At 42.6% G+C, this 284,953-nt stretch overlaps 2 protein-coding genes across 4 annotated transcripts; one reads left to right on the forward strand and one right to left on the reverse strand.

Moving 5' to 3' along the window:
• The first annotated feature begins 3,910 nt into the window (after window positions 1-3,910).
• SMYD2 (SET and MYND domain containing 2) lies at window positions 3,911-53,431 on the forward strand. The gene is made up of 12 exons (XM_060091120.1): window positions 3,911-4,224; window positions 23,107-23,170; window positions 32,994-33,104; window positions 35,494-35,554; window positions 36,250-36,374; window positions 41,640-41,707; window positions 44,292-44,394; window positions 46,651-46,761; window positions 47,449-47,569; window positions 48,722-48,896; window positions 50,927-51,035; window positions 53,011-53,431. Exons 1-12 carry the CDS (start codon window positions 4,052-4,054, stop codon window positions 53,089-53,091), a joined length of 1,302 nt encoding a protein of 433 aa, XP_059947103.1. The 5' UTR covers window positions 3,911-4,051; the 3' UTR covers window positions 53,092-53,431.
• An 11,485-nt stretch (window positions 53,432-64,916) lies between these two features.
• On the reverse strand, window positions 64,917-240,725 carry PTPN14 (protein tyrosine phosphatase non-receptor type 14). Of its 3 annotated transcripts, XM_060091121.1 has the most exons (19): window positions 240,159-240,725; window positions 173,254-173,581; window positions 158,741-158,910; window positions 121,393-121,490; window positions 119,020-119,087; window positions 112,081-112,151; window positions 111,071-111,158; window positions 107,012-107,100; window positions 103,938-104,025; window positions 102,996-103,078; window positions 100,659-100,716; window positions 97,250-97,328; window positions 93,564-95,041; window positions 89,076-89,219; window positions 87,703-87,921; window positions 84,396-84,524; window positions 81,741-81,975; window positions 77,861-78,024; window positions 64,917-73,179 (listed from the first exon to the last, which is right to left on the reverse strand). In XM_060091121.1, exons 2-19 carry the CDS (start codon window positions 173,425-173,427, stop codon window positions 73,051-73,053), a joined length of 3,564 nt encoding a protein of 1,187 aa, XP_059947104.1. In that variant the 5' UTR covers window positions 173,428-173,581; window positions 240,159-240,725; the 3' UTR covers window positions 64,917-73,050. The 3 variants fall into 3 exon arrangements, with proteins under 3 accessions (XP_059947104.1, XP_059947105.1, XP_059947106.1); XM_060091122.1 differs by lacking the exons at window positions 173,254-173,581; window positions 240,159-240,725 and adding an exon at window positions 172,479-172,518; XM_060091123.1 differs by lacking the exons at window positions 121,393-121,490; window positions 158,741-158,910; window positions 173,254-173,581; window positions 240,159-240,725 and adding an exon at window positions 120,503-120,597.
• Window positions 240,726-284,953: the final 44,228 nt, after the last annotated feature.

Consider the following 284,953-nt stretch of genomic DNA (forward strand, 5'->3'; position numbering starts at 1 on the left):
AGTGTTCTTAAAATCATAGCCACCTTCACGATAAAAATAAGTCTGTTCCAGCCACCACTCACTTGGAAAGACAACTCAGCCATTAAATGATTGTTTTGCTCAGCTGTTGGAAATCTTTTTCAGTGAAAGAGGAAAAAATGACTTGCAATAAAGTAAACAAGCAGATTACTTTGCACAAGTAATCCTTGAAACAGTCAATTGTTTACTGCATTATAATTGTTGTTTACTTCTATGTCGGTCTTTTCATCTTTGTGCTGGTTAGAGCCGCCAGGAATCAGAAAGTTAAAAAACTATAGAGTCCCCAAATTGATCTAAGATTTGCCTAGGGAGGTGTGTATTTGGAAACTTCTGAGGCTTGAGAAAATTCTTTCATTAACATACAACATCCATCTGTAATAAAACACAATTGTCAAAATCGATTTAGGTGATGGCGACTGGCATAAAGCTCATCTAACGTAGTCTGGCATCTGCCAGAGGTTTTTTTGATCAGAGAGGACTCCTTGCAGGTTGTCCAACAGGACCTACTTACCTCCTAAGAACATCTAGAACAACATTCTCCCTCTAGTCCTGCTCTAGTCACCCTTTCATGGCGGTCATACTTCTTGCAGTCAATGAAACTTCGGACATGTGTTACTAAACCAAACTTGGATCTGCTCGCCCATGCACCGTAAAGCCAATCTACTGACACTGGGTTGGGTGAAGGAAAGTGCAGCATTTATTGCAGGGTGCCAATCAAGGAGTCTGGGTAGCTAGTGCTCAAAAGGCCTGAACTCCCCAGTGACTTTCAGGGAAAGGTTTTTAAAGATGGGGGCGTTGGGCTTGTGGGGATGCATGCTAGTGGACATTCTTCTGATTGGTTGGTGGTGAGGTAATCGGGAGTCAACATCATCAACTTCCTGGTTCCAACCAGTCTGGAGTCCACGTGCTTGTGGTGAGCATGAAGTTAATTAACTTCTACCTGGTAGGGATTTCTGTATCTGCAAAGCAGCCCAGAGGATATGGCAGAATATTATCTATGTTCCTTGAGAAAGAACTAAGGATCCTTGACTTTGTTTAATGGCTAAACTATTATTATTTTGTCTTGCTTGACTGTTTTCCTTTCTTTCTGCATTTTCTCACTTCTCTGATTAAATTTACTGGGGGAAGGCCTAGGAGGCTGAAGTTTTTCTACAGCCAAGAGGCAGGCGGGGGACCCTGTGGGGGTGGGGTCTGTTCTGAGAAGGCTCCATAGGGTCCTGCTCGATTACACACGCTGCTCCCTCTGCTTAGAATGCTTGTCCCTCCTCCTCTTCTCTTAAATTCTATTCATCCTTCAGATCTTAGTTCAGTCATTACTCTCTCAGAAAAGCATTCCTAGATTAGGTCATATCCTCTAAGCACTGCCCTAGCACTTGAGACCGCTGACAGTTTGTATTTGTTTATATGATTGTCTGATTAATGTCTGCTTCCTCTGCCAGACTGTACAAAGCTCTGTGAGGACAGGGAATAAGTCAGGTTTTTTTTTGTTGTTGTTACCGTTATATCGCCAGCCTTTATCACTGTTGCTGGAACACAGTAAGCATATCATAAATATTTAAATGGTGAACGAATATGTCATGGAATCTCACACTAGCTCTGCCACTGGGTTATTAGGCAAGTTATTTAACTTCACAGGGTCTCACTTTCCTCATTAGTAAGAAAGTGCCTCTTACATTCCCCAAACTCTAGGATATTTATGGTTCCTGTTTTAAGCCTCCAAGATTTACTAGGCTAGAAAGCCAGCACTGTTATCTGCCTGCTGTGGAGAAGCCATATGCCAAGCTAGAAATTAGAGTTACCCTCGACACCTTTGCCTTTTGCCCTCATGCCACCGCCTTGATTCCAGCTTTCCTCTACTCTCATTTAAAATACTGCAACTGCTCTCTTTACTGGTGGTCCTGTGTTTGGTCCTCTCCTCTTCCAGTCTATCTGCAAAGCTGCCAGCAGAACTGTCTGTAACACTGGACTGATCGTGGCGCCCCTCTGCTAAAACACTTTCAGTGACTTCCACACCACCTGGGACAAAACTCGCCTCTTGAGAAGATGCCCTTCCACTGCTCCTGCTTCACCTCCTGCCCTCTCCTTGAGAACTCATGCTCCACTCAGAACTCCTCAGGGGGCTGCAACTAGACACCTGTTTCCCATGCAATTCTCTCAGCCCAGAAAACTCTCCTCCTCTCTTGCACTTACAAAGTCCCATCTATCTTTTAGACTCAGCTCAAACGTTACTGGAATGTGGCCCCCGCCTTGACCAAACCCTCATTCTCCAGGCAGTTTGTCACTCCCTGCCTGTATTCCCACAGAACACTTTGTACAATCCACCATAATAACACTTAGAGAGCTGTCTTTGTTTGCAGAGGGACATTTGGTTTAAGTGCATGGGCCTCAAATTCAGACTGACTGGAGGTTGAAACCAAATTCTGCAACCTAGTTGTGTGGCCTTGGCAATTATTCTGAGTTTTAGTGTCCTAGTTTTGGGAATGGGAGATATATAACACCTAACTTACTGGGCACTGGGAATTACAGATTAAATGAGATAATGTGTTTAAGGCACTTAGCACAATGCCTGGCCCATAATGTTCATTAACTAAGGGTAATTGTTGTTGGATTGTGAACATGTCAAAAGCAAAGAACCAGGCCTACATTTTGCCCATCTTTGTATCCCAGTGACTGGCTATAGTGGATGCTCACTGAATGCTTCTTGAAGTGCCTAAATGGGAAAGTATCCATTATTTTTTTTTTTTCAGGTAGGCCAAAGGCTTATTCATTTTAGGAATTTTATTGACATGTCAAAAATTCTCCTAACCTTATGACATACTCCAAATCACATTTATCTTTCCCTTTGCTAAACCAGTCCTTAACTTACACATGCAACATAATGCGATCAAACTTGAGTTTTAAGTATTAGTGTTTTTTGCTAAATTGTCTCTTCATACATTGAGTCCTTACTGCATGCACATCTATTTCAGCCTTTACACATTCCTCGGTGAAACAGATTATGTCCGTCTTTCTCATATCGCATGCAAGTGTATAGGACTTACGTGCTCAGCCCTGTTCTATGAGCTTTGCGTGTCTTAAATCCTCTATTGAGACTTATAACCTGATTGACTTTTCTAAAATGACAGTGCGTGGTCAAACCGATTAGAACCACCGCAGATTCTAGCCGTGTACTCTGGCCACAGCATGGCATCGCCCCCAACAAGTCTAAGTCCCTTGACTGCAAGGTTATCTCCTTCCTTCTCCGCATCGCTCCCTGGATGCAGAGCCTGAGTGAGCAAGCCTGACCAGTGCATTTCCTTTTCCGTCTACGTAAGTAACTTCCACCAGAGGGGCAGAGGCAGAGTAGGTTCACAATGAATACTTAAGAGACTCTCTGGAAGGTTTGAAGTTTCACAGGGTTTAAACATCTTTAACCTTGGGGAAGCACCCTTTAACCCTCCGCACATCAAACTTTGCTACTGCGGTTTCTCTTCGGTGTCCCCCGAGGACTCCTTCTAGGGTCCTTGACAAGGACAGTGGAACTGAACTTAAGGTTGAGAAGCATCTTGGGCCCCCCGCCCTTCAATTAACCAAGCGCGGGTCACACTACGGGCTTCTCCCGGAGGCATTGGATACCTGACCCCGAGCGACCCCATCCCGCCCACCGGAAAGCCGGCAGCGTCCAGCGCTCTCCGTGGAGACGCCGCGGAGGCGCAGACGCCTCCCGCCCTCCTTCTAGGAGCCGCCTGGGATGCAGATACTGGCAGCTGCCACACCGGAAGCGGCCCCGGGCGCGTGCGGGGCGGCAGCCGAGGGTCCCGCACGCGGGGCGGGGCCGCCGGGCAGGTCCCCCGCCTCCCGGGGGCGCGCGAGGACCGGGCGGGGCCGCCGTCCCTTCCGGGGAGCGGTGGCTGCCGCCGCGTCCGCCGGGCAGCTTTCCACCCCGGCCCCCCCCGCGGCTCTGGGTGACGCTTCTCCAATAACAGCTCGCGGGGAGCCGTAGCTGGGGGCTCCACCGGCGCCGGGGACCCTCCGCGCCAGCCCGGCCGCCGGCATGAGGGCCGAGGGCGACGGCGGTCTGGAGCGCTTCTGCAGCCCCGGCAAGGGCCGGGGGCTGCGGGCCCTGCAGCCCTTCCAGGTGGGGGACTTGCTCTTCTCCTGCCCGGCCTACGCCTACGTGCTCACGGTCAACGAGCGGGGAAACCACTGCGAGTTTTGCTTCGCCAGGTAGGGCGGTGCGGGCCGGCGGCGGCAGCGGGCGGGAGCCTGGGGCGCCGCACGAACGGGCGGGCGGACTGCGGCGGGAGGAAGTGCGTGCGGCCCGCGGGGTCCTAGCGCCGGCGGCTCGCGGGGGAGGGGGCGGGCTGCGCCCTTGAACCCCGGACCGGCTGTGCCACGTGCGTTAGGAAAGACCAGCCAAGTTCTCGCCTCGCGTCCTGTTTTCCGACTCGCTCCCGCGGGATGTGCAAACTGGCGAGGTGCAGGGTCCTGCCCTCACACGTGGGCTTGGAGCCAGGCTTGCTCCCAGCGCTGGCACGCACTGCCCACTCGGTGCGTTGCCAGAGGGGCCCCAGCTTCGCGCAGCCACAGCCTGTCACCTTTAACTTGTGCTTCCTGCGATGTGTTCTGTGCCCCACAGTCTCTTCTGCCGCAGACTTGCCGTGTTTCCTCCAAGGAACTTAATGACACTTAATATTTCATGTAAAGTACATGGCCCCTCTTCTTTCCTGTCACCCTCAGCACTTGGTATTTGAAGAGAAGCCAGAGGAGTACTGACCACACACCCGTGGTTCAGAGGGGCTGCACTGGTGGGACGTATCTAGCCCTGGTTTGGGATTGGAAAAACATGGCTGCCGGGGGGATGAGGCAAAACGTATGTCTGGAATTGGTATTTAATTGTAGCATATCATGTATGTGTGTTTATGTGTATATCTTCACATACACCAACACATAATTATATCTTCAAGCCTTATGATAGTTTCAGACCTGAAAGTCACGTTAGAAATCATGAATGCAACACTCCATTTTACAGGGGAGAAAACTAATGCCCAGAGAGGAAGTGTCACTGTGTATGTGTAGTCACACCCATAGTTAAGAAAATGAAGTCTGGTGTCTTTAGTTCTGCCCATTTCCTACCTAGTTAAGTGCTCAATAAAATTACTGAGGCAGGAAGCATGGCATTGGAGTTAAGTTTGCACAGGGCCTTCCAGGACCCTGCTTTACTTTCTTTGAACCTCAGTTTCTTCATCTTTGAAGTGGAGATGCCTGGGCTAGATTAAGCCCACCTGAGCTCCTGTGGGTACTTTTGGAATACAGGTCTCAAGTCCAACACACGCTGAAGTACTCAATCTCCGAGACGTGTTCCAATCATTCCACGGTAAGACAGAGCAAAAGAAGGGACAAAAGCTAAATACTGTAGTAGTCTTGTCCAGACTCCCTGCCAGAGCTGTCTTCCGCTTGGGGGGACCTGGAAAGGAACTAGACACAGAATCATGCCGTGGGCAGCTTAAGGGCTGTATGTGATGTGGCTCTTTGAATTGGTGAGCCAAGAGCTAAAGGGTCATGGCACCACTTTGCGACGTTTGAGTGAAGTGAGCATTGGGTTTTCCCAAAGTTAAAAAGGCTGCTGTGTCTGGTCCCTTGATCTTCTGAGCCTTGCTGTGGCTCAGAGTCTGAAGCAGTGTGGGTGTCTGGAGTGGCAGGAGCAAAGCAAGGTCACCCAGCACAGAAGGGGCCTCCCTCCATCAGGGATCCTGGTGATTCCTGGGGTCCAGCGTGGGAGAGAAGACTGCGGTACCAGGCACATAGTAGGTGCTCAGATGGTAGTTGCCTGACCACTCCTCCAGTGAATTAAAGATCAAATCCAGCTGGGTTCTCACTGGAGAAGCAGAGCTGAGAGATTCTTCTCTTTTGCTGTGAGCCTCCAAACTCTATCTACTACACACACCCCCGACCTTAGAACAGGAAGGTACAGTCAGGTGCAACTTGGCAAATCACCCTGCCATATGGGACAGTGTTCGCCTTTGTTTTCCCTTTTTCTGAATGACATTCATCAGTGTCACTGTTGCCTTAGATCCCTCACCAGGGCTACCCCCTCCCTGCATTGGGGTGGGACTGCTGCACCTCCCCCCCCCCGCTTTTCTCTGGCTTAGGTGAACTTCTGTCAACAACCACAGCTCCTTTCCTCTCTTTGCCCAAGGACTCATTTGAAATCAACTAAAATAACACACAAGAAATGATGACATCATGATACCTGTGAAATTAGAGATATATTTGTACTCCACTCTGGTTTCCATTAAATGCGATCAGTTTGGAATTAGTGGCTAGGTCATTCTCATAGATTTAGCACCATTTCCTCTGTCAACTGTCTGTATAGACCAAGGACAGATTATTCTGTCCAGCTGTACTAGAGGAAAGCATATATGTCCCCACGATTCCCCCAGGGGGTAGGAGCAGAATTCTCAAATACTGAAGCATACAGGGCAAAATCCACGGCTTCCCCTCCCCTCCCATAAAAAGAAAACTACACCTTATCGTTTCTTGTGCCAGAAGTTGAAGGTAAATAACGTTGCTTAAGACAAATGAGCCACTACAGATCTTCCCTATCGTATTAATTGTATCAGGGTTTGACTTATTTTGAAGGAAAATAAGTGATTTTTTTCAGGAATAAGTATGTTCTATAAGTTGAAAAATAATGGGAATTCTCTTAAGTCACAGTGGGGTGGGATTCTTACTGTCAGGGCAATGCAGACAAAAGTTTGTATGTGTATCACATTTACTCAGGGTGACACTTGGGAAGTTGTGTATCTTGCCTCAGGTGCTAGAAGGCAGCCCCTAAAAATATAAATGTCTTCCAGTTGGGAGCTGTGCTCATCAGACCTCTCAGATGTGTTTTATGTACACATACACACACACACACACACACACACACGTTGGCCTGGCCAACATTTTGTGGCACATTTTTTACATTATATTTCACTTGGTATTTGACATCTTTTAACACTTGTTAGTATTTGTCTCAGAAAGGAAAAAATCTGTAACCCTGGGTTCCATCTGAATATTCATTGTGTGTGCAGTTCCTCGGGAGGGCGGATGTACCCCTCTTGATCTTTCATTCTCTTGGCTCATGGGTCATTTAAAGGCAGGAATATTGTCTTTTTTGTCTGTTTGTTCAGTGTATCGGGGCAAAGTAGGAAGGCCCACTTCACCTCCTTGGACTAGAGCTGTTGGAACCTGGTTTCAGGAAATTTATATTCTGTCTGGCTCAGTCAGAGCGGTTGACTTAAATATTAAAATGTTTGCACAATCAAAATACTCTGATTGAGATGGCCTATTTCAGCAGTTATACCGGTATAATGTCCCCCCAATTTTTTTTCTGTAGCAGCATTCATCTCTTCTCCACTGTTTTACCAAACTGAAGTCATCTTTAGTTGATCTTAATCAGTATTAAGAGATATGAACCCTTGATCCTGTTCTTAAGGTTCTCTGAAAGAGCCCTGGGCCTGAAGCTGCTCTCAGAAGGGGGCGTCACCCCCAGGGCTGCTGTGATTCTGCTTATGCCGAGAACATTCTGTGAGACTTGGAGAGTCTCTGAGGAGAGAAATGGCTTCAGATTGTTCTCAAATGATCTTGTTCTCTGAATGAAAAAGTGTTCACACATGCTCCAAGAAAGGATTCCCTCCATCTTTTTACATGTATTTTTAAGAAATGGGTAGGAAGATTAAAATACACAGACAACAGATTTCCTCTAAAAAGTTACATGAAAGAATATGAAGTTAAGCCATCTGTATAGTAGGTAATGAGGTATTGGGTTGCCATTTTCAACATTTCAGTATTTCAAGTTTTTCGTTTATTTAGAGACTACAAAGGAGGGACTTTGGGGCCAGATTGACTGGGTTTGAATTCTGGCTTCATCCCTTCCCGATGGTTTGTCTTGAGGCAAATTATTTAACCTCTCTGAACTCTCGGGTTCCTTTATCTGTAAACTGTGCACATTAACACCCACCTACTGAGCTGGCCCTGAGACAGTGAAGTCAAGTGCCTAGCACGGCCCGGACACTTTGGGAGCTGTCAGAACTGGCCCCGTGTCTTGCTTGCACGGACGTGTTTGATAAGCTCTCTTGGCTAAATGTTAAGTAGTGTGATAACATAGTCTTACTTCAGGGACATTTTTTTATGGTGGGGAAAACTGGGAAGGAGGTACTGTACCTTGTTGGCCAGTGGAGTCATCATTCAGATGGCATGTTGACCCAGAGTTAAAAGTGGCAGTTCTCAACCTCGGGTCCCCCAGCATAATAATGGGTGTCTGGAATCAATTTTCAGTATTTTTCGAAACCTGACAGAACTGATATGATTAGCCTACACAGATAAAGCTTTTTGAAAAAAATGAGGCTCGTGTAGCTCCATAGTGCTTAGATACTTTAATACTCCTTTACCGTGGGATTAAACAAATGTTTGAAAAGAGAAATGGAGGAAACCAGAATTTTCCACCTAGCAAGGATACCATGGCTCCTCTCTGCTCTTTGCTTCCAGCATGATTCTTTCAGCTGTGGCAAGGAGCTGTCCTGCAAGACTTCAGACGTGCCGAGTGCCAGAACACACACATTTTTCATACGCGGGGAGCATAATTTCTGTTATAGCTTATCAGGGCTCAGTGACCAAGCTGCACATTTGGAAGCGATTTGAGATGAAAGAGACAGAACGGCAGCAGGATATCCTGAAGTGAAATTCAAACCCTGGTGAGTTAAAACCACCATCTAACACCTTTCCCTCCCAAAAGCAATTGCACAAAATCCTCTCACAAAAATCTGAAGATCCCATATAAAATGACGTTCCTTTAAGTCGTGTTGCTCTTTGCAGCTCATAAAGCATTTCCAGATACATTCTTATTTTGATCCTCCCAAGGATGGCTTGTGTAGAAAAGACCTTATCCCATTTTATGTAGGAAGTAAGTGAGGGCTGGAAAGGTTGTTTCCTTGAACTTCACATTTTTGGGGTCAGATATTTATTGAGCGCGTCCTAGGGCCAGCCTCTGTGTCCTTCATGGAGGGAACCGTGTCTTCCTGTTCTGAGTGTTGTTTTCCTTCCCTGCCCCTTTTGACCTGAATCTACCGTGTGGTTCACACCTGGACACCAGGACTTAATTCACTTCTGATTTCTCCTCAAGTGAATGCAATTTTTATCACCTCTTTTCTTTTGCTTCCCCTTCCCCCAAGAGATAATTCAACAGATGAATGCATTGTTTCTAAAAGTTCAACAGAGAAGTTGATTCAGCTGTCTTGTATCTTGTGCTGCTTTGGGTTCAGAGATTTTTTATTCCAATACTTTGGAATTTGCATAAGAGCTACATATATTCTTCTGTATTATCCACTATTACCTGATAAAATGTAAAAAGAAATACAAGACTTTGGTCCTTTTGTGGGTTTGGGACATTTTTCAATATGCTCGAGTTATTTAAGACGAGTTTACCATCTTAGTCTTTATAGCTATGTGTAAAGAGTTTGTTTCTGTGCCCTCTGGTAGGGCAGCATGAGAGTATAACGCCCCCGTCCTTTTTTTTCCTTAAACATACCCAGTCTTCAGAACTCTACTCTGTGCAAGGTTAAATGGGCATGGTTTGGAAACAGAATTCATGGTGCAGCTGTGCTAAGAGGCCCCAGGATGGTATTCCTGTAGGACAAGCATATGGCACACTATCTGTCAGAAGATTCTTTAAAAGATCCTCAGAAATATCTTAAAGTTCTTTGGGAAGATCCAGGACTCAGGGCTGTAGTTTGGCAGCAACTGGTCTTCAGGAGAACTCAGAACGGGTGAGAACCTGGGACAGTGAAGTTGTCTCTTATAGAACTTGAAATAGAAAAATGCAAAGAAAGTTTCTACTTGATTTTGGTGTTTGAAACGTACCTCTTTTGCCTGAGGTTATTATCCCCTTTCTTTTTCTTGTCAATATAAAGAAAATATGAAATAATTACAATTTTAAGCCACTTTATTTCTGCTTCCCAAGGAGGCAATCAGTAATTACCAATATCCCTTATGTAACTGGAGTCATCAGTAATAACTGAGGTCACTCCCACCACACACACACCTTGTTTTCTGAACGTCAGATGTGGAGTAATCACATTTCTCAGTTCAAGGCATGCTTTCATCTGATCTGCGTAAGGACAATTTGACTGAAATGAATTTCTCCTCTGTTATTGATTCTGCATTCCCATTTCCTGTTCTCTCACAGACAGCCCCTCTCTGGGTTTGCCTACTTGTCTTTGCACCTGTGAGTATATATGTCCTGATCACCTCCAGGGAACTAGACAGACATGGAACAGGCCACCCTGATTGTACTTGACCAGATGCAGACTTTGCGCCATCCTTTGGTCAGCCTGGCGGCTAGGTGGTTTCTGGAGCAGTCCTCTTGCCCTGGAGAGGGGCCAGCTCTAGCACTAGAGGTCTCTCTGTCCCCTCTCAAGGGATTCGCAATATCAGCCTCTGTACACCACCATCACTCTCCCACTTACATCCCCAACCCTTGCATCTCTGGATTTCTAGCAAATCTGTGGTAGTTTAGGGGTGCAGCCCTCCAGCGGGGAATTGACTGAAGTAACTGCCTTTTCAGGGGCTGAACCCATGACCTTGGCCTCATTAGCACAGGCGCTCTAACCAGCCACAAAGCCACACACCTCACTTTGTGTAACTTCTGCTGACTCTGTTCCTACCACCCTCGGAGGCCTCCTTTTCAATTGCAAAGGCGTTCACACCAACACAATAGAACAGAAGGAAACCAGATCTCTTCTAGACTTCTCTGAAGGCCAGAAATATGCAATTTAGCAGGAAAATAATACCGAAACGTCTTGAGGGTTCAGGAAACAACTTATCTTTCTAGTCCGTGCACTTTCTGAGAATCCAGCTGTGTGTCTCAGATTTTTCTTCAATCAAAAATTTAAAAATACTATGGAACTTCCTGTGCCAATTTATTAACATAAAATCTAGGGACAAAGTGGAAGGTTTCAGATGACTGAGTGGAAATATGGCATGTACGTTATTAACATGGATTGGGTTTGCTTTTTAAAGAAGGAGAATCCGTAAGTGCTTATCTTTGGCAAGTTTATAGTCCCTAGAAACCAAAATAAACGCTGGCTGTGATAGCTGAGCCACCGGCGTGTATCAGCAAGTGCACCATGACGAACAAGGCGTCTCAGAGCCCAGGGAATCTGCAGTCACCATGGGGGAGAGGAAAAATAAGGGCGACTCCCTTACCAAGAAGCGAATTTCACACTGAGGCCTGAAGACATAGGCATATCCTGGGGGGAGAGGTGGAAAGAAACTGGCTGACCAACAAGATGCAGTTTTTCATCTGAGTCAAGTAAAATCTCAAGGATTTTATATCCAGGCACTTGAAAGGAGTTACGTTGCCATCTGTGGCAAAATGAAAAGATCTTGGACAGGAGGAGCTTTTTCTCTTCAGTCTGTGAGGACCAGGAAAGGCTCTTCAAGGGATATGGGCCCTGGGCTCACATCTTGCTGATTTTCCTCACCACAGCAATGTTTGTATAGGAAACACCCTTGTGCGATCCGACAAATCTCTTATCTGTCAGTTGCACAAATCTGTAGCAGAGTGATGATTGCTGTTCACAGTGATAGCTTCACATGTTCTTAAAACCTGAACAGTAAGAGACATTTAATTATGAGCAGATGGTAAACTCCCTGAGAGCAGGGATTCTGTTTTTAATGTATTCAGCAAATATTTATATTTATGGAGCCCTCGCTGAGTTCTGAATCCCTAGGAAACAACTGTGCAGAAAAGGAACACCCTCCCTCCACAGAGCTTATATTCCAGTAGGTTTTATTCACCTTTATAAACCCGTTGTCGACTGAAGAAAAGCACAACATGAGAGTTGTGAGTTGTTTTATTTGGGGAAAAATGAGGACTGTAGCCCGGGAGACGGCCTCTCAGAGAGCTCTGAGGAACTGCTCTTAGCAGGTGGGGTGTGACAAGGTCAGTGTATGTGAGATTTTGGTGAAGGGGCGTATTACATGCAGTCAAGCACACATTTTGGCAGAAGGTTCCCGCCAGTCTCAGGAAGGTGGCTGCTAGTCACGACGAGCAGATGTCTCTGTTAATCATTTCAGTGCTTTTCTGGATATGCGAAGGTGTCAGAAATTGGGCTCATAAAATCTTCTGAAAATTTCTAAGTATCTGAAGGCCTGTTCTGCCAGTTCTTTCCAGAGCACAGAGTGCCTCGTTCCTGATCTCCCCCCTGAGCTCCTTTCGGGGGTGTCGAAGGTCAACGACTGCAGTGGCTAGTGACTTCATCCTTGTAGAGGCAGATGGCAATGACAGTTTTTAGTTGACACTGTAGTGCATTGAACTTTGTCATTTTAGCAGATTTTTTGTTAAAGGCAGTAAGGTTTTGGGTTGAGTGTTTTTCTTTTATGGAACACTGATAAAGTATGTCATAAAGAAAACTCTTAACAGAGAAGTTTCACCACACACGCTGGTTCATGACTTATGCAAACTAAGGAAGGGCTTTGATCAGATAATAGTTTGGTCTAATAAAATTGTGGCATCCCTGCAGTGTGTTAAAATAGCAGCACTTTGGGTAGACATTTTTTAGAAGTTGATGAAATTTAGTCTACTCATACACCTGAATAAATATTTCTAAATACTACTTAAAAAAAAACCTTCAGGGTTTCTTCACCTTAAAAACTTTCAGGCTCCCAAAGTAGTAGAGATTTAGAAACAGTCTACTTATTTCACTCAATATTTAATTGATTTCGGCACGTGTTCAGGCCTTTCAAGACACCTAGCTGCTAAATATTTTCTAGGCACAGAGGGGGAAAGCAGCCCACGGCCACCTTCTCTTTCTGTGCGTCTTCAGAGAGTGGCCCTGGTAGAATTCCACTGTAGGGTCAGTGCTTCCTGCTGGCACGCTCCCAGGGCTGGGCATCTGGGGTGATGTTTGGGTCCAGCTTGCTCTGCAGTGTTAGTTTCATTCCAGCCGCGCCAAACTGCTTATAGTGGTACATAGACACACACACACACACACACACACACACTCGCGTGTCTTTGCACCCATAGCACCCTGTGCATACTTCCTTCATCACACTCGCTCCTTGACTGCAGGAACCAGGTCTTACTCAACTTTGTAGCCTGGCACTTAGCCTGAGGCCTGGCACCCCATAACCTCAGTAAATATTTATTAAATGAATAGTCTCATTTCTGCAACTTATTTTACTAGCGGTTCTTTGGACAGGCCTCATCACCTATCTATATATGTACATCATGTACCAATATATATACAGCTCTGCTTGTTCTTGGAAATGAATCCTTATAAGTAACCACAGAACCCTTCATTGATCCCTGTTTTCTTCAGGACAAAATCTTGACTGCTCAAGTCCTCCGTATTCAGTGCTCTTCCCACCCTGTCTAGCGTTATCCCTCGCTACTTTTTCATTTAAACCCTAAACAAAATCTGAGTGGTCTTTCCAGTACCCCACAAAGGTGCTGTGTCATTCCTCATTCTTCCCAGTGTCCCCTTGAACCAGGAATGCTCCTCTGTGCATTATTCCCCTACTTACCCTCTGACTTCTTCCCTAGTAGGGCCTTCTCCTCTAAGTCTGTTCATCCTGAACAGAGACCCAGCTCAAATTGCATCTCTTTTTTTTTTTTTTTTTTTTTTCTTTTTCTGGCTGCACCATGAGGCTTGCAGGATCTTAGTTCCCTGACCAGGGATTGAACCTGGGCCACAGCAGTGAAAACGCCAGGTCGTAACCACTGGACCACAGGGAACTCCCCACATTGCATCTCTTTTTATGAAGCTTCCTCTTCAGTACTTCAGCCCACAATCTCTTCATTTTATTTAGTTAGTACTGTATGTTTATTTGACAGTTTACTATTTACTATTTATTTGTATCTGTTCAAACCATATATAATCTTGAGTTATCAAGGTACAGTCCAAATTTGGGTTAATTCACCTAAGTAAATTGACAATTCGATTTTTTATTGTTTGACTGTAGGAAAAAGAAATGAAGAGGATGAGAGTGTCACCTCTTAAAATTCTTCTGTAACCCATTAAGGTGCACTTTCTTGCAAGATTTAGAGCAGGTCACATGTTTCTTGGGCCAGGAGTTAATACTCATATTTAGCTGCCGACGGCCTGACCATATTCTGGAACTTAGGTTTATCATTAGATTATAAAGGTATTTTTACATGGTCTGTTTCTACTCTGTGGCCAGAATGTTGAAGTGAGTGGTATTGTTAGGAACATTTTAAGCTTTTAAATAGTTACATTTGTATGACTTTGATTTTGTCCTTTTCCTTGATATTTAATCACCTCGGTGTTGTAGAACTTAGGGCAACAGCAGTTATAGGAGAATCTAGTATTGTGTTCGTTACAAAGCACTGTTGATAACATCTGTCATTTATTGTACCATTGGAAGAAATGGTGGCTGTTGCGTATTGTCAGTTCCTATATGAGAGAACTCATTGGTTGTTTCTTTCCTTTTTTTTTTTCTTCTTTAAATTGCGTATTTATTTTTTCAGCTTTAAAAATGTGGTAAAATATACATAAAACTTAAGCATTTTTAATGCTTTACAATCAGTGGTATTAAGTAAATTTGTGTAACCATCACCACTATCCATGTCCAGAATGTTTTCATCACCCCAGACAGAAATTTCCTATCCTCTAAACATAACTTCCCATCACCCCAGCCCGAGGGGCCACTCTGAGAAGGGTCGCTCTGGAGGGAGGCCCCTTCTCAGGGCCCTGCCTTTCCCCAGGACCCGGTGCCCCACTCGGCTGGCACCTGCCAGACACAACACCAAAATGCAGCCCCCAGCGGCAGCCTCCTCCCTAGCATTTTCTCAGACTTAAAGCCGAGAACAAGTTAAGCAATTATGTGCTGCTTTAACCTCCTCTCTCAGTACTGCACCTTCAGAATGAAAAAGTGAGGTGGACAGTTACATGTGATGTAGCATCCTTGATGGGATCCTGACACAGAAGAAACACATGGGGGAAAAACTAAGAAACTCTGAACAAACTATGTACTCTGGTTAATAATGTATCAATATCATTTCATCAATTTAGCAAATGTACAACTAATGTAAGATGTTAACAATAAAGGAAATTGTGTGTGTATATGTGGGGGGCTGTAATGAGGGCACTCAGTACTCTTAACTTTTCAGTAAATCTAAAACTGATTGATTGCTTGCCACGTTGCAGGAAGTGCGGGATCTTTGTACCCGACCAGGGATCAAACCCGTGCCCCCTGCAGTGGAAGCTCGGAGTCTTAATCACTGGACTGCTGGGGAGGTCCCTAAAACTGTGTTTTTGTTTTTTTTCTTAATAGAGTCTATTAACAAAGGAAGTGAGGCAGGTCTGTTGTGATGATCTCATGACTGGCACACACACGATGTATTAGGTTGTTTATACATAGAGGTTGTAGAGTGATTACTAAGATCAAGATAATCAGCACATCCATCACCTCACCTTGGTAACTTCCTTTTGTGTGGCAAGAATGCTTAAGCTCAACTCTTAGCAACTTTCAAGCATACAGTACTCTATTATTAACTGTAGTGACTGCGCCGTACAGTAGATCCTCAGACCTTATTCTTCCTACAACTGAAACTATACCCTTTGACCTGCGTCACCCCGTTTCCCCCAGGGTCATCATTTTATAACAAGGTCAACCATTCAGTGCTGACCACCAAGCCCAGCTTTCTCCGTGTAAATCACAGCTCCTATTCCAATATTGGGGAAAACCTATTAGTTGCTGCCTTACTGCCCTAAATATTTCCCGCCTCCCCAGAGGCCCTGGGCTCTAACTTTTAACAAGCCTCAGAACAAAGCCTGATGCCCAGGGGAAGGTTCAGCCCTGCTCTGGGAAGACGCTCCCACAGCAAGTGGTCCCATTTTCACCGTTACATTGTGGATTAAAGTGCTATGTGGAGCATCTTTCACTGTTACACAAAAACCAGTACCCTGAATATTATCCTTGTCCCCTGACCAGGGTTATAATAGGGTTCTGCCACAATTTCTCCAATTTTTATTTCTCTCAAATAGAAATTTGCTAGTGTAACCACCCTGTCTGGGTGGGAGGCTAACTTTGTTTCTGATTGTCTTATTTCAACCCGTGGAGAAGTTACATTGCGCCACTGGGGCTTTTTTCCTTTTCTCTTTTTCATTTGGCTGGGACTGCCTCTGTTCAACAGAGCCTACTTGTCATTTCTTCTGTCACCGTTAGTTAAAAGTAATTGTTATTGCAAACCCACTCCATGCCAGTATCATTCTCTTTCATGGGGAAAACCCACGAAGCATTCATTTCAGTAGCAGAAAGGAGGGAGCTTGCAGGATCAAATCCTTTTGATCTCCACCAGCAGCGCCTGTGGCAACGCATTTAACTAGCAGGAGTTGTTAATTACAACCCTAACTTGTTGATCTTCGTGGCTTCCAAATTTTAAAAGCAAGAAAATTAATCACGGCGTGTGTCTCCTCCAGTAGAAAATGACAGGAGCGTGTCTTCTAAGTTCTGTCCCAGTCACTAATAATCAGATACTTGCGTTTTCCTATAACATTTCTTTCCTCCCTTTGTGGATAGAACCATTTCTTAAGTTCAAAGAGCCCGTCCATTCACAGCAGGATAGATGTTTGCCTGTAAAACAAAGGCTTTAGAAGCATAAATCCTCTAACTATGAGTCTTATGAGTGACATTGTACTGAATATATTTCAGGAGTTGACATCACTTAAAAAAAACACACACAAAAGAATGAAGGCTAATTAAAAGTCTAGTAGTCGTAGGCTTCACGGGTTATTTTCTCATTTAATTTGCATAACAAACCTATGAGGTAGAAACTGTATCTTTACAGTGGAGGAGACAGGTTCAGAAAGCATTCATAATTTGCCCAAGATCACACAGCACCTCAAGCACCAGAAAGAAAAAGGGACTTGAGTTAGGGAAGTAGGGAAAGTAACTCATCATTTCCATCCTACATTGTGAAGCGGGAATCAGGAGGAGGCGGAAAGAAAGCTGAGCCTTTCTTTTTTAAAATTTGCACCTGGCTTCTAGAATATTTGCTTGTCAGAGTTAGAAAATACGGGGTCTGCCACTTTATTCTGACCATCATCAAGGTAGCTAAACAACCTAATACATCCTGTGTGTGCCAGTCATTCTTAAGAAGAGTTACATTGTAAAGTCTGCATTGCAGAGAAGAATGCTTCAGCACTCTTCTTAGGTGAATTCAGCACTCAGAAACACTCAACCCAAATGGATGACCACAGGCCTAGGCCAGTGGTTCTGCATTCTGGAAGCACGTTAGATCCGGGTAGTTCTCTAAAACTCCCAACACAAATCAGTCTGCTGAGAACTGCTAGACACAACCCCACCCCCAGACGGGCACATGCAGCCGAGGTTGAGAGGTTATGAGTGTGATTCACCAGTAACTTTCCTTTAGTTCCCTTCCTTTTCAGTTATTTCGCTTCATTCCTCCAAATGACCTTTATTAATCTTTTCTTTGAGGGCAGTTTTCTTTTCTTGGTTTTTGCAGTCTTTCCCCAAACCTCCTGGACAATTCAGATCAGGTTACATTGCAAATGAAAGATTTACAGCTGTGTCTTCTGCAGGAACGGAGTTTATTCTAAAAGCCTATATATTCCTACAGTGAAAATGGATCTCCCATATGAAGTTTCTCTCTGGCTAAACTTTGCAGTCAGCAATACTCAAACTCTCACAGGAGCTCTCTCTTTCTCTCTCAAACACATACACAGTGCACGTTCCAGCTCAGCAAATTTTAGTTTGGGTTTCAACCATTAGACTTAAGAAACGTGTACACCTCTCCCTATGAAAAACTATGGGAAACTACCCCATTTCATCGAGAACTGCTATTACCAAATAGATCAAAGTGGATTCTTATGCCATTCACTCTCCGTAACTGGCTTAGCTTCTCTCCTTTTCTACTGTGAAGGCAGTTTGGCTCAGGAGAATCTTTGCTAAGAAAATTTACATGTAGCCAGGTAGATGACTCCATAAGCATATATACAGTAAAATCTGCCTCTGAGCCAGGCAAGGCTTTTCTGTTGTTTGTGAGAGCTGCAGTGTTCTATCACCCAGGTCCCAGAGGACACAGTCCTGCTTGGACTGGCCCAGTGTCTGAGAAACACCTGGACTTAGCACACTGAATGAGACAGAGGGACCTTCTTTGCACAGACTGAATACAAAATTAATCCTTATTTTATTCCAGTCTGCTTCAGGTGATATTGATTCCTCTGGAATAGTTGATTGAGAGACCCTCTATGGGGATGCTCCCTCCCCAGATCTCATTTTCAGAAATGATCCTGGATTCTCCCCATTGCATCTTTGAAGCCAGGTAGCATTAATGGGATACCATTGGAGCTGGGACATTATGCAGACCAGAGTAAAGAATGCCTCTATTTATACTTTGTTATTACTGTTATCCAGACACATAGATTATTTTTGTTTCATGTCACAGTACTCAAGGAAGGATATTTTTTCACGATGGAGACATAGTATGTACCTTGATGTGTGAATTCTGATTCTACTACCTTCTGAATAACCATGTTGGGTTAGATATTTCACCTCTAGGATCCTCAATATCTTCATTTGAAAAGCGGGAATAATAACTTCTTCACAGCTGATGGAATTATTGCAAGAGATCAGCTTTCAAACTTTTTGGTCTTTTTTTTATTGGAGTATAGTTGCTTCACAATATTCTGTTAGCTTGTACTGTACAGCAAAGTGAATCAGCTATACGTATACATATATCCCCTCTTTTTTGGATTTCCTTCTCATTTAGGCCACCACAGAGCACTGAGTAGAGATCCCTGTGCTATACAGTAGGTTCTCATTAGTTATCTATTTTATACGTAGTCTCAATAGTGTATGTATGTCAATCCCAGTCTCCCAATTCATCCCACCCCCGCCCTTCCCCCTTGGTATCCATATGTTTGTTCTCTAAGTCTGTGTCTCTATTTCTGCTTTGTAAATAAGGTCATCTGTACCAATTTCAGATTCCACATATATGCGTTAATATACGCTATTTGTTTTTCTCTTTCTGACTTACTTCACTCTGTGTGATAGTCTCTATGTCCATCCATGTCTCTACAAATGACCCAATTTCATTCCTTTTTATGGCTGAGTAATATTCCACTGTATATATGTATAACGAAGGTCTTAAGAGCCCTCGCTACCCTTAGAAATTGAGAACTCCAAAGAGCTTTTTTAATTTACCTTGGTATTTATCAATACCATATTTGTATTAATAATTTAAAATAAAGAATATTATAAAGCGTTTATTTATTTTAAAATGACAGCAACCATTACTGTTAATGTTACTTTTTTTTTTATGAGGACTGTTTTCCAGAACAAAAGAATTAATGAGAATAGTGGTGGTTTACAGTTTTGCAAATCTCTTTAATGTCTGGATTTCCAGAAAACAAGTGGATTCTCAGATATGCTTCTGAATTCAGTCTGGAGAATTATGTACTTTTGGTTGAAGTATGTGAAGGAAATCTGGCCTCAAATAAATATGTAATTGGAAGGGAAGGAGTATTTTAATAGCCTTTTCAGTTAATTGCAGATATTCTTTGATTCAACACTAGAACTCAGTAAGTGAGTTTGTCTTAAAGACTAGTTGTAATGTGCAATCTGAAGCCATCTGTGAATTTTATGTACTCTGATACGTAAAATCCCTTAGTCCGTCTTGTACTTTGAATGACTCTTTTACCCATGCGTAATTTTTAAAACATCGTACACTGGTCATTTGGAAAACATTGGTTCACTAAATTATGTAGACCTTCTAAAACTTTATTTCATCAAACCACATCAAAAAGTCATAATTATGAAAACCACCACCAGTCTCATCAGACGAGAGACTGTCAAGCCTAGGGCAACAGATGTATGTTTCCAAAATTTTAATTTTTGCTCAAAAGCCCAAATTTTATCATTGGCAACAAATATTGCTAGTTATTTTGCTTGATGTGATGGGCTCACTTCATTCATTTCCATAATATAGCTGCCAGATACACAAGTCTGAATAACCAGTTTGTCTAAAGTTGTTCTTTCAGGTAAAAGTGGTATTTCAGGAAAACAGTGGCTAGTTCAGTTTATGGCTCCAGGGATGGCCAAGAGCTCTTCCTTGAGACAGCTCTCATCCTTCAGTAGGAGCAGAAATGCTTCCTGCCTTCCTCCCATTTCATCTCAGGATGTCAAAGAAAACACATACCAAAGAGTTGAGGTTTAGTGACATTAATATTTGTTACTGCTTCATTAGGGATAATCTTTTTTTAAAATTTATTCAAGTATAGTTGTTTACAGTGTTGTGTTAATTTCTGCTGTATAACAGTAATTCTGAGATATATATATATATATCTATATACATTCTTTTTCATATTCTTTTCCGTTGTGGTTTATCACAGGATATTGAATATAGTTCTCTGTGCTATACAGTAGGACCTTGTTGTTTATCCATCCTATATATAATAATTTGCATCTGCTAATCCCAACCTCCCAATCCATTTCTCTCCCACCCCTCCGCCCCTGTTGGCAACCACAAGTCTGTTTTCTATGTCTGTGAGTCTGTTTCGTAAGTAAGTTCATTTGTGTCATATTTTAGATTTCATTAGGGACATTTTTAAGTGATGCTGGCTTTTCCCCCCCTTGCTGTAGTGTGTGGAAGTGAGGAATACAGTGACCACTCGGACAGTTTGGTGCCACTGCTTTGATTTGTACTAAAGCATTGCAGGTTTCACCCTCCAGGCACCTTACACCTTCTAGAGTGCAGATGTCAAGACATAAAAGGCAGTAGTAGTATTCTGGAAATAGTTTTCACCTCACGGGCTCCCTGAAAGGGTCTCCGGGCCCCCAGTAGTCTACAGACCACATCTTGGGAACCACTGGGGTGGACAGTAGGAATTATGTAACCTCTCGCCAATCCTGACAAGTTAGCTCTTTCTCCCTGATCTTCGTTGTTTGTGGCCGTGGACTTGGTGACTGGCTGGGCTGAATGAAACCCGGCCTTTGGGAGATTTATCATGTTGATGAAATCCCACTAGAGTTCTTCCCGAGCTCACCAGAGCCCATTTGCTTTTTTTCTCTCTGGGATGTTACCTTGAAACTGAAAACAAACCTTGGTTTCATATGAGCTTTACTGCTGGCATTTGTGCAGGAAGATCTCTGTATATAATCCTTGTTTTTTTGTATGGTGTAGAGCTAATAAAGACATTATAATTTCCTAATCTTTTATATCAAGGGGTCTTAACTCTAGTTTCAGAGCTAGTCCATGTATAGACTTCAGGTGACTCGTGAGCCTTTGAAATTTCACAAAATTTTCTGTTGTTTTTTGGGGGGTTGGGGAGAAGGTGGGTTGTTGGGGAGAGTTAATAGCTTCAGATTCTCAGAGAGGTTTTGTGATCTCCCCCCATGCAAAACCAGACCTTAACTAGTGGTTGTTTCAGATGGACGTTGTTATGGGTAGCACCTACCCATCCATTGCCCATTTCCAAACGCACTTCTTTTTGGAAAGAATTTTCAAAGTTCCCTCCTTGGTTTTGCCCGTCTCTACATGCCATCCCTTTGGCATTCCTTCACGGTCCATGTCACTTAGCACTTGCTCACAGCTCACTTCATGGCTGTCTTCACGCACATCTGTCCTTTTCCTCTTGGCATAAAATGCAGGAGAGCAGGGACTGTTCATCTCGTCCAGATGTATCTCCTCGGAGGGTATTTCAGGCTGGAGAATATGCTCAGCCAAACCAGTGGGTTCCTTTTTGAACCACTGAGATGTGCCAACTTGGAACATTTATTTATACCTCAACCACAAGATGCGTTTTTCTCCCACACATTCTTCAGTCTGCTTCTTGGAACCCAAGCGCTGTCATGAAAACTGCAAGGCAGTCTGTTTCGTTCCAACAGTAGCACTTTTGGAACACTTTCCTGATTCCGTGGGAGTAGTGTGGTGACTACCACTTGCTGACGAGACGCAGAGGAGGACTCTGCAGCGTGATTATATGTATATCATGAAATATCAGCTCTCCGGGGAAGCTGCAGAAGGGATGGGTGTGAGGGGGCTCCGCTGCAGGGCAGGGGGCACCCCTGAGAGTAGCAAGAGTGCTCTTCGCAGCATCAGCATTTCTGTAAGTCAGAAAGCTGGCTTCAGTGTGGTGGGTGAGAATCAGACAGCGAGCTTTACAGATAGTGCTCTGATGTAACCATGTGGTGGTTCCCCGCCTCAAAAAAATTTTTAGGAGTTCTATCGTATGTGGTTTAACTTAGAGGCTTCACAGTTTTTGAAAAAACTGTGGCTTGTCTAACGCAGCAAACATACCAGCACCTAACAGTTGGGAAACAGCAATATCCCTGTCCTCTGTGGGAAGCAGGAAGGTAAATAATATGGTAATGAACAGGGAGGACTGACCTAATTCTGACGAGGCAGAAGAATTGCTCAATAGGATACCGACAACGTGGATGTGTGTACCAGTCAGACCTGGGAATATTTTATTCAGGAATATGTTCCCACTTGCTGGGTTGCATGGTTTTTAAACTTAGCTTCCCGGACAACATTTGAGTTCCTGACATCCTCCATCCTATCTTCTGCATCACTTGCGTCTCTAAATACTAAAAGTTGCCACTCACAGTGCATTTTCACCAGTGTGGGTGGACCCCAATCCTCCATCTGTACAGACGCAAACTTCCAAGATGGCTTTGTTTATTTCGGTCCCTGTCTAACAGGTGAGAAAATCAGGATGTAAGAGCCTTTGACTTGCCCCGAACTATTGAATGATAGTGCAGGTGATGTAAACAGCTGTGGTGTCCCAGGCCAGGCTCATGAGTCAAAGAGCGTGTCATTCATCTCTTTGGAAAGTGCCTTTCATGCTGCTGGGGTCGGTAAATGTCGGTGCGTGTCCTCTTTGACTAACTCACTCCTACTCAAGGGCTGAATCTGGTCAAACTCTCCTTTGGGAAAATGCCACCTATCCGTGGGAGAGCAAGGTAAGGTGACTCTTGGCTCTGCTTTCGGACCAGATGGCTGTTGCTACTGCATGATAAAATGTGCAGCTTCACGTTTCCCTGCCTCTCGACACTACAGTGCCCTTTCTGTTTTTTAAGGAAAGAAGGATTGTCCAAATGTGGAAGATGCAAGCAGGCATTTTACTGCAATGTGGAGTGTCAGGTAGGTGTTGGGCCAGCTGGCAGGGAGGGCCTTGTTTCCTCGGAAGATCGGGACCCAACATCCTTCTCGTCCTTGTCACGGCATCCCAGAGCCCTCCTGCAGCCAGAGCTACAAAGCCTCCTTGTGGCATAGGAAGTGGCTGGGTCCCCCTGTGTGCTGCCAGTGATGACGGGCAGCCAGCAGTAGCATTTTGGGGCCACACACAAGATCAGAAATAGGGGAGCCATGTTGGATACAGGCATGTGTATCACTAAGGTTGACAGTCTGCCCCCCAAGACTACCAGCAACAGACGGAACATGCAAAGATGACCGATGAAAAATGTTAAAATACTATCTTTAAAATTGTTTAATCTTTACTATCACAGGTCTGTATTTGTATATGTCCCTCTAGCAGGCCACACGTTGCACTTGGGCTGGTCTAACCCAGCCTGATTCCAGCTAGACTTAGGTGAGCCCCTGGCACAGCCTTTGTACAGCCAGAGGCGAGCTGCTCTGAACTTGGACCTGGAGACCTGGGGATGGTGCCTCGGCAGCCATCAGTGCTGAGTGGGTTCTGGAGGCAGGTTGCATGTAGACCATGGGCCATCTGGCTTGATGGATACGTCTCAAGGGAGTCTCGGAACACGGGACTGGGAAGCTCAAGGGGGAGTTTGGAGGAGCTCTTGGTAGATTCTTTGAGGGACGAGGAGTGGTGTTTTCCAAACTTTTCTACTTGATACTATATAGTTATACAAAATGTTCATAGATATTTTACAGAAAAAGTGTTCCATGTTCCAGCAATTTGAATTTGGGGAGAATATGATCTTTGATTTCAGAATACCCTTCCCAATCTATTTTTTTTTTTTTTTTTTTTTGCGGTATGCGGGCCTCTCACTGTTGTGGCCTCTCCCGTTGCGGAGCACAGGCTCCGGACGCGCAGGCTCAGCGGCCATGGCTCACGGGCCCAGCTGCTCCGCGGCATGTGGGATCTTCCCGGACCGGGGCACGAACCCATGTCCCCTGCATCGGCAGGCAGACTCTCAACCACTGTGCCACCAGGGAAGCCCCCCCAATCTATTTTTTTAATGGAAACCTGCTGATACTCCTTGGGAAATGCTGATGCCATTAAACAATGGCTCTGTATGACAGGGAGGATTTTCAACATATCTGTACCTCTTTTTGTTGTTTTTCTTCCCATACTTGGTGTCATTCCCATCTGTCCCCTCCCCCCTCCCTGGTCTGCCTCATTACCCACGATTTCATTTTTTTCTCTCTCTCTTCTCCCTATGCAGCTGGTCTCTGAAAGTCTCCAAAGAGTGTTATTTGCCAGTGGGAGAGGTTGCTAAGCTCCAATGTCTAGCATGTCAGTGTCATCTAACCGTAGAGCTCCTGTCGCAGGGGCCCTGGCGAGAATGAAACACAGGCTGAGTCACTGGCTTGGGAAGGTCAGCCTTAGTTCTGAAGGCCACGTACACAGTCCCTCTCCCTGTGGGCTTCCAGAGGCTGTCAGCCTGTGGGGCAGTGAGAATATAGATGGGTTTGTCGTTGAGTGTTTAGGGAGTGTGGCTTCTTTTGAAGAGGAGAGATCATACTTTGCCCCTACTGGTCATACACAGAGAATTCTGTGGTTAGATTGCTGCGACATTGGAGAGATCAGTGAGCCCTGGAATGACATGATTTGGTTCCAGGCCTGATAAGTTAGCTGTTTCTGTATTTAAGTTAAACACTTAGAGAAGAAATAACTCATGACGTTCTGGTTCTTTAAAGAAGCAAGCTAGTAACTTACAGACAGTTCAGACTTTTGAAACACAGAAGACTAGGAGGACATGGTCCCAGCTCTGAAAATGACTGGCTCTAGGAACTTCATAGGACATAGGCAATTCAAAGGACATCTCAGAGTCTCCGTTTCTTTAAATGTAAATGAGGACAGTGGCCCCTATCTTGATGAATTTTGTAAGGACCAAATGATTTGACAGATATGAAAGTTCTATGTAAACTGTAATGCTGTGTACAGGCGTGAGGGCTTATAAATAATAATATTACAGTAACTCAGGCTGGACTGAAGCTTAGCTGTATGCAGAGAATAACGTATACAGCGTATGTTAGATTTAAGGGGCTTGTTTTTTTCTTTTTTTTTAACTTTTTATTTTATCTTGGAGTATAGCTGATTAACAGTGTTGTGATAGTTTCAGGTATACAGCAAAGCGACTCAGCCATACATATCCATGTATCCAATCTTCCCCAAACTCCCCTCCAGGCTGCCACATAACGTTGAGCAGAGTTCTCCGTGCTATACAGCAGGTCCTTGTTGGTTATCCATATTTTTTTTTTTTTTTTTCCCGGTACGCGGGCCTCTCACTGTTGTGGTCTCTCCCGTTGCGGAGCACAGGCTCCGGACGCGCAGGCTCAGCGGCCATGGCTCACGGGCCCAGCCGCTCCGCGGCATGCGGGATCTTCCCGGACCGGGGCACGAACCCATGTCCCCTGCATCGGCAGGCGGACTCTCAACCACTGCGCCACCAGGGAAGCCCGGTTATCCATCTTAACTATAGCAGTGTGTACATGTCCATCCCAGAGTCCCTGACTGTCCCTTCCCCCCACCCGAGGGGCTTGTTTTTTTTCACCTAAGAGAATGGATGGTTTCTAAGAACTTGAGATCCCTAATGGCGTACGTTGTATGAGTAATGCTTGTTACAAAACGCTTGTTAACTTCTCTGATGCGCTGTAAACTCTGCATTAATATAAAATACGAGAATCTGTGAGATGCTGAGCTACCTCGGGGTCTCCTGATCGGGCCGCTGAGCTGTCTTCCATTAGGCCTCACCAGGTGGCATTGTTTTGATGAATCATCGTGGTCCAGGTTGGGGTCTTGAGGTGGTCATTGTGGTCCCCCTGGCTTTAGAACCTAGTCTCCCAGATTTGCACACTCACAGTAAGAGGTGCCCTGCCTTGGAAGGTTCACAGTGATCGAGTTCATCAACCCATGTTAACCAGATGCCTCTTTTTTCTTTTCTTCTTCTTTTTTTTTTTAAAGAAGGTTTTCTTTTCTTTTTTTAATTTTTTGGACGTGCAGCGCGGCAGGCGGGATCTTGGTTCCCCCAGCAGGGATCGAACCCGTGACCCCTGCAGTGGAAGCGAGGAGTCTTAACCACTGGACCGCCAGGGAAGCCCCCGAGAATGCCTCTTTATTACTTTACAGTAAGCAGCTTGAAGTCTGTACGTTCTCCTCCTGTAGACAGATTGTACAGGTTAAAGCATAATGCTATTGCTTGTAGCAAGGAATCCCAGGATGGGGGATACAGTGCTGTGACTATAAGTCACGTTGAAGGTCTGGGCCAAGACAGCTTGCTGTGTCCAGCCTCGTGACGTGCAGTCTTCCCCGCGTGTCGCCCAGGTTCGGGGCTAGGACACAGGCAGTCCTCAAGAGCACTTCTGCAATTCAGTTTTCCTGTGCTCTGTGAAGCATCTCTCGTGACAGAAGTAGCCTCCTAGAGGACAAGTGATAACACAGCTCCCAGAGCCACTCGTTTTCTAGAGGTGAGGCTGGATTTGACCTGTAAGTTTCGCTTTTGTTTCATCTCTCTCCTGTTGTGGAAGGAAGAGGCTAATAGTCATTAAGGTGTTCTATCCTACGGTGCTGAAGAACTGAATAAGTGCAGGACACTGTATTACAATGAGATAGAATGGTCGTAAAGGTTTAATCAAAGTAAGTGCCTAGAAATAAACGGCTGTATAAGGGCTTCATCCATAAAACCATTAGGGAGGAATCTGGGGCATTTGCTCCAGAGAAGAATGTATTCAGGGTTCTGCCCAAGGGACTGCTTGGATAGGATCAAAGCGGAGACTCTGCTACAAGTGGCAAAGAACGAGAGCGGCAAGGAAGAAGGTAAATGAGTGACTCTCCGCCTAAGAAAGCATGGCCCTCGGCTGCTAGTCATTCACTGGGCCTTCTTCAAAGGCAGACCCCACCCACCTGGAGTCACCAGGGGGTCGGTACCACACATCAGAGGATGGGGTTGGAAAGGAGGTTATCAGCAGATGAGAAAACTGCGCCCACACTGGTTGGGTGACCCACCCAAGGGGACACAGCAGCAGAACCGAGACCAGACTGTGCAGGCTGCCTGGGGAGGGCTTTCGCTGCTTTCCAACGCTGTGCTTGGGGGTGCTGAGGACCCTCCAGGAGAAGAGGCACTGGGGGAATGCGTCAAAGACTGAGAAGTGGCCTTTCATTGAGGTGAAAGGGAAGACCCCTTCCAGTGGTGTTGTCTTTCCAGAAACCTCTCCAAGAGTGTAAGGCACACATCCTTCCACAAGCGCAGCATCTTAGGAGACCCTCAGCACTGTGTTTACTCTCCCCGGGCCCTCCTCTCTAATTGCAGGGCTTTAGGATCGTGCTTTGTTGTGTACAGTTTGGCTCTGTCTTGTCCCATTTCCTTTCCTCTTCATTCATGTGGCTCAGTGTGATCCTGCCAGAGGAAAGATTTTAACTGACGATGCATGAAAGGGTAATGGGAGGAAATATAAAAGAAATAGGAATTCCTTTTTAGTTAGGCTTGGTTTGTAACCTGTGTGGGGTTTTTTTGTTTTTTTGGTTTTGGGGGCTTTTTTTGGGGGGGTTACGCAGGCCTCTCACTGTTGTGGCCTCTCCCGTTGTGGAGCACAGGCTCCGGACGCGCAGGCTCAGCGGCCATGGCTCATGGGCCCAGCTGCTCCACGGCATGTGGGGTCTTCCCAGACCGGGGCACGAACCCGTGTCCCCTGCATCGGCAGGCGGACTCTCAACCACTGCGTCCCCAGGGAAGCCCCTGTAACCTGTCTGTTTTAATGAACTATATTTATTTTTATAACTATGCCTGGAAAGCTAAGTGTATTATTCACTCGCTTAAGACTTTTTCATTAAATCGTACTATGACACGTTGAAGAGAATAGTTTTAGGAAGTTATTACATAGAGGAATTGTGGAGTAGAACTTTCTAGGGTATTATTTCTTAACATTAACAAATAGAAGAAAATGATTTGTGTTTTGTAAGTAGAGGTGATAGGATTATGAGTGTGCTTTTGAAAGTAGGAAGGGGCATATCCCAATGGAGATTTTAAAAAGCATGTGTGAGGAGCTTGTGATCAAAGATTCGCAAACATTCTTGACTTTTATCATCGATTAGAAAGTAACTGAAGTGTAGAAAGTGTCCAAGAAATGCTCCCATGACCCTGTCGTTGTTTGGGTGATTAGTGAGTGGGGCCAGAGTCATAGGTTTAGTTCTGGTTAATTTCGCTTTGTCTTCTTAACCCAGACACAGGAACCATCTTCAACAGAGCCACTCTTTTTACTAAATGGTTAATATCACCAGTAGGAAAAAACGTGTAGGAATGAATGAGTGCATCCCAATCACTCTTTTATGGGAAGAGAAAACAAAGCAGATGTCCTTGTGATGGGGGCTCAGCAGTGTCTGTCATCTTGGTGTGAGATGGTCACTAAGCCCCTGATTCCCTCTTCATTCTTCCTCTCGCAGAGAATGGTAGGCGAGAGCAGCAAGCCTGATATTTTCTTACTGTTCCACATTTTAAGAAATCACCTACGCGTGCTGCTCCACATTGCAGGAAATCACCTATGTGTGTGTACAAGTAGACATGGTCTAGATTGAAAGCCCCATTAGAACAAGAGAAACACCAAATGCGAGAGTTAGAAAAGGGGACGTCACAATAAAAATCCAGTCTTCTTACGCAGGGAGGCAATATATCGTCTGCTCAGCAGAAAACTGGATGACATAACAATCACTCTTTTCTTCCAGTGTTGGAAGTGCCGGTGTACCATGAAACAGTTTTGCAACTCTCTTTACGCATCTTTAAGCATTTTTGTCCATGCGCAAAAAGGAAAGTCATGCAGAGCTGTTATTACATTGGCTGAAAATGAACTAGAAGTTTAAAAAGTGTACCAAAAAATTCCCTTACTTTTACGATAGATTTAATTGTTCAAATTAATTGCACGAATAACCTGTGCTCAATATAGAAAAATCAGAAAGTAAAGACTGAAAGAAGAACAGAAAGAGTAGCCATACTTCATAATTTTATCCTTCCAGAGAAAATCACTAGTAACACTTTAGCATGTGTCTTTCTGAATCCTTCCTGTGCATTTATTTGTATATTACTTTCCTGGGAAATGGGATCCATTTGAGTTTATATAAAATTTTATAAATATTGCAATCAGGCAAGGAGTAACAGCTTGAATTTTGAAGAAAACTAGTAGAGAAAGTTTTGGAAAAACGAGCAAAAATGTTTTTAAAAGCATAAAGCGTTGCAAAATCATTCTGTGTACAATGAAACTTCCAGTACTAAAAAACAAAACAAAACACAAATAAAGCACTATTAATTGATAAGACGTATTCCTGTCCATCAGGTTAGCTTAATTTTTTGTTTCAATTTTGTCCAATATGATTGTTTATAATTTCTTATGGGGAAAATTGGGGCAGATTATATCAGGATATGCTCAGAACCTAGGGGCAGATTATATCTGGATATGCTCAGAACCTATCTGACATTTCTACCAGATGTTCTCCCCGCTGCTGTTTTTTTTTTTTTTAAGAATTAAAACCGAGTAGTGCCATTGTGGCACATCTCTGTCATTTCCACCTTCTGACAGAAAGTGAAAACTTCTTATCACCTAGTAAATTTCCCTTGATGAAACTTATATGATTCTGCATGTCCTTGAATTTACCCAGCTGTCTGATTTAACTGCTGTGTGTGGGGCTGTATCACATTCTGGGTGCTCTTAATTTTACCTTGTGTTCCGATATAGTCATAAACTACTTGAAGTCAAAGACTCTATCTCCCACCTCTGCCTTTACGGTCAGTCGAGGGCTTATAGGATGAATGAAAGAACCAGCAAATGAACAATTACCAGCGTTTGTTGAGAGCGCAGTGTGTGCCAGGCGCTGGTCTGGATGCTTCTTGTGGGTTAGCTTATTTGCTGGATCCCCACAATGACCCATTGTGGTTGGTTGCATGAATGCCTAATTATCCCATTTGAAGGTCCTATATTTGTTGGTAGTCTTCAAGCTTTTGTGTCTGATTATCACCGTTGGAAAGCGTAAAATCATAGACTCAGAATTCTGGACCTGCTAAATAACTTAGGGATCATGTTATTGACAGCCAAGGATATGGATGCAGAGGGATTAAGAGGCCTGCCTGGTGTCACATAGCTGCTTCGCTGCAGAGCGGGGGTGAGAATGCAGGTCTCCCCGAGCCCCAAACCAGTGTCCTCTTACCTCACAGCACTCTGCTCGCCTCCAGACCGTGCCCTGTAGTTAGGTTCCCTTCCCTTTGAAGACATTAACATCAATAAATGTCTACATTGTATGTTACTTTTTATTCACATTAGTTTGACATTAATTTTATTAATAATATGTAAGTCATATTAAGAAATGTTAGTATTAAACTTATTTCTCCCAGGAGCTCATTGTTAAACACCAAAAGACACCACCTACAATTTGGAAAACTAACATCTTCAAGGCCCTGCAGAGACCTTGTATTAGCGTTCCTGGGGTCATAGTGCACACGTGTGTGTTCATAGTTGTCAGTTATCCATCTGTCCCCAGCTGGTGGTCCTCACTTCCCTTGGATATCCCAAGGCCAGGCTTGAAGCCCTCTTTGACTTTCCCTTTTTGCCTTGCATTTGGGGAGGGAGCTGGTTTGTCGGCTGGGAGCTAGACCCACCTGTTCCTACCACATTGCCTCATCACCGTGCTCTCATTTTAGGCTTTGGCTGAAAACAGATCCCCTTCTCCCTTGTGCATATCTTGTCATTTCTTTCTCCCCCTGTTCTTAGTTATATTTGGCATGGTGTTATTTAACTCTGCAGAACATCTTGGCGCAGAACATCTTGGCACAGAACTTGAGCCAAGGGTCTGTGCCACGGGCTGCCTTAAATCATTGTGACATCGTGTCTTTCCTATATTTTGCATGGGGGAGGGGAGAGAGACATCTTCATTCATTCAACAACTTTATTGAGTGCCTAGTAAATACCAGGCACTGTTCTAGGTTCTGGGGTAACAGGCGTACACAAAACAGACTAATAAGGTCCTTTATTTTAGTGGGAGCGGGAGGGAGACATAGTAAACCCAACAACTAATCAGTGTGTAATATGTCAGGTGGTGAGAAGTACTAAGAAGAAACATAAAAGCAAGGAAAGGGAGAGTGTTGGGGAGAGTGCTGGTTTTGACAGAGTATTCATGGCCGGTACCTTGAAAAGGGGCATCCGAGCAGAGACGTGGAGGAGGGAGGGAGGGAGGGAGGCGGATGTCTAGGGGAAGAGGCATCTAGCCAGGAAATACCGCAAGTGCCAGAGATCTCCTGGCAGGAGCAAGCATGGTCTGTTCAAGGAGCAGCAAGGAGACGTGGTGGCCAGCGTGGAGTGAGGTGAGGGAGCATGGTGGTGGTGATGAGCTCAGAGTAGTGGAAGCGGGGGCGGGGCACGGGTCATCTTTAAGTCTTGGCCTTTCGCTCTGAGGTGAGAAGTCATTAGAAGGTGCTAAGCTGAGAAATGGCAGGATCTGAGTTGTGCTTTGCAGAATCAATTACTCTGGCTGCTCTCTGGAGCAGAGTCGGGTGGGGGCAGAAGCAGGTGTCCAGGCAGAAGGCGAGTAGCCACCAGGGCGAGGTGTCGGGTCTGCACACCAGTAGAAAGGTGTGTGTGTGGGGGGGTGAGGCAAGAAGTAATCAGAGGCTAGGTGTATTCTGCAGGCAGACAGGATGGATTTGCCAGGGAGATGAATGTGGAGTGGGAGGGAGAGAAGAGAGGCAGCCAGGAGGACTCCAGGGTTCTGGCCTGAGCACCTGAACCATCAGACTTGCCATTTTCTGAGGCAGGAAAGGCGGAGGGGAGAACACAACGGTACCCAATTCCGTTGCGACAAAGAGTGTCTGCAGACTCGCACTGAGTCCTCTCCCACAGCCTCTCAGCCCCATCACGCCACCGCGGTGGGCTTTTATTGGAGCCCGTGTGGTCCAGGCAGTTCCCAGTCACCCCACAGTAACCCTGTCACTGGCGCCGGCTTCATTCTTCATGCGCTGTGCTCAGTGCCTTCCTCCACGGCACCCGCGTCCTCCTACCTTCCTCAGCCTTCCCATCTCGAAGGGGGCATCTCCACCCTTCCAGGAGTGAGCACACGCCCTTTACCCCCCCAACCTGGGGCAGAAAGCTTCAAGACAAGGGATAGAAAGGAGTACAGTTCTCCTCTTTTATCAAATGACTCTTCAGGAAGTCTGTGTTCCTAAATATTCCCAAGAGTTGCCCTGGCCAGACTCTTAGAGGGCCCTTGACAAAGCCCTCATTTGTGTTTTGTCTTTATCCCCTGTAAAAGGGTGCTGTGCTGTGTCTGTGTAGACTCACACAGACTAGGTGCTGTGTGTGTCACTTCTTGGTTATTTGCCCTGACGTGAGAACAGAGCCAGAACAGAACCGTAGGTAGCAGAGCCAAAGCAATGGCTAATGCCAAAGTCACTCACCCCTGTGACTTGACAGCGACCAGAGATAATGGAAAGGTGTGTGTGTTGTTTGGAATGATGAGGGGCACGAGATGCTTGATGAAACAACACAAAGCAAATTTTCTCTTGCCAACAACCTTGGCCAGGCCTGAGTCAAGGTTATACAGCCACAACTATCTTAAAGGATGTTTTCATCTCTAGCTTTTGTGAGCATCATCGTGTTTTCCAAAAGGAAACATATTTCACTTGACCTTAGTAGGACTTATTGCATCCTCTCTTCTCGAACTTTATTGCAGTATGTATGTGTGTGTGTGTGTGTGTGTGTGTGTGTGTGTGTGTAATAATTGTTTTTTTCACTTTCCCAGAGAGAAGATTGGCCCATGCACAAGCTGGAATGTTCTCCCATGGTTGTTTTGGGAGAAAACTGGAATCCCTCAGAGACTGTAAGGCTAACTGCACGGATTCTGGCCAAACAGGTGAGGAATTGGGATCACGTTCAAGTGTGTTTTATTTTTATTTTTCTTAAAGGTCAGAAAGATGAGTGAGTGACCCATGTGATCATCTCTCGTTAAGTGTCCTTGGGACCCCATTTCTGGTCACATCCAAATGGATGGGGTTGGGAACAATGCTGCACGTGTGAGCTGGTTTGTTTGACCTGTGCAGCTAGGATGTCACTTACCCCAGGCCAGGAACATAGCCACGGTTACTAAATTCTGAGCTTTTTGTGAGACAGGTTTACATAGAAAAATACGGCCTTTCAGGGCGTGAAAACCTGACTGACCATAATTAGAGTGTCCTAGGGAACCAGACCGGCCTTCGAAGCTTTGCACTGTTCCCATCTTTCCCCAGACACAGAGTGCACACTGCTCCCCACTCCCTCCGCCTCCGTCCTGTGCTGGGTCCTGCGCCTCTCCTTCTCGCTATTCGCCTTGCCCTGGGGTAGAACAACCAGCATGGCGTGTGCAAGGAGAGGAGAAAGGAAAGGAGCAGAAAAGTAGAAATCGAGGCAAGGGGAGGGGGGGAGGGGGGGAATGAAGACAGCCATCAACAGTTTCCTCCAAAGACGAAGCCGGGGCTGGCGGTCCTGACTCCCCCCAGTTTGCTCAGGCCTTATTGATTGCATGATAATGAGACACCTGATCTTGACAGGACCAAACTAAAAGGAGGGGCGGAAAATGCCATAGGACTTGTCCTTGTGACACGATGAAATGGGCCACACGGAGCTTAGAAGGTGTCTGTCCACGGAGCTGCTTGCTAGTGATAAGCAGGGGGCAGGGCCTCGGTACTGTAACTCTTTTAAAGCTGAAATTTCACCTGCCTCTTCTTTCTGTCTTCCCCCGCCCCACCTTCCTCCGTTTAAAACTTTGTTTTTTCCTTCATCGAAACCAAATGTGATCATGACCAGCTCATATCTGTCCCCAGACCAAGTCAGGCTCCTCAGCATCGTAAACAGAAGGACATTTCTGACCTCTGAAGTCATGCTTCTGTTATGTTCAGCCTGGGTCAGGTGCTTGCAGACATGCGCCTTCGCTGGCATCAAGGCTGGCTTGTAGAGTGAGACCGAAAAATCAGAATGCTTTTCTGCTGGAGGAGGTTAACTTTTGAGTCCTTACTAAGTGTCATCTTTAAATATATGCCAAATACTTGGTCGGAAGGAAAGGGTGGGAGAAAATGGTGTGACTGGGTGAGGTGTCAGGGTAAGTAAGCCATCTGATTTGACCCATAAGCATCTTGGGAGGATTGGGTGACCAGTCTGCTGGTTCCCCCCCAGCCCCACCTCCTGACGTTATTGAAAGTGTGGTGGTTAAGAATTCAGAAGGAGCTGGTGCCCTTTCTGAATGAAGAGTTTTCCCAGGCAAAATGACTTCCTAATCTTATAGAAATGGATCCCGTGAATGGGAAGATTTCCGCTCTAAAAAAGAACTATTGAAATGTTTTGGCACCAGGAGGGTAGTCTGAAAGCTGTGATGAGTTTATACCAGTTTCATTCAACTTTTATTATAATTACTACTATGACTAATAGTCTATTAAATGACAAGTTACCTGGCCATCTTTTCATCCCTATAGGACTTGATGATTAAAAAAAACCCAGACCATTTGTATTCTAGTCACTTGCAAAGGATTCGGGGAGACAGGCTACCCAACTACCAAGGGGAAGCGTAGCATGTTAACTAGGAAGGTGAGAGCGCCCGGCTGGACCACCTGTATACCCAAGTTGAATAGCCCGATTACAAAGACACGGCCTTGGGCCAGCTCTTGAGCTCCACGTTTGAACTCTTGTCAACACCAAGTTTATTCATGTTCTCAAAGCCTGGCGGGTTTACTATTGTCAGCTCCTCTTGGGGCGTCTAGAACAAAGCCGGCAACACGTTTCAAGTGAATCTGGGCTCACGGATACAACCCAAAGTGTTCTTTTTAAAACATGGAATTTGAGATCATTTTAGCTTATGCTTAAAGAAAGTGCAAAATGGATGGGGGGTTTGATTTTGTTCCTTTTTAGAAGGAGAAATAATAAATGGGACGGTTCATCTGTAGACTCGGTCCTTTTAAGTCAGGGACCTAAAAAGTTGTTTTCTAGCCGCCGTTCTTTCCCATAACAAGCATTTTTGAGCCTACTGTGTGCATAGCATTATCAGGGTGTTAGGAACGTGGCAGATGCTTTTAAAAAGCTTTTCAAAAGCGTCCTTTGGATTTGGATGTTTAGGCAAAAGCTCTCAGAGCCCAAATGGCAGACTCCTTGGCCAGCTCTCTTTACTTCATTCAGAACTATTGCCTTTTTCTTCATGTTGATGTACAAGTGAAAGCACTGTTTTTTGCACGAGGTGTTGAAATCTGTGTCTGTGTGATTTCTTCCCCAATTACTAGAAAATCCACCCAGAGAGAACACCTTCAGAGAAATTGTTAGCCGTGAAGGAGTTTGAATCACGTAAGTCTCCCTGTGACTGGCTGAGGAGTTATCTTACCTACACATTATCTGTGAATTAGACAGGATTGAGGAAAGGAAGAGATAGCTGGATTCTTAGTGGTGGGGGGGATTTTACAATTACCAGTTTTTATTTTGACTTGTGTGCTGTTTTGAAAAATGAATATAACTTTTTTTTCCTGAGTTGCTAGGACTGCTAGGAAATAATTAAGGGGAAGTAGGAACTTACAGGATGAATTGTTACATCCTACGCTATCTCCTGCTGGCTCTCCTGGCATGCTGAGTAGTTTTTGGATCTTTGCTGAATTGCAGTCCTGTAAACAGCTGACGTCCTTACTGAAAGGCATTAAATCAAGGGCTGTCCCCTTTCTTGATCATGACATAGACTCCAGGGCCACTCGGGGGGCCCTTGACTTGACCAAGCTAGTTATCGGTCATCGCCACTCATTCCTGACCTCGTTGCTAATGGTCAGTTGAAATTCCCTGTCCTGAGTGATTTCCAGTTGTCAGAGGAAGAGAAGAAAGAAATGGCACGCTTTTCTTGCCCTAGCGTTTATCCGTTAGACCAAATGAGGAGGAGGAATATTTCCTGGGGGCTCCACGTATTTTCTTCTCCCGCTTCATGCCATTTACAGTACCAAAAGGATATAGCTAGAAATCCAGAGTTTTCTCCCAGCTGAATGATGGTTTATCCACAGATCTGGATAAATTAGACAATGAGAAGAAAGATTTGATTCAGAGTGACATTGCTGCTCTCCATCACTTTTACTCCAAGCACCTTGAGTTCCCTGACAACCATAGCCTGGTAGTTCTCTTCGCACAGGTAAGAATGTGAGCATCAAGTGACACGTAGCCTAACCTTTCCCCGCCTGAGTCCCTCTCCCCAGCACGTGGTCGGTGAAGATGAACGAAAGTAGAATGATGGCATCTGCCTGGCAACATGGTTCTTGAACTGTCGGGCCCTGTTTTGCATCACCTGGCCAGGTGTCCTTGAGCAGATCAGGGTGGCACCTAGGAAATTGATAGTGGCACATAGGAAATTCACCCTACCTCTGCCTCCTGCTGCAGGAAGGGTTTATGAAAACACAGGAGTTGCCAGTGCCTCAGTACCATGGCATACTGGAAGCTCTTTGAATAGAAAAGACCATTTGAGGTTCCTATATTAAATTTTACTCTTCTCTTAAACCTTCCCTTCTGACATTAGTGGGCTTTTTTTGGTTGGTTGTTTTCGTTTTGTTTTGTTTTGTTCCTCCTACCAACACTGTATGGATAAATAGAGGCAAATGCAGACGGCCCCAGGAAGGACAGTCACCACAGAGAGGGGCCCAAGTGGGTCTACGTACAGGAAGTCTTTCCTGATGGTTGCTAAGAAATCCTATTTAGAGGAGCCTAGGTTTACCAAAATCAGATACGATAAAAAAAAAAAAAGAGTCTTCTAGACAAGAGCAACTGAAAGGTGCTAAGGCTGGTTGCCAAATCAGCCATTTGGAAAGGCTGAGGCTCCGTTGGGCACGGCTAGGACACGAGAAGACAGTGCAGCCGGCACCCTTTGGCTGAACGCAGTCTGGCTGCATCAGTCTTCTGTTACTGTGAGGGTGGCTTTCCCTGGCATGACTTACCAGATCGGATTTCTCTCCCTAACGTACCCTTGCGTTTTCCCCTCCAAGCTGAACGTGTAGTTGAAGGTGACCTTCCCAGAAAGAGAGATACTGGAATACTGCTCTGTGGGCACAAGTAGTTACATTCCCCTGCCAGAGCCTTCAGTGCCTAGATGGATAAAAGAGCTTGGGTAGATACTTACACATTTTCATCTTAGGACAGAGTAAGCATCGCCTATATACCCCTTGACCCACTAATTCCATTTTTAGGGATCTAGCCTAAGGAAGTAATCAGAGATTATGGACAGAAATTGACATGCAAATTGTCTATTGCGTGGTTCTTTTTAAAACCAAAAAAAAAAAAAAAAAAAAAAGAAGTAAAAAAAGAGAAAAAGAAAAGGAAGTACATATTATAAATGGTCAGCCGTAGGAGTTTGGTAAATAAATTTTGGCTTAGCCTTACGATGGAAGGTTACGTAGCCTTTATAAATTACATTTCAAAGAATATCTGAAGATGTGAAAAACATTGATGATAAAACATTAAGTGTAAGAGCAGGGGAATGTGTAATATGAAAATTTACTTATGTAAAAAAAAAGTTGAAATGGAAGTTCACTGTTGGTTATCTCCTGAGTTGTGGAAAATTTTTGCTTTTTTGTTGGATGATTTTTCTGGATTTTCTACAATGAGCATGGATAACTTAAGAAAATACTAAAAAGGAGAAAAGATGAAAAGCACCCATAGTTCTCCCACTTTAAAAATTGCACATATCAAGAAAGAAGTGAGTCATCACCACTTCATTCACCTACTTCAACCCCTCTGCGAGAAACACAGTTTGATGAGTTCCTTGATAGATTTTATGTGGATATATTTCTATTGTGTGACTGTCATAATCAGAAAAAAAATGCTGTTCTCGGTAAAAGAAGAAATGGGTTCAAGTTATGAGTGTTAATAGACATAATGAAAAACCTTCCTGATTTCATTATATGATCCTGGGATTATTACAGCATATTTCCCTAAGCATCCTAAGACAGTGGATTTGGGTGACAGTACAAAGTTGGGGAATTGACTTCCCTTACATTTTTTAAAAAGCTAGATACATGACTTCTTTTCTGGATTAGATGAGGCATGGTTCTGTGAGAAAGCAAGAGAGATGAAATAAATACAGGTATCTTTTCACTGCTAACTGTGGAAAAAATAACTTTTTTCCAACACAGTAATGCATGCTGATGGGACTTCTCAATGTTGACATAGTAGATATGGGACCATAGTTACCAAAAATCAAGGCACTTGGTGTCACAAGCAGAAATATATTTGTGCTGAAAATGACTCAGAGTCCTTGAAATTTGGACTGACTCAGAAAATCCTGGAGATAGATACAGATATATATATATACACACACATGCACACACACACATATATAACTATAGGTAATTAATTCCTTGAAAGACTTTATACTTATCAAATCATAATATCCACTCTGAGATTGTGTGTGTACACATAGGTGCACATACACGCACACATGCATATCTTTTTTCCATATATAAATTTGAAAAGGGACATTCAGTACCCTCAAAGACAACTTTAAAGCAAAACTGAAAAGTGCTGTTCCAGCCCCATACCGCCTTCTGGTCCTGCCTTTCAGCCCTCAGCTGCATGTCTGCTGTTCCAGCCTCTGAGCCCTTTCCTCTCTCTGGTTCGTGGGAGGGTGTTGTGGGTTAACTCGTGGCCCAGCAGCAGCTGGCAGCAGAAGGTGACTGCACTCCTTCGGCAGCGCCGAGGTGCATTTTAATCACCGGGAACATATGCATGGTTGGGAAATGTATTTTTGGTGTGCAGCCTACATCTAGTCTAAATGCTGATTATGAGAATAGCTTCAGTAAGGCACTTAACGCCTGATTTGACTTGAAAAAACGGACGATGGCCTATGCATCTTTCTTTTTTTTTTTTTTGCGGTATGCGGGCCTCTCACTGTTGTGGCCTCCCCCGTTGCGGAGCACAGGCTCCGGACGCGCAGGCTCCGGACGCGCAGGCTCAGCGGCCATGGCTCACGGGCCCAGCCGCTCCGCGGCATATGGGATCCTCCCAGACCGGGGCACGAACCCGTATCCCCTGCATCGGCAGGCGGACTCTCAACCACTTGCGCCACCAGGGAGGCCCTATGCATCTTTCTTAACAGGAAAATTCACTTTTCTTCCCTAGGGATATTTCAGAAGGGAGGGAAAGCTAGCAGGCAAATTGCTATGCAAGTTGGCTTAAACACCATTACCACCTCCCAGAAAGGAACAGTGATGGTACTTGTGCTCACAGGAGCCGTTCTTTGCAATGAAGAAACACACTGTCTCCTCCACAGTGAGAGGAGGGCGGCAGAGGGAATAAAGCCGACCAGTGGTCGTGCACCACTGAAGCCTGAAAGCATTTGGAGTCATAGACAGTCCAGCTGAGAACCTCGAAGAGGAAGAGATTACGAAGCAAAGGGGCAAGTCTCCTTCCCCGACCTCCCAAAGCTAGTCAAGAGCTGTCGGTCCCTAGATCAGTGGTAAAATTGCTAAATTCTCTCATTCATTCTTCCACTTTGCAGACGTCTGTTGTCATCCTGTGGGTACCAGCCACTGCTGAGGCATGTTAGTATCCAGTCTGAGACTGGGTATAGAGCATTCAGTTCCTGGTACGGTGCGGGACGCATAGTTCATGCTCCAGTAAATTTTGTTGAATGAATGAAGGTGCTGATTTCCTCTTAACATAATGTTGGTTGATGGTCACTGATTAATGATACGATAGTTGGTTAATGTCCTGATGACAGAATAGGTTAGAGTACCTGAAGCTGGCACAAAAAATAGTATGCTAAGTCTTCTACATAAAAATGCCCAACACCTCAGCATTTCAAAAACTGTATATTGTTCTCCTAACCTACAGTCATCTCTTTTTATGTTGAAAATTGTAAATACTGATTGTAAATGTGTTGAATTGTAAAAACTGCAAGTCAAACCCATCAGAGCCTTTACTTCTCTATGTGCCAAGATTTCCAAGCCTTTGACACTGGCCCTTCAATTTTAAGTAAAATTGAAACATTAAGAATCAGAGATCAGAACAATTTTAGAAGAAGCATGGTACAGTGAAAAGAAACACTTGTGTTTCTGATGGCTTTGCTATCAGAATGGCTAGTTTGAATTTTGACTCCTGCTCTGCCACTTGCTACTTATATGGCCTTGAACAAGTCACTTAATCATTGACTTCCCTGAACCTCAGTTTCCCCATCTGTAAAATGGGTTATGCCAGAGTAGTAGTATGGATTTATGAGAGGGTAAATATGCAGCACCCAGCCCAGTGCCTAGCCCAGAGTAAGTGCTTGGTGGGTGCTAGTTTTAAAAAGCCCATCCATTGGCCTGAAATGCGCCAGTGTGGTGTGTCTGGTAGGAAGGAGCCTGGCTGCAGCTCACGGGCTGAAATCATTCAGCACGCAGGCTTCACAGACAGCCTCATAGCTGTGGGGGAGGGCAGGGCTCTCAGCCTTTGCCACTGGCTTTGGGTGAGTCACTGCCCCTCACTGACCTTATTTTCATCATCTGAAAAGTAAAGTGACCGAGTCCCCTTCCAGTTGTGAAGTTTTAGATCCAAATGAAAAACACCCACCGAATTAACTGTCTCCCAGGAGCCTGGGTGTTCCTGGAGAGCACGGATTTTGGCCCGTTCTTCCTTCTCTGCACAGTTGCCCAACATATAAGGGTTCCTCAGTGGATGTCTGTGGAAAGAGTGAGTTTATGAAACAGCCTGAAATTGGGGAAGTATCGTCCTTATTTTCAGCCTATGAGCTCTAAATTAGACTTCCAGGATGTTGAGAGCTGCCCTTGGTGATTTTCAATGTAATATTTCTTTTCAAAGATGAACAAGTAGCCAGTAGTTGATGTGGCTGAGGCATGAAGGAACATTCTCAGTCCCAAGTAACTTCAGGGCCTTGGTCCCCCTGCCTCTCAAGGGGATGGACAGCAGTTGGATTCGCTGTGTAAAGGCTATTGGCAACAGCCTCACCTTATGAGCTAGGTACCAGGTTGAGTGACTCCTTTTTTTAATGGAGGAGAACCGAGGGCAGAGGGACACGGTGATGGGCTTAAGATCCCACACCAGGTCTGTGGCATAATTAGGATTAGAGTACAGATGTCCTGACTCCCATGCAGATGTGCAGACTTCAGTCCTTGGAGCCTTAGTGGTTTGTTGTGCTCTTGGGCTACCATGGGCAGGTGGGCAGGTGGGCTAGACTAAGGGTGCTTCAGCCCTGACAGTTCTGCTTATATTTGTTTACACATGAGACTGATCTGTAAGCTGTGTTTGAACATAAGATATCTTGGCCAAAAGAAAGGTTTTCAAATCACTAAATCAAACATCTTCCTAGTTAATTTGTTAAAGGTCAAAATTAAAGAAATGATTTCTATCCAGAGAGAAGCTTTAGCTCTTTTTTTTTTTCTTTCTCTCTCCCCCTCCTTTCTCACTACAGGTTAACTGTAATGGCTTCACAATTGAAGATGAAGAACTTTCTCATTTGGGATCAGCAGTATTTCCTGAGTAGGCTGAGTGTGACTTCATTTTTTTTCTTTTTACTTATTTATCACTAATTTGAAATTTTTTTGATTTTTAAATAACCTCCCTAACTGCATGTGGCAGACATGAAACTCCAAGTGAATTAAGTCCCCTTTTTAATTATGCCAGATTTCAAATATTTCCCCTGCATTTAAGGATCTGAAGGTAGTAGTTAAGACAACAGTTGCTTGGTAAGTCCTGCTAGGTAGAGAGTTGTTATTAAAGAATATTTTAGAGTGTGCATAGAAGGAACAGCCCAGACCCTGCTGAGAAATTTGCTTTTTGCATATCTGTGGTTCTGGGAATCTTTGGGTTTCTTCCACTCAAAGGAAAACATTAATTGCCAAGAATTGGCTGTAGACTTATGTAGAGACTATGTAAGCTTCTTGTCCATCTGTCCTTTTTGAAAAATACCAGTATAGAAACAGCACATTTTGGAGGGAGGATATGCTAAAGTAGTGAACTAGGGAAAAATTTCAAAGAACTGTAGGATTTTTCTTTATGTTAGGAATACTCAAGTAATTCAAGAAAGGCCAGCCAGTTGAGCAATGGAGATCATTATAGCTCTGATTGTAATGGACTGCCAAGCATGGCTTTGCCGTTATCTATTTGATGGACAGTATAGTCTCCTGTCCATAGATGCGTCAGTCCCCTGACATCAAGCCTTGGCTTCACAGATGAAGCAAAGGAGCCCTTCCTGCATCCCCTGTCTTGAGTTCCTCCACCCTGTAGATTAGTTTCATTTAAAGTGATGTTGCTTGATATAAACTACAGGAGCCCCTGCCTCTAGGTTGAAGCAATTGCAGGAAACCCTTAACACCCATGCTTTGGCCATGGATGGCACGTGAGCCCTACATGTCTGTCTGTTGCTGCCCAGCTCTGTGCATCGTACGGGTCTGAAGGACAGAGAAAAATCTGTTCAGGTCCATGTCCCCTGATCAGCTGTCACAGGCTTTCTTGAACCAGAGAAACAAAAAGTTTATTTCCGTAGTATTACTGTTTCTGTGGCCAAAATGGTGTTATCTGCAGTTAGAATTCTGATGGTGAGGAAAGAAGTGGTTTGGGGAAAGGTTCTTTGGGACCTTTGTCCTTGGGAAAAGGAAGGAGAAAAAGAAGAGAAAGGTGATTAGACCCTCCTTAGAAGGCTCATCCTGACATCTTCAGCCCTGAAATGAGCTCTGGAATGTCTGCTCTTGGTATGTGAAAGATCAAAAGCAAGGCTAAGAGTGGTGGTGCTTAAGGTTTCACCCTGTCCAGCAGTTGCCAAGAGAATGGCGGTACCAAGAGCATGAGTTGTGATAGGTGTCCTGCCTTCGGGCAGCTCCCCCGCCTTCATGAGGAAGATCGCCAGGAATCTGTCTTGAAATGAGTTACTTAGTACTTTTGCAAAATGGTTCTAGAAACCTGCTCTTCCACTAAGAACAACTTCTGGTGCCTTTCTTTATCCGATTTCCTAGTGCCTGATTCTCTGTGCATGACTTGCCGGGAAGCAGGGTGGAGGTGACGCTCCCCACAGACAAGACAGGGAAGCCGCCACATGGCCCTGCCCATGGCAGCCACCCCCTTCACCCGGACCTCTAGCAGCCGCTCCCCTGGTACACAACGATCCGGGGGCAACTCCTCTGCATCAGGCTCTCCAACCCGCTTGCTTTTGTGTGTTTGTGGAGCAAACAGGAGAAGGGGTTTTGGTCACTGAGGGTCAGACGAGTCACACCGGCCACCAGAGCCATGATGCACAGGGATGTGAGTGCCCATCTGAGCCCCAGTTTGGATCCAGGCAGTTTTAATTGGAGGGAAAAAATCCCTTTGGCAGAAATCATATCAGCATTGTGATTTCCAAGGCAGCATTTTCAGAGATCAAGCACTTTTCCCCTGTAGTTTAGACATTTCTGTTCTCAGAACTTTGACCTTGATATAATCAGAAAGCTCAAAGCCCTCGCATAGGCGACTCTCTCTGTCCTCACCGTCCCTGCAAAGCAGACCGCAAGCAGCCAGAGCAGCAATGTCCCAATTTTCCAGATGAGGAAATTGAGGTGCAGAGACTCAGACGGGCTCCTCCAGGTCTCTCAGGGAATCACACACCCTCACTCAGGAAGCCGGTATCTCCCGCGGTGGCGATTTCTCAACATCTAAAGACAGCATGTTAGAAGTCATCCTCTGATATAAAAAGCTGCCTGGCAGTGACAGCCCATTTGTCTTGTACAGTGTCCAGTGGAGGAGCTGTTCACTGTAGGTGTTGAGTTTTGAGTCCTGCATTTAACAGGAAGGAATTTGTTGTTGCTGTCTTTATCGTTGTTGGGGGGGGGGGGTTGGGAGTTTGTTTTTGGCTTAGAAATCACCGTTTTGAATTGCAGATCTCACTTTTCAGTATTGTTCAAATTTAAGATGTTAGATATTGTCGTAAATGCATGCACAACAACCTCTTAGACTCTGATGGCCAGCTATTAGATTTTTTTTAATGTCCTACAAAGATCCAGTTTCTGTAACTTAGCAAGTAAGTGGCCAAGGAGTTACCTGAACAGTACGTCTGCCTTCCTGAGAACATTGGGTTTTCTCTTCTGATTGACAGTGTTGCACTGATGAATCATAGTTGTTGCCCCAATGTCATTGTGACCTACAAGGGGACCCTGGCAGAAGTCAGAGCTGTACAGGAAATCCACCCGGGAGAGGAGGTGAGTGCGTGGCTGAGGGCAGCCGTGGTGGTGAGTACCATCCTCAGTCCCTCCAGGGTTCAGGATCAGACCTGTGGCTTGATCCAAACTTTCACCTTCCATTTGGCGCTCGCCATGTCCATCTGTGGCCAAAAAAAGAAACCAGGGAAGAATAGATTTGAGTAAGGTTCCTCACAGAGATTTATAGAAAATTGAGACTGCCAAAATGGCCAAAATGCAATCTTAGAGTCTGTGTATTCCCATTTCCAAATAATTGGGTTTGAGTTTATTTTTGATTCATGAATTTTGGCCTGTTCCCCCCCGGCCCACAAAGAGAAAAGCAACCCAGCAGTAGCTAACAAGTTACAACTCCAAATGACATCAACGGTTCACGTCATATCGGTTCCACATCTGAACTTGGGAGGGTTCACTTTCTAGGAATGGAATGCAGATGGCCAGGTATACACACTGATGGGACAGGTAGAGGCAGTCTGTGGCCAAGGGCCACCATTAGCTTCCCTCCCTAACTTAGGGATATGGAGCGAATCTGGTCAGTGATTCCCTCTCCTTTCCTGTGCTGTGGGTCCATAACTACCATGTCAGGTGCCTTGAGAACACTGGCCAGGCCTTGCCAGATGTATGCTATACTTTATCTTAAAGTAAATCTTAATATCCCTAGCAAGACACATGAATTTTTAGGGCATGTAATCACCCACTTTAGATACATTTCAGTTTAAATAATCTCTAATGCTATTTTTTAAGTCGCATGTCTGGATATTTCGAATTTTTTAAATATCATGATTAGTGTAGGAAATGATATGGGCCTCGGTTTCTCTGGACATTGTTAACTAACCCACAGCTAAACTGGGAGCCCCACGCCCCAGGTACAGATCAGACTTTCCACCCTTTGTGGAGTTTGTCCTGAGGAAGGCATCTTGTTTTGAGTCGGTATCCTGGTTTCCGAGTGTCTTGTGGAGGCTGCCCGGTGCCTCTTTTGTTAAAACAGCCGATTGCAGTCAGTAGAAACCTAAGTCACCAGGACCCATGCCTGGGGCTGCCTGGAGCAGTTTGTCACCTGGACTGGCTGCGTCTGGGCCGCGAGCGGCCTTTGTCGCCATCTTCTGGGCCCTTCTGTCTGTTGCACCATGTGCCCATCAGTCATCTCAAAGAGATGAGGCAGGCTCTGGCCACTGGGGTAGGGCAAGGCTCGCTCCTGTTGTTTTGCCCTCCTGCTGTCATAAGTCAGACATGCAATCTCCTCCTTTTGGGCAAGTCACTGTTTTGGGGGTTACCTGCTCTACCAAGGGGAAAAAGCCACTCCCTGAGGTGTCAGATGAGCCACAGGGTCTCTGTTACTGCCTGTTGCACTGGGGAGAGCTCAGGGCACCTGCAAGCACCTGGCCTGTGTGGGTCCCCCACCCTCGCCTGCCTGCCAGTGCCCGAGGTTACTGGCACAGTGACGGCTTTGGGACCTCCATCTGTTCAGTCAGACGTTTGCCTGATGGTGTGGGACGAGCAGCGAGTGCCATCCCAGTGAGTAGATAATGGACAGTTAAATGCTGGCCTCCTCCATATGCTACAAGTCTGTTATAGAGCCCGTTAGAAAAAAAGCAAGGACAGGAGAACTTGATGAGCCCAAAGGTAGGACTTTTCCAAGTTCTCTGGCCCGGCTGGGTAAGGCAGCAGCTTGCTGGTGGCCTAGGAGCTGCATCCTCCCTGTGCTGGCCTCTCCCGGCCTGCTGAGCCGAGCTTCCTGCTCCATTGCCAGCTGATGGCAGGATAAAGGGAAACATACCATGTGTGTGTCCATGTCCCCCCTGCACCCACCCAGCAGTGCATCTAGGCCGTCCCGGGTTGTGAGATCAAAGAGGCTAAACAAAGACCAGGAAGAGAGGGCAGGGCCAATCCCAAGGATGAGTAGACTCTGCCCATCGTGGCCTTTGCTTCTATACACAAGACAAGGGCATCTACTGCTGGGCCAGATTCACGGCTTGCTCTCTGGGGAGGAAGGAAACGGGATGCTTCCAACCTTCCAAGTTACTGTGTTAGTGATTCCTTGATTCTGTAGGAGATGGGTAGAGAAGCCCTTTCTTTTCACCACAAGGAGGTGAGCTCAATTTAAGGAATTCAGTGTGTTAAGGTAAAAGACTGTATCCTGAGCTCTGGCCCTCCTGTCCCTGCAAGGTCAGCATCAGGAATGTTTGCAGAGCGACAGGCAGGATAAGGCGTGAGTTGGCCTGTAGCAATCTGCAGCATCAACTTTTTGGACCCCCTTAGGTTTTTACCAGCTACATTGACCTCCTGTACCCAACAGAAGATAGGAATGACCGGTTAAGAGATTCTTATTTCTTCACCTGTGAGTGCCAGGAGTGCACCACCAAAGACAAGGTAAACTCCCCGACCCAGCACAAGTGCTGACTGTGCTCTCTCTCTCAGGGCCTCTGTGCCAAACGAGCGCCCCTGTCTGACTTGGGGCGTCTCCTCCTGTCGTATTTTTGAGGCTTTAAACCCGCCTTACTAGCATTAGCCCGGGGGAATCCAGTTAGACCAGATCTTTGTTCAAACCTGATTCTCGCAGCTGATTAAAACATTTCCATCACATTGTTCAGATAAGAGAAGGATTTGCCAAATTGCTATGTCTTGAAAAGAAATGGCTGCTCAAAAGAGAGGGAAGGGAAAAAGCACATGAGAAAGAAACATTTTCAAGCTTTCCCACCTATTCAGCAGAATCTGAAGAATTTTTTCTGGCATTGTGCAAATTATTTTGTCAATGGCACCCCTCCTTATTCTATTCTCTTGATTTCACAGATGTCTGAACACACATATCTGCCCACAGCAAACATATTCTCGGTGTCTTGCCTAGATAAGGAGGGTCTAGAAAATTAATATTTTTGTTTTTTTGTAAGAAAGTAATGAGTATTGAACTTCTCTTAGATCCCCTGCCTGATTCCCTTTCATTCTTTTGTAACTTTAGAATGGGTAAGCCTCTACCTCTTCATGGGAAAACGTGCTATTTGAGAGGTTTCCCCATCAGTATGGTTTCCGTGGGAAGTAACCTGTGGACATTTTCCTCAGGATAAGGCCAAGGTGGAAATCCGGAAGCTCAATGATCCCCCAAAGGCAGAAGCCATCCGTGACATGGTCAGATATGCACGCAATGTCATTGAGGAGTTCCGGCGGGCCAAGCACTACAAATATATCCTTTACAACCAACCCTCCTTTACAGGGGGTGTTGGGGAGTTGGGCACGGGGAACGGGAGAAGAGTGGGTTTCAGATCCTGAATATTGGAGGAAGGATGTGTCCTGGTAAATGTTTAAAGACTTACTGGCCATGCATCACTTGGAGGCAACTACATCAGCATTTCATGATGTTGACCTTATCTGTTTCTCCTCCTTTGACCAGTTTGCTCAGGAGCACATCCTTGTGGAAGACTTTCATTGTCTAAAACTGCAGAACAGTTCCTTGAAGACCCTCACTGACTGGGTATCTTCCTTTGGGCAAAGCACCTCACCAAGGGTTTTGCTGTGTAACAGATGGAAACAGGCTCATAGATAGCAAGTAATTTGCCCAAGGGACACAGTTCACCAGGGCAGAGCCAGGTTTTGCCCCAGGTCTGCTAGCACAATCCATATTCTTAACCGCTATGGTATAGCATTTTCTTGGGTGTTGAAAAGGCATTAGATTCGTACTGAAGAAAGAAATAAAACCAGTGACAGGAAACTGGAAAAGGCACATTTTCTTCTGAGTGTAAAAAAGAACGTTCCCATGGTGGGGACTTTTTCCTTAAGAACTTTAGCGAAAATTCTCAGCTTGGGTGAGGATATAAATTTAACTAGAAAACTGAAGTTTTGTTTTGTTTTGTTTTGTTTTTGCGGTACGCGGGCCTCACTGTTGTAGCCTCTCCCATTGCGGAGCACAGGCTCCGGATGCGCAGGCTCAGCGGCCATGGCTCACGGGCCCAGCTGCTCCGCGGCATGTGGGATCCTCCCGGACCGGGGCACGAACCTGTGTCCCCTGCATTGGCAGGCAGACTCAACCACTGCGCCACCAGGGAGCCCAAAATTGAAGATTTTTGATTCTAATCAACATTGTTTACAGCTGAAAGGAGGCTCTGTTCCCTGTGGCTAAAATTCTTTGTGTTTAACAGCTGAGGTCTCCCGTTTCTCCTAGTTTTTTTCTTCCAGAAAAATATGACTCCTTTCACTTTTGCCCGGCTTTCTGTAATTTACTTTTTCGGAGGGTGAAGCTAGGGATGGAGTGAACAAAATAGTAACTCCTTGCCCCTGGGGCCTTGGGAAGCCTCCTAGCCAATCTGCCAGGCCTGTCCTTTCCTTGACTCCAGAGCACCCCCTAGTGAGCTGCTGGAGATCTGCGAGCTCAGCCAGGAGAAGATGAGCTGTGTGTTCGAGGACAGTAACGTGTACATGCTGCACATGATGTACCAGGCCATGGGCGTCTGCTTGTACATGCAGGACTGGGAGGGAGCCCTGCGGTACGGACAGAAAATCATCCAGCCCTACAGGTGAGTGCAGTGGCGCTTCCCATCATCTTAGCACAGGATGGAAGTGGGTGATTTAGAATGGTCCCTTGGCTGTTCTGTCTTGACGCTGTCATATTGGAGCATGCCAGGAGCAGCTTTCTCTCCTCTGTACACATCTGGAGGTGCAGGCACAGGGTGCTTCTGCTGGGCCCGGCTGCCCTCCACCACCCAGAAGAGGCACCCAGGGAGGCAGGCTGAGGTGACGCAGGGGGTGCTGGGGCAGGATCCCTCCCAGGACCCATCCAGGGTACTCCGTCCACAGTAGTTAATTCAGACCAGTATTAAAAAGCCACCGGTTTGTTTCGTTTCCCTCCCATGCCTTCCAAGTTAAATGGCACTTAGTAATCCATTAGTGGTTTTCTCTCCCCTTCTTTTGCTTTTTTCAGGGTGCAGCATCAGGTTTGCAAATGGGGAAACTCTGGGACTGGTGTGTTGTCTGTGGTTATTTAATATCCTCCCCTAGATTTGAATAAAATAAGTTGGATTTTAACTTGTAGTAATAATGAATGTTAACCGTGGGGAAGTTTCCATATTGAGGGGGTTAGTAAACCTTAAAGTGGGTGACAGAAGGAGGCTCTGAGTAGCCACTTCAGGGCCTGGATGGCCTAGATCAGACCACTGGGGCGTCTGTTAAACACATGTACATTATGCATTTACAGGGTCCTCTCCAAGACCAAGTGGATCAGAATCTCTGGGTATTGGACTTGAAATCTCTGTGTTCCAGAAGCACCCTGAGGGCTTTTGAGAAGCCCTCAGTACTTCTTCAAGTTCTAAGATTGGGGACTGTAAAGTTTATGTCCAGTCTGAATTTCCACTGCCCAGTCGGCCCTCCACTTACTTCACAGTGCCCTGATTAGCCAGCAGGGGGAGCCCGTGGGGGAAGCCAGCTCCTAAAATCTGCTCCTGGAAACAGAATTTGATACTTCAGGGATAACCTCAAAGCCTGTCCTTCTTCCTGAGGTGGGTGAGGAAGTCCTCTAGGCCATGTACACTTCCCTCTGTGGATCTGTAGGGAGAGAGACAGAGAATGAGAGTGAATGTTGGCCTTGTGGTTGCTCTCCCAGCAGGGCTTGCTGTGCTGGACCCTCTGTTAGCTTAGGGAGCTCTTCCGGGGGGCCCAGCCCTGGCCTTCTCTTGGTTGCTGGCTCTAGGGATCCCTCTGGGCAGCGAGTTGCCCACTGCCTAGGAATACAGCTAGAATGTGTCTGTTTTGGATGGACTTTGAGGATAGAGCAGGTAGAACAGACCAGCCTGTAAATAAACATTTTGAACACACACACACACACACACACACACACACACACACACACACACACACACACACACACACACACACACACACACACACACACACACACACACACACCAGCTGCCTCCTGGTCTCTGTTCCTAGGGAGATGGCTCCTTCCTAGGCAGGCCCCATCAGTCAGCCTTCAGTTAAAACCAGAGAGAATACCTGCTGTCTACAAAGCCTTCTCCTGGGCAATAGAGAAGGAATATCTAGAAGAAGTAGGAGGTATGTACCTGACTTCAGAGAGCTTATAATTTTGCCAAAGCAACTGATATCATAGAGTGTGACAGAAAGCCAAGGTCTTGAGACATTGGTATGTTTGTATCTTTAAGTATACTGTCTTTTTAATATGAGGGGATAGGCCTATTGTCCTCATAAAGAGGGAATTTTCCCAGTGCCCTGCGATGCGTGCACCTAAAAGACAAAAATCTGGGGCTGGGACTGAATGTTGTGTTTATACATGTTTTTCCATAGGATCTCCCCTGTAGTTTTTATGTGGTTTTTCAGAAACACACAAACTGCATAAAATGAAGTGCATCCACGATGGGTAGACGGGGTTGAACCATCCATGCCCTCCACCCAGCACCTGCCGGGGTCTGGAGGAGCCTGGCTGCTGTAGAGAGTGTGGCCATCAGCTGGGCGACCACAGCTCACTGCACCCGGCCTGTGGGCTCTCGGCAGCCATTGACAAGGTGGCCTGTTGTCTCTTCTCTCCTTCCAGTAAGCACTATCCTCTGTACTCCCTCAACGTGGCCTCCATGTGGCTGAAGCTGGGAAGATTGTACATGGGCCTGGAGAACAAAGCTGCCGGGGAGAGAGCTCTGAAGAAGGTATGTGTGTGATGTGAGGTTAGGAGGCCCAGTGCCTGACGGACTCCTCACACTTCCCTTCCTGCAGGACTCGGGTGACTGACGGAGTCATGGAGAAAGACTAGCCCTTGGCCGCCCTCCGGCCATAGGAGTGGGAGGGGGGTGGATTCAGCAGGCGACAGGGTAGTAAGTAACTGAGCCTTTGGCATGTTTGCATCCTGACCCTTCTGTTGGGAAAGGGGTGTCCACATTGTGGTTACAGGTTCACGGCTGTGGGGAAGGGGGTACTTGCCCTTTGTCCCCTGGGAAGCCATGGAAGTGCTATAAGTATGTGATCATGGTATGAGGCTGGCATTATTAAAATGTCTTTTCTGGTCCACTATTACTGATAAAAAGAAAGAAAAAATAAAAAAGGGACCATGGATAGGTCAGGAGACCGTAGTGAGGGAATTCTCCAAATTTCTGCCCTTCAGGATTTACAGATTCGTGATGCCTGGTTGTGGTGAAATCAAGGCAGTTGGGTCTGGAGAGGCCCTCAGCATGAGGATTATCCATTTGCAGTTTCTAAAATAGGCTTAATAATCATTGTTAGCGTTCATTGAGTATGGTTATGAGCCAGGACCTGCCAGTGGGCCAGGGGCCAGGCCCTGCCGCTCACAGAAGCACAGCCACCATCCCGAGTATTGGTTCTCATTGCTGTTTATATAGGAATCAACAGTTGATGAAATACAATCTTTGGGACAATTATTATTTATGTAGAAGACAAAAGTTGATAAACTGTAACCTTTGGACAATCTGTTTATACCTGTTAAGAGAATCTTTGTGAAAGTTGGGGCCGTGGACTTAGGCCTGGATGCCTAATTCTCCAGATTCCCCAAGTCTTCCCAATACAGTATACGGGAAGATGGAATAAGGTCCGACGTCCCAAATGGAAGGGCCAGGGCTGACCCAGCCTCGAAGTGGGAGTTAAGGATAAAATTTTCTGTTTTTAAGCTGTGGAATTTGTCTTCTAAGATGACATTTATTGCTTTGGTGAGGTTGGAAAAAAATTAACCAGTTAGGTCTCAACGGCAGAGTGCTGTTAAGTAACGAATTGCTGATCCCTGAAGGATAGAGTAGATCTGAGGAAGGAACACGAGTCCTGACGTGAATGCAGAGGGCAAGGAGAGACATTTAAACCAGGCGATTCCTGAAGGCTTGCACTCCTGTTGGTTTGAGATCTTGGAAGAGAATGGTAGAATAGAAAGGAAGGCCCGTCAGAGTCACAGGCCATCAAAAATTCCCTGTTTGGGGGAGGTGGGAATAATTGAAGTTTTTCGATCTGTGAAGAATACAGTTGAATACAAAAGAGCAAAATAAATTATTATGGATTACATTAGATATGTAATTCCTATATGCCAGGCACTATTCTGAACACTTCATGTGTATCAACAACTCTGAGAGGTATGTGTTATTCCTATTTTACAGATGAGGAAAGTGAGGCACAGAGTAGTTAAGTAAATTGCCCAAGGTCACACAGCTAGAAAGTAATGGAGCCACTGGAAACTCTTGCACTTAAAGAAACCTTATTAAATATGTGCTCTCTGGATTCCTCACATGAAACTTGTGCCTATTTTTAAGTTTTTAAAGAATATGTATAAAGATGTAGGCATGCACTTTTTGAAAGGGAAAAACGGTTTAGTCATGTCTTACACATTAGTAATATGAACTAAAATCAAAAAGGTTTGTCCCTAAATCAATTTCTCTATCCTTTCTTCAGCTACTGAAGAATGTTTTCCTCAGCAGTAGAGACTGGGTGACTGGTTGGATGTGAGAGAATCTTGTCTTCTTTTCTTTTTTTAAAAAAAAGCCAGACTCTGGAGGCTAACACAGGTTCTGAAAGCCAGTTTGCATCCTGTGCCTTCAAGCAGAGAGGTCCAGCCTGAATTAAAGTTAGCCCGGGGGAGGGGCAAGGGGACTGGCTTCAGGCTCTCAACCCCTGTTCTCTCTCTCCTAGGCCATTGCCATCATGGAAGTAGCTCATGGCAAAGACCATCCATACATTTCTGAGATCAAACAGGAAATTGAAAGCCACTGAAACTATGCTGACATTTTAGTTTTTATTTAAATCCAAGTGCAGAAACCTTCGAGGATTTGACCGTTTCACATCATACACGTCATGCCAGCATCTCTGTAAACTCATTGGAATGAAAACACGACTTGCACTTAACCTTACAAATGGCTTACTTGAATGTTGGTCTTAATCTTTAACCTTAATATCAAATTAATTTTTGAATGCTTTTTTTCCCCTAAAAGATAATGGCATGGTTTCATATATTATAATATACATTTTAAAATGCAGTTATTTTCCCTTCATGCCTACTGTAATGTTCTAAACAAACATGAATGATGAAAGAGAATTAAAAAAGGTAACAGTATATGAAGTTTGTGTTTTCCCCTGTCGGTCGGGGCGGGGGGAGGGGATGTCGAAGTGGTGATGGAGCTGGGTCTTGGCATGGATGTTGCACCTGTTCTGCGTCAGGCAGGGAGCTCAGGCATGCTCACCCCCAGGAGTGGGGTCTGCAGCCTCGTTAGCCTGCAGCTGCTTTCCCTATACAGTGCCCATGGAGGACGACAAGACCCAAGACTGAGAAGGTGCAAGAGGGGAAGAAAGGTATCAGTAGCTGAGAGCAGTTGAGTGATATGGGTGCCCCTCCCTGGCAGGAGAACGTGTCAGTTTCAGTTTTTTCTGTCCAGTGTCTGGTATCCCTTCAGTGCATAATGATTCTGTGCTCAGGGTAAGCCTGAGCAGGAGAAACATTTTTTCCTTACCGACTCCATGTTCTTGAGCAAACGCTGATCTCTCCCTGCACGGCCGGCAGGAATCCAGCTTCGCCACAGCCTGGACCACAGCAACCTGCAAGTTTCTCAGCAGCTGCTGCAGAGAGGGGCACAGCCCTGAGCACCGCAGCGTAGGGATGTTTCTTGGATGGGTTTCTTCTGATCCAAAGAGAGGAACCTCCCCATTAGGTAATAATTAAAGCTTGATGGAGTTTACACTCAGCTTTCTTTCAGATTCATGGTCTGCAAACAGCATGGAAACAGCTGTGAATCTGGTCTGTTATCCTTCCTTCCTCATCTACGGACACCCACACACATCTCTCACTTGCAGTTAACTGCACACAGCGGATTCAGCAGGTGGAATGCCTTCTCTTGTTCAGTGAAGTGCATTAAGATGTTTACTGAACACCTACTATATGCAAAACATGCTCCAAGTGCATAGAGATGAAGAAGGCATAGTCCTGGCTCTGGGGAGCTTAGTGTTTTAAGAATGCAAATTTACTCTGTAGCTAGGCCTAAAATAAGCTTAGCCCAACATCTGTGTAGGTTTTATAAAATTGGTAAAGGTAATACTTTCTCAATAATTTTAAATTATATGAAAAAGTGAGCTGTTCCTTCTTTCTCAGCAGTCCTGCCACCCAGAGGTAACCACTGTGATAGTTTGCTTATGTGGCCCCAGTGTTTTCCACGCCCATATAGTATATCTGTATAAATAGATTTAGAAAAACAAAGGCAGAATGGTACTGACATATTTTGTAGTCTGCTTCTCTGACCTAACAATAGGGACCCTTTTCATTTCAGCATTTACAGATTTGCTTCATTCTCTTTAGAGGCAGAACGTTGCATGGAATGTGTATGTCATAATCTGTTCAGCCGTTCTCTTATTTATGGACGTGGGTTTTCCACTTTGCTGCTATTATAAACGACGCCACAGTGAACAGTCTTAGACGTATAACTTTGCTGACATGGGGTACCATTTTTGGAGACAGATTCCTAGAAGTGAAATTTCAGGATCAAATAGTGGAAACTTTTTTTATTTGAATAAGTTCCTTTTTAAAAAACTGTATCAGGTACCAATAGAATATAATATTTTTAGTATTTGTTTTCCTCTACCCTCATAACACTGTATTGTTTAAATTTTTTTGCCAACATAATGTGTGAACTATTTTGTTTATATGCATTTATTAATGAAGTTGGGCACTTTTTCATATACTTAGGAATTATTGTGTTTCTTCTGTGAGTTGATATTCACAGCCATTGCCCATTTTGTTATTTATGCCGTTCATAATAATTTCTAAGATCTCAATGTATATTGGGATATTAGCTCTTTGTCGTGTTGAAAATATTTTCCCCTGGTTGTCCATTAACTTTATTTTTCATGACACTTGTACTAAGGCAGATTTTATTTTCATTTTTAAATGAAGAAAAGAAATACAACTTTGTCTATGATCTATCTGGAATCGTTTTATTTAATACATTGTTTAATGGTTAAGGTATCTAATAGTACTCTAAATTTTTTAATGTTCAAAATTGCTAGCCACTTATGCCAGCATTGTTTATGGAATGATTTCTTTTCCCCTGCTGATTTGAAATGATACCATTATCATTTCCCTAAGACTTAGGTTTATTTCAGCAGTGTTTCATTCCATTGATCCGTCTACTATAGAAGTAAAGTACTTTTAATTATTGTTGCACTGCAGAACTTTTAGTATCTACTAGGGCTAATCCTTTTGCATTCTCTGGAGTTTTTCTGACCATTCTCCCATGTTTAACCCTACAAAGTACTTTAGAATCACTTGGCCAAGTCCTCTCATGGCCTTTCCCTACTCCCCCAGCAAAAGTACTCCTGGAGGGCCTCCCTGGTGGCGCAGTGGTTGAGAGTCCGCCTGCCGATGCAGGGGATACGGGTTCGTGCCCCGGTCTGGGAGGATCCCGCGTGCCGCGGAGCGGCTGGGCCCGTGAGCCATGGCCTCTGGGCCTGCGCGTCCGGAGCCTGTGCTCCGCAACGGGGGAGGCCACAACAGTGAGAGGCCCGCATACCGCAAAAAGAAGAAAAAAAAAAAAAAAAAAAGTACTCCTGGAATATTTATTAGAATTGCATTGAACTCATTGGTACTCAGAGAACTGACCTCTTCATGAGTCTTTCTATCCAAGAATGTGATGAGTTTATCAATTTGTCTACATTTTGCCTCTGAAGTAGTTTAGTTACGTTTATACAGGTCCTGCACATTCTTCTTAATTCCTAGATTTTATGTTCTCTATAGCTATTAGGAAAGAGCTCTTTTCTTCTATATATTTCTTAACTGTTAAGTCTGACAGGTTTTCCCTATTTGTTGTTAAAGATTTAAAAAAAGTAAAATCACATGAAATTGATGTGTTTGATCCTGTTTTTGTCATTTTATTGCATATTTGTGTTTTTCTTATATTTATCTTTTCCCCTTTTGAGTTTTCTTTTCTCTGTTTTTTAATTTGCTTCCTGCTAGTACAGTATTTGGAAGTAAACAGGGCTATCTACTCATGGTTAGTTTTATGTCTAAACTATAGGGTAAGACTACTTTTTCTGTTCATCAACCAAAGAAACTGAGTCCATTTACTCATTCCATGAATGACAAAACAAATTAGTGTATGTACCTATTCTCTTGCCATTCTACTTGACTTCTCTCCACGTTCATTGGTATTTTGTCTAGTATCATATTTTTTTCTGTTAAAGTAGATGCTGTACAATATGATAAAAGTTATAGGTATACAATACAGTGATTCACAGTTTTTAAAGGTTTTACTCAATTTACAGTTATTATAAAATGTTGGCTATATTTCCCCTGTTTTACAATATATGCTTGTAGCTTATTTTATACCTAATAGTTTGTACCTCTTAATCCCCTACCCCTATATTGCCCTCTCCATTCCCTCTCCACACTGGTAACCACTAGTTGGTTCTCTATATCTCTGAGTCTTTTTGTTGTTCTTACATTCATTAGTTTGTTGTGTTTTTTAAATTCCACATATAAGTGATTTCACACAGTATTTGTTTTTGTCTGACTTATTTCACCAAGCTTAATGCCCTCCAAGTCCATCCATGTTACTGAAAATGGCAAAATTTATTCTTTTTTATGGCTGAGTAGTATTCCATTGTATATATGTACCACATATTCTTTATCCATTCATCTGTTGGTGGACACTTAGGTTGCTTCCATATCTTGGCAGTTGTAAATAATGCTGCTATGAATGTTGGGGTGCATGTATCTTTTCGAATTAGGGTTTTTGTTTTCTTCAGATATATACCCAGGAGTGGAATGTAGTTCTATTTTTAGTTTTTTAAGAAACCTCCATACTGTTTTCCACAGTGGATGCAGCAATTTACATTCCTACCAACAGTGCACGAGGGTTCCTTTTTCTCTGCATCCTCGCCAGCATTTGTTATTTGTGTTATTTTTGATAATAGCCATTTCTGACAGGTGTGAGGCGATATCTCAGTGTAGTTTTGATTTGCATTTCCCTGATGATTAGTGATGATGAGCATCTTTTCATGTGCCTGTTGGCCATCTGCATTTCCTTTGGGAAAAAAGCCAGCTCTTCTGCCCATTTTTTAATAGGGTTTTTTTTTTGATGTTGAGTTGTATGAGCTGTTTATATATGTTGGATATTAATCCCTTATTGGTCATAACATTTGCAAATGTTTTATTCCATTCAGTAGGTTGTCATTTTGTTTTATCAGTGGTTGCCTTTACTGTGTAGAAAGCTTCTAAGTTTAATTAGGTCCCATCTGTTTATTTTTGCTTTTATTTCCTTTAGGAGATGATCCAAAAAAATATGCCTGTGATTTATGTAAAAGGGTGTTCTGCCTATGTTTTCCTCTAGGATTTTTATAGTATCTGGCCTTACATTTAGGTCTTTAATCCATTTTGAGTTTATTTTTGTATATGGTGTTAAAGAATGTCCTAGTTTCATCTCTTACATGTAGCTGTCCAGTTTTCCAAGCACCACTTATTGAAGAGACTGTCTTTCTCCATTGCATATTCTTGCCTCTTAATTGACCAAAAGTGTGTGGGTTTATTTCTGGGCTTTCTATCATGTACCATTGATCTCTATATGTTTTTGTGCCGGTACCATACTGTTTTGATTACTGTAGCTTTGTAGTATAGTCTAAAGTCAGGGAGCATGATTCCTTGAGCTCTGTTCTTCTTAAGATTGTTTTGGCAATCTGGGGTCTTTTTTGTTTCTATACAAATTTTAAAATTATTTGTTCTAGTTCTGTGAAAAATGTCATTGGTAATTTGATGGGAATTGCATTGAATCTGTAGATTGCCTTGGGTAGTATGGTCATTTTAACAATATTGATTTTTCCAATCCAAGAACAAGGTATATCTTTCCATCTGTTTCTGTTGTCTTCAGTTTCACTCATCTGCATCTCATACTTTTCAGAGTACAGGTCTTTTGCCTCCTTAAGTAGATTTATTCCTAGGTATTTTATTATTTTTGATGTGATGGTAAATGGGATTGTTTCCTTAATTCTGTTTTTGCTAGTTCATTGTTAGTGTATAGAAATGCAACAGATTTCTGTGTATTAATTTTGTATCCTGCTACTTTCCCAAATTCATTGATGAGCTCTAGTAATTTTCTGGTGGTGTCTTTAGGATTTTCTATGTATAGTATCATGTCATCTGCAGACAGTGACAGTTTTACTTCTTCTTTTCCAATTTGGATTCCTTTTATTTGTTTTCCTTCTCTGATTGCTGTGGCTGGGACTTCAAAACTATGTTGAATAAAAGTGGCGAGAGTGGGCACCTTTGTCTTGTTCTTGATGTTAGAGGAAATGCTTTCAGTTTTTCACCATTGAGTATGATATTAGCTATGGGTTTATCATTTAAAGCCTTTACTATGTTGAGGTAGGTTCCCTCTGTACCCACTTTCTGGAGAGTTTTTATCATAAATGGATGTTGAATTTTATCAAAAGCTTTTTCTGCATCTATTGAGATGATCATATGGTTTTTATTCACTTTGTTAATGTGGTGTATCACATTGATTGACTTATGGATATTGAAAAATCCTTGCATCCCTGAGATATCAATAAATACCACTTGATCATGGTGTACGATCTTTTTAATGTATTGTTGGATTTAGTGTGCTAATATATTGTTGAGGATTTTTGCATCTATGTTCATCAGTGATATTGGCCTGTAATTTTCTTTTTTGTGATGTCTTTGGTTTTGGTATCTGGGTGATGCTGGCCTCCTAGAATGAGTTTGGAAGTATTCCTTCCTCTGCAGTTTTTTGGAATAGTTTCAGAAGGATAGGTGTTAATTCTTCTCTAAATGTTTGGTATAATTCACCTGTGAAGCCATCTGGTCCTGGACTTCTGTTTGTTGGGAGTTTTAAAACTACTGATTCAATTTCATTACTGGTAATTGGTCTGTTCATATTTTCTATTTCTTCCTAGTTCAGTCTTGTGGTGTTGTACCTTTCTAAGAATTTGTCCATTTCTTCTAGGTTGTCCATCTTATTGCCATGTAGTTGCTCATAGTAGTCTCTTATGATCCTTTGTATTTCTGTGGTGTTGATTATAACTTCTCCTTTTTCATTTCTGATTTCATTGATTTGGGCCTTCTTTTTTTTCTTGATGAGTCTGGCTAAAGGTTTATCACTTTCATTTATCTTTTCAAAGAACCAGCTTTTTGTTTCATTGATTTTTTTCTATTTTTTACATCTGTATTTAATTTATTTCTGCTTTGATCTTTATGATTTTTTTTCTTTTACTAATTTTGGGTTTTGCTTGTTCTTCTATCTCTAGTTGCCTTAGGCATCAAGTTAGGTCGTTTGAGATTTTTCTTGTTTCCTGAGGTAAACTTGTATCCCTATAAACTTCCCTTTTGCTTTTTGCTTTTGCTGCGTCCCATAGATTTTGGATCGTCATGTTTTCATTTTCATTTGTCTCTAGGTACTTTTTGTTATCCTTTTTTATTTCTTCAGAGATCCAATAGTTCTTAAGTAGCATATTGTTCAGCCTCCATGTGTTTGTGTTTTTTCAATTTTTTTCTTGTAGTTGATTTCTAGTCTCATAGCATTGGGGTCAGAAAAGGGGCTTGATATGATTTCAGTTTTCTTAAATATACCGAGGCTTGTTTTGTGGCCTAGCATGTGATCTGTCCTGGGGAATGTTCCATGTGCACTTGAAAAGAATGTGTATTCTACTGGTTTTGAATGGAGTGCTCTATACATACCAGTTAATCCATTTTGTCTAATGTGTTATTATTTTTTGTTTTTGTGGTACGCGGGCCTCTCACTATTGTGGCCTCTCCCGTTGCGGAGGGAGCCGTTGCACAGGCTCTGGACACGCAGCCTCAGCAGCCGTGGCTCACGGGCCCAGCTGCTCTGCAGCATGTGGGACCTTCCTGGACTGGGGCACGAACCCATGTCCCCTACATCAGCAGGTGGACTCTCAACCACTGCACCACCAGGGAAGCCCTAATGTGTTATTTAAGGTCTGTGTTTCCTTGTTGATTTTCTGTCTGGATGATCTGTCCATTGATATAAGTGGGGTGTTAAAAATCCCTTCCTATTATTGTGTTACTGTTGATTTCTCATTTTATGTCCATTCATATTTGCCTTCTATATTTTAGGTGCTCCTGTGTTGCGTGCATATATTGGGTTGGCCAAAATGTTCATTTGAGTTTTTCTGTAAGATGTTACAGAAAAACCCAGTGGAACATTTTGGCCAACCCAGTATATTTACAACTATTATATCTAGTTCTTGGATCAATCCCTTGATCATTATGTAGTGTCCTTCTTTGTCTCTTAACAGTTTTTTTTTTTTCGATACGCGGGCCTCTCACTGTTGTGGCCTCTCCTGTTGCGGAGCACAGGCTCCGGACACGCAGGCTCAGCGGCCATGGCTCACGGGCCCAGCTGCTCCGCGGCATGTGGGATCTTCCCGGACCGGGGCACGAACCCATGTCCCCTGCATCGGCAGGTGGACTCTCAACCACTGCGCCACCAGGGAAGCCCAACAGTCTTTATTTTAAAGTCTATTGTGTCTGATAATAAGTTTACTACTCCGGCTCTCTTTTGATTTCTTTCGCATGGAATACCTTTTTCTATCCCCTCACTTTTAGTCTGTGTGTGTCTCTAGATTTGAAGTGAGTCTCTTGTAGGCAGCATATGCTAATATATGGATCTTGTTTTTGTATCCATTCAGCCACTCTGTGTCTTTTGGTTGGAGCATTTAGTCTGTTTACATTTAAGGTAATTATCAATATGTATGTTCTTATTGGCCATTTTGTTAATTGTTTTGAATTTGTTTTTGCAGGTCTTTTTTTTCTTCTTTTGTTCTCGTGATTTGGTGACTATCTTTAGTGTTATGTTTGTCTTCATTTTTGTGTGTATCTATTAAAGAATTTTGGTTTGTGGTTACAATGAGGTTTTTATCTAGCAGTATATATATATATATATATATATATATATATATATATATATATATATATATATATACACACACAAACACACACTCTCCTCCCCTCACAATTACTGTTTTTGATATCATATTTTTTATCTAATTGTTTGTGTATCCCTTAACTGCTTATTGTGGATCTAGGTGATTTTACTACTTTTGTCTTTTAACTTCCCTACTAGCTTTCTGTGTGGGTGATTTCCTACTTTTACTGTATGTTTGCCTTTACCAGTGAGCTTTTTCATTTTGTAATTTCCTTGTTTCTAGTTGTGGCCTTTCCTTTTTAACCTAGAGAAGTTCCTTTAACGTTTGTTGTAAAAGTGATTTAGTGGTGCTGAACTCTCTTAGCTTTTTCTTGTCTATAAAGCTTTTGATCTCTCCATCAGATCTGAAGGAGAGCCTGGCTGCGTATTCTTGGTTGAAGGTTTTTCCCTTTCATCATCTAAAATATCTTGTGCCACTCCCTTCTGGCCTGCAGTTTCTGCTGAAAAATCAGCTGATAGCCTTATGGAGATTCCCTTCTGTGTTATTTGTTATTTCCCTTGCTGCTTTTAATATTCTGTCTTTATCTTTAATTTTTGTCATTTTGATTATAGTGTGTCTTGGTGTGTGTGTTCCTCTTTGGGTTAATCCTGTATGGGACTCGCTGCACTTCCTGGACTTGGGTGGCTGTTTCCTTTACCAGGTTAGGGAAGTTTCCAACTGTTATCTCTTCATATATTTTCTTGGGCCCTTTCTCTCTTCTTCTGGGACACTCCCCTATAATGTAAACATTAGTGTGCTTGATGTTGTCCCAGAAGTCTCTTAAAATGTCATTTCTCTTCATTATTTTTTTTTCTGTTCAGTGGCAATGATGTCCACCATTCTGTCTTCCAACTCACTGATTTGTTCCTCTGTATCGTGTTGTAGTCTATTGATTTCTTCTAGTGTATTTTTCATTTCAGTTATTGTATTCTTCATCTCTGGTTATTCTTCATATTTTCTAATTCTTTGTTAAAAACTTGGAACTGCTTGCTCTGTGCATCCATTCTTCTCCTGAGTTCTTTGATCATCTTTATGATCATTACTCTGACCTCTTTCTCTGGTAGATTGCCTATCTCCATTTCACTTAGTTCTTCTTCTGGCGTTTTTATCTTGTTCTTTTGTCTAGAGCATGTTCCTCTCCCAACTCTTTTTGTCTAAGTTGCTATGTGTATTTTTACGTATGTGGTAGATTAGTTATGTTTCTTGACCTTGGAGAAGTGGCCCTCTGTAGCAGATGTCCTATGTGTCCCAGCAACACACTCCCCTCTTGTCACCCAAGCTATATACTCTAGGGTTTCCCCCTAAGAGGGCTGTGTGGGTCCTTCTGTTGGGGCAGGCTGGCTATGTGGATGGTCTGGTAGGCTTGGTTGGTCCCTATCCCGATTGGTTGCCAAGCCCTGCCTTGTGTGGATGCTGCTGGCTGCTGGTTAGCAGGGCTTGCTTGCGAGGCAGCTGGCTGCAGAACCTTAGGCAGCCCAGGCTAGTGCTGGTACCCTGATGGGCAGAGTCAGGGTCTTGCCTGCCCACTGGTGGGTGAAGCCATGTCCTGGATTCAGTGCTGAACTACTGGCAGGCAGGGCTGGTCCTGGAGTTTGGCTGCAGGGCCCAGGGATCCTAGAGCTGGTGTCAGATTGCTGTTTGGGGTGGGTGGGGCAGAGGTGGAGACCAGTTACTGACACAGTTAGGTATGGGGTCTGGGGTGTCCCAAAGCTTGTGTTGCCCTGCTAGTGGGCAGTGCCAGGGCCCAGCTGGTCCCAGGGTAGGGTCTGGCCTCTTTTGGGCAGGCTTGGTCTGCAGGCTGCAGGATTGTGGTTTTCTTATGTCTGGTGTCTGCCCTCTGGTGGGTAAGGCTGGTTTAGAGGTTAGCGCATGGCTGGTCTACAGGCTAGGCAGGGCTGGTGCCTGTCCACTGTTGGGGTGGAAGTGGGTCCTTCCCCTCTGGTGGGCAGGGCCCTGTCTAAAGGCATGTCTAGAGGTAGCTGTGGCCTCAGGAAGCTTTTAGGCAGCCTCTCTACTGATGGATAGGGCTGTGTCCCTGCCCAGTTAGTTGTTTGGCCTGAAGCATCCCAGCACTGGCCCCTACAGGCTGTTGGCTGGGGCCAGGTTTTGGCACTAATGAGCTAGATGTAGGATACCATGATGGTACGAGCCCCAGTGTCCACACAGTAGAATACACCTCGCTATGGCTGCTACCAGTGTCTAGGTCCCAAGCGTGAGTCACAGCCACCCCTGCCTCTCCAGGAGCCTCTCCAGGAGCCTCTCCAAGACCAGCAGGTAGGTTTGGCCCAGGCTCCTATCAAATTACTGCTTTTGTCCTGGGTCCCAATGTGTGAGAGATTTTGTGTGTGCCCTTTAAAAGTGAAGTCACTATTGCCCCCAGCCCTGTGGGCCTCCAGAAATTAAGCCCCACTGGCCTTCAAAGCCAGATGCTCTGGGGGCTCATCTTCCCAATGCAGGACCCCTGGGCTGGGGAGCCTGATGTGGGGCTCACACCCCTCACTCCTGTGGGAGAACCTCTGCAGTATAATTATTCTCCAATTTGTGGGTCACCCCACCCGGGGCGGGTATCGGACTCGATTATATCGCGAGTCTGCCCCTCCTACCCTTCACATTGTGGTTCCTTATTTATGTCTTTAGTTGTAGAAGATCTTTTCTGGTATGTTCTGATCTTATTCATCAATGGTTGTTCTGCAGATACTTGCGGTTTGGGTGTGCTCGTGAGAGGAGGTAAGCTCAGAGTCTTTCTACTCTGCCATCTTGCTGGGCTCTCCTATCATCTTTTTTTCCCCACACTTGATGTAGTTTTTCTTTTAAAAACTATCATTGTTTTATTGCCACAGTCAGCTTAGGTACAGCACGATCTATGTGTTTAGTAAAATTTGCTTGTCATCTCCTTTCACCCAGTGTGGTTTACAGTATCCTCATTTTCATGATGTGAAACAAGCCGGGACCTCTGTAGGCGAATGACTCCTTGTACAGTGACAGGGCTGAAAGTGGGTTCCTCACTTTAGTGGTTATAATGCCCTGCTACTCATCAAAGGGACGTAAAGTATCCACCCTCATCACCCGGGGTTCACCACATGTGTCTGTGGCAATTGAGTGGCTGAAAATATGGGGCAGGGCAGCCACCTTTAAAGCTAGAGATGAGTTGTGCTGTTGATAAAGTTGAAAGACAAAAGCAACGATTTAGGTCTTCTATAGCAGCCTGCTGCTTGGCTCTTCTGGGCCAGCAGTTCGGGCTCTGAATAAATGACAGCTGCGGGGGGACTTGGCATTTAATAAGGGTTGTCACTGCAGCTGTGAGTAAGCTCCACTTCTAGGTTCTTCGCTCCATTTACCTAACAATCACCCCTTTCAGCTTTTTCCTAACTATGATGACTTCTGGAAATTTCAAACTGATTCTTCAGTGTGATCCAATTATACAGGAATGAAAAGTGGGTAGAAATAAATGGGCTTTGAAGAAGTGAAAAGGCAGATCTTCCCAGATACGTTTGCCTATGAAAATAATCCTAAGAGAGAAGATGCTTTCAATGAATGCAAACATACATAGGACAGAAAAGATTCAGCTGTTTTCTCTGGAAAAAAAAAAAGTTTATTGCATTTGGAAGTCAATAGATATCTTTTACAAAAAAGGTTAGAATAAAGATCTCACATTTGTAAAGGCACATATGAAACATTTTAATAACAAGGGCAGTGAGAACATAAACAATACACAACTAGGACCAATAGCTAAAGACTTTATAAAAACAGATAGGAAACAGTGCAAAAATACTGTCAAAAGTCAGTTTCATACACCTCTTAATTGTGTATAAAACTGGCAAGCAAAAGCTTATTTACTGATATAAAAAAGCACATAGAATAGCATGCATAATTTCATTTAAGGCTTTTAATATTATTAAATTGAGAGGGAGTCTATACCAAAGTAAAGTTGACATGTGAATATTAATCAATCACTCCCCAACTTAGGGAACGTCCTATAAATGTCTCACTCCCTCTCTCCCCTTACAATTAGTTTGTAGTGAAGAGACTGGGCCTCCATCTTGCAAGGTAGCAAGTGCCCACCACGGGGAGAAGAATGTGTTATCAGGATCCCAAGCCCCTATCTGGAATGCATTTCTCACAGCAACAATATGATAGGTGGTTAAATGTCCAGGTCAGCCCATGCCAGCCAGATCTGGCTGACACCGCCCTGCTCTTCAGCCGTGTTGTTGGACATCAGAAGGCTTCTGTGGGCTGACCTAAGACCCTTAAGAACAAACTGGTTTCTACATGAGGGACTTGTCTGTACGTTCGAAATGAGACCTATTAAATGTCAGTTGGTTTGAATGATAAAACAATTCACAACATTTTATAAAACACAGACCAAGGAAAGCATCAAAATACTGAATTAAGTCTCACAACAATAGTCCAGTGAAACAAAATAGATCAGCATGTTACTTGATGTAACACAAATTACTTAAGGTTATCTAATAGTCATCTGCATATGTAAACCTTTTTTTCCCCATTTACATGTCCTCAAGCAAGTTAGCTGACTATTGAAGGAACAAAGGACATACACAGGAAAGCATCTCTGGTGAAGAGGAACCTTACTTTTGAAAGGATAAGGTTAATAGATTGTTAAGATTTCAAACTGGCAAGAAAGTTCAGTCAAAGGAAGTTGCAATAACATTTTACGGTATTCCAAGTTGGGGGAAAAAATGGCTCTGAATGACAGCTCTCAGTTCTAAGCTGAAGGTATTTATTAGCTAACACTACACACAGTTCAGGGAGGTGGGAGGCCCCCTGAGAAATGCTGAGAACACCAAGCACCTCTGCTCTGAGAGCCAGCTGAGCTCAATGCAGAGCAGGGTTCCTGAGATGTTAGCAAGCTAGTTCCACCCTAAGGCACAAAAAGACCCCAATCTAATGTTTTCAGCTTTTTCCCAAAACCTGTGTCAGGTGAAGCAGCCTCTGTGTTTCCCTGAAGGAGGAGGTGAGGAATTAAAAATAGGACACATTGCAGACTGGATGAATAGCATGTCCTGCCCCTCCCTAGACAGTGGAGAGCGGATCACAAGGTAACGTATAAATGTCCCTGCGGAGCCCAGAGCTGCACCCATTTCACCAGATTGGCCAGGCTGCGTAGAGGTGACGGTGAAGGGAACAGAGTCAGCTGGAGAAGGCTAGAAACGAATTAATCCGACTACACGTATCATGATGCCAAACGCAGCCGCTGTGGCTCCATGTCAGTGCGCCTTGAAGCCTGAGGGAGTGGTGCAACCTTTGTCCTAAACAGGACGGACCATCGATCCAGCTTGTCTCCCACTCCTAGTACTGACAGTGCCCATCGCCAAGGGGAGATAGGGGTAAAGACAGCTTCCTGGTTGCCGACAGCACCTAGTTATTTTCATTATGGTGATTTCCCTTTGCCAGATTTCATTCCTTGAAACTACATAAATGCCAAAGTTTATTTTTTGAAACTATATAGGCTTTTCAGGATTAAAATTAGATTTTCGAATTACATTATTTGGAGAGATTTAAGAGTGATTACCTATGACTAGATTCAGCTGCTTTGTAGGGGTTGCTAAAAGGGTAGGGAAAGGAAAGAAGAGGTGTGCTGTCGAGAGCTGATCCATAAAGCAAATGAAAAACAAGAAAAGGCCGGCATAGCCCTAAGTGAATGGGGTGCTCTTGGAAGAGGGTGACATCACAAAGCAGTCCCACCTGTGTCATCAAGTGAGACAACGAACTGCCGTTACTACTGATATATTGACGTCTACCTGCTTCTTATGCCCTGATTAGAAACACGATGTGCTGGGAAGGGGGATCCGCTCTGCAGCACCACCGGGCCGGAGGAGAGGCGCATCAAGATGCACAGGAGGGGCTTCCCTGGTGGCGCAGTGGTTGAGAGTCCACCTGCCGATGCAGGGGACACGGGTTCGTGCCCCGGTCCGGGAAGATCCCACATGCTGCGGAGCAGCTGGGCCCGTGAGCCATGGCTGCTGAGCCTGCGCGTCCCGAGCCTGTGCTCCGCAACGGGAGAGGCCACAACAGTGAGAGGCCCGCGTACTGCGAAAAAAAAAAGATGCACAGGAGCTGTGATAGCTAACTCCAGAGCCGTGTGTTTGAGCAAATCTTCTGCTAATAAGGTTGCAAGGAAAGGGAGGGCCACCAGCAAGTGAGGGGAGGTGGTCTTTCTGAGCAGCAAATCTAGGCAGGCATCAGAATCCAGAACATTCGTCAAGCTCCACTGCAACAGTGAGGACACGATTTAAAACTACGAGCGAGGGTACGGACTTCCCTGGTGGCGCCATGGTTGAGAATCCACCTGCCAATGCAGGGGACATGGATTCGAGCCCTGGTCCAAGAAGATCCCATATGCCATGGGGCAACTAAGCCTGTGCACCACAACTACTAAGCCTGCGCTCTAGAGCCCGCGAGCCACAACTACTGAAGCCCGTGCGCCTAGAGCCCGTGCTCTGCAACGAGAAGCCACCGCAATGAGAAACCTGTGCACGCAACTAACAGTAGCCCCAGCTCACCGCAACTAGAGAAAGTCTGCACACAGCAACGAAGACCCAACGCAGCCAAAAAAAAAAAAAAAAAAAAAACTGTGTGAGGGTGAAACAGATCTCCCCACTACAGCGTGGTCTTTCCCAGGATCACCACCTCATCTCCATCCCTCTGGCCTTATAGAAAGGGAGGGAGTAGGAGAGACATCCCCGAGTTCAGAAAATTGTGAATCAAGAACTTTTTGAAAGAAACTCCAAGGCTGGTCTGAAAAGCCTTCCTCTTCCTCTTCCCATTTATAGCTCTTCTCTGGGCAAGCTTATGGCATTTTTCGGAAAGAATGATCTTGATGGCCCAAAGAATGGCAGAAGGAACAGTGACTTTCTAGATAGATGCGTTCTCATGTTCAGGCTGCCCATCAGCTTTTGCCCTCCTGTCTTAAAACGAAAAGTTCCTTGAATTTATTTTTTAAATGAGAAGGCTGATCAAAGCTCCAAACAGTAGGAACTGATGCACATCCTCCTTTCTACTGCACCAAGCAACAATAAATTATGCAGTCCTGTGAAATCGATTAATGCCAGATATTCAGTGCCAGGCTCATGGACATTTAATAGAGAACCTTTTAGTTTGGCCTTGAGGAAGAAGACATAGCTATTTTAAGCTGGAAAAAAAATAAGGTAGTAAGTTGGATAAAAACACTCACGCATCTGAGTTTCTAACAGAAATGCAAAAGCTGAGAGCAGGCAGGATAAACGTTGAGTGTTGGGCAAGCAGGCCATCGAGTTCTTAGGACCCCATGAAGAACAGCAATTTTGGGGGCAACACATATGAGTTGGCAGAATTTGATTGGATATACCTGTCCATTTCTCCCAGGCATGTTGCTGTTACTTTCAATAGATGCATCAGTAAGGTCTTTTGCCCCAAATGTCTTAGAAGCTGAGGCAAAGACAAGAACCACTGTGCTTGCTTGCTCAGAGTTCACGGGAAGTATCAAACATAATTTAACATCCTAGAGATTTCCACCCTATAGGGCCGAGTAGGATTATTTCAACCCTATAGGGCCAACTAATTTGTCACCGTAAAGCTCTAGACCAATGGAAAATTTTTGCAGTCTCCATGAAAACCCCAAATTTCTCCATTTGGAATCATTGCTAAATGAGTTGTTACTTGGCTCACAAAAAGAAATCACTAAGTAAGAGCATGATGAGTGTCTGATAAAATCCATAGGCAATAAAATAAAACAGTTGCAGAAGTATCTTTGGTAAAACAAGAGGACACTGTATTCCCACAAAGAGCCACCTTAAGAGCCCAACAGTAATTACTTGGTGCTTCTGGAAATTTCTTACTCTGGGATCCTGACAGTTACTCCCGACACGAAGGAGGAATGAAGGGTAGATTAACACTAATATGGCTCTGCCTCAATCCCCAACCCTTGAGTCTAAGCTCCCTGGGACACATCTTAGAAGGTCCCTGCATTTGCCCACCCCCTGACCTCAAGTGATTGACAGATCTACCCCCCAAAGAAAATCAATAACTATACCCACTTTCTCCATCCCACGCACCACTGGAAGTGGGGAAGAGAGTTTCAAAAGCACATTCTGCTTTGTGACTCTGGACACCTCGGGCCCACATATTGTGTTCCATAACCACTGGGCCGAGGTCAGCTAATACAGACGGTACATCAAGAAAGGATGGCAGCTGAAAACCCCATAGTCATGTGCCTGATGGCCAACCCTGCCTATGAGAATCCAAAGCACACCCTGCAAAGAGTGACTCCAAGCCCCAGGAGATGGCCCACTCAAGTGAGGCAAGGGTTGCCGTAGCAAGGCAATGAGTTCACAAAAAGAGCCAAGCTGCCCACTGTACATGCTTTCGTGTTCATTAGCACTTGAGAAATGACATGGTGCACTGGGATCCATACTAATCGGGGAGGAGAAACAAACTGTTAGGTTGATCCATGTGAACTTTCTGTTCTTCTAAGTAAAATATGATCCAAATATTGGAAATTTCATAAGGGTCAACCTATATTAAGCTGGAAAAGATAAGAAAGGTAGGCAGTTGGATAAAAGTGCTGATTTACTGTACCCACTGGTGTTTCTAACAGAACTACAGAAGCTGAGTGTAGGCAGGATAAAGGTTAAGTGAGTCCTGGGCAAGCCAGTGGGCAAGGCCCACAGGATGTCACCCAGCGGAGCCCACCAAGACCCTCTCCAGGCCGACGGGGGGAGGGGCCAGAGATGGCCGTGGGACTCGGAGGCAAACAATAACTGACTAATTACAGTCCAAAAATAGTTCTTCTCAATCTAGGACCACAAAAGTTGTAGAAGTAAAATTCTCTCTAGTTAGGGTTCTCGGAAGTTTATTACTCAGAACATACCACGTCTGACATCCCTGCCTAAAGCTGCCAAATCCTCCTTTACTTCCTATCCAGGGAAAGTGGTGTATAAATGTAAATGAGACCAAAAGGTGGTGTCCCCTTAAAGCCCAAGGAAGCCAGTAAAGCACAACAGGATACGGTTCGGCTTTTCAAGCAGGCTCAGCTCAGCTCAAGGATGAAGATGTCAAACTCAGCCCCCCTGGTTCAGGGACCCCAGTAAACAAGGATGAACACTGGGTCAATATATCCAAATGGGAGTGGATGAAAGAAACAAAACATTTCCACTGGAAAAACTTCAAAACCAGAGGCCTGAAAGTGTTGGATGGCTTTGTTGTAAGATGTTATCTTTTTTTTTTCCCCTCCATTTCTGATTTTCTCCCTTCAAGTCGAAACTGCAGCAACAGACCCCGATAGCTCCAGCTTCAGACTTGATACATGGTCAGGAACTCACTCCAAAAGCTCTAACTAGATAACTAATTTAATACACTTTGCTTCAAGGTTTATTCCTTGGCTTGCTTCCCAGATATAAAGCATCTCTGGGCAATTATTATGCAGATGCCACTGACAGGACTTCAAATGGCTGCTGCTAATTTAACAGGAGATAGGTTGGCATTTACTGGAGATGTGAAAAGGAAGGCAAAATGGGCTCAAGGGCCAAAAGCATTTGTTTTTAAATACAAAACATGGGGAATCACTTTTAAATGTTTTCCTTTGAGTTTCAATACAAACTTTGGCTAGGAAATTAGATACTGAACCTACTTCTGTGCATTTTGTGCGTTCATGAATATTCCCAGAGCACCAAGTGGCAACAGTGGATGAGTTGAAAGGAGGGCCGTGAGTGATGAGCTCAGAGACAGCAGATCTACACGCTGCCCACACGAGACATTTTAACACTGCCCACATTGGGGCCTGAGAGACGAAAGAGAAATACCGATGTGGTTCCTCAAACAATAAACCAGTAACGACAGACCAACTGTTAAAACATCCCTAACAGCAGAGTATCCCAAGGATAGATAGTCCCTAAGGAAAAGGAAACAATACCTCTTTGCTTGCTGATGATCCATTTCTGAGTGTCTCCTAGTGAGGGTTACGAGCTCTGATCCACTGAAAATACACATCACACTAGTGGTTTTCTTTTTCAGATCACACAGCAAAATTCCAGAATCTATGGCGCTCAGCTGAAGTTCTACTCCTTGACTGATTCTTTAGACCTTGGAAGAGAAGGTAGGAGGCCCTCCATCGCCAGATACTGAGTCCAAATACAGAGAACCACCACTATAACACCTGGCCAGATGTGAAACCAAGTTGATTCAAACTCCAAAGTAGTTCATCAGGAATCTGCTTCCACACCTGCCTGTTGTGGTGACCGGAAGCCACAAAGACGCACTCTTTCTGGTCGATTGGATGCCATTCTTTCTTTGCATTTGCACCTCAGGAGGAAAAAAAAAAAAAGGGAGCAGTGGAAGAAGGCATCATGGAACACCCGCAAAAGTCAATTTTAAGAACAAAGCCACAATTAAAATTTGCATCAAGAAAAACTAGACAGTAGAGGGAAAAATTCCCCAGAAGTCAGCAAGAGGGAAAATGTGCAGAACATGATTTATTATGTACTAACCTACAAAATTCAGAAGGACAGTGACCAACGAAGGCACAGAAGGAGACGAACTAAGGACTGAGCTTCAAACTGAGGGTAGGGTTAATACCACAACTGACCAGAGTGGGCTGTATGGAGAAAAGGAAAGCAGCACAAATCTTACCATCTTTCAGCAGGTGGGCCAAGATTTGGACTGCAAGGTCCTGGGTGGGCTTAGTTCTGCTCCTGCAGGCCAAAGGCTGGAGATGCTAGCAGCACAGTGGGGATAACACTTGGGGTGGCTCCTGGCAGGGCCCCTGCCACCTGAGTGCCGAAGAGCCCCCATACATCAGCTTTCCCAACCTTTCCCTTTATAACCTTTCCATGCCACCCAGCACCTTGACCTTCAGATCCCCCGTCTCCTCTCTCTTCCACACTGGTCTGTTATCTTCTCTCAATCAGGCAAGAAGCCTAGCTGCACAGACGGTCTGGCCCAGGGCCTCGAAGGCCACCAGACTAGGGTCCACTGAGCCAACAGGGAGAAGCAGCAAATATCAAGGGTGCAGTCTCCAGCAGGGGAACAGGCTCCGGAGCCTAGAATAAGGAGTGGTTGAGAAAGATACAACACAGAGTCCTCATTCTTCCCGGGCAATGGCAATCGCTGCATTGGAAAGGGAGCATTTCCTCTAGCTGTTCCTGTCTTTAACTCAAGCCTGGGAGGAAAAAAGAGACTACTGAGGGAGAGGGCAAAAAAGGGAAAGGGAAGGAACTGCCCATCAAGCCGCAGGAGCCCCCAAATATAAGAAAAGAGTGTTGTTCTTCTCCTTCAGGAAAGGGTCTTAGCCCTTATCTTTATATTTTAGGATGAACTCATTTTCTTGCCATCTTTGATTTGGACGTGAGCAATTAGGCCGACAAATTTCAGGGCTGGTTACAAATCTGGCTGCAACTTCACTAGAGATGTGTTCCCTTATGCCTCTGTCCCCCAAATAATCCACCAGGCAACCCTCCCTACTGACCTATTACAATGCAGATCAGTCAAAATGTGGTTCAGATGAAAAGTACTATATTATTGTGAAAACTGCATTACGATGATTCACAAAAGTTATTCCAAAGGGGGGAAAAATAAATTATCTCATATAAAATAATACATGATGTTTGTGAATGATCTTGGCTCCTGTCTTCAGGGAGCCCGTGACCTGCCTGCTCCGGCCATCCGCACCCTGCTGGGGGAGCAGATGTTGTCTGGAGGTGCTTCCCCATCTGTAAGATGGAGCTGAGTGCCTCTTCCAGGAGCTGAAGCGGGGGGTTAAATGAGTCTGGAGTTTTGGAGGAACTGGATGAGGACCTGGTAGACAAACTTGTACTGAGCGATGGTCTGGATCATGAACATCCTTTGCTCCCTGAGGAGCCTCAGCATCATGGGTACTTCCACCTTCTGCAAGAAAAGAGAAGAAGATCCTGAGATGGGGGGATGGGGATGGGGGCGCTTCCCTTGGCTCCTTTCTCATTCCCTCATCCAGGAAGCATTCACTCGCTGCCCCTGTGCAGGTCCAGGAGAAAGCCAAAGACAGCCCCCTCTAGGTTATCCCAGTGAAAGACCCCAACAGTAACTGGAGAAGCTGGTCGTCATGTACCACTGGTGTGATATTTTAACTACAGACCAGTCCACTAGAGAAAACAGGCTGGAGTTAAACCCGATTGGTACTCTTAACCCTACCATGGCCCAATGGTAGGATTTAAGCCCTTTCTGGGTCTTCGTTTCTTCATCTGTAAAATAAGGATAATGATGCTTTCCTCCAATGGCAGCATGGCCTTGGCCAAGTTAGTGACATTCCCTCGGCAATAACGCAGGGTGATAAACAGTACCCTCCTCAGAGGATCAAATGAAGAAATACATGTAAAGCATTTAACACAGTGTCTGGCACATAGTAGGCTCTTTAATAAAGACTACTCACTGTCTCATTAATATTAATGAAATAAGAACACTCATGCCCATCCTGCTACCCCACAGGATCGCAGGCATAACCAAGTGAGATAATATACGTGTAAACCTTTAAAACATCAAAGCACAACCTCTGGACACCAGTCATGCATGTTTGGCGTAAAAGTCTTTAACTAACGATATCTTGAGTATTAAATGAGATTGCCAATGTGTAAATTCTTTGAAGATCTGCAATGGAAAGGAATTAATACAACAGATCATTAGTGCCGTGGTGTCCCCTCACTTGTGTCACTTTCATCCTCCTGGACCAGCCAAGGCAGAAGCACCATGGAGTCAATGTGCCATCATGGCCTTGGTATACTTCCCCATGCTCTGGGAGCCCTTAATCCAGGCAAACGACCACACCCACGAAGTTACCAAGGACTGAGCAAGCATCAGAAATAAAATAATAAAAACTCAGCTGTATGTCTTTTCTTACTTTACTTTCAAAAGTCATTTCAGCTATTTCCAAACTTTGTGTAGCTACAATACCATACATGCCATCCTGTTTAGTCGCTCTTCTCCAAAACTAGTTAAGTAATACCACAGATTTAAAAGGGACAAGTCCCTGGTAACACACAAAGAGAAAAAGGCATGTGGATCCTTAAACTATTAGTCAAAATAACAGTCTAGACCATAAGCTTCTGATGGTAACTAGTGGGTCTGTGCCTAAACTCTACTCCAAAGTGACTGACATCATGATACACAACACAGAGCACCTAATAATGAACTTAACCTAATGCATGATAAGCATTACCCTGTGTTGGGCACTGAATATAAGGATAGAATAAGGCTGCTCCTACCTCATACCCATCAAAGGCTTTGACAAGAGAGGCAGGGTCACACAGAAGCTAAGGGGTCATCTCCCTGTGCCTCAGTTTCTCTTTGTTAGATGAGGGTATAACAGAACCTCTCTCGTAGGGTCATTGTGAAGGCTACGAGCTGTAAGGCTCTTGAAATAGTGTTGGCACATGGTAAACACTACATACACGTTAGCTGTGGTTATTATAATATTTTCATTCTCGTTATCATCACAACCACCACCACCTCCTCTCCCACCACCATCTCCTTTACCTCTACCATCTCCTCCACTTCCATCTCTGCCACCACCACTATGATCATGGTCATGACCATCTCAATAGCCTGTAAGACTCAGCCCCTCAGGCTGACTCAAGGACAGTATACTAGCTGATATAGGGCAGTTTGGAGACAAGACAAAGTTCCCCCCGGTCCTCAATGAAAGAATCCTTCAGCTTGCCTTGAAGATGCACTTCCACAGGCTCTGCTGCCCACTGTCCCTACCCCAAGGAATCCGGAGGCAGCTGATGCTTGCCCCATCTTGCTTAAAAGACATCCTCCCATCGCCCCCCCCTACTCTATGAAGGAGGGATAACCAATTCAGAAAAGCAGCAAGATCAAGACATCTTGCTCTTTGGCTAGTGAGAACCTGACCTTTTGTAATATAGCTAATCTGGGACAGGTGGCCAAGAGAGAGTATCACAAACCATGAAACTGGTACGTTCTGAAAACAAATGTATGGGCATTAAAATGTTACAGCTAACATTCAGTGACCAAAAACAACAGGGCACAAAGAAGCTTCTCAGGGCAGCCCAGGAGAATCCCCTCGCAGCTACCCGACTTCACGGTTAAGCATCTTTGCTCCAGGAAAAAGAAAAGGCATTTCACTGACAAAATTAAAACTCTATGGATTATAGACTAAAATATAAAGTATCCTAAATCCAGAAGCCATGGAAAGAAGACGGGAAAGTTTAGACAGGAGAAAAATGGGACAACCAACTTTCTATTGATTTAGCAAAATCTTTTGTTTAAAAAACAAAGAAACGGTTCCACTCCTCTTCTAAAATAAGGGTTTGAATTTTACAAGCCAGGTCTGAAGCAGAACAAGTAGAAACCTTTTTTCTCCCTAGCCGTCTACCAATAGCAATTATGGGAAATGGGACAGATAAGGCTGGCTACATGTGCTAGGGGAAGGGAAGTGAAAAATATGAGTCATCTTGCTATCTTTGAATATCAATGGGAACAGAAGTCCTTTTTGGACTGACCACATTCCAGTAAATGTTCTGGCATGCAACTGGGCATTGAGGAAATCTGCTATGTCTGGATACACCATAGAGAATTTAATCACCCTGAGCCCTCACCAAGTCCACTCAAGGCCCTAGTGGCTGAACCCCTTACTCTGTACCACGCTGGCTCTGACATCTGTTATGTTCCACTGGGCCAGTGACATCTGGTGATCGATGAGCCTTCATGTCATCGTGTTACTGAGGCTCAGCCTTTGATGGGTCTCCAAAGGGCTCTCAGAACACGGCAATCCTTCATGTCAGACCAGACTGACAAAACAGCTTCTCAAGTTGAAAAGGAGAAAGGGGGGACAGAGGAAGAGCACATGGGGAATGCAGAAAAGAAGGGGAATGTGGCGAAGAAATTGACATGAGGGAAAGATCTCTAAGTGGGGAGGGGATGATGAGACCCTTCTTCCTCCCCAGGAACCCACTGGCGCTGCCAGTGGAGCTCGGCTATGCTTGAGCCACATGTACCCAGATTCCACTGCATCTTCGTCCATCTTCCCAGCAGTGAGCGGATCTGGGACTTAGTGGCGAGCTATTCACTCTACTAGAAACTCCTAGAGACTTCTAGTAGTGACAGAGAAGCAAACAATCAAGAAATCTCATGTGAGACAAAATGATAAAAACTCATAGATGATGAGATTTCTGTTATGTAGACTCAAGTGATTCCATGATGGGCATTTTGTTCCCCAATAGAATGTTTGTTTGTTTGTTTGTTTGAACAATAGGCCACATGTGATATAACTCCTCTTCTACTTTTTAGCAGCACAAACATTCATATGTACAGACTGAAAGTTTCCAAAATTAACCTTTTATAGGCAGGGAACTTAAAAATCCTTTGAACATATTTAAACTTGGCATTTATTGTTTTCCGAGAAGTTTGAATATAACAAACTCCATGGGGCAATATTTAATCTGATCTTCAAACCATTGAGTAAATACATATATTGTTATATAAATTCCTTCACAGAACATGATTATAACATTTCCTGATTTTAAAACTATCAAACCACTTCAGAAGTTTCCTTTGATTCTCCAAGCTGTACAATTTGTAAATTGAACAAGAATCAAATGACACTTGGCATTTGGAGGCAGAGTGAAGACAGGAAATAACTCAGGGCCAGGAGGTGAAAGACCTCACTTCAAACCTTGGCACCACTGCTTAAGAGCCACCTGGCACTGGACAAGCCACTAGATTGTTTCTGGACCTCAGCATCCTCATCTGTAAAACAGGAACGGGACATGTGCTGCTAGCGGTGATTAAAGAACCTAAGAAAAAGAAAGTGAAAGCCATCTAAAACCCCTAAAGCTCCCTGTGAGAATAGAAGGCAGAAGAATTGTTCTTTAGCCTTTGATTGCTATTTGTCTCATCTCTACAAAATCAAAAGCCCCTCGGTGTAACTCCCTGACCTACAGCAAGAAGGGAATGCCACACACCGTGTGGGCACAAATTCAGCCGCAGCCCGCGTCTATGGGAGAAAAGCTGGGCCTCCAGCCTCAGCGAAGGCAGGCCACGTCTGTGCCCTCGGATTATCTACCTGGCTCTGCTACACACCACTGCCAGTCTAGACAAGAGCAAAGAGCCCCCTCAATAAAACTCCCCACTAAAGAATGAAAAATGTTTTTAAAGTACACATATTTTCATGTAGGAGTTAGGCCAAAACACATCCCAGAAATGCAAGACACATCTATACTATATGCGACCCAATAACCCACTGTGGAAAATTACCCACAATAAAACCAGACCTTCTACGAAACACTGCAGACTTATGGAAGTTGATGCCAGCGAAGATCAGATTTTCTAAATGTTGCCTTTCTCACAGTTTCAACTCTTTTTCTATATTATCTGGGTCTCTACACAGAGCAGTGAAAGGCAAAAGATCAGGAAGGTTGTAAATGTCAGAGTCCAACTAGGAATCATGGGTCTGGAAAACTCTCGTCAGGAGAGAGGAAATTAAACAGTGGAAATAGAAGGACACAAGTGAAGGTTTGGCCGTGGTGTAGATTGGTCCCCAAGGTGGAGGATTCAGAAGCCCAGAATGACTTACTTCATTATGCTCCAGGCAGTAGATCATCAGCTCAGAAAGGATGACCACGCCGGTCCTTCCCACCCCAGCACTGCAGTGGACCACTATCGGGGGGTGCTGGTTCTTGGTGCTTTCCAGCATGCTGTTGGTATGGCGACGGACCGACTGGATCTCCTCCAAGTAGGCTGCAAGACAAAATGCAAATCTTGTCACTGATGTCCTGCATCGCTTTGCATACAAGTGAGGGGAAAAAAAACTGACTGTGAATTTTTTTTTTTAAGTGACAATAATTTAGAGTACTTACAAGACACTAATTATTTGGCTGGTACCCACTCTACAGTCCTGGATCCAGAAAGGACCAGCTGGGAGTCAATTAGTCCATGGGAGAATTTGTTCTTTAAATTAAATAGTTCTTTTTTAAAAATTAAATTCTGCCTTCCCCTCTGCAAATCCCAAAGTCCCCCAAGCAGATGATTCTCGACATTACTTACAGCAATTCCTACTATTAACAGACTGGGATCAGACACCAGCTAGGTCCCCTTGAAATGCCCGCCTGTCAGAGCCAATTTCTGGTGGGAAGAGCGTCCATCTGCCCTTTCTTCCTTCCCCTCACTGAATGAGTGAATGTCAGCTGAGGCTTGACTCCATTTTTAGATTATAAAATAGACTTTGGGGAGCCTGATTTTCAGCTTGGATCCCATGTGGTTATGTGAGTAGCTCAAGATAACCCCCCTTTCCTGGAGGCAACATGTGGGTGGGGTGTGTGCCACGTGCCCCGTCCACATCTGCTTAGCCCCACAGGGCTGTGCAGGAGACTGTTTACTACTCCAACTGGGCACAAACAGAAAATTGCTCAACCCAAGCCTTAAAGACTATTTTTTTTAATGGTCATGAAAAAAGGAAAAGTATATAAATGTAATCCTCAAACAATCCAAGAACCGGAAAAAGTCAATTAGTAACTGAGATTTTATAGTAGCTAGTTCAGGGGAGAAGCAGATTTGAAGGTTCCTAATACTCAGAAAATCTCATCCCAGTGCAGCAGTGTAAAACCAAATGAGGAGAAAAACTCAAACTGCTGAAGAGAAAACAGCATCCAAACCATTCTCATAATTTTTTAAAATTTATTTATTTATTTATTTATTTATTTATTTATGTTTGGCTGCATTGGGTCTTCGTTGGTGTGCGCGGGCTTTCTCTAGTTGCCGCGAGAGGGGGCTACTCTTTGTTGCGGTGCACCGGCTTCTCACCGCAGTGGCTTCTCTTCCTTGCGGTGCACGGGCTCTAGGCGTGCGGGCTCAGTAGTTGCGGCTCGCGGGCTCTAGAGCGCAAGCTCAGTAGTTGTGGCTCATGGGCTTAGTTGCTCTGAGGCATGTGGGATCTTCCCCAACCAGGGCTCGAACCAAGGTCCCCTACATTGACAGGCGGATTCTTAAACACTGCACCACCAGGGAAGTCCCCATTCTCGTAATTTAAAAGCACCTGTTTACACCCAATGACTAAGAACTCCAATTTCCTTTATAACCTTATTTAATTAGTAATCTGAAATAGTTTACCCAAATAAACGTCTACTACCATCACCATCACCACCACTAATAATGTAAAATGAGATAGAACAAAACAAAAGAGGGAAGGCAATCTGAGGTGACTAGATAAGGTAGTTGCTATTGGTACCAACATGAGCTAAATACTGAGCATGGAATTCCTTTCACAATTTTTTTTTCCAAAGGGGAAAAGATACTAGGCAATAACATTTTCTGACGGCAGGCAACGTTCACATACAAGAGACAAGGCTTTTCTTGTGCTAAATTTAAGAAGAGAAGTAAAGGAATATTGATCAATAAAGCTGATGCCACCATCAAGGGGAATTTCATGAAACACAGAGAAATTAGATTTAAGCAGATTCTTTCTCCAGCAATCATATTAATAAAGTTCCTTAAGGTGTAACTCAGTGAAGACCTCTGGAAGACAGTTTGACCCAGTTCCTCTGCATCCAAGTAATCTCATTTAAACACAAACAAAAATCTCCTAAAATTCTTAAAAACCTAAAGAGCCAACATTTCTTAAGACCCTGCTCAGCACACTTGTCCTGAGTTTCTTAGAAAGGTACATTAATAAATACTGTTTAAAAATATTCTCTGTATTTTTCTGTAATTTAGACTGGCTGTCCTTAAATTGGTTCTGATTTAAAAGATTTGATTATAATTTTAACCATCTTATAAAACCTTTTATCAGATCTGTTAGCCAGTCATCAAACGGATCTACTTTTATTGTTTCCATTTTCTGAGTCTTGCTTCTAATAAAGCAATTAGCAAAACAGTACCAGAAAGGAATAAAAAGAACACTGTTATGAGGAAAGAAAGCTCTGCAAAGGCCACTGTGCTCATTAATATTTTGAGCTGCAGGTAACTGTTTGACCTCAGGCCAACCACCAACCTGCTCTAGATCTCATTCTAGATCCTTTGATTCCAATCATCTTTCTTAACTCTCAGTGTCCGACTCCTTAAGAACCATCATCACTTTAATGAAAAATGAAATAGCTGCATTGACAAATAAGTGTGCATCAGAATCTTTCTGTTGGAACTTGTGAAATGGTACTTTTAGGTACTTGAAAACCTATTCTCTCTTCTCTCCCCCACCCCTCCTACTCTAAGTGAATATCAAAATAAAAATCAAGGTTTTGACATTCTCCAACCTCCTTTTGTCGTGGCCACAGGTCTTCTGCCAGCTGGTGAGTCAACAACACAGCAGGTGTAGTAAACTGCAGGGCACCCTCAGGCCTCCTTCCTAGCTGGGTGAGGAAGGAACGGGGTTTCCCGCAAGTGGAGGATGTTTAGGCAAGTCTGTGGAAGGGAAGGAGGCTGCTGCAGCCATCACCAAAAGCATCAGATCTCACCTCTGGACTGTGATCACCGGCCTGTCTTCGTCATGAGACCGCAAGAGCCTTTAAAACAAAGACTGCTTCATTTCTGCGTTCTAAGAGCCCAATTCAGTGCCTGGCACATGGTGGACACACACCCAGCTTTTGGCCTTACAAATAAAGTACTGCATACAATCTGGATGAATTAGTTTCTAAGATAACCATAGCTTGAAAAATACACATAAATTAATGAATCCAAAAATGATAGTTCCAAATACTACAAGTTGATTTCAATAATTCTTAGTATGTTTAATCGTAGGTATGAGAAACTACTAATTGGGATTTACTGCTGTAGGAAATACAGGGCTTCCGAGATATAAATTTTCATGAGAAATTTTTAAGGTTGTTTTTTCTTTATTATTGCTTTGTGTTTCTTTTTTTTTTTTGGTTGTGGTAAAATATACATAACATAAAAATTTACCATTTTAATCATTTTAGTGTACATTACATTAAGTGTACAGTGGCATTAAGTATATTCACAATGATGTGCAAGCATCACCACTATCCACTTCTAGAAATTTTTCATGGTCCCAAACAGAAACTTTCTATCCATCAAACAGTAACTTCCTATTCCCCTTCCCCCTTGCCCCTGGTAACCTCTATTATACTTTCTATCTCTATGAAGTTGCCTATTTTGGATAACTCATGTAAGTGGAATCACATATTTGTCCTTTTGTGTCTGGTTTATTTTATTTAGCTTTTCAAGGTTCAGACACGTGACATGTTATCAGAATACAAAAGGTCTAAATCAAGGTAGAACCAATTAGTTTACCACATTGGCTCATCTGCATAAATGGTAAAGAGAATATGATAAATGCCATGTATTAGTCTTCTCTGTTCTACACATACTACTGAAGTATTATATACTGAATGTTGTAATACTTTTGCCACTTAAGAGAAAGTAGACTCTCTTTCCATTTCACCTCCAACTGATAAGACCATTATCACCGTTGGTAAAACCCCGACAGGGAAGAAAAGACTTACACAAAAATCCTTGGACATCCTCTGGGCAGCCGTGATCTGGCCAATCAGTATATTGCAAATGCCACACTGTCCTTTCCTGCCCGGACAAAAGGTGCTTGACCTTTAAGCCTGTGGTTGCATAGCAACCAGAATCTGTTCGGAACTTTGTGGTGACCTTGAACTTGCCATAGGTGGCTGAGCTGTGCTTGGAACCCAGTTTGGGCCAGTATCGGTGGCTCTTGGTTCGTCCGCCTTCCTGAGTCAGACACAGAAGCAAAATTGGACATGAGTCAGGGGAAGCTCTTATCCTCTTAATCTTAAAATCTAAGGACAGCGGAAAACTTGAATGGCTTCTAAGTCACTGACTCAGTAGCATCATGCAGTGTCTATTCCAGAGTAGATTCCCATACGTTTTAGCTAACACCAATAATAAGATTTACCATGCAGTTATATCAATGGAAAAATCTAAAGATTCACAACTGGGCTGCAGTTGAATGTTAGAGAGAAGAGCCAGGGTGAAGACCAGAGGTGGGAACAAGCTAGGTGTGTTCAAGAAACAGAAAGGTCTTCAGTGTGGATGGCAGAGAGGAGGTTAGAAGGCCTCCTGGTCCACGGTAGGGAGTTTGGATTTCACCCCACCGTCAGTGGGAAGCCATCCAAAGGTGATGAAGTGACCTTAAGCAGAGGAGTGACAGATCCCAGTAATCGTTCTAGGTCATGCTTCTCATGTCGGATGCTCGGCCCTGGGCTCTCTCTGTTACACCCACCAGCCACTGACACTGTCTTTATCATCTAGTGTCAATCTCACGGTTTTTTTCAGCCTGACCCATTTGTTTTAGTTCCATTGACAACTGAAGCAGAGGAAAACTGGCTTTACCCCTCTTTTCTCTCCCTTAATTTTATAATCTTTTCTGGGGGTATGCATTCTCAACCATTTACAAAATGGGGTCTATTTTAAAGTTTTGCACTGTTTTGATATCATAGGAGTGGGAGCGGGGGTGGAAGAGATGGCAGCTTAGAAGGGGACCCAGCGGAAGGGGGTGGTGCGAGAGGAGAAATGCCCAGCGCACGAAGCTGGGGGAATGAGTGGCAAGTGAAGGCTGGCCTGCTCACAAAGCAATACAGCTTTGGGTGACACAAGTCATCTTGCCCTGATTCTTTTGGTTGAATTGAGTCTTCTTAAATTTGAAGCACACCTGCCTCTTTTATTTAAGCATCCTGTGAAAGTAGGTTTATCTGAGGCCTTTAATTTATAGAACTGCTGAATACCTACATCAATTACAGATTTCAAAAGACTGTTAAGTCTCTGGCTGCCTCACAGATCACTGGATTTTGTTCCTAAGACTGGTCCCTTCTTGTCACTCAGGTTTCAGCTCAAATGCAACCTCCTCAGAGGCCCCTGGGCTGCAGTCTAATCTAAAGTAGTCCCACAGTCACCCTCCATTCCACTACTGGTTTCATTTTTTTCCATGTCACTTACCACTACCCGAGCTGACTTTGTTCACTTTTTACTGTAAATCCCACCGGGATGTAAGCTCCCTGGGGACAAGGATCATGCCTGTTGTGTTTACCCTGGGGTCAGCACAGATGGTAAGTACACTGTTTTAAGTTGAATGAATCCCTTCCAAGGATGTACTTCGATAAAGTGATAAAACTAGAGATTTTCAGGAACATTTACTCTTTGTGGGAAGGTGGGACAAAAGGTCAGCCTAGAGAAGTACAACTGGCCCGAAAGAGCCCAAAGTCTTTCATCACTACCTTCTAATGGGCTGTTCTGGAAAGCATCTGCTCAGAAGAGTTACCGAAGGGAACATGACTTTTTTTGTTTCCAGTTCTTTCTGTTCCCCATCCTTTTAAAGTTGTTAGGAAAGGGGTATGCAATACCATACATATGGTAAACAAACAAACAAACAAACAGAAAACCCTTTTTCCTTAAACGACTTCGAAACATAAGTTAAAATTTAATGAAAGGAACAAAAGGAAGTGGTTAAAATAAAATTTAAAAAAAATCGAGACTGTGACAAGAGAAGAAACCCAAAACGTCTTCCCCCCAAGACAGCAAGCTCCAAGCGAACTGCTAGACGGAATGGGGGTATATGCCAGTTTTTGGAACACCACGTAGACTTCTCTAGTTACAAGGGAAAAACTATGTTTGACTTGGCAAAGGAAGAAAAAGAATTTTTTTTTCTCTCCCCAAAGAAAGAGGCCTCTACAGGAACAACAGCTCTGGTCTCTTTTCAGCTGATAAGCAGGAGGGCATGGGAGCTGGCCACGCCCGGGGTTGGGAATATACGCCGATTTACCCAGAGCAGCCCCAAAGTTCTCAAACTCCAGTGGAAAGATCATTGCTTTGTTTGGCACACGGAAGTGAGCTGGCTGAACTGAAGTTTGGTTCTTTTTTGTTTGCTTGTTTGTTTAATTTTAGTTCATGGTGATCCAAGGAAAAGAGTTAAGAGCTGGATAAAAACGGGATATAACAATAAATTATCTTTGGAAAAGAAAACAAACCTATATGCAAGTAAGGAGAGAAAAGAGATGCACGTCAGAGAGAAAAGGATTTGCAGAGAAATGGTGCTGCCGGAAGGAGGATGAGGCAGCAAAGTCATCGACACAAAGCCCATCTTCTGCCCCCCCGCCCCCGCCGGGACAGATGGCTGTACGGCCATTCCCCCTTACCTCCTCTGCGGTGACCATGGCGATCACATTCGCTCCCTGCTCCCACACCATCTGCCAGAAGTCATGGCATGTGTGCGGCAGAGGCCCCTGAGTGGCGATATAGTGCCATTCTGCCCCACCAACCACCACCTGGAAACCAAGGCAAGCATTAGTGAATAAACCCCAAGTCCAGGATAGAATTACATGCTGACCACGGGTCGTTTTGTAGCCACCTGAAAACCTTGAGTAATGTTTTTAGGCCAGATGTGTTAGTGCTATCATCAAAAGCCCTGACACCATGGATGGCTAGTGACACATGCTCACATGAAAATACTTTTTGCCACTCAAGCTTATTAAAATATACCTCATCATTTTTTGGTCTACAACCCACAGTAATTATGTACAAACCAGTGCATATTAAACATATATATAAAACATATATATATATATATATACCCACATATATAATATTACATGAATATACGTATAGAACCTAACAATTTGTTACAGAAATAATAGTTATGTTTCCAATGTGCAATGTACTGATAACTGCCATTCTTTTCTCCTTTTTCTAGTCTATTCCATTAAAAAAACAAAAGAAAACAACAACAAAAAAACCCCAACTGCTCTCGACTACTAAATTGATTTCATATACCACTACCATATTGTGGTCCACAGTCTGAGAAACAGTACTCCATGACATCCTTTTAAATAACAGAAAAGTCTACCATGGAATAACACTCCTTTGGGAGCAATGTCTTTCTACCACTGCCCTGGTATGAAGTGTGTCCTAAACCTCTGTTGTACCCGCTACTCTGTACCACATACAGTAGAGGTATTATGAACGTACTTAAGCCAACAGTACATGATATTTTATCATCACCTTCCCCTCGTACAATACCACAGCATCCAACTGAACTTTGGAGTCATTAGATGATTTTGGATAATAAAATCATTACCCCACACAGCTCAGGGTGATCTTGGGAGGATAATTCTGCAGCTATAAATATTAGCAGCAGAGACGCATCAATAAAAAGTCATGCCTCAAGTGTGAAAGCTCATGCTATCAGGGTGAAATGGTGGCCTCCGGAGGGATTCTTTCTGGGTTTGCCTCCATTCCTGTGCCTTGATACTGCCAAGTCAGGCTCCCTTACACATTCACCAGTGGGGATCTCAAGATGGTGCTAGGGGCAATGAAGTGATCACTTTTTGAAACTTTTTCTCTCATTTATTTTATGAAACTATATACTAACTTGATTCAAACAAAAACAATGTCAGTTATTGTCTCATTACACAAGGCATGTTTAGGTCAAAGCTGGCAAGCAAAATCCATTTTCCCAGTACTGGTGGGAGATAACACTCATACATTTGCTGGCTGGCTGGCTAGGAGTTTGGCTTATCTGCGGAATTGTGATTTTAAACATTAGCCTCTCTGGCACCCAACATATAGGAGCCATAAATACTTCCAGAGTATGCTGCTGCCTGGGGCCTTTCAGCATATTCCCAAGTATTGACAGGAGGGTATTAAAAACTGCATTAAAAACACAACCACCAAAGCTACTGAGGTAGATTTCACAGATGTGATTCCTCGTCTGGAGCAGATAAATCTCTGTTCTGTGTTAACGGCTGCTTGGAACCCAGGGAGAAAACATTGGCAAGACATACAACTCTCTTCCAAAAACACAAGGACAAGTCCTTGCAAGCTCTCTGGGTCTATTAAACACACCCATGTCTAACCCGGATCCACGAGATGAAATGTGGGCCTCAGAGAATGTGGAGGAAGGGATGGAAGGGATGTTTACAACACCCACTGGGCACAGCGCATGCAGACTGACAGCTTTTTCCACAGAGCAGATGGAAAATGGGGGAGGCGATCTGGCCAAAAGAAGAAGATAGTATATTACAGCTGTGGAAGATTTTCTCAGACAGTCTAGCAAGATGCAGCTGTGTGATCTGCATCTTTGCATGCATTATTTTGGTCATTGTTTCGTTATCTAAACTAAGCCCATGAAATTCACCACCGTCAGTTTCCTTCAGAGTTTCCTGGGGCTCAGTTTTTACTGTTTCATTGTTTTGAGAGTTCTCACTCTGAAAAATAAGAGTAGAATACACAATATGATCCATGAGAGTTACGCCATCCTATTTCTTTAGACAGGACTTGCTGACACTTAAAAAATATATGTGGTTATCTATGCTGGGTGAACAAAAACACTACACCCAACCATGGTACACTTCCCATATTCTGTATCAAAACCGTTAGAACTGATACATGGGCCAGACATCTGGCTGTATTTTAAAGGCTCAAAGGAACCTACCTATAATTTGGCTACAGTTGAAAAGTCCAATGAAGAAAGGAAATAAGGCCAGATACAGGTTTTCTAAGGTTACTGATCACAGCAGACTACGAATCTGAACCTTGTATTGTTGAAAAGCATCCTGTAACAACTGTAACAATTATACTAATACAATTCACATTAGTACACAGATAATTCCCCTACTTCAGAGGTCAGAGCAAATGGTGACATTCTAAACAAATATGTTCTGTCATTACGAGCCCTGAGGAAGGTAAGCTATTTAGGAGACACTTCACTGTATGCACACATGTATCCATAACTCTAAATTCTAACTGACGTAAAGCTAAGCTGACCAACTTTAAAGTCTATGAAATACTGAGATATGAAGATTTGGAGTATTTGAAATAGTAACAAAAATTTAATGACCCAAATGCATTGAATAATGTGGCAGATCTTGCAAGATTCATTATCAACCACACCATTATGGCTTATGTTTAAATTAGCGCACTTTTCTAAATATCATGCAAATTTGGGACTTCAGCTCTGGGACTTGAGCTCTAAAATGCCTAACCAGTAGTGTTACAAGGGAGAAACAGTAAGTTTCTGTGGCTCTTGAACATCATAACTCCAGTGACAGAAATATAATGCCTGTGATTTCCAAATTCTCCATCATCTGCAAATTACGAACTGAAAGGGCTAATCCTCAGCTTTACCTGTGAGTTTTCGGGAGAGTTACAACGCACAGAGAGAAGAAAAAGTTAAACCCTCTGTAATGAGCAAGCTTCAGAAATAGCTGACCTGAGGTTTTTTTCCCTGAGGCCGCTGGGCTTCCTTCTCTCTGTGCAGTGATAGGCATGGCCTTGCAGTTGACTAAGAAAAGCACAGGAGTTCAAAAACACTCCCTTGGGGTTTGGGGACAAGCCAAGATGCACAGTGGCAGCCCGTATGTTTTCTCCTCCCTGCCTTTTTAACGTTAACCCAGCAATCTTCAACCAGCCTTCCCAACACGCCCCTCTCCACCTCCCACTTCTTACCTTGATGTGGGAGGCGTTAATGTAGCCTGTGTTATTTTCTTTGGTCGGTATGAGCTCTACGCGGTTCTCCTCATAGGGGACAACCTCCCGGATACGGCTGCGCTCAGCATTTTCTGGCAGAGCTGCTGTGCTGAAAACGCCATTTGCCTTTTTCTTTGGAATCTGCTCATATTCTGTGAACACCATTCCCTCTTCGAGCTTCTTCTTCAGGGTTCTGAACTGCAACAGAAATTGATCTCCAGCTCTCTGAATTATCTTATCCAAACACTCCAACCAAGCCACCAGATTTCTTAAAAATATTTACAGTGACAATGCTAATAAGTAGTTTCAAGATGGACAACTAAGGTTTGATTATTCGGTCTCATTACTGACCATATTGCTAGTGTCTCTTGTCCAATAACCAATTTCCGTCTCACTCATACCTTAAACAGAACAAATCTGCCAGACCAGGCAAGAGTTGAAATTCAAAATTAGTATTTTTGTTATTATCACCTCTGTTTAAAGTTCTAGTGATAAGGAGATTGTTCATCTTAATTACCCAAACGTCCGTCCCTCCACTTACACAGCTGTTCTTAGCTAAATTTTATGATGATACTGGTCCACAGTCCTCTAGTCGTGAGGATTAGACGCCCCACCTTTTATTTTTCCCACGGTCAAGCTACTAATAACAAAACATGGTATTAATTAAATGATCCCTCTAAAGACCCTTCTGGCTCTAAGAACATGCTAATACTTCATACATGCTGGCAAAACCTAAAACCCTAATCTTATTGTAATGCACTCTATGACATTCACATGACCTGTTTCTTAACCTGACAGCAATTTCAGGAACTAAAAGAACATGTTTCTTCACCTCTGAAACACTACCACGCAACTTCTGGTTACTTTTCAAAACCAAAGTTCCTACAGTGCATTACCCTAACAATTATAAATCAGCCATATGTTATAGCCAAACAAGGGGCCAGCGTATTAAAGAATTCTATAAATGCGTGGGTAAAAGAATCACTCCCTAATAAAGGGTATTTGTTCACAAAAATCACAGAAATTGAGAGCTACAGCAACTGCTTAACTTCTCCACTTTGCAAAAAAAAATAAAGACACAGGCCCAGAGAAATTGAATGACTTGACCAAGGCCACACAGCTAGGTAAGGGCTGGTGTCTTTAGGGGTCGTCATGGCACCAACCTGACAAAGAAACATGAGATGTTGAAAAGGATCAATTTAATACAGCACAGACCAGGTCTTGCTAAGCTTCAAATTGAAGAATGAATTCGTCAAACACGCCTTCGTGCTGGCATGTCTGGGCGAGGAGAGAGCGTTGGAATCCTAAGACCACAGAGAATGAGTCACATGTTTGACAAGCCCAGCGCTTACCCTCTCATCCATGGGAACTCGGGTGGCATCAACGCGACTTTCTTCCCGCCCCGAGCCCCGAGCAACCGAGAGTCCGTTCAAGGCTGCCAACATCAGTGGCCTCTTCTGTGCCTCCAGGCCTGCCATCTTCTGCTTCTCTAGATTCTTGCGGCAAGAAAAGGCATGTTCTCATTGTTTGTAATACCAGGAGAATGCTGGAATGTGTTTTAATCTCCCCAAATCTGTAACTCCCCAGCCAAGGAATGCAGACAATCACCATTAGCAGGGCAAATTCAAACACAGTCTTCCCATTATTCCCACTGTGCCGGAGGAAGCCGGTTCCTCCAGGCCTCCTGAGCTTTTATTTAAAATGAACGAACAAACAAACAAACAAGAGCAAAGACTCCACACAAATACACCCTGCCACGGGGCTCACAAGAAAACAGTGTACATGAGACACTTTAGGAAGATAAGGGCTGAAGGAAAACAGGACAAGGAAAAGAGAAACAGAGATTCATGAATAATCAAACTTAATCCCACTGATGGACCTTTTATACAGATTAAACAGTAAAAACCTTATAAAAACTGTTTGCTGCATTCTTAAGAGGTTGGATACATACATAAATAGACAAAAACCTTCCCAAGTTTCCATTCAGAGGGGCTAAGACTGAGGGTGTTAATCCTGTATTGACTCTCTCTGGTCCCCGGGATATCATCCCCAAAATGAGAGCTGCTGTGGTTTAGCAAAGTCACTAATACCACAGCCTGGGGCCACCTGAGATGCCCTACCCAGCAGCACCCTTCATGCTTCATCCAGAAGACCCACAGGAATGGACACCATGGCCCCCAGTGACCATGGTGGAGCACCACTGGATGTGACTAAGCCATGGGAGAATATGGATCTAGGGGCCAAGCAGAGGACTTAGGGGAAGGTTTGGTTGTTAACACCTGGCCCTTGTTTGTGGCTTTTCAACTCCTCTCTATCTCACCTGCACAGACACTCTGAAACTGGATCCGTCGGGGCTCCTGTTATTTGGTCTATGGCTGTGCTTCCTCACGCCCTCTAAACTGATTGAGGTACCAACAAACCTCCATTTACTCATTTCAGGCAAGGCAATGGGAGCATTTTCCACCAAATAATTTTGTCTTAGAAGACAAAAGAACAGAGAGACTTCATAAAGCATAGAAACAGATGAGTTTTACAGAGTTTATGATTTTGATCCACACGAAAGTGAAACCAATTTGCAGGTTCCTTTGGTTGCCACAGATGAAGGAGTCATCTTATTCCTGTTTTCTTTTTTCAAACCTTTAGGTATTTTTTTTCTTAGTCTGTCATTTAGACATCTACTCCCCAGAGAAGTATCTTGATGGAGCCACGGTGCAGATTATTCTAATTGTGGGTGTAGGGGATGGCATTACACCCCTACATGCATCCCCTCAAGGCCACCTACAGTCAGAATGGAGCCTTGGGAACTATATCCAATATCCTGGGATAAACCATAATGAAAAAGAATATATATGTATATAAATATATCCGAGTCACTTTGCTGTACAGCAGAAATTAAGCACAACATTGTAAATCAACTATACTTCAATAAAGTTAAAAAAAAAAAAAAAAAAAGAATGGAGCCCTGGCCTTTATGAGTGATTCTGTCAATAAGATGCTTGGTCCAGTGACAGGGCTGACCCATCAGACAAACAAAAGGAGCATCTCAGAGGAAGATTAACTGTGAGAAAGTGAGAAAGGTCCCAAAGGTATAATATTCTTAAGAATGGCCCTGGTTTCTCAACCCCAGACAGATTTTGAAATTTTTGGATTTAAATGTGGTGGGGTGTGTTGGCAGGGGGGAGGTGTTAGTTTACTTGTTTATTAGTTCGTTTTTGTGAGGGAGAATTTTCCCCCCATTATCTCTTTTAGTTGAGAATGTTTTACTCCTCTGCAAAGTTGTAAGAGAGCAAATTTTTTTTTTATAAATGGTCCTGAGGTCCTCCCAACAGTCTTTCTGCGTCCTTCCCACCTGCACCATAAGGTAACCCCAACTGGGCCCAAAGCCCAGAGAAACCTATTTGTCTTTCTTGGGAAAGGATTACTACTTTACCGAATGAAAACTGAAACCCCAGTGATAACCTATTTCTCTTAGTTCCTCCTCACTTATCCTATCAGCTTATTACCAGAGATCAAAAATAATTAATTCAAAGATCTGATTTGGTCTTTTCTCTTCCCAGTACCTGATTTTGGGTTAGGTGACTAAAGACAGTGAAATGTCTTCCAGGCAGCAGCTGGAGCCAGGGGAAGCTAAGACAACAGGCCTGAACTATCCATCAAATGGACAAGCAGCTCCAGAACTGGGGGGAGAGACTTGCCTGCAGGGCAAATTCTCACCATAGCTGTCTGCCTCCAGTTCCTATTTGGTTACATTTTCTCATTTTCTTATCCTAGGGAGGCCCTGACAGCCTTCTCTTCTTAGCCATGCCTAACAAGCCAGGCAAGGGCTACCCATGGTGGGGGTTGGGGGGGACAGACAGCCATCTGAGATGTGGGGAGGTCACTGGGGTGAGTTTCTTCATAAAGACAATAGAGACCCACCCCAAGAGTCAGTGCCAGTGGTGGTCACCACCTTGCCTGGCTCACTGAAGACCCTCCAAGTCCTACTCTGAGGTTGGGACACCAGCCAAGGGCGGCAGCCCTTGAGCTCACAAGTGGGTAGGATCTGGGAAAAAATCAGAGAAGGGACTTCCCTGGCGGTCCAGTGGTTAAGACTCCATGCTTCCAATGCATGGGACCAGGATCTTAGCTGCTGGTCGAGGAACTAAGAACCCACATGCTACGAGGCATAGCCAAGAAATAAACATTTCTTAAAATTAAAAAAAAGAAAGAAGAAGGTACACATTAAAAAAAAATCAGGAAAAATTACATAGGTCTGGGGTAATGATGTTCCCGAACTAGTTAAGGGGTAAAATTGGCTATTCGCTCTTACCCAATGGATGGGACGCGAGGACACGTGGAAACGGTGGAAAAGGCCCTTGCTCCTTTGGGATAATGCCTGAAGCACTATGTAGGGAACCAGTGCCATGAATTTGGCTACAGGCTTTTAATACAGGTAACAAGAGAAGAGAATGAATACGACCTAAGTGAGGCTAGGGGACCATGTAGGCAGCAGCTGAATGCTTAGCTTAGACTGATGGGTTCTTGATACCGAGTTGTGTTAAAGGGGTGTGAGGCCAAGAAGTGCTGAAAATCCCTTTCTACCAGTGATTACTTTTCCCAAACTCAGAAAGCTCTGCCCCCAGGCACCCAGCCCGCATCTCATTCCAGCATCTCATTCCATCCCCAGGAAAAAGCTCCCCCGTAAGGCACCTAGCCCCGCATCTCAGCCCCAATGGTCTTATTTCCCACAGGCACAGCACAACTTTCACAATTTCCCTCTAGGTGGAAAAAGTTACGCCTGTACCAAATTCTTAGCAATACTCCACGGATGGCCAAAACCGAGAGGCTAAGAATGTTCTTAAGGTTTGTCTAAACTGGGAACGTTGCTATGGACTAGATTCCTAAACCGAGGGACTTGGCGTCCTTAAAATGTTGGCTCTTTACTCTTCTTTACAGGATGATTCCCTCTGGAGAACTGGGAGACTTATAAATGAAGAAAGTCTAATGAACTCCATCAAAGCCCATTTTAAGTTACAACTGCTCTGGAGTTCCTAAAATAAGCCCTGGCTACCTTATAGTTCAGCTGTGGTACATGCAGAGGAGAAGTCAGTCTAGGTTTGAATGGTTATATTGAGAGGATTTTTTAATTTTTTAAGGGAGTGAATACTTGCAGGACAAGTGTGGTGTGTGTATAAATATGCATGTGTGAATTCTTGATAGAATAAGTGGTTAATGGAAGCTCAACGGTAAACTTCTGGGTTTATTGTAATTCTCTTGGATTTGTGTCAAACATCTCTCGAAAGAAGCTTTGAAAATAAAGCTGGATACATCATGGACAATATTGATGAACGATCCTGACATCTAGATCTACACAGAAAGCTGTGCTCTGAAGGGATGTTGCTCTTTTAATATCTAACTGGGGGAGGAAAAATGCTTTCCCCTGGAAAAACCAAAGCACCAGGAGATGGAGGAAGGTGAGCTCCTGGCAGCTCATGCAATGGGAAGTCTGACCCTGAATAAACAGCAAATGCTGGCCCAGACACCAATCTCAACACCACCAACCTGTAAGATCCTGACTCTCTCACAGCACTTTGCACCAAGCACACCTATGAGAAGCCATGAATGAGAATGGAAGGTTTATGTGAAAACAAAGTTTTGTGAAATGAAACACTACCTGTTTATATGCCAAGTGATGTTTAAATCCCTACCACATTCCCTGAATAAGCCTTGTGCTTTCTTCAGTGCCCAGAGGATGTATGTGTAAATCATGGAAAAGGAGCAGAGGGGGGCTGCGGGCGAGGGTGGAAATCAGCCCGTTCAACTGTCCCTCGAAAGATGCCCTGGGAGAGGAAGCCACTTACCCGGATCATCATCTCTCTTTCTATAATGCTGTCCTCCAGGGAGAACATTTCAGACACAGGTCTCTCCTTCACAGGCTCTTTCTTGACCCGCTCCTTCACACTTGTCAGGTCGGGCTCTGAGATGGATGGACCAAGAGAGGACCCGTTGATGGCCATCTGGTCAGCCCGGGAGATACTGATGGCCTTGGCTGGCCCCTGCCTCAGGACCCTGGCCCTGGCGATGGCGGGAGGAAGGCACACCTGGTCTTGCCCCAGTGCCCCGTTGCTCACACTTTTCCTGGGTCCGGGGTACTCCGGGGGGGGCTTGTTTGGAATGCGGGCTAAGGCGGCTTGTAGCTGGGCGCTGTACTCCATCTTCTCGCGGAGCGCGGGGACCTGGGGCACTGGGTCCGGGGCCTCCTCCTCTTCCTCCTCGCTCTCACTGCTGTGGATCAGCATCGTGGCATCTGAGAAAGTCTTCCTGTGGTGATACTCGGGAAGCTGGGGGACCTCGTGGCTCCCCGGCACCTCCTCAGGCGGCCCCGGCTCTCGTAGAGTGTTGCGGCGGGCCATGGGGATGTTGAGTGACTTCAAGGTCATGGCTTCCATGCCCCGCACCATGCTGCTCATCACCTCCAGGCTGTGGCGCTTGTGCACCGTGCCGTGGTGCTTGGTGGCTGTGAGGGGCTCGCTCACCTCCTGGAGAGACTGATGCACCACCGGGGAGCTGTCCTCCTGGAAGGTCTTCACGGACAGCTGCACTTTGCGAGTCACCAAGTCGGGGCTACTGCCGCTGACGTACTTGTGGCGGTGGCTGGCGAGGTCCGGGGTGCTGGTGGCAGGGCGGGGCCGTGGGTACGGGGGTGGTGGCCGGAAGAGATAGTTTTTGAGCATGTGGGCCGTGTTGTAGTTATAGGTGCCCTGGAGCTGCATGTTGGCCAACTCCGGGGTGCTCACCGTGTGTGAGATGGCGCTTGCCCCGGGCTTGCTTGGCACCGTGGTATTCTTTGGGTTGATCTGGTCCGATGGACTGACCAGTTTGTTACCGTAGCCCCCCTGGGGCCCATAAGGGACAGTGTAGGGGTGCCTCTCCCGCATCTCGGGCTGGCTGTACACCAGATCCTCTGGCTGGTTGTAGGCGTGGGTGTTGATGATGTTGAGGTTTCGCAGGGACTGGCTCTGGCTGTCCGTGTGAACGACCCCCCTCTTCATCTGCCGCATGACTGTCTCATAATCGGGGGTCGGCCGGTAGGACGGCACGATGATGGCGCTGTGCCGGTGGCTCGGGATGTAGTCAGCCCGCATGATGTCACTCCCAGGGATGCTGAGGTTGGAGGACACGGGAGAAGCCTGGATGAAGCTTTGGGAGCAACTGAGGGAGTTGACGCTGTGAATGCTACACACACTGCCATTGGTGACGGTGCCATTTATATAACTTAAGTCCAGGCTGTTGTGCGAGTTGCAATACAAGGCTTCTTCATTCCCATGGAAGATGCTGTCTGCAAGAAGTCACACAGAGGCACATGAATGTCCACACCATCCTGCTTCAATCAAGTTCATCCTCACACTTTCAGAAGTCATAAAAAGGGAAATCCCATGGTCTCCACCCACATATTCCATGGAAAAACTGGTAATTTCTTGGGCAAGATGCCAACATATGGAAGGAACATTTTAAAGCACACTAAAAAGAAAAAGTGACTCTAAACAAAGAAACCTATGCACATACGGAACCGTTATCACCTGGGTTAAGTTCTTGATTTGGCCAAGAGCTTTTAAATCAGGCACCAACAATGGCCCTCACGTTGGGAGACCTGTCCTCTTGTTCAGGGCTCAGTGACAGAACTGGATGTTTGGGCCAGGAAGTCAAGAACTTTAATAGGGCAATAGATTTGAAATTATTGAGTACTGGGAGCTGATCTTCCTGACTGCAACGGGAAAACTCCCTATATCTGAGGGACTGCCGAGCCTCCGTCAAGGCACAAGGCAAATAACAGTCAGGATGTCAGCATGCGTGGCTGCTTCATTCTGATCAGCAACCAACGGAGAGCAAAACAAGAATCAGGAGGTTTTTTTAGCCACTGTCTAAAACCCTCCTCTAGAGTTGGTTTCATCACTGATGTCAGTTTCACATGAAAATTAATAATACTTTAAAGTGGTACCTAAAGAGATAAAAAGCAGATTTCTAAAGTAAGGCCCATTCTGGGTGTCCAGTGTTCCTTTAACACACACACACACAGACACCCCTAGGCAGGCAACCTCTTGCCAACACACTTTTCTGTGGGCAAAGTATATTCATTTTTTACACTATAGATTTAAGCATGAGCAGAGTAGAAGGCAGAAAAGATTAAAAAGCAGAAAAGGTGACAAAACACTTGGCTGCCTGAAGAGGAGGGGTGGGAACACAGACCAGATGAGATGATATAGGCAAGAAAAACTAGGAGAACATGTTGCATTTATCCACCTTAATGGAGTTTGGTGCCTTCCCATAGAAGCAGGGTAACTTTGCTAGTCTGCTTATAAAAAGTTGTGTTTTACTAAATTACATCATCTTGATTATCTTAGTCTCCATGGTCACATTTAGACAGTGCAGAAAGATTCAAAACAGCTAGCATATGATAACCCAGAAACAAATTATCCATTTACCATACTGTCAACATCCAATGTTTAATCCCATTCCTTTTTTGAGATACAGTTAGTGTAATGATTACAGAGCCTGTCTCAAGAGTCAAGACACCAATATTTGTATCCAAGCTCCCCAGTACCCTTTCTGTACCCCAGTTTTGTATCTGTCAAATGGAAATAATAACAGTACGTATCTCCTAGGTTTATTTTGAGGATTAAATGAGACAATACAGTGCAAGTGCTCAGAACAAGTGCTTAAGGAGAGGAATTGCTCTATAAATGCTCATTCTCAGAATAATTATGATTGGAATGGGTTTTTTTACACACTTTGCATGGGAGTGTTTAGGGAGAAAAAGAGGAATAAAACAGTTTAACAAGTGCACTGAGAAAGGGGCCAGTGGGAGAGATCGGAAAGGAGAGTTAAAATGAGGGGCTGAGGTGAGGGGCTGAGTGCTTCCCTGGTGGCGCAGTGGTTGAGAGTCCGCCTGCTGATGCAGGGGACACGGGTTCGTGCCCTGGTCCAGGAAGATCCCACATGCCGCAGAGCGGCTGGGCCAGTGAGCCGTGGCCGCTGAGCCTGCGCGTCCGGAGCCTGTGCTCTGCAACGGGAGGGGCCCCAACAGTGAGAGGCCCACGTACCGCAAAAAAAAAAAAAAAAGAAAAAAATGAGGGGCTGAGATTTTGTGTGTATTTCTTTCAGTTATTCTGGATGCCTGTGTTCTCTGTCACCTTGAAAACCTGCTTGACTGTTACAAGCTCTCTGACACTGACAAGGAAGGTGAAGAGTATTCTGTGGGGCTTAGCTGTCACTCTCCTCTCTATCCCACTTACAAGAAGGAAGAGGAGAAAGGAACTTGCTCACTGCCTTCCCCCAAGTCCCTCTGGAGTCAATTCTGGGGAAATCTTCCTTTCAGGGGTAAATGATATTCTATGCCTTTCACAAATCCAAGCTGTTGCCTGCTGCCATTCAGAGCATGACAAAGTTAAAATGAAAGTATCATGGTCACCCCCCCAAAAAAAGTCTCAGTGCCCATCACCAGTTCTCAACTTTGCGTCTTAAGAAGGGACAGCGGCAAGCCAGTTACCTTGAGAAGTGTGTGTTTCCGAGTAGTGTTCGCCACACTGGACGTGCATGGGAGGCAAGATGTACGGTTGTTGCCGGGGCTGAAACAGAGAACACAGCACAGGTGGGAGGCCTTAGCACAAACGGCCGTAACACGCACGAGCACCAGCGCGAGCACACGATGGCCCCCGTCGCTCACCCCGCCTGCAGGGAGGCACGCTGCAGATGCTCCGCCCTCCACACTCAACCCAACCCTTCCCTAAGCATCTGCACCCCGATCTCATCACCAAGCTTAGGACTGGAGAAACAAGAAGGGGGGAACGGGGAGGCTGATTCAAGGTGAGAAAGAGGCTGTAATCAACATGAAGGCACCTATTTATAACGTATTTTCTAACACACCTGCAAGGCTCCCAATGCCTTTTTTAAAGGAATAACTCAGAAGATGTATTTTATTATGTTCCACCTAAAACATAATGAGAGTAAGGGGGAAGCCTGTTTCCTTCTATTCAAAATTGGGTCCCTCCTGGAGCCACAAGTTCGAACCCATCAGCATAGTTGTACCTAGGACCCTAGTTCACAGGGCCACATCAGCCTCAAATAGGGACAGGGGAGGGTTACGATGGGCCCACTTGCAAATTTATATAAAATCTGAAATGTGATCCCTAACAATGAGCGTGCAGGTCCCTGGAGCACTTATTGACCCTCCCATTGCAGAGGATCCAGCTCAACCATCTAGCTCTTCAGTGAGGACTCTTCGCCATAAGACTCTTAAAGATGGACATTTAGACTCAACCTGAATAACTCCGTGCTGCAGAGGAGGGTGAAACTTTTAGAGAAAACACCAAAATCCTTAGAGAGCTTCACTAACTGGGGAGCTGAGAAAGGAAATATGATTAATGGCTAATACGGTCTAGAGCAAGTCATTTAACCTCAGTAGGTCTCAGCTCCTGTCACTCAAATCAGTCTCCTCCCTCCAACATTATCCATTTTATTCACATATTAGGGTTCCAGGTAAAAATGTGTTTGAAGGAAGAGTTTTGATATTAAAAAGTAAACTTTAAGCTTATAAACCACCAGACAGGATGATCTCTTATATTTCTATTTGATTATTTTAAAATTAATCTTATAGATATTAGTTTAAATGTTACTGCTTTGGGACAGAAGCTGAGATCAAGTCAAAAAAAAAAAAAAAAAACCCACAAAGCCAGCAGGGGTCACACTTTCTCAGTATTCCTCAACAGAAGAAGAACACTACGCAGAGTCCGAGGCTGGGCAAATAACTCATCTACTATTTCCTTTGCTACAAATAATGTTTAATCATCAAAGGGGCAAATAAAGAAGGTAGTGAAGACAAGAAATCCAAAAATTAAAGAGAATCAGGGTAGAAGAAATAAAGAATTGAAATTAATCTAAGAAAGTAGTTCAGAGTATCAGCTCTTCTAAATATTCCCAAATCTCTCTTGGCTGGTTTTTGAGTAGCAATTTAAAAATATTTTTCCTCTTTTTGATAATACGTAATTCAACTCAATTTTTCCATGATTGGACAGCCAGTTTTTAGGTTTAAAAAAACAAAACAGAACAAAACAAAACAGTAGGGAGGGATTCATACAAGGGAACAGAAATACACAGCAAGGCAAAGTTGGCTCACCTCTGCCTTCTCTTGCTCTTATTTAAAAAAAACAAAGAAAAGTCCTGTAAGTAGGTGACTGTTTATGAACTGGCATAAGTCTGTAAGCAATACAAGTGAGAAATAGCAATAGCTGATCCTCCAAACACCATTTCAGGATTATTTATTGTCTCTTTATATATTTCAACATATTATTCTGTTTCTTTCCAGATCTGCTAACACAAAAACAAATTAGATGCCACAATATAGGAGCCAGAAGGGCAAGAGAAAAACAACAATTAGAAGCCCTTGTTATCAGCCAGGAAGCCCAAAGGAGACAATGTTCTCTGGTTTTACTCTCACTCATCCCAAGGAACTCTTGCTGAAATGGTTTAATCCTAAGGGGCAGAGGAAAGGGAGAAGCCAGGAATCTGGCTTCCTGTAGATTATCTTCATCCAAACAAAACAGGAAAGCCTCTGTATCTTCTCTAGGTAATTAGGATGAGATCAAATCACAAGATAGCCCTAAAACACTTTGCTTCCCCTGGTGTTTCATGGACACAAGTGAACATTTATCTCACTAGTAAAGACATGTGGACTTTAAGGAAGGGAAAAGGAAAATAATATCAACAAAGGAGAATAATTAGGAAACCAGTGCCATGAACAAATCTATTGGTACTTCAGGGGAGAAGCCCAAAGCAGCCCTCTACATCTCCAAGGCAAAGACCTCTTGTGAGATGTTGCGCATTAACACAGAGATTAATAATATTCACATGGGTTTGCAGGAATTATCAATATTATGTGATATGATGACCAAACTCTAGAATTCTAAGAGTTCATGTCAAAGCATTTTCCAGAAGAAAAAAAAAATTCCTAAAACAGTTCCTTTTAAAAGACAAGTGAAAGATGTGCTATAGGATATATATTGTGTATAAAGAAAAATTCAATTTTATTCTCCCATCAACTCAAAGGAACTGTTCAACCTACAAACATTTAAAGGTCACATGTTTATTCTGATTTTGTGTAAAATAAATCATAATCTAAAATAAAAGAATTATGACGTAAAACAAGTAGACATTTTAAAGGAAACTCTCCCACGTCTTGCTATATCATCCTTAAGTAATTCCCAAAATAAAACACAGTCTAAGACAGAACACGTGCATTGAAATGAGTTGTGTTTCCTTATTCACATGATTAGTAGAGCAGTTTTTTTAAAAAGGCTAATGGTAGGTAGAAAAGTGGATCAACTCAAATTCTGTTGGCCTTAAAATTAGAAAATTAATTTTAATTTTCTTCCCCACTGAACACTCTACCTAAGACCATCAACTAGACTCCTTCAATTTTTGCTCATTTAAAGTAGACATTTTCTGACTAGTTTATTAAACTCTATGACAATGAATATAAAAGAATTTATGGAGATTATAACTGAAGACATGTCTATATGCAAAAATCAGAAATAGTGGATAAAGATAGATAGATAAAGATAGATAAAGCAAGTGGAAAAAAACACACAGTAGGTTGCGTGCTCAAGGAACATGGTCTCATCAGCCCAGACTAAAATTCATGGGGGTGAACCCTGAGTCACACTTAGAAAAGTGACGGACATGGGTGGGCACAAGAGGGACAAAATGGGTGTGCATCACACCTGCATAGCAGACTGATACCCTTCTGTGTTCTCACCATATCTCGCCTGGTCATGAGGTCATGACCTAGTCATGATGACCTAGTCATGATGCCTTAGTCATCCCTCTCCTCAAGTTAACAACAAAGGGACACTCACACCCCGACAGTCAGAGGACTTGATAACTGAAGATTTCATACATACCAGGGAGGACCGGCTCCAGGTGGGCTGGCGTCTGATAGGGGGTGGAGAATTTGATTGTCTACATGAAAAGTTGGAAAAAAATGAGGATGGTTATGATTATTTACCATGTACAAGAAGACCAGATAGACAAGAGAGGGAGAAGAGGGGAAAGGAGAAAAGATGAGTTAAGAATTACAGCAAAACATAAACATTTTCTATTTCTGGGTGCTGAAGCTAAGAACAATTTCGATTTCTTTTTTGTTCTTTTTTTATTTTCAAAATGTCTGGAACATATGATACTTTTATAATATGTTTTACAAAGTAATATTAGAAGAACGAGGCTTATCTCTAAAGACAAATTATAAGGGAAATAAAAATCAACAACAGTCTTTTAGAGGTTAGAGAGTGGAGACCGCTGGAGAAGGATGCTGTTCAGATGATGCTGATTTCATAAAACTCCAGAGGGCTATCCCAAGCCTTCATGTAGCCCATGCTGAGGCTCTGAAACTATCAATATATACAGAATTTACTGTCTATGTGGGGTAGGGGGTATGCTTTTTAGAGAGTCCCAGTTTTTATCAGATAAGAGGTTAGGAACCTCCCATACATGGTTATGAAGAAGAAAGGAATGATTATTACAGAAGTAGAAAGGAAAACAGAATTTCCTTAATTTTCAGTCTAATATGTGATGCTCACTCATATATGTGATGCTCATTCATGTAAGCAGAAAAGGCCACAAAAGAAATACAAATACTCAGAACATTTTATGTTAAAGCCACTTGCTAAGAAATGATCAAACCAGAAGACTACAGTGAAGACTACACTTCTCAAAATAGTTTTGTTTTTAAATTCACCTGACAGAAGTCAACTATAGAATTCTTGTTAATGTCAAAGACACCCCAACAAATCAAAGGCAACAGCAGAGAACTGCAAAGATGTGACCTATAGGGAATCTGTTCAAAAGAATGGTGTGTGTGTCTATGCGCGCATGCGTGTGTATGCACGTGTGTACCTATAACAGATATGGTGGCTTAAATTGCTGCTCTCTAACTAGTGCTCTTCTGATTTACGTTTGCAAACTTTGCTGGCAGACCTAATACTATATAGTCATCTCTTGGTATCCAAGGATGATTGGTTCTAGGACCCACCTCGGATACCAAAATCCATGTATGCTCAAGTGCTTTACATCATCTGGCATAGCATTTGCATACAGCCCATGCACATCCTCCCACATACTTCAAATCATCTCTAGATTACTTATAATACCTAATACAACGTAAAGAGCTGCAGTTCATAGTGAATTCAAGTTTTGCTTTTTGGAACTTTCTGGAATATTTTAAAATATATTTTGATCCACGGTTGGTTGAATTTGCAGATATGAAACCCACAGATACAGAAGGCCAACGTACTATCAAATATACTTTCAGACTCTGACAGTGGCCAATGGCAAAGACTGGTTTGAAAGAGCCTCCATCACATAGAGAAAAAAGTCTGTCAGGACCTGATGCTCCAGTTCTAAAGCAGCACCTTCTTCAGCAGGAACTGCTCTAGGACAGTATTTTCACACTCTTGCATGTGTCCACTGGGGAAGTGGGAAAGCAGTTCTTCTCCTGCATTTACATCCCGAAGTTCTTTGAAACAAAAGTAAGCACCTTGGGCGTCCCAACTGCTGACGTACTCTGCTGAGGAACGTCTTTTGAAGGCAACCAAAGGAAAGGCTATGATAGTGTGAGCCCGGCACGCTATATCCAAGGTCAGGTCACAGTGAAGTTCCCTCATCAGACTCCCTTTATCATCTTTATTTCCAAATTAAATTGAGAAACACACACATGGACTTGTGACATCTATTAGCGTCTTCCAAGTCTTCCTCTAATTACCCTGGCCTCTCATTTACAGGCGGGTGACATGACCCAGAAGCACACGCAGGGTCAGCCAACTGTGTGAGCAACACAGGACTGAGGATGACAGCAGCTTCCTCTCTTTCAAGTTGGCTCGTCACTCTGCTACCTGCTTCTGAACACACTCCACATCTGACAGAAGGGGCGCCCCGGCAAATTGGGAACCGCTCGGTTCCTCCAAACTCATGGCAGAGGTTGGAAAGGCACTGATGTCGGCCAATCCGTTCAGGAAGTCAAGCATTCACAGTCAATTTGCAAATCATTTTCTCCCTAGGCATACAGACTACATAAGACAGTCTTCATCATTAAAGCTCTTTCCCTCCCACCCGGCTTTAACTTGCCCCTTTAGCTTCTACAAGGAATGAGGAAAAAGAGTCAGTATAAAAAGCGATCTACACCATCCCTAAAGCGCAAGAATTTAAGCTGATCCAGGGAGAGGGTGGACAAGATGTTTACTTACTCAGTGCAGATTTTGTTTTGTTTGTAAAACTTGTGCCGTGTAGCAAACAATCGAGATATATACTTGGCATTTTCGATATCATCCTTGGAAAAGAAGAAACAGGGGAAAAAATAAACGTTTGTTTGATTGTATTGGGCTGGCCAAAAAGTTCGTTCGGGTTTGGCCATACAACCCCAAAGGAAATTTTGGGCCAATCCAAATATATGCATTTCACTAGGATTCCTCTGAGCAGGGACACGTCCCTTCCTCCCTTCATGTCAAGCACAAAATAACCCCCTGAGCCAGAAACCAGTGTGCTGAAATTCAGTGGCGGTCATGCCTATGAAGCCCACCCAAGGATGGCAGACAATACTGTCTGCTAAAGAATCCTTTATGCTCAACGCGCTGGGGTTACACTGATGATCTGGCGTGTCTTTACATAATGCTAAACCAAGTGCTTTAAAAATCAGTAAATGAATCAAGGCAGAGCGTAGCACGAACGCCAAGCATCATTACATGGGAGGCAGGGAGGTGCAGGGAGTGCCCTGGCTCTCAAATAGGCACTCAACAGAAAGGCAAGCACCCAGTTTGCTTCAGATCAGCCTTGGACTATGATGGCAAAGAAAATCCAAACCAGTCAGTAAAAGAAAATACCATGCAATCTCATCAGGGGTGACTAGTCAAGGGCATGCCAGACAAGGGATCCACCACAAATAAGGCTGGTGGAGGAACCCAAACCCTAGAGACAAAACTCAGCTTGAAACCCCAGCATTGTGAGCATGAAGTCCCCACCACCTTCCAGAAATGAGGGCTGACAGCACTAGGCAAGTATTGGAAAGTTATGGGTCCAACAGAACACTTATTCTCTCATGACATGGAGAGCGGGGAAAAGATATTATAAGTTGAGAAGACAAACAGCAAGCTGCCTGTGGGACCCTGCCTTCACCTGTCCATTTTGCTTACCGTGTGAAAGAGGGCAGTCTCCTCTTTGCTGATGAGCTCCACCAGGATAGTTGACTTGTTGTGAGTGATATTCCCCATGTCATTCCACCTGCACAGAAGAAAGCCAACGGCGTTTGCCCAAAGACTTTCTAGGCATTTATGACAGCATAGGAGTGTCACCTGTTATTACTCAGTCTCATTTTACAAATGATGATTTAACCATATTTTTAAAAGCTAAACGTCCCTCCTCTCAAAGCAGAAAAGGAAATAAAATGCAACACGCATCTATTTAAATAGCTAAAAATCCTATGTAAACGACGTCTAGATATTGCTGTTAATAAAGTACACTTTCCTTTACGACCTAAGAGGAAAATATGCCAGAGGCTTCCACTGCCTTGGTTTTCACACTTCCAAATGGACAGAGCATTTCCCGTGATCCCCGTTTTCAATGCTGGAGGGGGATGTCATTTAAAAGTCATGTGTGGAATTCCCTGGTGGTCCAGTGGTTGGGACTCCGTGCTTTCACTGCCAAGGGCCTGGGTTCGATCCCTGGTCGGGGAACTAAGATGCCACAAGCTATGCAGCGCGGCCAAAAAAAAAAAAAAAAAAAAATCATGTGTCTCCAGGAATCTAGGCTGAAGAATGCACAGAGGTTCTGTGTTGCGATGTACACTACAGATTTGATTATGCCACTTGGAAAAAATGTCTAGGGAGTGTTTAATGTGCCTACATTTCTGTGATCTAAACACACACACACATTTCCTTCCCTTTCCTCATGGAGATCTTATCTAAAATGAGATACACAGAAAGAACCACCAGACAAGGGAAGGTAAGCTCCTGCTTCCCATTCTACTTGGAGCCAGTTTCTAATCATCTCTTACACTACCTACCTTTCACTCTGCTCCCCGACCTATAATTCCCTGCCCACCGCCTTCTCCCACCGTCCTGCTTTTGCTCATTACACTTCTGCCTCTGCCGGCATGATTCCTTTAAGACTCAGAAGAAGTCACTTTCTCCAGGAAGCCTTTCCTCAGCCCCAAGCACCCACATGCCAGGAAAGAGCCTAGTGTAGTCCTCTATCAGTCACCACAATGTATCACAACTGTTGATGTCTGTGACCAGATCCCTAACTAAACCAAACTCGATCATAGGCCCTCGTGCCCCGGGCAGAGATTCTGCTTTCTTCACCTCTGTATTCCAAGCACCAAGTACACCTGGCACACAGCATACAATAGATGCTTGCTGAAATAATGAAAAGTAATGAGGTTGCCTCGCATCTGTATAGAGTACAGTTCTTTTATCAACTCTCTTAGGTAGACAAGGCGGCTATTTACGTTCCACCCTGGAGATGAGGCAATTCAGGCCAAAGGGGATGACTTAGCCTCACTCACTCTGCTCATCAGGGACGGATGAGTTCTATACCTTCTAGGTTTTCCTCCGATCAGCTTTCCGTTACACCAGTACCACCTGTTTTTACATACATCTACAGGTGTTCTGCACAGCTGTCTGCTGACTTACGATTCCATTAGATCACATCTATGTGGACTCACAGCTATGTGCTCCTTAGTGAAGGTCTCAAGAAATAAGAGATATGTGGTCTCCTCTAGCTCCATTCCCTCAAATCAACTGCCAAAATTCTGGGTCCACTCCTGACTCCACCATATGACTTCACCTTAGTGGCACAATTAACATGACACTGTAGTAGAAGTAAATTTCCATCTTGTAAGGGTTTCAAGGCAAGGGCTAAAGGAAGCAGTCTAGAAGCAGTTCCTAAGGAAACTGAACAAAACCTGTGAGGTGCTTATGATCAACAAACTTTCAAATTGCTATTTTCTATTTAATCTAGATAGCCAGAATCCAAGATGTGTCTGCTTCTCTTCTCCAGACTCAAGCACTGATTTAGCTACAAAGAACTGTGTGGGACAAAATGCCTGGATAGCTTTACATGGGCATAAAAGTGTATAGTTACAACTCTGCACATATTTATATATTTTGTTTAATTTGTTGTAGGCATATGAGTTGACTGAATATGTCCCAATAGTCAAAAAGCTTATTCTGTAGCTCCAAAGAGCTCTCTCCCCACTCCTGTTTCAATAATGTCTCTATTCAAAGAGCAAGAGAAAATAAATGGACAAAAATAATGGCAGGGTGGGGACCTAGGAAAATAAAAGCCAATTAGGAAGCTTTTAGTGGGAAAACTTTTTCAAAATGACCTGCAGTAACTGCTGATCCAGAAAATACACGGCTGGCCAAGAATTCACTTCCAGAAAGTGGACCGTGCTTTGCCTCTAAGATCTGTCTTTGATCATCTGCCCTGCACGTGCAGCTCTGCCTATCAGATGCACACAAAGGAAAGCTGTCTTTCCGGTAAATAATAGGCCATACTGCCCTCATAAATGAAAGCAAGCATGCAGTTTTTCGGATTGTTGATACTAAGACGGGATCTGTGGGCACCCATACAAGCAAGCTCATTGACATGTAATGCAGGGGACACCCTGCCACTTCCCTATGCTGCTTCTACTCACGTTAAATGGAAAAGAAGGTTGAAGGGTCAAAATAATAAAAAGTACCCAAGTCCTTTCAGTTATGATAACAAATTGATTGCTTTTTCAAAACAGACTTTCACAAATAGACCTCTTTCGTTAACAGAAAAATTAGTTTGCACTTTTCTGGCACATGTGGTTAGGTAGAGAGTTCAGGGCAATGGAAGGAAGCCAGTGTGGATTTAATGACTGGTCATGGGTAATCGAGGCAAAGGTAATCCCAAGGGGGCCTGACTCATGGAAGAGCCCATCTCCAACCAGACTCATAGAGTTTTGTTCCACTCTTTGGCTCAGTGGCGGTTCAGCTACGCATTTCTTGGGGTCAGGTGGAAAGAAAGAACATCCCCCATCCCCAAACCAACCCCCAGGGAAAGTGAGATGAATTTCTCCATAACCACTTAAATCCTGCAGAGGGGGCGGATCTTATCAGAGTTGAGAAAAGCTCAACTCTGATCCATGGTCTGCCTCTTAACTCATCCGTATAACTTTCATACTCCATGGGGTTTGCTAAAGCACCTCGAGGGGAAAAAGGAGAAAGACAAATCAGACTACCTGTATATTACTGCTTGTCTTCCAATTCTGTTTCTCACGAAAATCCCCATAAAGAAAATGCCCAGGTGCACACTGTTTCCATGATTGTCCTGCATAAGATCAACAAAAGATCGTTGTGATGAAACAGATCCCCAGCAGTCTGGCAGCCTACCCATGGGGACCACACCCCGTTTCTCGCCCATACGTGGAATGAATCATAGAACAGAATGGGGTCAGAAAAGCCACTAGGTCCGAAGGGACGCATCGCACTGTACATCCTAATAGACTACATAGATACCTTTTTTTTCTTTTATCTCAGTTTGTCACAATACATTTCCTGTTTAAGAAAGAATTTTAGGATTTTCTCAGATTTGTTGGCAGTTAAGATTTTCTCTTTCATGAATATCTATTAATATCTTTTCTAACCCTAGTTTTTGGTTTTTTAAATCAAAATTATACATGCACATAGTTTGATTATATCTGCATACTGCATATGTGCAATTATTTACGCACACAGTTTGAAGAACTGAGTCCTCTTTAGATCTTATTTAAAAGCAGCCTTGGACCCACCATTTCCTCTCTCTTAAAGGCATCCACTTCCACCACTTAAAGCCCTAGAGTGTGTCTATTTGCATCCACCATGCTTGGCCTTCCAATTTAGAACCTCATGTTCCTCAGTTCTGGGATATTTTCTCAAATTACTACCTTCTGTCTCCCCTTTTCACTCCTTTTAGAACTCCCACTGTTCAGATGTTGGACATCTGGGCTGGCCCTCCAATTTTATCTCCTGCCTTCCACATTCCATTACTTTGGGTTTTTTTGGGTGAGATTTCTCCTAATTTAATCTTCTAACCTATCTATTAAGTTTTCCATTTCTGATATCATATTTTAAATTTTTGAGAGTTCTTTTTTATTTGCCGAATGTTCCCTTTTAAAAGCACTCTATTCCTTCAAGAAGGTAATATATTTTTATTTTTTATCCTTGAGGCTCATAGGATGGTATTTTGGGCAGGGGGCCCTTCACCCTGCAGACTCTCTGCCTCTTTCACACTGCTTCATTCTCATTGGGTTGACCTCTATTGTTCCTATTAGGGCATCATGGGGGTTGATGATGCTCGGCTGTCTATTCACATTCCAGGGTGGGATGCTAAATGCTGGTTGGGACCTTTGTGAGCACAGGAAGGGCATGTGGATGATAGGCTTCACTGTCGGGCAACCTGCTGGGCCCTGTCTGGGGGAACCCAGAGGTCTTCGGTCTGGTCTCTTGGTCCAGTCAGGTGCCTCCAGTCTCCCGCCTGGAAGAGTATAACCCAGCTGCCAGTGTTCTTGAGAGCAGAGTGGGAGCAAGGCTCAGCATCCAGGGAGTAAACTGTCACCCAGCCTCCTGCTTTCACTCGGGGGACAACCTCTTTGTGGAGTAAGTGGAGGGCCATGCCCAACTAGGCCTAAGATGGAAAAGATAAACCCCTACCTCCCTCAGAATACTTGATCCCACTTAAGACACAAAGATGACAGTGCCCCTTCTCAGGGACCTCTTCTCAACCCACCTCCCAAAGCTTCCATTCAAGTAGGCGTCTTCTAACAGAGAGAGAGAAAGGGAAAGACAACTGCTGATGGCAAAAGCTGAGACAGAAAGAACTGGGGAGGAAAAAAGGGCCTTGGGGACTTCCCTGATGGCGCAGTGGTTAAGAATCCACCTGCCAATGCAGCGGACATGGGTTCGAGCCCTGGTCTGGCAAGATCCCACATGCCACGGAGCAACTAAGCCCGTGCGCCACAGCTACTGAGCCTGCGCTCTACAGCCTGCGAGCCGCAACTACTGAGCCTGCACTCTAGAGCCCACGAGCCACAGCTACTGAGCCTGTGCTCTAGAACCCGTGAGCCACAACTACTGAATCCTGTGCAACTAGAGCCCGTGCTCCGCAACAAGAGAAGCCCCAGCTCGTCGCAACTAGAGAAAAGCCCACGCATAGCAACGAGGACCCAACACAGCAAAATAAATAAATAAATAAATAAATAAATATTTTTAAAAGAGGGCCTCGGTAATTATGAGAAGTTCAAAGGTAAGCTGTATTACAGAAAAATCTGTGAGGGAAAAGAAGACAGGTGAAGTAGAGACGGGAAGAAAAAGGAAAATTCTGCAGAAGGACATTTCTGGGCATGTTGCCAGTAGGTGGGTGCAGAGGTCTGGTGGGAGTGGATGGGGACATGGGAGGAGCAGGCCACCAGGGTGGGACAATGGAAAAAACACAGAACGGATACCCGTCAGAACAACTTAGCCAAGGATTGAGGCTCCAGACTCTCCATGACCCATTCCAGAAGCTCCGTCCCTCCATGCCCACGTGCTCTGACAGTACAGGAGGATGCAGGCTGCGGCCAGCCCTGTGTTTGTGGAGGGGGAGGGGCAGACCTGTCAGGAAATGGAAGGGACCCCCGCCCTGAGCCTTGAAAATTTTTGAGAAACCACTCATGGAAAAACCCACACTACACATGAAGGTTCTTCCCTGGGACATATCCATAACACACTTTTTAAACATTACTTGGTCAAGAAGGACCTGTACTAACCCAAAGGGACCCCATCCCCATATGCAGGCTGCCCCTGCATACTTTCCTGGTGGCTTTTTCACTTAGAGCTGACCCCATCACTGCTCACACGGGTACTGCTGCTCCACCCATCATCCTTGGGTCGCCAGGAATCATGTGGTCTGTAGGTGGTCACCTGAGTCATGAACAGATATGTGGCGGAGGAAGAAAAAAAGCAGCAGCCCAGCTGAGTTACACCCACTGGCAGTGAGTCAGCCGTGCCTATCTGCCCACTCGGACTAAGCTCTGGTATCTCCCTTGTACTTTTCCCACTAAAGGACAGACTAGAAAACACATCAGAACCAAGCATGGTGGATTTCAACACTGTCTCCACTGCCTCTATTTCCCACAGTTCAGAATGACTAAAGACAACACAAGCAAATGACCACCATGACAAAACCTCCAACTTCCAGGACCTGAGAAGTCAGTTTTCTAGAAGTGGAGAAAAGTTTACTCTGATTTTCCAAAATGTCATGACTATATATGGGCTGGTGAAATGGAAGTGGGATGCAGATGGCTTCATAAGGTATCACTGCAAGGAAAATGGATTACAACCCTATGAAAGGCAGCCATTAGAGAAGCAAAAGAAAATTAAACAAATCTGAAAAAGAGCCATGTAGCCTTTTTTGCAAGCTGTGGACACCGTGCTCGCTTCTACTTGATACACATGGGCAGTTCTCATTAAGGCAAATTGCAAGCGTGCAACAGAGGGGGAACAGAACACTTATACAACAGCCAGCGGAGCCAGTCTGGAGTGAAATGTTTATGCTGAAATTGCAGGCATCTCCCAAATTGCCAAGATGTGCCAGTTGCTTTAGGTTTCTGATAAAACTCTAACTTTTGTAAAGCGGGTCAGCAGAGAGAGGAAAATGAGTTTGGATGATGGGCTCAGCTCTGTAAATGACCTTGCACCATGACCCCCCAACCACACCCAATTCAGGAGGTGGATTTGTTGCAAAGGATGGGATGTGCTGTAACCGTTTCCTAGGCATAGTTTCCAGACAACACCAAAGGGGCTGGGAACCCACAACAGAGGCTCTGTAGAGCTGGAGAAATAAAGTATGATTGCATACAGGAAATGTTATTCTTCCTCACAAACAGTTATCACTGCATCAGCCCAAAGAAGAGAAAAGAAAAGAAGCACGGGCAAGAAAACTGCTGGGGAGGGTCTGTATTAAGGCACGCGTGATGTTTGCTCCTTGTCCCACTGGAAGGCTGGATGTGGCCTCGATAAATTCTTGGTACCAAATGGGCTGGTGCTTGGTACTCAGAAGGTTGTCTTACAAATGAGATATTCTGCTGAAGACCATGGAAAGCTTCAAACTATCTCTGTTACGAAAAAGGGTTTGCTTTACCTAAAGTAAACTGGACTTGCCAGCTAATGCCACGTAGCAGTAAGAAAGCCAAGCCTTCTGGCTCTCTGCTCTCAATAAACACTGGTTTTTCCAAATGCCTGTGCTGTTCTGAGATGGCTGAAGCAAGGAGAGGGTATGCTACCTTCACAGGGAAGATTTCCTGTCCGAAGCCATCCAAACGTTCCACCTCATTGATGTACATAAGCTCAGCTTCTGCTGGCAGGATTCCACTAAAATCAAAAGAGCATCGAAGGAGGAAATGGTTAAGAGCAATAAAGTCAGTGGAAGATCCTACCCTCCTGGTGGCAAATTCCAGAGCTGTGGTTTTAGTTCTGGGAAAAGCCATTGTCACCCAACCAACTGTGCAGGCATGGTGCATTACTAAGTAATGCATTAACATATTCCTCAGTAGCCTTTTACTCAACAGGGAATAATAAGAGGAAGGTAAAATATTTAATTAAGAGCCACAGCCCTATAAACACTAAATAATTATTCCGGACATCCTGGTGAATAATGCTGCCTGCTTTAAAAAAAAAAAAAACTGTATTTTTCTCCCACCTGGGAAAAAAATCTCCACTGTTAAAAAAGAAAGAAGGAAAAAGGAAGAAAGGCAAAAGTTTCTGAGGATGACATTTTGGGAGCCAAGTAACCAAGATAAGCGTCTAGGACCACTGCACATGTCCCAAAGAGCTCCACGTAGCCCTGATCAAGCTCTCAGGGATGCCTTAAATCTCACTCTTTTCCCTGCTGACCTTGACTTTCCCACCCAAAGCAGCTCTTGAGGTCTGCACTCAGCCCAAGCAGTCCCAGGCTTCCCAGGTCTGGCAACAGTTTTAGGAAGGTCACAGAGAGGAATTCCTCAGGCCAACATGTGGGCCAATTGGTGTTAAAGAAAAAAAGGAAAAAGGAAAAAAAAAAAAAAAAAAGAAAGGGAGGGAGGAGGAAAAAACAAAAGGGAGAGAGAGAAAAAAAGAAAGGGGAATGGTAGCACAAGTTTTCAAATCTACATGCACTCTCAGAACAGAGCTGAATCACTTGCTACAAGAAACGGAACTGTGTTGACTCAAGCCGGGGCTTGCGGGGAGGGGCCAAGTGTCTCCTGCCTCGGACAGGACGGTGGCCACGTGCTGAACCTGGCAGCCCCCGACTTACCTGTGGGCTTTGTGTTCCTGGGCCACCTTCTGTGTCAGCTCCTCCAGAACAGCTTCTTCCAGGGCCAAATCCTATCAAAATGGAAAGCAGTTAAGGTCACTTGCTATTTTGCTTGCAAGCCGTAGAAGCTCTCTTTTTTCTAGAAGTTGTTCCTGATTAGCTTCACTTCCTCAGTCTCCCTTGACTCCTTTGACTTAAAGGTCGTCATTTTTAGGACAGAGGTTCATTTTTACTTTTGTAACAGGGCTCTCCACTATAACAGGCTATTTCAAGGCATATTTGGGGTTGCCATCTAAATTCTGGAGGATCTGGGAATAGCTCTTTTTTCATTTACCTTCTTCCCTATCTGCCTGCCTCTTGGACTTCTATGAAAAATGCTTTGTAAGAAACAGAAACAGGGCCTCCCTGGTGGCGCAAGTGGTTGAGAGTCCGCCTGCCGATGCAGGGGATACGGGTTCGTGCCCCGGTCTGGGAGGATCCCATATGCCGCGGAGCGGCTGGGCCCGTGAGCCATGGCCGCTGAGCCTGCGCGTCCGGAGCCTGTGCTCCGCGACGGGGGAGGCCACAACAGTGAGAGGCCCGCATACCGCAAAAAAAAAAACAACAAACAAAAAAAAGAAACAGAAACAGACTCACAGACTTAGAGAACCAACTTATGGTTACCAGGGGGTAGGGTGGGGGGGAAGGGATAGTTAGGGAGTTTGAGACTGACATGTACCCACTGCTATATTTAAAATGGATAACCAACAAGGACCTACTGTATAGCACAGGGAAACTCTGGTCAATATTATGTAACAGCCTAAATGGGAAAAGAACTTGAAAAAGAATAAATACATGTACATGTATTGAATCGCTTTGTGGTACACCTGAAACTAACACAACACTGGTAATCGACTATACTCCAATATAAAATTAAAAGTTTAAAACAATCCTCTGTAAGTGCTTACACGTTTTTAACAATGAGGATATACAGGCAAATGAGTTTCCAGGTCATCATCCCTTCCAAAGCGGAGCCCAAGAAGGGACTGTGCCTGGCCTTTTTATCCACCAGCACAATCCCAGCAAACTAATTCAGAGCCACCTGAAGTCAGAGCTGGCTCCTTCAGAGACCAACTGATGGGGCCTTGGGAGCAAAAGAGGCCACGACAGCTCAACCGCCGCAGCGGAGCTCCCGAAGGTAACAGGTGGGGAGCTGACCAGCTGGTGTCTTGACCAACTGAATCCCAGGCCCCTGGACCCGTGCTGTGCTGGCTCCCACAGGATTAGAGTCAACTGGACACATTGCTTCCCAACTCCCCTTCAATGACGGCGGGAGTAGTTAAAGGGCTTGTTAAACATTTAGCAGGAAAGTGAGATGGAGTCTGGAGGAATACATCCAAGACGGGGAGACCAATCAGTTCCTGAGACACCAACAGGCATGGAGATTCTATAGCTCATCCCATCCCTTTCGGTGGCTCCGGCCCAGATGCCTCTGCCCTTCCCAGGTGCAACTTCCACGCCCCCCAGGCTGGTGAGCACCAAGGAGGGCACAGATGTGCTCCGTCTTCCTCTGAGCTCCAGAGGGGGCGTTAGAAGGGGCTCCGAGCTGTGTGTCCCGGTGAGCCTTCCAAGGCTCATCAAAGATACTTGAGGTGGGGGGGGGGGACGATTGATGTTTTCACAGAAAACATCCAAAACGCCTCATTCCCTTGGTTCTAAAATATCATTTATATAAAGATTACGTCTGATTTAACAGCCTTTCATGAAACATTACCCCCCAAACTGCAAGAAACATCCCATCTCAAAGGATGCAACTGGAGAAAATCAATATTTCTTAAAGCTGGAACATGCGAGCCTAACTATATATTGGAAATTCTATAGCTCTGCAGATGGTCCTGAGAAACCTTAGAGAAGACGGAGGGAATTGCTGGCAGCTCTCATTTTTCATGTGTTACTGATTAACTTGCTGTTTTCTGTTTAGCCATCCACTGAAACAACTCAAGTCCATGATAGGAAACAAGCTCGATGTTTTCAGTTTTATGCTGTGGAATCACAAAGATGCCACGTGGCTTAGGAATCCAGCTGTGTCTGTGCATCTAGGTACCGAGTATTAGGAATAACTCAACATTAATTTTGAAAAGCTAATAAAAGGCATGTGGCAAGAGAATAAAATAAAGATAACTGAAGATCAAAAAGTGCTCCAATAAACTGCTGTTTCCTACTTTGAAAGAAGAAAAAGTCCGAAGGGACCCCTCTGCTACTGTACTCAACCCCTCCGCCTCCATCTGTGTCTGGGGCCTCCCTGAGGTATGTGGTCCCACCACAGGGCCAGGCGAGAGTGGCTGCGCTCGGATGAAAAATGGCAGAGAGCGAGCCTGCACACAGCTGCACACCTGGGGAGCACCCTGTGTACTTAACTTTGTTCTTTGCTCGGCTGCAGAAATGCCATTTGACAAATTCGGTTACTTTATAAGATCAAACACAGCCATTCATCCCATCTTCCCTCCCCCACCAAAGGAATGCATTCTTCCCTTTGAAAGCTCTAGTGGAACCAAGCAGAAAGTTTGCAACCTTCCATGGCTCCCCACTGCCTACTCAATTAGGTCAACACCTGGGCCTGGCATTCAGACCATTCTTCAGTGTGACTCAGCTGTCCCTTCAGACCTCTTCTCTCAAGGGTTCAAGACCTCAGGCCGACTCTTCCTAACACAAACTGCTTTCACGTCTCACCCCATCTTTCAGGTCCTGATGTACCTACCACTCCCTGGACAGGGCTTCCATATTCTCTCACGTGGGACAGAAGCCTTTCCCCCTCTGGACCCACCTCTTCTGCCCTGTGTGTCTCTCTTAGAGTTCTTACCAAAGTCTACCTATTGTCTTTCTCACATAGTTATTTGGACACTCATCTTACCCTTTATCCTTGTCTCCCTCCCTCTACTAGATGACAGGCACCTAAGGTCAGCAAGCCTCCACACTGCCTCCAGGGCCCATCTCAGGGCTTTGAACAATGCCAGCTTATAAACTCTCAACATACAGTAGATGATCAATAAACACTGACTGAGCTGAGCTGAGCTCAATATGCAACGCGTCAGTTTCATATTGTCAAGCGAGGGTTTTTTTGTTTCTGTTTTGTTTTCATTTTTATTGGTGTATAGTTGATTTACAATGTTGTGTTAGTTTCTGCTGTACAGCAAAGTGAATCAGTTATACATATACACCTATCGACTCTTTTTTAGACTCTTTTCCCACATAGGCCATTACAGGGTATTGAGTGGAGTTCAAGTTACGCGAAGCCGCTGAATGATAATTAATGCACTCTGCTTGTCCTCTGTCTGCTCACATTTCAAAGGGCATAGAGTATTGTTGCCTGGAAAGCACACTCTTCAGCATCCTGTGCTTGCCCAACAGAGACAGAAAAATCATGCTGATGATAATAATAATGTGAGGACAACGATGATTATGATGACAACTAAATAAACACTCACTGAGAATTTACCATGTGCCCGATTAAGTCCTTCACATGCATTCTTCTCCTTTTATCCTCACAGTCAGATTAGGCTTGTATCCTCATTTTTAGATGAGAAAATGGAGGCTTTGGTTAAATAACTCGCCCAAGTTTGTACAGCCAGTAAGTGGCACAGCCAGGATATGGGCACAGAACACTTGACCCCTATACTCTAAACCTCCTGACCACAGGCCACAGTCTATCGAGGCTACAACAGGGGTCAGGGTCGTGGGGCGGAGGAGAGGATACATGACTGATGGCAGAAGCCTAGGAATATTCACGAATCAGATATGCATGCTGACATCAGCTTCTGCCACGTCATCCTGAGGGCTGTCCGACAGGACTTTCTGGAACGATGGAAATGTTCTATACCCAAGCTTTCCAGTACAGTAGCCATGAGCCACATGTGGCTATTGAACAATTTTTTAAATGTAGCTAATGCAACTGAGGAACTAAATTTTTAATTTTATTTAATGCTCATTAATTTCAATTTGAATGTAAATAGCCACCTGTCACTAGCAGCTACTATACCAAAGAGGGAAGTTTTCGATCCAAGGACAACCACATCAATATCTGTCTGGCACAATGAGACTGAATGAGGTGTTTGCTGTTTTAAAAACTGATTTGCTCAGAGCCCAGCGCAGACATGGTCTTACTCTGAAAAATGTACGATACACAAAATAACTCCTTTGCTGCTTTACAGCACTTTAACCTGTCAAAGCATTTTACCACCTACAAACTCATACATCTCATGCTCATAATCACCTTTGAAAATTCTCCTGATCTCTGCCTAAAGGCTATATGATAAAGACCTTTAATGAGAGAAAGGTAAAAAACAAAAAGAAATTGTGAAAAATCATCAACCCAATTCATTGTCTCCGTTTGAGACAAACATACACGTTCTCTAAAATTCTAAGGTATCACTTTCACTTTCCTCCCGCCGAGCACACCAGAAAACATCCTGACTTTTGAGTGAGCTTCTGAGATGTTACAGATATTGACACCAAGTCCTATGAAGAACTTCTCAGCTAAGTAATACGCTAATCTCTTTGAATGGAGGTTGATTTAATCGGTGGAATTAATAAGGCATAAAAAACAGCAGGCCCAGCAGATAATACTGCTATTATCTTGGTGGGAAGAAGAATAAGGAGAGAGCTATTCATAAAAAGTTAGAGATTCTGCGGTATTTCCCTAACCTAGAAGAATAAGGTTAAGTTTTCGACCACTTTAGAGAAAAGGTAACCCTTGTGCACTGTTGGTGGGAATGTAAACTGGTGCAGCCACTGTGGAAAACAATAGAGAGGTTCCTCAAAAACTAAAAATAGAACTACTATATGACTCAGCAATTCCACTCCTGGGTATGTATCTTGAAAAAAAAGAAAACACTAATTCTAAAAGATACATGCACCCCAATGTTCACAGCAGCAATATTTACAACTGACAAGCTATGGAAACAACTTAAGTGTCCATCAGCAGATGAATGGATAAAGAAGATGCGGGGGGGGGGTGTGTGTGTGTGTGCATGCACACACAATGGAATACTACCCAGCCATAAAAAAAGAATGAAATTTTGCCATCTGCAACAACATGGATGGACTTGGAGGGCATTATGCTAAGTGAAATAAGTCAGACAGAGAAAGACAAATACTGTATGATATCGCTTATATGTAGAATCTAAAAAACTACAACAAACTAGTGAATATAGCAAAAAGAAGCAGACTCACAGATATAGAGAACAAACTAGTGGTTACGAGTCGGGGAGGAAGGAATGGGAGGTACAAATTACTGGATATAAGAGAGGCTCAAGGATGTATTGTACAATATGGGGAATACAGCCAACATTTTGTAATAACTGTAAATGGAAAGTAACCTTTAAGAATTGTATAAAAATTTTTTTAAAGTTTTTTTTAAAGTTTTGGACCAATTAGATTCATCTCATCACTGACACAGGAAATAACTGCAACCTTACTTACCCTAGTCTCTCAAAACTTAAAACCTTTGTCGCCAGACCCTCTACTTTCTCCCATATGCCATAGTAGTTTAGATGCCAAGCTCTGCCCACTGTACTTCCAAAATATCTTTTGCATTGTTTTTTCGTCTTTATCTTCACTGCCAACACCTAATTCCTGTGTCTTGCCGAGAACACCACAACAGATTCTTACCTGACGTCCTTCCGCAAACGGTCTCATTACTCTAATCCAGCGGTCCTCAAAGTGTGGGGTCTGGAACCCCTGGACGGAGCCCACGCGTTCTAACTCCTCAGATGGTTCAGGCTTCTCTGCCACCCCTCCCCTCCGCACCCCTGAGCGGCCGTCAGACTGGCCAGCTGACTCCCACCCAGTTACGCAGGCCGCCTCGCCTCTGCTCCTCCACCCTCTGTCTAGAGCATCCCTTGCTCCTTTCCTCTCTGCCTGCTGTAATGCTGCTCATCCTCTAAGATGCAGCTCACACACCAGGAGCCTTTCAACCTACCCTCAGCTCCCAAAACAGGTAACCTCTCCCCACATAGAATCCCTATCATACTTCGTGACACTTGGATTTGCATTAGGATTTTGCAAACTTCCTATTGACTCAGCCACTTTGTCGTCGCCCTGAGAACAAGCACCGTTTCTTATATAACTTTATCCCTCAGGGGAAAAAAAAAGCGGTAAATGCTCGTGATTTCTAAAATCAGAGCCGGAATGTTGGAGTGGGTATAGCCTTTCCCTAAAATGGTTTTTCAAATGTTTTAACTTTCCTTGTGAAAGCTCTTCTCAATTACTCCAAAGCTACCAAAAAACAACCAAAAATACTCCAGGGATAAAACCTAGCCTCATCCCTAATTTAACCCAGGAATAAACATTTTACTTCATGGACGCATTCAACAGACTTTTATGCATGCAAATTATGTGCCAGACAACAGTGGATGAGATAGATAGGGTCCCTGCTTAAGGACCATAGAGCTGACATTCCAGCTGACAATAAAAAGGAAAGAATGAACACGTTCAGATAGTGAAAGAGCTCTGAAGTACACACATAAAAGGGCAGGAAGTGCTGGATGGTTGGAGTGTATAATACAGATGGTCAAGGAAAAGGAAGCCTTCCCTGAGGAGGTGGTATTTGAATCAAGACCTGAATGACAAGTCATAAGAAGACCTGGGGTCGAGCATTCCAGGCAAAGGAGGCACAGTACAAAGGCTCTGGGATGGGACCAAGCTGGGTGTGCTCAGAAAGGAAGATAGAACATAGCAGTGGAGGCTAGTGTGATGGGGCCGGGGGCAGGGAAGTGTCTTGAGGAGGTATGAAGAGGCATCTTTACCTTTCTCAGTGTCTTACAAAACTTGTCCCTACTTTATAAATGCAGGGAGATTCTCCCTAGGGAATATGTGTGTAAATTCCTCTGAGATTTTCAAAGGAAAGAATTAAATATCCAAAGAAGGTAGAAAATTAATTAAGAAAAAGGAAATTACACTTACCATTGGAAATAGCACATATTCTCTGAGGAAATCCTGAGAGTCAAACTGATTATAGTCTCCAAAATCAGCTGAAAAGAAAAGAAGGGGAAGGAGGGTAGTCTTTATTATATGACATTAAAGATGGAATAAAATAGGGTAAATTTATCACCACGTTTACTCTCGCCACTTTATCCTACTTCTGTACTATTATTAAATAAAAACAGTGCCAAGATGGATTTGATGTTACTACCACTTTTACATAGCAATAATGTAAATATCAGCACGTGAGCACTGCTACATAATTTTCTAGAAAGAATGGGGAAATTTGAAAGTGATTCCTAAGCTGTTTAAAAAATTTAAAACAAATCTATATTTATCTTTTTATTAAATATTCACCAACACATATCTTAATAATATCTGCCAAGGGCACTTTTTAACTCAAGGTTAATTTAGAGAACTGAAGAGCCAAACCCATCTGCATCTCCTCTTATATTTGCAGCTGGAAATTCCCACTGTAAATCACCCTTGGCAAGCATCCTTGCAAATTTTTACACCTCCTAAACAACTCCACATGTTATAAGATGCCCAAAGTTCTGTTTTGTCCTATTTTCATCTCACAGTTGTAAGTCTGAGCACATGTAAAATGAATACAGTGAGCCTCTATCATAAATCTATAAATGTCTTGCTTCTAATCCTACTTGCTCTCAAAAAAAAAAAAAAAAACTCAAAGTAGCATGAAATTTTAATTTCATGTAAAATGTTTAGCATCAGGTAGACATGGATTCAGATATCTTTTAGGTAACAAGAACTAGAGAGTGAGGGGATCCACACAGAAGGCCGTTACCAAGAAGGCAAAGATGCATCTACAAACTCAGCACGTAACTAATTAACAAGGTGAGGCACTCAGGATCACCAAAGGTCGTGAGCTCTGCCTAATTCCAAGGTCAGTTATCTGTTGTCATATTTCATCACAACTTTTATCTCTGTTGATGTGGCTTTCTAACTGCCCAATAAGTGTTCTCAGAAAAATTATTTTACAAATATTATAGCTAGAGGAGGTTTCATCAGACTGAACAGTGAGCTTCAAGGACCCAAGGAAAAGGGAACCCAGAGTAAGTTCACCAACTTCCTTCAGCCTGAAAGCTATCACTAGGGTCCTCCAATATCCAGGATGCCTGTAATGAGCCCAATGATTAAAGAGTGAGAGGGGGAAAAAGAGAGTGAGTGAAAAGGAAGCATTTTAAAGGAGAAAGACCCAATATGAAGATGAGGGACCCATTGGATCTTCTCTCTCTTCTCCCCACTAAGGGTGTCTTCTCCACTGTTTTAATGATTTTTCAGTTATAACCACGGATGGTTTCGTTATATCATTCTGGGCATTGCTCCTTCCCCTTCCAGTGTTAGGTGAACAGATGAGATACAACATATTTTGCGCACTTCCAACCCACAGGGGAACAGGAGAAGCTAACTACTAAGAATCATATGTCCAACAAAAATCGCTAACCCGCTAATACCCCCAAAATGAAAGTTATCAAGGAAAGGCTGCCTCTTTAGACATTTCAAACCCAAAAGGTTTAACTTCAGTGCAGTTACAGATGGGAAGTTCAGTTCTCAGCTTCTACAACAACAATCCACACAGCAAGGACTTGGCGGCTGGCAGGCTTGCATTTGGACGGTACCTGATTTTAAAGAAAATCATGACTACAAGGGAAACTTGTCTCTCTTTAAAAATTATACTTTTATCTTGTTTTCAACATGACTAAAGACAATGAAGCTACCCCTCAATAAAGAGTAATGTATAAATATATGTAAAAAATTACATGGTGTGTTACGTAAATATGTGTAACAATTTAGAGAAGATAAAAACATAGGTGTCTGGTCAATCTAAGTAGGACAAGTTGAAAGATAAATGTACTCTAACACACATTTGTTGTTCCACATTACAAGCTTGCATTTTAAATGTCTCTCTTTAACTGTGTCGGAATAAGTTACACTACAATGTTTTAAGCTCTCACACTTGAAACTGATGTGAAAGTCACACAGCCATAGCGTCAAGCCACAAAATATGACCACGTTGGGCAGTGAAAAAATTCTAAGAAAATGTTCCACCAACCCTGCAATGTAGCTTTACTTAGAGGCGGGATGAAAGCTGCTGTTTCTTCAAATAAAACTAAAATTATACAAGCATGAGCAATTTGCAAACAGCCTTGAGAAATCCAACATCCTGCCTCCAAAAATCACTATCTCTGCATTTTTAATGTAAGATACCTTGAAATGAAAAGTGAGAGTTACTAAGGGATCGTTTAAGTAAATTTAACTTTTCCCTCTGAGAGGCCAGCAACACCAGCATCCAACAGAAGACGGACTGTCACACACCGGTCCCCACTCTCTTACCTTGCACAGCTAAGCCCGCCAGCCGGATCACCTGCTCCAGTGTACATCGCAACCGCCCTTCAAGCACGTCTTTTTTGACTTGCAGGTAATACTGATATCTGTTCATGGAAACAGAAGAACAAATAATCTTAAAAACACATACTTGGAATACATTCCCACGACATTGATGCCTCTGGATGTGAAACCTTATGTACACAGCAGGATACACAGGTGATGTAGATAAAGGTCAGGTCTGTAGAAGATGGAAAGTGACCTCTGCCTGTGTTTATCTTTGTTTGATGTGGCAGGTGCCACGTCCCGTTCACTCTGAGTTTGAGAGCGTTCTCATCACATCATTTCACTGTGGACCGGCAGGATGAACTACTGATAAGGACCAGCTCTTCACAACAAGAGACCAAGAACGAAAACGCTCTTCCACACTTCGACAACCACAACAGCACAGCTGCCAAAGCCATATTCAACAGTGTGTGCACTCCTGAAAAACTTCTGGAAACACACCATTTCTTAAACCCCAAGGCTTGGGAGCGTAGAAGACAAATAGGCCAAATCATTGAGAATTCTGCTCATGGACAGGATAAAGCTTTTCAGAGCCAGGCTCACCCTCCACATCTGTGACTCACAAAAAATCTAATCAAATGTGATACAGAGCCTTCCAACCCAAAGTACATCCTCCAAGCAGCAAAGTTCAGACAGACAGAATGTGCCCATGCACAACATCAACCTCAGACTAGACCACTGTTCTAGAAACCAATACAGCGTTATTGTTTCCTCGTCAGTAAAATCGCACTTAGAATTACCTAAGCACTTAGAAATCTCCTCATCCCAAGCCTTTACATCCCAGGACTCCACTTCCTTTGACCATACTCTTAGAACACAGCTACCTCTAGAACAGTCACACTTTTTAGGCATTAATTCTTGGCAAATGCTAACAACCTTTTTGCTCCTGGTAACCATAACTCTGTACTTCTTCAAAATTTTGGCATGTCAGTCAAGGAAACTCAGGAGTGACCCAAAGCCCAGCTCTCTTGGAGAGAGGCAATCAGCCCTGAGAGCTAATTATTACTGCCTCTACCTTGATATCATGGACATCATTACATATCAATCCAACACCTATTTGAGCAGAAGAATCAGGCTCGACAAAATAGTCTCTACTTCTCTCCTCTTGGGTTTACGGGACAGGGTAAAGACAACCAGGTCTGTCTCTGGTGGGAAAACCTACACTCAAATTAGAAGGACCAACACTCGGAGTTATCTGAAGTTTTTTTTAGTCAAACTTAATGTCTTAATAGAAAAACAACCTATTTTTCCTACTACCATTCTATCTTTCACCTAAAATATTCAAAATCATTTTACAGGGTCCAGTATCGAACCAGTAATTTGACTTCTTGTCAATATCAGTTGATTAAATCGATTAATGTACATAACAAGTACCTTCACTGCTTTTCAGAGACAAGTCCCTGGTACCTGTAGAAAACCTTTGTGTCCACTCACCACTCTGAGCTCAGTGGACACTGCCCAGACCTCACCTAGTCATTATATCCTTAGCTGGTTAGAGGCATCATGGATTCTAAATCCTAACAAATAGGAACAGAGGTTTCATATAAGAACTTGGGATTAAAAATCTTTTGTTGGTAATGAAGTGGCAGCTCTGCTGTTTCTGAACGTGCACAATTTGGAGCTAATACTAGAAAGGATACTTTGAAAAATCCTGTGAAGTTGAAGGCACCACCTTTGTGTGTGTGTGTGTGTGTGTGTGTGTGTGTGTGTGTGTGTTTTCTTTGTTGAGGGAGTTTCTGGCAATAATATATGATAGAGGGAAAAGGGGAAGTCATGACCTCTTCATTCTTCATAGGAGAGAATCAGAGTAAATGAAAACACTTTGAAGCAATAATTGTAAACGAATTAAAAGAAACAGCATGAGAATGAATCAAAGTATTGAAGACTAAAGAAACCTGAATTGCTGCAGTTAAAATATGCCATGTTCCCTTCTGGCTTCCTTTCTTCCCCTGTTCACTAAGGTCAAGTCCCCAAGCTCTGGCATATTTTTCAAATGTTTCACACAAGGTGAGTTACCATCACAGAAGGGTGGTCCCATGCATTCCCATGATCCACATGCCTGCTGTGTGCCTGCATGTCTCCCATTTCAAGGGGAAAGAGACAGCCAGCCTGCACATGGCAAGTGCCAAGGGTCGCAGGTTCCATGGTTTCATTCAGCAAACCAAGAGCCCCAACAAAAATACTCTACACTAGCACCTTTGCTTCAAGGAGTGTGCACCCTATCGAGTCCAAGCAAAGCTCAGGGCTTTTATAACCTTACAGATTTATGCCTAAAAACATAATCTAATGATGCACACTATTAGTTCATCTCCTAGGAGAAAGCTCAGTAAAACCTGAACTAAGAGGGAAACACAGACTTCAGAAGCCTTCTTCTCATGCAAAGCTACAGCACATGTTTTCGGTTGCATCCTCCATCTTCCTTCATGGTTTTTCCTCAGCACCCACTGCCATGCTCTTTCCCTGTCCCCAGACTGGTTCTCGGTTTTCCTCTTGTGCCTGTCTTGTGCCTCAGGGCCAGTTCTCCAGGAAACAGTAAAAGGTCCACTCATTCATGTGAGGAAACTTTTCCTTCAAGAGATTTTAGGAATTGCCTGGGAGCCATTCATGGAAGACCTTTTATGTTTATAACCTAGCCAGTTCTCAAAAAGGAGAACACCTTCCTGTAGAAACCGAGGCAAGCAAGGGGGTCCTTAGTCATCAAAGACCTTTTAAGTACCAAGAGTTCACTGTGAAAGCAGATAGGTCTTTGAAGAAGAGCCACTTAGAATCTGAAGACCATACTTTCAAAACTGGGGGAATAAGAAGAAAAGAGGGATGACAAAAAGTGTTGACATCATCCTATGGCCAGAGGAGCCCGCTGTGTCTTTCTTCAGAAAAACTAAAGGATATTTAATTTTTTTTGTTAATAAAAACAAACCAAAAAAAACCCCAAAAAAACTAAAAAAAACCAAAATCTCACAATAGGAAGGAATGTTAGTGTTTATTAAAGGAAGGTACAATGGGAGTCTAAAAACAACAGCAAGAACAACACGCACAAAACGCAAAAACCCAAACAAACCAGAAGACACAATTTCAAGGTGGGAAAGGATGGTAATGTTTGCCTACTCCTCCGTCCTATTCAAACAGTGTTTGAAACTCTTCTACATGCATTCACTGCTTCGTATCTGCAGTTGTTCCGACTCATTTTCTGCTCTCCAAGCCCAGGAGACACACGGATATTAACAAATATTCATTAAGCACTTCCTGTACGTCTAAGTCGGCTAGATTCTGAGGACATCCTGGAGAAGTCTAAGACAGTCTGCCCTGCAGGGATGCTCATCATCTCTCGGGCCACTGCTGTCACGTTTCTCTCTCCAGTGCACTATATAAGGGTTTAATGTTTAAGAACCAACGAGAAAAGCATTTTAAAAGGTGTTATCCTAGCATGATCTGCCATAGCTAGGGCCTTTTACACGTCACCTTGGAGGCAAAAATGATCAGCTGAGACCTTGGGAAATATAATCCACAGCACCCAGCAAAACAATAGTTAAAGTTTTCTTACCCTGCTGATCCCAACTTTCATCCACAATTATCACTTCTATAAAATGTATAAGCAGGTTCTATCTATTATAGATCCATCCCACGCTAGGCAACAGCGAACCCCAATCCACCAGCAAGGAACACCAGGATTGTTCCCGGTCATTTAGGTTAAATGTAGGCTTGTGCTGGTAAGCAAAACCAAGGAGCTGAAGAATGCAATGCCCCTTCCTGCAAGCCATCCAGACTACGAGAGAATCTGAACAGCGTTAATGATATGGTGTGATTGCCATTTGAGACTGTGGATATTACTATATGAGATCACAGAAACAGGAATGGAATCTGAACCACTTTGCTAATTGATTGTTTGCTACGTTTCTGCTCAAAAGGTACTTTTATAAGATATAATAATTCTATCCTATATGAAGACCAAATTAGAGAATATGAGCTGAAATGCTATTTCTAGAATGTTTGGTTTTTGCTTATTTTTGATTAGAGATTCAATTCTCACAGCAGTAAAATATAACACTGAATCCTATTTTGGAAACATGCAATTTCATGGAAGTATACTCCACTCCACCCTGTCATAGCTTTGGGTGGAGGGGAAAAGAAAAAAAAACCAATCCTTGTGCCAGGAAAGTAAGTATTTGCCAACTTTCCAAAGGGATCCTCTTTGAAAACCCAAACCCACAAGGAAAGCTTTTAAATATTTTTTATATTCAAAGACCTGGAAATAGTCCATCTGACTGCTGAGGCCCAATGAATGGTTTTAGGTGAAGATTTTGCTCTCCCCCTAAGAATTGGTGAACATAATTATGCTTATTGAACAAGGGTAACATTTCTATTTTCAGTTTTTTGTTTTGTTTTGAATCTCCAGAGATTAATTTATGGATTGGATGCAAGTTTCTCTGAGTGAAGCAGTAAAGGCTTCCTGATAATTGGTGCTATTTATCAGGAAACTGACAGACACTATAAACCCATCCCTAGAGGTCTCATCTATCTGGAATACTTCTATCCAAACTCAAGAAAGTATGTGACTTCTCCGTGTTCTTTCCTCCCCCTAAGATTTTGAAAAGCAAGTTTAAAAAAAATGCCACACTGAATTAAATCAGTACAGCATGCATTCAGTACTTCTGCCAGCGGTATCAAAGGACTCTTTCAAAATTACTCCCCATAACATTACCCTCAATGTTTACAGATGGACCGCTAAGATCTTTCATCTTTTATTTTAATTTATATATGAAGGCTTTATCTAAGCACTTATGCAAGTATATTTCACAGGCAGGTCTGTTAATACTTCTCAGATTGAGAAATTCCACACGGTATTCTGGAAAGTATGGACTGTACTGCCACAGAACCACAAATAAGGCAAGAGAACCCAGAGGCCGAGTACGTGCTGCTTTTAAAATATTCCTCCCACCCCTCTCACACGTGAAATATTCACTCCAAGTCCAGTTCAGCAGAAATGCCCCAAATAGGGAATAGCCATGAAAATCTGAAAACTTTAAGATGTGATTTTGGTTATGCTTCTACCCAAGGGCTCAACGTAACTCAGCCTAAATCACAGGATGGTGGAGACAGGAGGATGGGAGGCCACTGTCACTGTTCTGAATGCTGCCACTCTACATGGGGCCTCCCCTCCCAGAGCATCACAGCCGTATTAACTCTGCGACTAGCTTTGGGATCAGTGAAATGGAGGAGGGAGTGACACATGCCAATCCCAAGCAGAAGCCTTCCAAGCCCGTGCCTGGTTCTCAGTTCTGCTCCCTCTGCCCTGAGACCTGCAGTGTCCAGGTAGCACTGCTGCCTGGTTAGCCTGAGCACCAGGGGAAGAAGGCAGTGGACACAGCACACATGTAAGGTAGCAAGAAGTGAGCCTTTGGCTCTGAAAGCCACAGAGAGGTGGAGGTCATATACTATTGCAGCATGACTTAGTGTAAGCTACTTAATAAGGGAAGGATCTCAAAATCTCACGCCCAGCTCTTCTGTTTCTAGAGAAGAAAACTCTGTTGAGGAAGGAGAATGACTTGCCCAAGGTAACACTGCTCCTTGAAGGCAGGACACAAACCAGAGCCTGGAGCTCCTTTTCTGCATGGCAACCTCAGAGATGATGAGAGTGGGATGGGATTCCCAGCCATTGAAGGCAAGTCATCAATTTCACTGAAGTCTAAAAATAGAAATGAAAATACAAACACCACTGCTGGGTGATTTTCATGATCCCAGTGCTTCTAAGGAAGGGCTTCAACAACCAAGCTGCCCTCCCCTCCCTCGTCTGTGCCGCAGCATATGAGACCAGCACTGACATAGAAGCTTTTCTGTAAAAACATGTTACATGACATGTTTCATACTTTGGCCCTTGGATTATTCAGATCTGTTTTTTTCTCCCAGCAGCAGCCTCTGGGATATTTCACTTTCCTCCTGAAGGTAGAAGAAAGGGAAAGGAGACTGAGTTATGCATTCTAACGACTCATTGACAGCTTCATAAGATGCACAGAGGGATAAAAGTAAAATCTAGAGATCGGGGTCTCCAATTAATAGGCTTCTACCTAGAAGGAGAGGCTGTACGCAGAAGCCGGTGCAAATTGGGCCCTTAAATGTATATGTTTCCAAAGGCAACAGTTTAAAAAAAGTAAACAGCAGTTCATCATCAGTATCACACACAGTCTTGACTGCCTTGCTTTGAGTAAAGATACTTCTATATTATGGATCATTAAAAGTTACCCAGACTTCACTCTGTTAGTGAAGTTACCCAGACTTCACTCTACTAAGGTATTAATAACACTTGAAGCTGTCTGATTGGCACATACCACCCATGCATTGATCTCTTTTACCCCCACTGCCCAAGGATATCTGAGACAGAAAGAAAACGCTCTTTCGTAGTTAAAAACAGGTCAGTGGACGCACACCGCATGCTCTAACTGTGGACCCGCAGTGTCACTGCTGCTGTCAGACAGCTACATCTGCCTTTCCCTCCTCTACAGTTCAAGGTCAGTCAAACCCTCTTATCTCTTCCCATGTGCATGGTCAGTAGGGATGTGACAATTTAGAGAGAGGGAGCACATCAGTACCATCCTTAAACTCCTCAGTCTGTGAAGCTTTTCCATAAAACTACTGGGGTGGGAGGACCAGAGAGAGAAACCAGATTGTTTTGTCATTGTTATTATTAAGGAAAAGGGTAAGCCTTAAAATGTCCTTTCCTCACTAGAAAACTCCCTTTACAATCAGCAATATCAGAAGAGTCTTGCTAGAATGTACTGGAAACCCAGTTCTCCCAGGACAGTGCAGTAGGTACCAAAACGCTCGCATTGCTTTCTGGTCAGCATTATATTGGGCAAATAAGAAATAAATGTACACGCTTTCTACCATAAAAGACAAACGTGGGAGGTGGGGGGATGTTGGGGACAAGCTGTCCTAGAATTCTGGGACACAGGATGGCCAAGAGCATAATTTTAACTCTTAGATTGACAGAGGTACCAACACAAGAGAAACAGCACATTCCAGCCATTTCAAAGAGTGTTCACAGCTCTAAATCCAGATAATGGACAGGGTGGCCCACCCTGCTCTCCACCTGCCAGGGCCAGATAAACAGTACATACACGGGCATGGAACCAGACAAACGGGAAGGCTTGCCTCCCTCGGCCCCTCTGTCCTCAAAGCCCCCGAGAAGATTTCAGTTTGTGATTATTCAGATATAAAAACGTGTTTGGTTCCTAAGCCACGCACTATCTAAAATCTTTTCTATTTAATGAATGTTCAAGTTGACAGTCAATTAAAACTCTGCATCATCAAGCAGCTGACAAAGTCAACGTTCCTGCAACTATGCAAAACCGAAATAAACCAACAGGGAGGAAGAAAAGAAAGGAAAAGGCTAAAACCATAACTCGACAAAGAGAACCTTAAAAGGAAAAGTTTTTCTTTCTGCCTTATTTACACCACAAGCCAACACACGTGCGTACGTGAAAATACAAACACGTGCACACCCTCAAACACATACAGACAAGATTGTCCTGGCAGAAATTCAGTTCCAGAGGTTTTCAACATTCACTGATCAATATCCTATTTTGCCAGAGACGCTTAACTTCTTACTGAGACTCCTTAAGTTTCCGTGAGTCAAAGGATTGCAATTCTTTCCTAAAAAGGATAATGTTTGTTTAAATGCACACAAACACACACAGGCCTTAATGCTAGTGAAAAAAGGCCAATAATAGCCAGGTGTTGCAAAAGAGAAAAGCACGCCACAACCTGATCCTTGCTTTCTGCTCTTGAACTCCTGCATTAATTACAACAAATTACAGGGAATCCAAGTACAGTTTATATGTACGATAAACTCCCTAATAATAGCTTATAATTTAATCAGGGGTACTCTTTAAAATAGAAAAACTCATTCTCTACAATACATCCTAGAGAGAGAGCATGAATACCCTGACAGCAGTTCTTTCTGTCCCATTCTACGCTATTGGGTACAGATTCCTCTATAGCAATCACACCAATGGAATTTTAAAGAGCCAAATAGGTTTCACTGCTGTGGACTGTGGTGCCTTGAACTAGGAAGACAAGGCAACAGCACTAGAAAATACCCAGGCTCAAAAGAAAACACTGTCCTCAAGTGTGTGATGTTAAAACAGAACCTGAGTCTGTTTTGCTCCAGCTTAAAAACCTCCAATGACTTGGAAGAGTTCAGCAGTTCCTCAAAAGTTAAATATGGAGTTATCATCTGACCCAGCAATTCCACTCCTAGGTATATATACCCAAGATAACTGAGAATATGTGTTTACAAGGAAACTTGTACACGAAGAGCAACATCATTCACAGTAACCAAAAAAGAGGAAACAGTCCAAACGTCCATCAACTTATGAATGGATAAACAAAATGTGGTCTATCCATACAGTGGAATATTATTTAGCCATAAAAAGGAACAAGGTATTGATACATTGCTACAACACGGACGAACTCTGAAAATATTATGCTAAGTGAAGTAACTCAAGACACAAAAGGCCACATAGTGTATGATTCTATTCATATGAAATGTCCAACAACAGGCAAATCCATAGAGACAGAAAGTAGATTAGTGGTTGCCAGAGGCTGGGAGACAAGGGGAGGGGGAAAGACTACTAATGTTATGAAATTAGATAGTGGGAATGGTTGCACAACTTTGCATACATAGTAAAAACAACTGAACTGTATACTTTAACATGGTTAAAATAGTGAATACCATGTTATGTGAATTTTATCTCAACAAAACAAAATATCCAATAACCCTAATCAGGAAAAACTTCAAACTCCTGATACAGAACACCAGATTCTTCATGATCCACTTAGAACTACTTTCTTTTTAATTTCATGTCTCACCACACAGCATATACTTGAGTTGTAATAAGTTTACTGAGACTGGGGACTGGGTCTTACCATTTAATGTCAGTACCTGGTGCCAACTAGACACTCGATAAATGTTTCTGAGTAGATGACATACTGACAGAGAAACAAAGACAGAGGGAGGAAGCGAGACGAGTCACCTCAAAGGAAGATTTTTAGATGTTATTTCTATGGTATGAAAGAGGCACCTGAAAGTTTCAGAAATGTAACCCATCACACATCTGTTTTTAGGCAAAGGGAAACAATATTCCTTCAAAGACCCAGAATAGTCAACACAATGTTAAAGGAGAAGAATCATGCTGGAGGAATGACACTACCGGACTTCAAGACTTACTATAAAATTACAGTAATCGAGACAGTGCAGTATTGGCAAAAGAAAAGACAAATAGATCAGTGGGGCAGGATAAAGGGCCCAGATACAGACCCACATAAATACAGTCAACTAACCTTTGACAAAGGAACAAAGGCAATACTATGGAACAAACATAGCTTCTTCATCAAACGGTGCTGGAACAACTGTGAATCTACATGCACAAAAATGAATCTAGACACAAACCTTACACCTTTCACAAAAATTAACTCAAAATGAATGACGGAACTAAATGCAAAATGCAAAACTATAAAAATCCTAGAAGATAACACAGGAGAAAATCTAGATGACCTCGGGCATGGCAATGGCTTTTTAGATACAACAACAAAGACACAAATTCATGAAAGAAATAATTAATAAACTGGACTTCATTAAATTTAAAAACCTCTGCTCTGTAAAAGACAATATCAAGAGAATTACAAGACAAACCAGAGACTGGAAGAAAATATTTACAAAAGACACATCTGATAGAGGTCTGATCCAAAACATATAAAGAACTCTTAAAACTCAAGAATAAGAAAACAAATAACCCAATTAAAAAACAAGCCAGGATTTCCCGGGTGGCGCAGTGGTTAAGAATCCACCTGCCAATGCAGGGGACATGGGTTCGAGCCCTGGTCCGGGAAGATCCCACATGCCACGGAGCAACTAAGCCCATGCACCACAACTACTGAGCCTGAGCTCTAAAGCCCGTGAGCCACAACTACTGAAGCCCACGTGCCACAAGTACTGAAGCCCATGCTGAACAACAAGAGAAGCCACCGCAAAGAGAAGCCCGCGCACTGCAACCAAGACCCAAAGCAGCCAAAAATAAATAAATAAATTTATTTTAAAAAATAAAAACAGGCCAAAGACCTTAACGGACACTTCATCAAAGCAGATATACAGATGACAAATAAACACATGAAAAGATGTTCCACATCATAAGTCATCAGAGAAATGTAAATTAAAACAACAACAAAGTACTACTGCATTACCTATCAGAATGGCCAAAATCCACAACACTGACAACACCAAATGCTGGCAAGGATGTGGAGCAACAGGCACTCTTCATTCATTGCTGGTGGGAATGCAAAATGGTACAGCCACCTTGGAAGACAGTTTGGCAGTTTCTTACAAAACTAAACATACTCTTACCATACAATCCAGCAATAGTGCTCCTTGGTATCTACCCAAAGGAACTGAAAACTTATGTCCACACAAAAGCCTGCACACAGATGTTTATAGCAGCTTTATTCATAATTTCCAAAATCTGGAAGAAACCAAGATGTCCTTCAGTAGGTGAATGAATAAATAAACTGTGATACACCCAGATACTAGAATATTATTCAGCACTAAAAAGAAATGTGCTATCAAGCCATAAAAACACATGGAGGAAACTTAAATGCGTATCACTAAGTGAAAGAAGCGAATCTGAAAAGGCTATATACTGTACGATCCCAACTATATGACATTCTGGAAAAGGCAAAACGATGGAGACAGTAAAAAGTCAGTGGTTGAAGGGGGAGGATGAATAGGCAAAGCACACAGATTCTTAGGGCAGTGAAAATACTCTACCTGATAATATAATGATAGATACATGTCATTACACATTTGCCCAAACCCATAAAACGCACAACATCAGAAGTGAACCCTAAGGTAAACTATGGATTTGGGGTGAATATGATATGTCAATGTAGGTCTCCTGGGGAAAAATTCTGGTGAGTGATACTGATAATGTGGGAGCCTGTGTGTGTGCTGGGGCTGAGGGTATATGGGAAGCCTCCGTACCTCTCCGTCAGTTTTGTTATAAACCTAAAACTACTAAAGAAAAAAAAAAAGACTTAACAACAACAACAAAAATACTCCTTTAGCAGGTGAACCATTTGTTTACTTGTAAATTACTTACATTGCTTTCCGAGCTGCCACGCAGCAAAGAAGGCGCCTGGGGATAAACTGCAGTCTATGACCAACAACAGCATGAAGCAAACCCTCGTGATGGCAAAAGCAGCACAAGTCAAGGAGGAACAAAGCTCGTTCGAATTAGCACTCTACACGTTCTAACGCCTCCTCTACACTGCCGCTGTAAAATAGGAGTTGTAGCCCCCTTACAACCGGGATAACGTCTTAGCTCATCAGCTTCAACTACTCACCTGCCTGCCCCCAAAATCAGGTGTTCATAACATTACCTACAACTCCAGTGTGGGAAAAAAACACTTAATTACACTTGGAAACTGGGTGAGTCAACTGCCCAAGGTCTGCCTTCCTGGTAAAGAGCCAGGTTTGTGGCTAAAAAGTTTGCATAATATTCTTAAAATTTTGGTGAGCTAGCAGATGAAAGAGCAGTACTGTTGTTGGTGATATGCCTGATCTGGAGAAGAAAATAAATAAAAATCAGTGAATAGGAAGCAAGAGGATCTTCTCTGTGGCTGTCAAGCCATGGAAAGACATGGAGGAACCTTAAATGCCTATCACTCAATGAGAGAAGCCAGTCTGAAAAGGGTACACACTGTATGATCCCAACTATATGACATTCTTAAAAAGGCAAAACTATCGGGCCTTCCCTGGTGGTGCAGCGGTTGAGAGTCCACCTGCCGATGCAGGGGACGCGGGTTTGTGCCCCGGTCCGGGAAGATCCCACATGTCGCAGAGCGGCTGGGCCCGTGAGCCATGGATGCTGAGCCTGCGTGTCCGGAGCCTGTGCTCCGCCACGGGAGAGGCCACAACAGTGAGAGGCCCGCGTACCGCAAACAAACAAACAAACAAAAAAGGTAAAACTATGAAGATGGTAAAAAGGTCAGTGGTTGCAGGAGGGAAAGATAAATAAGATAGAGCTATAATCCCTAATTAAAGGTATCTCCTACATTCCCACAACTCAGCAACTGCCAAACGAAGCCAGTTCTTCTGTCGATGAGGTAATGTCCCAGAAATGAGGAGAAAACACTAAGGGCTTAATAAATGTTTGATGAATGAATGATGGAATGAAAGTAATTAACTAATTATAAATCCAGAGAGACTATGATAAAAATAGAAGTTCCCAGCCTATATTAAGTCACATGGTTAGACCCACAGGGTATCTGATTATTACTGGTGACCAGGAAACTCAGTATGGATAGAGGTGAATGGGGAGACCACTGGGTACTAGAATGCTATCTTCTTCAAGCCATTTTCCTGCTATCAGAGCAGGACAGCACGAAATGGAGGCCTTCTTCAGTTCTTATAAATGAAATGTGCTGGTCTACCCAACTCTCACACACCCACTGGACTCAAGAAACAACTGAAGATTCTATATTGGCCACAAGGCAAATGACAAGCCAAGCCAAGGGAACACCCTCCAGCTGTGGGAAACTTTAGTCTAAAATAAGTGTTGGAAGGGAATAATCTGTCACTGACTGTGGGGTTTTTTTCCATTCACAGTGATGGGCTGAGAATCCTTCCTGCCTTTAGCTGTCTTCCTTCCAGCATCTCTGTCATCGAAATCATGATGAAATCCATTGTGCTAGCTCTTAGTTAGGGACCCAGTTTTGTCCCTAACTAAGACTAGCCAAATCTAATTTTACATTCTGGCTGCTGTTTTTACTTATTGACCAATTACGTTTTAAATATTTTTCATCACTAGGCTTCAGGCTTTAGTGCTTAAACTCTGCAGGTGCCCAGTTACCCCATGCTCTCTTAGTCACTTAATGCACACTTCCTCATATTCACAGCTTAAAAATGCCTGAGACCTAACAGGGTGACCCATATTAAAAGTATATTTTAAAACACTGATAGAAAAAAAAAAACCACATAAGCTAGATGGGTTGTTCATCAGAAATAGCAAAACAGCTGCTATTTCTGCTCAGAGGTCAGAAATATAGGAGATACCTTAAAATCCTGATGGATGATCGAAATTTCCATTGTGTGGGCCTATTATGACCAACCTCACCTCACTTTCTATTTGGCCAATGAGATTCATGTTCAACTTCTCCCCAATCACAGCACTTCAAAATCACAGACTGCATATATTTCGAATGATGACAGGCTCATCATCTCTATCAAGCCATAAGCACTCTGAGGGCAGGAACACACCAGTCTTCGTTCGGTGATTCACAGACCCAACAGGTGATCCCGGACATGATAACTGCACAATAAAACACTATGATCATTTACTGACTCAGAGAAGCCCAGTGGGTAAAACAGAATGCTTTTTCTGGAAGTCAGCCACCCAAATAGTTGGCACAGAAGAATACTAGACTCAGCAGCAAAGCGAAAGCCCCAAATCACCTATTCCCCAGGTAATGCATAATAAAGCCTTTCCCAGCCACCAAACTGGAGTAATTCATTCCATCCTCTGTGTTCCCACAGCATTTGGTAACTCTAACATGCCTCATCAAGGCAATGTGTTTAATTATGGGGATTTCTTTCTGTCACCTGGGCTACTGTATGAGCTTATTTTGTACATCTTTGTATTTCACCTCAACATGTAGCATAAAGTAGGTCTTCACTGTACCTCTACATTAGAACAAGACATCACGCCAATCATACATGATGTGGCCTTACCTAAAAGCCAGTTAATTACAGACTAGCTGAAAGAAACTTTACATTGTTCCTAGGGTTGTCTGAAAGAAATAATACAAACATACCACATGTGCATCAAAACCTATGGAAGACCTGAATTCTCCACGATTGAAATTTTCATCAATTTCTCTAGATGTTAAGAAATCAGAAGATTCAAATAATCTTTAACAATAACAGTGCTTTCCATTTGTAGAGTTGTCTTCCAAGTGTTTTCATGTGTAATACGACACGGCACTTCATATACACAGCCGCCTTTGAAGACAGTCACTACAATTTCCCTTTTACCCGTAAGGAAGGGGAGGCTCACAGGGGCAAGGTGACTTGCCAAGACTTCTGATCTTACAGTCAAGTGCTCTTTCATGACAACATTGCGCCTGCGTAGTAAACTGGCACAGTCTGTAGTTTCTGTAAGTGTGGAGCATAAACCTCAAAGGAAAAATGGGAAGGAAGAAAAAAAGTACAGAAGACTGTAAACACATTACAACATGAATCCACTGACCACTTACTGGATTTTTACTGCTGGAAATGAATACTACTTTTCTTTTGCAGAATCTTCAAAAGCAGCTAAGAAGATCAAATGTGGCAACAACTGCCAAAGATAAAATACCAAACCAGCAAACATCTCACTGCCCAAGAATCTAGCATCTTCCTATGCTGTGCTTTCTGCCAAAATTGTCCTTGATGTTTTCAGGCATGAAAATGTCTCTTTACAATTCTTCCTTTCAAACCCCTTCTGGGGCTCTAGGATCAAAGGACTAGATACTCCATGTGTTGAATGCAATTTTACAATAATTTTAGATGTCCTTCCTTCTGTTAGAGTTTCAGTTTACTAACTGCCCCAGTCTCTACGCAACCCCCAGTACTTAGTAGACTTTAAGGTAGGAACTTTTAATTCCTAGAAAAGAAAATGATGACCCAAAGTGACAATGAACTATACACAGGTGGAAAGAAGCCCTTTGTTTAGGTATGGGGGCAGGGAAAGGGGACTGTCAAGCAGAGGACTGTAATTCCCACATCAAAGAAAATTCCTCATTCCTCATTTCTTCCATTTCATGCAGAAGGGTGCTAGAAACACATTTCTCTTTTTCACTCAGTTTAAGAATTGAAATTTTTCTCATTAGAAACCAGAGTAAAAACACATCAAATGTTTCTTTAGGAACCAAAAACCTAGGTACACAAAACCAAGAAGGTGCCAGTTCTGCAGAGTCAGTAGCTGCACGGGGCCTGAGGCCATGTTCAAAAGACAGGATTCCTACAGAAAAGTACAAACTCCCCCTTAAACAAAAAGCTCAGCGGGCTTCTCCTAAAAAATTATGACTGCGGAAAATATATGGCCTGCTATATTTTGTTCATATGTTCATGAAATCACTGCAAAATCCATTGGTTAGTAATCATAGTAAAAGTGGTCAAATTCTATTACTACAATGATTTCTGAACCTCTTATAACACTTGTATTCAAAAGTAAAGCCAACGTAGACCCAATTTACTGGTAAAATATTAGAAATGTACAAATAAATATATTCAATTATGTATTCATCCATTCAATAAAACTTAACGAGCACCTACTACATGCCAAGAGTGGTTCTCGGCACTTGGGATACAGCAGTAGCTAAAAAGTCCCCATCCCTGCTCTCGTTCATGTAGGTTACATTCTGGTGGGGAACGACAAGCAATAATTAATTAATAAATAAGTTCGCTGAGATAAAATCAGGTAAGAGGTATAGAGAGTAACCAAGTGCAGGTGGTCAAGAAAGATCTCTCTGATAAGATGAACTTTGAGCAGAGATCTGAAAGAAATGAGGAGCTAGCCATTGGCGGGGGCGGGGGGGGCAAGTGTGGAGGATGCTCTCGTTCCAAGCAGATAAACAGCAAATACAAAGGCTTGCAAGAAAATGTGTGGTGATGTGTTCAAGAACGGCAAGGCGGCCAGTGCAGCAAAGAGTGAGCAAGAGGTCAAACGGCAGGAAAAGGCGGATGAAAGACAGGGAGAGATACAGATCGTAAAGGGCTTCTAGCGCAAAAGGTCAGGATTTTGACTATTTTAAGATGGCAAATCAGTCGAAGGAGCTGTGCAAAGAAGCTACATAAACGGACATACGTTTAAAAGGATGGTACTGGCTGCTGTATAGACCTCGGACTGTAAGGGGCGAGGGTGGAAGTAGGGACACCAGTCAGTAGAAATGACCGTGGACTGAGGTAGAGCAACAGCCATGGACATGGGGGAAGTAGTCAGATGCTGGACATATTCTGAAGGTCGGCTACAGGGTGTACGAGAAAGAGAGAATTCAAGGATGACTGCAACAGTTTTGACCTAAGGAACTAAACTAAAATCTTTAGATAAAGGCCTCTCCTTTTTGGACAACTGGTAGACTACTTTTTAACAAATAGATTTGGGGGAAATGGATTTAACTGTTGGTTTAAAAAAAAATTATAACCAGATTATGTTTTACTATTACAAATTCATCAAAATACTTCAAACATTAGATTTAATCTTTTTTTAAGTTTGGAGGGGGGTGTCTTTGATTTAGTAATGGATTCACTCTTTTTCTCATCATTCTTTTTCTTCTTCTTCCTCTCCCTTGTCCCCCCGCCCCCAAATCTTCTGCTTTGTATTTCTGTAAAAGCAGAATGAAGTTCTTAGATATTTCTACCTGTTTTCTATGATCTGAATTTTGAGGCCTGATCAACAACATCAAGAAGGCCAATGTAGCAAACGTGGAGTGAGCAAAAGGACACGTGGTAGGAAACAGGAAATGAAATACTACTCTCATCCAGCATCTGCAAAACCCCTGCGAAGCCCAAATCATGGGCACTTCCCATTTGATCTCCATTATAAAACCGCCATACTTTAAAAACAACATCCTCATCATCAAATTAAAGAATAATAACACTAAAAAAAATCTGCAGTATAACTTGATGAAAAAACATGCACTGAAAAGATTAGGGAGAAAGAAAAACCAGGTGTAATTACTGTGTAATTACTAGTTACTAGTCCATGAATTTTCTGTTACTTAAATTTTACCTTTATGAAAACTTATCTAGAGCCACTATCCTCTTTACACTGGCAACTAAGTCCTGTACACGTTCCACATAGACCTAAGTTCCAAGCATTTCTCCACTTTCTCAAGTTAGTACATTCTGTATAATTTCCATCAATTCTTACATAAAGGAATGACTGATTTATAGACAGACATTTCCTCATCAAAGTCATAACCATAGATTTAAGTCAAATCTAAAGAAGAATTTGACTAAAAACTTATTTAAAGAAGAACAAACATAGTGGACCCTTCTATAGTTTATTATATATATATATATATATATATATATATATATTTATATAAATACCTTCTATATGCTTATCATCTCTATGAAGGGACCTGTAATAATTATTATGTGAAAAGAAACCATTTTGGGGGAACTGCACAACATTGTTTCACAATTTTTTTAGAGAATTTGGTATCCGATTTTAATCATTCAGCTAACTAGGTGCCATATGCTCTTATAATTCCCTGAATTTTATAAAAGGGAAGGAGACATTCATAAACAGCTATAAATATTTCAAAAATGTGACCTGCGTGAGGGAAGGCAGGGACTTTGGCTATTTTGTTCACTGCTGTATCTCCAGTTACTAGAAGATTCCTAGCACACAACAGATGCTCAGGATATACTTATTGAATGTATACACACACACATGAATGAGTGAATGAAAAACCTAAGTGACTAGTATATTGCCCAAAATGGTTGTCTAAGCTAACTCAAATATAAACTATAAAAAATTGTGTTGTTATACTAGTTATTCCATGCTAAGGATAAATATGTGGTATTTAATAATAAAATATTTTGGGGAAGTACTAAAGGTGGATAATTTTTTTTCAAAACATAGGGTTTTATGATGAGAAGGAAAAGTAAAAGTGGTCTCTTTATAACGAAAATACTGAGTACTCTAGACTTAAAGATAGCATTTTTCCTCAATGACTACCAGATTAAAACTCTAAAGAAGAAACAGTATAACTTAGTTCCAGGATATAGAGAGAGATTTCATACCAGGAACCTGTGACCCAATAGTAACAGGAAAATCTTGAACTTCAAAAAATTCTTTTTTCCAAGAAATCAAAAAGCTGATTCAAAAAGATACAATTATTTCTATAAGATAGAAATTTTTAACCTCTCCTGTGGTATAGGAGATAGTATATAACAGATTAAGAAAATAACAAGAGAGACTAACTGGTTTCCCCAAGGTCACACAGCAAGTTAACAGGGGCACCAAAAGCAATGCAGAACTGCTGACTCCTGGTCTTCTCTATTTCTGGCTGAAACCACATTTATTTAATAGGATTCAACAAGTGGATATGTCTTTGTTGGCAGAGAGGAGAAATGAACTTCATCATCTCCATCTTACGGATGTGGAAACTGGCTCTCAGAGGGTAGAGAGCCTTCATGATTTACAAGGAGTAAAGGGGTGAAGCCAAAATACAAATTCAGGGCTCTTTCTGCTACAATGTAACTACTTCCTACCACATTTTAGAACTCCCCTGAGGAATTTACACTGCAATTTTCTTCTCCTCTCATATAATTTCCTAGGAATGTTCTCCCTTCAGACCCTCCACCTTTACCCATCAGTGAGCCCCTGCTACTTACGGGAGTTACCTTACCCTTTAGTTATGTGTGGGAGAAGACAGCCTACCACCTTGTCTTCCCTTCCAACGGTCCTGATTCACCTATCAAAATCCAACATCTTCTTCAAAGTCCAATTCAAAGTCCACTGACACTTCACACTTCGAGTTACCTTTATTGTCAACTTGACTAGGCCATCGTATCCAGATGTGTGGTTAAACACTATTCTACAGGTTTCTGTGAAGCTGATTTTTTGGTAAGATTAACATTTAAGTCAGCAGACTTTGAGTAAAGCAGATTATCCTCCATAATATGGGGAGGGCCTCATCCAACCTGTTGAAAACCTTAAGAAAGAGACTGACTTGGCCCAGGGAAGGGGGAATTCTGCCAGCCACCCACCTTTGGACACAAACTGCAACTCCTCCCTGGGTGTCCATTCTGCAGGCCTACTCTGATGATTTTGGATTTGCCAGCCCCCATAGTCCTGTGAGCCAATTCCTTAAAAGAAATCTCCCTCCATTGCTACAGATCCTGTTAGTTCTGTTTCTCTAGAGAACCCTAATACACTTTCCCAAAGTTTCCTCTTACCATTCCACCCATGAAAGGTACCGCCAGTTGGCATCACGGTATACTAGTGATACCTTCAGATATTTTTATGTGACCATCTAATCTTCCCTAATAGACTGAAAAACCCATAGAGAACAGGTGCGCCATCTCGTGCCACTCTACATTTTAGAGCATCTTACACTTAGGGACTAATAAATGTGCTGAATGAATGTCCAGAGATGAGTCTGGAAGGCAGAGGAGGCTTCCAAAGCAGGAAGGAAAAAGGAAGAGGGAGATACTTCCAGTACTAGCAAAGAACAGAAAGAACTGAGCAGCTTGGGTGTCAAGAAACATTGAATAGACCAGCCAAACAAGTATAAAAGGTGAACGGAAGGAAGTAGAAGGCAGTAAGGAAGATACCGCCTTGCAATGCTTCAAATGCCGGTGTATGTTTATCTTTGAGGCAATGGTAAACCCTCAAATCAAAAAGGTTTATTCTGATAAAAGGAAAACGATGAAAACAACCACCCTTAAAAAAAAGGTTAGAATTGGTGTGTAAGTGGTACGTACCACAAGATGGGTGGGAAAGATACAAGTTAGGAGGCCAAATAATAATTATGATAATAGTGTCAAGTACTATAAAGCATACTTTTCCATTTACTAACCAGATTAATCCTCACGAGATCTGTTTGTGAAGAAACTAAATCATAGAAAGGATAAATAACTCACCCGAGGGCATACAGAAGGCAAGTAGCAGAGCTAGAATTCAACTCCAAGTCTGTCCAACTCAAAAGCCAGTTGTCCTCACCACTTCACTGTATCTCAGGCCAGAGGTAAGAAAACATAAAGCAGGGACAAAGTAAGCTGGAATGGATTTAAATGGAAAGTGGGGTACAATAGGGGTAAACATAGCTTCTGGAGCCCCACTGTGTAGGTTTGAATCACAGCTCTATCACTTATTCATATCTGGGGACAAGTTACTCAACCTCTCTGTGCCTTAGTTGCCTATTCCATAAAATTAGAAAAATAGTAGTACTAACTCTAAGAGTTATTGTAAGGACTAAGTGACTTAATACATATAAAGATCTTAGAACTGTGCCCTGGCACACAGTAAACATTTAACAAATGTTAATAGTCATTATTGTTAATATTAAGAAAGATCAGTAATTGTAATGATCTGCAACTTGCTTTTATGTTTACTAATGTGCCCTAGTGGCCTCAAGCACAGTAGGCACACAATATATATTTATTTTATAAATAATGAACTCAATATAGGGAGCAAAGAGAAAGCAAGATCAAGTAGCTAAGATTTTTCAGCCTTAAAATTTGCTTTTTATTTTCCTGGTAGTAATAAAAATTTTACAGAACTGCTAGATAAAACTACTATATGCATGTTCAGCAGAAATTAGTCCACTTGTCAAAGCCATATGCAAGAATGTCCATAGGATATGTACTAGAATGTCTATAATACACATACTAGAAATGTAAACAGCAGCACAGTTCATAGTAGCTCCAAATTGGAAACAATCCAAATGTCCTCTCAGTAGAATGTGTAAACTGTAGCATATGCATATATTGGAATATTAGGCAGCAATGAAAAGGACCGAGATCTAACTATACATATATTGTTATATGGATGACTCTCACAAAATGGTGATTAAAGAAGTAAGACACCAAAGAGAACATACTGTATTATTCCAGTTAAAAAGTTAAAAAAAAAAAAGTAAAACTAATCTATATTTTTAGAAGTCAGGATAATGGTTACTCTGGGGGGATAGACTGAGAGGGAACATGAGGAAGGATGTGAGGGACTGGTGACGTTCCGATTTTTTTTTCTTTTTTTTGGCTGCGTTGGGTCTTCGTTGCTGCACGCAGGCTTTCTCTAGTTGCGGCAAGCAGGGGCTACTCTTCGTTGCAGTGCACGGGCTTCTCGTTGCGGTGACTTCTCTTGTTGCAGAGCACGGGCTCTAGGCACGCGGGCTTCAGTAGTTGTGATTCACGGGCTCAGTAGTTGTGGCGCACGGGCCTAGTTGCTCCGTGGTATGTGGGATCTTCCCAGACCAGGGCTCGAACCCATGTCCCCTGCACTGGCAGGCGGATTCTTAACCACTGCGCCACCGGGGAAGTCCCGATGTTCCAATTTTTGATCTAAGGACTGGTTACATGGGCGTGTTCACTTTGCAAAGATTCACTGAACTGTACCCTTTGATTTCTGCATTTGCCTGTATGTGTCACCCTTTAACAAAATTTACCTTAAAAATGATTATTGGTAGAGAAAGAAGATGACAATGAGACTCCAAGTGGAAGTAACTACCAGAGCATGGAGGAATGGTCAGGGCCTGGTATAACAAATGACGTAAGGAAAGAGAGCCCTGGATGACCGTAATTGCCAATTTATGACAGGGAAAGAATCACGGAGCTACCTGCAGAAAAATGAGGTATGTAGGGAAGGATTTAAGGTCAGGAGAGGTAGCAGGAGGGTAACAGTTCATCACTGTCTGTCTTTCTGGATCCTACAAGATTTGGTTGCGCAAGAGTGTGCAAAGTGCCCCAGGTAGAGGTGATCAACAAATGGTACTGTCATCATCACCCCAGGGAGCCTGAAGCAAGACTATAACATGCAAGCAGAGGGGCTCCCATGAACGTAGGTTCCTTAAGAAAAAGGCTGTATTTTGCATATACTCCAGTGCCGTGCACACAGTAGATACTCAGTATATTCATGAATGTGTTCTAGACTGTCCTCTGTCAGCAGGAAGTCAAGAATAAGATGTGGGTAAGTGGTACAAAATTAAGACATCTGTCAGAAATTACCTCTAAAGTCTGAAGATGATTAAGCTGTATGGCAGGTCATAGATAAAGAAAAATTTAGAAGGGCAGAGTTCTGGCAAAGCGAGGACCAGATAAGGGAATGGCACCAGGAGCCCAGGAGGGAGGGAATTTCAGGAGTGGACTCGCCATGTCTAGTGTTGACCGGGAGTAAAGAGAATAGGAGTGGAAAAGGCCCCCGGTTCTCAGGTGGGGTGTCCCGTGGTAACCTTCAAGGGGCCCATGTGAGCCAAATCAACGACGTACATAATTTCTCAAGGGTTCAAGAAGGAATGGATGAACAAAAAATAATGGAAGCAGTAAGTAAATAAACAGAATACACGCAGGAACACCAGGCGTCTGAAGGTAAGAGAGATTTTAACTGGTAATTAGGAAGCAAAAAGCTGTGAAATGAATATTTTGGGATTAATTTTTGAAATAGAAAAAAAAAGCCTGGTTGAAAATAGAAGGCAAGGAATCTATGAGAAGCAGATATTAAAGATACTTGAAAATTACCAGAAACTGGACCCAGATTGGGGAAAGCATTGAGAATCAAGAAAAAAGGTTGAAGGGTCAACCTGCTTGCAGACAGCAAACGCCCAGTCCGTGGACCCGGGTGAAGGGTGGAAGTAGAGAAGCAGCAGCTGGAACATATTAAACAAAGATGTGGGCACAGGACAGCACTCCGGAAGCAGACACCTGCCTGGGCTTCTTTGCTCTGGATCTGATCAGACTGGTTTCTTTAAAGAAGAGTCACATTTGATGATTTGTACTGTCCTTTATCATGACAAAATTCTGTGTTTCTTAAATGAAAACCATAAAAGGAGAATCTGTACAATGGCCAAATGAGTCTTCTTCAAAATATTAGCAAACATTACTCTAGACAATTAAATATACATATATAGATGTATATATATATATATATATATACACACACACACACACACACAGTATTTCATTCCTGATGATCAAAAGTTAGATTGATTCTCTCTCATTTACTTTAATGCTTTCTAATCCAATTATTTATATATTGGGTCAAGGGTAAAGAGAGGTAAAATGTTTTAGTCCTGGTGTGTGTGTGCATGTATGTATGTTTTCAGGTATAATGCAAGCATCGCAGAGCAATGAATAAGAATCTCTGTAATTCAACATACTCCTCCTGCAGATGTTCAAAGCTCTAAATGGATTTTCAATCATACTGTAGTTATAATTATACAATGTTACAAATTAGCAAATAATCACATTAAATCAGAAAGGAAAAATGCCTCCTTTAGTGTATAATGGTTATATAATTCATGATACCCTTTTGAAAATGAACCAGATGTAAAGAATACAGTTTTCCTTTATCTGTATTTTCCAACTTCCTGTGGATAAAAACATTTCCAAGCCATATTTTTTTTTAATAAGAGTGGAGTTTTCTTGGGAAAGTGTCAGAAAATTAGCTCTCAGAATAATACTTTCAGTACTCATAACAAAGGGGAGTACTTCAAACATCGTGTGTGTGTGTGTGTGTGTGTGTGTGTATGCAACACAAAGCCTCTCCATGTATATAGTAAGGAGGAGGTCACAGAAGATTCAGAAACTTAAGATAATTCCTATCTAGAACTGAGCATTTCTACCTTTAAATTTTTTATTATTTAAATATACTGTGCTTCTGGTTGGTAGTTGGAATCAAGGACTCCATGAACCAGTCTAAAAAATAATATCCTTTTTAAAAAAACTAATCATGAAAACTTTGATGTTTTTACAACTTTGGAATTTTATTTGGCTGGATGTTTTTATTATCGTTTCTCAGTTCACCTATTGTTTCATCTTACATTTACCTAAATTCAGTAGAAATTGACAAATTAGAATGGCAAGAGAGGGGAATTCCCTGGTGGTCCAGTGGTTAAGAATCTGCCTTCCAACGCAGGGGATGTGGGTTCGATCCCTGGTCGGGAAACTAAGATCTCACATGCCGTGGGGCAACTAAGCCCACGCGCCACAACTAGAGAGCCCGTGTGCCACAACTACAGAGAAACCTACGTGCCACAAATAGAGAGTAGCCCGCGCACTGCAATGAAAGATCCCACATGCCACAACTAAGACCAGACGCAGCCAAAAATAAATAAATAAATATTTTTAAAAAAGAATGGCAAGAGAATTACTGAAATCCATATACAGTATTCTCAGTTTTTAAATATTATTTTTTTAATTAAAATTAAATTTACAATTTCAAAGCCTGAGTAAACATTGGAAAAGGTCTCATACAGAGTTTTAGGGTCCTAGAGTAGTATACACAATTTAGGCCAGTTGTTGTTACCACTTTTATTAAGGATGCACATAATGCTAAATTCTTGTACAATAAATAACATTTAATGACTTATTTAGGGATCTATCATACATTACAGTATGTAAGATCTATTACGCATTATCAAAGTTTAACTAAACGACTAAAATGTTAGACTCTGAAGTATGCGAAATAAAAACTGACCAAAATTGCTGAAGAACCTTGAGTTCTCCATTGTGTTCAGGCCAGGAACCCATGAAGATGCCCACAGTTAGTCTACAAGTAAGACCACACCATCTGTCGTCCAAGTTCCTCAGCCTAAAACAAACACTGAGACTCTTTAATTCCTTCCCAATTCCTCCAATCCATCCTGAGAGTCTCTAACATCTATTTACTAACATAAAACACCAGCTACAGCAGAAAGAACATCAAGATAGAGTTTACTTCCATTTAACCAAAAAAAGCATAAAACTCACCTGTGGCACTAATTAAAAGATTTTGATTCAGGCAGTCAGGAGTGGGGTTCAAGAATATGCATTTTTTTAAAGGTACTGATTTTTTTTTTGAAGTATAGTTGATTTACAATGCTGTGTTAATTTCTCCTGTACAGCAAAGTGACTCAGTTTTATATATATATATATGTGAATATGCATTTTTAAAGAATGCCACAGGTGATTCTGAGCCATGCAGGCTAAGGACCAAACTTAAACATTCAACCAACCCAATTTCTTACTTTTGTTTTGTTTTTTTTAAAATAATCATCACTTACCAAGAGCCTATCATCCCCTTAAATAATCTTTATTTGGAATCTGTTTATCTTCTTCAAACTACACCCTCTTCAAGTTACAAGTACTGCAAGATTAGCATCAGGTCATCCTGGCCCATCCTGCTGTAGCCAACCTGGCTTCATGACCCTGAACAGCTGCTCTGACCATCTGTGAAGCTGCAGGCCAGGCCTGCCTTATCCTGTTTCCTCACACTTGCCTGTAACCTCAGCCCAGAAAGCAGGACCAGCCTGGGCCTTCTGGGCAAGATCTGCTCCCTTGTATGGGACTGGGGCAAGGGTGGGGAATCTACTTAGGATGATAACAATACAGTTTTTGCTTAAATTAGTTTTTGCAACTCTAACTTTAGGAAGTGCCAGAGGAAATAAGGGACAAATTTGAACTTAATTTCAATGACATCAAATACTTTGTCTTTGGAGGGTAATTTTGATTTCTAGCACTCATGTGTCAGTACCAAATTTGTACTCAATAAGAGTTTCTACTAAAGCAGGGTTTATAGCGATTTGGGCTCTGCTAATCATCAATTAGGTACCTAGCCCCTTGGTAGCACTGTAATGTCACAACTTGGCTAGGCTGAACTACACTTCCCAGAATGCTCTTCCCTGTATGTTTCCTGTTACCATGGGCCCGGATTGATTCTTCTACCAGGTGATTGACAACTATCCGCACAGCAATTTCTCCTTACCTTACACTATATCTTTGTTATTTAAAAAACAAACATTATTTGGGGCTTCCCTGGTGGCACAGTGGTTGGGAATCTGCCTGCTAATGCAGGGGACACGGGTTCGAGCCCTGGTCTGGGAGGATCCCACATGCCGCGGAGCAGCTAAGCCTGTGAGCCACAACTACTGAGCCTGTGCGTCTGGAGTCTGTGCTCCGCGGCAAGAGAGGCCGCAATAGTGAGAGGCCCGCGCACTATGATGAAGAGTGGCCTCCACTTGCCACAACTAGAGAAAGCCCTCGCACAGAAATGAAGACCCAACACGGCCCAAAATAAATAAATAAATAAATTTTTTAAAAAATAAATAAATAAAATAAAATAAAAAACAAACATTATTTGAATACCCTCTATGTGCTGAAACCCACTATGTGCTTTCTGAATTAATCGTCACAGTAACTATGCTGGTATCATCTCTGATTGACAATAAACACAAAGGCTGAGTTTGGGGAGGTTTACAGAGCCTGACCAAGAAACAAATACCTGCAAACTAGGTCTTCTGACTACAAATCTGTGCTCCTACTACAGCAGTTTTGTTTTTGAACTATATTTTATTCCCAGCTATTATTTTCCTTGAAGATTAGACCGAATATGAGTTCTTTGCTGATTCCATCAATCATTCAAAATATACACACAATGCAGTCTGGCAGATACATAACTTGCATTCATATTTTCCCACCAGTATCCATCTTTTCACAATTGGTCATTTATTTCAAGGATCCAAATTACTGACCTTTTCGAGTTTTCCTTCGATCTATGGGTTTCTCTCTTTAGCGATCACTGTTCAGGTCTTCTGAAGACCTTCTTCAAAACATTTGTTGTCCTGGTCAAAATCATTTGTTTCTAACATTGCTTCATCTCTCTGATTGTCTGTTAAAGTATCATGCAGTCTGGCTTGCGTGTCAGTGAAACTTACGTAAAATTTGCTGGGCTTTGCTCTGAATAAGGGTAACACCTTTTTATGCTGGCAGGAAACATTTTTACGCTGGCGACACATCTACTCACTCTGGCCAGCTGCAGCACAAGATTGACGTGTTAACCTTGAGAGCTGGGCTGCTGTAAACTGAAACACGTTGCAACGTGCCCCTGCTATGAGGACTCCTCCCCTCCTCTCACAAATTACACCAGAAAGAATAGTATCATCCTTTCACAGTCACACCTGGGAACTTGACACCAGCTGACACCTTTCTACTGTTTATTTCCAATGTCTCAATTTTCCACTCTTCTAAAGGGCTTAGTGTCATCTGAAAGCTTGGCACTTTCACTCTGTGCCCAGGGCAGCAGATCACTGATAAAAATGTTAAATAAAACCAATCTCAGTTCCAATCTTGACATAATGCTCACCCCATTCAAAGAAGTGCCTGTTTTCCCGTACCCTTTGTTTCTGCTGTCTAAACTACTTCCTTCCCTTGGACAAAACACATCTCTTCTAGTACCACAGGGTGTCTTAGCTATTGCAGGGCAAGGGACGGGAGGATGGGCCAAGGCTTTTGGAAGTTTAAATAAATCCTCTCCCTGGGCTCTCCCACGTTTGCATTCTTGGTTCACCTAAAACCATTCCAGTATTGGCTGAAGAGCCCAATTTCTCTGTCTCTAAGCAGCGGTGTGACTATGGGCAAAGCCTCTTTATCTCTCTAGTTCTTACTTCTTTCACCTGTACAATAAAATAACTGGTCTCTGGAATCTGTGGCATTTCACATTTGGATATAAAACTATGATTCTGGTAAATCTGTCTTGATAGATGGCAAACTACTTTCTCAAATAGGCTATGTTTGCTTAAGATTTGGGTGATTTTTTTTTTTTTTTGGCCTACAGGGCATTTGGTACCTTTGTGACACTTGGAATCTTTTATGAGTAGTCAGAGATGAGGCAGATATTGAAACAATAATGGGGAAAACTCTGAAAGACTTAAGCTACATCTCCACTACATAAAGTACAGAACATGTCATCTAGCACCCTGGAGCGATCTGACATAGAAACAAACTTTTCAGATGAGGATGTAAGGAAAATGATACTCCCACATCCAGCTGAACCATCTTCAGTTTCTGGTAGGCGGCTAAAGTGTTAAGACGGCTGGACTCTGAGTGGCATAAACGCGACTGGGCCAATGCGGAGGTATGGGTTGATCCCAGTACTGAGAAGCACTTCAAGTTATATAGAAAGCACAAGTATCAGCAGTCACAACCTAAATGCCTACAGGGCCAGCAGGTCACGTGAAGGAGTCCATGTCGCTGACTGTAACACCACAGGGAGTCGGGGAACTGGGCAAACTAGACAGCCTATACCTATCTGTAAGGCATCCAAATTCAATTCTTAAAAAAATGGTCCAGGGCTTCCCTGGTGGTGCAGTGGTTGAGAGTCCGCCTGCCGATGCAGGGGACACGGGTTCGTGCCCCGGTCTGGGAAGATCCCGGCATGCCACGGAGTGGCTGGGCCCGTGAGCCATGGCCGCTGAGCCTGCGCATCCGGAGCCTGTGCTCCGCAACGGGAGAGCCCGCAGCAGTGAGAGGCCCGCGTACCGCAAAAAAAAAAAAAAAAAAAAGGTCCAGGTAAAACAAAACCCACCAGTAGACCAGAATCAGCTCTCGTGCTGCCAGCGTATGATCTCTGACTTTACGGGTACTTCAGCCCTCTGGATTTCTTTGCTGACACTTCAGTAGGAACTAACGGCCCCACCTCCCATTTCTCTGGTAACGCTGGGGAGTAGAGGGACATGTGGAAAAGAGTATTTCTCTGGCAAAGTAAGGTGAAAGATTCAAGTACTTTGATGGACGAAATCCCCGCTTATTAGTAATAAAACTTCTATTAGGGAAAAAAACCCACAATCCTTTTTCAGAGAATAATAATAGAGCCCCCTTCATAGGGTTGTAGTGAGGACCGAAAAAGGTAATCACTTAAGATACTTAGTGCAGCACCTCGTACATAAATGCTAGCCACTCTCATGATTCTTATTATTAAATTCTATCAGGTGATGGAATACAAACTACATTCTTCCATGGAACCTCAGAGAATGATCATATTCTCAGGCTGGGTAGGTTTGGCCGTCTTGTACTGGGCCAGAAAACAGCTATACCATAAAGCACAAAAAAGGATTCTGTGCTTTCTAGATGCTGCTGCTGCTCTGACAATGTAGGCCTCTTTAACGTGGGAATACAGCACATCTGCCACTTCCCTCCTCCTTCCCCACCCACTCTGCCCCGACTTAAGGTCCCTGCACTGAGATCCCAGAAAAAGTAGAGCAAAGGATTCTAAAACATCTACTACTTCCTGTGCCTCTCCCCGCAAGATTTTTTTTAAAACCCCCGTATTGAAATGAACACACCGTTCCCAACCCCACCCATTATAATGATACCCCTGCAAATCCTAGGAATACTTTCTAAGGAAGTGGATGTCTTTTAAAAATCCATAGAACATAGCCGGCATGCTTTGACATGACAAAACACCTCTTCCCATCGCTTCTGTTTATTTTTCCCCTCCCCACCCCTCAGCTGAAGGTAAACACTGCTGTGTGGGACCATCATGTTCTACCAGCTTTTTAAAAAAAAAAAAAAAAAAAGAATATTCTAAAATTTTAAACCCTGCTCTCTTATAAATCTTTATTGTTTCATGAGTCAAATGTTGGATCTTTCTCAGTCTTCTGCAATGTAACTCTGATAAAGAACCATTTGAAATCAATGAATGAGTGAATACACAAACGAATAAATGTACGTCTGAAAACCAAGGAATACACAAAGAACAGAAGTATTACCCTTGCTTAAGATATCAAGTTATTTTCCAAACAGCTCAAGAGAAGCACATGATTTTTGTTTGCTTTTGAGAATTTTAGAATAGACCATCAAATACTAGTAAATACACGTTAACCGTACGATTGAAAATGAGAATCTTAACACTTTAAAAGCAAAGGGTTTTTTTTTTTTTTTTTTTTGAGGTATACTATTGATACTTCACCTATTTGGCAGAAACTTTGCTTTACTAATGGTTAAAGCATAGAGAAGCATATCTTGCTTTACAAAGGGTGAAAATCAAATGCCAGATGCATTAAAGAAACCTAACATTACATGAAGGCTCCTTTTGAAATATGAATGATGCCACGGACCTATTTCCATTTGAAATTCCGATTTTTCCATTTATTATAGAACACCTACAATAAATAATAATAATGTCAAGTGATATTATTAAAGAACACTGATTTATTTTACCATTTGTTTTCTCTCCCCTAAAGGGAAAGAATATCAAAGAAACACCCAGATTGTGTTTAAGTGTTAACTTCATTTTATTTGTGTAGACCTCACTGTTCTACTGGCAGTGTGTTGCCTCAATAGCTATCTCCCTACATATTTTTGCAAACTATATCTTTTTCCTGGGAGGGGTAAGAGAAGGATAAAAAGTAATTCCATGCATTTGGAAGACTTGGTATGAAGAGGTAGGCACTAAGGTGTGCTTTTGATTTAATTAAGAAAAGTATAAACTTTGTGGAGTCATCTTCTTCAAAGCAAAACATGAGGAAATCCTAGTTGAGGATTGAGATAAGCTAATTGATCAGCTTCCCTAAAGGAAATTCAATTGATTTTATAACAGTTCCCCAAACTCTGCAGGATTTTCCGGTAAGTCAAGTCCAGGAGCAGAAATGGTTACCAGGACCTCAATTTTATTTTCATATTTGCAGAGACAGTGAAAATGTTGTGTTCCCCCATGGTTTTTGTTTGTTTGTTTGTTTTTTTACCTTTTCTCTTTGATCACAACCATAACAGAAGACTCAGATCTACCCAGAGCTAAGAGCAAGTCACAAGGCAACAATAAAACAAGCAGAGATGAATGAACAGGGATGGAGGTAGGAGGCTGTCCTCGGCCGGACTGGCTACAAAATCTGCAGAGTCTAGTGAAAAATGAAAACGCAGCGTTCATTATTCAAAAATTAAGAATTTCAGGGACTTCCCTGGCGGTCCAGTAGTTAAGACTCCGTGCTTCCACTGCAGGGGGCATGGGTTCGATCTCTGGTCGGGGAACTAAGATCCCGCATGCCCCGAGGCGCAGCCAAAAAAAAAAAAATTATTAAGAATTTCAGAAGAACAACAGCAGTGCAAGAAGCCAAAGTGCAGGGCTTTTCTGAGTGTGGGGCTCTATGCAACTAACTGCACAGGTCACAGGTCCATGAAGCTGGTTCTGGTCCTGGAAGACACTTACCAGGCTCCCTGGGTAAGCTTTACAAACAAACTCCAATCTCCAGTAAGTCAAATATGTGGAGATGAAATAAAAGCTGCTTGGAGATACAGCTCTTTTCAGGAGAGAGAGGACGTGTTGAGATCTGTTCATTTTGTACTCCCACTGACTAGCAAAGTGTCTCACAGGGAACAGGTACTTAAAATAAAGGTTGAAATGAAAAATAATGCAAATGGCAACTAACATTTTCATCAACTCATCTCCTTTGGGAAAGCAATTCTCCCCTTCAAGATTGCTCTGCTTGTTGCAGACAGCCATTTTCCTCTCTCATCTCATCGTACATGACATTAGCCCACACAGAATGATGTTTGAGATTAAATCCCAGTATAAACAGCATCTTAAAATATCTCAAATATCTGGCAGAAACAACTCCGTTCTCAGTCATCAGCAGAGAGAGAACAAGTTCTCATTCACCCGCTGGAGCTGGCCAGGAGGAGGGTTTGCCATTCTCAGCAAATTATATTATCCACAGGGAATTCATGCTGAATTTTAAGTCTGATTTGAAGAGAGTCCCTATTTCCCAGCCCACGGGTAAACTTTAAATAGCCATTAAAATGACATTTCAAAATAATAAAAGAATTCACAGAATGGAGGAACAAAATAAATGGTGTTGTAAAAGGAAATGGAAATGTTACCATAATTAGAGCTTTTAAAAGAGACATTTTAATCACTGGTTGAACACTGACTTGTTTACAATAGCACTCAAGGCAGATGGCAAGAGACTCAAAGGAAAACCATAGGTATTTACTAGAAAGGTAAGGTGAAGAAAGCTTTTGTAAGGTCATTGGAACCACTTCTTGAAACCTAGTTTAAAAAAAAAAAATCAAGACACCAGTTTGACCTTTATGGGGATGTAAGGCTTCATCTAATCTGGCTTTGCCATCAATATAATATGCCAGAGGCCCAAACTATGTAATTGGAAGAAAAGGGGGGTTACCATTGCCCCCCACCACGATAGTCTAACAATGTAATAACGTAACTCTCTTGTCACTCACCATCACAACAAAAATGCACTCACGCTCTTTTATGGTACCTAAACAGTGCAGCTTTCAATGTGGGCATTTATTTGCAGTTAGTGGAATGACACGTTGTCCAGTAAGTTCTCCCCAGACAGGAGCTACATTTAACATTGTAGAATGCCCCCTACAAGCCCATACAGAGATTAAGTATTTTTCAAAATCCTTCTGGAAATAACTGCTAGGCAGTTTTACCAAGCAGACTAGAATATAGCCTCATAGTCCAGTACTTTAGAGAACTTGAGACGTGTAAGGAGAATGGTGATTCCAAGAGTAGAGTGACCCACAGAGGCTGAGAAGTGCAGAAAACACAGAGGCAGCACCCTCTAGATGGAGAGAGCTTGGAACAGGTCCCACAGACCTGAAGTTTCCACCAGAATTCCACAATGTGTCAAGACTGTCCTTGGCCGGTAGAGCAACTGTGCTGGCCACAGCAGTGGTTCCACTGCTTTGCATCAAAATGATGCTTACCTCTAGGAAGGCGGATGGCCGCACCTCAACAGCAGGCTACAAATGTGTTCTGGAAAAGTAGGAAAGGTTATCTGCCCTCATTAGGACAATTAGAAGCCCCTTAGCACTATGCAAACAGACCATTCAACAGGAATAATGCAAAGACAAACATGTTCTGATAACAGAAAGATGTCCCAGAATTGAAAATTTTAGAAACCATGTATGCAGTCAGCAACTTCAACCTTGAAGCCAATTCACTCTTCAAAAATTACTTTTTCTCTTAAAAGTGTTCTCTTTAGTATTGAAAAAACTAAAGAGGGACTTCCTCACTGGAGGAAGACTTGGAAAAACCCCAGACCTAAACGAAAAGCAGTGATCTTGGCCAACAGCTTTCTGGTTTCCCCTGGCTATTATTAAGGATCCTTCTGTTTGACTAAGAATTTCTCCACCTCTCACAAACCATCTTTTTTCTTTCTGTGTCCAGAAAAAAATCTGAAAACCATGTGTTTATAATGAGCCTGTTGCTATGCACATCATTAAAACACATTACAAAAATCTTTCCTTTGAGTCAGGAGGAGGACAGGATGGGGGAAGATGAACTCCCAGCCAGAGTCCCTTTGCTGAACAGACAAGCTGGCAAAAAGGGAGATGAGAAACAAAGCAAAATGGAAAAAAATATGGTGGTCCCATCCCTTGAGTCATTTTAACCAAAGGAGGAAAACTAATATTTTTAAAGCCCCAAGGTAATGTATCTTACAGTTTGGAACAGGGCTAACAAACTCTCTTCCTAATCTCTTTAATTCCTATGGTTTCACGACTCATCCTCCATCTGTCTGTCAGTGTATCCTTTTCACCAGCTTTTTCACACTTCTGTAAGACTATCAGGAGTTTTGTTTTGTTTTGTTTTTTCCCCCTTTATGTGTACTTCTGTGTGTATTCTCCTATTGATATCTTTGGTCTTCTATTCAGTTACCACCTAAACGTAGGTCCTGAACTGTCCATGTCGCCCCCTACTCCCCATAGTATCTTGGCCTTTTTCCCTCACTTATGAAGAGATTTGTTCTGCAAAAGTCATATCCTGGGAACGAGATGAGACAAAGCATATCAAAATTAACGTCAAAAAACAAAGATTCTCGATTTTCTAACTTTAAAAACCTGGACTTGATCATCTTAAGTCAATCACCTTCTTAAACAGTTTGCAATCAACATCCTTCTCCAATTTTTGTTGTATTGTTCCAAATACTGTATTAACCTGCAAGTTTTCAAGGGTAAGACGGTCTGAAGATGAGAAATGAAATATACATCTTTTAAATATATCTTTCACCCCTGTGTGTCTTTATATGGGTTCACACACACACAGGCACACACACGTGTGCACACACACACAGAGTATTAATTCTAAGCTCTTTGTCCTTAATCAGAAAAGAAATGGCTGGTCCCGACCAATGCTATAGAACCTGTTTTACTTTCAAAGAGAAGTAGCCAAACCATTGCAAACATGTGTTGGGTGAAAACAACTGTGGTTGGCTCCAGACAAAGGCTTATTTTTTAAGCACAGATGGTTGAATGGTTGCCTCCTCCAAACGGTTGCCCACAATGAAAGACAGATTTCTATTTCTAATCTATGCAAACATCTTACTCTGTGGGGCATCACAAAGACTAACTGTTCTGTGTCAGATGCTGCGGATCCCAGGTGCTCTCAGAGAAGCCAAAGCCCACCTCCACCTGAGATGCCTGGTAACTCAGGTAACAGGGGCTGACTGGGGAGTGAGCCACTAACCAGCTCCTTGTGAATGCTGCTGGGGCCTTCCATCAAACATTCCTCTGGAATCCCGCACCCACCACTGCTTCTCCTTGGCTGCTCTGCCTGGAGGACAGTTTCAATATTCAGTTGAGACCCCAGATGCTTCTAAAACCTCCCAGGAAGGCTCAGATTCCCAAGGGCTGTTAATTGACTATTGGTAGCAGTCTTCACCTTGAATTCAGCTCTTCGGTTCATCTCTAATATCAAACCCAGAAATCTTGAGCACTTAGAACTGTTATTCTGTTCAAACCAGTCTCCTTGACCCTCTAGTCTATATGCCTAAAACCCAGGGTGAGTCTCAGTGGATTGCACCTGGGTCATTGTTGGTGTCTCTCAACCTTCCCAAGTATATGTATTCCTTTCTTCTTTCTTTTTTTTCCAGCCATGCCGTGTGGCTTATAGAATTTTAGTTCCCCAACCAGGGATTGAACCCGGGTCCCCCACAGTAAGAGGGCCGAGTCCTAACCCCTGGACCACCAGGGAATTCCCTCCTTTTTTTCTTTTCATTCTCCCTCTATCAATGTTCCTTTCTTTATTTACAACACTTTTCTCTATTATTTCTCCACCTCCCTTGCTCTGACCGCCCCCCCCCCCGGCACATTCCAGTTTTAGGGCCCCTGGGGACAACAAAAATTCCTGCAATGCTGGGGGTGGGGGGGGAGGACCAAAAAAAACTCCTCGTGCAAACCGGCTCCTAATTTTAAACATCCTTTCCTATAAAGAGAAGGTTATACCTGAAATCTACATAGGTTAGTTCCAGTGTTTAAGTCTAAAAAATGTCCTTCAAAGTTTTGAATTATTTTCTGTTAGTTTTTCTGATCAAACAACAGTAACCGAGTTTGCTTCAAAACCCTGTGTCGAAAAACACTTCTTTCCTTCCTTATCAAACTTCTTAGGGCTTCCCTGGTGGCGCCGTGGTTGAGAGTCTGCCTGCTGATGCAGGGGACACGGGTTCGTGCCCCGGTCCAGGAGGATCCCACATGCCACGGAGCGGCTGGGCCTGTGAGCCATGGCCGCTGAGCCTGTGCTCCGCAACGGGAGAGGCCACAGCAGTGAGAGGCCCGCGTACCACAAAAAAAAAAAAAAAAAAAAAAAAAAAAAACTTCTTAAGTGAACCAACCTAACTGAGCAAAAAGAAATTCCAAAGTTCCTACTCTATACCTCAGTTTTTGAGATTTAAACACTTTTTGTTTCAGCTTATAAATGCAAGTATTGACAATCAAATAATGCAGCATTAAGTTTACTTATCTGGAAAATCTAAAACTGTAAAGAGCTTTAGAGGTTAACTAACTTATTGATTCCCAAGTCTGAATGAACATCAGAACTACCTGAGGAATACTGTTTATTTTAAACAACACATCCTCGTGAACCCCAGTCTGAGACATTCCAGTTCAGACTTCTGGTGCGGCCCTAGAATCCATATTTATAATAAATGCTTGGGGTAGTTATGATCCAGTAGGCCCTGGTCTGTTTGAGAACCACTGATGATTCCAACATTGCTCCCAATATGGAGGTCTCCTCTATAAGACACTACATGGGCTACCACTCTGTGCTACAGCATTTTCAGAGACTGGGGCTCTTGCCCTTTTATAAGTCTGCTTACTCCACTTTTACATGGCTTTATTATTAGAAAGTCTGTTCTTATGTCGAGCCAGATAACCAAAGTCTTTCAACTCCTTGAACTTCATTATTACCAGCCCTAATTTTGTGCCCTGGAGCTGACACAGAATTCCCTCCCCATGAGAGTCCAAAGGCAGCTACTGTACCCTTGCAAGTCTTCATTTTTCTAAGCTTAAACAAGCTTTTTTTCTTTTACTTCATAAAGCACAATTTCTGAGTCCCTCACCATTTCAACTGCTCTTCCTCAACGGACCTTACAGGATAAATCTGTCTAAAGGAACACCACTTCATTTTTTTTTTCCCTACGGGCTGTACTTTTCCCAATATGCATTAATTTATAGTCCATGTTTCATCCTTGGCACTCATTCTCTTGCATTTAATGGTCCAAGAGCCATGAATCAGCAAGTATTTCTTATTACCCTAATGCTGTGTTCCTAACACTGTGTAAAGTACTCAAGGATTCAAAAGCTGGAGGAAATCATCTTGCTTTGATTTGACTTGAGGAGATTTGAGGAGATAATTTCTTGGACAGAAAGGACTTCAATAAATGAAATCCCTTGAAAACACTGCACAATGGTACACAATCAAGTGCTTCAAATGAATGACACCTGAAAGACTGACATAGGTGTCCTGGGTCAGACCGTCGGCTCTCTCGTGGCCTGTGTTTATAGAAATACCACCTAGTTAACAATGATTTGGGTTAAAAAAAGAAGAAGATGGACACTATCACCTTAAAATGTAAATAAAAATTTCAACTCCATCTTTATTTCAGACATTTAAAATCTAAGAAATGACACATGCAATAATCAAGTAGAATACTGTTCCTTCTACCTGGGATGCCACTGGCATTGCTTCCCAAGCACTCTGAATGCCATGATCCAAGTAAAAGGCTTAAAGTAGAGGGCTTATGCGATTCCCTTCATTACCGGAAATAACACAATGATAAGGAGACACCCCCCCACACCTGCATATTTTAACGAACACCAACAAAAACGCACTCGTTTCATTCACAGCATCGCAGACTATCAGAACGGTTGGGACCCATTCAAATCCCTCACTTTACAGGTGAGGGAAAAATAGCACTTCAAAGATGGCACGTGGTTTCTCTCCCAGTTAAAGCAGCCAATGAGCAGGAGGGCGGGGCTAATCTCCAGATCGCTCTGCTGTTGGCTTCCTGCCTCCTTGTATTCAAACTACGAAACCAAAACTCTTACCCTCTCAGAGCTTTCCTCAACTCTATTCCCATCTTCAGTTACCTTCTCAATCCTCAAATCCAGAGTCTGATGATGCATTTTGTTTGGGGACATTTGAGGGAAGGACTGGACCAAACGGTTTTAGGTGGTTAATTTTTTATGAAATCCTAGCATATTGATTTTACCCACAGTCTATGCTGCTAGACACAAAATTCTACGTGCTTCAGGATCACCGCTACCTCACTAGCAGTATAGGGAACCGCTGGGGTTAGCTACACAGATTCAAACAAAAATTCTAAAGCTGCAAAGCAACTGGTAAACAATTCCCAACTATGCCACCCTCTTCCCCACCCCACACACACACACACCCTTAAATCAACCAGCTCATCTATTTCATCTGAAGCCTCACAGTTAATCCACATCCTACGTGGAACATGGAGGAAAAAATGTACCTACCTTGTGGCCTCTTGCTGAAGCCACGACACGTTTGGCACATAAAACATGACTCCAAAGAAAAGCAGAGGCTCATTAGCAAATTTGTCCAGATGTTTCTTCAGAGGTTTCTCCAGCTCCACCCATCGTGCTTGCTGGCTCTTGCTGAGAAACCAAAGGCCAAAGTAGTGTGTCTAGATAAAAGGATAAAACAGCATCAGTTCACGCTTACAAGGGGCATCCTGAGACCACACAGGAAATAAGACTCCAGCACCTTACCTCCCCTTTAGTGCCTCAGCCTGTACACAAGGATCCAGCTTTTACTTTTGAACTTTGGGATACGTGAAAAGAAACCACAGGTACCCAGTACTGTAATCTACCCTGAGTCTCCAGATGCAGTATTCCTACCCATTGCTGCTGTTTGTACATGTGGGTACTGATGCACCTATGCTAGGTAAGCGGGGGTGATGCAGAGTGGGGACAGTGTGGACTTATTCTAAGATCTCAAGGCTGACTTCCCTGTGCTAGTGAAGCACAGGAGCAGAGGCAAACACAGCTTTCTCACCTGCTACAAAGTAACTTACGGTTCAACTCCAAAGATGAAACCTTCTGCCAACGTTAAGCTACAGCAGTGTAGATATTTTCATACAGTACCGGATTGGAACAGAAAATTGATTCACTGTTTAGGCTTTAATGAAGTACTTTTAAAAAACATCGGCCGCGACCACTTCATTATACATGAACTGCAGCGAATCCCTCCCCCCGCATTAAGCAGGGAGAGCGGAAGTAGCCCCTCTTCACAGCTGCCACAGGAGCCCCTGGTGGTTGTTCTTGGCAGATCATGGGGGGATTTGAGAGATGAGAGTGAGATTTTCACCCTTAGACTTGAAGCCTCAACCAGGTTAGTTTTGAACAATGTGCTAAATGATTAAAACAGGTACTTTTATGCATCCAATCCTGTCTTTACATTAATTCATGTTAGGATTTCAGGATTAGCATAAGTCGCTAAAAAATAGATCACTGCTTTTGAAGCGTTCTTTTATATTTCAATTATAGCCTAGAATGGTTTACAGCACACCTGGAAAGCTGCCTTCAAAGGAATCATTTCATTACAATGTTTAATTTCCAAAGGCATTTTGGTGCCGACCTTCCCACTCCAGCTGGCTGCCACCTCAACAATACTATAGATCAATCCCCATCACCACCCCACCAAAATCTGTAATCAAGTTTTGACTCTGACTTTACCAGAAAACCAGACACATCCTTCCGTACATAAAGCTGCAGATCCAAAATACTCTAAAGGATATTTTTAAACGGGTTTTTACTTTCAGATGGGACCATTTCCTCCATGATTTTCCAAAGGGCAAGTCCATACCAGAAATCTATGCATTTCTTGAGCAACAAAATGCCAATGAACAGAGCCGAGGTTATATTTCTATCAACTTAGACCAACTTGCTTGAGTGAATTCTGACCCTATTGTTCATTTCCCAGCTCCAGTGAGCCCATTAGTTGTTCCAATGGGACTGATGACGTAGGGGAAATGAAATGTGGCTGAACAGAAAGAAAATAGGCTTTGAAGTCAGTTCATCTCCAAGCTTTTACACTCTCTGTCTTGATAACTTTATACAAGTGATGGAGCCTCCGAGGGTCTCAGAGCTTCCTAATCTGTAAAATGGGGATGGTGATTACCCCCATCACCCACAGGCTGTTAGGGGTGTAAATGAGATAATGCCTGTCCACATGTGCGTGGCCCACATTAAGTAACTACTTCATAAATGGTGACTTCTGTTGCTGCTCCTATTATCACCATGATCATTGTCCTCAGCAAGTGAAAGCAGGCAAGCCTCAAGAATCTTTGTCATCAGTGCTATTGGCATCTCTATCAACCACAGAATCAGAAAACAGAAGTTAAAAGACACAGACGTAGAGAACAGTCTTGAGGACATGGGGAGGGGGAAGGGTAAGCTGGGACGAACTTAGAGAGTGGCATGGACATATATACACTACCAAATGTAAAATAGATAGCTAGTGGGAAGCAGCCTCATAGCACAGGGAGATCAGCTCGGTGCTTTGTGACCACCTAGAGGGGTGGGATAGGGAGGGTGGGAGGGAGACGCAAGAGGGAGGAGGTATGGGGATATATGTATACATATAGCTGATTCACTTTGTTATACAGCAGAAACTAACAATACACTGTAAAGCAATTATACTCCAATAAAGATGTTAAAAAAAGAAAACAAGTTATCTAAAGATAAAGGAGAAAAAGCAAGCAAAAGCAGAAGCTGGAAGGCCTATAAATAACATAAAAATCTAAAAGGTATAAGAAAAAAAAATCACAAAGCAGTGCCTCCCCAAAGATTTTCTTTAGAGTCTCATTATAGGTGTTTATGGGACACTGGAACATCACTCTGATGCTTTCCTAGGGGATCTATCATGGGGGCTTAGGCTAACCTTAAAATGAGGCAGTCTGGGTACTTAATAAACTGTCTGAAAAGGGTCCAAGGCAGTTCTGCATTATACTGAATTCCTTCATGGAGCACAGCACCATATGAGGGTATTCCACCATACTGTGGATGGCTTGTAGTGAGTTTGCATATGATAAATGAGGTAATATATGTAAACAGTGACAGGCTATGTGATAATTATTTTAGTTGAAAAAGAGCCCTTTTATAAGCATAGGTGGAGAAAGGGAGGGCAAACTCTGCAATTGCTTAACAAGCCAACCATGATTTATTATCTTTCACTAAAAGGAGTCTTCACATTTGGAGGCATTATTTTATGGTCCATACTTCATTCAAATTGTAACATTCACTCAAATTAGTAACATTCAAACTATAAAGGATCCACAATAACTGCATAAACATTCTACAATTGATTTTGAAAAAAAAAAAAAGATTTAACGTTTACTTCTCCTATGCTTTGAAGGCCGGTATTTTAAATTTCCTTTTCTCATTCCCACCCAATCATTAAACCAGACCTGATCTCCCCGCTTCAAAAAAAAAAAAAAAGCGACTTCCCTCATGGCACAGTGGTTAAGAATCTGCGTGCCAATTCAGGGGACACGGGTTCGAGCCCTGGTCCGGGAAGATCCCACGTGCCACGGAGCAACTAAGCCCATGCACCACAACTACTGAGACTGCGCTCTAAAGCCTGCGAGCCACAGCTGCTGAGCCTGCGTGCCACAACTACTGAAGCCCGCACGCCTAGAGCCCGTGCTCCGCAACAAGAGAAGCCACCGGAATGAGAAGCCCACGCACTGCAATGAAGAGAAGGCCCTGCTCCGCAATGAAGAGAAGCCCCCGCTCACCACAACTAGAGAAAGCCCGCGCGCAGCAACGAACACCCAATGCAGACAAAAATAAACTAATTTTTTAAAAAAACCACCCTAAGAATATTCCATGGAGTACACATACACATACATGCATGCACAAAGATACATTCAGGCACACGTGCACACACAGAAAAGGAAGATGATGAGGTACAAAAGAAATCATTGTATGATCATAGTCTTGAGCCATAATTAACAGTACAGAATTCCAAATAACAAGGTAAACCACTTCCAATGCCAAAACCTAATCCATGGCGTAAGATATTTTTGTTGCTGCAATACAGTCTTTTCCAGAGGACACAGGGTACTTCTGGGTGACTCACCATGCATTTATCCAATGAAACAATTATTTAACTATTCAAGAAATGGGGTTCCAATGCAGAAGCAGGTAATCTGGAGGACACAGTTTCTACATACTATGGCCAGAACGACCTAGTTTTAGAAGTGCTGTATTGAGTTATTTAGGAGGAAGGAAAGTTCATTTATGAGATCCCCATCCGCACACTGTTTTGTGAAGCTCTGCCCCAAGTAACCTTCTCCATTCCCACCCCATCCCCCCACCCCGTTCTTCCCCTAGCCACATCCCTGCTCTGGAGTATTCAATGGAGGAGAAAGACCCTGTCTCAAAGTTCTTACCCTGTTCTGTTCAAGTTCACAAGGCAACACATTTATTCAGCCATATCTACAAAATGCATCACAGAAAATGGAATCAGAACCTAACCACTCACTTAAACTAACATGTGCACCAATCAACTTCCTGTGTATCAGCCAAGGGGCCATTACTCCCATCAAGCCCAGCTGAGACCACACCAGGCCTGTTCATACGTGACTTGCCAAGTTCAACTCCAGCTGAATTCTGAAAGCTGAGCTTCGCTGCTAAACACTGCCAGATGGTTGAAGGAAATGTGGTGGATTCCAAATAGAAATGGTAGAAATGGCTACCTCCTCCATGACCAAAAGGATTCCACAGTATTGCCCAAGAAAATGCCTGAGACACTTGTTTGGTTTATCTCCAAAGCACCAAACATAAACCAGGTCCATCTAATCCTCAGGATACCTCTGTGTGGACTCTAAATCCCGTTTTATTTCTCTAGTTTTCTTTAGAAAACAGCTCTGTTGCCATGAATTCTGCAATGAGTTCATTGCAATAAGAAAAGACAGGGCTTCCCTGGTGGTACAGTGGTTAGGAATCCACCTGCCAATGCAGGGGACACGGATTCGAGCCCTGCTCCAGGAAGATCTCACATGCCACAGAGCAACTAAGCCCATGCACCACAACTACTGAGCCTGCGCTCCAGAGCCCGCGAGCCACAACTACTGAAGCCCGTGCTTAGAGCCCATGATCCACAACAGGAGAAGCCCCCGCTTGCTGCAACCAGAGAAAGCCCGCGTGCAGCAACAAAGACCCAACTCAGCCCAAAATAAATAAATAAATAAATTTATTTAAAAAAAGAAAAGAAAAGACAGAAGAACCGGTTCCCAGGGAGAGGAACCACATCTCTGAATCAATTGCTAAAAATGCAAAAATGCATTACTAAAAAAATAATGTAAGAAGAGTCACATAAATTGTCATTTTCATATGAGTAGTTTCCTGGTTTATTTGGTTTGGAGTTTTGCATTTTAACAGGGAAGGATAAATGTATGTGAGCCCTCAAAAACAGGCTAGTTTCTTCAGTGGCAGATTGGCATGTGAATCCTTCAGTGTCATAATAAGAGCCCTCTTTCGGTATCATGAAAAGATTGTAGTAAATAAGGCCTTTAAAAACAGTTTGGGATGTTTTTGATTGATTTCTTCATTTATTTGTAAATATGGTGTTATCCCCCATGGTAGCTATTAATAGGGAAAGATTTTTTTGAGGGTTTTGTTTTTCTAGTTTTATGACAATGACACAGCTTTAATGCTAACTATTTATAAGGGTTACAGACACAGTCTTGGCAATTACTAGGGATTAAATTCAGGATCTTATCTCAAGCATTTTGAAGAGTTAATCATCCAGAAGCAAAAGTTTAAAATACTTTCCATTAGGCTGTAATAGGCTCCCTGTAGTAGCCAGTATATTTCAGTTGTAAATTAAGAAACAAAAAGGTTGAGACACCTTCACATAAAATATATAGGAATTACACACAAGCATTCAAACTTTCACGGAGGCATGGAAAATACTTCAAAAGATGACTAGACACAGACTCTGAAAACAGCACTTCACGCAATTACATTCCAAATGCTTTGGAAAATAAACCACCATACATCAGTTAGATAACTGCAAAAAACAACTTGCATGCAATCAACCTCTACTCTGGATAGTCTGGGATTTCTATAACTGGCACGTCTATAATTAACAACTGCACCATCTTCATTTTCCTAGTCAATCTTTTCATAAAAGTACAGGAAAAGGAACTGCAGAGTAACACAGACCCAAGAGGCAAATCTCATAGCCAAGAAAATTCACTCTTCTGAGGCTGCACGACTCACTCCGAATATACAAAAAGATGAAGACCAGGGGATTACTTCACCTACAATCTCTGTAACTAGAAAATAGACACTGGCACCAATTTACCTTACAGAATTGACATTAAGCTAGTAAGATTTCACATCATAATCTTTACAAAGACAAAAAGCAATGCAAAATTCAGAAGTTTCCCCAGCAGAGTACTCTTTAATCAGTTCTTAATTATGGTTGATTATTTTAGTCCTCTGCAGATACAAACATATATAGATATACTTAAGCTGGCTATAAAATACAGCAAATTCCACTATTATCTGACAGGGCCAGGGAATGAAATGTTCAAGTACACCCATTATCACAGATAAATTTCCAATTCCCAAAAGATTAACATAAAATCAAGCCATAGAAATGTCCTTAATGTAGGTTAGCTTTACTTTTTTTTTTTTTTTCTTTTTGCGGTATGCGGGCCTCTCACTGTTGTGGCCTCTCCCGTTGCGGAGCACAGGCTCCGGACGCGCAGGCCCAGCGGCCATGGCTCACGGGCCCAGCCACTCCGCGGCATATGGGATCCTCCCAGACCGGGGCACGAACCCGCATCCCCTGCATCGGCAGGAGGACTCTCAACCACTGCGCCACCAGGGAGGCCCAGGTTAGCTTTACTTTGATGAAAGGAAATGCATGTTAAGATTCTGTATCTTTGTAAGCTCTAGCCATTATGAAAAGAGCAAAATGTGAGACGTTTCTACCATAGCTGATAGCTCTGGATAAATCAGCTTTCAGTAAAGATGAAAATATAAATTTGCAAAAGAAAAGGGGAATAACTTAGAGGATAATCACCAACGCTATGAAATTGTTATGGATTCTTTTTAGGCTCCTTTAAAAACCAGGGCTCTTAGTTTAGCCTTAGAAGAGGCCCAAGAGTTATCAAATTTATTCTTCCCCGAAGTGCTGGATTTCCTAATAAAACAACTGTTCTCTACCTTGAATAGAGTATAGCCATGAAGAGTATTCTCACATACCTGTGTTAAATTATTTATCCCTCCTCCATTTATTATTTTTTAATTAAAAGTAGAGTCACGATTATCCCTAAAGGAAATAATTCTAGCATATTTTTATGTTTTATTGGAATTCTTTATATTCCTTATTACTATTAACATGGCCTCCTTGCTTTTCTTAAAACAGCAGTGCTTAGTAGAAATATGTGAGCCAGGTATTTTTTTAATGTGACCTGAATTTTTAAAAATCATTATGCTAACACTACTTTGTTTTATTTATTTACTTATTTACTTACTTACTTATTTATTTTTTTTTTTTTTTTTTTTTTTTTTTTTTTTTTTTTTTTTTTTTTTTTTTTTTTTTGCGGAACGCGGGCCTCTCACTGCTGTGGCCTCTCCCGTTGCGGAGCACAGGCTCCGGACGCGCAGGCTCAGTGGCCATGGCTCACGGGCCTAGCCACTCCGCGGCATGTGGGATCTTCCCGGACCGGGGCACGAACCCGTGTCCCCTGCATCGGCAGGCGGACTCTCAACCACTGTGCCACCAGGGAAGCCCCTACTTACTTACTTATTTATTATTTTGACTGTGCCGGGTCTTTGTTGTGGCACGTGGGATCTTCGCTGCAGCATGAGTGCAGACTTCTTAGTTGCAGCCTGCGGACTCAGTTGCGGCATGCAGGCTTCTTAGTTGCGGCCTGCAGACTCTTAGTTGCGGCATGCAAACTCTTAGTTGTGGCATACAAACGGGATCTAGTTCCCTGACCAGGGACTGAACCTGGGCCCCCTGCATTGGGAACACGGAGTCTTACCCACTGGACCACTAGGGAAGTCCCTGAGCCACATATGTAATTTAAAAATTTCTAGTAGCTACATTTAAAAAGTACAAAGAAGTAAAATTAATTATAATAAATTTTTTTAAAGAAGTAAAATTAACTTTAATAAATTTTACTTAAAATGGTATAGGGACTTCCCTGGTGGCACAGTGGTTAAGAATCCACCTGCCAATGCAGGGATACGGGTTCGAGCCCTGGTCTGGGAAGATCCCACATGCCGCTAAGCAACTAAGCCCATGCGCCACAATTACTGAGCCTGCACCCTAGAGCTCACGAGCCATAACTACTGAGCCCACGTGCCACAACTACTGAAGCCCACATGCCTAGAGCCTGCGCTCCGCAACAAGAGAAGCCACCGCAATGAGAAGCCTGTGCACTGCAACGAAGAATAGCTCCCGCTCGCCAAAACTAGAGAAAGCCCGCGTGCAGCAACAAAGTCCCAATGCAGCCAAAAATAAATAAATTAAAAAATAAAATAAAATGGTATATTCAAAATATTATGCTTTCAACATGTAACTGTTATAAAAATGACTAATGAGATATATTAACTTTTTTTCATACTAGGTCTTCAAAATCCGCTGTGTATGTTATACTTACTACACATCTCAGTTCAAGCTAGCCACACTTCAAGTGCTCAATAGCCACATGTAGCCAATGGCTATCCTACTGGGCAGCACAATCTGAAATTAATAACTGTTCAAGGAACTGAAAGATTTTGGCTCAGTGGAAGATCATAGCTTCTAATGATCAAAGCCATCTAAAAATGGAATGAGCAGACTTACAAAAGGGTGAGAGCCCAGACTCTGGAGGGACTGTAGGGGGTCTAGACAGCCTGAGTGGTGTCTTTTTTTTTTTTTTTTAACTTTCTATTTTATATTGGAGTATAGTTGATTAACGATGTTGTGTTGGTTTCCGGTGTACAGCAAAGTGATTCAGGTGTACATATTCATGTATCTATTCTTTTTCAAATTATTTTCCCATTTAGGTTGTTACATATTATTGAGCTGTGCTATACAGTAGGTCCTTGTTGGTTACCCATTTTAAATATAGCAGTGTGTATATGTCAATCCCAAACTCCCTAACTATCCCTTCCCCCTGACCCTTCTCCCTACCCCATAACCATAAGTTCTGTTCTCTAAGTCTGTGAGTTTGCTTCTGTTTTGTAAGCAAGTTCATTTGTATCATTTCTTTGTTTTTTTGTTTTTTTTTTAATTTTTGGCTGCGTTGGGGTCTTTGTTGCTGCGTGCGCCCACTTTCTGTAGTTGCAGCGAGTGGAGGCCGCTCTTCGTTGCAGTGTGCAGGCTTCTCATTGTGGTGGCTTCTCTTGTTGCGGAGCACGGGCTCTAGGGGAGCAAGTTCAGTAGTTGTGGCTCACGGGCTCTAGAGCGCAGGCTCAGTAGTTGTGGCGCACAGGCTTAGTTGCTCCACGGCATGTGGGATCTTCCCGGAGCAGGGCTCAAACCCGTGTCCCCTGCATTGGCAGGCAGATTCTTAACCACTGCACCACCAGGGAAGTCCCTGTATTTCTTTTTAGAGTCTGCATATAACATACTATATTTCTCCTTCTCTGTCTGACCTGAGTAGTGTTTTGCAGAGGAGACCACCTTATTAAGTGCTTCCTATGTGCCCAGCACTGAGATACGGTGGCAACTTTGCAAAAACTAACTCATTTAATCTTCCCAACAACTTATGGAGGCTGCTACTATTACCATCTTCATTCACAGATGAGAAAACAGAGGCACAAGGTGGTTAAGTAACTATTCAAGATCACACAGCAAATCAGTGGCAGAGCCAGGATTCAAACTCGGACAGTTTGGTCCAAACTCTCATTCCTAGCCACTAAACTCTGCTGTTTCTCCATGTATTTATTTTTCAAAGATAAGGATTAGTCATAAGGCAACATTGTTTTAGCTATTTCTCTCTTAATCTAGGGCAATGATTTTTCAAGCCATGTTGGGGTGTGTGTGGGAAGGGCACAAGGAGATGGGGCTCCAGACACCCTATCCACTCCCTCAGCAAACAGAGCAGCTCCATTTTACACACTGAAGTTCCACCTAAGATTTCATTTGGGGAAGAGGAAATCCATTGATCCAAACATATTGTAACTATATTATCAGAATTCTAATTTTCTGAGCCTCCTGTATCTCCCGAGCCTCTTCCTTTAAATAGAGTTCCCAGCCAGAAACTCATACCTAATTTTTTTTCTGAACTTATTTAAAACAATTAAAATTTTTTTTTTCTTAAGGGGTTCACGTTATTTCCTCTTGCCAGGTTATTGTTATGTCCACCTAATTAGCATCTCTGTTCCTCCTGTCACCCAATCCCCATCGTTTTTCGGCTATTTGGTTCTTTTCTTAAAACTCAAGGTGATCATGTCATGCTTCACCTTGAAATCTTTTTATGGCTTTCCATCTCCAGGCAGTGTTTTATTACCCAAACGATTCAAAGAGTATTTACTAGAAGGCTAAATTAATTGTGAAACACTGAGCTCAACACATTTATTTTCTTAACTGCAGAACTTAGGAGAGTGTTTCCCAAAGCATCTTCTTACCACGGCCCCTTTTTCTGCCACTACACATCCCTGGGAATTAGAGCGGTGGAGTCAGTCTACCTGAATTTGAGCCAGTCCAGTGACTACACTGTGGTCTCCCCATCCATAAAATGGGGACAGCAAGAGCAGCCACCTGACAGACTTGTTAGAAAATTTAAATGAGTTGATCTCTGAAAGGCACTCAGCACAAGATGTGGTACATTAAAAGGTGGTGATTATTTTTGTGACACATTTTAGAAACAATGTTCTACAGGATCTAGTTAAAACTCCTTAGCCAGGTACATCAAACCCTTCAAAAGCAGACTCCACCTACCTACCCACACTCCTATCCTCCCCTCCATGACCCCTACACACACACACTCACACACACACACACACACACACACATCTGTGCAAACTGCACTCTGCCCTTCCCTGAAAATTCCATGTTCTTTCCTGTTTCTGTACCTCGGCACAGGCTGTTCTCTTTGTTTTGTTTCTTGTTTTTCCTATTCTCCCAACTCCAGGGTTTCTGGAAGCAGGGACCCTGTCATATTCTGCTTCCCCAGGGGATGACTGTGTTTGCTGACTAAGCCAGGCCTGGGCACTCTGGATGCCCTAGGAAATGGCAGCACAGCTGTGCATTCAAAACCAAATTTGACCCTGAAAACGTTTAGCATATCAGTTCAGGGATTTCTGAGCATGAGCCACCTGTTCTGTTCGCTTTGCTCGGCCCTGCAAGAAACACTTCTTTGCTCCAAACTCGGACGTTTCGGTTTGTTTGGCCTCACTGTGCATCGAGCCCATGAACCTGCATTCAGTAACAGGAGGATGAAGTCATACAGGACACGGGCAACTACTAGTAGAGAGTCAACTGAGACCTTCGGTGACCCAAGGTGACTCAGGATGACATTTCATTTTGTTGGAAGAGGAATATGTGTTTAACACTGAAACATGTATACTTTTCAATTAATGTTTGCGTATAATATTTAAGAAATCAGTTTATTACATTAAAAAAAGAGTTTACCATATGGACACACGTCATTATACGTTGGTCAAAATCCACACAATGTACACCACCAAGAGTGAACCCTAACCTACACTATGGACTTGGAGCATATGATGTGTTAATGTGGGTTCATTGACTGTACAAATGGACCACTCTGGTGGGGGGTGTCGACAGTGGGGGAGCCTGGGGGGAGGGGACAGGAGGTATAAGGGACTCTCTGTGCTTTCCACCCAATTTTGTTATAAACCTAAAACTGCCTCAAAAAATACAATTTTTTTTTTTTTTTTTTGGCCGCACCGTGCAGCTTATGGGGTCTTAGCTCCCCAACCAGGGATGGAGCCTGTGTCCTGCAATGGAAGCATGGAGTCCTAAGCGCTGGAATGCCAGGGAATTCCCTACAATCTATTTTTAACTTACCTAATAAAACATAAATTATAATTAACATAGATCAAAAATTAAATCAAAATTAATTTTCCTTTCCTAATATAAATCCACTGTCAAGTTCAGGGTACACCTAAACTACAGAACACTTCTAATGGCAAATTCACCCCACTCTACTTTCCAAAACTTCATAAAGACTAAACAATTCATTGTATTTTAGATGAATTTTTTCTTTCTTCTCTAAAGCACCATCAGCCCTATTTGAAAAATGACCCACATACAAAGTCAAGTGACTGTGGCAGACCCCGTGTTCACACCCTACCCTCTGCTCTTGGGTGGAGCATGCATTCCTCCTTGAGGTGTGTCTGGGCAAATGAAGAACAAAGTATTACATTGCTCTATCTCATCCTTCAATTCAAGAGGACTTTCTATAGGACTGTTTCACAAAAGGCCAATACCTTCAATGTGATCTGTCACAGAATGAAGGCATAAAACCAAAAGAGAAAGTGATTTGTTCTAATGTGGATGCACCTGTTTAGAGCATGTCAAAATAAAGCCAACATTAAACGCAAACCCCATCTTAGCATTAGAAGATCAATCACCCTGCAACACACACTGGACAGTAGAATCTGGACTTCACTGCTCTGTCCTTTGTGACAACCCAGTTGTAGGATAATCCAGGGTTGACCTTTGCCCTCTCACTGAGAGAAACAATACTCTGCTGAAAGTTAATTATTATTATCATACACATCTCCAGACACCCCTCACTTTGCACCTTACACTCTGGCTTTACCTGGTGATTCACAGAGATGCCTTCTCAGGCTCCCAGAATGGTGCCTGATCCATGGACATCCATGGATCGTCAAAAATCCAGTTCCCCATGCCCAGAATGACCTGCCTTCTTTTCCACCTACTGAACTCCTGGGCATCCTTCAAGTCCCTGTTCAAAATGCGAGGGCTCTGTTCATATTTCACTGAGGCTTCCTCTCCCCTAGCTAGGGCTGCGGTGTTCAGTGGAGCAGGCCGTGCACTGCACAACTCTAAGGAGAGCCACTGCCTTTCAGGCCAGCCCCTGCATTGCATTTAGTGCGGATCACATTCAGTCTTAGCTGGTTTTTACATGCTGGATTCCTCTACTAGTCTGTGCATATCTTGAAGGAAAAATTACAACTTATTTATCTTAGTTTCACCAAGTCCCAAAACAGTGTCTGGAACACTGCAGTTGTTCAGTACTTTCTTTAATGAAAAAATGTTTTTCAAAACTCTCAAATTGGAACAATTATACATTATTAGACACAGCCCTATGCATTTGCCATACTACATCTCTTCTAATATTTACAACAGCCCTGTAACGTAAGTGAGGTGAGTATCACTATTCCCATCTTATTGCTGAGAAAACTGATTTCCAGAGAAGTTCAATAACTTTTCCAAGGTTACCTAGTAAGTGACAGAACCATAACTTGACTCAAGTTCAAGACTCCAAAGCCTGCACTTGTAACTACTTAACCACATACTATACTGCTTCTAATGCATGCAAAGAATACTTAGTTGTTCTCATTTAAGTTACTGGGAATATTCAAAAGTAAAAACCACTGCATATATTTTCAAATGATCTATAATGAAAATTTTTATGAGAATTTAGACCAGCCTCTTGGCCAACTGACAAGAGCATTAAGGTTTTTCCTTTATGCCGATACACACGCATATGTTTAAATATGTGCACCCTAATGTGCTACTAAGAAGCAAAAAAGAGCCAATTATCAACCAGCAAGGTCAGAACATTTCACGTGTTTATTGTGTCAGCTACCAAGCTACATATACCTGTTGGGCAGGACAGTCTCCTCCACAGGAAGGTAAATGTCAAAGGAAGGCCTGAACACTGAAACCAAAGTATAAACACGAAGACCAGTAGGAAACAGAAGTGCTCAGGTGAAACAGTCCCCCAGAGGATAAGAGGCAGCCTGTGGAAGATGCCAAGTGGAGAGGAAGACCTTCCTTGACCCCAACTCCTTTGTGCAAATGGAAGAAGGGTGGATCCTGAGAGGTGAGCAAAGAGATCAAATAAGATCACTTTCAATAGGGACCGCTCCCCTCTTCTGCATCACCCTGAGAACTGGGCAATGGTGTCACAGGGCCCAGGACAATCACAGAGCTCTTCCTTGCCCTCGGGAAGGCTTGACTCTCAGGGGTCTGCTGTCATTTCAGCACTGGCACACCTTTCAACCACACCCCCTTACCTACCAGCCCATATGCCACATGCGATATGCTCCCAAGACACAGATGCTTGAGGGGGTTTCTCTCAAAAGTCCCTTGTCCTAAATGTCTGTAAGACTGAAAAAAAAAAAAAAAAAAAAAGCAGGGCTTGCTGGTTACAAAGGGCACATTGCTCTAAGAATCTCTTCTAAAGAGAGATAACGTGACTGTCTTAATGGTGAACCCTGGGTTTGCTTAAAGCCCAAAGAAAACAAGGTCATGAGGAATCTTAAAAGGAACAAAACCCCCATTTTACAAGCTCCCACAAAAAAAAGCCTCGCTGGTCATGCTCACTTTAAATGCTCTTTCTTTTTTTTCCTCTTTTCCCTCTTTGAAGAGGAAAATATGGAAACAAACAAACAAACAAAAAAGCAGCTGCATCCACCACTTATGTGGTTTTCTCCTTGATATGCAGCCGGAATGACAAAACCCCAGCTACCCACTTGATTGTTTTAAAGAGAGTAAATGGCTTTGGGGAGGAAAGTCTCATAACAACCTCCTCATGGGCTGAAAGCAAAGGGGAGCCGCCACCCCCAGCCCCCAGCCCGTGCCCCGTGCAAACTCTAGGGGGTGTCCCTGCTTCTCACAACATCAGAGCAGGTCTCTGCATCCACTGAAAGGTGTTAAGATCTAGGCCGTGCTAAGAATAACAGGATGCTTCGAAACCAGGCTGAGGCTGAAAAGCCTGGCAGGTGCCAAGAGAAGGCGGCTGGTCCCTGGGGTTGAGCTCTGGCGCATCCACCCACCATGCTTGCACCCTTACCTCCCGCAGCTCCAGCCTCTGGGCCACCGCCTCCAGGCACTCCTGCCCCGTGCTCTCCACAGACAGCGTGCACTCGATAACGTTGCTGTCCAACAGGCGGATGCGGGTGACAAAGCAGTTCTTGCTCAGGACGTTGTAGCGCCGGGTCCGGCGGAGCTTCAGGCCGAAAGGCATGGCTCTGTGGCCCTCGGATGCTGCCCTCCTGTCCTGACGCCCACGCCCCTGAGACGGCCTTAGCAGCTTTGTGACTGGGCGATGACACTAGCACCCGTGCTCCTCCAAGTGCGGGAAAAGGCGTCCATGCCCAGCGTGGCGCTCTGGAGGGTCGCTGCAAACAGAAAAGCAGCAGCAAGGTCATCACCTGGAAGGGAAGCTCCAGGCGGCACATATTCCACACACACAAGCAGGTGCCCCTGATAGATGAATGTCCAGATTCAAGAGCCCGCAGACTCTGTTGCTCCCAAGCGCCTTGGTCTAACCCGTGCACTTGACCTTACCTTACAAGGGTGATATGATAAGATCCACTTTATGGCTAGAGTAACTGACGTTCAGCGAGATTAAAAGAACTCATCTAAGAACGCACGCGGCCAAGCCAGAATTCACACCAGTGTCTATGCGACTTCGATTCACATGTTTTTCATCGTACAAGCCTGTCTGCTCAAGAAAGCAGAAGTAGAATTTGAACTGTTTTTTTTTCAACTTCTAAATATATTATCTCATTTCAGCCTCATTAACAACCCCCTGGGTGTCGATTGTACAATCCCTATTCTAGAGAGGAAAAAAGTGGGGTTCAATGATTTAAGCAACTCCCTGATCCTGAACTTAAAATCTTATCTTATTCCTCACTCTTTGCAACACTGCCTCTTTACTTCCATTAACATTATTTCCATTTATTTTAATATTTATACTTATTTTCTCGTTTACTTTATCTTATTTACTTTATTACTGGATGATAGAAAATGGAGTGAATATGCATTTAATTATTAACTAATTATAAATTAGTAATTAATGATTAACTACTCAGCAACTTTCTTTTTTCAAAAAAAATGAATACATGAATTTTTTAATGCACTTAAAATCACAACTCTATCCTTTTTTCACCAGATATTTAGACAGATGTGGGGAACCACCCTGCAATCATTTTGCTCCTTTACAGAATTCTTGATGCAAAAGCCCATCACCAAATTACAGATAATTTAACTTACTAATAACAAGATTTACTGACACCCAGATGTCCCACCAAATGGCAGCAATAACATTACTGCCATGGACAACACGAGAACAAAATAACAACAGTAAAAGCGGCTTTACCATTCTGCCCTGTGCCAGCAATTCTCTCACTGGGAGGCTCGTTAAACTTAGCTTCCAAAGAAGCCAGAAATGTCCACACGGTCTCTCTGTTCAACTTTCCGTTCTCCATGAAGCGCAAAGGACTATCTCTTGCTCATATGATTGTTCTGTTCATTGGATTCCCTAAGTCATGCAGGCTTTAAGCCCTTTATCCACAGAATTACCTCTGAGCCCCCTGACACTTGGATAGACAAACAGGAATAATTACTTGTAGGAATTCTTGCATTAATAAGTAAAATGGCTTCAATATTTAGAAATCACTCCTTGTCAGTACCCCAGGCCTCACAGAGGTTGTCAGGACACAACCCTACAACACAGTAAAACACACTCCTGAGACTCCCTCGGCCAGTCTTTGATGCCTGTCCTCGGCACATTCCTTAGCGTGACAGGTACGTGTTTTATGATGGCTTAAAATACATATGCTAGAGACTTGGGCTTGGTAAAATAGATCAACATTTCTAAATCACTTAATGTTGGCAGAGTATCATGTTTACCTGCAAGGTAGGCCAACCTGATGATCTCCTGGTACCTGCAGAAAAAAAATATGGAGGGACCCACCCAGAAAAGAAAAAAAAATAGAGTATCAGAATTTAAATACAGAGTCCTTCAGAGTTTACTACTCCCACATTCCATCAACTTGCTAAAACACAGGGCAGAAGACACCAAGATTCAACTCCTATATTAGCTAGAGAGCCTCAAAGAGAGAAAAATATTTGCTCTGTGGGCACAAGTCACATTTCTCATCCTGGGTCGGGCACTTTACATTTGGGTGTGTCTCGCCTTGAACACCTAGGAAGGAATGTGGCTGGCTTGGTACACTTTTATCCCAGGCACTACTAAACACAATCTCAGCTACATATTTGACAGCACACAATCCACAACGCAGTTAGTGAGATAAAAAGTAAACTGCATGGGCTTCCCCGGTGGCACAGTGGCTGAGAGTCCGCCTGCCAATGCAGGGGACACGGGTTCGTGCCCCAGTCCGGGAAGATCCCACATGCCGCGGAGCGGCTAGGCCTGTGAGCCATGGCCACTGAGCCTGAGCGTCCAGAGTCTGTGCTCCGCAATGGGAGAGGCCACAACAGTGAGAGGCCCGCGTACCACAAAAAAAAAAAAAGTAAACCGCACAACGTGTACAGATGATCAGTTTTTATAATAAATAAATAAACGGGAAAAAAATATAAGTTCACCAAAATGACTGTTATCTCAGGGCTACATGGTGACAGTATCAAACGGAACTCTTATTTTATATTTCATATATAGTCATCCCTCTGTATCCTCAGGGGATTGGTTCCAGGATCCCAGCAGATAACAAAATTCGAGGATGCTCAAGTCTCTTATATAAAATGGCATGTTTTGCAAAGAACCTATCTCGTATACTTTAGTTCATCTCTAGATTACTTATAATACCTAATACAATGTAAATGCTATGTAAATAGTTGGCCAGCTTGGCAAATTCAAGTTTTGCTTTTTGGAACTTTCTGGAATTTTGTTTTAAAAAATATTTTCAGTCCAAGGTTGGTTGAATCAGCAGATGCAGAACCTGTGAATACGAAGGGCCAACTGTATTTCTGAATTGTTCTAGCATTTTACAATTGCCTTATGTTTGTAAATAAAGATTCTTTTAAAATATATTAGCTACAGAAAATGATATATATCAGGTGCAACATCTGACAATTTGGCAACACATCTCCTAGAAAATACCTATTTTAGGTTTAAAGAACTTTTAAAATCTTCAATTTGCAAGACACTTGCCAGGTAAAGTGTCAACAAAAAGGTTATAAGAAAACTGGTCTGGTCCCTCTAAAAGTCAGTGTCCCGAAACAAGAGCTGAACAGGAGGGTTTGGAGGCAGGTTGGTCTAGAGTAAGAGAAATTCCAGAGTTATAAAAGCAAAATGCAATGTGTGAGCCTTAAGCAAACCCAGGTTGGAAAAAAATATTTATCAAACACATGAGGCCATCAGGGAAATCTGAAATAGAGAGTAGAAATGAGATGATATGAACATATGATGGTTAACTTTCTTCTGTTTTTAATAGTGGAATTGTGGTTACCTAGGAGAATGGCTTTAGGAGATGCCAGTGGATATATTTAGGGGTAAAAAGGCACTCACGTGATGGGAGGAGGGAGAACTGCAATTGAGCTGAGCGGTTCTCTCTAAGAGCCAAAGTTTAATCTCAGGGAACAGAACATTCACAAACCTTGGTGTGAGAACTGGATTCACCCAGAGAGGCCTGGAGTGAGTGCCCAGTTACTAATCCTCAGTTTACTCATCTGGAAAGATAACCTCAGCCTCAGTCTACTCATCTGGAAAGATAACCCCTACCCCAAGTTTGTGAGGAGTTAATGAGAAAATGTTTCCGGGGTGCACTCAGTAAGTGTGGGCGTGTTCCCTTCCTATGCCCCTCACAGTGAGCTGGGTTTGCTCAAAGGATAGCAGAGCAGGTGTGAAAAGGACTTGAGTACCTTGCCACCTACTGTGGACAAAGCCTTTTAAATAGAAAAAAGGCAAAACAAGGAATATAGAGTTTAACATGAAGCAATGACAATTCCACGGGGAAACTTGACCAAGTGTAAAACGAACCATGGACTCTCCCAGAACTGCTACCTTGTCATTCCCCCAACTGACATCTGGAGCAGAGAGGAACCGCTCATTCGACGAAATGTCCCATTACGAGCCCATTCTCAGTGGGTTAGAAGACTGTAGCCTTCTCCTTAATCCCTTATTTCAGTCAATAACATGTGTATAGTGTCTGGTGTCAGCAACTGGCTTTTTGGGGTTTTCTTTTTTTTTTTTTTTTTGGTAGAAGATTGATTCTAAACTGCCTTTGGGGGACTTCCCTGGAGGTCCAGTGGTTAAGATTCCATGCTCCCAATGCAGGGGGCCTGGGCTCAATCCCTGGTCAGGGAACTAAGGGCCCACAAGCCGCAACTAAAGACCCCCCTTTGTCTTTGGTCCTATAATCCACTAGGCTGTGTCTCTACAGCTGCTTAGCATATCCCAGTCTCTCTCACACTGAAGAATCGCCCATAGGTGTCTTAGTTCCCAGTTAGAATCCTGAAGGGAAAGATCTGTGTCAGATTCTCTGTCAGATTCAGCTCTGTGGTCTCCTGTGACCCTAAAGTGGAGCTTTGTACATGGCAGAAAGCTAAATAAATATTTGTTGTTACAATGAAAGAAAGAATGAATCCTAAAAATAGTTGAGATTTTGAAACCAAGGTAGGACAGGGCCCTCCAGGTGACCCCAGTGAAACTTGAGGAATCTGAAGCCTCAGATAGGACTGACTTGGGGGCGCTTAAGAGAGGCTTCAAACTGTGGAGAAATGGGATGAGAAGTTATTCAGCTCACTGGTGCTTTTGGGGGAAAAAATTTTACCCAGATTTTGAAAAGAACATTCCCACCACCCAAGTTTCCCTTCTCCAGCCCTTAATGTGCCTTGTCCTGGGGGTGGTCTCGAAGACTAGAGAGATGCCATATCCCCTGGAAGTTCTATGCGAAAACGACAATAGAACTACCGATTGGATAGTATTCTAGTGTGCCCATGACTGCCGAAAGCAATTTGTTGGGATATTTGCTGGGTAAACACCACACTTAAAGGCCTTTTATGGAATAGGCAACAGTGAGAGAGAACATACAGAAAGCTTCAAAGTCACTTCTAAAACCCTCTCCTGACTAGCCCATCAGATTCCCCAAACCTCTAATATGTATATATCCATCTTTGACTATCAGCTGTGAATTTCCAGTACCTTGTACTCTTCTTTTTCTTAAACATATCAACGAAAACCCTGCAAGTTGAAAACACAAAGCAAAGACAGCTTTCTCATAATACAGAAAAAATTGTTTGGCTGATTTAATAAATCTTTAAATAAGCTGGGTTAAAAGTAGAGAGATCTTTCATAATGTCAACCAAATACAGCTTAATCTTCTTTATTGATTTACCTGTACAGTCTTTAGAAAAATGAAAGACAGAAATTAAAACCCAAATCTTCAAGATGGTCATCACACTTTCTCTTGATTTCCCATGCTATATTACACATACTTGACATTTTTTTTCTCCTAAATGTAAGTTCTGAAATCACTAGCGGAAGCTAACTGCTGTTCAGCTGCATTCTTTATTTACCAACAGCCTCTGGAATTTTTCCAGTATTCCATATTATTACAACTCCCAAGCACACCTCACAGAACTATGTAACCCTGGTCTGGGTGTGAGAAAGGAAAAATTGATGCAACTAGTCCATCCTGTGTATAAACCTGCATAAGGCACAGCTTAGTTTTGAAAAATACTATGTCATTTTCCTAAGGAGAGTTTTAAGAAAGAATAGCACGAGCGGGGATGAAAATGTCTTCTCTGATTCCCCCTTTAAAGAATAGCAGACAGGAAGTTCATTTTGTCCAGTGAAAAATCAGACTATTAGCTTCTACTATAAATTTGATATATACCCATATATCAAATTATTTTTAGCCAAGTAAAAGTTTTGTGCAAGGTCTAAAACACAAATCTCTAACTTTCAGTGGCTAAATAACTACAACAACAAAAACAGAATGGTCACCTTTTAAAATCCCTTCATTTCTCTCCTACTAACTCACTCTCAAACATTCAACGGTGAGATGGAGAAAAATGTGTCCCAAAACACATTTTCCAACATTCCCAGGCACTAACCATGTGGTTGACCTTTCAAGCCTTTCTTAAGCTGTATTTGAGGTGAGAAGAAAGATTCCTGCTATAGAACCCCATCACAGGGATACCTCACCTACATGAAAGGTAGCTACACAGCAACATCTATGTAGAATATCACTGAAAATCAGGAAATGGAGCCAAAACAGCCTTTGAGCATTCATATATCACAAAGCCCTTAAGTCCAACAACATATACTTTTGCTTGGGGAAACAAAAAACACCCTCACAGTTCATTCACTGTAACTTTACATACCTTGCTTCTTAGCCCTTAGCAGATTTTAGATAAGGAAAAGCACCTTGACAGGGCACAAAAGTGGCAATGAGAGAGGTGACAGGTAAACTGTAAAAATAAGCCCTCCACAGCATGGAAAGCTGTATTGGAAACACCCTGTAGTAAATGGGAACGATTAAATAACATCCAGCGGACTCGGGTTAAGAAGGCAGAAAATGAATATATTTTTAAACAGTCCCATTCATGGTGGTTAAGAATAACAAGAAAAAAAAATGGTTCTTGAGAGGTAAAGCTTCCATTACCTGGAATCACTTTTTTCCCTAAGCAAGTGGTTCCCTATCTTTTATTCCTGCTCTAACACTCAGAAGCAAACCAGTTTCAAGAACTGGTTCCAAGAACTGCCATTTTTAACTGGGGGAGAGGGAAGGGAGGGGGAGAGAGGAGGGGAGGGCGGAGAAAAGGGAGAGAGGAGGGGAATGGAGGGAGGGGAGGAGGCCTGCAGAAGGCAACTCTGGGAAAACGCGGAGTTGAAAAAGCCCCCCAGGTAAATGTTTCAAAACATCATTTCCCCACTCCTTGCTTTCTGAGGTTTCTAGAGAGACATGATCTACCCACAAGAAGGACCTTAAAATGTGAAAATTTCCATTTTTCACGTTACTGAAACCTTTAAGGCATTGAAAATACATCTTGAATATAAATAAAATAATACGTCGTCAGGATTTGCTTAAAAGGAACGGGGTGGGGGAACTGTGCGCGCAGTGGTGGAGGGGGTTTGGTTACAGATGAAGCAGTGCCGGCCATGAGTTGACAGCTGTTGAGGGTGGGAGCCAGGTATGTCAGGGCTCATACCACTCTCTACAGTTTTGGGTGTGCTTGAAATTTTCCGTATTAAAAAGCTGGCAGGGTTTTTTTTGTTGTTTGGTTGGGGGTTTTTTGTTTGTTTTTTTAATAAAGAAGTATTTCTTAAGTGGTACTTTGTAAATTAACCTGGTATAACAGATAACAGTGCCCACTTTGCAGAGGTGTTTACAGAAAAAAAGGGTCAGCTTTTTTCCTCTACCCTAAACCCCTCTTGCCCTTCCAAAATAAAACTTGTATTTAACTAGATCAAATTGAGAGTAGGAGTTTTTCATTTCATTTTTAGAAGATGACAGGAAAAGTTTTGTAGGTAAAGTGACAAGTTGGATAAAATACAGAGAACAATCAATCAGACCTAAGAGAAGGGATTCTTCTCTGTCCAACTTGCATAATCACCTGTATCAAAATACCTGACTCGGGCTTACTCCTCAAATGAGCTTTCTCTGTTTATTCATGCCAGGAATGCTTTGTCCTAAGAGACTCCACCCTTCTTTGGGAGACCGTTGAATCTGCAACTCTCAATTCCAGTTCTTTCTTCTGTCAGTGTCTACACCCATGGTGATGTGTGTCCTGGAATGTCAGAGCTAATCACAACCAGGAACCAGAATAGGAGATTCCTGCATGTGTCAGAACCCCACGAAGGCAACAAGGGGCACCTCCATGTTTAAAGGAGATATACGATGCCGGGGTACCCTGCTGAGCTTTACCTCCAAAAGCCCTATGAGATGGCTGTTCCTAATACCCCATTTCACAGACTAGGGCATTGAGGCTGGAGAGGTTAAGAACTTGCCCAAGAACCTGCTAGGTACTAATGACACTATCTGACCCACCACGTTCTTATTCAATGAATCATTCTAATAATATCTGGAAAGTGGGTTGGAAACCATGACCTGGTGATATAAAAATAACAATGACAAAAGCAAGCCACCACATTCTATAAGGAAGACTGCGACGTGCCATCTGCAGTCTGTCTCTGCTCACCCACAGTGGACTTGACTCAGCTACGGTGGAGATGGATCCTGAGGCAGGTGACCCATTTTCAGCCCTAGGATGTCATATCCAGAGGGCACGGCAGAAGAATCAGGGTCCTGTTCAAGTCACACCACCGCCACCCCCAATGCCTCTTACCTAGACGGCTTTCCTGCTACAGTCCTGGTCTGTGGTCTGTGCCGCCCAGTGTGGGTAATCCTGGCAGGTCACACACAACCTCTTCAAAAACCAATTTCAGAAACAATCGCAAGAGCAGCCGGGTCAAAGGACTCACTTGTCAAAACAAAAGAAACTGCTGAAGGTAAACACACCTTCAACTTGCTTCACCCTCCTCTGGGATTTGCGCCCTGAAGGCACAAAGCCCATGAAGCGAGGGGCTCTTCGTGAGAGGCTGCTGCAAGTGACGTCCCTCGGCCAAGTTTCCACACCTCCCTTTCCTCCACTTCCTTCCTGCCCTGAGTTCCCTGGACTTCCCTCACAAGTCCAGGGCTTTCGGATGGGAGGACTCATCTGTGTTACTTCCTCTCCAAACATAAGCAGCGGCCAAAGCATCTCTGCCAGTTCTCTCCCCCTGGGTCTGCACATCCAGTGCCCAGCTTCCCTGGGTGTGTTACCTTGTTCCTGGGTTTCTCCAGCCCCACCGGTGAGCCTCTCTCTCCCCGATGTGGAGTAATTTCCACGCACAAGCCATTTATAAGCTCTATCACCATGGCTCAGCTGCCTCACCTTCTGCATTCATAACATGGGGGTGATAAGAGTCCCCCTGCAACACACAGAGTTGTTGGAGGACTTATAGGAGTTACTACTATATAGGGTGCTGGTCCAGCGCCTGGCATGTGGTCGGCACTATGTATGTTTACTCTCACTGCCCTTATTATTGTTGCTATTTCACTAAATATTGCAGAAGCCTAAGGAAACCCAAAGCACCTGCTAAGTCCCAGAAGAGAAAAAAATCTGCTTTCCAACAAGCCAATAGTTACAGAATGTTTAAAGTTAAGGCTATTCATCATAAGGAGACAGACCATGAATGAAAAGCAACTACAGGTCCCACTGATTGGGAACCGTGACAGGGTGCCTAGTGGGTTTCAGATATGTGATCACTCCAGTGAGTCAAGAATACAACCAAGGGTTTCCCTGGTGGCGCAGTGGCTGAGAGTCCACCTGCCGATGCAGGGGACGCGGGTTCATGCCCCGGTCCGGGAAGATCCCACATGCCACGGAGCGGCTGGGCCCGTGAGCCATGGCCGCTGAGCCTGCGCATCCGGAGCCTGTGCTCCGCAATGGGAGAGGTCACAACAGTGAGAGGCCCGCATACCGCAAAAAAAAAAAAAAAGAATACAACCAAGTAGGTTCTAAAGTGTTATAATGCAATCACTTCTCCAGAGCCAAGATGCTGAATCCGGGGGGAGAAAGAATGAAAACAGGTATGAACTAGTGTCAGCTATTAAAGAGTTGCATAATCTCAACTGATGTAACCAAATGTTAATCACTAATGGGAGAAAACAAAGCTTCTAAATAGATGGTCATTCGACACGTACGTCCCTTCATGTAAGAAGACTACGTACACACGTGCATGGCAAACCCATCCTAACTGTCCTTTCTTCTCTTTGTCCCCTACCTGGTAGGTAGACACATACACACGCCTTAAGTGGGTACTTGGTAAAACTTATGTTGTACTAAGTAGCTCTCAGTAACAGTACAAAGAAAAGGCGTCTGTCTACCTCTAGCAGAGTAACTTCACTGTTGTAAAAACAATTTGTTCTCATCCTACGATTCCTGTTACCATCAGTGACCTCAAACCTGAAGATCTTCTCAGCTGCCTGCATCTCGCAGAGCAAGTCTGGGCCTCAGGAGACAAGACGCTGTCCGTCTTGTCTCTCCCCCTGCATGGGGGGGACGTCTGTGCCCTGTGGGATGTGAGCCTGGTAAGGACCAGGAGGGCAAATGTCAAGTGCTTCAGTTCTCAAGTGGGACGTTTAGCTCTTAAAAACTGAAAAATTTACACATGTACACTTTCTAACAAATTCATATCTAATAAATGCAGCAAAGACTATACAGAGTAAACCTCATTTAAGAGGCCCCCCTTTGCTCTCTTGATTTATACTTATGTTTCAAAATGTTAAGGATTTCAAATTTCCCTAGAAATAAACACCATTTACTGAAATCTTTGTACATAAGCAAAAAAAAGGAAAGAAAAGAAAAAGAAATTCCTGGGAAAATAAATGCATATCTGTTCTTCCACTAGATTGTAAGAGGGCAGGAACCAAGAATGTTTTACACAACTTTTGTAACCCCAAATCCTTCTGCACTATAATTAACACATACTCTGACTCAGTAATGCCACTTTGGGGAAACTAATTGGAAATAAAAGCAATGAATCTTAAGGATTACATATAAGGATGCTGTAGTAAACATCATCTGTAGTAAAGGGTGGGGACTAAGAACAACCCATAGTAGAGTTATGTCCAAATAAATTCTGCAATTGTCACATTATTTGGGGTATTATACAGTTATTAAAAAATTAGTAACATCTGAACCTATGAACTCAGAGCAGCAGCCATGAAAAATTCTGTAACTATTGGCTTGTTTGAAAAGTTGCAGAGTAATACGTAAGGGAGAAACAAAGCAAAGCCAGTCATCTTGCACATGTTTATGGTTATTTAAGCTTGGAGGACGGTGTAGAACATTTCCATCCATCCTCAGGAGGATGAAAAGGGGCAGCAGAACATCTACTTTGTCTTTACAGCCTTTGGAGTATTAACATCTTATTAGACCAAAAAAAAGGTATTTTAAACCACTTAGCCTCTGCCTCTCCTAAATTCTATATGAAGGCAATTTGGAAGAAGTCCTCCTTCAGGAGTAGTATTATATCAGCTATCATGTATCATTTCAGCTATAGTATTATCTGAGTGACTACTATGTGCCAAAATTGGGCTGAAGACTTTTGCAGGTCTCATATCATTTAATCCTCAAAATCCCTATTTACAGATAAGAAAACTGAGACTACATAACCTGTAGGCTACATAACCAGTCCCAAAGCCATCAGGTGGCAGAGACTCCCTCCAAGCCCAGTCTTTCATCATTAGAATATACTGTAAGATGCACATTTGCTATATATGTCCTCTTCATAAATATCAATATTTAGCACACTGTCTCATTAACCACATGGCTTTCAGCACCATATATAATCATCCCTTGACTAAAAGCAAAAGGAAAAAAAGAAAATTGCTTGGGATCAAGCATTCCTTCTCAAAATTAGAACTGATTAAAACCACTTAAATCTTGAAACTTGCATGAGTTTTCATTCTTCTGAATTATTAGAGTTCAAAATGTCATTCTTTTTCTACTTTAAAACTTTTAATAATCTTTCATACTTTCTGATTATAAATTCATTATAAGAAAGTTGGAAATCATAGAAAACTAAAAGGAAAAAATAGAAGTCACCCATAATGTCACCATCCAGAAATCAATTTAAAACTTTTGTATATTTTATCCCATTCTTTTAATTAAGTGTATTTTAAATTTGTTAACATAGTTGGGATTGTACAACACTGAGATTTTTCTTTTGTCTGATTCCTACTTATTATTTTCCCATATTACTAAAAATTTTTCAAAAACAAGTTTAAACTGTTACATAATATTCTATGGGATAGATCAACATTTATGTAATCATTCTCCATTGCTGAAATGTTAGGTTGGTTCTGATTTTTTGCCATTGTTCTAAAAGATTTGCCTAGACCTCTGATCCTTTCTTTAGGTTAGATTCTTAAGAAGGAGTGTTATCAAGTCAAAAGCTATACGTTTTTAGAAGTCTCATTGCGTACTCCTAAATCAATTCCCAAAGGACTGTAAAATGCACAAGCCATGACAAATTGTTAAGACTTCCAATTCTTTACCTGTAAAATGACTGAAATACTGCGTTTTCTTAAATACTTTCATTAGAAGCTGCATAAGGTAAACAGAAAGGGATCAAACGTGGAGTCAAAAGAACCAAGATCATGTTAAAGCTTTTTTCTCTTACAGGGTTGTCTTCAGCATGACTCCCCAAAAGGCAGAAAAGCTTCAGTAAAGGAAAATTTCAATCCACAAGGGATACATCAAAGCCCCAATGCCCCCATATGACAGGAGGTCTGGGCAACAGAACGCCTCCCAATATCCAACCTGCAATAAATGGGATCCCTTCTCTCCAGAGCTACAGTGCTGTGTCCCATACCACGACTTCAGAAGCAGCAGTTCTAAGGATAGCTTTTGAGAAATAGAACATGTTGCCCCCCATCAAGTGGTAACTATGGAAATTACTTGGCCTGAACATCAAATGACTGTACTTCCTTATATTTATATATCATTTCCTCAAAAACTATTATTCACTCAGCACAGACTACTAATTGTGGGAAATCTCAAAGAACAAGTAAAGACACCCTCTCTGCCTACCGAGTCGTAGGAAATGCCAGGTAAGGATGAAACCAAGAGCAGCAGATACACTGCGCAGCTGGGAAGAGATTAGCCCAGACAGAGCAAGGGCGAGACGGAAAGAAGGAGTAGACGAACATGCACACCAACCATCTGGAGACTTCCAGGCTTCAGGATAACTTACAAAAGGTAGAAAGGGAAATGACAAAGGTTCGTGGCTCAAGAAGACCTTCAAGTACGCAGAGGATTCTGGCTAAACGTTCTGTCCAAGCTCATTTTATCTCACATAAACACAATAGTTAAGACAGAAGAAATAGAAGGTCCAAACACAGTCAGCACAAGAATAAAAATTAGAATACTCTATGGATCTTACTATCACATACGATATTTTGAAACTGTTCCATTTACCCAAACACTGGAACCATAGTCATTAGTTCTCAAGAGCGGTTAAGTCAGAATGGTAAATGGTAATACAGCAGCTAAAACAGGCAAGAAGTGAAGAATGAAGATTCCATTCTACTACCTGCTCCTGGACACCCTGAAGAGAGAGTGAACTGACTTGGAAAAATGTGACGACACTTCGTCACTGATATACAAGGTTAGAACTTTTAGATGGTGGCTAAACACATCAAAGAAAAATTACCCAGGGTGACCATATTTCAGGAACTCATTCCAGTAACAATCTTCACTGTGTTGAAATTTCTCCTGTGTAAAATATACTTAACTCTCTAATTCTAATTTTATCCATTTCCTCTTAAAGTCTTGCACCTTGAAAAGGGCAACTGGGAACCATCATCTCTACATCACACCTTCAAACATTTAATACTTAGTATGACATGCACTGCCTCAGATTCTCCAACTTAAATCATCTTTCCTTTCTTAGCTTCTCTTTTTAGGTTCATCGCCCTTTAATTATCTCTGTAGTTCCCTATTAACTCTAAATTCTTATTTTCTTCTAGTTGCAGAAGTGAAATAAGACAAGTAATCTTTACAACCTATCTCATTTTCAACAGAAAACACAGCGCACACAAGTGGAGTTTTCCCATATCTTCACTTGAAGGAAAAGATATCTCACTAGAGGAAGAAACCAAAAAACAAACCAACCAACCAACCTAGTCCTGTTCTGATTTGTATCACATAAAGAAGAATAGGACAAACTAAAAAGAAAGTATAAAATAGGTCTGGAATATGTAGGTTTAATTCCTTGCTCTATCTGGTTACTTTAATCCAGTCAATAATTAGAAATTTAGAGCTAGAAGCTAGGAGATCGCTGAGTTTAACTGAAAAATCACTTCCCAACTGAAAAATCACTTCAAACCGAGGAGGAGAACAAGACTCAAATGCTAAAAGCTCCATGTTTGATGAAAGTAGGGGATTTCAGAAACCCCGCAACAAAAAATACAAATCCAGAAGGAAAAAACCTGGGAGAGCAGGTTAAGTTGGCCCTCTGTTAGCCTACCTCTGGGAGGCATAAGGTAGCAGGTGTTCTGTTTTGCGTTGCGAGTGTGTAGGTTGTGAGTAAGGAAGATGCGGAAGTAGGGCAATTGCTTGAATGTCTTTATAAGGAAGTGTTACTCCTCCTGGTCTAGCTGGAACAGGAGGTCGGAGGGCTCCAAGAGGGAGGTCTCCAGGAGGGAAGAAGGAAGGGAGAGGGGTGTGAAATGATCCGACAAGACTGGATCATGTGGAAAGCTGTGTAAGAGGAGTTTCATAAAGCCATTAGAGATGTGTGGGAAGACTTAGATGTTTAAAGAAAACCAAGCAAAGGGAAAGGTGAAGCATTTACCAACTCGAGGAAAAACAAAAATGTGTTCAAAAAAGAAAATGCAATCTCAACACCACACTTGGCTTAGTGTAAACATTACTTAACCTATTTATACTGAATAGAAAGCAGTGGACTGAGTCTAACCAGAGTATTCAAGCTGCTAATCATTCTGGAAGGATGGTGGCGAGGAAGACTCAGTCTAAGTGAGCTCAAGTCCTTACCTCTCACTGCCACCCACCACCAGCATCCTAGCTAACATTATTGAACACTTACTGTGTTTTTTATTTTTTAAACGACTGAGCACTTATTAGTTGGCCTCTTGTCTCTCCCGGGAGTCAGGAGGCTGCCACCACACAAAAGGCACCATGAAGCCTCCCAGACTGAGAAAAGAGGGATGTTTCTCTAGGAAGGAAAGGTCCCCTTGAATGTCCTGAAGTCAGCCTTTGGAATTCCTTCAGCAAGAAGAGGAGCATCCCGCTCAGTTTCAGGAAGTCTGTGGTAAACGCCAGGAACAGGGACCCATTAGAAGAGACTAGATGAATAAAGAAGGGCCCATGGACACTGAGCTGGAAGTGGACCCGAAGAGAAATCTGAAATACAGCTGACCTAGACCTCCAACTCCCGATGTCCACCACTCAAATACTAGAGGCTAATCTAAATGCAAATACAGATGGCTTTTGTACTGAGCCTAAATCCATTTAGACGGATGACCATGAGGGCTAAAGACATCCCGGCTTTATATGTAAGTGGTGATTCCTAGAGCACAGACGTGTACAGATGCTGGCACCTTTATGGGTTCAATGAGTGAAGGTCAGTGAGTTCTGGTCACTAAGTGTTCATGGCCAAAAGCCAAACTCCTAGTTTTACCAGAAATTATAGTTACCATTTATGGAGCATTTCCTCCACACTAAACTCTGTGCATATCTTATTTCTAGTACTCACATCACCAACCTTGTACTAGGCATCATACCCATCTTACATAGATAAGTAAACTGAAGCTTACAAAGTTGAAGTAACTTACCTAAGACAACACACTAGCTAGCAGTGGAATTCACACAGTCTCCGTTTGGCCATGTGGTTTCCATATTCCATAATATCTTACAGTATGAGCCTCTATTATGACTCTTCTAGAGTCTGGAGGAATACAGGGAAATTAATCTCTGCCAGTGGAGATATGTATAACTCAGAGCTCATGACCTACTGACAGTGTTGAATACAATTAGTTACCACATTAGAGAAATGCACTCTTTGAATTTCTAGGGTTAGGACAAGAGGAACAAAGTTGCTAGATGACCCAGGGTCAGGAGAAGAAGAAAGAACCGAGATTAGAGGGAGTGGAGGGCTAGAAGCCAGGTCTTTACTCCATGTGGGCCTGGCGTTTGCTTGAGACACATGCCTGGCATTTACCAGTATTGTTCCTCCTCTGTTTCAAAAACAAAAACAAACTCCCTGGATCCTGACATTCCTCCCACTAATGAACAGAGGCTAATCTTGATACCGTAGGACTGACGGAAAAAATAAACCAAAATGTGGGAAAGTTCTTAGACATGTACACAACAAACTGGCACATCCCAAGTTTTAGCTTTGGCACTTCTCAGGAAATCTGGAAAAGCTGACCCACTGTCACCAAGAGGCACCAACCTTCTACTTATTCATGTTAATTTGTGCACTTTGGTCAAACTCTCCAAAGCGTCTTCTCACTCTACCAACAGAATAATAAACACCAGATAAATATGTGAGGTGACAGATGTGTTAGTTAACTAGATGGGGGAAGTCCTTTCACAATATGTATGTACATCAAATCACCACGGTATTCACTTTAAATATCTTAGTTTTATATGTCAGTTATACCCCAATAAAGCTGATTTTTTTTTAAGTTTTTAATAATACCAGAAAAAACTATATGCTTTTATATTCTCACGCGTAAATGCAGAAGTTAACACAAATTGCACGGCACCCACTCTTCTTAAGCTAATGCCAATATTAAAACAAATTCAGCCAACAAGGACCTGCTATATAGCATGGGGAACTATACTTGATATTTTGTAATAACCCATAAGGGAAAAGAAGAATATATATATATATATACACACACATACACACACACACACACATGTATGTATAACTGAATCACTTTGCTGTTCACCTGAAACTAACACAGCATTGTAAATCAACTATACTTCAATAAAAAATAAAATATTGAAAATGACATCTATGTAGACGCATTTATTAAATAATTCGAGTTGCCAGAAAAAAGAGAAAATATCTATAAAAACATATAGGAAACAAAAAAAGGTACCCAATTAAAGAAAACTAAGAGAACAAAAGTAGAACCAGACATTTTTGTAGTACAAATATTGAAAAAGCTAGAAAGTTTTTTTGGAAAATGTTTAGACCTAGTGTATCATTTTCACTGCAATCTTTTACCTATAAACATAAAGGGGAGTTTTTTTAATGAATTTTTAGTGTACTATAGTTGGCTTACAGTGTTGTGTTACTTTCTGCTATAAATTTTAAAAAATAAATAAATTAATAAAATAAAATAAACAAATTCAAGTAAATTAGACCTATTTGCCAAGGCATATCCTAAAGTCACCGATTCGTGGGTAGTTCACATATGACTAGAGAAAGGAAAGGAAAATGAAGGAAGGACCAAGCAGGAAACTTACTGAGAGGTCTCAAAAAATAGACTAGAATTAAGGAAGGTGAATCAAGGACTGTGAAATCCAATTATGAAAGCAACAGGGAAAAACCTTAAATCAACCTACCCTTTGCAAATAACATAGGAAAAAGGTAGGAAAGCATCGTGTTGAGACATAACATGCTTAACAGTGACTTAAAGAGAAGCCGGCTTCGGAGGAAGTCCTCTCTCTGACATGCCTGGGAAGAAGAGGCAGAGGATGCTGTGGGTATGATCCTCAGGCCACATAATCAGCTGCACCTGAGGGAGGGCAAGGGTAAAGCACTGCAGGATGGCTTTCCCACTCTGCCACGACATCCCTCCAATAGTCCAGGCAGAGTAACGAAGGCAAACGGATACAAAGCAGAGCTGGGACCAAAAGTCCACACCTAAGCACTGGACCCATTCAGCCCAAAGACCTCACCTTTACGAGAGGATGCTACTGGTGACACGGGGGAGAAAGTGAAGGCTCTGTGTACACCATACAGCATTCAAGCCAACCTTTGAAACACAAGAACATTTCTATCCAAGCATGAATTTTGTACTGACCACAGGCCATCCAAGAGAAGTAAATAAGAGTCAAATTTGTTGTCTCTATTCAATTAAGGTTATATTTTAGGACAATGGCCTAACCCACATTTTTAGAAGAAATTCATTATTGCAAATATTTATCAAGGACCTACAATGTGCCAGGCACCATGCTACACAGTACAGATAAAACTACTTAAAACAGATACGGCTGTGCTGTCCTCAAGAAGCCCACCTACCATAAAACACCTTAATCTCTAAAACAACTGTCTGTACAGGCACTCAAAAGATTGAAATCACTAAAGCATCCAAGCAGGGCAGTATCCTAGCTGAGCACGTAAAAATCACCAAATAATGCACTGGCATAAGTCTCATCTTTTTTCTTAAGGACATCGGCCCTTCTTTAAATGTCAAGTACCAGAACACTAAGGAATACCGTTAACTTTCACTTATCCGGCTCATTTCTACTGAGTCACCCTGCAGACACTGCAGATACCAAGATGAGTACAGTCCAGTTCTTGTCCTCAGGAAGCTCATAATCTAGTAAGGATGAATTGTTAAGAATCAGAGAGGGCAAAGAGCATTCTCTGGAAAGAGGTCTGCGAGCTGTGTTCAAGAAGATTTTTGCAAAACTGACACAGAGTAATATTATTGCCTTTTTCTCCTTACAAATTTCCCCACTGCAAGCTCTGACATCAGAGCAGGCTCTTGACCTCTCTGCTATGGTGGAATGTACTTCATCAAAACAAGCTTGCTGCCACTTCTCAAATTACGAAATTCACTCTCCCCTCCCACTAGGGCATTCAAAGACATCTGAATTTTCCCTGGTCTGTGGTGTGGCTAAAGGCTGCTCCCAAAGACTAAATAAGGTGATATGAAGAAGGCCCTTTAAGATATCTGATCTGTGCCCTCCTGAATACTGAGGAGGAGGAAGAGGATGGTGATAATAATGATAGTGATTGATAATCGCAGCTTCAATGGACTCAGCATTGACTGTGTATCAAGCATTGTGCTAAGCAGTCTCAGCTCATTGTCATTTAATGCTCATGAGAGCCCTATTGGATAGGTCTATTATTTAATCCCCAGTTTACAGATGAGAAAACTGAGGATTGAAGAGGTAGAGACTTTGCTCAAGGACACAAAGCTAGAAAGTGGCAGAGCCAAACCCAGGTGTTTACCCAGTGTACCACGCCCTCCCTTAGCTGCCTTTTCCCCACATGCACCAACCACCTGCAAGGGGCAGGAGCCCAGCATGCCTTTTCTAATCCCCAAGCTTTTAAGTGTTATTGCCTCTGAGAGGTCCTACTTTCCAGAACTCACCCAGTTGACTCCTACTTGTCTTTCAGAACTCATTTGGTGTCACCTTTCTAGGAAACTTTCTAGACTGCCCCTCTCTAAGGTTTGATGTCTCTTCTCTGGATTTCCCCAGCGCGTGGGCACGGGCCCTCTCTCTCAGAGAACGTGCCATTCAGTCCTGAGCTGCTCAAGGTCGTGGGTCATTTCATACTCAATTTTGGAGCTCCAGAGCCTTGTGGAGCGCTTATGCAAAGCAGGCATCAAATCAACTGTGCTGGTTGGTTGAACAAATGATTGAGGAGAGAGAACTGAAGTTAAGGGCTTATTCCAGAACATTCTTTGGAGCCAGAGATACCCAAGTTCAAGTCCTAACTTGATTTCTTACCAACTTGACCAACTTAACTTTTCTTCTTTTTTTTTTTCCCCCGCCTTAACTTCTCTAAGCTTCAATCTCCTTTATAAAACAAAGGCTAGGAGTAGCATATAGCTCAAAAGGCTGTTCTGAGGATTAAGATTTAGAAGCATAGCTCAGTAAGAGGCATATAGTATGGCTCAGTAAATGTCAGCTATTAGTACTAGTAAATTACAGGTCAAAAACCAACTCATCAGTAGTAAAGGACTTGGTACCTAGCTCCTCTCTTTCCTCCAATCTCAAGGCTCTGAGCAGATACAGAGTTACTCCCCCTATAATATGGCTACAGGGTGGGAGAGATCACTTCCACAAGCAAGCCGGATCCCTTCCAGAGCTAAACATTTAAAAATTACTTAGGTTTTTCAATAAAGCTTTGAGGGGAAAAAATGTTTCACACATAACCTTGAATTTAACCTTTTCTACCAAGACAAGCATTTCCCTAGGAATTCATGACCTAGCTCAGAATAAAGCAGTTGCTACACTAACAACTACCTTTGACAGAGCACTATTAGTGATTGTATCATGCTGATCACTAGTTCAAGTTTAAAAGCTTAGTCATTTCATACCATATTGGTCAAAACATCCTTGGCTATAAATTAGACCACAGAGCGTTTCCCATTTTGCATATATAAGTGACAACACCATGAAAGATGTCAGAATTCATAGTTATATTTATGCTACTTTAAGAAATGTAATTTGCTTAATATGGTCTAACCCCATATTCAGTGCCACAGGAACAATTTGCTTTTCAAATTACATTTTCTTTAATAGGTTTTAAAACTCCATAGATTTCATGACAATAATTATGTAGGACTAGGAATGGCCTGGAAAAATTCTAAGATCAAGCCTCATTTTATATGTTCTCTTGACGCTGTAATGCCATATTAGTTCATGGATAAAACTGCAATCTAAGAGCTCTACAGTGGCTGCAGACGGCCAATGCTGCTGAAATATTCCAACTTTTATTTACCGGCCTTGATAAAGCACCACTGCATCCCCTCCTAGGCTTACAATGAAAACTTCAGAACATGGAAAGTTGGTTTTGGAAAGAGACCAGATGAGATGCGGTACTCATCTACGTGGTGGCCAGAGCAAACTTGCACCTTTTTCCTTCCATGCTTCATTGTTCTTGTACACACCGCCCCCCTCCAACAAAAGGCTTATTTATTACAGTAGATCTTAGTCTAAAAAACCAGAACATTAAGGAAGAAATTTGCCTTTTTTTTTCTTTTTTTTTTTTTTTTTTTTGCGGTACGCGGGCCTCTCACTGCCGTGGCGTCTCCCGTTGCGGAGCACAGGCTCCGGACGCGCAGGCTCAGCGGCCATGGCCCACGGGCCCAGCTGCTCCGCGGCATGTGGGATCTTCCCAGACCGGGGCGAGAACCCATGTCCCCTGCATCGGCAGGCGGACTCTCAACGACTGCGCCACCAGGGAAGCCCGAAATTTGCCTTTTATACACAATTTTAATCTACTCAGAGGCACAGTGAGATCAGTGAAGATGCTGTAAGTTGATATGCTGGCCCATGTGTTAGACCTATTTTATGTATAAGAGCAACACATACAAGGTCACATATATATATGATGAAAAGCTGCTCAAATCTGAAATATTGGCAGAATGATTATATTGGGAGCAGCTTTTACAGAACATATTCTTATAGGCATGTGTCAAAGAAAGTAAGAACAACTTCTAAAGTAGTGGCACTCAACTTGCGTGAAGATAACCAAATAAAATTGCTGGGACACTCTACCAGTGTCCTCTCTCCCATCTGTAGTGCCTTCCTTTTCCTCTTTTTTCTTCTTCTCTCTTCCTATATTATACTAGTGGTCTTGGCAGCCTATTGCATGGTCTAGCACCCCCAAGGTTACAGAGGTTGAGGATTCCTGCCATATAAACTTATGCTTTAATGTTTTCTGGTCAAAATAGGAGCCAGCCCTGGATATACTTCTCTTTACCTGCTGAGTTAACCAGCAAACAGTATGCTCCGTTGTGTTCCATCATCTAACTTTAAGAAGTTAGAGCTGCTCTTTTTTCTGAAGGAGTGGAAAGAGAAGATGCTAGGAAACTGGTTATACAGAGGAAGCTCTTACCTGAACAGCAGCGAGGCAGAGAGAAGGAAAGCTGACAAAGTACTTGTGTAAAGGAAAAATGGCCTCTCCTGACATTTCTAAGGCCAAGAGCCACTACTACACTATTGGATGAAAGAGAGGAAGCGAGGGCAGGTGATTCTGTTCCTTGACAAGATTCAAGGAAAGGAAGGAATGAAGCATAATTAGCAACGATGACCACGTGTCATCTTCACCACAAGTAAACTTAAGGGAAAGAGACGCCTGCAAGACCTGGAGTTCCTCTTGTCCGACTCATGAAACTAAACAGGTCTTGAAGATTACTTAACTCACTTTAGATCAACCAGCAACAGTCTGAGAGCTGGGACCAGCATTGGTGGTGAGATGTTTTCTCTCTCCTTAGCCTCATCCCGTAAAAGAATGGAGACACATCCAGTTACTCATTAAGGTGAAAAAGATCTAAAGACTCAAGAGCTTGGGCTTTGAAGTAAGAAAGTCCTGAATTTGAATACTAAGTTTGAATTTTAACTAACTGTAAAATCTTGGGCAAAGCATTTTAACTTCTCTGAACCTCGGTTTCCTCATCTGTAAGATGAAAGTAAGAGTAACTACACTTCACAGGGTTACTGGAAGGATTAAATCAGACTATACATGTAAAGCAGTTCAAATATTTGGACCACAAATAAACCCTAATGAGGTTTCTATTAATATAGCTATTACAACTGGAGGAAAGATGGTTAAAAAATTAGCACTCAAGAAATAAAAAGATTTGAAAGGTGACTCTAAGAACTAAAATTTATTTGATAATGTCTGAAAAATAATTAAATAATGTTAAGGTGAGAAATAAGAATTAAAATAAGTCCAAATAAGTCCAAATAAGAAAGATTTGCCATCAATTTGAAGTAGATTTGCCATCAATCTACTCCAGGAGAAAACATATTTAAACAAGTTATCAGATTACGATAGGTCAGGAAGAAAGCTTCACGACACAGTTAGCAAATGCTATTCTAATATATTTTTCACACCCACAGACAAACAACACTTCGTGTTTCTTTTCTAAACATAAAAATAAACTCTACTGGCATTCATGGTCCTGAGCTTAGAATGTACTCAGTAATTTTCCATGTCACTTTTGTGCTCACAGATTTAGAAATGCACTTCAGTTCCTAACAAAAATATTTATGCTCTGAAGTATTTATTGCTTCTGCTTAACTATATCCCAGTGTACAGATGAGAAAGGTATTCAAGAGGAAATGTGGAATAGTGTGCAAAATGTTCTAGAGCAGAAGGTCAAGCAACGGAACATACTTTACTTTATAAGTGTAACAGGATAGGGCTGGAAACAGAGTGAGGCTTAGCCCAGCCCCGCCTGGGGAGCTCAGCCCAGGTCCTCAAGGCAAGGAATTCTAGCTCCAGAGCACACAGACCGAATGCAGGACTAACACCAAGTACTGGAAACCCACTCAGACCCCAGCCAGGGGAAAACGGGTTCCTATTACCTGCCCCGCTTCCCCAACTTCAAACAGGTTAGCAAATCAGAGGTTTTCTGTTTCTTTTTTTAAGCAACACCTTTATTTTCAAATAAAACATTACAGATGAAAGCAGAACTGACTTGCTGACACCCATATATCCTCTATGACGCTCCCCCGCTCTGACACCTAGCCCCAAGTCCTGGGACCCCTAAAGTGACCAGAAAACACAACTTGAGAAGACAAACTAAATGGGAGCTAGAGAAAGATTGGAAGACCCTCAAGAAAAATTTATCTGGAACATGTAAATTTCCATCATTCAGTTTTAACTTGGTTTTTTCACTATACAGAATTGCTTTGGTAAATCATAAAAAATCTGCACAAGAATATACCAATTTTCATGGTTAAACAACAGGGAAAAAAGAATAGTAGAATTCAATCAACCTAGCTCAATCTAAATGTTTTTTTAAAAAGTTATAAAACTGTCAGAAGAAAATATATTACAAATGTGAAGGTATGGGTCTTTCCTAAATAAGATCCTGACCTCAGAAACCATATCAGATTTTATTACATAATCTAAAATTCCTGAATGGCTAAAGACAACATAAAGCAGGTTAGAAGACAACCACTTGGGAGAAAATACTTGTATCATATACAACAGACAAAAAGTCAATATCAAAGAAATCCTATTAATCTATAAGAAACTAGAAAAATGGACACTTTATAACTGAAAGACACAGGGTTAAAGAGCATATGAAGACACTCAAATGCTCTAATTATCAGGGAAATGTAAATTAAACACACATAAGGGGCCATTTTTTTTAACTCTCAAGTTGAAAAAAAATTAGAGATTGATCATTTCCAGTGCCTATGAGAATATGGTGCTTGTTATGGGAACAGACACAGGTAAGACCTTTTTAAGGGAAACCTGTAAAAACTTAAAAAGTGTGCATTGGGCTTCTCTGGTGGCACAAGTGGTTGAGAGTTCACCTGCCGATGCAGGGGGCGCGGGTTCGTGCCCCGGTCCAGGAAGATCCCACATGCTGTGGAGCGGCTAGGCCCGTGAGCCATGGTTACTGAGTCTGCGTGTCCAGAGCCTGTGCTCTGCAGCGGGAGAGGCCACAACAGTGAGAGGCCCGCGTACCGCAAAAAAAAAAAAAAAAGTGTGCATGACCTTTAATCCAGTAATTCTACTTCTAGGAATCTATCCTACAAGATTCTACATGTATTTATGCAAAAGGCCGTTTGCCTTAGCATTATTTATAATAGGGAAAACTTGATACAACTGAAATTTTGTATGGAACATGGTGCAAACATTTAAAAGAACTAGGATGTGTACATACTCACAGGACAGGGAGCTATTACCACACATCTCTGTGTGACAAAAGCCCAACGTAGTTTCTAATTTGTTTTTTAAAATTTTCTTTACATTTCATGTTGTCTATGCACATGCATAAGAAAAGGTCTGGGAGGACATACCCCAAACTGTCAGCTGTTGGCAGGGTGAAAAAAGGAGAATATAAAACTGTATCAGGGACTTCCCTGGTGGCGCAGTGGTTAAGAATCCACCTGCCAATGCAGGGGACACAGGTTCGAGCCCTGGTCCGGGAAGATCCCACATGCCGCAGAGCAACTAAGCCCATGCGCCACAACTACTGAGCGGGCGCTCTAGAGCCCACGAGCCACAGCTGCTGAGCCCGTGTGCCACAACTACTGAAGCCCATGCACCTAGAGCCCATGCTCCGCAACAAGAGAAGCCACTGCAATGAGAAGCCCGCGCACCGCAACGAAGAGTAGCCCCCGCTCGCAGCAACTAGAGAAAGCCCGAGTGCAGCAACAAAGACCCAATGCAGCCATAAATAAATAAACAGATAGGTAGATAAATAAATACAAACTACTATCAGCACGTTGTTCCCAATTTAAGAAAACACACATACACACACGTACACATACCCATGCATACATGCAACACAGAAAAGGACAAAAGAGGTGATGTAGTGATTATTCATGGGTGGTAGGATGCTGGGTGATTTATTTTCTGCTTTAAAATTTTTTCTATATTTCTTACACTTTCTACAATGATCATTATTACTTTTATATTTAGAAAAATATCGTGTTATGCTTAAAATGTTATAATGAAGTGCTTGCGGGAGCTTTAAAAATCTTGAACAAATAATATTTATTTCCTGTCCCAAGTATAATATAATAACTATTGAATATAACAGTATTTAGAATTCTGTCCCAAGAACTAGACCTAGGGCAAAGTCCTCCTTGCTCTTTCCATTTTAACTCTGATTCTCTAGACATGGCTCACAACCATGATACCGATTAATTTTAATAAAAGCATATAATTAACTACAGGCTCTAAACGTTGTCCCAGGTCACTAAGACCTAGAATAATTATAGAAGGTATCATGGAAGAAGGCAACATTGGGCTGAATCTTAAAGAATTCAGAGAAAAAGAGGACATGAACCCAAAAGTCCCTCCAATTACCTCACTATTCATCTCTTCTCAATCTGATGGCTCTCAATGTTTGAAAATTGTCACTTAAACACCTAGCTTCCCAAAAGACACTCATATATGACTCCATAATAATGAAATATATACTGAAACATATCTAAATATGCACACCTATATTTAATAGTGTATATTTTTAATGTCTCCAATTCCTACCCCAAAAAGAAAGACTTCAAGGCCAACAGTCTACAAGGTATCCCGGTCACACTGCTGGTGGTGTAACTTTCATGGCAAGCAATTTGGCAATATCTACTAAAATTTCAAATGCACAAACCCTTTGACCCAGCAATTCTACTTCTAGAAATTTATTCTAAGACTCATATGTGTGTGAAAAGATTCTTTGTAATTGCAAAATCTGGAAACAACCTAAAACCCCATCACAGAGGACAGGTGAAATAATGGTGTGTACATAAAATGGAAAAATTAATGAGGAGGCCCTATATAAGCTGAAATGAATGGCTTCTAGGATAATAGACACCACTGACATAAGAGCAGGAGTGATGCACTAGGTTGGTGGAAACAGTCGGGGGAGAGATATATACGTTTGTATTCCTACAAAATACCTCTGGAAGACTACATTAAGAACTATTAACAATTGGCCTCTAAGAGGGGAACCTGAGGCTGGGGATCAAGGGTACGTTTAAAATTCTGCATTTTGTTCATCTTTCACCCCTTCAAATAAAAATAGAGATAATTTAAATTTTAAATTCAATACATTTTATCTCTGCCCTCAAAAGAAAACTTCAAAGCCAACACTTTACATAGTACAACTGCCCATCTGTGTGAACTCAGAAAGTCTGCCAAAGTTCACGTCACTGTAATTTTTTAAATGGTTAATATGTCAAACTCTCTGTAAAGTTGTTATATGACTTCTAATTTAAGTATAAAATTTCAAAAAATGCCTGAGACAACTCCAAAAAAGAAAATAATACTCAGCTTTGTTTGATGTCTGATACAGAAAACACTCTTCATATTACAGGAAACTCAACTTCAAAAGCCAATACATTTCCTACAGGAACTCTTGGTCCTGGGGACACATCTGTACCAGCCCCTTGAGGAGGGAAAGGGCAAACGGTCCTACCTGCGAGTGTCTGCCAGCAACTCTGTGGGACATTTTCTCACTGTAGGCAACGAATCACAATTCCTGTTGATGGCATTTTGGCTTATAAAGTATAACTTAATTCTAAGACAACTGTGAGGATGTGCCCAAGAATAAAAGTTCTCCGCAGAACATTCTCCCAATTAAGTACCACATACTCACATGTGTCCATGCTGCTGGTATATTTGTGGCAATCATGAAAGATATCTGAAAAACTATCTTTTAGTAGTCTGGGACAAAAGGCGTAGTCACATCCCAGATTCCCAATTAGAAGGGGCCATAGATCTCCCTCACTCCCTTGCCAGGCAAATGTGCAGTCTCCTATTCAACATCCCCAAGGCAACTCAAATTTTGTTCAAACACCCCAACTTTCCTCATTCTTCCATAGGACTCAGCTTCACCTCTCCTGAGCGCTCTCTGCTTGAGGCTTCTCAGAATCAGAGCCGCCCTGGCAGCAATACCATCCTCCTCCATCTCAGTAAATGAAAACTCTTTTTTGGTTCCTAATACAAGTGGCTCGAAGACAAGTGGCTTCCTGAATACATTGCTTACTGAATAAATCTCTCTCGGGAAGTCCAACGTCCTAAGGTATCAGGACCACCGAGGGGCAGACAGAAATGAAAGTTCAGCAATCAATTCACCACTGGTCTCACCAGATTTCCACGTCTATAAGGAACCTTGGCTACCACAGAAGCAGAGCGGATGAGGGGATAATTTGTTACAGCCTATCTAAGGTCTTCATAAGAAAGTCTGAAAGAAACATGAAGCCATCAAGGCCTGCCTGGCCTGGCATGACAACATCTGTAGGGCATGTCACGGTGCCTCGGGTCCCTGCATTATGACTATGAGGAAAGCACAGAGCCATTCCAGGGGGTGAGTGCAAGCATTAGAGGAAAGATTAAAAGACACCTGGGGCTTCCCTGGTGACGCAGTGGTTGAGAGTCCGCCTGCCGATGCAAGGGACACGGGTTCGTGCCCCAGTCCGGGAAGATCCCACATGCCGCGGAGCGGCTGGGTCCGTGAGCCATGGCCGCTGAACCTGCGCCTCCGGAGCCTGTGCTCCACAATGGGAGAGGTCACAACGGTGAGAGGTCCGCGTACCGCAAAAAAAAAAAAAAAAAAAAAAAAAGACACCTGGTATTTGGTAATTATTCATTACTGTGAGGAACTATGTCAAACACTAACAACAAGAGTAGTTGAAGAAAACTAACTACAGTAAAGATTAAAAAGTATTGTAATTGACAGGCTGTGCAGTTTTAAGTCAACATCAAAGTTCAAGGAATATTGGGACAAACAGTTGATATTCATCTGGCAGAACTGGAAAAAATGTTAAATTTTCTTTTCATATTTTGATTATATTAGGGTGTGACTATAATAATATTATAGTCTCATAAACCATGAGAGAGCTGGTTAAACAGAGAAAACTTAATCGATGAAAACGTACTAAGAATTCTATGAACAAGTAGCTATAAACTCTTTAAGAAGGGACCCTATTCATGTTTATCCCTGTTGAATTTCTACCTAACACTGTGCCTGGAACATATTAGGAGCTTAACAAACACTTGTTAAGGAAATGAATTGAGATCACCAGGTGTAGAATAGAGAAAAATTAACTTAAAGCCATTTTCCATGCCATGTACTCAATTCTAAGAGAAATTGTTGTGAAATGTTTTTATTGTGTTGGTTAAGAGCCTGGGCTTTAGAGACAGAGATCTGAGTTTAACCCAGTTCTGTTTCCTACTAGCCAGGTAAATGATGTACGCTTTACACGCCTGTTTTCCCAGGGGCAAGATAAGCCTCTTCTTGCTACAATACAACTCAGAGAGTGGCAAGGATTAAATAAGAAAAAATATATGCAATGAAAAATATTTGTTATATTAATTAAATATTTTTATCATTTAAAAGCTAAGGAGGGCTTCCCTGGTGGCGCAGTGGTTGAGAGTCCGCCTGCCGATGCAGGGGACACGGGTTCGTGCCCAGGTCCGGGAGGATCCCACGTGCCGCGGAGCGGCTAGGCCCGTGAGCCATGGCCACTGAGCCTGCGCGTCCGGAGCCTGTGCTCCGCAACGGGAGAGGCCACAACAGTGAGAGGTCCGCGTACCGCAAAAAAAAAAAACTAAGGAAAATGATAGGCATTTTCATCTAAGCTTTGGGGGAAATATAGCATCTGAAGGTCAAGGAATTAGAAGAAATTATCAAAGAAAATTATCAAGAAATTATCAAAAACAGAGTTATTTGATTATGTGAAAGTGTTCCATAATGACACGTAGCACAATAATGTTAAAAATAATATCACAGAAAATATATATGTGGAAAACATAAATGAAAGTGTTGTTATTTTTTTTTTTATTTATCTATTTTATTTATTTATTTTTGGCTATGTTGGGTCTTCGTTGCTGCGCGCGGGCTTCCTCTAGTTGCGGCGAGCAGGGGCTACTCTTCGTTGCGGTGCATGGGCTTCTCATTGCGGTGTCTCCTCTTGTTGCAGAGCACGGGCTCTAGGCACACGGGCTCCGTAGCTGTGGCTCACAGGCTCTAGAGCTCGGCTCAGTAGTTGTGACACACGGGCTTAGCTGCTCTGTGGCATGTGGGATCTTCCCAGACCAGGGCTCAAACCCACGTCCCCTGCACTGGCGGGCGGATTCTTAACCACTGCGTAACCAGGGAAGTCCCAAAGTGTTATCATTCTTATATCAATTATTTATATAGGATGTAACCAGATTTCCCTCAAAGTTTTTTAACAAGACAGTAGAAAAATTAAATGAGAAGTTGTTGAAATTTGTAATTTAAAAAACCTACTAACTACTACATATAAAATAGATAAACAACAAAGTCCTACTGTATAGCACAGGGAACTATTATCAATATCTTATAATAACCTATAATGAAAAATATGAAAAAGAATATATATATATGTATAACTGAATCACTTTGCTGTATACCAGCAACTAACACAACATTGTAAATCAACTATACTTCAATAAAAAAATTAAAAACCTATTAATATATCTTATAGGTAATATATATTAGTAGCCTAACCCTACAAAAGTGAAGTATCTCAAAAGAAAATTCCAACCCAAAACAACAAAATCCAATTAACAGAGGGATTTTGAGTTTTAAATTCAAACTGTGAAAAATAATCATATTAGTTTATATTTAGTGAAATCTACCATTAAAGAAAAATATAAATATGGTTTTGCTAAAAATAAACAATAGTATTAACAATAAACAATAGTATTAACAATAAGAGAGCAAGCACTATTTATGTTATTATTTAGTATTTACTATGATACTATTCTAAGTACTTCATAAGAACTAACTTCAAAATAATCTCCAATGATACATAAGAGGTAATCTGACCTAAACTTATATCCAGTATTGAGGTTGGCATGGGAAAAGACGTTAGAAGACATTCTGGGCATGGCTTCTTTGTCATAGCTCAGTAATCAGAGGACTAAACCTTATTTAGACACAGCTTCCCCTCTTCCATTCTTATCTCCAATATGCAGGTGCATAGTTGCAAGACAAGATAAACTTTAAAAACAGAGTTTAAGGAGCAGAAAAATAAAATCCAGCATTGCATTTTCACTTCAAATCTTGGTTCAGGATTGTTACATTTCCACCGACTCCCCAGGGGCTCGTTCTTTCCTCTCAAAGCAAAGTGCAGCACCTTAATACATAGTCTTGTGCTCCTACTATTGCAATGTCCGTCTATGAACAACCAGTTGGGGCAATCAGCAAAAATCATATGACATATTTAGCTGCAGGAAGAGCAGAGACTAACATCAGTAATAATTATGAGTCATTTCATTTTATCTGCATATAAAATATTTCTATCTGTTCAGGAGCAAACATACCTGATGTCACATACTCCAGTAAGGTTTGCCTTATGTCTTTTTACTTGTTTAACTTAGCTTACAGTTGAGTCTCTGAGCTTTCCCAGTAAGGACAAGCCTAAGGCAACAGATAGTTTCTGGGACTCTATGCATTTTGAACACAGTGCTTTCTCGTTCCTGGGAAGTGTGAGAAATAGTCAGGAAACTCAGGTACCTTCCCCCAAATGCAGAACTAGGAAATGGTGATTAGAATGCTACCAGTGGGCCTCCCTGGTGGCGCAAGTGGTTGAGAGTCCGCCTGCCGATGCAGGGGACACGGGTTCGTGCCCTGATCCCGGAGGATCCCATATGCCGCGGAGCGGCTGGGCCCGCGAGCCATGGCCGCGGAGCCTGTGTGTCCGGAGCCTGTGCTCCGCAACGGGAGGGGCCACAGCAGTGAGAGGCCCGCGTACCACAAAAAAAAAAAAAAAAAAGAATGCTACCAGTGATGTCACCACTTCCCAATTCCTCCTCACTAGTTCTGGAAATGAGGGAGAGTCAACTTAAGACTAAAGTCTTCCAACTTACATTACACAACGTAAAGCACTGCCCCTGCCTCTGCCTGAGTCCTACCTCTGAAATGACCTTCACACTTCACTGGAGGAGTGAGAAAATACATGAGGACTGTGACCCCAGTCAATCACCATTTAGCCAGACAAGGACCCTTTCTCTCACTGCTGCATCCAAGCACCTCGCCCAGCCCTGGCAGTGGGGAGCTGCCCAAACCTATCATGACTGAGAACCAGCTCATCGGGAGCTCCTGATACATTAGTCTCCCCTAATCCTTAGAGCAACATTCTGGAAGTCTGTGTTCTTCCCACCGAACCAAAACTGCCTCCTGCCCTCTATCAGCTTCCCATAGCTGTCACATCCAACTTAAAGCAACCAAATGACAGGCACCAGAGAAACAGGCTTTCAGAAACAGGAAGTCCGCAGACTGATGTCCCAGCCCGCCACTAGATTACATAGTTCCGAGGTACCACTCTGCTCAGCCATGGCTGAGTTCCACTGAGGCAGAGACCAACAGGTAATCAAGATTTACTACACCCCAGGATAATGGGCTAGGTCCAGAATTCTAGGGGCTCTTTATGCATGAGGTAAGGTACAGATCGAACTCTGAAGGACAGTAGAATCGGCTCCATTTAGGAAAAAGATACCTACTTTAGAGCAAGGAAAAGGGTTTGGTGTTATGCACATAGCGGGTAAAGGAAGACGGGGAATTCAGGTTGACTCAAGTCCGTAGTGTGTTTAACTCGATAGGAGGTGGCACCGTCCCCCAGGGTGGGAATAGAGGAAAAGGAAGAGGTTTGAGGAGAAAGCCAATGAATTCTGTGTGTGACATTCTGACTTTAAGATATTTGCAGTCAATCACATGGAAAATCCAATGGGCAGCTGGAATGTGGCTGCCCAGAAGAGAGAAGGGTCTGAGCTACAGACGAGCTCAGAAAACAGTGTCAGAATAGCAGAAGGTCACATGTGAGACCACACCTGCATTCAACAGGTGAGCAGTGGAGGAGAACCCTCAAAAGACAGTGAAAGGGAACACCCAGGGGAGGAAGAACATCAGGGGGGGCCCAAGAAGGTAACGCTTCAAGGAGGCGGCCATGGTCAATGTCAAATTCCAAAGGAAGGTCAAATCAGATGAGAACTGAGAAATATGCACTAGCCTTTAGGAGATGACTGGCCCCTCTGCCAGCCATAGGCATGGAGCCAATGTCTGAATGAGAGATGCAGCCATCCCTCAGAACTTTCTCGAAAACCTTAGCTACAAAGGAAAGACTGCCCAGTCTCTCTCTCTTTTTTAAGAGTTTGTATAAGCAAAATATATTCCAACCTGGACCGAAATGTCAGTTCAGAACAGATTTACAATGAACTCTCTAGGGGTAAATCCAAGCCAGACAGACACTGGCCGTGTCAGCCACGCATCCTTGGCTCAGACAACAGATTACTCTGCAGAAAGGAAATTAAGACCAAGATTACTAAGAAAGGAAACCGGGGCCCTGATAATGAGTGTGGAACCATTAACACAATTAAGGACCAACTTCTCAGAACTGGCAAAAACTAATTTTCTTTTTGGAAAGATAAAGGCTCTTTCTAATGTTTATAGAATGTTCTTAAGTAGGCAAGAGCACCAAAAGCTTCAGTTGGCCATAAGACACGGTAAATCTGAAACTGCCTCTTCGTGGTGGAGGTATTCTGCTGGGTGACCACCGCTAACTCACCAGGAATAGAGGGCTGACTCCTTGCAACCCACCCAGCCCAAAACAGCCCCCTGTGAGGGGAGAGAGACCTCTAACTTTTCTTTGCTCCCTTTGTTTGCTTTTATTTTTTATCTTTTTCAGTCCAGGTGACTGGTCACCATAAATAAGAAAGTCTCACTGTCACGTGCAGCACAGCAGACAAAAAGACACATCTGCTCACAACAGCACTCATGTTTTACACCGAGGAAAGGACCATTTTAGATGGATCTCTAGCTACACAGCTGTGATCAAGTTAAACAAAAATTCAGAAGCAATCATTCTACTAGTCCCGAAAAAAACACCAAACTATTCATAGATAGCACCTGTTTTCTTTGCAAGTAATGACTCATAAAACTGTGCTTTGTAAATTTTATTTGCGAAAGAAAGAAAAAACCCTTCACAGTCCCACATATTTAAGAGAACAAACTATGGAAGGTAGATGGTCTGAGTCAAAGGTAATGAATGGTTAACCATTATTCATTCTGAGCAGTAGGTCTCATCAAAGATTAGGTGCTATGTCTGGCATGTTGCAGGAGTTAACCATTAACTTACTGCCTAACAAAAGCCCCGACAATCCTTCCCAGCCCTCATGCCTGCAAACCAGACAGTGAAAAGGCAGGAATGCCTCCTGTTTCTGAGGCTGCAGATATGGTTAATCCCACAGCAATGCTCTGTCAATAAAGAACATCTCAGAAGTCAAGACCTCAACATATGTACCTTTTTTCAATTAATCCTGAGTCAGGAGAGGTTCACCCTGGAATATTAAATTCTAGAATGAAAATCTCAAGAGGTGTACATAACAGATTTTAACCCTGAAACTACAAATTAGCTGTCACAGAGCTAAATTTACCCTTCGCTGGGATGTGGGGGTTTTAGACTTTACCATTATTTTCACCACATTGATTCCAACTTTCTTCAGTACTAACTAACTTCATTCAGTACTAACTAGCAATACAGTAGGAGGAAAGATCATTCATTTACATTTCTTATATGGCTACTTTAATTTATCAATCCTTTCTAAATACACTAGGCTCTGCCACTATGAGATGGTTCGGCGTTCTGGGGGAAATTTAAAAAAGCTCACAGTCACTTCAACTCTTCCTTCTTCACCTCCCTTGCCCCCTACAACCTCACCTCAAAAAGCTTAATCAGGGCTTCCCTGGTGGCGCAGTGGTTGAGAGTCCGCCTGCCGATGCAGGGGACATGGGTTCGTGCCCCGGTCCGGGAAGATCCCACATGCCGCGGAGCAGCTGGGCCCGTGAGCCATGGCCACTGAGCCTGCGCGTCCGGAGCCTGTGCTCCGCAACGGGAGAGGCCACAACAGTGAGAGGCCCGCGTACCACACACACACACACACACACACACACAAAATCTTAATCAGATTCCACGGAATAGTGCTCTTGGGGTCAAAAATGACCCCTCTACATTGGGCAAATGGCTAGAGACCTTCTCAATTTGTTTGCACTTTTTCTGGGTGGTTCTAAACCTAGGCCAGTACACCGTAGGTACTCTGAGAATGAATGATACGTTTTCTAAGAAGTTAAAGCCAGGGCCAGGGTTCCTAGCATTAGCTTCTGATGCTTTAATGGCTCCTGGAGTTAGGTTGATTGAATAAACTTTTGCATCTCTGTGTGGAAGAGAACACACAATCACCTTGAGAAAATTCCCCCACGCTACACCAAGGCAAGCAAGCTCACAGATTTAAAGCTACTAAATAGTAAAATACAAAACAATGACCAATAAGCACGTGAAAAGATGCTCAACATCATTAGTCACTGGAGAAATGAAAACCAAAACCACAGTGAGATACCACCTCATACCCATTAGGACGGCATTATCAAAAAAACAGAAAATAACAAGTGCTGGCAAGGATGTGGAGAAATTGGTACTCTTGTACCCTGTTGACTGGAGTGTAAAATGGTACAGCTGCTAAAGAAAACAGTATGGAGGTTCCCCCCAAAATTAAAAATAGAACTACCATATGATTCAGCAATCCCACTTCTGGGTATATAACTGAAAGAACTGAAAGCAGAATCTCAAAGAAATATGTGCACACCCATGTTCATAGCAGCACTATTCACAAAGCCAAGAGATGTAAGCAACCCAAGTGTTCATTGACAGATGAATGGATAAACAAAATATGGTCTACACATTACAATGAAATATGATTCAGCCTTAAAAAGGAAGGAAATTCTGATAAGGTTACAACCTGATGAACCTGGAAGACATTATGCTAAGTGAAATAAGCCAGTCACAAAAAGACAAATACTGTATGATTCCACTTTTATGAGGTATCTAAAACAGTCAAATTCATAGAGACAGAATGGTGCTTACCAGAGGTTGGGGGGGAGGAAAAGTTGTTGTTAGTGAGTATAGAGTTTCCATTTTGCAAGAGGAAATAGTTCTGGAGATCTCCTGCACAACAATGTGAGTATACTTGATGCTACTTAGCTGTTAACTGGAAACTGGTTAAAATGGTAAATTTTGTTTTCTACCACAAATCTTGAAAAAGGATTTAAAAAACAAACCAAAAAACCCTAAAAAAAAGAAAAAAAAAAGAACGCTGGTTCAAACGCCAAACTAAAGGGATTTTAACCCTTGAAGTACATCTGATCTAGATATTTAACTAAAAAATGATCCAGTCTGGAATAGGAAGCAGCAGAAAAACCTAAAGGTAGTTGGGGAAAGCAGTAGCGCAGAGGTTAAAAACTGGCAGCCTGAGAATGTCATGCAGTCCACCAACACTCACTGACTCATCTGTTCAACAGGCACTTACTGAGCACCTACTATATGCCAGGCACTGTTCTAGATGCTGTGATTACAGCATCAATACCAAACAGACTAAAGATCCTGCTTACATTCTGTTGTTTTGCTTGACCCAGATACTTTTATTTTTAAATTCGAATTTGTTGCCCCTATTTAAAAACCAAGACATCTCACCCCAAAATGCAGATCTCCATTAGCTCTTGAAAAAAAAAAAAATCTGATAGCAATGGCTTGAATTTCAGCCTGGCAACAAGGAGCTGGGACTGCAGTGACTACCGCATTGCCAGGGGAAGGACTCTCGTTTGCTGTGGTCCCCACCACTCCCTTTGTGACTACAGGCGTGCTTTCTTCATTTATTCTTCCAGCCAAGGCCTAGAGGTGCTGAATCTATAACCTGCACTGTATTTTGCACCCAGGGCTCCAAGTCAGACTTCACAGAGTTAGAATTCCACATCTGCCACTACTAGCTAAGTGACTTGAGCTAAACTCTCTGCCTCAATTTCCTCATCTGTAAAATGAAGTGATAATAATGGTACTTACTTCATAGGGTTGTCACAGAAATTAAATGAGACAATGGATGCAAAGGGTTTAGCACAGTGCTTGGCACAGAGTAAGTCCTCATTAAATACTTGCTGTTTTTATTTTTGTGTGTGGTTTTTTGTTGTTACTCTCATCATCATTACCATTCTTATTAGGGCAAGAAAAACGATTGGAGGGAATCCCAGGACACATCCAGTTGTGAAAGACCCCCTCCCTGTACCACCCACACTCCCAACAATTTTTCTTTTTTCTCCTTTTCTTTTTTTTAAACCCAGGATAATTTTGAGAGCTGACTTAGGAAACCCAGGTGGTCTTTTTACCATCCGGCCACTTCCAGGCTACAGATTCCAGAGCAGCAAGCATATTCAACATATAGCCCCGAGGAGCAAAATTAATGGTCTGAAAACACCACATTTTAAAAGGCAATAAACCCACTGCCTGAAATAGACTCTCAAGCTCTCTGCAAAGATATCACAAAGTGACCATGATTTTAGGATGTGCTGCATACATGAGTTTTGTTGGTGCATAAGAACCACTCTGGGCCCCTCAGGCACCCTCTCCCCCGTAGCTGGATCATTTGGGGAAAGATTTTTCAAAATTGCAAAATGAGCTTAGAGCAGTTGTGGATACGTGTAAGTATGAACCAGCAATTTTCCACATGAAAAGCACCTTAGGAATTTGTTATGCAGATTCCAAGGAGCTCACACTAGAGAGTGTGATTCACCATGTCCGGGGGCCCTTGCAGGAACCTAGTTGTTTTTGTTTTTGTTTTTTTCTTTTTGGCCGTGCCACGAGGCTTGCAGGATCTCAGTTCCCTGACCAGGGATTGAACCCAGGCCATGGCAGTGAAAGCTTGGAATCCTAACCACTAGGCCACCAGGGAACTCCCAGCAGGAACCTAGTTTTAACGAGTTCCCAGGTGGGCAGAGTTGGGACTTCGATGAAATACCAAAGGGTGCCAACTCCTGCACCATCGGATCCAGCTTTCATCACCCCATCGCGTAGCTCACCAACTGCTGTACTGTGCACAAGACCACACAGTCAAAACTCTAAAAGAGACGTGCTTGCTGTATGCTCTCAGGATCTCATGTAACAGCATCCCAAGCTCAGCGCGAGGGCCAGAACAGGTACTAGAGGCATTTCTGTAAGTCACATACTAAGCAGAAACCCTCTTCACCCTGTTCAGTCTCCTGGCCGTGTCTCTTCTCCAGTCAACCATAAACAACTGTCCCTCTCTCTCCACCATCCATACCAATGACCGAGTGCAGTTAACAGCAAGAAAAGAAATTCTTCCCAATACGTCTTCAACCTTATCAAAATGGCAACATGCCCAGGGAATGGCATCTCTTCAATGTCTTCTGAACAGCCAACTCCTCAAAATTCCGAAGAAAGATCCCTCCATAAGCAGAAAAAGCCTTATCTCAGGGATTAAAAGACAATGAAAAACTTACACACACTATCTGAGTTTTTAGAAACTGTGTTCAGCATACTCTTTGAATTTTTAATTCCATAAAAGGGAGTTTTCCTCTTTACTTCCCTCTCTCAGGAAATGTCTTGCTATATCACTGCCCTTGGAAAAGTAGCCTTTGGCAAAATACAACTTTTCTGGCCAAACGGCAATTGGGCTGATACTCTCACCTAGGCCTTGTCCTATATCTGATAAAGAGGGTAGTAGCCAACTTTTCAAAGAAACTCCTAACATCTGGGTATAATTCTCCTGAACCCCTCCTGCCCAACCATAGAAGCAGGAAGTACACCTCCACCTCACCCCAGAGGAGCTGGGTTCACCCCAACCCCAGGTTCTCAAGAAAAATCTCCCTGTATTGGCACATGCATAGCTGACGAAACCAGTCACAGAATAAGAACACATCGTTTGCCTCTCCGGGTTCCCCACCACCTACTTCTACTTCTGACGCCGCAGAACTGACACAGTAGAATTAATTTCTCTGCGATGTTTTCTGCTTTGTCTTTGGTTTTTACACTTACAGTGTAAGAGGCTGAGGTCTATATACAAATTGAAAAGTAACGTAGAGCTCTCTAGACTATTCTTTACAAGGATGACAGTGACCAATGAAATACACTGCTGTCCCCACCAGAACAAGTTTAAAAGAGTCATCGCTATACAATGCATGCCAGGCAGATAGTACATTTGCCAGAAACCCAGCATTCCTGTACAACAGATGGTTTATGAAGGTATGTCGACTTTCCTGCTGGGCATCATGCTTGCCAGATTATCACCAGAGCAAAGCAAACACAAAATGTGTTTTGGTAAAGTGTGTTTGAAGTTACCGACTACGAAAAGCTTACGGGGCAATCCACGTTGCTACCAGGACTGTACATATTTATTTTCTCTGGAGACAGAATCAAATGGAAATAGAAAGGCAGTTTATGTTTGAAAACACAGGATTGACTTGGAAACAAGAAAAAAAAATCAGTGACACAGGCAGGTCCTAAGTGTCCCATCCAGGAAACTTCTTATTTTTCCAAAGAGAAAAGTCATATACACATTCTTGTGTTACCATCATAACCCAGCTTGAAAGCAATTCCCATTCTCCACCCCACTCCACCCACCCTTGGAACAAAACATACTCAACTCTTGGCTTCCTGAATATACCCTGCATCTAAGGCATCCACACTCCACCACTGTCTCAGCTCTTGTTATCTCTCTTCCTGGAGACATTCTTTCTTGTCTTCCCCATAAATATGTCCTCCTCATCCTTCCAGACCCAGCTCTTGCTTCTGCTAAGATTGTCTCATGTCACCCAGGCAAATGTAACCAGCCCCACCTCTAAGCTTCACAATATTTTATGCATGTCATTTATAGAGCAATCGTCAACCCTGCATATCTTCTTCCTGTTGCCTCTGTTTCTGTGAAACATGGTAGGTGCACTGTAGAAGTTTCCCCAAAAAGCAAACTTCATGCATGCATTAAGAAATGCATGATATTTTTCCCTTCCTGAAATCATTATTGCACCAGAAGTTAAGAAACCTAAGTGGAAAAAGGAGGCTCCTTCCTCAAGTAGATCTCAAATGAACACCAACCATCAAGATTAAAACTAGTTAAAGACAAAGTCAGTCCATACACTGAATCTGAAGACGCTTGAGATGCTGCTTCTAGGTCAACTCACCAAACTTCCTGAGGATAACACAGCGAAAACAGCTCAAGAAAGAAATGTCACTTAACCACCCACATCCAAAAATCTTATCGCAGCAATAACCAGGAGCCATAAATGAAAAGACGCAAGAACACACCAGCCCGATGAAGCACATCTTTCTTCTGAGATGAAATGGAAAAGGGAAGGAAAAAAAAAAAACTGGAGGCAGGGAGAGAAGGGAAGAAAAGAGACTTAAAACATGTAAGGTTTATAATAAAATCCTCTAAAGAAGGAATCATGCTTTGTTATCTTCTTTAACCCCCCAACTACCCCTGCTATTCACCTAGCACAAGGTAAACAGCAAATGTTTGTCAAAAGATTGACCTGGGTGCTGTAACTGAAAATCCAGCCATGATGGACTTCTTTTCCCAAGGATGAAATTATTGTTTTAGCGGGGGAAACGGAGAAGCACCACACCATGTAAAATGTCAGAGAGATTTCCACCCAATGAAAATATGACTCCAGCATACCCAAGCCAGGAAACTCTATTCACCAGGACTAATAAAAGACATCCTGGGCAGATTCAAGGCAATCTTCTTTAGAATTTGATAAATTATTTACCAGGACAACAATATTTTATTTCACTTCTTTGTTCAGTTAAAGTCATGAAGTGGAGTAAATGTTGTATTACATTAACTGTTCCAAATATAAGTTCGTTTGTCTAGAACACTAGTCTTCTTCGTTATCCATTATTATACATGATGAATTCTAAGTCCCTTCTTTAGAGGGCTTTATTATAAGCTTTAGGTATATTTTAAGTCTCTTTTCTTTCCTTCTCTTCTCTTCCTGCCTCCAGTTCTTTTTTACTTTCTTTCACAAAATGAAAAACAGTAGCTAATGATCAAGTAATTTATTCACACAGAGAGGATGAAGCTTCAAAAGCGAATTCCTATGGTTTTTCTTGAGCCAAGGACTCAAGAGAAATCATCTAAACCAACCAAAATTCCATTGGACACATGGGTCAGCTGGGTCCAAGTGGGAGAAAATAAGGAAGGGATTACAGTTGTCTGTTATCTGCTCTACCTCTAAAGACCACAGCTATGCATTCTTTTCTTTTTTAACATCTTTATTGGAGTATAATTGCTTTACAATGGTGTGTTAGTTTCTGCTTTATAACAAAGTGAATCAGCTATACATATACATATATCCCCGTATCTCCTCCCTCTTGCGTCTCCCTCCCACCCTCCCTATCCCACCCATCTAGGTGGTCACAAAGCACCAAGCTGACCTCCCTGTGCTACATGCACTCTATTTTAAGTTAGAGTCAACTATACTGAAACAAAATAGAGGAAAAATTAAAAAGCGAAACTACATTCAAACAACAAAATAAAATAAATGGTAACCTGATGAAAATGTCCTAAGAATGCCTGCCCTATGTTCTGTTTTATATTCCAGAAATGTTTATTGTAAACTATTCCACCTTTAATTATTAAAAAACAACAACAACAAAGAAACAAAAAAAAACCTCCCTCCAGAAGCAAGTGGGAAGCATGTTCCTAGAGCGGCATCAACTGCACTCCTGTATCAAGTTTTCACCATTCTAGTATAATTATCTGATTCTGAGCCTGTTCCCCACCCCTACCCCAACTGGGAGCACCTCACTCATTTTCATAGTCCCTGTACCATACCTGCAGTACAGTCAGTTCTCAATAATGTTTGCCGGTCCATAATAAACTGAAGTAACTGCCTAATATTCATTAATATTCTCCAAAGTCAGTTTGAAAAAAGAAATGTCCAAATAATAACAAAATCTTATTCCCAATACTAAAGCACTCTTATTTGTCTAATAGGCTAACACTAAATTATTCTTATTTACTCATTAAATCTATCCTGCCTAGATTTCTGCTGGGTGAGAGAAATTAGACAATTGCTTGTCTAAAGTGGTTTTTTAGTAGCATATAAAATGAAAGTTCTTTCACATTAATCTGGATTTTTAATATTCACAGAGAGTTTAACCCTCCTACCCCATGAAATTTTTGAGGTATGAAAAAGCAGAGCTGTCAGGTATGAATTACAGCCCTGCCCATCATTTGGTGGCTCTGTCATGATAAGATGCAATGATAAGATGAACAGGATCATGCACGAAAGACAAGAAAGAAATGTGTATTAACCCCAGAGCTTACTATGTGAAAATGTTAGGGACTGCTTATCTAGAGGCACTGCCACTTCCCTAATTTTATTCTCTACAGGCTACATCTAAACAAAAATTTTAAAAGAAGGTAACAATAAAAATGACAAAAATTAGAAGGTATTCGAATGCTTTTGCTTTAAACCAGACTATAATAAGCAATGAAATCAAGTCATCAACTCCAGCACCACAGAAAACACAGAATACCCTGGGAACAAGAGAAGACAGGTTTGGGACAGAGAAGGTTAAAAAAAAATTGCAAATTTTTAGCAAAACAGAATTCAAGTAGTTCAGGATGTCTGGAACCTTAAAAGCAAAATGTCAAGTAGTTCAGCAGCAGGTGGGAACAGAATGGATATAATTACATTCTTCATCAAATCCACCCATGACCACTGCACTGCACCAGAGATTCTGATGGCCGTCATTCCACAGTGGAAACAGAAGAGCAGGCTAAATGCAATCTAAAGCCCCCTTCCAGTCTCCACTTTTACTGTTCTCCATGCCTCATATACTTTCCTCCATCACTTTGACTTGTTGAGTTTATTGGGATCAGTCTTGTGATTAAGAGCCTTGTAAATAAATACAAAACATTTCACCAGTTCACTCAAATGTTTTACTGCCTGACCTCCTGAGTGGAGGTTACACATGGAGCCGATGAAAAGAATGTCATAAGCATTCTTTTCTACCCACCTGGACTAAATGGTTATTTATCCCAGGCTAGTATCTCCTTAAAGGGGCTAAAATGCCTTCTTTGCTTTATGTAACACAAGGGGAAAATAAAACAGATTCACAATGGCTGCCAGGTCCACATACCATTTCACAGAAGGAATTTTAGGGAAAGAGAGTCATTTGTTTTCCTAAGTAGAGAATAAAATTTATCTTTGCAAGTGGCAGTCTAAAAAAAAAAAAGCAGCGAAATGCAATTTTTAAGAAAAAAAGTTTCGTTGAAAAGGCATGAATCAGTGCAAGGTCCGTGGCACACATGGTATGTTAATAGTGTAAATAAAAAGACCTCTCGTATAAACGCAAACACATGTATGTTGTTTCCATAAGTATTTGATACTCCCTTAGTTAGTGGCAACAAGGACTTTTTAGCTACCCACTCCAGCCCAGGTACAGAAAAGAACTTTCTGAAAAAAACAACAAATCCAATTAAAAGAGCAGATCCCTGCCAAGTGAGGAAAATACATTATGAGTACTAAACTGATGACAGTATAAATAAATAGAAACAAGAGCAAAAAGAGTTTAGTAAGAAATTTATTAAAAGAGGCAAAATAAGCCATGGGGGAAAATATGGGCAACATTGATCCCCCAATTGTTTGACAAAGGCACCTAAAACCCTGTTTCATGAGATTTTCGTTTTGTTTTGTTTATATTTAATTTGCAAGAAAACACAAATCAGAAACTTCTTAGATCATTTTTTTCACAAGTATGCAAGATTTCGTATCAGTATTGTAGCAACTGAAAGATTCAAAAGTAGCTGTAATTTAATATGGGATGGCCAATGGTGGGGAGGTGATACAATCACTGCTAAGACAAGCTTTAGATTAAACAAGCATCTTCTTTTCAAAAAGGAAAACTTGCAAAATGACTGACCAACAGTTAGCTACTTCAACAAACACCAATAATTTCCTATGCTCAGAAAAAAGAACAAGCAGGATACAAACATCCATCCAGACCAGAAGAATGAAACCAAGAATGCATATGCAATGCATGCTTTATATCAGATTCTGAAACAAACTCACTTTCCTAATTACATTTGGCTTAAACCAGCATTAAAAAAAAAAAAGAAAATTGCTAACATTCCTTGAGTCTAAACCAAATGGTGTGAAATGGAGAAGGCTGCCTAGAAGTGCAGTTAACAAACTCCAGGCTATTTTCAATAAAGGACATAGAAAGCATAAATGAACAGCACCAGAAGGGAAAAAAATAGCAAGAAAGCTGTAAAAACTTTACTTGTAAACAAAAGATAACCAGTTGTGAAAATAAACACCATGGCGTTTTTAATGATTTAACATGCAACTTCATGTTTAATACTTAATACTTGTCAGTGATATCAATTACATTTAAAATGCTGGCAAGATAAGACAGAGGAAAAAGAAGCAGCCACTAGACCTATTAAGAAGCAGGGAGGACTTCCCTGGTGGCACAGTGGTTAAGAATCCGCCTGCCAATGCAGGGGGCACGGGTTCGAGCCCTGGTCCGAGAAGATCTCACATGCCGTGGAGCAACTAAGCCCGTGCACCACAACTACTGAAGCCTGCGCGCCACAACTACTGAAGCCTGTGTGTGCCTAGAGCCTGTGCTCCACAACAAGAGAACCCACCGCGATGAGAAGCCCACTCACTGCAACAAAGAGTAGCCCCTGCTGGCCACAACTAGAGAAAAGCCCACGCAGCAACAAAGACCCAACACAGCCAAAATTTAATTAATTAATTAATTAATCTTTAAAAATGGAAAAAAAAAAAAGCAGGGAAATACCAACAGAAGATTTTTTTTTAATTGCAGTGGTGATCAGGAGCTGATTAAGTACCAAAATAATGAAAATTATTCTGACTTAATCATACTTATGAGGCATCTAAGCATACAGGAGACGAATACACTATTAATCCTTGAGTGATCCTGACATTTTCATAGCACAGGATCTGCAGGGACAGGCATGACCCATCTTTACAGAGGCAGTGACCTTGGACCTTGTATCCAAAGGTCAACATAGTCTCTCATAGGAGCGCATCTGCTGCCCCTCTCCTCTATCTTCCCATTTTCCCTATACATCCCTTATTGGTGGTCTTTCCTAACCAAGAATGAACCCAGAGTAATTACTTTAACAGGCTTCATGGATTTGACAACTGGGGGACCTGAGGGCAGTTTCAATGAAGGTGCCCAGAAGAAAGGGACCCCAGGGGTCCAACAGCATTCCCCAGACAGCTGGCCCCAGGAGCACCGGCCACCACTACAAAGTCTGGAACCCTTCCTCCTGCTGGGGCTGACCAAGAGCCTCCTGGCTCTGGTTACTGAGCAAAGACCCAGGAATCTCTTTTTTGCACTGAAATAGTATTTAAAAGAGGAGCTTCATTCTATAGTGTGCGACATTAAGAGGAAATGGGCTTTTCTCCAGGTAGCTGAGAACTTAAAGCACCAATTAACATCTTTCTATAGGATAATCAGTTCCTGGTTCCCGGCTAATTGATTTACAAACAAACTTTTGAATCAATCCTTGATAAAGTGGGCTTAGAAGCTGAAACAGGATGCATGTTTCAAAGTAGTAAAAGCGAAAGAATGACAATTTGTATCAATAAACTGTGTGTGTGTGTGTAAAATAAATAAAGACTTTGGTTAAATTAAAATCTAATGAGAGTGGAGAGTAAGCAACATACGGTATGCTTTTAAAAATATGAAAGGACTCAAAATAGAATAGGATCTTTATGTAATAAAGATCGCATATATACTGTGAAATCTATTTTTTCAGACTACCCCTATCCTGCAACTCCTACACATCAGCTTTGGCTCTCTGTTTGGAAACCACTGACCCACCCCCCCAATCTTCTCTTGTCTCTCTTGTCTATCACCTACTGCTTTCTAAAAGAGATTTCCAGCCTAGAGCTTGAAACACCCTGAGTGTCTTAAAGTATTTCAAAATAAGTGATGAAATTCTGAAAACAAATCAATGTAATAAGTGTATGCTATAAAGAAATCTGCCCTGGAGGGCATCAGGAAACCTAAAACCCTGGGAGATGATGTTGCAATTCCCAAAAGGATACAAATCACAGCTCAGGAGATGCCAAAGAGGCACATATGTATTAATAACATACAGCAATGCACACTTTAAAGACCTACACAGTAACAATAACCAGCACTAAATCTCTGAGATCTAGAATCCTTTTCCACAATACAAAGATACTTCTGCTAAATTCTACTCATTCTCTTACCCCAGTGATTTCCAAGCTTTGACAGGGCAACACTTAACACTATCTAAAATGACCTCAACGACCAGGGCGAAACTCTGAAAATACATCCAAACAAAATTAGTATTAATTTAAATGAATGCAATAATAAGTACATATACAACATACAGGATAGCCCCCGGGAAGGATCAGAGGTAAATACCACAGATTCATTCAAATAAAATTAACTATCACTGCAAAAAAAGTTTAATACTTAAATATGCTAGTTAAATCTTTTCCTGGACAAAAATAAACCAGGCAATTAGTAGTTTCTTCTGAGGAGAGTAACAGCTCCGAGGTTTCCTTCTTTGCTCTGACCACAAACTCAACCACAGAGTTGAAACAAAAAATTTTCCAGAACTATTGAATTTTCGAAGGAGTGTAAAAGCTAGGAACCTGAGACCAACTAGGCCAACTAACTCATGATGAAGACAAGGAAACTGAGTCATGAGTGGCTAGGTAAGTTGCCTAAAACCAAAATAGCTAATTAGTGGCAGAAGTAAGCCTCAGGTTTCTGAAAGGCCACAGGAGTGCACTTTCCACTAGACCACATGGGTGATGATGGGGGATGGCCGGAGAGTTCACCAAAATTCAAAATGGACTTGGCCCATTACACATCTGCCCAGAGTGGTTTCGTCTTACATGGCCTAAGGGACTCTCATGTAACAAGCTAGAGTCACTTCATAATGGTGCTGCCTTTTTAATGGGTGGTGGATTTTTAGATATATGTGTAATCAAAGTGATTAAAATCAAGCTGTAGATAAAGTGTACACATACTAACAGTAACTCAAATACCATGCAAAGAAGTCTATTTGGTTTTCTAAGGTAAAATAGTAATCTACGGAAAAATATCATTTTAATGTATTCAATCACCAGTAAAATATGCACTATAAGGAAACTACCTTTAGAATCTGTTTTAGTAACAACTCATGGTAGGTACCCAGACACCAGAACGATACATATTATTTAAGAGAGACAGAGCTAACCTTAGTAGAAAAGCAATTCTTCGAGCATAGCTCCCAGGAACAAAACACAGCAATGAAAGTTACCCAAGATCTTAACCCAGCAATGACTGGCCCAGACACAGCAGAGAAGAAGGGGTATTTTGATTGGCAAGACGTTTGAAAATCTAGGGGGGTTTGTTTGTTTGTTTGTTTTTATTTTAAGCCTGGGATGTGTGGAAGAAATGATAAATGAAAGAAGGGAGCCGGAGGGCAGAACAGAAAATTAGAAGAAAAGAAAGTAATGAAGTGGTAAAGACAGCAGGTGATAAAAGCCAGGAAAGGCAAAATGGTGTCTATTATCCAAGAGGGCAGCAGGAAAGCCCCCTGCCCTCAAGGTGGGTAAAGCTCTAGTCAAGACATAAGACTCAGACCAGATGTTCCAGGATATCTGAGATTTCTGTCTGGGGGCCAACAGAGGCTTCTGTCTACATACCAGGTCTGGTCTTCTGCTTTGCCTGTTAAGGAACTTGATTTTGAGTTCAACCAGAAGTGACCAATGTCAACTGAGAAATTATACTGAGAAGCCAAATTGTCAAAGGGACTCTGCTCACTCTCAACCCAGAAGGACTAATGTCTGGGCAAATCAGTTTAGTACTCAAAAATTCTAAATAAAGAGAAATAGATCACTCTACCTATTGTTACAAAACAAACATAGCCTGTTACATGCATTGATACTTCTGCTGCCTGTTCAGGGTGTCCCTTAAACAACAATTACATTTTTAATTCTTCTTTTTTAGCATTCCCTTTCATCAACCAAAAACTCCTATCAGCATAACAATATTTCCTTCTAGCAGGTACATCCAAGATTCTGAATAGTCAAGTAGTTTAAAAATGGACTGTATTTCATAGTAGCACAGAAATGCATGCTGAGATACACCTAACCAACCACAATCAATCAAATAGAAAAATCTAAAAGGTAGTTGGGGAACATAGTTAAGCAGGGTCCGAAGTCTTTGGGACAAAAGCTGTCTGGTGGTTTTTAAATTTTTTTTCTCTTCATTGCTTCCCCCACCCGGCCCGCAGAAAAATCTGTAAAAACATTTAAAAGGTCAATATACACATAAAGATGAATGGTTACAGGATTGCAAATGCTAACAGTGATAAGCACCTCTTTCTAAAGCTCAATTAATCAAAATTTAATGAGCACTTCAGTTATTCCAATGATGGAATAAAAGACCTTCACATCAAAAAAAAAAAAAAAAGACCTTCACATCAAGTCAACAATATCCTAATAATACGTATTTAATATTAATCTATATAACAAAACAATGACTAAACATGAGCCTTATAAATTATAAAATCTGGCAGCATGTAAATTGGCCCGTCCCTGGAGGAGTGGTTTTGCCAACAAAGAATATAAAAATATATACATTATTTTCTGTGATGCATTAATTGTTCTCCTGGGAATTCAACCCAAAGGAATAATCTGAAAGAAGAAAGACACTACACATACAAAGATGTTAATGGCATTTTATTTATAATAACAAAAACGCTGGAAATAACCCAAATAATCAATAAATGGAAATTGCTGTGGAATGGAAATTCAATGAATTAAATACACACCCGTTAAATTTATACAGACATTAAGATGGTACATGTACTTCCCTGGTGGCACAGTGGTTAAGAATCCACTTGCCAATGCAGGGGACATGGGTTCGATCCCTGGTCCAGGAAGATCCTACATGCCACGGTCCAACTAAGCCCATGCACCACAACTACTGAAGCCCATGCACCTAGAGCCAGAGCTCCGCAGCAAGAGAAGCCACTGCAATGAGAAGCCTGCACGCAGCAATGAAGACCCAACGCAGCCAAAAATAAATTAATTTTTTTTAAAAAAAGCAACGAAGACCCAATGTAGCCAATAAATAAATAAATAAATAAATAATTTGGGCTTCCCTGGTGGCGCAGTGGTTAAGAATCTGCCTGCCAATGCGGGGGACACGGGTTTATGCCCCAGTCCAGGAGGATCCCACATGCCACGGAGTGGCTAGGCCCATGAGCCACAACTACTGAGCCTGTGCGTCTGTAGCCTGTGCTCCGCAACGGGAGAGGCCTGCGCACCGCGATAACAAAAAAAAAAAAAAAAAAAAGATGGTACAGAACCAGAGGAAAGTATGCCAAAAAAGATAAGTGGGGAACAAAGCCAAATAAAAAGTATTTTCTCAATATATTATTCTATTTGAATATTATTCTATATATAGGACATGAATATAATTATACAGTTAATAGAAAGTTTAGAAAGAATATAAAAACACAGTGGCCACGTTTGAGTGGTAGGATAATTGGTGTAAAGATTCTTGAGACATTTTAAGAACTGAAGTGAGGTTGTTTTAAAAAATGGGCTTCAGTGTGATACCCACAAGCACAGGAGTCAAGGACAGTAGGTCCTAATCCCATGTCATGGATACCTGATCACAAGTAAAGTATGGGCCTGTGAGACCAAGGTCCTCAAAGCAGCCAAGAGAAGATAGTGGGTCACTCAAAAGGTAGCTACCCCACTCCCCAAATGCACCTGTATTTGACAACTGAGCACACCAGTGTAACAGAGTGTATTGCCTATGCTTTTCTTGGGGACCTGCAGCAAGAAGACAGGAGGGAAATCAACATGGTTTTTGCCGCTGCCCTCCTTATGAACAACCTCAAGCAACTCATGGATATCAACAAACATGTACTAATTACTATATGACAAACAATGGGTTATAAGAACCCCTAATCTGTGTTATATCTAAAAAGCATTGAACATTCAATGCTGGTGAAAGACAAAGTCAGCTGGATTCAGGTATGTTAAAATTGTCTAGTAGTCACAGGTCTTCTTAGGTAAATAACTACAAAGTTGTGCCTGACAGTCATCCATCAGGTTAAGTAGAACAAAATACCACAGACTGGGTAGTTTATAAACAAGAGAAATTTATTGCTCACAGTTCTGGTGGCTGGAAGTCTGAGATTAGCGTGTCATCATGGTCGGGTGAGGGCTCTCTTCCAAGTTTCAGACTTCTCATTGTATCCTTACATGGCAGAAGAGGCTAGGGAACTCTGTGGGGGTCTCTTTTATAAGGGCACTAATCCCATTCCTAAGGGCTCCACCCTCATGACCTAAGCATGTCCCAAAGTCCACACCTCCTAACAGCATCACCTCTGGGGGTTAGGATTTCAACATATGAATCTTGCAGGGACACATTCAGACCATAGCACTATATAAGTTCATTCTACTTTTAGGCCAACACACAGGCAAGGAGGGAAGGAAAATGGAAGAGAGAGGAAAAAGTACTGAGCAGTGGACAGGGTAACACTAACTAATTTGGGGCAATGCTGTACAGGGTCCTATAGGTGGGACTATCAACCCCAGACCTAAAAGCTATATTCACATATATTTGACACCTTTAGCCTCAACTCTCTCAAAATACAGAAATCGGTAAAGAGGAACACACTGCAAAGATAAGCACTTCTTTTGTCTTTAAAACTATTAGCAGCTTGGGACTTCCCTGGTGGCGCAGTGGTTAAGAATCTGCCTGCCAATGCAAGGGACACGGGTTTGAGCCCTGGTCCAGGAACATCCCACGTGCTGTGGAGCAATTAAGCCCATGCACCACAACTACTGAGCCTGCGCCCTAGAGTCCACGAGCCACAACTACTGAGCCCACGTGCCACAACTACTGAAGCCCGCACACCTAGAGCCCACGCTCCGCAACAAGAGAAGCCACCGCAGTGAGAAGGCCGCGCACGGCAACAAAGAGTAGCCCCCGCTGGCCGCAACTAGAGAAAGCCCGCGTGCAGCAACGAAGACCCAACGCAGCCAAAAACAAATAAATAAATAAATAAATTTATGTATAAAAAAAAAACTATTAGCAGCTTAAGAAAACATTTACAATGAGCATGACAACCTTTGAGAAAAGTTCAGTAGTAACTTTCTGCTTGTAAATTCAACCTAGATATGTAACCATTCAATATAAAACAAGCATCCTATTTTACTGCACTGATTTTTAAAAGCTTCTGTTCTGTAATTACTGGGTTTCTTCTATATTAACATAAAGCATCCTCATTCTCACTTACTTTGACCCTCAGAATCCAAATTTTCCCAAAAGATTTAATTACAAAATCAAAACTTCATAAAGCAACGAGTCCTCACCTCATCTTCCAAAGAAATTTGCAATGAATTCCAAGAAGACTTACACCAAATGAACTTAAACTGAAATAGGAAACCATCTCAGGAACAAAAACCCAAGACTTTCATGGCAAATCTATTCAAATTCATTATTTCTTCAACACTAATCTGAGTCCTACTATTCACAATATTAATACTCTAAATACTCACACTTTTAACATTCTGCAGTCAGCACCTACTACTGTTCAAATAAACTCCAGTTCACACACTGATGTCTGGTTCACGTGTCAACTTGTTTCCCACTGAGTTGTAGTATTTCTTACAAGCTTTACCAGGCTGCCTCTAAAATGGATTTCTCAGTTCTGAGGATTTTTGACGTTCCTCCACTAAATGAGGTGGGAGGCATTTGCACTCCAATGGTAGTTGCAAAATCCAACCTATCATTCCCAAATTCCAGCACACCACTTCCCATAAACACACACACACACACACACACACACACACACACACGCCTGCTTATTCTGCCTATGGACTCTGGATTGAGTGGCGTGAGGATTTCTCTTATCTGCTCTGCAAGTCTTATTGCCTTTGCTGTGAGGTCTCAGATCCTTACATGAGGAAATATAACCAAGGACACTGATGGGCATGTCTAGATACTAGTATTTCTAAGCAGAAACCAAAGACAAGTGTAGCAGCAGGCAACAGGACACTTGTAAAGTAAGCCAAGTGAGAGGATACAGTTGGTAATAAAAAGTTTTAGTTTACAGGTTGAGGCGGGAAAACTGTAGGAAAGACTGGTTCTTAAGCTTCAATTGGTATTTTCTGCTATATAAACCATAAGGCCATAGAGGAATCTGAACACCGTGGAATGAAAGCCGTCCAATGTTAGGCAACAGAACTATAAACAAATCTCCTCTCCTAAGACTTTGAAATATGCAGCAAAATTCAGCAATTTGAGTAGGTTCAGCCTTTTACCGAGTTCCACGGTAATAAATACTACGATTTGCTTTGGATAAAAGTTATAAAACCTCAAATCAAGTGTATGTTTTCTTTTTACTTTTTTTTTTTTACTGTTTTAATGTAAGGATAAAGATGTGTTTCAGAAACAGTGTACTGAGAAGAACATGGGACCAAGAAAAGATGACAAAAATGAGTATTTCTTTATAATGATTTTCAGAAACCAGGAAAGGAAATTATAAGTGGCCCTAGTTGTATTTGATTTAATAGAAAAAATAACAATACAATTTGTTCTAAAAGTTTTTGTTTTAAAATACCATCTTTAATAATTACAAAAATTAAGCTATAAGCAATGATGAAAATTGTACACTTAAATGTTGATGATGGCACTATAAACTGATAGCCTTAGTAGAGAGCAATCTGGCCATATGTAACAAGACCTACAAGCAGTTCATGCCCTCTTACCCAGATGGCCTACTTTGGAAACTGTATCCCAAGAAAATACTCTGCAAATAAATGTAATTTGTTCAACAATGTTGACTGCAATGCTATTTATAATTGTTAAAGTTGGAAACAATCCAAATACCAAACCATAAGGGAAGAGTTAAGTCAATGATGGTATAAAAGATGAGATTATTGATCCCAACTGTTTGCTCCCCTCCTCCCCTCCTGTAATATATCCCATCCATGTCCCTGTGACTTGCCTGAGAATCCTGCAAGGTGAGTATAGGTCCCCAACTCACTGGTTTTCGGCTTGGCTATGTGATATACTTTGGCCAATGGGATGTGAGCAGACAGCATATTTGCCACCTCCATGCAGCAGCCTTTTTTTTTTTTTTTTTTTTTTTTTGGCCACGCTGTGAGGCATGTGGGATCTTAGTTCTCTGACAGGGATCAAACCCGTGCCCCCAGCAGTGGAAGCACGGAGTCTGGACCGCCAGGGAAGTCCCCACGCAGCAGCTTTAAATGAGATTGCATGCTTCTCACTATATTCCTGCCTCAGCCATGAGAACAGCATGCCCCAGACAGGGGCTGTCCTTTCGCCTGGGTTCCTGAATGAGAAGACATGTGTGTGGAGCGGCACCAAGCCTGGTCAAGCCACCAAGAGCTGCAGCACACTGCAGCACCCATGTCACATAGACAAGGAATAAATGTTTGTTGTCATAAGCCACTGAGATGCTGGAACCTTTTTTGTGACCATATCAAAAGCTAATACAACAGTCATCAAAATATGGCAAGTTATAGAATCGCTGATATAGGAAGACATATATTTGAAAAAAACTTGTGAAAAAGTAGAAGATAAAACTAATAGGCATTTGCCAAAGACATCTATATAAAATAAAGCAAGCCAACAAGCACCAGAAATTAACTAACTTAGAATGATGTAACAGTTTATAATTTTTTATTTTTTGGCTGCGCCACGCGGCTTGCAGGATCTCAGTTCCCTGACCAGGGACTGAACTTGTGCCCCCTGCAGTGGAAGCACGAAATCCTAACCACTGGACCACCAGGGAATTCCCTATAATTATTTTTATAAATGAAGTATGTATTTATAAATCTTTAATTCCCTTTTAAATGCTACCTTTATACCAATATATTTTCAGTAATTCTATACAGATCATATTTATAACAGAAGTAATTCTATCCAACACACTGTTTTCTGCATTTAATGATGTACAGATTAGTGCACACATATGCTAAAAATGAATCTAGTGCAAAAGGTTATTCAGTTTTTGAAGGTATGAATTCAGGGTTCATCAAATTCTTTTGTCAGACTACAAGGAAGGGAAGTGCAAAAAAAAAAAACCAGACAAAAGCAAGAGTTATTTGCCGGGAGAATCCATTCCCTAGTCATCAAACACTGTGCAACGGCAAGGTCTGAAAAGACATCACCTATCTGAAAATAAAGTTGTGCTACCTTTGAATTTATCTTTATGACCTGTTTGAAATTCCATTACATTTGTGTGACTCAAGAATCATAAGTGTTCATTATAACAAGCACTCTCATTCACAGAAATTTATCCTAAAATAAATTCAATAATGATTTAAAAAAACTGTTAATGTGAAGATTCTCACAATCATCTTCTGTGGAATAGCAAGAAATATAAATGTATATATTTTCAACAACAAAAAAATAAAGGAATTCACAGTATGTCAATTATATGTAGATATATAAAATATTAATTATTAAGACAATAAGAAATACAAAAAGCATGCGTATATGTGAGGGAGTATATAAAACTATAAAAATATGTCTGCGTATGAGAAAAGACTAGAAAAACATGAAAAATTTTTGAAATAGATTTATAAACTTTAACCAATTTTTTTTAACTGAGGAGAGAGAAAAATCTAATGCTTATATTTACAAAATCTGTACTTGCTATGAAATATTCAACACATCAAGGTCTCTCAGCTAAGAGCAAGGTGAAGTATGCTTAAAGTTTCTAAAATCAATTTCTGATAAATATCTTTCTAATTAAGGCAAGCTTGGATTAGTAAAGAGAGTGTATTAAGCATAATTTCATCATTTCTTGATAACTTGAGGTCATCGATTATTGTACTATATTCCCTAAATCAAAGATGATATTTCTGACAGTGCTGGGGAGAAGAGTGTGCGTCCTTCCTAGGCACTGAATGAACAAAAGAACTACTGCTGATTGGTTCTAGGTAATGTTTTCTCTTTTGCCTTTGAAAGGCAGTGATGCAGAGTGGTTACAAGTACACATTCTGGATTCATGCCCAGATTTGACACTGAGCTCCATCATTTATGTACTCGTATTTGCATGCCAAAGGTGTTACACAGTAAACTAGTACTTACTAATGTACCATCTTGTGCCTCAGCCTTTTTAAGCCCTAGGTTTCTCATCTATAAAATAAGCCAACAAGAGCACTTACTTCACAGAGTTGTTATAAGGATCAAAAAGATAATCCATTTAAAGTGCTTGACAAAGTACTTGCAAATGGTAAGTAGTAAATAAATGCCAGCTAATAGTAGTCTCTCTCTGCTGGTCATCTAAGGCGTCATCAAGCTTGCTTCTTACCACCACCAAAAATGACTTCTAGGGCTTCCCTGGTGGCGCAGTGGTTGAGAGTCCGTCTGCTGATGCAAGGAACGCGGGTTCGTGCTCTGGTACGGGAAGATCCCACATGTCGTGGAGCAGCTAGGCCCGTGAGCCATGGCCGCTGAGCCTGCGCGTCCGGAGCCTGTGCTCCGCAACGGGAGAGGCCACAACAGTGAGAGGCCCGCGTACCGCAAAAAAAAAAAAAAAAAAAAAATGACTTCTAATTTCCATCTCTCTCCACTGTTCCCTCAGTCCTCAGGCATCACTCGTGGGATAGGGCTCCTAGGAGTAGTTGGATAACCATGTGTAACAGTCCTGTCATAAAGAAATATAATGTGGACCACAAATGCAAGCCAGGTAATTTAAAAATCTCCAGTAGTCACATTTAAAGAGCAAAACAGAACACATGAAATTAATTTTAATAATAGGCTGTATTCAATTCAACATATCTGAAATATTTTGACATGTAATCAATTTTTTAAATTACGAGATGTTCGACATTCTTTTTTTGTACTAATTCTGCAACATGTGGTGTGTACTTGATACAGCACATCTCAACTCAAACTAGTCACATTTCAAATGCCAAATGGTCACAATGTGCCTGGTGGCTACCTGATGAGTTGCTTAGTCTTTTAAAGATTAGGACAGCAGAAAAACATCCCCACCTTCGAAAACATCAAAATGTGTTTATTAAACAAACTGATGAATGGATGAAAGGAAAGAAGGAAAGAAAGAAAGAAAGAAGGAAGGAAGGGAGGAAGAACAGATGTCCCTAACCTACAGAGACTTCTGGGCCTAAGGTTGTGGTTAAGAAACTGAACTATGGGGCCAGAGAGAATGAGTTCAAATCCACTTCTTCCACTTCATAGTTGTGAGACATTAGCAAATAACCTCTTTAACTCTCATACTTCTCAAGGATAAACTATAGATAAAAATAACCTCTCTTTCATAAGATTGTTATGAGTTGAAAGGCTGTAGTGAAGAAGAGTTTTCTATACCGAAAGCTCTGCTTTGTAAAAGGTCAGAAATGAGAGTGGGGAAAATTGATGAAGGAAATGCTGAGCTAATAATTAGCTAGAGATAATAAAGAGGTCATGGAAGAGAAAAACTGGTCATGTGATAGTCATAGAATCTTTGTTAAATGCCCAGTTGCACAAAACAACTGCCACAGTGGCAGCTATTAATAAAATAATTGCACTGACATTTCTAAAGCCCTCAATGGGGCTTCCCTGGTGGCTCAGTGGTTGAGAGTCCGCCTGCCGATGCAGGGGACGCGGGTTCGTGTCCCGGTCCGGGAAGATCCCACATGCCGCGGAGCGGCTGGACCCGTGAACCATGGCCGCTGAGCCTGCGTGTCCGGAGCCTGTGCTCCGCAACGGGAGAGGCCACAACAGTGAGAGGGCCCGCGTACAGCAAAAAAAAAAAAAAAAAACCCAACAATAAAGCCCTCAATGGTTTATACCTCCTTAGCCTGACTGCTTTCTTTTGGCAGTATGATAAGTAAGGGGGTGGGAGGAGGGTGGCGCTGATCACCAGAATTTGGAGAATCAAGATTTTTCTGGAGTGTATATATTAATCACAGCTTCTGGCCTCAATCACACGGATTACTGAAGATATATGGATCTTTCTTTGAAGGATGTAGTGCCTCAAATCCAGCCTGAACATTACTCTTCCCTGTATTATAAATACATAAAATGAGACTAAATGTTTACTGTTCCTAAAACTTTCCCTGAAGGTTGGTTTTGTGAATAAATTCCTGATATTTTATTTTAAACTTGCTCTTGTTCTGTGCTTGTCCCCCCCAAAGTTCAATTAATAAAAAGTATAAAGTTAGTCTGGTCTGCTAATGAAGACTTTAAATGCTTACTCGTATTAGTAATCCAAGTCACTCTACTCTCTAATTTAGATGTTGAGTTTCTTAAAGACAACAAACAAGTCTCCTCTATTCCAGGGACCTTCTCAACTGAGATACTTTTTCTAGAAAGTATTTCATATAATATTCATGTGCCTTGAGATTACATGTGTTTCATAAAATCGATTTTTTTGAAAGGTCCTAACTAAAATAAATCCAGCTTCAACACATTTTTGTTTATTGCAAGACTTCTTGGAGTCTTTAACACGCTCATGTACACAGACTTCAAACCGCTATGCTCAGCCATTATTACCATTCTAGCAGTCTAAAAATGAGAAAAATTAATAATGAATTGAGAGAATCAAACAACAGGGAGATAGTCTATAATTATCCCATGGAAACAGACATCTTTATAGACCTTTGCACTGAGTTTCTGGCCCGATGGGCTGTGCACTGTGCATTTCTCCCTTTTATCATCCCTGATACATATACAGTAATTAACCTATCAGAATCCTCCAGATGAAGGCAATTTATTATAAAGGAAGGGAGTGAGGGAGGGAGAAAAAAGGGAGGAGAAAGGATTGCAGTAGGGAGAAAGAGAGGAGGAAGGAAATTTATCTGAATAATGTAGTAAAGTGTAAACACCACTTCATATTCACAGGCCAAGCTTAAATGCCTAAACACGTGCATGAGGATGAAGCGACATGAAACACACACTTGTACCAAACCTAGCCCTTGGAAAATAAGCCTCATTTTGAAAACAACCAAACAGCTGCTCGGCAGAAACACAGCACAAATCATCCTTCCCAGCCTTTATTTTTAGATGCCTCTTAAGAAAAACAATAATTTTCTAAAGAATATAATTAAAACCGGTAGGTGTCACTTCATTATTTTGGAGTTTTAATTCATTTCACATCAGTCACACTTTTTTCCCCCTTATAAATCACATAATTATATAATATTCCATAACAAATTCCTTGCCTTTGAATAAAAGAATTTATATGATCTTTTTAAAACGTACAGATTTTAAAACAGAACAATCCACCCAAAATGACAGTATAACCGACAGGTTCAGACACAGGGGGTCTAAAAGTCAGCCCCATTTTTCAAATGATAATTTGGAGACTTGTGTATGTCTAAAAAAAATGTGTACCTTCGTTATGTAAAGCACAGTTTACAAAATGTCTAATGGAAAAGAATATGCTTAATATATCACAGGATTTCATTGGCAGAAACGAATGTACCACCTCAGAGCCCAGATCTACTTCAAAACCTAGACTCACACATCCCTTGGACACTGCTACAGAGACCATCAACATACTCCATGGTCACGGGGGGAAAGGACTAAAAAATAAGAACAAACCAAAACAATTACACCATCACCCATCACCATAAGGTAAATGGGAAAAGCAGAAGAAATCATTTCTAAAACTAATCATGGGTTTGAATTAGGACATCCATGTGTAAATCAATTCAATCTACAGTCTACATTTCCGATATTGAGACCACAAGATATTCCCCCTTCAATTTGAAGTTTTTTCAGACACGCTCTTTTTAAAAAAATTACTTCAATTAAAAACATTAATCTTACATCTATGACTCAACAGTTTCAAGCATTTATTGAACTTCTACTCTGCAGCAGGTGCCAAGAACCCAAAAATAAATAAATCACAAAAAATGTCCCCAAAGAGCTCACAGCTTTGGGGAGACAGATGAACAAACAGCTATAATCCAATGTGATGCTTATCAGTAAAGAATGGGGAGAGGACCAATGGAAGACAGATCAGGGGACAATGAACTCTCCCAAATGATAAAAAGGGAATGTCAGACAAAACATCTAAGAAGATGTAAAACTCGTACTAGACATTAAGGAACAGAGGAAATTGTGATGTGACCAGATGGGAAAAGGAATTCAAGGGAAGAGTAACAGTAACAGCATGAGTCAAATCCACAGTGTTTCAACCATGAGAAATGTTGCCAGCCCAGGCTAGAAAGTTAGGTTAGGTGGGAAAAAGAGCTATGCATGCAGAGTCCTGAATGCTCCGCTAAGAAGTCTGCATTTGACTGTGGGCAGTTTCAAGTAGTATTAAAATTAAGTATTTCAGACATACAGGAGAATATAGTAAACATACATGTTCCCACCACCCAGCTTAGGAAATAAAACAATACCACATGTCTCCTCACCTCTGCCACCACCCATCCCTTGTATTTGGTGTTTATTATCTTTCTGGCATTTCTTTACCAAGTTGACCCTTGAACAACATGGTGTGAACTACATGGGTCCACTTACACTTGGATTTTTTTTTTATAGTAAGTAACTACAGAACTACTTGACCCGTGGTTTGTTGAATCTGTGGATGTGGAACCACGGATATTGGGGCGGAGGGAGCACAGCTATAAGTTACATAAGAATTTTCAACTGTGTGGAGGGTTGGCGCCCCTAACCCACATGTTGTTCAAGGGTCAACTGTACTTTTACAACAGACATATGTGTCTCTAAACAATATCAAGTGGCAAGAAAGATTTCAAGCAAGAGACTGAAAATATCAGACGTGTTTAAAACAAGACTCTGCAGTGTACAGGGTGGACTGGTCTCTGCACTGGCAGCGGCAGGACAGGTGACAAAGAGATGTCGAGATAACTGTCTTTGCTGAAGGACTGTCACGATGGAGAGAGGAAGGGCAAACTCAGCCTCGGAGTGCATTCCTGGGGCAAGCAGGAGGCAGACCCGAATGAACAGTTACAGGTGACCAGCCACAGAAGAGAAGCAACAGGCTGGGACAGTCTGTGCTGGGGATGAGGAGGGACATGGAGAGGAGTGAGGTGGGTGGCAGCTACTGGGCAGCTGACAGGCTAATAACAGGGATGAGGCAGGTTAACCAGGACACAAGGTACAAAGAGGTAAATGCCAAGACAAAGCGGCAGATGGGCCTGGCCAGGGGGTGAGATCAGGAAGGCCGCCCAGAGGAGCAGTACTTAAGGTGGACCTTGAGGACGCTTTTTTTTTTTTTTTTGCAGTACATGGGCCTCTCACTGCTGTGGCCTCTCCCGTTGCGGAGCACAGGCTCCGGACGCGCAGGCTCAGCGGCCATGGCTCATGGGCCCAGCTGCTCCACGGCATGTGGGATCTTCCCGGACCGGGGCACGAACCCGCGTCCCCTGCATCGGCAGGAGGACTCTCAACCACTGCGCCACCAGGGAAGCCCTTGAGGATGCTTTTGACAGGTTAGGATGGCTGAGCATCATGATCCCTGCCCATAGGTGACACGTTATTGGGCCTGTTCAAGAAACAGCTGCAGCTTGGCAGAACCCTGGGGAATAGTGGGACATAAATCTGCAGAAATCAGAGGACCATTTGGGGATTACTTGTGGAGAACCTTAAAGATCAATCTGAAGTATATATAGTGTATACATGTAATTCATAACAAACTCACTTTCATGACCATGAAATCTGCCTTAGTCCCTTTTCCTTGAGAACTGAAATAATGACCAGAGCCAATCTCGTGATTTGGTGATAACGTCAGTGACATCAGTGCTGCTTATTACATGGTTCTGTATGCAGAACAGGCCATCTTGGTTAAGGATAGGTTGGTATCCACTGTGACACGGTGTCATGAAAGGTCTCTTTCCTTTTCATTTTAAAAACTAGTAACCCAGAGGTTGAATAATGAGTGATTTGCCTTTTCCTCTTTAACATAAGGTACAAAAGAAAATAATGCATAGAAAGGAAATTAAGCATATTCTAGTCAATAGTACATCTAAACTTGTGAAAACAATTTTGTTTTATGCCTTAACCCCCAAGTATTCCAACTTATTAATCTTTTTGTGATATTTACACCCCCTTGATCTGCAAGGTTTCCTAGGCTTGAAAAATGAGGAAGAAGATTACCATGTTTTTGAAAGTATACGAGTAAAACAAAACAACAATAAGAACCAGAGTATCAGTGACTTGATAAAATAGCTCAGGGAGGGGCTTCCCTGGTCGCTCAGTGGTTGAGAGTCCGCCTGCCGATGCAGGGGACACGGGTTCGTGCCCCGGTCCGGGAAGATCCCACATGCCGCAGAGCGGCTGGGCCCGTGAGCCATGGCCGCTGGGCCTGTGCGTCCGGAGCCTGTGCTCCGCAACAGGAGAGGCCCCAGCAGTGAGAGGCCCGCGTACCGCAAAAAAAAAAAAAAAAAAAAAAGCTCAGGGATGTGATTCATCTCCTCAGATGAACAAATAAGATGTGCATCATAAATAGCACTGATATCTGTTTAACTTAAAATCACTTACAGTCATTAACATGATATAATCTTCCCAGAGCACCACACCTCCTATTAAAGAATAAATTCCACACCAAACTCTAAACCTTCAGGTCAGTATTTCAGAAATGCATTCATTCATTGATTCTTTAAACACTTAAAAAAAAAAGTCAACTCCCTTTCATTCTCTGCAAAACAGCAATAATAATAGTACCTACTTCACAGGGCTGTTGAAAGACATAATAAAATCATCGAAAGTGCTGAGAACACTGGGATAGAGTCAGCACCAGTAAAGGCAAGCCGTGGCTCTTTCTAGCCAACCTCCATACAGGGTAGAGATTCTGAACCAAGTAAAACGTGAATCCTGCCAGGAGAAGCTTATAACTCAGTAGGGGAAACAGGGAGGTAAACATATATAATATGGTGAGACAGAACTTACCGATAGAGCTAAGTGCAAAGCACTCTGGAGCTATAAAGAAAGGAATGCCTAACTGGTCATGGGAAGGCGTGTTAAGGAAGGAGAAGCTTTAGCTGAAGGCACAGGGACTAAGCAGGTGGCAAAGGGGAAGAGGTCGCTCAGGGTCGGAATGTAAGGAACAAAGGAGAGGGGATTACACATCACCAAATCTTAGGGCCCTAGAACAGAGACAGACAGAGAGAGAGAGAGAGAGAGAGAGATAGGGAGGGAGGGGAAGAACAGCAGATGGGAATGGGAAGGTACTCAGAATAAAGAAGCTTTATCATACAGGTAATAAGAAGCAAAATAAGAATTTAAATACCATAAAAGATTTGTGTTTTAAAAAACTCTTTGAAAGAGTAGATGAAGAATATATGAAAGACAGCCTTTGAAACTCTTGAACAATCTGAAGAGGCAGTGGGGATGCAGGGAAAGGAACAAATTAAGGATATTTTAGAGACACAGACTCAAAGGATCTAGGGACTGACTGGGTCTGTTATTGGGGTTTGAGGGTCAGGGTTGGGGAGTGACATGTTGAAGAGAACTCCAACTGCCTGGCTTCAGCAGCCAACTCAGTGGATGTCACTAAGACAGGACATACAGAAGCAGCAGATTTCGTGGCAAAAAACCAATGAGTTCAATCTGAGACAGGTAGAATTGGGCATGTATATCAGATAAGCAGATGGAGAGAAGTACCAGATAAACCAAACTGTCTGGAACCAAGCGGAGGGGTCTGGATGGGAGAAGATAGCCAAGCAAATCCATTAAAATGTAAGTATCTAATTCATGCTCGCCATGGGTCTGGCTAGGGATAAGTGGCCACTAAGTGACTGCCAGCCTCTCCAGAGCTCTAAAACAACCAGAAACAGAATCATTCAAACCAATACAGTGAAAAACTTAAGTGACGACCACCCCAAGGCTGACTGGGATGGATGGACCAAAATGAGATTCCTTGGCTCAGCGATTCTCAAAATGCAGACGATCAGAGGACCAGCAGTATTAACACCACCTGGGAGTTCCTTAGGAATGCAAATTCTCAGGCCCCACCCCAGGCCTTACAGAATCAGAAGCTGGGGTGGTGTGGGGAAGAGCAGCAATCTGTGGTGAAGGAGCCCTCCAGGTGATTCTAGACTCACTAGACGTTGAGATCTACAGCCTTAGCTAATGTCCCAATTACTTGAGAGGAATGGAGTGTGAAAGAAAGAACTCCCAGGAGACAGGTTTCCAAAGATTTGAGGAAACTATATGTTAGGAAAGGATACACTCTGCACGAAGACAAGCACCAGGAACTTTTGCTAATTTTCTTTTTTTTTTTTTTTTTTTTTTGCGTTGCACGGGCCTCTCACTGTTGCAGAGCACAGGCTCCGGACATGCAGGCTCAGCGGCCATGGCTCACGGACCCAGCCGCTCCGCGGCATGTGGGATCCTCCCAGACCGGGGCACGAACCCACGTCCCCTGCATCGGCAGGCGGACTCTCAACCACTGCGCCACCAGGGAAACCCGCTAATTTTCAACAGCGAAGCAAAGGAGAACAAGCCAGTGGTCCTCACCGTAAAGCTTTCTAATTTAGGAATATCATTCAGTACTAAAATCTCAAACGTTACAAACATGAAAAGGATGCTCTGCTTCTCAGAGGATGCCACACCACCAGCGAACCCTTTCTCATTTTCTCACCAGACACCTCCCTGTTGAGCAACATCAAGCATTTATGGGATGGTCGCCTAGGGTTACAGGATCTCTGGATATGCAACAGGCCTCTGGGTCAAGCTCATTGACCAGATCCAGGATGAAACCCTTGAGCTGGGCCTAATGGAGTCCCCTAAGGAACTAAGCTAAATCACCCACATATCAAATCTTACACACAAGATTGATCTAAGCGTGGCCACAGTATGTTTTTTCCAGTAGCAAGGACCATAAAGCAAGTCCAACAAAAGCTTGACTGGAGAGTAAAACAAAACCAAGCCGAGGCATATGGAACCAACAGGAAAAAGGGAAAGGAAATTAAAACAATGTTAATACGCCATTTATAATCCAACTTAGACACATAACCACCCTTATCCCACAAAAAGGTACTTAGTCACTATTACCTTTTACCCTCAGCTACTCTAAATCCTCATCCACAGCATTGCATCATATCCTTTCATTCAAAATTATAAATAATTCAGAGATTATTTATTTTCATAATCGGTGTGCATGCAATACATGGCAAAGGCAATGGCTGGTCCTAGCAATGTGATTTCCTCTCCCCTTCCACTGCAAAAATCCCAGCCTGATCTGCATTTTCTTAAACTTTCTCCCTCGACCACTCAAAGGGGTCCTCTCTGACCTGGGACCAGTCTGCAATCCCGTATGCAGGATCTAGCCAATTCTTGACTGTAACAATCCATTCTGCTTCTAGAACAGCTACTACACACCTGCCTTACTGATGTTTTAGGAGTTGTTCCTTTCTTCTAACATTCCCTCCTGCTGGGAGGTTGATACGAAGATCAGTGAGTTAATGTTTGTCAAAATACTTTAGGCTTCTCGGATGAAAGGCAACGTTAAAGTTCAAGCGACCTGCAGCTGGCAGGACACGAGAGGCATTGCAGTTGCCTCTTTATACTTGGGCTTCATAGAAGGAAAGCAAGGCTGCAAAGACACTCATTTGTGTCGATCGGCTAGCTTTTGCACTCTTGCTATAAAGGCAGGCGGATTTATTCTAACATCATTTAATTAACTGGATTTCAACATTAGAAACACAAGGATCCTTGTATTAGCACTGGACCCTCGTTACAGTAAGTAGTATACAGGGAAAAGAATCCTTTTATCTGCCCTTGTCTACGTGGCTTTCCCTCCCAACTATCCTACTGCCTGGTCCTGCAACGCTCAACCTCCTCATATATGAGAGGCCAGCAGCTGCCAGCCAACACGTGTGCTTTGAGCCAATAGACCAAAAAAAAAAAAAAAAAAAAGGGTCAAAGACAAAGCTTTATGTGTATGTTGGCACACATGTGAATTCAGGCTGCTGGGGAAAAAATGACACACACAAAGAGCACATTCATGGCCACATATAACTCCTGGAACATATAAATAGCCATCCTTGACCCAACACCTACTCTGTGAGGGAGGCACTGTTAGCAGAGGGACATAGAGCATTACACAGAATTCCCCACAAATATCCTGGCAAGTTAAATACTACTGGCCCCATCTAAGAGATGAAGAAATGGAGACTTGGAAGGGCTGCGAAGTTCGGCCAACACCACACAGCTAAACGATGGCAGAGCTGGAATACAAACCTAGCTATATCTTGTACTCCCAACCCTGGATCCCTGGCACCAGCATATCGATAGCCTGGAAAAGCTGCAAAATATGCTACACACACCCCTTGGACCATTTAATAAGCCCTCCCCGGGGCTCAGACAGGGGAAGAGAGAATTAAATCAATAAGAGGAGACCACAGAATCTCATTTTAGACATTAACTTTAACCTCTTCTCTACCAAAACTGGTTTGTTTTCCCTCGTTCTTTTTCAGTCAGCACAAGCAGCAATAACTGAATTGACTAAAGAGTTCATCTCATCTCTTTCTCCTGCCTTATCTCAAACAAAGTGCACAGTACTGTTTCTGAGGCTTAGAATGAGTTCCAAAAAATGCACAGCATTTGGTGACTAAGTCAAGAAGTTTGAATGCAGGGTCACAGCTGACGAAGGATAAGAATATGGAACCCAGGTGGGGGACAATGTGCAATCAAAGGGTTTATGTTTGCTTCCCTGGAGCCAAAAATGGAAACCCTTAATAAGGAGGGAAGGCACTGGGAAACAAAAAAAAATTTTCATAGTTCTCGACTTCTGGCTCTTCCATTCAGGACAAGTAAGAATTCTCCCCGAAATTCTGATTTTCCTCTGAATTCTTTAGGTTCCTCCACGTGAAAATAGTCAAACTGCCCTTTCCATTACAGCTGTCCGTTCCACATGGTCCACACAAACCTAAATAACTAAAGCATTAAAATTAACTATGTGTTTAAGGCAATGATGGAGGCTGGGCAGCTACCTGGGATTAGCAAGAAAAGGCTTCCCTTGAGCTATTTCTCTCAAGCAGGTTCTATACCTTCAGGAAAACCCTCGTCAAGGGGCTGTTCTTGAGATAAGGTATGGTGTTTGCGAGGAGCTTAGGTAAACACCCGACACTGTAGGAAGTCAATGTGCTCTTCTCCTCTGATGGACTGGCCTGAGGTCACCAAAAGCTGGACTTCTGCCACCTCAGCCAGGACGCAGCCACTATGAATAATACTACAACGCCACTTCAGTCCCGAGAAGTGGCACCCTTGAGAGGCAAACCACGTACTGGAGGCTCCCGTACTATAAAAAATTTTCTAGGCAGGATCTGCTGATTCCTGGACGATTAGGCTACAACAATCTCCTAGAAGACATTCAGTTTTTCATAAAGTTTCAGAGGAAGGGAAAGTCATCCTTCCAACTGTACTGGGGCAGTAATGACTTGGAAAAGTGGAGAATACTACAACAAACACAGTGACACACACGTGAACTCACTCTGCACAGCAATGGCCACCCATTTGGATTAGGCAAAAGAGCACTGTGCTGTTCAGCTCCCATTCATTAACCTATCATTCTAAGGCACAAGCTTTTAAGGCCATCGCCAAAAGACAAGGCAACTTTAATACGGGGCTCTGTAAGCTACAGTATTATCACCTATTGCTGTCAGGTGGCTCTTTAAAAGGGAATCAATACCATTCTAATGAAACCAGGCCTGGCCAATTAGTGCTAATGAAAATTTAGATGGTCCCACAACCACTGCTTGTTGTAGAAACAGCATCAGGCATGAAGGCGTGTCCAAAAAGAGAGATGTGTGCTCCTCTGGAAGCTACTTGGTTCCTGTACATGCTTCCACTTTAATTTCTGATATTAAAAAAAAAAAATGCTACCCCGGCTACACTGAACCAACCTGGCCATAAATCCCCCTCCAGCCCCCAGCTAGCTACTAGGTATGACCTTTTTGTACTCGTCTTTTGGAGACTCTTACCTTGCACAAGCTCTTTCCTCTACGCGAAATGCACTTTCCTAATCGGCCCTCCAGGTGAGCAACACCTCAATCCTCTCAGCTCAGCGCACACCTCGCCCCCTCACCTCCGGACCAAGGCTTCCTTCCCAGGCCCTCTCAATACACTCTACTTCTAGATCAGCCTGAGGGTTTCCTCCGGGACGCTGCAGTTAGATCTTGTTTTAGCATCTTTGTATCCCTTGTTCCTAGCCCAGAGGGGAAACTGCAATACTAGATTCCTTGAATGAATGAGTGAACTAACCCGTTCGAAGAAATTCACACATTGGTGGAAATCCTGTAACCCACCCGCAGCCAGCAGTCTAGAATTCCTCACCTTCACAAAGAGCCTGCAACAGCCAGTTCCTGGACAGACTAAAGACGAAACCCCACAATCTCCTTAAGTTGTAGCTGGGGGTGACGGCAACTAGAGGAAGAGGAGAGCAAAGGGGGACACGGGCGGCGTTCCCTCACTGCTCCCTCCAAAAGGTGGAAAATCCCTTACAAGCATTCAAACCCCAGATGTAGCGGTCATGCCAGGAAAGAGGGGAGACGGTGCATTAACAATAGCCTCAGAACTTGTTAATACTCAGAACTTCGAGAGTTTGCGGTGGAGACCTGTTCTGAAATTCTGCGGCCACAGGTTTTCCCGATGGGCCGGCCCGACCACCCAAGTAGGGGCCAAGAAGCCCTGGGATTTGGTGGCTAGGCTGGGGCCTAGTGGGAGGGCATGCAAACTCCTCTCCCTCTCAAGGTCCTGTCTCCTTAGAGGGCAGAGGAGGGTCGCGGAGAGAGTCCCTCTCCAGCCCGAGAGGCAGCAACGTCTTTGGCTTCCATCCTCCGGCCCGCACCATCTGGGTATCTCCAGCTGCCCTCACTAGGCCCTCTCTGGTTCCCAAAAAGGAGAAGGGAATGGGGAAGAGGGGGCGAGAGTGTGGATTTCACCACCAACTCTCCAGACAGCGCTCACCTTCCACCTAACTCCCCAGACAAGCTGTGCGCCGCAGCGGGCGGCTCCCACCGCCACTTAAAACTCCTGCGGCCCGGCCACCTCGCGCCCCCGCTGCCCTGCCAGGCGTCCCGGGCCGCCGATCCCAAGTCGGCGTTGCCAGCGTTTGCCCAAGTCACGGCAAGGCGCCCGAAGCGCCCAAGAGGCCCCCAACCCCGGGCCCGACTCCCCGCCCCAGACGCCGCTTACCTGCTTACATGGCCCTATCGGTGCCCCGGAGTCCCGCGCGGAAAGGCTGTCCTCCGCGGCGGCGGCAGCGGCGAAGCCCCAATTCCCCCAAAGAATTGATTCCAGTGGCTGGCGGTGGAGGGGCGGAGGGAAGGAGCCGAAGGAGGCGAAAGAGGAGGGAGGTTTCCGCCGCGATCCCGGCGCGAGAGTTGGCGCGGGGGCGCTCGGAGAAGGGGAAAAGGAGAACCACCCAGGCTCGGGTCTGTCCCGCCAGAGGGAGGCTGGGACCGGGAGGATGGGCGAGGTGGGAGGGGAAGGACCGACAGGGGCCACTGAGTGGCGGCCGCTCCCCGAAGACCAGCGCCGGGAGGGCAGGCGACGGAGCGAGGAGGAGCGCAGCAACCTGCCCCCGGACTGCGCCCGCCGCGCCCGGCCGGGGGAGAAAAAGTTGGGACGAACTTTCAGGGGCCGGGAGAGCCAGAGCGGCAGGAAATGCGAGCGGCCGAGAGAGGAGGGAGGAAGGGGCCGTGCGAGTGGGAGGGGACGGAGCAGGCGCCAGCGGCCGCGGCTCCCCCACCCCCGGGACGGGCTCGGCGGCGCGGGGGGGAACGCTGCGCGCGCGCCGGGGGCGGGGAGGAATGCGGCTGGGCGGGCGCGCGCGGGGGCGCGGGGGGCGGCGCGGAAAGGGGAGCCCCAGCTCCCGAGCCCCAGGCGCGCGTCCTTGGGGACGTCACAGCGCTGGAATCCGAGGAATGCCGGGCTGCAGGAGCTCCTTCTGCAGGCCCGGGGGAAGTCGCGCACTTTTAATGTGGTGGCTTTGGAGAAGGTTTTCAAAGGTGAGGGCAGAGCGGGGAGGACGGGGTGAAACTCCCAGGAGTAAGAGACGTGGGAGTGGGGAAGGCAAAGCTACCACAGCGACCCCGCCTAGTGCCGCTCCCGGCGGGGGCGAAAGCGGGGAGCAGGAAAAATCCCACCTAGATCTCCGCAACCTGCAGAGGCGGGGCAGCGGCGGGAACTTGCCCACCCCGACCAGGAGCAAGGACAGTCCATCTTATTTGGGGGAACCCTCCAAGCAGGATGTCCCCATGCGGCCACCGCACAGGGAAAACAGACCAGGAGGAAAAAAGGTGGCTTCCCCAAGTAGGCAATCTTAAAGTTCTCTGTCCAGGACACCTGGAACCTCTGGGTACCGGACCTGGCGTCTTAACAGACCCCAACCCCACCGCCGCCTCCCTGAATCGCAAAAGCAGTTGGTGCACGCAGGGAGTTAGACTATGTCGTTTTCCCGGTTCTTTCCGTGCCACAGAATCGCCCCACCCAGCCTGGGTAGGCACTGGGAGGGAACTTCCTTAGCATTTTCGGAGGTGGAGTTAAAGAGACGCAGCTGGTAAGATGGAACAGGCACCGAGCCAGGCCAGGGAACGCGGGTTTTCGGACCTGCCGTGTAGTGAGTGTCCCAGTTCCTGAAAACCTTGACCTCTGTAGCTGTAAGATTAGAGGATTTGCCTATTTTTCTGTGATCCTTTGCATTGCCAAAATGATGTCTTAGGAGTCTGTTGTCTTACTCAAACCCAGTCCTTTCAACCTTTCTTAGGTTGAATAGGGTCCTTGAAGTCATTGCCACTGAGGATGTTGTCTCAAATTCCTTCAGTGTCCCACAGCTCAGAAAAATTCCTGGACTCTTGGGGCAGAGCCTCTGGCAAGCCATCATGTACAAATTTGTGGTCACAAAACTCACTTCTCTGAGCATTTGCTAATCTTCAAAATTACAAAGAAGGGGAGAACTTAAAGGGATGGAAGGAAAAGGTTGAAGGGAATTAAGATCAGTTTCTCCAACTTTCAAGAAATAGCTGGATAGCTTCAATATGGGCTTGCTGGATTTCCAAAGAAAATTAAGGAGTGCCTTACTGTTCACCAGGAAGCGTGGAAAGCACTTTATGTGCTCCTGTATATTATCCCCATTTCCGAGATGAGGAAAGTGAAGTGTGAAGAAATTACCTGTCTCACCAAGGGTCACAGAGCAAGTAAACTATGATAATGGACCGTAGTCTGTCTGGCCCCAAAATGCAAACTTATAAACCCTTCGAAATTTAACCAAAATAGGGTTAAGATTAAAGATAAGGAAAGACCTACAGGCTCGCAAGGTAGGAGAGATGAGAGGCCTCTTGAGGTCTTCCAGGAAAGGAAGTGGCATTTGTATATTTTTGCTTTAAAGTCACCGTGACACCAAACTCTTGAGCACAGCAAGCTGAGACAGTCGTGGTATAGATGAAAAAGAACTTGTCCGCAGACGCAGTTTTGGTTCTGCCGCTGACTAGCCGTGTGACCCTGAGCAAGCCACTTCACCTCTAGGCCTGAGTTTAATTTTTAAGTGGAGTGTGACATGGAGGTCAGAGCCTGGTTGAAGGAGGTCATCTCTGAGGTCTTTCCCAGTCTGAACTGGGATGAATGTATACTCCTCCAGGCAGATGGCATACCTATGGAAGAAGCTAAGTGATAAAGCCAGGATGTCTTGGGGAAAGGACTGCCTTCACACTGCCTTCAGAATCAAAATGAATTTTGAGAATGTTGCTGAGTGTTCAATGGCAACAAAAAACAAAAAACATAGAAAACCATCAGATAAGATTAAGTACTACTCCTGTGGCTTCATTTTTATTTTAAATCATTTTACTTCTAAAAAAAAATTAACCCATTATTAATTTAAAAGCCCATAAAGTGCATCTGACCAGCCACATTTCTCTTTCTTTGGAATAGATCACAGAAAGGCAATACAAGTAAGACTGTTTTTTAAATATGAAGTCCCACTTCAAATTTTAAAAGGCTTTCATTCTCTAGATAAATATATAAGAGCTAGTCACAAGCTTCTTTCATAAAAGAAAAAAGCAACCCATTTCCTGTCTGCATTACACTTGAGTCTTCTCAATATGCATCAGAATAAACAGGAGATTGATTGATGGGATAGGCCCCAAACACATCACTACACATTTATTTAAAGCTCTGTAATTTTAGGAACTTGTCAGTATTAAATACCCCCCCAAATCTTTCAATTGTTTCTAAGCCCAATTTAAACTACAAATACAGGCCAAATCTCATGGGCTGCCATGATTCCTCCCACCTCCAAAGTGTTCCTCACATTAATTTATTAATTTTATACCTTCAAAACCATTGAAAAGCAAAACAAAATAAGTTCCCCAATCAAAGAAAACCGGAAAGTCAGCAGGCTCTCTTATGAAAACTCTGACAATCTCTAGGGGCCTTCTACAAAACGTAAAGACATATATAAGTAGAGAGAGAGAGAGAGATTGTTCGTTTTTTGGTCTCGCCGTGTGGCATGCGGGATCTCAACCAGGGATCCAACCCGTGCACCCTGCATTGGGAGCATGGAGTCTTAACCACTGGACCACTGGGGAAGTCTGAGATTGTTTGTTTTTATCCTAAGTCTAATTTCAGTTCCTAAAAGGGTATTTGGCAGTGTACAGTAATGGAAGGAAAGAGAAATCGGAAGCTTTTTCAAAATACACATCCTCTCTGTAACCCCTGCTCCCCGTGTCTTATTTATCTTATCCCCTTGGTCTAGGGTAAGAGACTTCAGTTGGTATATATATATGTTTCTATATATAATATTTTTAGGCAGTATTTTATTGAGATATAATTCACACTCAATAAAAATGTACCTGCAACTTTACTTTTTCATATGGATACATCCATATGACCACCACCCAAATCAGGATATAGAAAATGTCCATCACCAGGACTTCCTTGGTGGTCCAGTGGTTGAGAATCCACCTTCCAACGCGGGGGACGAGGGTTGGATCCCTGGTCAGGGAACTAGGATCCCGCATGCCTCGGGACAGCTGGGCCATGGGCCACAACTACCGAGCCCACGTGCTCTAGAGCCCACGCGAGCCCACGCGCCACAGCTAGAGAGCCTGCGCACCACAACTGCTGAGCCCGCACTCTGGAGCCCTCATGCCACGGATGGAGAGAAGCCTGTTCGCCGCAACAAGGGATCCTGAATGCCGCAACAAAGATCCTGCGTGCTGCAACTAAGACCCAACACAGCCAAATAATTAGTTAATTAATTAATTTTAAAAAAGAAAATCTCCATCACCACAAAAATTTCCCTTATGTGACTGTTCAGTCAGTAACACCTCTCTAGGCTAACTTCTACTACCATAGCATAGTTTTGCTGGTTCTCAAACTTCATATAAATAGAATTATATAATGTGTGTGTATGTATATGTGTCCACGTCACAATTTGCTTATCCATTCCTCTGTTGATATATTGGGCAAGTATATTTTGAAACTATTTCCCAAGTAATTCTGTTATGCCTGACCCCTCCAATTCAGAACCATTGACTTACAACAAAAGTAATCATAAAATAAGCCTAGATTCTTAACCCCTACAAAAAATATTAAGTAGCAGAGAAAGAAAAACAAGAACACTTTAGAACAACCAACTTTAAGAGTGTTTTAATGGTAGTACACATTCAGAGCTTCTTGTCCATAAAATTTACTGGAAATAGACTAGAATATGGACTTTGTGTTATCTAGTGGCTTTTTTAAGAGCTATGTGATTATGCAGAGCTGTTGCATACATCCACACACACAGCGCACAATACTATGTAAGTTCAAATAGTCTTTAGTGTGAATGGCATCCCCTGGAGTTGTGCACCATGGTGGCTGTGATATTAGGAGTTCTCATTTTAGAGATAACTTTATGGAGTCTGCTTTGGAAGAATCATTTCTGACACAGAAGACTGAGTCCTTCCCTCCTGGTTGCATCTTTGAGGACTTTCAGTTTGGGGAAGAAAAGTGACTTTTTTTTTTTTTTTTTTTTTGGCCTCATCATGCGGCTTGTGGGATCTTAGTTCCCAGACCAGGGATTGAACCCATGCCCTCGGCAGCAAAAGTGCAGTGTTCTAACCATTGGAACACCAGGGAATTCCCAAAAAGTGACTTTCTAAAGCTCAGATTTCCCCACGTTGACTAAAGGCAGGAAGTCACACTCTTCTCAAATATTGGTAACATAGGGCCTCCCTGGTGGCGCAAGTGGTTGAGAGTCCGCCTGCCGATGCAGGGGATACGGGTTCGTGCCCCGGTCTGGGAGGATCCCATATGCTGCGGAGCGGCTGGGCCCGTGAGCCATGGCCGCTGAGCCTGCGCGTCCGGAGCCTGTGCTCCGCAACGGGGGAGGCCACAACAGTGAGAGGCCCGCATACCGCAAAAAAAAAAAAAAAAAAAAAAACAAATATTGGTAACATAACAGGAGACTTTTGTGGAGGCATGGATAAGATGAAAGTGCAAAATATCTGTTTGGGTTTGTTCTCCAGCCTCTTTTGGAGGCCCGCCATACCTGCACCCTTTTATGTCCCATACTGTCTCCATTTCCTCATCTTTCCTCATGTCTCAACCCTGCCATTCCTTATATACTGTCATCTCTGGCCATCAAGCCTTCTGGTCACCACATTACCTCTCCACTTCATTTCTCTTTCCTTTATCCATCTCTCAGGAAAAGGCTCCCTGCCTTCCAAAGGGACTATCCTCTGACCTGAGTCAAAGAAATGAGGGACCCCAGATCCACCCTGTCAACCTAGGCCACAAATGAATTATTGCCTTGTTACTTCCTTCTGGAAAGAATTCCAAAGATTTTTAGGTTTTGTTTTTTCGAGCTGGGAGGAGAAAGATAAATCTGTCCTCTGGGACACTGTGCCAGCTCCCCTGGCAACTGTGGTTGACCACGTGGGCGATGGTATCAGTTAGAGTCATGTACACCAAGCAGATTCACTCTAGGCAGGTCACTAGTTTTTCCAAGGAAAATGTACAAGATGCAGCCAATTGTTTATTAAAAATTCCACACGACAGCAATATATGTTAATCAAGTATACTCTAGAAAGGATAATTCACACACATTATCACTACTTTCAGCAAGATTTAAAAGAAAGAAAACCTAGGCACTATTAAGTATCTTGCCCATTTCAATGTATTCATTATTCTCTACTAATTTCACCTTGCATCACAAACACACTTTGAATCACATCTTAAAGGTACAAGCTTCCTGGTCATACTCACCGGTCTCCGCTTGCTGACTTTCCCTGCTGCCCTCGGCCCCAACCTTGTCTTCCAGCTTTCCCAGCCCTGATGGGAACACACAGCTTACTCCCCACACTGTCATGTGCACACACACGTCCAGTCATCACCATATCCTCTGTGGGGCATGCTGCCAATGAAGTGTACCCACCCCTTACTACTGAAAACCATCCACCATCCATCCAGTGAAGAAGACTTTCACTACCTCCAGAATCTCTTCTGGAGGGCTTCTTCATTTCGATTTAAATCACTTTAAACTTTGTAATGGAATAGAGTCATTAAAAAAAGGAAGGAAGGAAGGGAGGGAGGGAGGAAGGGAGGGAGGGAGGAGGGAGGAAAGAAAGGAAAGAGAGAAGAAAGAAAGAGAAAGAAAGAAAGAAGAGAGAAAGGAAGGAAGGAGGGAGGAAGGAAGGAGGGAAGGCTCTTCATAGTCATTTACACGTGATTGATAAACTCAAAAGCATACTCTAATGTTGGCTGCAACGGATCTGGTACTTAGGGCCAATTGTCTTAGTACAAATTCCTTATTGTTCAAGCAAAAAAGGAAGATATTGGCAGGATACTGGAACATGTCATGGAATAACGAGAAAGAAAGAAGGGTGGGACCAGAGAACCCTGAGGGTACTCTGCTTTCCTCCCTTTGGCTGGGGGGATACTATCTTACTCTTTTGCCTGTACCCAGGCTTGATAGCTATGTGACCCTGGCCAAAGTACTAAAGCTCTCACACCTGAATTTCCTCACCTGTAAAAAGGGGAATGATGAACATATCTATCTCATGGGGTTGTAGTAGTAAGTAGTAGTAAGATTGTGGTAAGTGAGTCCATCGGTAGGAAACCCTTAGAAGAGTACCTGGTACATACTGAGCTCTCAGTATGTGACCTATCAATATTATCATCGATGTCCTTCTGTCTCTGCAGACTGGATTTCTTGCCTTCAGCCGGAAAATCCAAATTTGAATCTCAAATCCAAATTCCCAAGAGAAAGAATATGGCTTCCATTGTGAGTCTAGGGTCTTGAAGAAGGAACAGGCTATTGTGGCTGGGCTCAGCCCTTTGGGTGGGAAGGACTGTTCTCAGAAAGGAGGAGTGGCCAGGGAGGCATCTGAAAGCACAATAATAAAGGAAGGGAGGCATTTTTTACCAAAGTCAAGTCTCGAAAACCTCTGTTCACTCTTTATAATTGTCTACACCATCTATGAAAAGGGCCAAACTTGGCTTCTCATGTGTAGGGAAGAAAGTGACCCCCTAGGGAGGCGAGTGACACAGGGCTGAAAGGAAGGGAACCAATATTCATTGAGCACTTGCTATGCTCTAGGAGCAAGGCTAGGTCCTGTATATACACAGTCTGAAGTAACCCTTGTGACAGTGTTTGCGTGTTTTGGACTGAATTGTGTCCCTCCAAAATTCATATGTTGAAGTCCTGACCCCCCCAATATGGCTATCTTTGGTGATAAGGACTTTACGGAGGTAATTAGGGTTAAATGAGGTCATAAGGGTAGGACCCTAATCCAATCGGACTGATGTCCATATAAGTAGAGGAAGAGATTCCAGAGCTCTTTCTCTCCACACGTGCACAGAGGAAAGGCCATGTGAGGACACAGCGAGAAGGAGGCCATCTGCAAGCCAAGGAGAGAGGTCTCTCCAGGAACCAAGCCCAACAGCACCTTAATTTGGACTTCCATGCTCCAAAACTGTGAGAAAACTGATTTCTGTTGTTTAAGTCACACAGTCTGTAGTATTTTGTTATGGCAGCTCTAGCAGACTAATACATTGAGGTTAGCATTTCTGTTAACAGAGAAATAAAATGAAACCTCAAGACATTAAGTACCAGTATTTAGACAAGTACTTAAGTACCTAAGTACGTGGCAGAACCAAGATTCAAATATGGACCTCTCTAATTCCAAAGTTCATGTTCTTTCTAAACCATCCTGTGGCTACAAATTTTATTGAGTACCATTATATGTCAGGAATAGGGTTAGGTGGTGGCCAAGCTTGTACGGTAAAACAGGGGCAATAAAACCATCAAAAGTGTAGTGTCAAAATTCCCCATTACAGTAGTTGATCAGAGGACAGCTCTACTTGGCTGATGTTAAGTTTTACTAATAAGAAGACACATATCCAGGGTACGTATCTTCAATTATCTTAAAACCCGTTTTTTCCCATATTTTTCTGAGTGCACCTAGTAAAAAAGGGGAAGGGAAGCTGCTGCCATATGATCAGGGAGCAAATCCTTTCAAAGAACTCTAATTCTCACTACTATTTATTTCATTAGCTCCCAAGATTCCCATGAGTTTATGTCCTCACTTATTAGCTACATGAAGTCCAAGAAGTGGCAATTTGGGTCCATGGTCCTTCTAGCACACAGGAAGCCGCCTTTGACTGGCATGAGGTCACAGTTTCTGGGAGTGTGGAGTCATTTCTGTTCACACTGACTCTTCTTCTAGTGTCCTAAATGCCACATTTAAGTAAAGCCCCAGGGACTTCCCTGGTGGCATAGTGGTTAAGAATCTGCCTGCCAGTGCAAGGGACGCGGGTTCGAGCCCCAGTCTAGGAAGATCCCATATGCCACAGAGCAACAAAGCCTGTGCGCCACAATTACTGAGCCTGCGCTCTAGAGCCCGGGAGCCACAACTCCTGAGCCGGTGTGCCACAACTACTGAAGCCCACGCGCCTAGAGCCCAAGCTCCACAACAAGAGAAGCCACTGCAATGAGAAGCCCACGCACTGCAAAGAAGAGTAGCCCCCGCTCACAGCAACTAGAGGAAGCCCACGCACAGCAGTGAAGACCTAACGCGGCCAAAAATAAATAGATAAATTAATTAATTAAAAAAAATAAAGTCCCAGTAAGTGGTAATTCATTAGTTTGTTTTTCCCTCGCCTCTTTAGTTCTGAGCTTATTTTTTAATTTAATTTAAACACCTAGGTGAAATTGTCAATAAATAATAATACAAACTGTACTACCAGATTTATGGAAGTAAAAACTAGATGGACTTCCAGATGGATTACAGATTCAGAGAGGACTGGAAAATTAAGCAAGAAAAGAGTGCATTTGTTTCTAACATCAGCTGCTATAGCCAGAACACCCCTCCGAGAGGTATGGGCCATGAAAGGAATTTTCTGCTGTGATTAGCAACAAGGAACAACCTTCTCTGGGGGAGGGAAGGATCAGGTCGTGTTTGGGATGGCTTTCTAAAGAACATGGACGCTCCAGCCTGTAGGGGTGAGATAGGGTTACCCCCAAGTATGGGCAGGGCTATGTAAGTGAATCCAATATCACTAAATCAAAACCTCCCCTAAGACCTGACTGCTTCCTGGCTGCCTCTTCTAGAATGAGGGGTGACTCAGAGTGTGACTGGCACTGTGACTTCAAACATTTCTGAGTAATTCCCACAGACCTAGACAAGGGCAATTAGAGAACTGGTTTGGAATGACCACTGAGATCGAAAGATACTTTTAGTGGCCAGCAGGAGAAAGGCAAATTGCCTAGGAAGCTCAATTTTGAGGTATCTTCTGCTACAACTAGGAGACAGAGGTAACTTCTGACGTCCTAAATTCTAGACACTAGAGCTTACTAATGTAGGAGGGTGCATCCTGGGCTTCCCTCTACGATGGGCACCTTTGATGTCATGGAATACACAAAGACAAAAATTTTTAATGGTGAAAGAGAAACTGAATTTTTAGTGATAGAGGAAGACCCAAATGATCTGGCCACTGTCTAGCTACCTTTCTGATCTAATTTCCAACTACTCTTTACTGTCTCCCTCTGCCCCCGGGGTGCATTCTGCTATTCCTTGAACATACATTCCAACTACTCTCCCACCTCAGGACCTTTGCATGTGCTGTTTCCTCTGCCAAGAACTCCACTCCTCTAGATGTTTCCTGGAAGATTCCTCACTTCATTCCTTGGATAGATCTTTCGCAGCCATCCTATCAAAATAGAACCTCTTCACACTCCATTCTCTATTCCTTTACCCTGCTCTAGTTTCCTTGGTAGCACATTCACTACCTGACATTATATTATCTATTTGTGTTTATTTGTTTATTGCCCCTCCCCGCCCCTCCAGAAGCTCCATCGCAAGTAGAGATTTTTGTCTGTGTTGGTCACCACTGTATTCCACTGCCTAGTGCATAGAAGATCCCCAACAAATATTTTTTGAATGTTTGAATAAATAAAAATTTTATTATTTTTATGTGATTATATGCAGTTATTTTCCTGTGCTCAGAATTCTACAGGTACTATTTTATTTAATCTTAACAACAACCCTACGAAGTAAGGGTTACACTCTCCCATTTATAGATGAAGAAATTGAAGATTAGAGAGATGAAATAACTTGTCTGTTTTTGTTGTTATTTCTAGGTGGTTTCTGTGTTTGGGAGGTTTTGACGTTGGTTTGCTTTTAAGGACCTCAGTCACAAGGAGACATCCAGACTTATCCCCATTTGGAACACACTCCATTCCTCACTTTATACACTGCCTCTCTTTTGCTTATCTTATAAGTTTTCCCTTTATGCCCTGTTCCTAACTTGGTTCTCCTCCTCCAGATTTGCATCTGATATAGTATATCTGAGGCAGTTAATTATAGTTAAGGGTCTATACTCCAGCTAGTTTGCCTGGGCTGACCTCCTGGCTTTGCCACTTATTAGCTGTGACATTGGGAAATTTTTGAACTTTTGATCTCCCTCCATTTCTTTTTTTTCCTTCTGGGGTGCCTAATACACACACTTTGACACTTACCTGATTCTCCACATTTCTTTTCTATTTTCCATTCTTTATCCTTACCCCTTCCTTGTCTCCTGGGGAAACTCCTCAACCTAACCTTCCAGCTCATATTTACTAGGCACCTTCATTATTTAAGCAATCCATTGAATTATTTATTCAATAATTACAGGATATTTTTGAAAAATTAACTTTTTTTCAGTTTTATTGAGGTATAATTGACAAATAAAATTGTAAGATACTTAAAAGTACACAACGTGATGACTTGATATATGTAAACATTGTGAAAGGATTTTCCCCATTAAGTTAACATATCTATCATCTCACATATTTACTTTTGGTCGGGGTGAGAACATTTAAATTCTACCCCTTTTAGCAAATTTCAGTTATACAATACAGTGTTATCAACTATAGTCACCAGTTACGCATTAGATCCTCAGACATTATTCATCTTTTAAATGAAAGTTTGTACCCTTTTACTAACCTCTCCCTATTTCCCCCACCTTCGAGCCCCTGGCTACCATGATTCTACTTTCTGCTTCTATGAGTTTGACTTTTTTTTTTTTTAGATTCCACATGTAAGTGATACCATCAGTACTGTCTTTCTCTGTCAGGATTCATTCTAATTCTTTTACTTTTCTAGTAAGAACTGCTTATTCTCACTTCATGTTTCCAGTATCTTCTCTCACCTCTTCAAGCATATTTATTATTCTGGTTTTAAATTCTTTTCCTGTTTTCCATGAGTTCTGTTTTCTCTGGTATAGGTTATTCAGTTTGTTGTTCCTCAAACTCACAGTTCTCAGTGTTTGCCCTCTGAGCTCATCCTTGTTCCTTTGGGGCCATTAGCTGCCTTGATGAGCAAAATGCATCTGTGGAGGGGGCAGATGTCTATAACAACTTGTGCTGCTCTAGATGAATTGGTGTGTATGTCTGTTATGTGCATTTGTGGGAGAGGCACAGTACTGTGCTCAACTGGTCTCCAAAGAACTTCTGAATAATCTTTTCTTGGAGGCAGCCACTCTGTATTATAAGTGGGTGCCCACAGGAGGATAAGAGCCAGGAGATGTATGTGTGGAGGGGGCCTTCTCAGGGACTGGTCAGACCAGATACACTCATTGCCATCTGCTCATAACCATACCCCATCCAAGCTCTGCCTTGTAGTTACCCCACTGCTTCTGAGCTGTGTGCTGAAATCCTGCCTCTACAGTACCCAAAGGAGGGGCACATCTACCTAGGGCAGCACAAGGATGAGGAAGAGACAGAACTAAAACATTTTCCCCAAAACTGATTCCCTACTTGTGACCCCAGGCCCTATCCACCTCTGGCCAGTTTCCCTGCCAGGACATCAAGTCAAGTTCTATCCACCCCAAGAATTTCTTTCCACAGCTAATTGATGAGCACAGCTCCAACGTTCATCATCTCCTGTGGCATCTCTCCAGGGGAGAGCACTCAATTTGTGTTGCTTTGCTATCTTGCCCTGAACCAGAAGCCCTGTAGGCTTCCCAAGATCACCAAGCTGTAAGTGATGGAGCTGGGATTCAAACCTTGATCTTTTTGACTCCAACACTTGTGATTTTAACCCCTATACTATGCTCAGGGTTTGCTGAAAGGTGATTGGGTCAAAGAAAGTATCCATCCAACTAAAAAATTATTTCATTCCAAATCTTTCCCACTAAACAGAACCTGGGCTCCTTAGAGAAATGGCAAACTCCAAGTCTGAGGAAAGAAATGTACAAAAGGTATCAAAAGAACACTAGGGTTGTAACCAAAGGACTCCGAAACCACCTTGAAGAGACTCTCAGTGGCTACAGATGGACCAATTTTAGCGTCGATAAGGGTGATAAAAACAATTAGTTGTACATTTTCAACTGCGTTGAAATCCATAAGTTCATAACAGTACAAAGGAAAAAAAACTAGTTAGTCATCATTGGAAGCAAGTCATTATTTTGAAAAATGATAAATGAAGGCATAGAAATAAATCGTTCATCTTGCCTTTCCTAAGAAATTATACCACTGGTAACCAAGCAGTAGATAAGGAGGGATTTTACATTATGGAAATATCCTACATAACAAGTAAAAGGGATGATAAAATTAGAATATCACCATTTTGCAACCTCTGATAAAGTAACGGATCTAGGCAAGACCTTCAATGGTTGCTAACATCACAAAAAAAGAGATAATCAGACATCAGACTGTCACTATTTTGTTTTGAGAAAGACAACCTGTACCTGATCAGGCCTCTAGATAGATTCAGCTACGAATTTACAAAAAAAAATACAAGTCAGAGGAATATGTTCAAACAGACCTCAGAGATCAGCATATGAACAATCGGCAAAATGCAGGCTGTGGGAAAGTCTAGAAGAAAACTTATTTTTTTTCTTTTTTTTTTTGCGGTACGCGGGCCTCTCACTGTTGTGGCTTCTCCCGTTGCGGAGCACAGGCTCCGGACACGCAGGCTCAGCGGCCATGGCTCACGGGCCCAGCTGCTCCGCGGCATGTAGGAATCTTCCCGGACCAGGGCACGAACCCGTGTCTCCTGCATTGACAGGCGGACTCTCAACCACTGCGCCACCAGGGAAGCCCGAAAACATTTTTTAAAAAACAAATACATTTCAATGGCGGCGGGAAAAAATAGGGGTAATCTATAGATTAAAAGAGACTTAAAAGACATATCAACTCTCACAACATGTAGCCTTATCTGTATCCAGATTCAAATAAACAAAATCTAAAACAAAAAAAAGCTATGCCGTTTATGAGGACTTTTGAACACTGATTAGATATTAAGGAATTACTATGAAATACTTCAGATGTGATAACTGATATTGTTTTTATGTTAAAAATAGAGTCCTCTTCTTTTAAATATATATATATATTTTATAGTTGAAATGTTTTATCTGGGTTTTGCTTCCAAATAGAACAGGAGCTAGGAAATGGATGGGAGTACAGATAAAGCAAGGATGGCAAGTAGTTCATGACAGCTGAAGCTGGCTGATGGATACATGGGAGTTCATTATACTAATAGGCTAATTTTGTATAAGTGTGAAATAATAAAGTTAAAAGTCTAATAATAATAAAAAGTTTAAAAGGAAAAATATAAGAACAATATGTCCTCATTTCAAATAATATTGAAGTACATAATGAAAAGATGGGTTGCCTGTTGTCACTTCCCATTTTCATATTAACATTCCCTGGAGGTAATCACTTTAATTCTATACTGATACAGACAAAGGCTTTATGCTTTATTTTATAGATATATATGTTAAGTGCAAGAAAAAGCTGAAGTGAGGCATTAGCTACTACAAAATGCTGTCAGCCATCTTACATTTTGGGTGGGATATACACAAGACTATTTTAAAGTCTGGAATTATATATACCAAACAATATAGAGGAGAAAACTACATTTTCATTTGTAGTAAAATTGAGATTTGAAGGTATCAGAATAAGTTCAAAGGTACCTCCCTTTGGAGAAAACACAATATAAAATTTCCAAACTTCAGAAAAAAATTTGTTTTAGATTGGATAAGAAGGAATCTTCACTTAAAACAAGTAAACATAAGTATAGCTTAGGGCTCCTTTAGATTGTGAACGCCACTACTGAGTTTGATTTTTACATTTTATTAAATGTATACATAACTTCTCCAATGCACACACATGCACACACCCCATGATCCATGATCTGGATTTGAAGTCAGGAGAACTGAGTCTATAGGTAACCTGTATGTAGGGCACCAAAATAACTGGTCAACCCAGTTTTTAAAACTATCTGTTTCAGCTAGAAATATTCTATTAAAATAGCTGATATATTAATCACTGTAGACCTGTCCAGGAAAGAGGAAAAAAGAAAGGTTAGCAAACATAAGAATATAAATAGAGACCAAGTATCATAACTACATGGACCTTATTTAAAAACAGAGAGAGAAACACTTAGCGTGTGCATTGATCTATCATCTCTTTTCTGACAAGAAGCAGAAAAATGGACTTGTAGGGCCCTTCTGCATGCCAGGTACCACCTACTCCCATCCATCTGCCAGGCCAGCTCCATATGTTCTCTAAAACCAATGTAATCTCTTTGTGAGACTTCTTTTTCCAATTAAGGAGAGCATCTTTTCCACCCAATTTTTCTGCAAACTCCTTATAAACACTTATATGATTGTATTTGTGTAAAATTTAATCTATTTATTATAGATGGTATATAGATTAATATTGACTAATGTTAATTACTCTTTTCTGTGTACATAGTTCATATTAACATTAATTCAAAAGTGTTTAATAAGCCCTTACTGTTTGCTAAGTGTTCATAATACACAGTTGAATAAGACATGTTTTGGGGGGAACTTTTTAAACAATCTTCTATATTTAGACTAAAGCAGGTCTTTGTTGTCATTTTTGATAACTTCCTATACTTAATACAGAATTATGAATGAATACAAGCTTTTTGATAAAGAGGAAAGGAGTTTTTTTTTTTAATAATAAAACTTGGGAAAAATGTTCAATAGCTACTTTCCTTGAAAGAACATTATTACCACATTTTTCTGTATTCTTTAATTTTAAAAGGAATCATTCAAATTAAATGATCCTTGACATAAAACTTCAAAAAATGTTATGACATCATCAAATCATGAAAACAGCATGAAGATTTAGGAAAATAGTCCTTAGTAGGAGCACAAAAACACCCTTTCTGGCTAAACTAGCACTTTGCTGTAAGAACTGTAAAGGAAGGATATAAAAGGAGTCTGACTTCAAAATTCCTAATGTTTGAAAATCGTACAACAGAAGAAAACAATGTTAAAATAAGGAACGAAAAATTTTAGCCTAAATAATAGCTGTTCTGCAAAGTGAGTTACATCTTTATGTGTGTTTTATATCTGACTGAATACACGTTTTTATTGATTTGCAACCAGCAAAGCCATTGGTACCCACTTTAGTGTAGAAAGCAAGTACTCTAGAAGAAACATTGGGGAAAACTCCCTATATTTGGAGGAGTACTCATTTCTTAACCAAATTCTGTAACCAAGAAAGAAAATATTAATACATGGCCATATAAAACTATCAAGTTCCTCAAAAATACACAGAAATAAGTGAGTTATAAAAAGTTGGCAGGACAGGGATGTGATCCGTGTATGAGATCCTCCACTAGAGCTATTGATGGCCATGCCTGGGCCACTGGAGCACAGGGTGCTGGCCTCACTCGATGACCCCTGCTGAGCTCACCGACGTCTTTGCAAGCGTTTGCAAGGGGAGAAAGTGACATTTTCACTCCTACTAAAATTGAGATCTCATCAGAGTAGTTCGGCAGTGCCTCACTTTGGAGAAAACCTAATATAAAAATTCCAGGGCTTCCCTGGTGGCGCAGTGGTTGAGAGTCCGCCTGCCGATGCAGGGGACATGGGTTCGTGCCCCGGTCCGGGAGGATCCCACATGCCGCGGAGCGGCTGGGCCCGTGAGCCGTGGCCGCTGGGTCTGCGCGTCCGGGGTCTGTGCTCCGCGGCGGGAGAGGCCGCAGCGGTGAGTGGCCCACGTACCGCAAAAAAAAAAATTCCAGACTTATGAAATAAATATATTGGGGGATTGTTTCTCATTCAAGGTAAATAGCCAAGGCTCTAACCATAGGCTCATTTATATTATGTGCACCAGTATTGATTATACGTCAGAATTCAATATTTACACAAATTAAACACACACACACACACACACACACACACACACACACACAATGTAGTATTTGGACTTGAGGTCAGACATCAGATTATTACAAGTTGTAACAACTGGCCATGTGACTCTACAATTCACTTATAGGCCCTTGTTTCCCAAACTATACAGTAAGGAAAACTGGCCTAAAGCCTCCTTTAACTCTAAAATTGTATGATTCTCTGATTCCTCTATGATAAATCTTCTACTACGTCGGTGGCATAAGTTCATAGTTCCCTTATATGCCTCTTCCCCAAACTTCTTATTTTGAAAAGCGGTGGTTTTGGCTAATGCTCTAGGAACTACACAAGTAGTGGACTTCTTGTGGTTCCTATGGCTACTGTACATCTGGGTTTTTCTGGACATGTCAATAAAAAATAAGTTTTTAATTCCCAAATACCAGTACAGAATTCTCCATAAGTACTGAGATTTTCTACAGGTAAAATAAAATAACGGTTGTCTTTTCTAAAAATCTCTGGAAAAGTAAGTTAATATGTAAAATTTTCTCAGTTTGCTGTTTCTCCAAATAGTCTCTTAAATTTCCAGGGGCTGCCCCCGCTTGTCTATTAGTGGAGGAGAGCAATATAAAAAGGTAGCAAATTAATGTATATGGAGAAATAGAAGACTACTGATTTTTAGTTCACATATTTATGCCTATAAACTTATGGCTTTAATATTCTATTCCTACATAAACTATCATCATTTATTAACTCAACAACTATATCTTGAACTCTTACTACGTGCCAGGCTTTGTGCTGGACACTAGATACAAGTAGATAGAACCAGACAGGCTTTGGCCTCATGAAAGTTACATCTAGTACAGGTATAAACATTAAATAAATTGTTATACCAAATATATTTGTAATTACAAATTGTGCTAAATGTAATGAAGGGGGGAAGAAAACAATATTCAGAGAGAGAGAATGAATCTCCTAACTTAGAATTTGGGACACCTGAATCTTCAAAACAATTTATCTTTTATGTAAGGTGTCTCCTATAGATCAGACGTGATCTCTGAGGCCAGGCTGAGTGTATTAGTTAGGGGTCTCCAGAGAAGCAAAACCAATAGAAGCTATATATATTATATATATGGAGAGAGAGAGAGAGAGATTTATCCTAGGATTGATTCACATGGTTATGGAGGCCAAGAAGTCTCATGCTCTGCCATTTGCAAGCTGGAGAACCAAGAAAGATAGGGGTGTAGTTCAGTCCAAGTCCAAGGGCCCAGTAATAGGGGAGCCAATGGCATAAGTCCAGGTCAGATCTGAAGGCCTGAGAACCAGGAGTGCAGACATCCAAGGGCAGAGAAAATGGATGTCCCAGCTCAGGCAGAAGGAGCAAATCCCCCCTTCCTCTACCTTTTTGTTCTATTTATGCTCTCAGTGATTTGGGAAATGCCCCCCTCCCTGCCCCCCATTGGTGAGAGTGGAGTAACTTCTTTACTCAGTTTATTCATTTAAATGCTAATCTCTTCCAGAAACACCCTCATAGACACAGTCAGAAATAATGTTTTACCAGCTATCCAGGCATCCCTTAGCCCAGTCAAGTCAACACATAAAATTAACCTTCAAATACTATGAAGAAAAAGTGAAAAACAATATTAAGGGAGAGAGTAACCTAGAACTTGGGATATTTGAATCTTCAAAACAATTCATCTTTTAAAAAAATTTTTTATTTCATTTTATATTTTTTTTTGGCCACGTTGCACGGTTTGAGGGATCTCAGTTCCTCACCAGGGATCGAACCCCAGACGCATAGCAGTGAAAGCACCGAGTCCTAACCATTGGACCATCAGGGAATTCCCTAAAACAATTCATCTTATATAAAAAGCAGATGTTATCTCTAAGGTCAGGTTGGGGGATGCAGAACATCCTTCCTTTCTTTATCCCTCTCTTTTCTCTTCCTTCTTCATCCCCAGGTTCCCAGAAACCAACTTCTTTCCTTCCTTCTCTTTCAGAAACAAACAAACAAAAAATTAGGCTCCCATGTGCATTCAGTTATGAAAACCAATACCTAGGAGATTCAGTAATCACCTGGACTTAGCCATGATAGTGGTCACCATGATAAATGGTGAATGGTAAATGAGAACACGTTAAGTAAATAAGCAAGCACACCAGACATCAGAACTCACAGAGCAAGGCCATGGTATCAAGCCCTATGTTCATTTTTCTGTCCTAGTTGTGCTTGGCTTCTTGGCAGTATTTCACTGAGTTGACTACGACCTCTTTCCTGAAACACAACACCTCTGGGCACACTCTTACTCTCTCCACCCGCGCCCCCTTCGAAACTCTCTAGCCACTCTTTCTCTACCCTGTCTCATCTCCTTCTCTCCTTGATTAATCATGTTTATTCATGTGACTTCAAATGCCATTTGTAAGAGATGCCTCCCAAATTTATATCTAATGCTGAAATCTTTCTTCTGAACTCCAGTCAAAACTAAACTCTTAATTCACATTCTTTAATCCTGTTCCTCTAGCAGTCTACCCCATTGGATATAGTAACATCATCATCCACCCAATTATATGAGGCAGAAACATAGGAGCATCTGTGATGCCCTGACCTCCTACCTTCTTCATTCATTCCATCATATAACCTTGAATCAGCCCACATTTTCCCATCTCCTCTGCCATCATACTGGGCCAGGCTATTACCATTACCCACCTGGACCACTATAGTAACCTTCTATGTGTTTGTTGGTCTCCATTCTCTTCTCCACAGGCAGCCACCTTTCTCCAGGTTAAAAACCTTAAATGACCTCCTACAATAGTTTGAAAAATAAGTTCAAGTATTTTACTAGGAGTCTTGTATGATCTGACCTCTGCAAACCTCTCCAACCTTATCTTGGGCCATCTCTCTTTTGCTCACTGTGGCTAAAACATCCTGGTTTCTTTTTCACACCCTTATTTATCCCAAGCTATTTCCTATCTCGGGGCCTTTGGGTATGCTCTTCCCTCTGAAAGGAACATAATTAAACTCTACTTTTCATATAGTTGGTTCCTTATTCATTGAGGGTCAGTTTACTATCACCTCTTGAGTTCTTTCCTGGTGACTCTCTGTATCAAGGTCCTCCAGAGAAACAGAACCAGTGAGAAAGAGAGATAGATGGACAGAAAGACAGATAGGTGGAACTAGGTAAATAGACAGATATTTTATGGGGGGTGGGGCATGGGGGTGGCAAATCTGAAATCTGTAGGTCAGCCCAGCAGGCTGGAAACTCCCAAGCAGGAGCTGGTACTGCAGTCATGGGGCAGAATTTCTTATCTTCCTCAGGGAAATCTCAGTTTTGCTCTTAAGGCCTTTCAACTGATTGGATGAGGCCCAGCTTCATTATGTAGGATTATCTCCTTTATTTAAAGTCAACTGAGGGCCTCCCTGGTGGCGCAGTGGTTGAGAGTCCGCCTGCTGATGCAGGGGATACGGGTTCGTGCCCCGGTCTGGGAGGATCCCATATGCCGCGGAGCGGCTGGGCCCGTGAGCCATGGCCGCTGAGCCTGCGCGTCCGGAGCCTGCGCGTCCGGAGCCTGTGCTCCGCAACGGGAGAGGCCACAACAGTGAGAGGCCCGCATACCGAAAAAAAAATAATAATAAAAAAAAATAATAATAAAGTCAACTGAAAAAATAAAAAATAAAGTCAACTTAATTGTAGATGTTTACCTCATCTGCAGAATACCTCTATAGCAACATCTAGATTAGTATTTGATTGAAAAATTGGATACTATAGCCTAGCCACGTTGACACATAAAGCTAACCAGCATACCCTGCTAGAAGTATTGGACTCTTTTTAATCTTTATTTTTAAGTGGTTGGCATACACATTTTAACTCCTCACACCAGGTACCTTGATCAGAGCCTAGAATTTTTTCCTCATTACTGTTCAAGGCTGGACTAAGGCACTCTTGATGTGCAATAGAATTTCTGGGCTAGGGAATTTCTTCCACAAATTTCCCTTCATCCATATTTTTCCAGTCTGAAATTTTGCGGGTTAGAGATAATTTGTGTCAAACACTGTCAAAATGTAAACTTTACAAGTGGTAGTAATAATTATCCTGTAATTGGAAATTCTAAGCTGGTCTTAGTAAAGAAAAGGAAAGGGGAAAGTTAAGTTTGTCTACAGCACGGTTTTGAGTAGGACTCACTCTGACTCTCATAGGAAACAACCTTCTCTGACCCTTTTTCCATCTAGTCCCTGCTGTTTACACCTGCTTGAATTTCCTCCTCTTTCTTTAACATGGCTTCCTATGACACTGAACATTCTTTTTTGTACTTAAACCTGATTATTCTAGAATACTTAATGTCTGATGTTCCCCAGATTATCATCCAGATGTGTTATCTAGTATTTGTAAATCCTGAAATTTTCCTTGCAAGAAGATAGGGTTTTTTTTTCTTATAATGATTTATAACAGGGTATATACAATACATATTCTTATACAATAATAGGATGAGTACACATTATAAAATGACAGAGGAAAGTATTAGGGAGAGGCAGCGCCTCAATCACTTTCCAGTATAGGCAATAATTAATAATCATGTCCTATTGAAAACAATGCAAAATTCCCCCCTTCCCGAAGAATGGGAGAGAGATTAAAAACACAGAAGTTCACTAACTGTAGTCAAATGACTTTAGCCATAATTACGCTAAGGTTCCCAAACTTGGCAAAATCTAGGGTATTGACAAATTGGAAACAGATCAAGACCAGAAATAATTTTCATATTAAAAATCTCATCAATATTAAAGTGATACCCACCTGTAATCTTTGCATAATTAAGTGATGAAGAGGAGGTTAGCTGGGTTGTGAATCATGTAGGCCACTTACTTTGCCTTTTTCTCCTGATAATGATCTTCCACCCAACTGACAGCACCTTGGGGGAGGGGGAAGGCAGGAGTGGGGACAGGATATTATCTTCAACTTAGTCTACCTCGTAGAAGTACCAGTAGAAGGGAACAGAGGTTGAAATTAATGAGGTGGAAATGAGATTCTGAATTATCAGTGCATTTCAATGATCTCTGCTCACCCTTGCAGGTTGACTGCACTCAATTTCCTTTAGGTTTCCCTAGGTAGGGAAGTCTAGACTCATGAGAAAGAATTATTTCTCTCTCATGGACTCTCTATTCCCTATATCCACCTTTATTACTTTTAAGGGAGATTTTAAAACTTAGGGAGACCCAAGTAGAAAAATATTTCTACTTTTTGTTTCATCTAAAAAAGCTTTTTATTTTATTTTTATTTTTAATTTTTGGCTGCGTTGGGTCTTCATTGCTGCATGCGGGCTTCTCATTGTGGTGGCTTCTTTTGTTGTGGAGCACCGGTTCTAGGCGCACGGGCTTCAGTAGTTGTGGCGCACGGGCTTAGTTGCTCTGCGGCATGTGGGATCCTCCCGGACCAGGGATTGAACCTGTGTCCCCTGCATTGGCAGGCAGATTCTTAACCACTGCACCACCAGGGAAGTCCCTAAAAAGTCTTTAAGGGACTTCCCTGGTGGTCCAATGGTTAGGACACCGTGCTTCCACTGCAGGGGGCACGGGTTCAATCCCTGATGAGGAACTAAGGTCCAGCATGCTGTGTGGCACGGCCCCCCCAAAAAAAGTTTTGAAGACATTTTTGTAAATAGAGGGTTTTCTGTGGTATCTTTGGACCATATCTCTGAAAAGTCCCTCTAGGTTACTTCTCTGCATATGCTCCCAGAGTAGAGTAGAGGAATGTAAGTAGCATAATATACCCTCCACGTACTCACTTTTTCTTCAGTTCCTCTCCTTGCTGGAGAAATAGCTTCCATTCTTTCAGAATGCTTTTAAATTCTAATGTCAGAGAACTTTTGCAAAAACCAAATATGGACTTGGGTTGATTGCAGTGGATTAAGCTGAAATAATATCATGCCTGGATGCAACAGCAGTGAAAAGTCAGTTATGTTCCACCTCTGTGGATATAGTAAACAATGATAAAAGTCAGGCAGGGAGATCATAAAGTTATTTATTTTTTTAAGAAAAGAAAGAAAAGTTCAGCCAGGAAAGAAAGAGAGGGGCTTTTGCCCCTAGTTGACTAGCTAGCTCAAAGAATCTACCAGAAATAGTGAAAACTGCAGCAGCTTCATGATGGCTTAGAGGAACCAGAGCACCCTTGCGTTGAAGTTCTTTATAGGTAAGGCTGTTTTGAGATGGACCTGGAAGGAGGCGAAAGATTGGGTTAAAGAGGTGGGGAGAGAATTCCAAGCAGAGTTTGAAAGGGGGCACAAAGGTCGGAATGAGCACAGTGGTAGCGGTTGGGGAGTGTTGAGGAAGATTGTTTGTTTTACCCAAGGGAGGGGCTGCCTCAGAGGAATAGGACACCAGCCTCTTCTTCTCTGAGGGAGGGTCGGGGACACGCCTGAGCATGACTGCCTAGTGGCCTGCACTGCTTCTGTCTGGCAGAAAGCCTTCATTAAGAGCTTTTGAACTGCCAAGGAAATTAGTCCCCAATTCAGCTGAGTTAAAAATTCAGCTCTCCTCCACCCCACCACCAACCCTTCAAGATCCTGTCCTTTGGCCATAAGACCTTTAAAATTGCGGCAATAATGGGGCAGAGAAGAAAAGGTTAATGGTTTTCCCTAAGCGATTAATTTGGGCATGCTATTTGAATAATGAGTGTTCTAGTATTCTCTTTATTTTTCACTACAAATTCAAAGCAGACTCATAACTATTCCATACAAGGACAAGTTCTGGAATTCTCTCTCCCTGTGTATCTCTCTCTCCTTTTCTCTTTGTTACACACACACACACACACACACACACACACACACACTCTCACTGCCAGAGTTACAATCTCTCTCCCTCACTCAGAGTTTCCATAGGTTCTGACCTGGGGCCCGTTTACTAGCACTGCACTTGTTGGTGAAGGCAGTAGAGGAAATCTTGACGTTTGACTTTCAGCTCATAGTAAACATTGGACTGTGTATACATGTTGCATAGGAAAGCACAGAATTATACCATTTGAAATAAAATCTGCCATTTTCCCCAGAAGAAAAAAAAATCATGTTGCCCCAAGAATCTTGTATTGTTCTTCTCTTCTTTTTTTTTCCCTCTTAATTCCTGAAACCTACCAAGAAGATCCCAGAGAATGATTACAGTTTTCCAAGTTTGGTTCTTAGTTATTCTGAAATACTCCTCTATGGGATCTACATGGGTGTGTGGATCTTTATTAGATATGGCCTTTGCCCAAATGCCTAACTCAGTCTGTTCTCCTCCTGTTATCTTCAGGTGAAATCCAAGTCTCCAGGAGGAACTTAAAAACAACAACAACAAAAAAAACACACCTGGTCTGGCACCCAGAACCCTAAGGGCTGAAAGCCAGAGTGGATTGTCCTATAAGAATCAAACCATTCACCGTCTGGCCTTCAGGTTGGGTCTGCCAGCCAAGAGGGAACAGGAAGCTTGTCTCTGAGTCCAGGACTATGGAATGCAAACCCCCAAGCAGTTACTTGCTGTGGTTTTAAGCTTTGTCCTGGAAGGTAAGAACAATGTGAACTCTCTTCTAAGTAGCATTCTAGTCAATAAATACCAAACTAGCACCTAAAGTCTTTGAACCAACTCCAGTATGCACCCTTTACACACTATTTTAACATCATATTAGTTTTTAAAGCCAGTCTAATATGGGTACTAGTGTACAGAGGGCCCAGATCGCCTGGCTCATTAGGTTGCTATTTAAGACTGAGGGAGATCAAATACCCTCCCTAAAAATCCTTAGTAGGCATTTCAATGCTTTATGTAAACCTCAGCCAGCTACTGGACATTTCTCATGGGTCACACTTGATTTATAGTTTACAGTTTTGTCTAGGGGTAGGGGGCAATTTGAGAGAAAGGGTCTGAGTTTACTGCAGCTATTACACATGTGCATTTAGACCAAACACTTCCTGGCAATCCAATGTAATAGCTCATTTCCAAATCCTTTCTTGGAAAAAGAATTCAGATTACATAATCATGAAAAACAAACCTGTTGCCACTCAGCATGAACTAACATGTTACAGTATTTTATGGCTGAGGGTTATTAAGCCAGCACCCAGTTTCATGCACCAAGGAGAACACTGGGAAAATGAAAATCTGCCAGTTTTGTTAAAGTTATGTCACTTAGTGGTAATGACATAGGCAGTTCACCTTTCTTGTTAGATCACATTACCTTGGGACTTTGGGTTGATTAAGTAGGTGCTCCTTTACTGCTGATTAAGGCCGTTTGATTGTTAGCAACCTAGAAGCCTATTAGAGCAATTCATTAGATCAGCTCTTCTTAGTAGGAAGACCACCTTGGGTGTCCCTAGGCATCCTCAAGTTTCCCATCATATAAATTCTCCCCTATGTAGCCTTCCCTGACTGCACCCCAGGGTAACAGAACTAATGAGCTCTGATCTGGTGTAGCTGTTCACAAGGATACATTGCCTATTAAATTCAACCAAAGAATTCTGGGGTTCTGAGTTTTTAAATGTTTCAGTTCAGATGGGCTTGGAGATAAAAGACTCTAAACTAGATTTTAATCTATGCTTCCTAGCTTAAGAGCCATATACAGGCTCTGTCCTAACACTCCTGCTTGTGGTTCCCAAAGGAAATCTATTAATACCAGCTGTGGGGCTGGGTTGGTGGCCAGACATTAAAACGGGTTACCTTCTAATTTCAGACAAGTAACTGAATAAAAAGGTTTTTCTGCCTCAAGCAAAAATTTGACCTAAATTTCTATTTTCAACAAAGAAGTGAAAAAAGAAAACAATCTGACTCGTCAAATTAGGCAACCACCAACTCATGGTATAACCTTTCCTATGATTAATATAACTTATAAATTTACTGTGAGGTGTAAAAATCACCTTAGTTCTTCCAGCAGAAATCACAGGTGATTAGATGACACAGACTATCCAGAACAGTAAGCACCAACAGTACCTTCTGAGTACTTACCATGTGGCCCAGTGCTAAGAGCTTCACACATTATCTCACTTAATCCTCATAACAACACTATTAGGTGGATAATCTGCCCAACGTCTCACAGCTGGTAGGTGGTACCCTGGGCGGTGATCTTCAGTTTGATACCTACAGCCCTGCACTGGGCTGCCTCCTGGTTACCAGGCAGGATAGGAATCTAGAAAGCAAGGAAAACACTCTTCAGTTGCTGTGGTCAACAGGTCACCTTTATATGTTCTGAATACATATTGTCATCTTTGACTTTTCATGAAATAATACCTTTTCTCTTGGTAATTAAGAGTCACATGCAAGTCTAAAAAGGGTTGGTTACCTGTTTTTAAATAATCAGTATTCCTATTTTCTGGTTCTAGGATCCCAGAAGCAAAATCTCCTCAAAAGGAAAATATAAGGGGTACTTTTATACCTTTTATCTCTCAGGTACCTGGCTAGCTGATACCAGCCAAGAGAGGATAGCTAGGTTCCTTCAGTTGCTCTTCCTCCTTTAATTTCCAAGAGGCAAAGGAGACAGGCATAAAGGGTTGTCCTCAATGCATTTGTGGTTTGTTTGCACTTCAATTCATCCACTGAGCTCTTGGGCAGGGCAAAAAGGAAAATGGTTATTCCCCAACTTTTTCTCTCCCCTCCCCCCTGAGGACTTTCACCACATAGCTGCGTGAGTACATTTGGATGAGTTTCCACCTTTCAGGGGCGCTTTGATCTATCATTCACAAGTTCTACATATATTCATTGAAACTTACTATGTGCCCCCCATTGAACTAGGATTCAATGCTCAGCTTTTCTGGTGGATATGTGAGGAAATGGATTCCTATAAAGTCAGGCAGTCCCCAGACACTGTTCAAATATTGCATCTGCTCTCATAGGTGGGAGTAGTTTTAAGGTTAAGGGTGTGAAGAGGCAGAAGTTAGCGCTCCCCTGGGGAGAAAGGAGAAGGAAGTGAATCATCATACGATATTTGTCTTGGGTTTTTCTGGTTTGAGAAGTGAGGACTGGAATATAAGGGAGCCATAAAACTTGATGTCTACTTATTTTGAGATATAGCAAAGGTAAAGAGTACCTTTTCTGAAATCATGGCTCAGGCCCAGTATTCATGATTTCCTTTCTTCACATGCGATCCCGGCCTCACCTAAACACACTGGAGTCTGAATTCACTTAATAGATGTAGGGAGACCATCAACTTTGGCTTGTCTGAGACTGTCACAGTTTTAGCATTGGAAGTCCCACATCCCAGGAAACCGTTCTTCACTCCTGGGCATTTGTCACGTTGGTCATTCAACGGCTCCTTGAAATTTAACAAGCTAAGCCTACCACCTCAATAAGTAGGATTATGTTTTGCTTAGAATCAAATGAGACAGTTTGTTTGTTTGTTTGTTTTTGTTTTTTGTGGTACGCGGGCCTCTCACTGTTGTGGCCTCTCCCATTGCAGAGCACAGCCTCCAGACGCGCAGGCTCAGCGGCCATGGCTCACAGGCCCAGCCGCTCCGCGGCATGTGGGATCTTCCTGGACCAGGGCACGAACCCATATCCCCTGTATCGGCAGGCGGACTCTCAACCACTGCGCCACCAGGGAAGCCCCGAGATAGTTTTAAAATGTTACATTCTCTGGCCTTTTTTTCAATGTCCTATACCCTAAAATAACAATAAAAGAACCTCCATCCAAATCCATTTAAAAATATTCTAGGGCCTCCCTGGTGGCGCAAGTGGTTGAGAGTCCGCCTGCCGATGCAGGGGATACGGGTTCGTGCCCCGGTCTGGGAGGATCCCATATGCCGCGGAGCGGCTGGGCCCATGAGCCATGGCCGCTGAGCCTGCGCGTCCGGAGCCTGTGCTCCGCAACGGGGGAGGCCACAACAGTGAGAGGCCCGCATACCGCAAAAAAAAAAAAAAAAATTCTAGAACCAATATAGGGCATGAATGATTTAACTGCTTCTTAAATTTGGGCTTAAAATAGAGTGAGTATACAGTTTAGCTGACAAATATTTTTGAGAATAAAAGGGGTGACTAAAATTATTTAGCATGTGTCATTTTTAGCATATTCATTTATTGACCAATAAATTGTTTTTTTATATTGTTGGATCTATAAAATACTTTCATTAAAAACCATTTTCCAAAAAAATTCTCTCTTAAAAACGTATATAGGGGCTTCCCTGGTGGTGCAGTGGTTGAGAATCCTCCTGCCAACACAGGGGACATGGGTTCAATCCCTGGTCCGTGAAGATCCCACATGCTGCAGAGCAACTAAGCCCGTGCACCACAACTGCTGAGCCTGTGCTCTAGAGCCCAAGAGCCACAACTACTGAGCCCGTGTGCTGCAACTACTGAAGCCCACGTGCCTAGAGCCCGTGCTCTGCAACAAGAGAAGCCACTGCAACGAGAAGCCTACGCACTGCAACGAAGAGTTGTCCCCCGCTCACTGCAACTAGAGAAAGCCCGCGTGCAGCAACGGAGACCCAACACAGCCAAAAATAAATAAATAAAATAAAATTTTAAAAAGAAAAAAGTATATAACAGGGACTTCTCTGCCAGTACAGTGGTTAAAACTCCGTGCTTCCGCTGCAGGGGACATGGGTTTGGTCCCTGATCAGTTACTAAGGTCCCGCAGGCCACGCGGCATGTCCGAAAAAACAAAGCAAAACATATATACCCATGTATATTAAAGCAAACTTTTGGAAACATTTATACTGTTTATCTGGATATAAAAAATAATATGAGCAGAATAGTTGTTGGTGGTTTATACTTATGTACTTTCTTCAGTTTCTTAGCTGTATCATTTGCTAATACTCTGTTACTGACATATTTCTGAAGAAAATATTGTTTTCAATATGATCTTTTTTTTTTTTTCATTAAATTGCCACAACTTTTCCAATTGACTCTTCTCTGGAGCCCACAATATTTTCAACTGAGAAATTATTCTTCAGGTGATGAGACTCATGGTAAACTCAGAATAAATTCTGCTAAATGGAGGGATTCTCAATTCTATTTTTTAAATTTTGAAATGCATAAATTTTACAGCCAAGGTTTTTTTCACAGGTGCCTTATGTTTGCCTCCAGACAAAACTTGTCAGTAACTTGTCTCTATTTATACTTCTTTCAAATATTTTGTGTAATTTAGATGCTTCAAAGTTGTTAGCTTTTGCAGTTTCATTCTCTCTGAGACAGAGTATACATTTATGAAATGAAAACAAGAGGCTCTGTCAAAAGATTATTCCACAAGTCTGAGTATTCCAAGGCAATGGTAGAATTTCAAAGATAAAACTTGTAAATTGATTATGCTCTCATTATTTAATTTGTTCAATATTTTCCTTGCTTTTATAAGAAAAATTTCAATATCTCCCACTTTCCAAATTTTGTTTTTAAGAACTGCAATTCTCTAAAAGCTTCAAAGAACATTTCTGCTCTATTTCTTATTTAGCAAGAAATTTATTGATAAGAGATAGACTGTATGTACAACTTGTACTCATATGATCCTCACAAAACAAGTAACTTTATCTTTAAAATTAAACTTCTTGGGACTTCCCTGGTGGTACAGTGGTTAAGACTCTGTGCTCCTAGTGCTGGGGCCCCGGGTTCCATCCCTGGCCAGGGAAATAGATCCCACATGCATGTCGCAACTAAAAGTACATATGCCACAACTAAGGAGGTGGCGAGTCACAACTAAGGAGCCCACCTGCTGCAACTAAGACCTGGTGCAACCCAATAAATAAATAAATAAATATTTAAAATTAAACTTTTTAACTGAATTTACAATAGTATTCACAACAAGATCTGAAGAACTTTTTTTTTACTTTGATTCCATGAATTTCATGAAAAAATGAACAATTATTGGAATTAATTTTTTAATTTGAAATAATTGGTGACACAAAAAGTGAATCATTTAACTGTCTGCAGAGTTCTTCTATTAATTAAACCAAACACATTAATAGCTATTTCTTCATCGTTCATACTTATCCAAGATAATCTTAAAATAACGTCTAAGATTTCAAGCAAATCCTGAGGTTTAAAAAAATTTTTTGGCTGCGTTGGGTCTCCGTTGCTCTGCACGGGCTTTCTCTAGTTGTGATGAGCAGAGGCTACTCTTCGTTGCGATGTGTGGGTTTCTCATGCGGTGGCTTCTCTTGTTGCAGAGCACAGGCTCTAGGCATGTGGGCTCAATAGTTGTGGCTCGCCAGCTCTAGAGCACAAGCTTAGTAGGTGTGGCACACTGGCTTAGTTGCTCCGCGGCAGGTGGGATCTTCCCGGACGAGGGCTCAAACCCGTGTCCCCTGCATTGGCAGGTGGATTCTTAACCACAGCACCACCAGGGAAGTCCCTGGGGTCTTTATAGCATATTTATGCCTTCTAGTTTTAGTTACTACAGGTCCCATGGTAGATGGTAAATGTTGGCAAATATTTTATGTATGTTGTACATTTATTATCAACTTTACTGAAAAATAAAAATTTTGTACTTAATTTTCACTAAACATGTGTTTTTGTTTTGTTTAGCTTTGTTTCTTGAGCTCATTGCTACTGAGAGGGTTCATTGTAAAATCTTTAAAAATTGTTACAGTAATAAAGTAAATACAGGTTTCCCCTGCTTTACAAAAGTAGAGTGTTCCTATGAAATCTTTCATAGGAAGATAAATCCAGCTAAAGAACAGATGCTCACAGACACAGTTCAAAGCTATGGTGGCTTCATGCTGAGATGCTGAGTGTGGTCCCTGGGGAAGGAGCTTGGTGGTGCCTCACTCAACGCTCCAGGTATGCGCTGCCTCTCTATGGGCTTCTGCAAAACAAACACAAAATGCTATTTTTGCTTCTTGCCCTTTTTTTGTGAAAGCAAAAATCCTCTTCAGATTTGTTTCAGTTAGCGAAGAGAGGTACTAGAAGTGGCGTAAACCGAACTTTCGAAAAGTGGAGGATAGCTATAAATTGTTGTAGATTTACAACAATTTGGCTAGTATAAGCCAAAACCACTTCAACAGGATGGCTCACACTTCTCTGTACAAGCTCTACTGCAGGCATGCTTCACCCCCACTTCCCACGTTTATTTCTCATGCACCAAATTTCTGATTTCCCATGTTTCAAAGTGATACCACCCACTGGGAGACTGGCAGCCTACTTGGCTTCCTCATCTCGCAGGCCTCCCTCTGGACTAAGGCACAACGACTCATCCACCAGATGGCCACCAGGGGCAGAAGCAAACACTTCTCCCACATCACTGGGGACCATAAGTTAGTTGTCCCAAGCCACCTGCCCTTATGCAACCACACTTTATCAGCCAGCATCCTGTATGCTATCCTTAAAATGGTGGAGTTAGTTACCAGTGTCAAGACGGGTTTTGAAAAAGTGAGGTGGGGGTTATCACTCATGGTTCAGATATAACCACTTGCTAAATGCTGGACTCTGATTATTGCACATGCAGCTCACATGCTACTAAATAAGGCCATGGTAGAATATGGAAGTACAAAGTGATCTACCAAACCCAGCCTGGTTTATTTTAATACAATTATTTTTAATAATGTTTTCTTAAAAACAACAACAACAACAATTCTGGGACACATGTTAAACCAGAGGGAGGCCAGGACAATTGAAGTAAATCAGAAAGTATATTCATCTTATCTATTGACCACAGGGGTGCTTCATAAAATGGATTTCTGTACTCCACTCCAAACCTGTTAAATCAGAACAAGGTATAGCCTCAAAATTTGCATTAGAAAAAGTTCTCCATGATATTCTTGTTTGTTTGTTTTTAAATTTATTTATTTTATTTAATCTTTTATTTATTTTATTTTTTAATTGAAGTATAGTTGATTTACAACGCTGTGTTAGTTTCAGGTGAACAGCAAAGTGATTCAATTATACATACATATTATCTAATTTTTTTCAGATTCTTTTTTTTTTTTTTTTTTTTTTTTTGCAGTACGCGGGCCTCTCACTGTTGTGGCCTCTCCCGTTGCGGAGCACAGGCTCCGGACGCGCAGGCTCAGCGGCCATGGCTCACAGGCCCAGCCGCTCCGCGGCATGTGGGATCTTCCCGGACCGAGGCACGAACCCGTGTCCCCTGCGTCGGCAGGCAGACTCTCAACCACTGCGCCACCAGGGAAGCCCTCAGATTCTTCTATAGGAATATTGAGTATAGTTCCCTCCATGATATTCTTAGGGACACTAAGGTTTTACTCCTGGTTTAGGGAATTCCTTCACCTTTTATTCCAAGGTGTCAAGCCCCCTTGTCAGAGAGGGCTGGAGAATCAAGTGCTTTACTCCATGGCTAATCTAACACCTGGATCAAAGCTATTATTGAAAATGAGCTAGAGACAAATTGAACTTAAATTCAGTCACGTGATAAAAATATATTATGTCCTTGAGCAAACTTGTCTTGCAAGTTGAAAGATTTATTTTTGGCTATGTCATCTCTTTTTTTTTTTTTTTGCGGTACACGGGCCTCTCACTGTTGTGGCGTCTCCCGTTGTGGAGCACAGGCTCCGGACGCGCAGGCTCAGCGGCCATGGCTCACGGGCCCAGCCGCTCCGCGGCATGTGGGGTCTTCCCAGACCGGGGCACGAACCTGCGTCCCCTGCCTCGGCAGGCGGACTCTCAACCACTGCGCCACCAGGGAAGCCCCTCATCTCCTTTTTGGGAACTTGGACCTATACCAGCCACTTTCTTTCTTTGAGGTTCAGGTTTACAGCTAAGGAATAGAAAATATAATGAACATTGATTTTAATACTTTGGAAGAAATAAGCACTAGGTGAGCCTTTTTCCCCATAAAAAATGCTACTAAAATTTTTAAAACATATAAATTATTTCATTGCATTCATAAAAATTACTATTGCAAGGGTTGTAAATGTGTTTTGAGTTTCTGTAAGGTGGCTGATACCAGAATGATGATGTTTTATCTGTTTACACCATTTTCTTAATTTGCATTTGGCAGGGGTAGGGTGTTGGGTCAGTAACTAGTTGTCTGAATTTTTAGAAATATCTTGATCTCACTGACCTCAACTACAAAATGATTTAGTCTGGTGGATGGTCAATGCTCATTCTAGTTTCGTGAATTTTCCTTTTACACTTTTTTGAATGTTTGGAATTTCCTATCAGGTGCACGTGTTATTGTTTTATTATTTTGTTAATAAGAAAGATTTTATAAGCAGTAGGATTATGAGCTATTATTTTTTCCTTTTATTTTCCTCTACTTTAAACAAGCAAGTGTTATTTTAAAAAGAGAGTAAACAAGAACATTAGATACACTAAGGGAAGGTGGAGTGGGAGGTAGAAGGATAGTGTAGTAAACCAGGATGTATGAGACAGGAGTAATGGTTAAAGACTTTCTAAGGCATAGTATAGGGGATCCCCTAGTGGTGCAAATAGAAAAAGCTTCTTGCAATGAATTTATTTAAAACATATGAAGATTTTGAACACTTATTTTTTGTGATCAACTTTATTTAAATCATGCTAATATGTTGAATATTTAAATATTTACCCCGAAGCCTCTCTTTTCTAGAGGGATCAAAAATCCCCTAATGTTAAGCTTTGAAAATTAATTCTTGTCCCAAAGAATGCGTTAATTCACGGTTCCACGGTCAAACAAAATTTAGATATGTACAAACCAAGCATGAAAACATGCCCCCTCGGACTTCCCTGGTGGCGCAGTAGTTGAGAGTCTGCCTGCCAATGCAGAGGACACGGGTTCGTGCCCTGGTCTGGGAGGATCCCACATGCCACGGAGCGACTGGGCCCGTGTGCCACAGCTACTGAGCCTGCGCGTCTGGAGCCTGTGCTCCGCAACAAGAGAGGCCGCGACAGTGAGAGGCCCGCGCATCGTGATGAAGAGTGGCCCCCGCTCACCGCAACGCACAGAAACGAAGACCCAACACAGCCAAAAAAAAAAAAAAGAAAAAGAAAACATGCCCCTTACCTATCAGAAACCCCTGGTCTAAAACCATCAACACCGCAGTGGTTGACAGTTCGCCTGCCGATGCAGCGGACACGGGTTCGTGCCCTGGTCCAGGAAGATCCCACATGCCGCGGAGCGGCTGGGCCCGTGAGCCATGGCCGCTGAGCCTGCGCGACCGGAGCCTGTGCTCCGCGACGGGAGAGGCCACGGCAGTGAGAGGCCCGCATACCGGAAAAAAAAAAAAATTGGGGACCACGATGGAGTTTTCACCTGTTGAAAATAATAAATCATACGTGTATGGCAACTTCTGTTTAGGTTGAGTTCTGCCAAAAGCAGAGACTATTATAAAGATTTGAATGGAAGTAGTTTACTTGGGTGATGATTCCAGGAAGGGAAATAGGGAGCAGCGAGAGTGAGACAGGGGAAGCGGAGAAGCCAAGAGAAGGGTGACAAATTGCAGTTGTTACTGTAGATGCCAGTGGCTTGATTCTCCCAGCATCTACCAGAATTGCCCATGGGGAAGATGGAACCCTTGGATGTTTATCTGCTGCCTCCTGACCCCATTCATTGAGGATTGCTCCTGGATACAGTGACTGTCCCCATGTTTCCAAGCTGTGCTGTGACCTCCTTCAGCTTCAGAGAAAGCCCTGGAGCAGAGAGGTGGAGCGACCTATGGCTTGTTGAGGTAGAAAGAGTCTGAGCCCACAGAGAACAGTCGACCACAACGGTGGCTGAAATCAGAGCTGCGCCAAGGGGATGTCATAAAGTACTTGCTATAGACCACGCCTTACACTAGTCAGATCCCTTTGTCCCCCTATTAAATTCGCTTTGTCATTGTGCCTTCAAAGCGGTGGCCACAATTTCTAGAAAGGACTTTGTGCAGCAGAAACAGTGGAATAAGCTAATAGTGCCTGCTGGTCCCAAGGCCATGACTGAGATTCATCAACTTTCTCCTCTACCACTTATTCTAGGTTACCTCATCCTTGGCCAGCATTGGCTGGTCTAATTTATTTGGCTGGTAGGGGATCCCAGAACTTCATCTGAGTGGTCAGGCCTTAGATTGCCTTGCCCTTGTCAGGCTGTGGTGGCTGCAATTGCTTGTTCACTATTATTATCAAATACACAAACACATAAGGGTACCCCAGTGAGTCTCCTGAGTTCCAGACATATTCTTCCCTGTCCCTTTAACATAGTAACAATTCTAGCTTCTGATGATAATCAAGGTTGAGTAGCCTCACCAGTATTGTAACTCCTTTCTTTGCCTGCTGTTCCACCCACATAAGGAAAACAAAGAGACCAGTTGTAGCTTCAGATTTTGTGGAATGCTTTTGTGTCACTGGGAGTAGTGTTCCCCACTCCCCACTTTACCCAGTAGAGCCCACACTAGAATGGGAAACACAAATGGGTATTATGAGTGATAACGAGAAGGGATAATCCTTGTTCCACTTTCTGGCACCTGGATCTGGATATTCGAGCTATGAGGGACACAGCTTGATATATTGGTTCAGTACAGATAGTGTGTTATGGAGGATAGTTCCCCAGTTCTATAGGATGTGGCCTTAACTGAGCTGTTAATAGGCTATTCCAATATGGTACTTTTTTTTTTTCCCTTGCGGTACGCGGGCCTCTCACTGTTGTGGCCTCTCCCATTGCGGAGCACAGGCTCCGGACACGCAGGCCCAGCGGCCATGGCTCACGGGCCCAGCCGCTCCACGGCATGTGGGATTTTCCCGGACCGGGGCACAAACCCATGTCCCCTGCATCGGCAGGCGGACTCTCAACCACTGCGCCACCAGGGAAGCCCATGGTACTTTTTTTAAAAGATTTTTTTTGATGTGGACAATTTTAAAGTCTTTATTGAATTTGTTAAAATATTGCTTCTGTTTTTATGTTTTGCTTTTTTGGCCACGAGGTGTGTGGGATCTTAGCTACCAGACCAGAGATCGAACCTGTACCCCCTGCATTGGAAGGCAATGTCTTAACCACTGGACCGCCAGGGAAGTCTCTCCAATATGGTATTTGTATTAGTTTCCTGAAGCTGATGTAACAAAGTACCAACAACTGGGTGGCTTAGAACAACAGAAATTTATTGTTTCACTTTCCAGATTCTAGAAGTTTGAGATGCTGTTGGCAGGATTGGTTCCTTCTGATGGCTGTGAGGGACACTCTGTTCTATGCCTCTCTCCCAGCTTCTGGTCATTTAGCAGCTATCTTTTGTGTCCCTTGGCTCGTGGCAGCGTAACTCTATTCTTTACAGGGTGTTCTCTCTGTGTCTCTGTCTCTGTGTCCAAATACCTCCTTTTGATAAGGACATAGTCATATTGGATTAGGGCCCATCCTAATGACCTCATCTAACTTAACAGATTATATTTGAAATGACTCTGTTTCCGATTAAAGTCACATTCTGATGTACTGGGAGTTAAGACTTCAACATATGAATTTATGGGGGACACAATTCAACTCAAACAGTTTTAGACCAGCTACTTCCAGAAAAAAGTAGGATACGGTAGAACCAGCAAATCCCATAGTCATGTACACATTTCTCAATAAAATAGGTCCCTTGACGCAAGGCAATCTTATGCAGGATTCTATGACTGTTATCAGGTATTCTATAAGCCCTTCATAGAGTATTTCTGGCAGAGGCACTGCAGAAAAAGAAGATAAACCCATATCAGGAGTAGGTATCAATTCCTTCAGACAGGAAGGGCTCCAATACAATTGACTTGCCATCAGGAAGCTGGTTGTTGTTTTTCCTTGGGATACTGAGGACACAGTGTCGGTCTGATGATGACAGGTTGATTATGCAGCAGAAATAGTGGCTAGACCAGCTTTTTTGAGAGGGAGCCCATGCTGTTGGGCCCATCTGTAGCCACATCCCTGACACCATGGCTACTCTGATGATGGGACCATTGTGCACTCGGGCGACTGAGGGCATCCATTGGACAATCCACCAGACCAATCATCCTGTCCATCTGGTTGTGTCTTCTCTGTGGTGGATGCTCTCTAGAGGGCATTGACATAAGACCCAAAGACTCAAACTCTTTGTTCTCTTTTCTGTAAGGTCTGCCCAAAACCCTCTTCTCTAAAACTCTATGTCTCTAATAATGTAATCCAGGTCCCTGACCTGTCAGCCAAATCATTTGCCCAGAGGTATATCCTGAACTTGGGCTACCTTTTCTTCCATGTGAAGCAGACAATCAACTGTTCTGCTCACAGCTCTGTGCACTGGAATCCCCCCTTGTGGTGCTGTAGGGAGCAGCAATTTATTTTCAGGACACCCCAACATATGAAGCCAACCCATCTGTGAATGAGGATCAGGCATTTTCTCCTCTGTTGGCTTGTTTGGGGAACCCATAATGAGACCATAGATGTGCACTGAGACAAAGCATTGGTGAAACAGAACAGGTGACTTGTGGCCACTTATTTATGTAAGTTATTTGTGGCTTGGGCTCCATCATAGAATGGCTTGCTGCTGCATCCGCTAGAACCCCTGACTTGGTGGATCTGACAGTACTCAGCTAGTGATGGACATACCTGATATTCCAAGGTCAGGTGCTCAGTCTTTAATAAAGCCAGTAGCACATCAGGAGCCTTTTTTCAAGTGGTGAGTCATTCTCTACTGGAGGAAACATGGCTTTGCTCCAGGATGCTAGGGAGTCTGTACAATGAATTTCTCCTTGAGGCTTGCCAGAGGCTTGGCCTTATTGGCCACAGTTCTCTCTAGTATTTTTAGGTTTGAAGATGATATGGCCAAATGCAGGGCCCTGCCTTGATTTTGAACTGTAGTGGCTCTCAGCTTTCTGCTGGGCCAATGCTTAAATATTTCTGGTAATATAAATCAAGTGAAACCCAAGTGTGTTGGCCATTTATCTGTCACCTAGGACTACAATTCCAATCAAAATTCCAGAAGGCTTTCAGAAAAATTAATATTCTTATTCTAAATATTTTTGAAAGATAAAGGCCCTAGAATAGATGACACAATTTTAAAAAGATCATAATGTAAATTGAGGATTTACATTACCTAATTTCATGACTTACTATAAGGCCTACAGTAATCAAGACAGTGTGATACAGGTGTAAAGATAGACATATAGGTGAGTAGAACAGAATAGAGAGGGAGAAATATATCCATATTTGTATATTCAGCTAATTTTCAACAAAGGTGCTTTCAATAAGGAAAGGATAATCTTTTCAACAAATTGTAGTAGAATAACTGGATCTCTATATAGGAAAATGTAAATATTAACCCTAACTTCACACCATACACAAAAATAAACTTAAAATGAATCATGAACTTAAATGTAAAAGCTCAAATTTTCTAATTTCCAGAAGAAAACAGAAGAAACAGTCTTTGCAAATTTGGGATAAGGGATTTATCCAAAAAGAAGCATGATGTATAAAGGAGAAAATTGAATAGGCTCCATCAAAATCAAATGTTTCTGCTTTTCGAAAGACATCATCAAGAAATTGAAAAGAAAAGCAATGGACATATATCTGACAAAGGCTTTGTATCCAGAATATATGGGAAATCATACGAAGAAGACCAACTTAATAAAAACATAGGCAAAATATTTTAATAGATACTTCACAAGATATACAACTAGATAATAAACATGTCAAAAGATGCTCAATGCCGTTAGTCATCAGAGAAATGCAAATTATCTCCAGTGTGAAAGAGACACACACATTAGAATGACATAAAGACTGACTACCACATGTTGGTGAAGATGTGGATCAGAGATAGAACACTCATGCATTGTGGCAATGTGAAATATACAACCACTTTGGAAAAGACTGAGGATGTTTCTTAAAAAGTTAAACACCCATGGCAACTAGACTTATTGTGGTGATCATTTTGAAATGTGTAGAACTATCAAATCACTACGTTGTGTAACAGGAACTGCTTCACAAAAATAGGATGTTGGAAATGGAAGCAGGCTTTTCAGTGCTTTTGTGGCAATCTCAGGATATTCCACCTTGACTTTAATCCAGAACGTATGGAGATTTGAAGTTGTCTCAAACATATATTTTTTTACATTTATTTATTTTATTTATTTTTATATTTGGCTGTCTTCGTGCTGCACACGGGCTTTCTTTAGTTGCCGTGAGTGGGGGTTACACTTTGTTGCGGTGCACAGGCTTAACACTGCGGTGGCTTCTCTTGTTATGGAGCACAGGCTCTAGGCACACAGGCTTCAGTAGTTGTGGCTCGCGGGCTCTAGAGCACAGGCTCAGTGGTTGTGGCGCACGGCCTTTGTTGCTCCGCGGCATGTGGAATCTTCCCAGACCAGGGCTTGAACCTGTGTCCCCTGCGTTGGCAGGTGGATTCTTAACCACCACGCCACCAGGGAAGCCCTGTCTCAAACATATTTTTAAGACCACTGTCATTTGCAATCTCAAGCAGTTGATCCTCTTCTAGGACGGACAAAGTCAATTCACCTGGCTTATTTACAAATGGATCATGGACCCATTCCTTCCCAGTTCGAGGGGTCTTTTGTGGTTGGGAAGTAATGCTCAAACTCTTCTGAAAGCTGAGATAGCTGATCATGCACCAGCTGGGAGAAGGAAGGCACTGGCTCAGTCTCTTTCAAAATCTCTGCTAATGTTTGAAACATGTCAAAAATTCCAATGTACACTCATCGCCCCCAGAGTTCCAGTTTGGCTTTGAATGCAGCCACTTTATCTGCCAACTTGAACACAGTTGTTGTTCTCCCCTGAAGTGACAGATTGAGTTCGTTGAGCAGGAATATGTCACACAAGTAAGCAAGTTTTGCGACCCATTCTGTGCCACTGAAATGTGTTGCCAGTAGTGACTGTTTTTCTAAAATAAATCTCTAGAGCAGCTCTCATAACTCAGAAACTCTGGCCAGTGATCTACCTTTAGAAAGCCATCTCACTTCTGTGTACAAGAGAAGACGTGTGTGCTCTATGTCCATCTCCTCACAGAGCTGCGCAAACAGACATGAGTTAAGGGCATGTATTTTAATACATGATAATATTAATTGATAATAATAGATAATTGTTCATTATCAACTTAATCACATCCTGCAAAACGCTGTTAAGTTCAGTTGACATTTTTCGGCTAGCCAGCATTTCTCTATGGATGACACAGTCTGTAGACTCACATTCAGAAGCGACCTCTTTGAACCGAGTAGTGAAACCAGAAAGCCGTCCAGTCATGGCAGCTGCTCCATCCATGCATATAGTGACACAAAATGACCAATTCAGTTTTCCTGATATGTAATCGTTCAAGGACTTGAATAATTCTGCAGCCATGGTGTTGGTTGGCAACAAAAGTGCACATAACATATCCTCATGCACATCCTCCTGAAAAATATATTGCACAAAAACAAGCACTGTTGCCTTGTTGTCAACATCGGTAGACTTGTCAACCTGGATTGTGTACCACGGTGACTCATTAGTCCTCTTTAACAGTTGTGCCTCAATATCCTCTGCTATTTCATCAATTAGTCTAGTTATGGTGCTAGCTGAAGGAGGAACGCATACCACCTTTTGAACTGCAGCCTCTCCTAAAAGTTCACGACAAATGTCCTTAGCAGCAGCAGGATCAACTCTTCACCAATAGTAAAGGGCTTCTTAGCTTTAGCAATGCGGTTAGCCACTAAGAATCATGCTCTCAGTGCAGACATATTTGATGAAGCGGTGGCCTTCAATAATTGCTTCTGTTCTTTGTGTTCACATTTTTTTCTTTTGAAAAACTCCAAAGGCTTGTCTTTTAATGCAGGATGCTTGGTCTCCATGTGGTGAAGGAGTTTTGGAGGTTTCATGGCTTCATGGGATAGCCAGTCGCCACATATTATTCAAAGTGGGCTTGGAGAATGTGAATCACCTGTTGCAATGAACCCATAATTCAAGTAGGACTCTTGGTATTTTCTTTTAAATGCAGCTTTCTTTTTGTTGGCAGTCTTAGAGTCTTCTGCTGTCTCCTCATTGGGTCTTTTCCCCTTTTCAAAGAAGCTCTCCAGTGATGTTTGTTTTTTACTCATTTTGGCTAGGGTTAGCTTGTGGGCTTACCAAGACTGTGGCTGAGACAAGTGTGCAGTGCGGGAAAGAGGCACAGATGGAAATGGTAAATAAAATAATGGGCAGACCATGCATGGACTAAAATAAGTGTCGGATTCTGACTTAAAGCCTGCCAGCACAGTACCGGTCCATGGCCCGCGGGTTGGGGATCCCTGATGTCTAGTGACAGAAAACAAATCAGTGGTTGCCTGTGTCAGGGAGGTTTTGGTGTAGATAACTGGGAAGGGGCACAAAGATACCTTTGGGCATGAAGAAATGTTTTTTAATTTTGATGTTGCTTAGAGAGGTGTATATATTTTTCAAAATTCATCTCATTAAACACCTAAAATAAGTGTACTTTATGTAGTGTATAGCTCAATAAAGATTTTTTTATAAGATCTAGATTTTCAGAATGGATAAAACCAAAATAAATTCATATGTTGCTTACAAGAAAAGCATCTAAACTGTATAGACATACAAGTGTTGCAAATAAGAAGATGGAAAAATATATTCCATCTAGTACTAAAAACAATTGGTTCCAAATCAAACCCACCACCATCATCACCACCACCACCATGCAGACAGGGTTCTTTCCTCATGGAACTAACATTGTAGTGGGAGACACAGTCTTACAGTTAGATAGATACATGGATAATTGTAAAGTGTTTTTTGTCTTCACATAGCTGAAACATTAATATGAAATAATGAAAAATAAACTGCTGCTTAAAATAATGGGTTATACTGTCTTCATTATTTAGAGATAGAGACAACTTTCATGAATAGAAAGTACTTTTATGGATTTTTTTTTTTTTTTTTTTTTTTTTTTTGCGGTATGCGGGCCTCTCACTGTTGTGGCCTCCCCCGTTGCGGAGCACAGGCTCCGGACGCGCAGGCTCTGGACGCGCAGGCTCAGCGGCCATGGCTCACGGGCCCAGCCGCTCCGCGGCATATGGGATCCTCCCAGACCGGGGCACGAACCCGTATCCCCTGCATCGGCAGGCGGACTCTCAACCACTTGCGCCACCAGGGAGGCCCTATGGATTTTTTTTTGAGAAAAATAATGGATCAAAAGGAGTATCACAAATTTAGTCAAGTCTAGAAAGGAAATGAAATGTGATAAGAGTTACGATGATCACTGGAGGGGAATGTAGATTGAGAAAGCATTTCTTTTTAAAGGGAAAGATTTGAGTACTTTAAGTGCTATGAGGAAGACCCAGGAAAGTAGGAGCAGTTAAAAATTCTTGTTTGCAAGTGCATAATTGAGAGTGAAGTTCCCGAGAAACAAGGGGCTCCAGAACACAGATTGTTTAGCCTTAGAAAGAGTCAGAAATTCATTTCCTATGATTGTAACAGAAAAGTGGAGGGAAGAATGTGTTTATATCTTGGCAAATTTGTAGATTTGGGTGGCAGGAAGTAGAAGATGTTCCTGTCAGATGTCTTACATTTTCTGTATACTAGGAGATGAGGTCATTTTCTGAGAGCCTGAGTGTAGATGGTGGCTAGAGGAGATTAGAGAAATTCTGGAATTGGGAGAAAGGGCTGGGGAACAGCATTGAGGCCCCAGTTAGAACTTATACATTTAAAGGCTCCTATCTGCACAGTCCTGGGATTTTTCTCCTGCCCCATTTTACAGCAACAGTGCTCTTAGTGGGGATATGGAGAGTTGCATGCATACAGGTTTGGGGAGATTGAGAGAAAAGGAGTAAGAGTTGAGGACACTAGCAAAAGAATATTCATGGATAGGAAGAATTAATATTGTTAAAATGACCACATATTTCAAGGCAATTCACAGATTCAGTGCAATCCTATCAAAATACCAAGGGCTTTTTTCACAGAACTGGAACAAATAATTTCAAAATTTGTATGGACACACAAAAGACACCAAATAGTCAAAATGATCTTGAGGAAGAACAACAGAGCTGGAGGTGTCATACTCCCTGACTTCAGATTATACTACAAAGCTACAGTAATCAAACAGTATGGTACTCACACAAAAACAGACACATAGATTAATGGAACAGGATAGAAAGCCCAGAAATAAACCCACCCACTTATGGTCAATTAATCTATGACAAAGGAGGCAAGAATGTACAATAGAGAAAAGACAGTCTCTTCAATAGGTGGTGCCAGGAAAACTGGACAGCTAATGTAAAAGAATGAAATTAGAACATTCTCTAACACCATATACAAAAAATAAACTCAAAATGGATTAAAGACTTAAATGTAAGACCAGAAACCATAAAACTCCTAGAAGAAAACAGGCAGAACACTCTTTGACGTAAATTGTAGCAATATTTTTTTTTATCTGTCTCCTAAGGCAAAGGAAATAGAAGCAAAAATAAACAAATGAGACCTAATTAAACTTAAAAGCTTTTATACAACAAAGGAAACCAGAAACAAACAAACAAAACAAAAACCTAGTGAATGGGAAATATTTGCAAATGATATGACCAAGAAGGGTAAATATCCAAAATACATAACTCAACATCAAAAAACAAACAACCCGGGGGCCTCTCTGGTGGCGCAGTGGTTGGGAGTCCGCCTGCCGATGCAGGGGATACGGGTTCGTGCCCCGGTCTGGGAGGATCCCATATGCCGCGGAGCGGCTGGGCCCATGAGCCATGGCCGCTGGGCCTGCGCGTCCGGAGCCTGTGCTCCGCAACGGGAGAGGCCACAACAGTGAGAGGCCCGCATACCGCAAAAAGAAAAAAAAAAAAAAAAACAACCCAATTAAAAATGGGCAGAAGACCTGAGAAGACATTTTTCCAAAGGAGACATACAGATGGGTAACAGGTACATGAAAAGATACTCAACATAGTTCATCATCAGAGCAATGCAAATCAAAACCATGATGAGATATCACTGCACATCTGCCAGAATGGCTATCATCAAAACGACCACAAATAACAAATGTTGGTGAGGATGTAGAGAAAAGGGAACCCTTGTACACTGTTGATGGGAATGTAACTTGGTGCAGCCACTGTGGAAAAAACTAAAAATAGAAATACCATCTGATCCAACAATTTCACTCCTGGGTATATATCCAAAGAAAACAAAAACACCAATTCGAAAAGATGCATAGAATAGATAAATAACAGATAGAGAATGGATAGACAACAAGGTCCTACTGTTTAGCGCAGGGAACTATATTCAATATCCTGTGATAAACCATAATGCAAAAGAATATGAAAAAGAATGTATATGTATATGTATAACTGAATCACTTTGCTGTACAACAGAAATTAACACAATGTTGTAAATCAACTATACTTCAGTAATAAAAAAGAAAAAAAAAAGATACATGCATCCTGATGTTCATAGCAGCATTATTTACAATAGCCAAGATATAGAAGCAACCTAAGTGTCCACCCACAGATGAATGGATAAAGAAGATATGAGACATATACCTATATATGTATATATGTATATACACTTACACACACTGGAGTACTACTCAGCTATAAAAGAGAATGAAATTTTGCCATTTGTAACAACATGGATGGATTTTGGAGGGTACTATACTTAGTGAAATAAGTCAGACAGAGAAAGACAAATACTGTATGATATCACTTATATGTGGAAGTTAAAAAATAAAATAGTGAATATAACCAAAAGGAAACAGACTCAGAGAAAAATTAGTGTTTACCAGCAGGAGAGGGAAGCGGGGAGGGATAAGATAGAGGTAGGGGATTTACAGGTACAAACCACTATGTATAATATAAATAAGCTACAAGGAAATATAGTACAACACAGGGAATATAGCCAATACTTTATAATAACTATAAATGGAGTATAACCTTTAAAAATTGTGATGGGCCCTGCATCTTAGCTGGAAAGGAAAAGTTAGAAAGACTCAAGAGTTCTGATTCATAGGTAGAAAGCAGAGATGGTGGATGAACGGTCCAGAGTGAGTGGACTGGCCCAGTGAGGGAGAAGATTTTGAAAAAGAAGGGCAGGGAGCTGAAAATGGATTCTCCAAAAACATGTACATTGGGTTGGTTAGGTTTTACTCCCTTCTTCCCCTAAAAAAACAAAGCTGGGGAAAAATAGAGGCAGGGGAAGGGAATCATAAAATTTAAGTCACAGAAATATCACTGAAGTTGCTACAATAGTCTCCATCACATAATTCCCTTGTCCAAGAAGTGAATGTATTTATTATTTATTATAGAATAGTGTAGCACAAAGCTTGGCTATACAGTGTTCGCTAATAGACATCTGCTTAGTAATGAATGAAAGAATAGTAACTGCAAATTTCTCATTCAAACCTTGAGAATCTTCTATTACACGTCTTTCTAGTTCTGTTTTCCTTAGGCAGCTAATACATAGTTGAATAATTACCCTGGGAAGCAACATAGTTGGAATTGTTGTTGGCGTCAGAGTTTGGTTCAAATCCCCAAACTGCCAGATACTAGACTGATAAGGAAGAGTGTCTCATAAAATTCTCTTCCCTTACCTGCTCCCTCCTCTCTCCTTGGGGCTTCAAGGAGACCGGAGAAC

This window comes from Mesoplodon densirostris, chromosome 2, assembly GCF_025265405.1.
Source record: "Mesoplodon densirostris isolate mMesDen1 chromosome 2, mMesDen1 primary haplotype, whole genome shotgun sequence".
NCBI classification, from domain to species: domain Eukaryota; kingdom Metazoa; phylum Chordata; class Mammalia; order Artiodactyla; family Ziphiidae; genus Mesoplodon; species Mesoplodon densirostris.

What these genes read in the sequence shown, in the direction of transcription:
- SMYD2 (XM_060091120.1), top strand. Translation starts at nt 4,052, where the DNA reads ATGAGGGCCGAGGGCGACGGCGGTCTGGAGCGCTTCTGCAGCCCCGGC. An exon ending in ACTGCAATGTGGAGTGTCAG is followed by an intron (nt 23,171 to 32,993) that starts GTAGGTGTTGGG and finishes TCACTTTCCCAG; the next exon opens with AGAGAAGATTGGCCCATGCA. An exon ending in AAAATCATCCAGCCCTACAG is followed by an intron (nt 48,897 to 50,926) that starts GTGAGTGCAGTG and finishes CTCTCCTTCCAG; the next exon opens with TAAGCACTATCCTCTGTACT.
- PTPN14 (XM_060091121.1), bottom strand. Translation starts at nt 173,427, where the DNA reads ATGCCTTTCGGCCTGAAGCTCCGCCGGACCCGGCGCTACAACGTCCTG. An exon ending in GGCGGGCTTAGCTGTGCAAG is followed by an intron (nt 119,088 to 121,392) that starts GTAAGAGAGTGG and finishes TTTTCTTTTCAG; the next exon opens with CTGATTTTGGAGACTATAAT. An exon ending in CAAAACAAAATCTGCACTGA is followed by an intron (nt 100,717 to 102,995) that starts GTAAGTAAACAT and finishes CTTTTCATGTAG; the next exon opens with ACAATCAAATTCTCCACCCC.